The sequence below is a fragment of the Leptodactylus fuscus genome, chromosome 2 (assembly GCF_031893055.1).
Source record: "Leptodactylus fuscus isolate aLepFus1 chromosome 2, aLepFus1.hap2, whole genome shotgun sequence".
Lineage (NCBI taxonomy): Eukaryota > Metazoa > Chordata > Amphibia > Anura > Leptodactylidae > Leptodactylus > Leptodactylus fuscus.
The window spans coordinates 207,607,844-207,896,201 of NC_134266.1; the positions used below are offsets into that span (position 1 = coordinate 207,607,844).

The 288,358-nt window shown below is 40.4% G+C and overlaps 1 protein-coding gene across 5 annotated transcripts; it reads right to left on the reverse strand.

Moving 5' to 3' along the window:
- Positions 1–69,604: 69,604 nt before the first annotated feature.
- PCDH17 (protocadherin 17) lies at positions 69,605–227,361 on the reverse strand. Of its 5 annotated transcripts, none has more exons than XM_075265438.1 (6): positions 226,964–227,361; positions 223,261–225,799; positions 171,213–171,271; positions 170,959–171,128; positions 150,545–150,607; positions 69,605–72,074 (listed from the first exon to the last, which is right to left on the reverse strand). In XM_075265438.1, exons 2-6 carry the CDS (start codon positions 225,736–225,738, stop codon positions 71,392–71,394), a joined length of 3,453 nt encoding a protein of 1,150 aa, XP_075121539.1. In that variant the 5' UTR covers positions 225,739–225,799; positions 226,964–227,361; the 3' UTR covers positions 69,605–71,391. The 5 variants fall into 5 exon arrangements, with proteins under 5 accessions (XP_075121539.1, XP_075121537.1, XP_075121538.1 ...); XM_075265436.1 differs by having other exon boundaries at positions 170,959–171,131; XM_075265437.1 differs by lacking the exons at positions 223,261–225,799; positions 226,964–227,361 and adding an exon at positions 214,391–219,002.
- Between the last annotated feature and the right edge of the window lie 60,997 nt (positions 227,362–288,358).

The following is a 288,358-nucleotide window of genomic DNA, read 5'->3' on the forward strand; positions in this document are numbered from 1 at the left end:
TACGTGCACCCACAATTTTTACTACTGGTATACAGTGCCATTGTCTGACTGGGAATTCAAAGAGTATATTGGGAATACAAATACCCTCATTTCTTGCTACTGCCATATAGTGCCAGTGTCTGACTGGGAATTCAAAGAATATATTGGGGTTACGTGCACCCACAATTTTTACTACTGGTATACAGTGCCATTGTCTGACTGGGAATTCAAAGAGTATATTGGGAATACAAATACCCTCATTTCTTGCTACTGCCATATAGTGCCAGTTTCTGACTGGTAATTCAAAGAATATATTGGGGTTACGTGCACCCACAATTTTTACTACTGGTATACAGTGCCATTGTCTGACTGGGAATTCAAAGAGTATATTGGGAATACAAATACCCTCATTTCTTGCTACTGCCATATAGTGCCAGTTTCTGACTGGGAATTCAAAGAATATATTGGGGTTACGTGCACCCACAATTTTTACTACTGGTATACAGTGCCATTGTCTGACTGGGAATTCAAAGAGTATATTGGGAATACAAATACCCTCATTTCTTGCTACTGCCATATAGTGCCAGTTTCTGACTGGGAATTCAAAGAATATATTGGGGTTACGTGCACCCACAATTTTTACTACTGGTATACAGTGCCATTGTCTGACTGGGAATTCAAAGAGTATATTGGGAATACAAATACCCTCATTTCTTGCTACTGCCATATAGTGCCAGTTTCTGACTGGGAATTCAAAGAATATATTGGGGTTACGTGCACCCACAATTTTTACTACTGGTATACAGTGCCATTGTCTGACTGGGAATTCAAAGAGTATATTGGGAATACAAATACCCTCATTTCTTGCTACTGCCATATAGTGCCAGTGTCTGACTGGGAATTCAAAGAATATATTGGGGTTACGTGCACCCACAATTTTTACTACTGGTATACAGTGCCATTGTCTGACTGGGAATTCAAAGAGTATATTGGGAATACAAATACCCTCATTTCTTGCTACTGCCATATAGTGCCAGTTTCTGACTGGGAATTCAAAGAATATATTGGGGTTACGTGCACCCACAATTTTTACTACTGGTATACAGTGCCATTGTCTGACTGGGAATTCAAAGAGTATATTGGGAATACAAATACCCTCATTTCTTGCTACTGCCATATAGTGCCAGTTTCTGACTGGGAATTCAAAGAATATATTGGGGTTACGTGCACCCACAATTTTTACTACTGGTATACAGTGCCATTGTCTGACTGGGAATTCAAAGAATATATTGGGGTTATAAATACCCTCATTTCTTGCTACTGCCATATAGTGCCAGTTTCTGACTGGGAATTCAAAGAATATATTGGGGTTACGTGCACCCACAATTTTTACTACTGGTATACAGTGCCATTGTCTGACTGGGAATTCAAAGAATATATTGGGGTTATAAATACCCTCATTTCTTGCTACTGCCATATAGTGCCAGTTTCTGACTGGTAATTCAAAGAATATATTGGGGTTACGTGCACCCACAATTTTTACTACTGGTATACAGTGCCATTGTCTGACTGGGAATTCAAAGAATATATTGGGAATACAAATACCCTCATTTCTTGCTACTGCCATATAGTGCCAGTGTCTGACTGGGAATTCAAAGAATATATTGGGGTTACGTGCACCCACAATTTTTACTACTGGTATACAGTGCCATTGTCTGACTGGGAATTCAAAGAATATATTGGGAATACAAATACCCTCATTTCTTGCTACTGCCATATAGTGCCAGTGTCTGACTGGGAATTCAAAGAATATATTGGGGTTACGTGCACCCACAATTTTTACTACTGGTATACAGTGCCAATTTCTAACTAGGAATTCAAAATGCGCAAGGCTCCCGGAAAGGGACGTGGACGAGGCCGTGGGCGAGGTCGGGGGAATGGTTCTGGGGAGCAAGGTAGCAGTGAAGCCACAGGGCGTCCCGTGCCTACTCCTGTGGGGCAGCAAGCATTGCGCCACTCCACAGTGCCAGGGTTGCTTGCCACATTAACTAAACTGCAGGGTACAAACCTTAGTAGGCCCGAGAACCAGGAACAGGTCTTGCAATGGCTGTCAGAGAACGCTTACAGCACATTGTCCAGCAGCCAGTCAGACTCTGCCTCCTCTCCTCCTATTACCCAACAGTCTTGTCTTCCTTCCTCCCAAAATTCCGAAGCTTTACAGAACAATAACCCAAACTGTCCCTGCTCCCCAGAGCTGTTCTCCGCTCCTTTCATTGTCCCTCAACCTGCCTCTCCACGTCACGATTCCACGAACCTAACAGAGGAGCATCTGTATCCAGATGCTCAAACACTAGAGTCTCCTCCATCTCCGTTCGATTTGGTGGTGGATGACCAGCAACCCACCCTCATCGACGATGATGTGACGCAGTTGCCGTCAGGGCATCCAGTTGACCGGCGCATTGTGCGGGAGGAGGAGATGAGACAGGAGTTGGAAGAGGAAGTGGTGGATGATGAGGACACTGACCCGACCTGGACAGGGGGGATGTCAAGCGGGGAAAGTAGTGTGGATGTTGAGGCAGGTGCAGCACCAAAAAGGGTAGCTAGAGGCAGAGGCAGAGGTCAGCAGCTTAGGCGAAGCCAGGCCACACCCGGAATCTCCCAAGATGTTCCAGTTCGTACCCAGCCCCGAAAAACTCCCACCTCGAGGGCACGTTTCTCGAAGGTGTGGAGTTTTTTCAAGGAATGCGCCGAGGACAGATATAGTGTTGTCTGCACAATTTGCCTCTCGAAATTGATTAGGGGCTCTGAGAAGAGCAACCTGTCCACCACTTCAATGCGCCGTCATTTGGAATCCAAGCACTGGAATCAGTGGCAGGCAGCAACGGCAGGACAAAGGCCGACTGCCGTTCACGCCACTGCCACTGCCTCTGCCTCTGCCTCTGCCACTGCCACTGCTGACTGTGCTGGCGATGCACTCCAGAGGACGAGCCAGGACACCACTTCATCTGCCTCCGCCACTTTGTTGACTTCTACCTCATCCTCCCCTGGTCCTGTCTTATCTCCTTCTCCTGCACCATCAAAGGCACCATCAGGCGTTTCTTTACAACAACCCACCATCTCTCAGACATTGGAGCGGCGGCAGAAATACACTGCTAACCACCCACACGCGCAAGCCTTGAACGCCAACATCGCTAAACTGCTGGCCCAGGAGATGTTGGCGTTCCGGCTTGTTGAAACTCCCGCCTTCCTGGACCTGATGGCAACTGCGGCACCTCGCTATGCCGTCCCTAGCCGTCACTACTTCTCCCGGTGTGCCGTCCCCGCCTTGCACCAGCACGTGTCACTCAACATCAGGCGGGCCCTTAGTTCCGCGCTTTGCACAAAGGTCCACTTGACCACCGACGCGTGGACAAGTGCATGCGGACAGGGACGCTACATTTCACTGACGGCACACTGGGTGAATGTAGTTGAGGCTGGGACTGCTTCCCAAACTGGCCCGGTGTACCTCGTCTCCCCGCCTAACATTCCTGGCAGGGACACGAGAAGAACACCCCCCTCCTCCTCCTCCTCCTCTACCGCCTCCTCCTCCGCCACCGCCTCCTCCTCCGCCACCGCCTCCTCCTCCGCTGTTAGATTGACCCCAGCTACGAGTTGGAAACGTTGCAGCACTGGCGTTGGTAGACGTCAGCAGGCTGTGCTGAAGCTGATCAGCTTGGGGGACAGACAGCACACTGCCTCCGAGGTGAGGGATGCCCTCCTCGATGAGACGGCAATATGGTTTGAGCCGCTGCACCTGGGCCCAGGCATGGTCGTTTGTGATAACGGCCGGAACCTGGTAGCAGCTCTGGAGCTTGCCGGACTCCAACATGTTCCATGCCTGGCCCACGTCTTCAACCTAGTGGTGCAACGTTTCCTAAAGAGCTACCCCAATGTTCCAGAGCTACTGGTGAAAGTGCGGCGCATGTGCGCCCACTTTCGCAAGTCGACAGTAGCCGCTGCTAGCTTAAAATCTCTCCAGCAACGCCTGCATGTGCCACAACACCGGCTTTTGTGCGACGTCCCCACACGCTGGAACTCAACGTTTCAGATGTTGAATAGAGTGGTTGAGCAGCAGAGACCTTTGATGGAATACCAGCTACAAAACCCTAGGGTGCCACAAAGTCAGCTGCCTCAGTTTCACATCCATGAGTGGCCATGGATGAGAGACCTTTGTGACATCCTACGGGTCTTTGAGGAGTCCACAAGGAGGGTGAGCTCTGAGGATGCGATGGTGAGCCTTACAATCCCGCTCTTGTGTGTTCTGAGAGAATCCCTGATTGACATCAGGGATAACTCAGATCACACAGAGGAGTTAGGGATAGCATCCGATCCGTCACAGCTGGAGAGTAGGTCCACACATCTGTCCGCTTCACTGCGTTTAATGGAGGAGGAGGAGGAGGAGGAGGAGGAAGAAGAGTTGTCCGATGATGTGATGGTGATACAGGAGGCTTCCGGGCAACTTCGAATCGTCCCATTGTTGCAGCGCGGATGGGTAGACATGGAGGATGAGGAGGAAATGGAGATTGAACTTTCCGGTGGGGCCAGAGGAGTCATGCCAACTAACACTGTGGCAGACATGGCTGAGTTCATGTTGGGGTGCTTTACAACCGACAAGCGTATTGTCAAAATCATGGAGGACAACCAGTACTGGATCTTTGCTATCCTTGACCCCCGGTATAAAAACAACATCTCGTCTTTTATTCCGGTAGAGGGGAGGGCCAATCGCATCAATGCTTGCCACAGGCAATTGGTGCAGAATATGATGGAGATGTTTCCAGCATGTGACGTTGGCGGCAGGGAGGGCAGTTCCTCCAGTAGGCAACCAAGTTCTCACCGGTCCACACAAACGAGGGGCACACTGTCTAAGGTCTGGGACACCTTGATGGCACCCCCTCGCCAAAGTGCCGCCACGGAGGGTCCTAGTGTCACCAGGCGTGAGAAGTATAGGCGCATGTTGCGGGAATACCTTTCCGACCACAGCCCTGTCCTCTCCGACCCCTCTGCGCCCTACACGTATTGGGTGTCGAAGTTGGACCTGTGGCTTGAACTTGCCCTATATGCCTTGGAGGTGCTGTCCTGTCCTGCCGCCAGCGTCCTATCTGAGAGGGTGTTCAGTGCAGCCGGTGGCATCATCACTGACAAGCGCACCCGTCTGTCAGCTGAGAGTGCCGACCGGCTCACTTTGATAAAAATGAACCACCACTGGGTAGAGCCGTCATTTTTGTGCCCACCTGTGTAAAGCACCCCAACATGAAACTCCATGTCTGTACTCAACCTCTCCAATTCCTCCGCATCCTCATACTCATCCACCATAAGCGTTGCACAATTCTGCTAATACTAGGCTCCCTCCACCCTGATTTCCCCCAACTCTGCTGGTTAGAGGCTCCCTCCACCATGAATTTGCCCAAACTGGGCTGTTTAGAGGCTCCCTCCACCATGAATTGGTCCAAACTGGGTTTTTTAGAGGCTCCCTCCACCATGAATTTGCCCAAACTGGGCTGTTTAGAGGCTCCCTCCACCATGAATTGGTCCAAACTGGGGTGGTTAGAGGCTCCCTCCACCATGAATTTCCCAAAACTTGGCTGTTTAGAGGCTCCCTCCACCATGAATTTGCCCAAACTGGGCTGTTTAGAGGCTCCCTCCACCATTAATTGGTCCAAACTGGGCTGGTTAGAGGCTCCCTCCACCATGAATTTGCCCAAACTGGGGTGGTTAGAGGCTCCCTCCACCATTAATTGGTCCAAACTGGGCTGGTTAGAGGCTCCCTCCACCATGAATTTGCCCAAACTGGGGTGGTTAGAGGCTCCCTCCACCATTAATTGGTCCAAACTGGGCTGGTTAGAGGCTCCCTCCACAATTAATTGGTCCAAACTGGGCTAATTAGAGGCTCCCTCCACCATGAATTGGTCCAAACTGGGTTTTTTAGAGGCTCCCTCCACCATGAATTTGCCCAAACTGGGCTGTTTAGAGGCTCCCTCCACCATGAATTGGTCCAAACTGGGCTGGTTAGAGGCTCCCTCCACCATGAATTTCCCAAAACTTGGCTGTTTAGAGGCTCCCTCCACCATGAATTTGCCCAAACTGGGCTGTTTAGAGGCTCCCTCCACCATTAATTGGTCCAAACTGGGCTGGTTAGAGGCTCCCTCCACCATGAATTTGCCCAAACTGGGGTGGTTAGAGGCTCCCTCCACCATTAATTGGTCCAAACTGGGCTGGTTAGAGGCTCCCTCCACCATGAATTTCCCAAAACTTGGCTGTTTAGAGGCTCCCTCCACCATTAATTGGTCCAAACTGGGCTGGTTAGAGGCTCCCTCCACCATGAATTTGCCCAAACTGGGCTGTTTAGAGGCTCCCTCCACCATTAATTGGTCCAAACTGGGCTGGTTAGAGGCTCCCTCCACCATGAATTTGCCCAAACTGGGCTGTTTAGAGGCTCCCTCCACCATGAATTGGTCCAAACTGGGGTGGTTAGAGGCTCCCTCCACCATGAATTGGTCCAAACTGGGGTGGTTAGAGGCTCCCTCCACAATTAATTGGTCCAAACTGGGCTAATTAGAGGCTCCCTCCACCATGAATTGGTCCAAACTGGGTTTTTTAGAGGCTCCCTCCACCATTAATTGGTCCAAACTGGGCTGGTTAGAGGCTCCCTCCACAATTAATTGGTCCAAACTGGGCTAATTAGAGGCTCCCTCCACCATGAATTGGTCCAAACTGGGTTTTTTAGAGGCTCCCTCCACCATGAATTTGCCCAAACTGGGCTGTTTAGAGGCTCCCTCCACCATGAATTGGTCCAAACTGGGCTGGTTAGAGGCTCCCTCCACCATGAATTTGCCCAAACTGGGGTGGTTAGAGGCTCCCTCCACCATTAATTGGTCCAAACTGGGCTGGTTAGAGGCTCCCTCCACAATTAATTGGTCCAAACTGGGCTAATTAGAGGCTCCCTCCACCATGAATTGGTCCAAACTGGGTTTTTTAGAGGCTCCCTCCACCATGAATTTGCCCAAACTGGGCTGTTTAGAGGCTCCCTCCACCATGAATTGGTCCAAACTGGGCTGGTTAGAGGCTCCCTCCACCATGAATTTCCCAAAACTTGGCTGTTTAGAGGCTCCCTCCACCATGAATTTGCCCAAACTGGGCTGTTTAGAGGCTCCCTCCACCATTAATTGGTCCAAACTGGGCTGGTTAGAGGCTCCCTCCACCATGAATTTCCCAAAACTTGGCTGTTTAGAGGCTCCCTCCACCATTAATTGGTCCAAACTGGGCTGGTTAGAGGCTCCCTCCACCATGAATTTGCCCAAACTGGGCTGTTTAGAGGCTCCCTCCACCATTAATTGGTCCAAACTGGGCTGGTTAGAGGCTCCCTCCACCATGAATTTGCCCAAACTGGGCTGTTTAGAGGCTCCCTCCACCATGAATTGGTCCAAACTGGGGTGGTTAGAGGCTCCCTCCACCATGAATTGGTCCAAACTGGGGTGGTTAGAGGCTCCCTCCACCATGAATTGGTCCAAACTGGGCTGGTTAGAGGCTCCCTCCACCATGAATTTCCCAAAACTTGGCTGTTTAGAGGCTCCCTCCACCATGAATTGGTCCAAACTGGGCTGGTTAGAGGCTCCCTCCACCATGAATTGGTCCAAACTGGGGTGGTTAGAGGCTCCCTCCACCATTAATTGGTCCAAACTGGGCTGGTTAGAGGCTCCCTCCACCATGAATTTCCCAAAACTTGGCTGTTTAGAGGCTCCCTCCACCATTAATTGGTCCAAACTGGGCTGGTTAGAGGCTCCCTCCACCATGAATTTGCCCAAACTGGGCTGTTTAGAGGCTCCCTCCACCATTAATTGGTCCAAACTGGGCTGGTTAGAGGCTCCCTCCACCATGAATTTGCCCAAACTGGGCTGTTTAGAGGCTCCCTCCACCATGAATTGGTCCAAACTGGGGTGGTTAGAGGCTCCCTCCACCATGAATTGGTCCAAACTGGGGTGGTTAGAGGCTCCCTCCACCATGAATTGGTCCAAACTGGGCTGGTTAGAGGCTCCCTCCACCATGAATTTCCCAAAACTTGGCTGTTTAGAGGCTCCCTCCACCATGAATTGGTCCAAACTGGGCTGGTTAGAGGCTCCCTCCACCATGAATTGGTCCAAACTGGGGTGGTTAGAGGCTCCCTCCACCATTAATTGGTCCAAACTGGGCTGGTTAGAGGCTCCCTCCACAATTAATTGGTCCAAACTGGGCTAATTAGAGGCTCCCTCCACCATGAATTGGTCCAAACTGGGTTTTTTAGAGGCTCCCTCCACCATGAATTTGCCCAAACTGGGCTGTTTAGAGGCTCCCTCCACCATGAATTGGTCCAAACTGGGCTGGTTAGAGGCTCCCTCCACCATGAATTTCCCAAAACTTGGCTGTTTAGAGGCTCCCTCCACCATGAATTTGCCCAAACTGGGCTGTTTAGAGGCTCCCTCCACCATTAATTGGTCCAAACTGGGCTGGTTAGAGGCTCCCTCCACCATTAATTGGTCCAAACTGGGCTGGTTAGAGGCTCCCTCCACCATTAATTGGTCCAAACTGGGCTGGTTAGAGGCTCCCTCCACCATGAATTTCCCAAAACTTGGCTGTTTAGAGGCTCCCTCCACCATTAATTGGTCCAAACTGGGCTGGTTAGAGGCTCCCTCCACCATGAATTTGCCCAAACTGGGCTGTTTAGAGGCTCCCTCCACCATGAATTGGTCCAAACTGGGCTGGTTAGAGGCTCCCTCCACCATGAATTTCCCAAAACTTGGCTGTTTAGAGGCTCCCTCCACCATGAATTGGTCCAAACTGGGCTGGTTAGAGGCTCCCTCCACCATGAATTGGTCCAAACTGGGGTGGTTAGAGGCTCCCTCCACCATTAATTGGTCCAAACTGGGCTGGTTAGAGGCTCCCTCCACAATTAATTGGTCCAAACTGGGCTAATTAGAGGCTCCCTCCACCATGAATTGGTCCAAACTGGGCTGGTTAGAGGCTCCCTCCACCATGAATTTCCCAAAACTTGGCTGTTTAGAGGCTCCCTCCACCATTAATTGGTCCAAACTGGGCTGGTTAGAGGCTCCCTCCACCATTAATTGGTCCAAACTGGGCTGGTTAGAGGCTCCCTCCACCATTAATTGGTCCAAACTGGGCTGGTTAGAGGCTCCCTCCACCATTAATTGGTCCAAACTGGGCTGGTTAGAGGCTCCCTCCACCATTAATTGGTCCAAACTGGGCTGGTTAGAGGCTCCCTCCACCATGAATTTGCCCAAACTGGGCTGTTTAGAGGCTCCCTCCACCATGAATTGGTCCAAACTGGGCTGGTTAGCGGCTCCCTCCACCATGAATTTCCCAAAACTTGGCTGTTTAGAGGCTCCCTCCACCATTAATTGGTCCAAACTGGGCTGGTTAGAGGCTCCCTCCACCATGAATTGGTCCAAACTGGGGTTTTTAGAGGCTCCCTCCACCATGAATTGGTCCAAACTGGGGTTTTTAGAGTCTCCCTCCACCATGAATTGGTCCAAACTGGGGTTTTTAGAGTCTCCCTCCACCATGAATTGGTCCAAACTGGGGTTTTTAGAGGCTCCCTCCACCATGAATTTGCCCAAACTCTGCTGGTTAGAGGCTCAATCCACCCTGATTTTCAAAACAAATGTTGGTGCCAACCTCAACTTACTACAAGGGCCAAATTCACTGCTGGTGACAAGCTCTCCTCACTGCAAGTGCCAAATACACATGTTTCAAGGTGTTTTCCTACTGTCAGAGAGGTGGTATTGAGTGTGTAAAGTGTGTAGTTGTTAGGCTGTGATGTTGGGGTAATAGAGGGTCTTTGGTGTGTTAGATGCCCCCAGACATGCTTCCCCTGCTGTCCCAGTGTCATTCCAGAGGTGTTGGCATCATTTCCTGGGGTGTCATAGTGGACTTGGTGACCCTCCAGACACGGATTTGGGTTTCCCCCTTAACGAGTATCTGTTCCCCATAGACTATAATGGGGTTCGAAACCCGTTCGAACACACGAACATTGAGCGGCTGTTCGAATCGAATTTCGAACCTCGAACATTTTAGTGTTCGCTCATCTCTAACAAATACATTTCCATAAACACTCAGCTATTTGCACAAGGTAACAGTAATTTGCTACATTATTTTGTGGCCTTTTTAGCTATTAAATTCAAAGACAGATCAAGATTTAAAACATTGCTCTTAATTTCTCTCACGCTGCCTGGAGTATAAAGAGCAAATTAAATTCAGCGAAACAAAATCAGAGCTAAATTTTGGCACAAGACTCAGCAAGCTCTTAGAGTGCCAGCGGTGATGCCTAAAGGCAAGAGCCAGTGTTTTTCCCTTAAAACAAAACCCATTGTCACCTTGAAGGGGGATTCTTTTGAAAGGAAATGTCACGGCTGATGCAGGAATGAATTTAATTGATACATTATTCATGTTCTTTCTTGACTATTTGGGGAAAAAAATAAAAAAAAGTTTAGTGGCTTCTTGTTTAAAAAGTGACAGGAAAAACACAGTTGTTGAGAAATGCTTGATGTGAAGGAAGTAAGTAAACATTAGAGAATATTATTGCTCTTTCAGAACATAAGACGGAGAGGACATGCTGTTACTAGGAACTATCACAGCAGAGTACAACAATGGATTCTGAGGGTAATACAGTTAAGAGATTCTGATAATTGAATTAACACATCCCATCAAATTGTTTGCAACTTTTGTAAAACATCAGCACATTTCACTCTGCATGAAAGGTATTTAATCATTATAATAAAGTATGTTTTCAGACAACATATTTATTCTATTAATAACGTAAACGTATAGTATAAGAAATTGGTGTTTTATTTATATAGTATTAAAGGGGTCCTGGTAGGTGGTTTTTCCACTATAAAGTGTCCCCATCTTCTGCAGGGGACAAAGTCATTCTCTTTTTATGGGTCCCCTCTAATCTTTTTGTAGCACTACAATGAAGTTATAAATATTTGTGAGCATAAAAGTCCTATGGAAATTAATCTACGTGTCACAGGGAGCGAGGATCAGCTTCAGCCTAGTCATACCGTCCTCTGGCTAATCGCACCTCCTGGGCGTGACGGACATCCCTCACTGACATCACAAGGGAGATACAAATTTAATGCAACACCCAAACTGGTAGTTATAAGAGTGTCCAGTCGATGTGGGAGTTTTTAAAAGCAGCAGGTACCTCCACTATCTCACAAGGAGGACGCTTTAATAACAGATAAAAAGGACCAAATGAAAAAAAAACCTTCTTAAGACACTTCAATGATCACCAAGTCAGAATAAGGAACCACGCTTACTCCCGTTTAACATCAAACGTTTTTTTATTGTCACAAGACGGCAATAGATCATCACATGACGCTAATAATGCGTTTCGAGGAGAACAACCCCTTTTCAAGTGGATTAGTTAGTATAGAAGTGTCATGGCTAGGGTTGAGCGATCGGGATCGGATAAGATCGGATTCTGATCGCCAATCGAGTAAATTTCACAATCGCAATCGGAATTCCGATCCCGATCATTTTAGGCAGGATCGAGGTCGGAGGTTATTTCCCACAATGCTTTGCTACTGGCCAAGCATTGTGGGAAAAGCGAACAATGTTAGGAATGAATGGATGCCGCCGGTACAGCCTGTACCGGCGTCTGGCGCTTAACCCCCTGCACGCCAGCTGTGTCCATTCATTCCTGCTATGCCGTAGGAATGAATGGATGCAGCCGGTGTGCAGGGGGTTAAGTGGCCGGACCCCGGCACAGGCTGTGTGCTGGCAGCATCCATTCATTCCTATATTCATCAACTCTGCTACATTTGAGATCTACATCTCAGATGTAGCAGAGCTGAGTATACAATAAACAGTTGATAGACAAGTCCACTTACCGCTGCCGCTCCCCGTCTGTTCTCTTCTTGCCTCTTCTCAGTCCGTGCACACCCCTAGCTCCCAGGTTACTGTTACAGACCTAAGAAGAAAGCAGGGCTTGTGGCTTAGGAGAGTATGGGCGGGTACTGTACCCACCCACACTTTCCTAAGCCACAACAAGCCACGCCTACTCCTAGCATAGTATAGTATTATCTACCTAGAATAGCATTATTGAAAAGCTGAAACATTTAGAAACCACAGAAATGTAGCCATGAAGTGGGAGACCACATAAAGTCACAGAGTGGATTTGTAGATTGCTGAATGCTCATCGCCCATAAAGATCATCAATCATTTGTCGACTCATTACTGCAGAGTCCAAAACCTCCCTTGGCATTAACTTTTAGTGCAAAAATTCTATACCTAAGGCTTCAAGTAATGGATTTCCATAGCTGAGCAGCTGCAAGCCAGCCTTACAGATGTTAGATGAAGTGGTGTGAACCATGCTGCTACTGTATTCTGGAGTAATGGAAACACGTCTGTGGGCTGAGGAATCATGATTCCCTATCTTGCAAAACACATATCACAGGTAAATAAAAATACCCAGTGGCATATGAAACATGGCTCTGTGCAGTCCAATGCAGTATATTATAGAAGGTGCACAGGTACAAGATGCTACTAGAGCACACACTTTAAATACACTAACTACACACAGATACAATTTCTACAAGGTACTAGTCACATAATAATGTGAGGTGTGTCCTAAAGAACAATCTATTGGTCATGCCCCAGACTATTAGGTAAGTGTGGCCTTTTTTCCTGTGATATATTTCTTGTAAATTATGTCTTTTTTCAGTGATATATTCTGTATCTAGCGGTATCATGTATACTGGGTACTGGTCCTGGGTTTGACAAATGCCAGGGGGATTTTATCTACTTTATTGCCACTACGCCAATTGCAAAGTTTGATGAAAGCGGGATAACACAATAGTTGTTTTTCAACAGTGAGTCTAGGTCCCTTTGGTTCAGTGAAGAGAAATTTTAATGATTGAACATAGCAAGATATTTTGGACAACGATATGCTTCCAACTTTATGGGACCAGTTTGGGGAATGGCCAATATGACTGTGTCCCAGTTAACAGAGGAGATTGGTGTGGAAGAGTATGAGTGACTAGTACGTAACATTGACCTCAGCCCATCAGTCATTTTATGATGAACTAAAACAGATTCTAATCCTGGACCTTTCACCCAATATCAGTTTCAGACCTCACAAATATTCTTCTAGATGGATGGGTGAAATTACCCAGGCACACACAAACACTCCAAAATCTTGTAGAAAGCCTTCCCAAGAGAGTGAAAGTGTGTTAGAGGGAACCATTTCTATGTTTAAACTCTATGGATTTAGAATAGAATGTCATTAAATCTTATCTTTAGTCTCATGGTCCCCTAAGGATACATTAGCCATTGATAACAGGCCCGATCACTGTATAATAATTCTACGGTGCTTGGAAAGAATTAAACTACAACTCTCAGCAGGTCCTAAGGATGTGGGGCTGGTGGAAGTTTTAGTTCTCAGAGGGTCAGGGAAGATTATGGGCCTGTTCAAATGCCAAACATGAAGCAGAATTAAGGTGGATTTCTCCCTCAGATTCCTCGTCATTTTCCGGCCCTCCAGCTTCCCTTGGTGGAAAGCTAAAGCAACACTGATCAGCCTTTTACTGGCTCCCACATTGTATAACTAGCCCCCACAAGGTATAACACACCCTTTACTGGCCCCCACATGGCATAATACCACCTTTCCTGCACCCACACAGCATAAAGCCCCCTTTCCTGGCCCCCAGAAGATATAAAGCCACCTTTACTGGCACTGACATGGTATAATACACCCTTTACTGACCCCCACAGGTTATAATGTACGTTCTTCTTGGTTCCCTCCCACACAGTGCGTCCTCTCACCCAGAGTTTATCCTGTCCCCCTAATATAAATTATGTCCCCGTATAGTAAATGGGTAATACATCTTTCTAATACAGTGGTCTAACCTTAGGATTATCTCTGCAGGGATCTGATAACCAGGAGCTAGAAGTCTTACATGTCATATGACTTCTAAGCAGCCATTGTTAAGGCACTAGTGACATAGGTAAGGGATGTCACCAGTCCCTCTCTAGTGAACCCTGAGGCCTAGTTGCTTTCTGTGGTCATATGAGGTGCAGGACATCCATAAATGAGGAGCACAAAACTGAATGGACACTTGCGGCAGACAATGGAGTGCTGGGGACACTTGAGTATGCTTTTTGTTTTTTCTCTAATTTTACACCTCTCCAGCCGACAGGGAGTCACTCCAATTCATGGACAACCTGCTAATGACTTACACACTTTATCATCCCCCCCATAGAATATGCCCACCGTCACTTCCCCCATACATACTTTTTTCTACTGCATTTATTAGAAAACCCAGGGGTCTTGGACCTCAAGAGGTCTGATCACTAATGCAAATTATTACAATCCTAATGCATTGCTAAATATCAGCTTTTGTATGACAAGCGGCTATGGCAGCCCCTTAGCGCTTGAGCAGCCACCATGTTTGAATAAGCGACATTTGCCATACTATTACGGCAGATGTTGTGGAGGGGATAAATATGTTAAACTATGTTTAACTTAAAAAAATAATAATAATAAAATAAAATAATAATAATAATAATAATAATAATAATAATAAATACATAATAAATAATAGGTAATATTCTGATGATAAATTCTCTTTGGTTATTGATTATATTGGATATTTGTTATTGCCACCTTTTTCGAATCTAGTAAAACAGTCTTGTTATGCAGCTTTTTCTTGCATATTTCTTATATTCCACAATTATTAAAGCTGACAATGAAAATGTGTTTTTCTCAAGAACAAGGTGGCTTTTATATATATATATATATATATATATATATATATATATATATATATATATATATATATATATATATATATATCTTAAAAATGAGCAACTATTTTGAAATGTGTTTGATGTACGGCAAGATTTAATCCAAACTGAAAATGATGAAACTGGTTATGCCATACACTTAATTTATTCATTGTACCAGTATAATACCAGCCACCTCCTGTTTTCATTATACCAATCTACTGCCAGTCATTTCCTGTTTTCATTAGAGAAATGTAATGCTTTCCTCCTACTGTTTTCATTAGTGCAGGACTGTGTAATGGCAACCACCTCATGTTTTCATTATAGAAGAGCTGTATGGTGCCAGCTGCCACTTTTCTCACTTTGTAGTGTAACATTTTGACCAAGAATTTTGATATCTGGGCGAAATATTGGAAAGATTTTGTGATTTCATTTTAGGTGTGATGATATGTTCTTCTACTTTATAACATATGCTGAAATTCTTTAAAAAAATGACACATTATCACAAATTATGGCTAAAACATTTGCAGTTTATAAAAGAGATTGGTTTTCTGTCAAGAGATTTTGAAATATTGTTCCATCTCCTTTATTGCTTGAAAATAATATATTTGCAAACCATATTTGTTCTGCATTCAAGAATTTGATGGAAAGTTCAGCCTTCCATGAACAATACAATTCCTTATTATTTTCTAATTAGTAAGTTATTAACATCATTGAACAGGGTAAGTGGCAGATGTGCGTAAGTTTTGCAAAAATGATGAAAAGGTATTAAAACTTGAAACATATCATTGTTTTCCAAGAAACAGTGAAATATCCATCTGTTGTACATTTATGACAAAGAACAAACTCACCTCTGAAATTACATCTGTCACCTAAAGTCGAAATATGTAAGTATCAGAAAGGCAATCATTCCATGAGGCTGCTATTTTACTGCATTTTATCAGATACAGGGTCTAAAATAGGTCTAAATATTATTTACTATTTTTACAATAATAATAGTAATAATATTAATAATTATATAGATTTGATAGCATAGTGAGGGCCCAGGGCTTGAATTTAACCAGGGCAACATCTGCAGAGTTCATAATTAGAGATGAGCAAACACTAAAATGTCCGAGGTTCGAAATCCGATTCGAACAGCCGCACACTGTTCGACTGTTTGAACGGATTTCGAACCCCATTATAGTCTATGGGGGAAATGCTCGTTTCAGGGGTACGCAAAATTCGATGAAATCATACTTACCAAGTCCACGAGTGACAGTTGGGCTGGATTCTGCTTGAAGTCTTCTCCCGGCGCAGGGTCCCCGCGTCTTCTTCCGGGTGGAATTCACTCTGCCTAGGCATCCGGCCTAGGCAGAGCTGACTGCGCATGCACGCGCATACACGCACATGCGCAGTTGGCTCTGCACAAGCCCGACGCCTGAGCAGAGCCGACTGTGTATGTGCGTGCATGCCCGGAAGAAGACGCGGGGACGCAGCGCGAAGATGACTTCGGAAAGGAGAAGAACCAGCGTTGATTGGCAGAATGTATAGCATTCTGCCAATTAACGCTGGTTCTGCATCGAACCTTAAACTTTGAAGAGCTAGTAGTGTTCGATTGAGTACGAGTATTTCGAATACCGTAGTATTCGATTGAACACCTACTCGATCGAACACTACTCGCTCATCTCTATTCATAATGTATCCTTATACCTGAAAAATATACCAGAGTTCAATCCCAAACATTATTACTACCATCTATAGATGTATCCTTCCTTATCTTTCCTCTAGGCTCAAGATGTGTGGGGCAAAATGCCAAACCATTCAAACAAGATTTCCTGGTATTCTGCCACAAAATGTATCTGTGTGTGGCCAACCTGTAGTTGCCTTGTGGACAGCAGCCTGCCACAGGTTTTGCTAGCATGTCATGATATGAAATTGGATCCAAATACAAGCTAAAATAAGGGTGAAATCACCTTTATGAGCAAACCAGAAGTAGAAGCTCTTCTCCAGAACTGCTTTGTTTTCTGCAGCCATGATCTACCTCTACTGTGCATGCGTGGATGCGCAGTAGAGGTGGATTATTGGCAGCAGTGCACAGAGCAGCACTTGGAGAAGAGGCCGCGCAGAATCAGTAAAGAAGGAAGAGCCGTGTCGCAGGAAGAAGCCTGGAGGGTAAGTATAATGGGGTGCAAGGAGGGAATGGTAGTGACGATCTGTTTCCGGAAATGAGGAAATAGATCATCACCGGATAATCAGAAAATGTCCCTGAGGAATATGGGTAAATATACATTTTTGGTTAATTAGGTTATTTAGAAAGTAGGAGGAGGGATTAGTATAGGGATTTACATTTATCCTGGACAACCTCATTAAGTTCCCCAAAACAGACCATTATAACCTAGCTTGTTATGTGTATCCCCCATGTTATTGTATGCAAGACCTAATGGGCATAGGCTAAATTATGTATCACATCTGAGAGACACTACTGCCGGCCAAATATTACCCTTTCCTGTGTATCTATTGATAGTAAAATTGATTTGCCTTATGTGTTACAGAGCTTGCCATTGATGTCTTGCATTATATGTAACATGCTTCTTTCTTATCTTCCTCAATACAGTTTATTTTTAATTAATAAGAAAGTCAGAGACTCCCAGTTGCTACCTTATTTGATTGACTGACACCGATCTGGCCCCCCTCCAAAGTATTAAATTATTTTGTGAAGTTAGATAAAATAAGATCCAGAGGCATTGAAAAGCAGTGTCTAAAACAAGTAAAATAGTTGATGCAAAGTATCCATTTTAATATGTTGACCCTGCCAAACCACTACAAGGTCAAAGATGACTACTGCTGGAGGTCTATCTCTGAGGAGGTGACTCTAGGCTTATAATTTAATAAGAAGCTATGAATGCCACCAGTATTCAGAGTATTAACATCAGTGCACAATGCGTCAGTCTTAATAAATCCTCTCCTTTGATTTTTGTTTGTTTTGCGCCATGAAAAGAGGATGTTAGCAATATCATTTAGCTGACCCCCTGCCATACTACCCACAGTCAGAGTTCTAATGAGGGGTATTATCCCCTTAGATACCCCTGTACCACTTTGGTGAGCAATGCTCTTAATAAGGCTGCTGATCAGTAAACCTCAGTCTGTCTTCTTCCTTGTCACTGCTTAGGCTGATGTATTGGAAGGTATAATAATGAACAAGTGATAAGAACACTGTTGATTCAAGCCCATAGTGCAACTAAAAAAAAAAAAAAATGCTACAAAAAATGCCATGTACAAATGCTAAAATTGTATCTCGTGTAAATGCTAATTTATAAAGACACATAAAGAGACAATAGTAAAGTTAAGAGTTAGCCAGTTAGCATTGGGTACTACAATGGCATATTTCTTTAAAAATTTTAATTTTTTACTTCAAACATTAATTTTTGGGAAACACTATTGGAGTCAAAACCATCCCTATACCCTCTGAAGTTCTTTGAGGGGAATAGTTTATAGTTTCTTCTACAAATGTCTACCGATGCTCTGCAGTGATGGCACAAGATAGGAGGAAGGGGTGAAGTAAGGACCTATAAAATGTTAATGTCCGCAAACGGTGTGGACTAGGTTCATGGGTATTACCACCAGGCCTTGGCTTCTGAGTCGACGTCACCCAAAAGATCCATCTTCCACCATACTATTATGCCAGAATTTGGGATGGGGTTAAACAATTTTAAGAAATGATTGAACATGCATTCATATATTGTCTTGTTCCAGCTAAACCAAGATAAGCTTTATGTTTCTAAAAGCTAAAATGTTCTCTTCCTTATCACCATGACTAACCTACTTTAGGCTTTTTGGCTTTCATTTTTCTTCCATCACAAAGCATATTCTATAATTTTCTATTTGAGGAATACTCAGGCCATAGACACGAGTTACCGTCTAAAAGAAAAATAAATCTTGCTTTTTCCTTAATTATTTATACCTATAAACAAACAGTGTACTTTTGACACTCCATTTACTATTGACCTTGAGGTTGCTCTGTATTCATCCCATTCAACCTTCTCACTTTCATAGGGCTAAGACATATAAATGTTTCAGGAAGCCTTTACAGGCATTTACAAGATAAAGGGAGAATTAGTACTAAGAAATATTTCCAGCAACATAATACTTATTGTAGTGTAAGCAGGCTGTATCATGGATTAGGTTACCTGGCAATTTTCTGAATTGAAAAAGGCCCTTAGGGTATATCACTTTACTCTTCAAAATGTTACAGCCAGTAGTCAAAGATTGTTCTCAAATGGACTTTAAATTACATTTAATCAAATGATATGTAATTAAAAAGTTTCATACACATTGGAAAGGAATACGAGTCAGCTCCTGGATTTGATAATTAGCAAAGAATTATTATTATAGCATATTTATTCTAGTATAAATTTGATGGTTTCAAAGGGTCTACTGAAATAAAACTGCATAGATTTTTTTTTTCCCGTCAAGGATTAAAACTAGCTTTTATTATCAGCAGTAAAGTTATAGTAAAAGAATTGTCTGATTTAGAAAATATCAAAAACTTTATAAAAGTACATCCAATTTAAGGGATAGTCCTCTTTCAGTATTCCTGGCTATATTCAAAGGATATGCTAAAAAAACCTGATGGATGTGGGTAACATCTTTGGGACCAGCACCTATCTTGAGACAGGACCCTGTGAATGGAGAGAAGTCACGCATATGTACATCTCTTCATTTACTTGTATGGGAGATACGGAAATAGCTGAAGTTTCTGAGTATTTTTGCAACACAGTACAAGTGAATAGAATCACACTAGTATGGGTGGCCCTTCTTCTATAGCTTACAGGCATAGATGGGGATCCTCCTCTACAGGGATTTATGGCATACAGTGGCTTTCAGAAGTATTCATAACCATTGAACTTTTTCACATTTTGACAACTCACAACCACAAACTTAAATTTATTGAGATTTTAAGTGAACAACCATCAAAAAAACAGCAAATAATTGTGAAGAGGAAGGAAAATGATACATGGTTTTCAACATTTTAATCAAGTGTGATGTGCAAAAGTATTCAGTCCCCTATATCAATACATTGTAGAGCCATCTTTCCCTGCAGTTACAGCTGTAAGTCTTTTAGGGAATGTCTCTACCAGCTTTGCACATCTAGAGACTGAGATTTTTGCCCATTCTTACTTACAAAATAGCTCAAGCTCAGCCAGATTGGATGAGGAGAGTCTGTGAACAGCAATTTTCATGTCTTGCTACAGATGCTCGATGGTATTAGGTCCGGACTTTGACTGAGCCATTCTAACACATGAATATTATTGATCTAAACTAGAGATGAGCGAACACTAAAATTCGAACAGCCGCTCACTGTTCGTGTGTTTGAACGGGTTTCGAACCCCATTATAGTCTATGGGGAACATATACTCGTTAAGGGGGAAACCCAAATCCGTGTCTGGAGGGTCACCAAGTCCACTATGACACCCCAGGAAATGATACCAACACCCTGGAATGACACTGGGACAGCAGGGGAAGCATGTCTGGGGGCATAAAAGTCACTTTATTTCATGGAAATCCCTGTCAGCTTACGATTTTCGCAAGCTAACTTTTCCCCATAGAAATGCATTGGCCAGCGCTGATTGGCCAGAGTACGGAATTCGACCAATCAGCGCTGGCTCTGCTGGAGGAGGCGGAGTCTAAGATCGCTCCACACCAGTCTCCATTCAGGTCCGACCTTAGACTCCGCCTCCTCCGGCAGAGCCAGCGCTGATTGGCCGAAGGCTGGCCAATGCATTCCTATGCGAATGCAGAGACTTAGCAGTGCTGAGCCAGTTCTGCTCAACTACACATCTGATGCACACTCGGCTCTGCTACATCTTGTAGCATTGGCATACTTTACATACACACTGAGGTCATCCCCCATTGCTACACACTGTTATTATATGTGCACCCACCACCACCTCTTGTCTTGTAAGCTGTTTCTGACCATCTTTCCTTTATAAAGATGGTTGTCTATAGTCTTCGCCCTACACTGTACCGTGAGTTGGTTCTACAATGTTCAATACTTCTCTTGTGGATTTTGCACACAATAGTCACTCACGTGGCATATAGATATACATGCAAGTTGCAGTGAAAATGTAGAAGATTTCTAAGCCCTCCATGACATTAACCATACAGGCATGGGTGGTGTTTGGTCTTTAAGCATGTTGTCTCCCCGCACCACACTCCACCAGTGCAACAATCTTCTGAATTTTCTAAAGGCTTCAAGCGGGATTTCATAGGAGCATCATAATCCACTTTCCGCATATTACTAATCAAAATAAAGAAACATTTTTAAATTCCCAAATTGATAATAAATAACATTATTTAGCTCATATGTTGAACACTAATGGAAAAATTAAATAAAAATATACAAATTCAATTTTTTTCAATGTTTTGCTTCCCAAAAATATGGACAAAAAGGTCATACATTCGCTAAAATGATAGATCTTACATAACACAGTGTGTGTGTGTATATATATATATATATATATATATATATATATATATATATATACAGTCCTATGAAAAAGTTTGGGCACCCCTATTAATCTTAATCATTTTTAGTTCTAAATATTTTGGTGTTTGCAGCAGCCATTTCAGTTTGATATATATAATAACTGATGGACACAGTAATATTTCAGGATTGAAATGAGGTTTATTGTACTAACAGAAAATGCGCAATATGCATTAAACCAAAATTTGACCGGTGCAAAAATATGGGCACCTCAACAGAAAAGTGACATTAATATTTAGTACATCCTCCTTTTGCAAAGATAACAGCCTCTAGTCGCTTCCTGTAGCTTTTAATCAGTTCCTGGATCCTGGATGAAGGTATTTTGGACCATTTCTTTCTACAAAACAATTCAAGTTCAGTTAAGTTTGATGGTCGCCGAACATGAACAACCCGCTCTCAAATGATCTGAAAACAAAGATTGTTCAACATAGTTGTTCAGGGGAAGGATACAAAACGTTGTCTCAGAGATTTAACCTGTCAGTTTCCACTGTGAGGAACATAGTAAGGAAATGGAAGACCACAGGGACAGTTCTTGTTAAGCCCAGAAGTGGCAGGCCAAGAAAAATATCAGAAAGGCAGAGAAGAAGAATGGTGAGAACAGTCAAGGACAATCCACAGACCACCTCCAAAGAGCTGCAGCATCATCTTGCTTCAGATGGTGTCACTGTGCATCGGTCAACAATACAGCGCACTTTGCACAAGGAGAAGCTGTATGGGAGAGTGATGAGAAAGAAGCCGTTTCTGCACGTACGCCACAAATAGAGTTGCCTGAGGTATGAAAAAGCACATTTGGACAAGGCAGCTTCATTTTGGAAACAAAAATTGAGTTGTTTGGTTATAAAAAAAGGCGTTATGCATGGCGTCCAAAAAGAAACAGCATTCCAAGAAAAACACATGCTACCCACTGTAAAATTTGGTGGAGGTTCCATCATGCTTTGGGGCTGTGTGGCCAATGCTGGCACCGGGAATCTTGTTAAAGTTGAGGGTCGCATGGATTCCACTCAGTATCAGCAGATTCTTGAGAATAATGTTCAAGAATCAGTGACGAAGTTGAAGTTACGCCGGGGATGGATATTTCAGCAAGACAATGATCCAAAACACCGCTCCAAATCCTCAGGCATTCATGCAGAGGAACAATTACAATGTTCTGGAATGGCCATCCCAGTCCCCAGACCTGAATATCATTGAACATCTGTGGGATGATTTGAAGCGGGCTGTCCATGCTCGGCGACCATCTAACTTAACTGAACTTGAATTGTTTGTCCAAAATACCTTTATCCAGGATCCAGGAACTGATTAAAAGCTACAGGAAGCGACTAGAGGCTGTTATCTTTGCAAAAGGAGGATCTACTAAATATTAATGTCACTTTTCTGTTGAGGTGCCCATACTTTTGCACCGGTCAAATTTTGGTTTAATGCATATTGCGCATTTTCTGTTAGTACAATAAACCTCATTTCAATCCTGAAATATTACTGTGTCCATCAGTTATTAGATATATCAAACTGAAATGGCTGTTGCAAATACCAAAATATTTAGAACTAAAAATGATTAAGATTAATAGGGGTGCCCAAACTTTTTCATAGGACTGTATATATATATATATATATAATGTAAATATATGTTACAATATTCAAACCTAACAATAACTATGTTCATTTGACATTGTTGTAGTCATACAGAGTCACAGAATAAATGTAATGTGTTATTTTTACCGACAGTAAAAGCCTGTGCAACTGTATTTTTTCCAATTCCACTCCATTAGTATTTTTTTTCTAGCTGCCTAAAACATAGGATAGAATAGTAAATGGTATATTTGGAAAATACAAATTGTACTGCTAAAAGAAGCTCCATATAACTATATGAATAGAAAAATAAAAAAAAAGTTTGGGTTTTTGGAAAGAATAAATTGAAAATGGCTGCAGATGGAAGAAGTAAATAGAAGCCAAAAGCAGATGTTTTTTTATTTCATAAAATACATACAATGTGCAGAAAATAAAAATTGAACATTCTTTGTGCCAGGGCATAATAGAGTTGGCAGGATGTTAGGATTTTATGTTAGGATAGGCCATAAAATATGTGATCTGTGGGGGTCATTGGTCAGTTGTAGAGGGCCACATCTGATGTCCATACTATATAAAATACAGGGCTCATAGTAGTTAGCATCTTGCCCCATGTAGTGGCTTGGCGCTAGTACTGCAGCCCAGCTCCCACTGAAGTCAATGGGAGCTAAGCACCTGGCCACCATACAGAGAACCCTGTGTTGTGTATAGAATGGCCATTGGAAGCACATCAGTTCAGCTGATCAGTGTGTGTGCCTGTCGAGGGCAGCTTTAAAATCCTAAAGCCTGGGCAACCCATTTAAATCTGTTTGCCACCAGTACCTCAATCAATTTCCATAATTTTTTTCTTACATGGACATGCAATGTTGCAAAGAACATATGTAACTGCTGAGTAGCTATAGACCTGTCTCTAACCTATCCTTCCTATGGAAGGTTATAAAGAATCCTGTTGCTAACCAGCTATCTGGTGATGGCATATATGATCAGCTTCAGTAAAAAAAAAACATAACATTCACCTGAATAAATAACCTGCTCATTGCCATTGACACAGGCAAATGCACCATCTTAATTTTCTTAGAGCTCTCAGCAGCACTTAACACAGTTGACCATGGCATCCTAATCCATGCACTCAAGGAGTGTAGTGGATTTGTTGGAACAGTTTTTACAGTAGTTCTATCCTTGCTGACAGACCACAGACAGTATCTTTTGGCTCATCATCATCTTCATCACCAGTACATTCAAAATATGGAGTTCCACAGGACTTGGTACTATTTCCAATCCTGCTGTTTAAGCCTGGAGACATTGACCCATCTACAAGAGTGGATGAAAGCCAAGTGGCTAAAACTGAACCAGCACAAAACTGAAGTTTTCATGGTTGGAGGTTAGCAGTTAATGGAAAATGACAATTTGTATATTCATCACCTCTATCTCTAGACACAGCTCTTCGAAGCTCAGAGTCAGGTTATATTTATTGATGCGGGACTGTCTCACAGAAACCAGATATTCTCTATTAACAAATGTTCGTACATCTACCAGAGGAAAACTTCAAAAATAAAAGACCTTATTCCAACAGATGATCCCTCCATGCTAATCCATGCTTTCATAGCCTCACATCTGAACTACTATAATGCCCTATACGTAGGCCTTCCAGAGAAATACCTAACCTCCATCTAATTCTAAATTTTGCAAACAACCCCAAATCCACCAATAACCTCCATCCTCCACTGCAACAACTGTCTGTAAAATGAAGAATAACTGTTTGCTTGATAACCTTCAGATCCATAAACAGCTTAGATCTTGACTACTTAAACAGGACCTTCCATGTCCTCGTGAAATTGCGGTTTTATATAAACGGTATGTACCCTGGCCTGGTGGAGGAGATATTGGTGCCATTAGTTTCGACACCAATCTCTCCTCACTGTCAGAAGGGCAATCCTCATAGCTCAGCATCATCGCTGGTCTGTAAGGAACGTTTTACCTAATAGTACTGTAACAAAGCCATGTAATGTCAGTGGGGGCATTTCTTACCACCCTGAGATGACACTGAGCTGTGAGGAACACCCTTCTGTAAGTGGGGAAAGATCGGTGCCAAAACTAACGACACTGATATCTCCTCTACCGGGGCATTCATCCCCAGAATCCATCTGAAAGGATTTGGAGCCAGAGTCTTCTGCCATACCGTACCCACTCTCGCCCAGAGGGAACTCATCATTGTATAATTTAAAATGAAGTCTCAAAACACATCTCTTCAGTGTGGCCTTTGAGGGCAAATAATACCCTCACAATATGAAGAACACTCTAGTGGACTGTACTTTCTATTGCAAGAAAAAGGGCATTACAAATGTATGTTGCTGCTGTTGTTGTTACTGCCTTAACAGACATTATAGCCTTTGTACTTTTTTAGGATAACATTCCTAACCAAAACCCCAGTATTGAAACTAATAGTGCCAACCACTGAACCTTCATACTTTCATGAGTCCATATGCATATACAACCTTACCCACAATGGGCACGTCATTATTCAAAAACACCATCGACAGGTTGATGTCTCTGAATAGATAAATATCTAAAATGTACATTCCAAATAAATACTAAAGAGCTAGAAAAACTGAATTGTTACAACAGTTGCATCTTGCATTGCTTCTTAAAAATCTCATGCAAAATATAGAATAAGTAAACTGAAAAGCTTACAATAGAAGAATAGCTAGTTTAAGGTATTTGTTTTTGGAGTCTTTTATCTGCTTCAGTGAGACTTGTTGACAATACAAACAAGCCCTTGTCTAACAAGGCCTTCAGCGACATAAGGCACATCCTGGCAAAGCTTTCGATATTTGGAATTCAGCAGATAGGAATAGTGTGTAGTTTGAGAATAGATGAAAGCCAAGGGCAGACAGAATGGCCTTGTCTATTTTTCACAAAACAATCTGGGCTGAAAAGGGCCTTCTTACAATGCATTCCCTATGCAAATAATATGCAAAACAGGTATTAGAACGATTTACCTGCTCCTGTATCATTATGTGAATAAGAAAACAAAAAATAATCATAGACACCAAAAATCATGACTTATAATAGTGTAAGAAAATACAGCCAGAAAATGTAACCCTTTCAGGTCATTTGTAGTTTCGCTTTTAACTCTCTGCATTCCAAGAGCCAAAACTTTTTTTTTGTCCATTCACATAGTCATATGAGAGATTATTTTTTGCAAACATTTTGAAAAAATTTGAGAATGGAATGGAATTGGGAAAAAAATACAATTACCTCATTTTCTTATGGGTTTAGTTTTTACTGTATTTATTCTGCAATAAAAATTACACATTTAATATGTTCTGCCGGTCAGTATGATCATGGTGGTGCCCGATTTATACAGTTATTTTATTTTTTTAATATTGTTAAAAAACTTAAACTTGAAAAATACACAACTTTTTTTAAAATGCATTGGATGAGGTTGCTCCCCCCTCCACTCGTAAAGTCCCACATAGGAGGCAGCAGCCCTGGCACACGCCACAGACACGATTTCTTCAGCGCTGCTCTAGGTGTGCCGAACGTCTCTGGAGAAAATCACGCTCACCTGCAGATTTCCTCCACTTCAAGTTCATGCTTAAAACATATAGTTCTGCCCTTCACCTAGCCAAACAAGACTATTTCACCGCCCTCATCTCTTCTCTCTCCAGCAACCCTAAAAGGCTTTTTGAAACCTTTCACTCCTTACTCACACCCAAGGTACAGACGCCATTCACAGACCTTAGTGCTGATGACCTGGCCACGTATTTCCATGCTAAAATTGATAAGATCCATCAGGAAATTACTGCCCAAGCCCCAGGTTGCATTGATCCCACCACCTACCATAGCAATGATCCCCTCACCAATTGCACCTCAGACTGTCTATTCTCATCTTTTGAACCTGTTACAGAAGAGGAAGTCTCCCAGCTACTTTCTTCATCTCGCCCTACAACCTGCAGTAGTGACCCCTTCCCTTCACACCTTCTCCTATCTCTGTCACCTGCTGTCACCACTCACCTTACTAAAATATTTAACCTCTCTCTCTCTTCTGGAATCTTCCCATCCTCCTTCAAGCATGCTGTTATAACTCCGCTATTGAAAAAGCCCTCCTTGGATCCTTCCTGTGCTGCTAACTATCGACCCGTCTCTAACCTCCCCTTCATCTCTAAACTCTTGGAACGCCTGGTCTATTCTCGTTTAATTCGCTATCTCTCTGCTAACTCTCTTCTTGACCCCTTACAATCTGGTTTCCGCGCTCTGCACTCTACTGAAACGGCTCTCACAAAAGTCTCCAATGATCTCCTGATGGCTAAATCCAATGGCGATTTCTCTCTTCTTATTCTTCTGGACCTCTCTGCAGCTTTTGACACTGTTGACCATCATCTCCTTGTCACTATGCTCCGCTCAGTCGGCCTCAATGACACTGCGCTCTCCTGGTTCTCCTCTTATCTCTCAGACCGCACTTTCAGCGTATCATTTGCGGGCTCTGTTTCCTCCCCTCTTTCCCTTGCTGTTGGGGTTCCTCAGGGCTCAGTCCTAGGCCCCCTGCTCTTTTCTCTCTACACAGCCCCCATTGGACAAACCATCGCCAGATTTGGCTTCAGGTACCATCTTTATGCTGACGACACCCAATTATACACATCTTCCCATGACATCACCCCTGTACTCATACAGAACACCAGTGACTGTCTTTCTGCTGTCTCTAATATCATGTCCTCGCTCTATCTGAAACTAAATCTCTCTAAGACTGAACTACTACTGTTTCCATCATCTAATAGATCTGTCCCTGATATATCCATTGCAGTCTCAGGCCTTACTATAACTCCTAGGCAGCAGGCCCGCTGCCTCGGGGTCATGTTTTACGCAGACCTTTCTTTCACCCCTCATATTGAATCACTCGCACGTTCATGTCACCTCCACCTCAAAAATATCTCCAGAATACGTCCTTTCCTTACCAGAGATACACTAAAGACACATTGTCTCTCTGATTCATTCTCGCCTTGACTACTGTAACTCCTTACTAATCAGTCTTCCCCTCACTAAACTCTCCCCTCTACAATCTATTCTGAATGCAGCGGCCAGGCTTATCTACCAGGCTAGACGCTACAGCGATGCCTCTGGTCTGTGCCAGTCGCTACATTGGCTGCTTATTCAATATAGAATAAAATATAAAGTTATCACCCTCATCCACAAGGCTCTCCACAATGCCGCACCTTCCTACATTTCCTCCCTCATCTCTCTCTACCACCCAACCCGTGCTCTCCGCTCACTCAATGACCTAACACTTACATCCTCTATTATCAGAACCTCCCACGCTCGTATACAAGACTTCTCCCGAGTTGCACCACTTCTCTGGAATGCTCTACCCCGGACAATCAGATTAACTCCCAATTTCTACAGTTTCAAACGCAAACTAAAGATGCATTTTTTCAGACAGGCCTATCACAATTCCTAATGCAAACCCTTCTTGATGCCTTTTCAGCCTAACATATTTGTCCATGCTCTATCCACATGTTAAAGGACACTACTAGTGACGGCCCATAAAGCTTTGTTTGTGTAATGGCTGCAACCTCTATTACAAAATTGTCTGAACACTGTATAAGCAATGCCGCCCCTGCTACCTCTTGTGTCACCCCCTCTACCTCATAGATTGTAAGCTCTTTTGAGCAGGGCCCTCAGTCCCATTGTGTGAAATGACGTTCTTTGTTATGTATGTCTGTATCTGAACCCTACAAATTGTACAGCGCTGCGGAATATGTTGGCGCTATATAAATAAAATTTATTATTATTATTATTAAAAGTATATATACAATGCTGGGTATGGCCTGTTTTTTACACGATTAAAATGTACTTTTTATTAATAGTATCTTGAGGAAGTTTTACTCACTGTTCTTTATATTTTTTGGCAACAAAGGATTGAAAAAAGTTGATTCAGCAATTTAGATTTTTAATCCCTTTTAATTCTACAGGAAGGGGTTAAAGGAAAAAACATTCATGTTAAATTTAATCTGAACAGAACCCACTATATTTTAAGTTGATAGAATCTTTTAGGTTATGTTCACATAGAGTTTTTTGCAGGCGGATTTTGATTTTGAATCCTCCTCAAAATTCGCCTGCAAAAATGTCTCCCATTCATTTCAATGGGAGTCACTTACTTTTTTTCCCACTTTCAGCTAGCGGGAAAAAGAAGCGTCATTCCCTATCCTCCCGCGGATTCCGCAGCTGTCAGCCGAGGCGTCCGCAGATCAAGACACTCCCTCCTCCCGACTAGGCCCATTCATTGGGTCTAATCCAGAGCCGAGTACGCAACTGGATGCTGCCCCAGGTTCCAGACCAAGAAATCTGCCTCAATCCAGGAATCCTGACCAAAAAAAACGCCACACCACACAGTCCTATGAATTATTTTTTTTTTTTTTTTTTTCCCTGCTAGTGGATTTTACGCTAGCAGAAACAATCCGCTAGTGGATTTTCCACTAGTGGGAAAAAAAGAAGCAACATGTCCATTCTTCAGGTGGACTCTGCCTCAGGAAATCAACACAAGTCAATGGGAGGTGGAAAAACTGCTAGCAGTTTTTTGCCAAAAACCACTAGTGTTTTTGGTGCGTTTTTTTGCGCCTACCATTGACTTACCTTGATTTTTTTTCAGGCGGCAACACCTCAAAAACGCCTCCAAAATTCCTCATGAATTTTCCTGAAGCAGATTTTTCTTGACCAAATTCCTGACCAAAAAACTCCATGTGAACTCAGCCTTACATCACAGGAGTGTACATCGTGCTATTAATCGGGGCACTGCATTGTGGTTTTTATATATACTGTAAACTTTACTGTACCATTACTATATATCACATAGCAATTTGTATAGAGAATGGTATGTGCAGAAATACTTGTGCTGTCCCTGTACATTATTTAACATCACTTGGAGCTTAGTAGATCTACCGATACAATGTACAATTGAGAATAAAGACTGCAAATACATTTTACACAGTTTAATAAAAAATTGAGAATAATTTATTCGGTTTCTACAGGGGCTTGTCCTTGAGGGAATACATGTGTTGCCCACCTAACAATAGAAATGTATATGTAACTTTTTTTCTATATTTAAAATTTTTCTTTTTTTGTCAGCTATAGTTGCTTATAAAAAAATAAACAAACATATATGGGGAACCTGAATATATTTATTTCCCGGGGCCTCCGATAATTATTTTGGCTACGTGTTAAACCTCTGAAGCCCTGCAAGCAGCGCTAATAAACAACTGTGCATTTTACTGGCTCAGGCTAATGTAGGCATGACAGAACATTGCATAGTAGCTAAAATAAAAGGTTAAAATAATGTAAAAGCTGCCTAATAAAAGACTATGAAAAGTTTATACATTAGAATGTAATAAACAATGTGAAAATTTAAAGATATTTTTTTAAATAAGCAAGTTTTATTTACTGAAATTTACAAAAACTATATATATATATATATATATATATATATATATATATATATATATATATATCATGTTTACTTTGACTAGTACAATAAATGTATACCCTCTAATAGTTTAATACTGAAATTTATTTTTTTTACTATTCATTGGTTCCCATAGTAAAATTTAATATAAATATTAGAGATGAGCGAACAGTGTTCTATCGAACACATGTTCGATCGGATATCAGGGTGTTCGCCATGTTCGAATCGAATCGAACACCACGTGGTAAAGTGCGCCAAAATTCGATTCCCCTCCCACCTTCCCTGGCGCCTTTTTTGCACCAATAACAGCGCAGGGGAGGTGGGACAGGAACTACGACACTGGGGGCATTGAAAAAAATTGGAAAAAGTCATTGGCTGCCGAAATCAGGTGACCTCCATTTTAGACGAATAGTGGATTTCAAATCCGGGTCATATGAGAATGTGAACTTTGTGACTATGAGACAGGGATAGCTGTACAGGCAGGGATAGCTAGGGATAACCTTTATTTAGGGGGGAATGTTATTAAAAATAACTTTTTGGGGCTCTATCGGGTGTGTAATTGTGATTTTTGTGAGATAAACTTTTTCCCATAGGGATGCATTGGCCAGCGCTGATTGGCCGAATTCCGTACTCTGGCCAATCAGCGCTGGCCAATGCATTCTATTAGCTTGATGAAGCAGAGTGTGCACAAGGGTTCAAGCGCACCCTCGGCTCTGATGTAGCAGAGCCGAGGCTGCACAAGGGTTCAAGCGCACCCTCGGCTCTGATGTAGGAGAGCCGAGGGTGCACTTGAACCCTTGTGCACCCTCAGCTCTGCTACATCAGAGCCGAGGGTGCGCTTGAACCCTTGTGCACACTCTGCTTCATCAAGCTAATAGAATGCATTGGCCAGCGCTGATTGGCCAATGTATTCTATTAGCCTGATGAAGTAGAGCTGAATGTGTGTGCTAAGCACACACATTCAGCTCTACTTCATCGGGCTAATAGAATGCATTGGCCAGCGCTGATTGGCCAGAGTACGGAACTCGACCAATCAGCGCTGGCTCTGCTGGAGGAGGCGGAGTCTAAGATCGCTCCACACCAGTCTCCATTCAGGTCCGACCTTAGACTCCGCCTCCTCCGGCAGAGCCAGCGCTGATTGGCCGAAGGCTGGCCAATGCATTCCTATGCGAATGCAGAGACTTAGCAGTGCTGAGTCAGTTTTGCTCAACTACACATCTGATGCACACTCGGCACTGCTACATCAGATGTAGCAATCTGATGTAGCAGAGCCGAGGGTGCACTAGAACCCCTGTGCAAACTCAGTTCACGCTAATAGAATGCATTGGCCAGCGCTGATTGGCCAATGCATTCTATTAGCCCGATGAAGTAGAGCTGAATGTGTGTGCTAAGCACACACATTCAGCACTGCTTCATCAAGCCAATACAATGCATTAGCCAGTGCTGATTGGCCAGAGTACGGAATTCGGCCAATCAGCGCTGGCCAATGCATTCTATTAGCCCGATGAAGTAGAGCTGAATGTGTGTGCTAAGCACACACATTCAGCACTGCTTCATCAAGCCAATACAATGCATTAGCCAGTGCTGATTGGCCAGAGTACGGAATTCGGCCAATCAGCGCTGGCTCTGCTGGAGGAGGCGGAGTCTAAGGTCGGACCTGAATGGAGACTGGTGTGGAGCGATCTTAGACTCCGCCTCCTCCAGCAGAGCCAGCGCTGATTGGTCGAGTTCCGTACTCTGGCCAATCAGCGCTGGCCAATGCATTCTATTAGCCCGATGAAGTAGAGCTGAATGTGTGTGCTTAGCACACACATTCAGCTCTACTTCATCAGGCTAATAGAATACATTGGCCAATCAGCGCTGGCCAATGCATTCTATTAGCTTGATGAAGCAGAGTGTGCACAAGGGTTCAAGCGCACCCTCGGCTCTGATGTAGCAGAGCCGAGGCTGCACAAGGGTTCAAGTGCACCCTCGGCTCTCCTACATCAGAGCCGAGGGTGCGCTTGAACCCTTGTGCAGCCTCGGCTCTGCTACATCAGAGCCGAGGGTGCGCTTGAACCCTTGTGCACACTCTGCTTCATCAAGCTAATAGAATGCATTGGCCAGCACTGATTGGCCAGAGTACGGAATTCGGCCAATCAGCGCTGGCCAATGCATTCTATTAGCCCGATGAAGTAGAGCTGAATGTGTGTGCTAAGCACACACATTCAGCACTGCTTCATCACGCCAATACAATGCATTAGCCAGTGCTGATTGGCCAGAGTACGGAATTCGGCCAATCAGCGCTGGCTCTGCTGGAGGAGGCGGAGTCTAAGATCGCTCCACACCAGTCTCCATTCAGGTCCGACCTTAGACTCCGCCTCCTCCAGCAGAGCCAGCGCTGATTGGCCGAATTCCGTACTCTGGCCAATCAGCACTGGCTAATGCATTGTATTGGCTTGATGAAGCAGTGCTGAATGTGTGTGCTTAGCACACACATTCAGCTCTACTTCATCGGGCTAATAGAATGCATTGGCCAATCAGCGCTGGCCAATGCATTCTATTAGTGTGAACTGAGTTTGCACAGGGGTTCTAGTGCACCCTCGGCTCTGCTACATCAGATTGCTACATCTGATGTAGCAGTGCCGAGTGTGCATCAGATGTGTAGTTGAGCAAAACTGACTCAGCACTGCTAAGTCTGCATTCGCATAGGAATGCATTGGCCAGCCTTCGGCCAATCAGCGCTGGCTCTGCCGGAGGAGGCGGAGTCTAAGGTCGGACCTGAATGGAGACTGGTGTGGAGCGATCTTAGACTCCGCCTCCTCCAGCAGAGCCAGCGCTGATTGGCCGAATTCCGTACTCTGGCCAATCAGCACTGGCTAATGCATTGTATTGGCTTGATGAAGCAGTGCTGAATGTGTGTGCTTAGCACACACATTCAGCTCTACTTCATCGGGCTAATAGAATGCATTGGCCAATCAGCGCTGGCCAATGCATTCTATTAGCGTGAACTGAGTTTGCACAGGGGTTCTAGTGCACCCTCGGCTCTGCTACATCAGATTGCTACATCTGATGTAGCAGTGCCGAGTGTGCATCAGATGTGTAGTTGAGCAAAACTGACTCAGCACTGCTAAGTCTGCATTCGCATAGGAATGCATTGGCCAGCCTTCGGCCAATCAGCGCTGGCTCTGCCGGAGGAGGCGGAGTCTAAGGTCGGACCTGAATGGAGACTGGTGTGGAGCTATCTTAGACTCCGCCTCCTCCAGCAGAGCCAGCGCTGATTGGTCGAGTTCCGTACTCTGGCCAATCAGCACTGGCCAATGCATTTCTATGGGGAAAAGTTAGCTTGCGAAAATCGCAAACTGACAGGGATTTCCATGAAATAAAGTGACTTTTATGCCCCCAGACATGCTTCCCCTGCTGTCCCAGTGTCATTCCAGGGTGTTGGTATCATTTCCTGGGGTGTCATAGTGGACTTGGTGACCCTCCAGACACGAATTTGGGTTTCCCCCTTAACGAGTTTATGTTCCCCATAGACTATAATGGGGTTCGAAACCCATTCGAACACTCGAACAGTGAGCGGCTGTTCGAATCGAATTTCGAACCTCGAACATTTTAGTGTTCGCTCATCTCTAATAAATATAGGTTACCATATATTTACCGAAAAATAATGACCAAAACATCAATGACTTATTGGGCAAAACTTAAAAATAGCTGTACTATAACCTTAAAAATAAAAACAACATGGCTTACAGAATGCAAAGAGACGGAAAAACATTGTTTGGTCCTTAAGGACAAAACTGGCTCATCCTTGAAAGGATTAAACAACTATGGTAATGAAATATAATGGTATGCAAGTTATCCTTAATGAACAAGATAATCTTTATAAATAACCAATGTTTATGATGAAGCTAATTTCTTCGCTTCCTGCTGTGCACTTGTTTCACTTTTAAGATTATTATAACAGTCTCTAAGCTGCCTCATCTTTGATTTTCTCCACTTATAGCACTTTTAATTTAACTTTCTAAGGATCTTTTTAAAGACTCATAAAACTATCCACTTGAGACTACAACTATTAGCAACCCTCAAAACCTGTCTGTAGTCCCACTCTTCATGCAATATGTCCACCCTTAAAGGGGTGGTTCATCCTTGGTTTTTAATTTTCCAAAAACAAAATCTTGTAAAAAAAAAAAAAAAAAAAAAAAAAGGACTCGCCTTCAAATGGTCCATCAGTTCTATCAGTGCAGGTCTGGACTCAAACCTTCTGATATCCTTCACAATAACATAACATTAATATTTCACATGACCTGAGCAGTCATGTGCCACACATAATTGCTGACTGGTGATTGGTTAATGAACTATGAACATGATGGTCCAACATAGACCAAGTCCCTCAATGCAAAAAACATATGTACATTCCTTAATATTGAAATTACAACACCAAGAAGGACAAGTTATAAGATTAGCCAGGACCATTCAATGTTGTGCATACAGGTTGTTGGGAGTACAACGAACAACTAAAATGGCAGCGAGAGGTGTGCAAAGGCAGATTATCTAGAAGAATGGCACAGTGATACATTCTGCTATGCAAGTGAAATTGGACATCACATCCCAAGCCTAGGGCAGCAAACAGTGTAGACACAAACCATCAGGAGTTGTTATTGGGTTATAAGCCAGTGTTACGGTTTTGTCTATATATATATGAAAATAATAGTTTTAAATGTCGACAGAACCGCTAGACTGCAAGACACTGCAGTGAGGTCCACAGGCCCTAGGAGGGCAGCCGTGTGTCTGAAATGCTAACCACCAGTTAACTAAACTGGCAGTGGTGTTTGTGAGATTCTAGTGTGAACAGACTGCAACAAACTCTCACCAGTTAACTTCACTGGGAAAGTGCACCTGTGTAAAGCTGCTGGGCGAAACCAAATGAAGCCTAGCATTAGTCTTCTGCGACCTTTCAGCAGAGAGATAGACTCTAGCACATGCTTCACCCTGATACACAGGAGAGGTTGCCAGAGGTTAAACGTCAACCCTGGCCAGTAACATAAAGGACTCCACAACAGCTTGGAGCTATAATGTTAATGGACGGTACAATAGGCTATTCAGGTCCCTACCGGCAGTGCCAAGGAATCCTATCCTAGATGCCTAATCTGACAACCTGCCTCACTGGAACCTAGCCCTGACCTCCTGTATCAAAGTTATTTAGTCAAAGTGTGAGCACCCGGCGGGCGTCGGCTCACACTATAAAAAGGCAAGTCCCTGCCCACAGGGTGGTGGCCATAACTTCACTGAACATGCTCAGTATGGGCAAAATGGGACTTAGTATCTGAGCGGCTCTAACAGGCCCGAGCATGCTCAGTAGGGAGAGAAAGGGACTTATCATCTGAGCGCCTCCAAAAGGTCCGAGCATGCTCATTAGGAAGAAAGCTGGACTTAGACTCCACACATCCCACTGCAAGACGCCGAGGGCGAGAGCTGGGTTGACCTGCAGGTGGTGCTGTGTGCTGCAAGGGAAACCTGCAGGACCCTATCCTAATAGCCAGATGTCCTATTGCATAACCTCATTCCACTGCTTTCAAAGTCTATGATGGTGCAGAGCAAGACAGCAATGGAGACTGGAATGTAGGTATATCTTCTTCAACAATGAATCACACTTTTATATCAGATACAATAATAGCAGGAGATTGGTCTGTAAACCACGTGTTCAACTCGTAAAGAAGCCTTCACATGGGAACATCTTAGTACTCATAGTCCTAATCCCAGGATTATGGTCTAGGGTGATATAATGCCCAGTAGCTGAACCCTCAAATCTTTATTTTATGCACTTTAGCATAAAGTTATCATAGTTACATTGAAGTAGTTGTGAAACCAGCGGTACAGATATTTCTCCAAAGTGTCCCACAATCTACATAACAGATGTCGCCATATTTCATGGGAAGTATAGCACAGCATGCAGCGCTGTTAGACACCACAACTGACCACTGCAGTCCCTCAATATTTTTCAGAGGAGCCCAATTGGAGTCATTGGTATCAGTCAAGTGAGTGATCTGGTACTCCTTTTTAGTTTTTTTCTGGATACACAAATGACAATTTTCTGATAAATTACCATTGCAGTTGTTCATGAACGAGTGAATCAAGACTATAATTGTCAAATGTAAAGGGACCTTTAATGGAGACATACAAGGCATAGTACCTATCGATTGAGTCTTTACTGTAGATCCTCGTGTCTCTGATTTTTTTTTTTTATGCTGAAGAATATTTTCGAAGATTCTGAATCCAACAGAAGAAAACTCCTGGCATACCTCATTGAGCTTCATATGTATGGGAATATCTTTCCTTAGACGCATTGGTTTCAGGGAAGAATAAATGTATGGCTCCTGATGTCTGATTTAATACATTGTGAAATACCCCAAAAAAGTCCTAGAAGACCACTGGAAAAATAAAGTTAAAGATGTCTGCAACTGTTTATACAATGTGACAAATGTTATGTTAAACTTGGCTGCATTTGTATATCAAGATTTTATTTCCTTATTTTATTTTATGTTTTTTAAAGAGCGGTATAAATTGACAACAAGTAAAAAGAAGAAATAAGTCAAACTGTTCACGTATACCTTCTCCATATACATAGGGCTCAGATGAAAACCCCAGCAATATGTATGATATTCTCAGTATGCAGGTTCTCCTGGATTGCATGTTTTCAATATGTACTGTAGATTACATACACAAAAAGAATATTTTATTTTTTCCACGTAAATACTTTATTACTTTAGCACACAAAGAGACTTATGTAGTGGGAAGTGTCTGTGAGAATGAAAACATTTCAAAACATCTGGCATGCTATCTTCTGACTAGCCATATGTTTTCAGAAGAAAAACGTATATATAATTGGCTTCAGTATACTGCTTCAATTGACCTAAAAGGTCACGTGTAACACTGTAAGGTCTCCTAAGACTATGTCCAACTACATCCATGCTCTTGAACACTAAGTCAGCATGGTAATGTAACCAACCACTTGTTCTAAAACACTATATATATATATATATATATATATATATATATATATATATATATATATATATATATATATATTAGAGGGAGGACCCGGCTTCGCACGGGTATATTACATTTTATGTTTATGTAGTGGCCCCATAAGAATTGTCCAGTTTTGCACTGGTGTATTTTGTATGTGGTTTGTGTGTATGTCCATAAGCGTCATGTGATTATGTGTATCTCATTTTGAATGTCAGTGAAAAACCTGTGATCAGTTGTTATGGATACCTGGAGTAAAGCTGTATCTAATCCTTCCCCGTGTAGTACTGTGTTTAGATGCAAGTATCTAATCCTTGTTGGTGTGGTACTTTGTGCAGATGCACATATCTAATCCTTGCCGTGTGGTATTGTGTGAAGAGGCGCGTATCTAATCCTCCAGTAAGTGAAACTGTGTGCAGACGCGCATATCTAATGACTCTGGCGTGTGGTACTGTGTGCAGATGCGCGTATCTAATCCTCCCCAATATGGAACTGTGTGCTGAGACGCGTATCTAATTCTCTGGCATGTGGTACTGTGTGCAGAGGCCTGTATCTAATCCTCTAAAGTGTGGTACTGTGTTCAGACGCACGTATCTAATCCTCGCCTGTGTGGTATTGTGTGAAGAGGTGCGTATCTAATCCTACGGTGTGTGGAACTGTGTGTAGACGCGCGTATCTAATCCTACTGCATGTGGTACTGTGTGCAGACGCGTGTATCTAATCCTATGGCATGTACAACTGTGTGCAGACGCACGTATCTAATCCTCTGGAGTGTGGAACTGTGTGTAGACTTGTGTATCTAATCCTATGGCATGTGGTACTCTGTGCAGACGTGTGTATCTAATCCTATGGCGTGTACAGATGTTTGCAGACGTGCGCATCTAATCCTCTGGTGTGTACAACTGTGTGAAGATGCATGTATTTATTCCTCTGGTGTGTGGATCTGTAAGCAGACACACGTATCTAAACCTACGGCATGTGGTACTGTGTACAGACCTGCTTATCTAATCCTCTGGTGTGTGAAACTGTGTGCAGATGCACGTATCCAATCCTCTGGCATGTGGTATTGTGTGCAGACGCATGTATCCAATCCCCCAGCGTATGGTACTGTGTGCAGACATGCGTATCTAATCCTCCGGCGTGAGAAACTGTGTGCAGACGCACGTATCTAATACTACGGCATGTGGTACAGTGTGCAGACATACGTTTCTAATCCTCCAGCGTGTTGAACTGTGTGCAGATGTGCGTATCTAATCCTCCCCTGTGTGGTACTTAGAGCAGATACACATATCTAATCCTTCAGCGTGTGTAACTGTGTGCAGACGCGCACATCTAACCCTCGGTCGTGCGGTATTGTGTGCAGATACATGTATCTAATCCTCCCCTGTGTGGTATTGTGTGAAGAGGTGCGTATCTAATCCTACGGCATGTGGAACTGTGTGTAGACGTGGGTATCTAATCCTACGGCATGTGGTACTGTGTTCAGACGCGCGTATCTAATCCTACGGAATTTGGTACTGTGTGCAGACGCGCTTATCTAATCCTCTGGCGTGTGGTACTGTGTGCAGATGCACGTATTTAATCCTCCCGTGTGGTATTGTGTGAAGAGGCGCGTATCTAATCCTACGGCGTGTGGAACTGTGTGTAGACGCACGTATCTAATCCTACGGCATGTAGTACTGTGTGCAGACGCATGTATCTAATCCTACGGCATGTGGTACTGTGTGTAGACGCGCGTATCTAATCCACCCCTGTGTGGTATTGTGTGAAGAGGCGCGTATCTAATTCTCTGGCTTGTGGTACTGTGTGCAGAGGCATGTATCTAATCCTCCAAAGTGTGGTACTGTGTGCAGACACGTGTATCTAATCCTATGGCATGTACAACTGTGTGCAGATGCGCGTATCTAATCCTCTGGAGTGTGGAACTGTGTGTAGACGCGTGTATCTAATCCTAAGGCATGTGGTACTCTGTGCAGATGCGTGTATCTAATCCTATGGTGTGTACAAATGTTTGCAGACGCGCATATCTAATCCTCTGGAGTGTGGAACTGTGTGTAGACGCCTGTATCTAATCCTTCGGCATGTGGAACCGTATGCAGATGTACGTATCAAATCCTTCAGTGTGTGGAACTGTGTGCAGAAGTGCATATTTAAACCTCTGGTGTGTGGGACTGTGTGCAGACCCGTGTATCTTATTCTACGGCATGTGGTACTGTGTGTAGACGCATGTATCTAATCCTACGGCATGTGGTACTGTGTGCAGATGCGTGTATCTAATCCTATGGCGTGTACAACTGTGTGAAGACACGTGTACCTAATCCTCCCCTGTGTGGTATTGTGTGAAGAGGTGCATATCTAATCCTACGGCATGTGGAACTGTGTGTAGACACGCGTATCCAATCCCCCCGCATGTGGTACTGTGTGCAGACGCGCATATCTAATCCTCCCCCGTGTGGTACTGTGTGCAGATGCGCGTATCTAATCCTCCCCCGTGTGATAATGTGTGCTGAGATGCGTATCTAATTCTCTGGCTTGTGGTACTGTGTGCAGAGGCATGTATCTAATCCTCCAAAGTGTGGTACTGTGTGCACACACACGTATCTAATCCTCCCCTGTGTGGTATTATGTGAAGAGGCACGTATCTAATCCTTTGGCGTGTGGAACTGTGTAGACGCGCGTATCTAATCCTACTGCATGTGGTAGTGTGTGCAGACGCGTGTATCTAATCCTATGGCATGTACAACTGTGTGCAGACACGCGTATCTAATCCTCTGGAGTGTGGAACTGTGTTTATACGCGTGTATCTAATCCTACGACATGTGGTACTGTGTGCAGATGCGTGTATCTAATCCTATGGCGTGTACAACTGTGTGAAGACACGTGTACCTAATCCTCCCCTGTGTGGTATTGTGTGAAGAGGCGCGTATCTAATCCTTCAGTGTGTGGAACTATGTGCAGAAGTGGGTATGTAATCCTCTGGTGTGTGGGACTGTGTGCAGACCCGTGTATCTAATCCTCTGGCATGTGATACTGTGTGCTGATCTGTGTATCTAATCCTCTGATGCGTGTATCTCAGTTTGGATATCAGTGTTGTATTGTGCATGTGGAGTAATTGTGTGTATTGCAGTTGGAATATGAGTGAAAGTCTTGCAGGTTTGTATTGGCTAAGGGGGGGGCACTGTGTTTGGAATGCTGTATCTCAGCAACGGTACGTCTGAGCAAGTTGGAGTCTCGTCTTAAACCTTCCCGGATATCTGAAGTATCTCTGTACCAAATTTGGTGAAGATCGGTCCAGTCGTTTGGTTCGCATTAGAGGACAGACAGACAGACGGACAGACGGACAGACGGACGGACAGACAGAAATTCATTTTTATAATATACTAGAGGGAGGACCCGGCTTCGCACGTGTATATTACATGTTATGTTTGTGCAGTGGCCTCATAAGAATTGTCCAGTTTTGCACTGGTGTATGTTGTATGTTGTTTCTGTGTATGTCCATAAGCGTCATGTGATTATGTGTATCTCATTTTGGATATCAGTGAAAAACCTGTGATCAGTTGTTATGGATACCTGGAGTAAAGCTGTATCTAATCCTTCCCCATGCAGTACTGTGTTTAGACGCAAGTATCTAATCCTTGTTGGTGTGGTACTGTGTACAGATGTGTGTATCTAATCCTCCGGTAAATGAAACTGTGTGCAGAACTGCATATCTAATCTTACAACATGTGGTACTATGTGCAGACGCGTGTATCTAATCCTCTGGCGTGTGGTTCTGTGTGCAGACAGGTGTATCTAATCCCTGGCGTGAGGTACTGTGTGCAGATGCGCGTATCTAATCCTCCCCGTGTGGTACTGTGTGCTGAGATGCGTATCTAATTATCTGGCATGTGGTACTGTGTGCAGATGCATGTATCTAATCCTCCAAAGTGTGGTACTGTATTCAGATGCATGTATCTAATCCTCCCCTGTGTGGTATTGTGTGAAGAGGCGCGTATCTAATCCTTTGGCGTGTGGAACTGTGTGTAGACGCGCATATCTAATCCTACAGCATGTGGTACTGTGTGCAGATGTGTGTATCTAATCTTATGGTGTGTATAACTGTGTGCAGACGTGCATATCTAATCCTCTGGAGTGTGGAACTGTATGTAGATGCGTGTATCTAATCCTACGGCATGTGGTACTCTGTGCAGACGTGTGTATCTAATCCTATGGCGTGTACAACTGTGTGAAGACACGTGTATCTAATCCTCCCCTGTGTGGTATTGTGTGAAGAGGTACGTATCTAATCCTATGGCGGGTGGAACAGTGTGTAGACGCGCGTATCCAATCCCCCGGCATGTGGTACTGTGTGCAGACGCGCGTATCTAATCCTATGGCATGTGGTACTGTGTGTAGACGTGCGTATCCAATCCCCCGGCATGTGGTACTGTGTGTAGACGCACGTATCTAATCCTCCCCCGTGTGGTACTGTGTGCAGACGCGCGTATCTTATCCTCCCCGTGTGATACTGTGTGCGGAAACGCGTATCTAATTCTCTGGCATGTGGTACTGTGTCCAGAGGCATGTATCTAATCCTCCAAAGTGTGGTACTGCGTGCAGATACACGTATCTAATCCTTCCTTGTGTGGTATTGTGTGAAGAGGCGCGTATCTAATCCTTCGGCGTGTGGAACTATGTGTAGACGGGCGTATCTAATCCTATGGCATGTGGTACTGTGTGTAGACGTGCGTATCTAAACCTCCCCCGTGTGATACTGTGTGCTGAGACGCGTATCTAATTCTCTGGCTTGTGGTACTGTGTGCAGAGGCATGCATCTAATCCTCCAAAGTGTGGTACTGTGTGCACACACACGTATCTAATCCTCCCTTGTGTGGTATTGTGTGAAGAGACGCGTATCTAATCCTTCGGCGTATGGAACTATGTGTAGACGCGCGTATCTAATCCTACTGCATGTGGTACTGTGTGTAGACGCGCGTATCTAATCCTCTGGAGTGTGGAACTGTATGTAGACGCCTGTATCTAATCCTTCGGCATGTGGAACTGTGTGCAGATGCACGTATCAAATCCTTCAGTGTGTGGAACTGTGTGCAGAAGTGCGTATTTAATCCTCTGGTTTGTGGGACTGTGTGCAGACGTGTGTATCTAATCCTCTGGCGTGTGATACTGTGTGCTGATCTGTGTATCTAATCCTCTGATGCGTGTATCTCAGTTTGGATATCAGTGTTGTATTGTGCATGTGGAGTGACCGTGTGTATTGCAGTTGGAATATGAGTGAAAGTCTTGCAGGTTTGTATTGGCTAAGGGGGGGGGGGGGCACTGTGTTTGGAATGCTGTATCTCAGCAACGGTGCGTCCGAGCGAGTTGGAGTCTCGTCTTAAACCTTCCCGGATACCTGAAGTGTCTCTGTACCAAATTTGGTGAAGATCGGTCCAGTCGTTTGGTTCGCATTAGAGCACAGACAGACAGACAGACAGACAGACAGACAGAAATTCATTTTTATAATATAGGGAGATATATATATACTAGAGGGAGGACCCAGCTTCGCACGGGTATATTACATTTTATGTTTGTGTAGTGGCCCCATAAGAATTGTCCAATTTTGCACTGGTGTATTTTGTATGTTGTTTGTGTGTATGTCCATAAGCGTCATGTGATTATGTGTATCTCATTTTGGATGTCAGTGAAAAACCTGTGATCAGTTGTTATGGATACCTGGAGTAAAGCTGTATCTAATCCTTCCCCGTGTAGTACTGTGTTTAGATGCAAGTATCCAATCCTTGTTGGTGTGGTACTGTGTGCAGATGCACATATCTAATCCTCCCCGTGTGGTATTGTGTGAAGAGGCGCGTATCTAATCCTCCAGTAAGTGAAACTGTGTGCAGACGCGCATATCTAATGACTCTGGCGTGCGGTACTGTGTGCAGATACGCGTATCTAATACTCTGGCATGTGGTACTGTGTGCAGATGCACGTATCTAATACTCTGGCATGTGGTACTGTGTGCAGATGCACGTATCTAATCCTCCCCTGTGTGGTATTGTGTGAAGAGGCGCGTATCTAATCCTGCGGCATGTGGTACTGTGTGCAGACGTGCGTATCTAATCCTACGGAATTTGGTACTGTGTGCAGACGCGCTTATCTTATCCTCTGGCATGTGGTACTGTGTGCAGACGCACGTATTTAATCCTCCCCTGTGTGGTATTGTGTGAAGAGGCGCGTATCTAATCCTACGGCGTGTGGAACTGTGTGTAGACACGTGTATCTAATCCTACGGCATGTGGTACTGTGTGCAGACGCGTGTATCTAATCCTAAGGCATGTGGTACTGTGTGTAGACGCACGTATCTAATCCTACGGCATGTGGTACTGTGTGCAGACGCGTGTATCTAATCCTATGGCGTGTACAACTGTGTGAAGACACGTGTATCTAATCCTCCCATGTGGAATTGTGTGAAGAGGCGTGTATCTAATCCTACAGCGTGTGGAACTGTGTGTAGAGGCGTGTATCCAATCCCCCGGCATGTGGTACTGTGTGCAGATGCGCATATCTAATCCTATGGCATGTGGTACTGTGTGTAGACGCGCGTATCTAATCCTCCCCCGTGTGATACTGTGTGTAAACACGCGTATCTAATCCTCCCCTGTGTGATACTGTGTGCTGAGACGCGTATCTAATTCTCTGGCTTGTGGTACTGTGTGCAGAGACACGTATCTAATCCTCCAAAGTGTGGTACTGTGTGAAGAGGCACGTATCTAATCCTTTGGCGTGTGGAACTATGTGTAGACGCGCGTATCTAATCCTACTGCATGTGGTACTGTCTGCAGACGCGTGTATCTAATCCTATGGCGTGTACAACTGTGTGCAGACGCGCGTATCTAATCCTCTGGAATGTGGAACTGTGTGTAGACGCGTGTATCTAATCCTACGGCATGTGGTACTCTGTGCAGACGAGTGTATCTAATCCTATGGCGTGTACAAATGTGTGCAGACGCACGTATCTAATGCTCTGGAGTGTGGAACTGTGTGTAGACGCCTGTATCTAATCCTTCGGCATGTGGAACCGTGTGCAGACGCATATATCAAATCCTTCAGTGTGTGGAACTGTGTGCAGAAATGCGTATTTAATCCTCTGGTGTGTGGACTGGGTGGAGACCCGTGTATCTAATCCTCTGGCGTGTGATACTGTGTGTTGATCTGTGTATCTAATCCTCTGGAGTGTGGAACTGTGTGTAGGCATGTGGAAGCGTGTGCAGGCGCACGTATCTAATCCTATGGCATGTGGTACTGTGTGCAGAAGTGCGTATTTAATCCTCTGGTGTGTGGGACTGTGTGCAGACCCGTGTATCTAATCCTATGGCGTGTACAACTGTGTGAAGACATGTGTATCTAATCCTCCCCTGTATGGTATTGTGTGAAGAGGCGCGTATCTAATCCTACGGCGTGTGGAACTGTGTGTAGACGCGCGTATCCAATCCCCCTGCATGTGGTACTGTGTGCAGATGCGCGTATCTAATCCTATGGCATGTGGTACTGTGTGTAGACGCGCATATCTAATCCTCCCCCATGTGGTACTGTGTGCAGACGTGCATATCTAATCCTTTGGCGTGTGGAACTATGTGTAGACACGCGTATCTAATCCTACTGCATGTGGTACTGTGTGCAGACGCGTGTATCTAATGCTATGGCATGTACAACTGTGTGCAGATGCGCGTATCTAATCCTCTGGAATGTGGAACTGTGTGCAGACGCGCATATCTAATCCTCTGGAATGGGGAACTGTGTGCAGACGCGTGTATCTAATCCTATGGCGTGTACAAATGTGTGCAGACGCATGTATCTAATCCTCTGGAGTTTGGAACTGTGTGTAGACGCCTGTATCTAAACCTTCGGCATGTGAAACCGTGTGCAAATGCACGTATCAAATCCTTCAGTGTGTGGAACTGTGTGTAGAAATGCGTATTTAATCCTCTGGTGTGTGGGACTGTGTGCAGACCCGTGTATCTAATCCTCTGGCATGTGATACTGTGTGCTGATCTGTGTATCTAATCCTCTGATGCGTGTATCTCAGTTTGGATATCAGTGTTGTATTGTGCATGTGGAGTGACCGTGTGTATTGCAGTTGGAATATGAGTGAAAGACTTGCAGGTTTGTATTGGCTAAGGGGGGGGCACTGTGTTTGGAATGCTGTATCTCAGCAACGGTACGTCCGAGCGAGTTGGAGTCTCATCTTAAACCTTCCCGGATACCTGAAGTATCTCTGTACCAAATTTGGTGAAGATCGGTCCAGTCGTTTGGTTCGCATTAGAGTACAGACAGACAGACAGACGGACAGACAGACAGACAGACAGACAGACAGACAGACAGACAAGAATTCGTTTTTATAAGATAGGGAGATTATATATATATATATATATATATACACAAGTACCTTTTATCTCTGCATACAATATTGGCTTCAACATATTGCATGTATTATATGGAGGCATTGAAGGGTATTGTCTAGTGGTACATCTAATGTGTCGGCATTCAAGAGCCCACCTTTATTCTTGTATCGTTGAGCATAGAACTTGAGGGATAAACTGGTATCTACCAATGTTGGTACATTTAAACCTTTCAAACAAGGATAGAATTTCGGGTACCATTTGTAATGGAGAAGGGCACCTTTATATATAATGACAAACAATATAAAATTAATATTTATTTTACTTGCAATAGTGACTAAGTGATTTACATGCTCAAATGCTTATGTAATTTCATTTACAATAGGGAAACAACTCTTGACTTAAAAACTAGATCAAACCAACATAGGTATACTATACGAAAAAAGCGTACTGACCTTCCGATACTGAAACACTTCACCTTATTCTAACATTGTTGGGCACCGTACACCCAAAGGGACATCATGTGGAGTTTTAGTTTGGGGAAGTATTGTAGGCATGTGTTCCCTCCTTGCCTTTGTTTACCCTCTATCACTCTGACTTATTAAGCGAGGCATGGATTTTGTATGACAGTGAGTTCTCTCATATATACTGACAGTCTCATGTACAGTGCCTACAAGTAGTATTCAACCCCCTGCAGATTTAGCAGGTTTGATAAGATGCAAATAAGTTAGAGCCTTCAAACTTCAAACAAGAGCAGGATTTATTAACAGATGCATAAATCTTACAAACCAAAAAGTTATGTTGCTCAGTTAAATTTTAATAAATTTTAAACATAAAAGTGTGGGTCAATTATTATTCAACCCCTAGGTTTAATATTTTGTGGAATAACCCTTGTTTGCAATTACAGCTAATAATCATCTTTTATAAGACCTGATCAGGCCGGCACAGGTCTCTGGAGTTATCTTGGCCCACTCCTCCATGCAGATCTTCTCCAAGTTATCTAGGTTCTTTGGGTGTCTCATGTGGACTTTAATCTTGAGCTCCTTCCACAAGTTTTCAATTGGGTTAAGGTCAGGAGACTGACTAGGCCACTGCAACACCTTGATTTTTTCCCTCTTGAACCAGGCCTTGGTTTTCTTGGCTGTGTGCTTTGGGTCGTTGTCTTGTTGGAAGATGAAATGACGACCCATCTTAAGATCCTTGATGGAGGAGCGGAGGTTCTTGGCCAAAATCTCCAGGTACGCCGTGCTATCCATCTTCCCATGAATGCGGACCAGATGGCCAGGCCCCTTGGCTGAGAAGCAGCCCCACAGCATGATGCTGCCAACACCATGCTTGACTGTAGGGATGGTATTCTTGGAGTCATATGCAGTGCCATCCAGTCTCCCAATGTCACGTGTGTGGTTGGCACCAAAGATCTCGATCTTGGTCTCATCAGACAAGAGAACCTTGAACCAGTCTGTCTCAGAGTCCTCCAAGTGATCATGAGCAAACTGTAGACGAGCCTTGACATGACGCTTTGAAAGTAAAGGTACCTTACGGGCTCGTCTGGAACGGAGACCATTGCGGTGGAGTGCGTTACTTATGGTATTGACTGAAACCAATGTCCCCACTGCCATGAGATCTTTCCCGAGCTCCTTCCTTGTTGTACTTGGGTTAGCCTTGACTCTTTGGGCAAGCCTGGCCTCGGCACGGGAGGAAACTTTCAAAGGCTGTCCAGGCCGTGGAAGGCTAACAGTAGTTCCATAAGCCTTCCACTTCTGGATGATGCTCCCAACAGTGGAGACAGGTAGGCCCAACTCCTTGGAAAGGCTTTTGTACCCCCTTGCCAGCCTTGTGACCCTCCACGATCTTGTCTCTGATGGCCTTGGAATGCTCCTTTATCTTTCCCATGTTGACCATGTATGAGTGCTGTTCACAAGTTTGGGGAGGGTCTTAAATAGTCAGAAAAGGCTGGAAAAAGAGATAATTAATCCAAACATGTGAAGCTCATTGTTCTTTCTGCCTGAACTACTTCTTAATACTTTAGGGGAACCAAACAGAATTCTGGTGGTTTGAGGGGTTGAATAAATGACCCTCTGAATAAACTTTTCACAAATTAAAAAAAAATTAAACAAAGAAATAACATTCTTTTTTGCTGCAGTGCATTTCACACTTCCAGGCTGATCTACAGTCCAAATGTCACAATGCCAAGTTAATTCCGAATGTGTAAACCTGCTAAATCTGCAGGGGGTTGAATACTACTTGTAGGCACTGTATATATATATAAAAAAAAATTGTATGAATTTTTTGTCTTTTTCACAGATGCACAATGTCACTTTGGGAAACTGAAGCACCTCAGCAGAATGGATGAAATTCTCCTTCATTTGTAAAACATTCATTAATATTTTTCTGTTGAGTTTTTTGAAAATATTTTTTATAAAAAAAAAAATATTTTTTAATAATATTTTTTTTTAAATACCTTATTTTCCGGACTATAAGGCGCACATAAAAACCTACGATTTCCTCAGAAATAGTAAGTGCGGCTTATAGTCCGGTGCGGCTTATATATGGATGGAAGCGGCGGCAAAGACTGCGTGCCGCTTCCATACATACATAAAAGGCACCGTAAGGGTGCATTCACACTACCGAACGCCGGCGTGTATCACAGCCGTACACGCCGGCATTACAGCAGGGCTGCCGGACACTTCCTATTCATTTCTATGGGAGCAGGCATGCGAGCGCTCCCCATAGAAATGAATGGACAGACACTTCCCATTCATTTCTATGGGAGCCGGCATGCGAGCGCTCCCTATAGAAATGAATGGAAAAAAGCAGTCCATTCATTTCTATGGGGAGCGCTCGCATGTCGGCTCCCATAGAAATGAATGGGAAGTGTCCGGCAGCCCTGCTGTCACGCCGGCCTGAAACAGAACGTGAAACTTACCCAGCGGTGCAGGGCGGGCGGGCGGGCATTCCGTCCTCCTCCGGCGCTCGCAAGCTTATAATGGCCAGGGCACATGCGCAGTAGAAGCATTATGGTATTGCGCATGCGCTTCGCCCATTATCAGTGAGCGCCGGAGAAGGACGGAACATCGGAGGCAGAGGATGTTCTGCCTCCGATGTTCCGTCCTTCTCCGGCGCTCCCTGATAATGGCCGAAGCGCATGCGCAATACCATAATGCTTCTACTGCGCATGTGCCCTGGCCATTATAAGCTTGCGAGCGCCGGAGGAGGACGGAACATCGGAGGAAGAGGAGGCCTGAATGCCCGCCCACCCTACACCGCTCGGTAAGTTTCACATTCTGTTTCAGGCTTTTATTTTAAAACGGGGGGGGGGGGGGGGGGGGTAGTTTAACCTAACGTTTACGGTTGGGCTCTATCAGCATGATTTTGCTGATAGAGCCCCTCCTCGCCTGCCGAGCGCTTCCAATAGAAGTGGCTGGCACGCGGGGGGTTAAGCGGCCGCTGGCAAAGTCTGCCTGCCGCCGCTTTCAATAAGATATAATGCGCACCGGACTGCGGCTTATAGTCCGGTGCGCCTTATATATGAACCGAGACGGACTATAAGGCGCTCATGGGCAATGCGGCTTATAGTCTAGTGCGCCTTATAGTCCGTAAAATACGGTATAATATGTTGCACATTGAGCATGAGGTTGAGCATGTCCAGTACATAGAAGATAAATACATTTTATTATAGTAGATATTTCTATATATTTAATTATTTCTTTTTTACTTATTATTTTTTATTATTTTTTATTTTTTACTATTATTGTTTATTATTTTTATTTTGCATCAATAGATGAGTATAGGGATACATGGATATTTTGCATATTCCCTAAGGCCATGAAATATGGAGGCAACTTTTTGGAAGATTCCATTGTAACTCTAGTATGGGTTAAGTTTCCTATATGTATAAATGCATTTTGATTGGGCAACTTATAAATAAGATGCTGCCATTAATATCCCCTATTCTGAGAGATATTTTAATTTGCAAATCCATTATTCATGGTGTTTTTTTTTCTTGTGTTTCCTTATATTATGGATCGTAGTCCTTATTAAAGATGGTGTTTGTCCGTTGCACACGTGCACTTCCAGAGAGATGTCACCATCGGTGATGAGATATTGCCAGCAACGTGGCATGCGCATGCACAATAGTAATATTTAGAGATGAGCGAACACTAAAATGTTCGAGGTTCGAAATTCGATTCGAACAGCCGCTCACTGTTCGAGTGTTCGAATGGGTTTCGAACCCCATTATAGTCTATGGGGAACATAAACTCGTTAAGGGGGAAACCCAAATTCGTGTCTGGAGGGTCACCAAGTCCACTATGACACCCCAGGAAATGATACCAACACCCTGGAATGACACTGGGACAGCAGGGGAAGCATGTCTGGGGGCATAAAAGTCACTTTATTTCATGGAAATCCCTGTCAGTTTGCGATTTTCGCAAGCTAACTTTTCCCCATAGAAATGCATTGGCCAGTGCTGATTGGCCAGAGTACGGAACTCGACCAATCAGCGCTGGCTCTGCTGGAGGAGGTGGAGTCTAAGATCGCTCCACACCAGTCTCCATTCAGGTCCAACCTTAGACTCCGCCTCCTCCGGCAGAGCCAGCGCTAATTGGCCGAAGGCTGGCCAATGCATTCCTATGCGAATGCAGAGACTTAGCAGTGCTGAGTCAGTTTTGCTCAACTACACATCTGATGCACACTCGGCACTGCTACATCAGATGTAGCAATCTGATGTAGCAGAGCCGAGGGTGCACTAGAACCCCTGTGCAAACTCAGTTCACGCTAATAGAATGCATTGGCCAGCGCTGATTGGCCAATGCATTCTATTAGCCCGATGAAGTAGAGCTGAATGTGTGTGCTAAGCACACACATTCAGCACTGCTTCATCACGCCAATACAATGCATTAGCCAGTGCTGATTGGCCAGAGTACGGAATTCGGCCAATCAGCGCTGGCTCTGCTGGAGGAGGCGGAGTCTAAGGTCGGACCTGAATGGAGACTGGTGTGGAGCGATCTTAGACTCCGCCTCCTCCAGCAGAGCCAGCGCTGATTGGCCGAATTCCGTACTCTGGCCAATCAGCGCTGGCCAATGCATTCTATTAGCCCGATGAAGTAGAGCTGAATGTGTGTGCTAAGCACACACATTCAGCACTGCTTCATCACGCCAATACAATGCATTAGCCAGTGCTGATTGGCCAGAGTACGGAATTCGGCCAATCAGCGCTGGCTCTGCTGGAGGAGGCGGAGTCTAAGGTCGGACCTGAATGGAGACTGGTGTGGAGCGATCTTAGACTCCGCCTCCTCCAGCAGAGCCAGCGCTGATTGGCCGAATTCCGTACTCTGGCCAATCAGCGCTGGCCAATGCATTCTATTAGCCCGATGAAGTAGAGCTGAATGTGTGTGCTTAGCACACACATTCAGCTCTACTTCATCAGGCTAATAGAATACATTGGCCAATCAGCGCTGGCCAATGCATTCTATTAGCTTGATGAAGCAGAGTGTGCACAAGGGTTCAAGCGCACCCTCGGCTCTGATGTAGCAGAGCTGAGGGTGCACAAGGGTTCAAGTGCACCCTCGGCTCTCCTACATCAGAGCCGAGGGTGCGCTTGAACCCTTGTGCAGCCTCGGCTCTGCTACATCAGAGCCGAGGGTGCGCTTGAACCCTTGTGCACACTCTGCTTCATCAAGCTAATAGAATGCATTGGCCAGCACTGATTGGCCAGAGTACGGAATTCGGCCAATCAGCGCTGGCCAATGCATCCCTATGGGAAAAAGTTTATCTCACAAAAATCACAATTACACACCCGATAGAGCCCCAAAAAGTTATTTTTAATAACATTCCCCCCTAAATAAAGGTTATCCCTAGCTATCCCTGCCTGTACAGCTATCCCTGTCTCATAGTCACAAAGTTCACATTCTCATATGACCCGGATTTGAAATCCACTATTCGTCTAAAATGGAGGTCACCTGATTTCGGCAGCCAATGACTTTTTCCAATTTTTTTCAATGCCCCCGGTGTCGTAGTTCCTGTCCCACCTCCCCTGCGCTGTTATTGGTGCAAAAAAGGCGCCAGGGAAGGTGGGAGGGGAATCGAATTTTGGCGCACTTTACCACGCGGTGTTCGATTCGAACATGGCGAACACCCTGATATCCGATCGAACATGTGTTCGATAGAACACTGTTCGCTCATCTCTAGTAATATTGTCTCCTTTATTCCAGACTTGCCCAGTTTATGCGTCTGAAAGCTGAATGGTGTCTATAGTAACATGTGATGGCCATGACTTGCAAATAATGATGAATTCCAACCTACTGAGGTAAGTTTATATACAGGTGTTTGGATTATACACACATAAATATTCACAATAAAGAGCACTTGTATTTAATACCACAATCTCACTAGCACTATCTACAGGAGAGCGCATGTACTGTACAATCAACATCACAATGATCACCCATGCCACAGAAATATAACATTGTAGCACATGTGCATAATCAGAACTAGTACAGCACTGTGTTATAAGATAAACTATTACCAATCCGAAATCCATGATTAAATTAATATAATGTGAATGTACTGTAAATGTAAAGAAATATATAACATAAATATAGTGGGGATTTAGCAAATGGTTTGCATTAAAAAAAAAATTATGTAATTTGCTCCTAATTTTGTTCTTAATAACTATTAGCCATATTCATCATCCTTTTATGTCATTTTCTGACATATTTGCACCTGTCTAGCATTATCTGCAATGTTGCATTAAAAAATGGGCATGGCCTGAACAGTACTGAGAAATTAGCTAAATTCAATAATTGCACCTAATACAAAAGTCATATCTCCAGGTACAAATTCACTCGACACTGACCCTGGCATAAACTTCTAAAAAACTGCATTATGCACTTATTGCACCTACACAGTAGCCATATCACATGAGTCTATTTTCAAAAAACTGCCCTTTTTTGTGACTATTTGGTGAATATTTTTCCGTTTACACAATGTTTTTATATTAGAAGTGATAAGTCAAACAATTTTTAGCTCATTTGATGATCCCCCCCCCCCCACACACACACACACACACACACACACTGTGAATATAAATGAATACTGATATACAAGGCAATTTAAAAAATTGTGTAATTGTGTTTCATTGACACATTGTCAGATCCTGTGACTGGTAGCGGCAGGTAGATTTGCCCCATTGAAAGAGGGCTCTGGAATATAGAGTGGTACAAATGGCTAATCTAGATGTAAGAAAATCGCTACTAGGGGGAGATTAAATTTAGATCTTAGGACCACAAAGGGAAGGAGAGAGTGCAACCTGTAGTCTATTATGTTCGCAAATTGGAAGAGGCCTGCTCCCAACCAGAGGCCAAAGCCCACCGAAGTAAGCGGTCATGGAGGAGTGTGGGAAGGAGAGGGGGAAGCGGGCAATACAAGTGTGTCAAACATCTCGTGAGAGCATCATGGGGTCTAAGAGGGTTCCAGAGGGTGGGCTATAAGGATTTCATCATAAAAAGGGCGTTGGGTTGAATCGGGGACAGCCACATTCACAATTTCTATTACTATTCATTTGGAGTATGTCAGCAGAGTTGACCAAGCCAGGATTCTATGGATCTGGGTCAGCCCAATAATAGAGAGTCAGGTTGGGGGCCATCATAATCAGTTTGGAGATCCTGTGTATCCATCCCGTCTAGACAAAATGCAAATTGGAGCCCTGCAAAGGCCAAAGGTTCTTCAGAGGTATGGTGATAAGGAGGGTCTCAAAAAGATAGAAATTTAGGTAGTATGGTCATCTTTATAGAAGGCAGATCTCCTTTTCTAAGGGTTTTTATAAAAAAAAAAAAAGAATTTCGTGAGTATATATATATATATATATATATATATATATATATATAGCGATTTAGCTATATATAATCCTAACATTTAAAATTAAAAAATAATTTATCCTTTTTTTCTTTTACTTCAATTAATTTGCACATAGTTTATTTATATGTATTCAGATAGAACTATTCAAATAATTCACACACACTATATATTCACACTATTATCACACTACTTACACATAGTATTTATGTACACAGATGCTTTCTTTCACACCTATGGTATTTACATACCATATCACATATATATATGCTGTATGTGTAATTTTTTCTTCTTTTTGTAATATTTCATATCTATGTATAATTAATATATATATATACCCTTTGGAAAAAATGACTGAAATCAGTTGCTTCCCATAACCATCAATAAGCTATTTACACCTCTCAACTGTAATTTTGGATCACTCTTATTTTGCAAACTGGTCAAGGTCTCTCATATATGAAGGTTGCCTTCTCCAAACAGCAATTTTAAGATGACTCCACAAGTGCTCAATGAGATACAGATCCGGACTCACTGCTGGCTACTTCAGAGCCTTCTAGAGCTTTGTTTCCATACATTTCTGGGTACTTTTTTACAGTATGTTTGGGGTCATTGTCCTGCTGGAAGACCCATGACCTAAGACGCAAACCCAGCTTTCTGACATTGGGTCCTACATTGAGACCAAAAATACTTTGGTAATCTTTAGATTTCATGATGCCTTACACAAAGTCTAGGTACCCAGTGCCAAAAGCAGCAAAACAACCCCAAATGATCTTTGAACCTCCACCATATTTGACTGTTGGTACACTCTTTGTAGGCCTCATTCTGTTTTCAGTAAACAGTAGAATGAGTTGCTTTGATGTTTTACCAGAAGGATTTTGGCTTACTCACTTACATTTTGACTGCAGTCTAGCAGTGGGATGCTCCTGTGTCTCCTTACCATAGCGCTTCATTTCATTAAAATGTAAAGGGATAGTTTGCACTGACACTGATGCCCCCTGAGCCTGCAGGACAGCTTGAATTTCTTTAGAACTTGATTGGGGCTGCTTATCCACCATCCAGACTAATGAGTTGCAACCATTCATTATTTTTTCTTTTCCGTCCACGTCCAGTGAGATTAGCTACTGTGCCATGGGTTAGGAACTTCTTCATTATGTTAGGCACTGTAGACAAAGAAACATCAAGATCTCTGTAACCTTGAGACTCTTGATATTTTTCCACAATTTTGGTTCTCAAGTCTTTAGTTCTCTTCTCTTCTTTCTGTTCTCCATGTCTAGTGTGGCACACACAGACATTCCATGCTAAGACTGAGTCAACTTCTTTCCTTTTTATCTGGTTTCAGGTGTGATTTTTATATTGCCCACACCGGTCACTTGCTACAGGTGAGTTTGAGTGAGCATCGCACACTTGAAACAAAGTTGTTTACCCTTATTTTTGAAAATGTGCAAACAATATTGTCTGGCCCGTTTTTGAAGTTTTGTTTGAAATTCTGTGAAATTTTTTGTCATTTTTTTTGGTGTTGTTCCAATGCACACAAAGGAAATAAACGTGTATAATAAAATGTGTAATTACAAATAATTTTTAATACTTCATCTACTGGAAAAAAATTCAGAGGTGGCATATATATATATATATATATATATATATATATATATATATATATACACACACACACACACATATTGTGTGTATATTCAGTTGTTATTTTCCATGTGGAATACATACACTAGGAATTTTATTCTTCAACAACTGGCTTGAAGAATCCTTGAATCCCTTATGGCGATAGTCTAGTGAAGGATGAGAGATGAGCCTCTTATGTTTTCCTTTTGGTAGAGTCTGAGGAATTGTGGAGTCTCATCTGTGAAGTCTAGTGTTTTCTTTACCTTGATGGTTTAATATGAATACTAGTTGGCATTTTATTTCCAATAAAATATTTTGATAAGAAGGGATTGTCCAGAAATATGTGGCTAAAGAAGAATATTCCCTTTGGAACAAATATATACAGGTTCATAAATCTATATTGTATTGAGACGACAGATTTTGTATATATGATGGAGAATCTAATATAAAAAAGTAACATTTATGGATCTCATTTGGGATATAGCCTCTGTGTTCTTTGCTTGAACCCATTTTTACTTTTTTTAATTTTCTTTTGAAATCTATATGAAATATTACCTAAGCCAAGCAATGTATGATGCTATCTTCAGATCCCAGAGGCCAAGGGCTTGGTTCAGCAACATGATAAACCATTATAATCATCTTTTTTTGCCTATATGTTATCCCGTAATGTCCATTTCTGACCTCTTTCAGCCTCCTATAGGACATCATGCACTTGGGGGACTGCAGAAGTCTGGCTGGGTCTTAGTGGTCACATGGGGCACACCAATGTCATGGCGTTTAGATGCAAGTGTCAATACATCAGTGCGGCCAATGTAACTACTGAGGTCTAATCACAACCCTAGCGGTCCTCTTCAGCATGTGACATTAGCCAGGAAACCAGAGGAGGGCACGGATGGACTGCCAGATGCCGCAGGAGAGCCCAGGAGAGGCAAAGCAAGGTGAGTATAATGGTTTACAATTAGAGATGAGCGAACAGTGTTCTATCGAACACATGTTCGATCGGATATCAGGGTGTTCGCCATGTTCGAATCGAATCGAACACCACGTGGTAAAGTGCGCCAAAATTCGATTCCCCTCCCACCTTCCCTGGCGCCTTTTTTGCACCAATAACAGCGCAGGGGAGGTGGGACAGGAACTACGACACCGGGGGCATTGAAAAAAATTGGAAAAAGTCATTGGCTGCCGAAATCAGGTGACCTCCATTTTAGACGAATAGTGGATTTCAAATCCGGGTCATATGAGAATGTGAACTTTGTGACTATGAGACAGGGATAGCTGTACAGGCAGGGATAGCTAGGGATAACCTTTATTTAGGGGGGAATGTTATTAAAAATAACTTTTTGGGGCTCTATCGGGTGTGTAATTGTGATTTTTGTGAGATAAACTTTTTCCCATAGGGATGCATTGGCCAGCGCTGATTGGCCGAATTCCGTACTCTGGCCAATCAGTGCTGGCCAATGCATTCTATTAGCTTGATGAAGCAGAGTGTGCACAAGGGTTCAAGCGCACCCTCGGCTCTGATGTAGCAGAGCCGAGGCTGCACAAGGGTTCAAGCGCACCCTCGGCTCTGATGTAGGAGAGCCGAGGGTGCACTTGAACCCTTGTGCACCCTCAGCTCTGCTACATCAGAGCCGAGGGTGCGCTTGAACCCTTGTGCACACTCTGCTTCATCAAGCTAATAGAATGCATTGGCCAGCGCTGATTGGCCAATGTATTCTATTAGCCTGATGAAGTAGAGCTGAATGTGTGTGCTAAGCACACACATTCAGCTCTACTTCATCGGGCTAATAGAATGCATTGGCCAGCGCTGATTGGCCAGAGTACGGAACTCGACCAATCAGCGCTGGCTCTGCTGGAGGAGGCGGAGTCTAAGATCGCTCCACACCAGTCTCCATTCAGGTCCGACCTTAGACTCCGCCTCCTCCGGCAGAGCCAGCGCTGATTGGCCGAAGGCTGGCCAATGCATTCCTATGCGAATGCAGACTTAGCAGTGCTGAGTCAGTTTTGCTCAACTACACATCTGATGCACACTCGGCACTGCTACATCAGATGTAGCAATCTGATGTAGCAGAGCCGAGGGTGCACTAGAACCCCTGTGCAAACTCAGTTCACGCTAATAGAATGCATTGGCCAGCGCTGATTGGCCAATGCATTCTATTAGCCCGATGAAGTAGAGCTGAATGTGTGTGCTAAGCACACACATTCAGCACTGCTTCATCACGCCAATACAATGCATTAGCCAGTGCTGATTGGCCAGAGTACGGAATTCGGCCAATCAGCGCTGGCTCTGCTGGAGGAGGCGGAGTCTAATGTCGGACCTGAATGGAGACTGGTGTGGAGCGATCTTAGACTCCGCCTCCTCCAGCAGAGCCAGCGCTGATTGGTCGAGTTCCGTACTCTGGCCAATCAGCGCTGGCCAATGCATTCTATTAGCCCGATGAAGTAGAGCTGAATGTGTGTGCTTAGCACACACATTCAGCTCTACTTCATCAGGCTAATAGAATACATTGGCCAATCAGCGCTGGCCAATGCATTCTATTAGCTTGATGAAGCAGAGTGTGCACAAGGGTTCAAGCGCACCCTCGGCTCTGATGTAGCAGAGCTGAGGGTGCACAAGGGTTCAAGTGCACCCTCGGCTCTCCTACATCAGAGCCGAGGGTGCGCTTGAACCCTTGTGCAGCCTCAGCTCTGCTACATCAGAGCCGAGGGTGCGCTTGAACCCTTGTGCACACTCTGCTTCATCAAGCTAATAGAATGCATTGGCCAGCGCTGATTGGCCAGAGTACGGAATTCGGCCAATCAGCGCTGGCTCTGCTGGAGGAGGCGGAGTCTAAGATCGCTCCACACCAGTCTCCATTCAGGTCCGACCTTAGACTCCGCCTCCTCCAGCAGAGCCAGCGCTGATTGGCCGAATTCCGTACTCTGGCCAATCAGCACTGGCTAATGCATTGTATTGGCGTGATGAAGCAGTGCTGAATGTGTGTGCTTAGCACACACATTCAGCTCTACTTCATCGGGCTAATAGAATGCATTGGCCAGCGCTGATTGGCCGAATTCCGTACTCTGGCCAATCAGCACTGGCTAATGCATTGTATTGGCGTGATGAAGCAGTGCTGAATGAGTGTGCTTAGCACACACATTCAGCTCTACTTCATCGGGCTAATAGAATGCATTGGCCAATCAGCGCTGGCCAATGCATTCTATTAGCGTGAACTGAGTTTGCACAGGGGTTCTAGTGCACCCTCGGCTCTGCTACATCAGATTGCTACATCTGATGTAGCAGTGCCGAGTGTGCATCAGATGTGTAGTTGAGCAAAACTGACTCAGCACTGCTAAGTCTGCATTCGCATAGGAATGCATTGGCCAGCCTTCGGCCAATCAGCGCTGGCTCTGCCGGAGGAGGCGGAGTCTAAGGTCGGACCTGAATGGAGACTGGTGTGGAGCTATCTTAGACTCCGCCTCCTCCAGCAGAGCCAGCGCTGATTGGTCGAGTTCCGTACTCTGGCCAATCAGCACTGGCCAATGCATTTCTATGGGGAAAAGTTAGCTTGCGAAAATCGCAAACTGACAGGGATTTCCATGAAATAAAGTGACTTTTATGCCCCCAGACATGCTTCCCCTGCTGTCCCAGTGTCATTCCAGGGTGTTGGTATCATTTCCTGGGGTGTCATAGTGGACTTGGTGACCCTCCAGACACGAATTTGGGTTTCCCCCTTAACGAGTTTATGTTCCCCATAGACTATAATGGGGTTCGAAACCCATTCGAACACTCGAACAGTGAGCGGCTGTTCGAATCGAATTTCGAACCTCGAACATTTTAGTGTTCGCTCATCTCTATTTACAATGTTTCTGCACCTCCCATGGTCCTCCACTGGGGTCTGAAGAAAGGTAAATATTTATAAAACCTACATTTGAGTGGTGACAGAGAATCAGGTAAGGGGACTACCTCATTATTTCACAAGAAAACCACAGACAATATAACTTGTCAAAAGCAGTCACCCCCACCACACTATCAAATCATTTCCTGATGGTGAACTAACAAAGATTAAATGAGCAAGTTCTAACACTCACAGTTATCTCAAGAAAACCACCACTCTTTACATTGGCCATTAGTGGATATGGACATTGCAGATAATTCCCTCTTTTATGAACCAAAATGGAGGAACCCCCATGGATGGGTCCCGTTCTTAAAGACTGGCCTCCCTTTATTACGGCCATTATGTAAATGGGTGTCATGCAATACTACATTTCCCCTGTGGTAGAAATTACCTGGCTGGCTGCAGCTTCTTCCAGGAAAAAAAAATTACAAGGCGGTCAGGAGCAAGAACGAAGATAGCAACTGAATGCAGTGGTGGACATATTTTACCAGTCTCTGACATTCCTTTTAAAGATACAATTATATTTACTTGGAAGTCAGAGGAATGCAGAAATACCAAAAATATAAATGGAAGAGCTTAATAAACAGATGATATTAGAGAGGAATCTCAAGTAACATCCGCTCTAAGTATTGACAGTATCCTATAGCTAAATAAAAGAATAAAAAGTAAAATCGCCCATCAAAGATTATATTTGGGAATTTAGCCCCAATGCTACGAGGGTACAAAGGCCAGTCCTAAGGGTATTCAAGTTCAGCACCTAGAGCAGCCTTGCCCTAAAAACCTACCCTCTGTTATTCTACAATATACATATTTACTGCTTAATTACTGCTTAAAACTGCTATATTGTATAATTTATAAGTACCTTATAAATATATCTCAAGCCTTCAGACGTGTGTGTGCATATAGAGTAACCGCATACTTTCCTCTCAGCGGGCTGATAAATAATAGAAACTGAGTAGGTTGATGCCACTGTTGAAGATTTGCCATTTAGTGAATTTATGTTTGACGCTGCAGGAAGGTAAAATAGCTATTCATATTTAAGCATTCTCAAGTGGTCTATGATATAATACAAATATGGGATGGCACTGCGTCGTACATACTGATTGTATTGGGGAAAACCATTTTTATGATAATAAATATATTACATTTTAGGATAGCAAATGAGGTGACACCATATTTAGACTGAATTTACTATGTATATATTTTTTAGTACAGGACGGTAGGCTCACAGAGAGGCAGGGACTCCTAGCTTCATAGACGACTATGGTGCTGGTTCTCTGGGTCTGAACTCTGTATCACACGGATCAAATCTGAAACTTTTGTCTCTCTCTTACAAATATGTTTCAGACATTACTTTTAAATCCCTATTTGATGGTATTAGGTATTTCTATCCTCCAGTGTGTGATATGAAAATCACTTGAAAATTGATTAAAAATCCCCCATTCTTATTTTGATTAATATTACATTAAATGTTTGTACACTGTCTGAATTATTGGTTAAGGTCCCCACACTAAAGGGATGATACCGCTACTACATTTAGGAATGGCTTCTTACCTTAAACTTTTCTGTGGTTAAATGCATATTAAATATATTTCCCTGGGGTAAATAAATTATTCCTATTTGTAACTAGTTAGTTGTTTTTCCATAAGGTACATTAGTATTACCCTATAGGTGCATTCAATTGTGATGTAAGTCTACTTTTATCTATCATAGGTCATGCCCATAGTGATATTTCAGTTCACTTTTCTTGTTTGTAGGTGATTAGTGAAAAAATAAAGGAAAATACGCTTGTACACTTCCAATAAGTAATATTCATGTGATATCGTCAGGCAGTAGGGTACAAATATTGTACCACAATGCCCCCAGTGCCACTCACAATGTCCTATTGCCTGATAATCCTCCACCAACATATACTCTGCCACTCCAATGTTTGCCACAGTGCTCCATTATCATGCCTCCCACAATTCCCACTATTATGTCTGCTACAGTGGCCAACGCTAGTGTCTTCCACATTACCTAACATGAATGGAGATAACCCTCCTCCATCCCTGGGGGCAGGATCGTCACCTTGTAGCACTGGAGTCTTAGGTTTGAATCCAACTAAGAACAACATCTTTAAGGTTTTTGTATGTTCTCCCCATGTTTGTCTGGGTTTCCTCCCACACTCAAATGACATACTGATAGGGAAATGTAGATTGTGAGCCCTATATGGGACAGTGACTGACGCTGTCTGTAAAAGCGCTGCGGAGTATGTTGGCACTATACAAGTAAGCATAGATCTTTGGAGCCAGAAGGTCCTAGCAGCGCAGTAAATGCATGAGTTCTGCTCTGGGGAGAAATTCCTGTGATACCGATACTTTTATTGTACTGCCTGAACATTTCCTTGAACACAAAACTCTCTGCTATAGGACGTTTAGACACACCAAAAGATTGGAGCACAATATAAAGGAGAACAGTGAGTCTAAGAGTCCAAAGAGTATGGTATATCTTTTATTATATTTTAATTTAATATAATACATGTGCTCTTATGTAAAGGTGATGTCCTATCTTAGCATTTAGCTAAATCGATTTTGAATTAAATGTTTTGCAGATTTCTGAAATTATTTTTTTCAGTTGGGATGGATGGACTACAGCACCCTGTATTTACTAATATAGACATGTAAGTGAACCTGTAGCATGGTTTTCTATGATAAACTGGTCCCAATGTGTGCAACATGAAATAATGACCTTTAGATTTGTATATACAAATTTACCTTAAATAGTCATGGGAGGTGGCGGCCATAGTACAGTCACTTCAATATACTAGTTCACTAGTTTTTTCACTGATCCTGATGCATCATACCATGTGTGATATGTTTTCACAACCCAGAAACTTAAAAATGGAGAGAGACTATAAAAAAAAGTTGATTCATTTTTCCCAGATGTGGTAAAAGGATCAACTACGCACAGCACACCACCCATAAGTGAGCGGGGTGAGCACTGTCAGTGACTACCATGGACTTGGACTTCATATGTCTACATTGGGGATAAGGCCAAGTCCACATGGTGAATAAGTGTTTATATCAGGATTCTAAAAAACATATAGATTTCACCTGCATTCATAAAGCATCAGGTTACTCAGAGGTGTAACTTGGGCAAAATCGGTAACAAATTCCTCCATGCCCACCATGTGTCCTATATAATAATGATGATGGACCAAGCACGTTAGTATAAGAAATTTTACTTGTGACAACCCAATAGAGTGCTGTGGATTCTACTTTTTCGGTATATAGTAACAGGGTAATATTTTAGGGTACTACTAAAAGTGTTAATATTATATAAGTAAGAGGAAATAAATAGAAAAAAATGCTGGAAACCTAAACACAAATATACTACAAATGCGCTATGAGACTTAAAAAAAGATACATTGATTTACAGATGTATTAAAGTTTAACTCCGGTTAATCTAAAGTTTTTTCTTTTATTATATACATATTCTCCCAATATAGTATAATTCAGCAAATATTACCTTATTTAGTTATTCCCTTTTATCTGAAAAGTCTACTCTTTTGGGTCATGTAGTCTCATGGCAATCCTGAGAATAATATGTCTTTCTGTCTTCTTCAGGGGGTCATCAGCTCAGGTAATAGACCATCCTGTATGTCAAACTGCATGGACCATACCACAAGCTTTTTACAGCGTGGACACAAAACGCTATCACTTGCAATTGCAGATTATGCAACAGTTCCTGTTCCACAGTTATAATGAAGGATATCACAGCTCAGCCCCCTAACTGTATGATCTCTTACATTATTTAGGAGAATATGAAGAGGTCCAGTAGCAGTGGTAGTACAGTCATCTAGCTGTTCTTATGATGCTGTGATAAGGCAACATGGGAACGATAGCAGAGCAAAGAGAAAGTGAGGTCATGTGGTTCAAATGAGGAGAAGGAGCCCATACATTTTCATATAGGAAGGAATAACTAAGGAAATACTAGTTGAATTACATATGTTGGGCAACTGTATATACAGTATATATAGACACATGTTATATGAGAATTTGTGCCCATGAATCCAAAAGAGCATTTGTCAGACCTGCCTAGTAATCTTCATAACAGTTCATAATCCGGTGTTTGATATGGTTGAGGTCACAGCTTGCTGGCTGACTATAATAAAGCCAGTCCAATAGTACAGGTAATTATCTGTGAGATCATTGAAGGGGGAGGAGCAACCTGGGGTCATGGGCTGCTTCCATTCACGTTAGAACCAGGTCAGAACCCCTGTGTCCATCATCTAGCGGCCCTCAGATCAGTTAAGATAATCTTAACTCCCCGGCCAAACCTTTTAGGTTAAGTAGAATTTGGTTAGGGAATCCAATTTCTCATGAACCAATTCAATACAATATCAAAACATGATAGCAAAAGCCTTGTAAGGCTGCAATGCACAAAATGACCAGTGACTATACACATGTGGGATATCATTGATTTATACTTTGCAAGAAATGTGGACTACATAGTGGCATTCATGGGCTCATGTAAGAAGCAATGATACTTACATATTGCTATGTGATTTGTAATGTCATTGTTACAGCATACCTAACCATGTGGATGAGTTTTAACCCTTTAAGGACACAGGGTAATTTGTATATTAATACTTGGCAACTTATTACATATTTTCCTTTCCACATTCCAAAATTCATAACTTTTTTTCATTTTTCTGATGACCTAGCTATGTGAGGGTTTATTCTTTATGAGATAGTTTAATAAATTTTTGCATTTTGTTTTTACAGCGTTCACTCTGTACTAAAAATGACATGACAACTTCGTCCTGCAGGTCATTACGATTATGGTGATATATTTATAATGGATATATTATGTTTTCTCTCTTTTACAAATAAAACGTCTCTTTTTGAATATGAACAATTTTTCTGGGGTCACCATATTCTGACACCTATAACTTTTTTACTGTTTTGTTGATGGAGATATCTAAGAGCTCTTTATTTGTAGGGCAGGTTTTATCTTTAATCGGTACCAATGTTTGGTATGTATGACTTTTTATTTCTATTTTTGGGGGAAAGCGAGGTGACCAAAATACATTATTTTGTGCATTGTTTCATATACAGTATATGATAAATAAAAAATTTTGAATAGTGGGTACTTGTAAGCACATAAGGATATGTAACATGTTTGTTTAGTTTTTGTTTGTTATGTGTTATACAAATGTAAAGGTGAGATTTTTTTTTTTTTACTTTTTATTATGTGTATTTATTAGACTTGATGTTTTTGTTTTTTTTTTTTAATTTTTACCTGTTCCTCAAGGGTACTTGAACATGAGACCTCTGATCCCCAGTGCAATGTATGTGTATGCATATATATGCATCACACATATGCTCACAATGTGTATAGGGCATAGGCAGTCAGGAGGCCAAGCAATGGGCATGGCAACCCCTCGGACTATGCAATCTTATTTTGAGGGATCTGAGGGGTGTGATGGTGAGCTATCTTTCCCTTTGGACACCCTTTAGTATCTTCTGACTCCAGCTGCTAGTCGTATGCCTTGGCTGTGTAACCTGTGTCTGTGATATTATAGCGCCCTATTACGACACGGGGGCATTAACTACACACTCAGTCTGATGTAACAGTACGCCACAGAGCAGGAAAGCTTAAAGATAAGCTGTTGTGTATCTGTAAGAAATGACACTGTTTATGACCAGAATACGTATTCTGCATATTTGACAGCTTTCCCCTCTACAGGCTCTATCTATAATTCTGTTTTTTTCTTAGCTATTGATCAGAGGACTGATATGATGTTTCCCGCAGAAAGCACATGGAAAAACAGGATTTTCTGCTTCCTAACTCTCTTTTACTCAATATCAGTCCTTGCCTCCCCCAATCCTCTTATACAGTCCTATGAAAAAGTTTGGGCACCCCTATTAATCTTAATCATTTTTAGTTCTAAATATTTTGGTGTTTGCAGCAGCCATTTCAGTTTGATCTATCTAATAGCTGATGGACACAGTAATATTTCAGGATTGAAATGAGGTTTATTGTACTAACAGAAAATGTGCAATATGCATTAAACCAAAATTTGACTGGTGCAAAAGTATGGGCACCTCAACAGAAAAGTGACATTAATATTTAGTAGATCCTCCTTTTGCAAAGATAACAGCCTCTAGTCACTTCCTGTAGCTTTAAATCAGTTCCTGGATCCTGGATGAAGGTATTTTGGACCATTCCTCTTTACAAAACAATTCAAGTTCAGTTAAGTTTGATGGTCGCCGAGCATGGACAGCCCGCTTCAAATCATCCCACAGATGTCCAATGATATTCAGGTCTGGGGACTGGGATGGCCATTCCAGAACATTGTAATTGTTCCTCTGCATGAATGCCCGAGTCTATTTGGAGGGGTGTTTTGGATCATTGTCTTGCTGAAATATCCATCCCCGGTGTAACTTCAACTTCGTCACTGATTCTTGAACATTATTCTCAAGAATCTGCTGATACTGAGTGGAATCCATGCGACCCTCAACTTTGACAAGATTTCCGGTGCCGGCATTGGCCACACAGCCCCAAAGCATGATGGAACCTCCACCAAATATTACAGTGGGTAGCAAGTGTTTTTCTTGGAATGCTTTTTTTTGGACACCATGCATAATACATTTTTGTATGACCAAACAACTCAATCTTTGTTTCATCAGTCCACAGGACCTTCTTCCAAAATGAAGCTGGCTTGTCCAAATGTGCTTTTGCATACCTCAGGCGACTCTGTTTGTGGCGTGCTTGCAGAAATGGCTTCTTTCTCATCACTCTCCCATACAGATTCTCCTTATGCAAAGTGCGCTGTATTGTTGGCCGATGCACAGTGACACCATCTGCAGCAAGATGATGCTGCAGCTCTTTGGAGGTGGTCTGTGGATTGTCCTTGACTGTTCTCACCATTCTTCTTCTCTGCCTTTCTGATATTTTTCTTGGCCTGCCACTTCTGGGCTTAACAAGAACTGTCCCTGTGGTCTTCCATTTCCTTACTATGTTCCTCACAGTGGAAACTGACAGGTTAAATCTCTGAGACAACTTTTTGTATCCTTCCCCTGAACAACTATGTTGAACAATCTTTGTTTTCAGATCATTTGAGAGTGGGCTGTCCATGCTCGGCGACCATCAAACTTAACTGAACTTGAATTGTTTTGTAAAGAGGAATGGTCCAAAATACCTTCATCCAGGATCCAGGAACTGATTAAAAGCTACAGGAAGCAACTAGAGGCTGTTATCTTTGCAAAAGGAGCATCTACTAAATATTAATGTCACTTTTCTGTTGAGGTGCCCAGACTTTTGCACCGGTCAAATTTTGGTTTAATGCATATTGCACATTTTCTGTTAGTACAATAAACCTCATTTCAATCCTGAAATATTACTGTGTCCATCAGTTATTAGATATATCAAACTGAAATGGCTGCTGCAAACACCAAAATATTTAGAACTAAAAATTATTACAATTAATAGGGGTGCCCAAACTTTTTCATAGGACTGTATGTGCACTGATACTTCAGTGAACTGACAGTTGACCTAAGGAACAGAGTTCAAGATGGGCATTGTCCGGGAACTTGCAATTTATTTGGTTTTTATATCTATTCACAATTATGAGTAGTAGTGGACAAGTCTTTTGCACTTTTTACAATTGTTTTTTTTTTTTTTTTGTCTTGTGTACTGTATATGATTTTATTGTGTGGTACTTACATATTAAAAAAAATGAATTGTTTTAGTTATACCTTATATGAGTTTGTTGCATTGTGTGGATATTTACATCCATGGCTTTGTAGGTATTATAGTCAACATCTGCATGAAGTTTGTATGCCATCCCTGTGTTTGTGTAGGTTTCTTCTTGCTCCACTTTCCTGCCACACTCCAAAGACACAATGAGGCTAAGGCCCCATATGGCGAAAAGATTGTGGAAAAAACCATGGTAGAAATGCATCAAGTTTTTTTCCGCAGCACTTTTACAGAAAGTCTGCAGTTTTCCTCTGCGGACTTTTTGTTCCTATACGTATAATCATTATTTCTTAGGTATAATTGATATGCTATGATTTACAAAAAATGCAACAGTTTTTTAAATCATAGCATTTCCACTGTGGATATTTTTCTACAATGTATGGTTGGGATTAGCCAGAATCCCATCCACTTTGTAGGCAAAGTAAAACACTGCAGTTTTTGCCTTGGCATTTCTGCCATGGTCAAATTGTGGCATTTTCGCTACGTGGGCCCCAGCCTCGTAGAGAATTTAGATTGGGAGGCCTATATGGCACATTTGTGTACCGCGTTGGAGATTATGTTTGAGCTATATAAAAATAAATATGAAATAAATGCTAATTTAAACTTCTAACGCTTGCCAGATCTGTATAGTCTAAGTTAACCAACAATGTTTAATACAACTACACTAAGGCTAAGTTTATACGCAGATTTTTGGTCAGGATTTGAGGCCATATCCGCCTCAAAATCCTGACCAAAAAGACAGCTCCCATTGAAATCAATGGAAGCCGGTCAGTTCTTTTTTCCAGGAGCCGGTTTGTTCCGGCTCCCGGAAAAAGAAGCAAGATGCTCATTCTTCAGGCCGTTTTGCCTCGCAAATCGGCCTGAAGACATTCCCTCCTTCTGACTAGGCCCATTCATTGGGCCTAATCCGGAGCGGAGTACGCAACTTGATGCCGGTGCAGTGCACCGGCATTCAGTCGCGGCTACCCGGTTTTTGGGTTGTGAACTTAGCCTAAAGTAGGTAAGGAGATGCTTTGTAAATATGGTGGGCATACACAGACCATTTCCTACTTCTTAATAGTGACATTTCCAGTGTTATATATGTATACTCCTTATACCTATCCAATATCAGGTTAAACACTTAACCTGCAGAATTGATATATTGAACAACAGTCCTAATAGCAATATTGTTAACAAAAATTCACTACCTTTCATTTAAACTTTGTTTTTAATTGATCATTTATGTAAGTCTCTGTTATTAGAATGATTGGATCCATTTTGCTATAGCCATGTATATGTTATACCCATTTGAAGCAAACCACAAACAATTTCCAAAATACCATTACATTTTAGTATCCAGTCAGATAAAATAGAAACATACAGTGTTAAAAAATACAAAGATGAATTGTAAACATGACACGACCATTCTTCAGGATGTCCAATGTCTCGATGGGATTTGGCTGAAATGCTCGACAACTGATGATTTTTAGAACCCAGTAGACACACAGTTTTGTGTAGGAAATCCATTGACTTGTATATTTGTTCAGATCATCATAATAAGCATTAAAACATACTGTGACTTATTCCATTAACTATCTTTGCCTACTGAAAGAATTATGTAGAGGCGAGAAATGAATTTGATTTTACTGTGGAATTTCAGCTATTAAGCAAAATCAAGCTTTACCCTCCTGCCGGATAGGAACATTGCAGAACACATAGACAACACATTTAGGTACATAAATTGTCCAAAATATGTAGAGCGATGCAGCATTTATACACAGTCAATTGTTTATGGTACTCTTCGTACCATGAAAATGAGATACAATTAACAATGCAATGCAGCCAGTAGGCAATTGACAATGAATCGTTGTCACAAGACATTTCCTGGAGGAATGAAAGACATGGGATTCTCAACCACAGACCCACAAGTACATGTTCTGACTTTTAATTAGTACAAAGGAATGGTTTGACATAGAGTTATGATAATGCCAGTATTAAACCTGTCAGCGAGTTTCCATGGTCATTATAACACCATCTTGTTCAATCTGAATCCAAATTCACATTCCGTTTTCAGCATTGGAGAGAGATGTTTTATACATTGTACATAATCTACACAGGGGATAATAATGTTTGATCAGCTCCATATGTGTCTGTGCATATCATATGTATAAAAATCTTCTATTTTTATGTCTTTGTATTTTTCTTTTTATTTTATAAAGATGTATTAAAAAGACAAAGAAACGTGCACTTATTAAAATTATACCTTTTAGAAATGTCTCTGGACACAAGAATATGATTTGACATATATATTTAGAAATAAAACCTAGTATTATCCTATTAAGCTATCGTGGCACATGTTTGCTAAGTGGAACTTTTCCTTAAGACCTCTCATAGTTAGGGTTGAGTGATCGGGATTGGAAAAGATTGGATTCCGATCGGCGATCAAGTAAATTTCACGATCGCGATCGGAGTTCCATTCCCGATCTTTTCCAGTGGGATCGAGGTTATCTCAAGATCGGCTCAACCCTATTAATGTATATATCATTAATAGAGTTGAGCCATCGGGATCGGAAAAGATCGGATCCCGCTCGACGATCGAGCATATTTCACGATCGCGATCGGCTGGAAAATGATCAGAAATCGGATTTTAAAAATCGATCCTGAATCTCAAGATTGGCTCAACGCTACTCCTAATACAACATATGTGTTCTGAGTGGCCTCATGGAATTTGCCCCACTTAGTAAACATGACTTATTAGGGCTTATTAAACTGGGACTTTGGAGGAGATCTTGAATGAGACAGCGATGTATTCTTTTTATAACAGTTTATTGTTTGCCCTTTCGCAAATAGCAATAAGTCAAGTCTGCGTCAAAGACACCTTAGAGGCGATGTCCTGAATTAGAAACAAAGACCTATTTTTTTTTCAGAAACTGATCACTCCTATCCATCGGATATGTCTAATAGAACAGTTCAGCTTGGCCAACTTTCGTAAAGTTGAGATGTAATACCAGGCACCGCTTATGGACAAAGGTGGCACCGTTTCTGGAAAAAAAGTAGACTTTCCTAATCTCATACAATAAATTTATTAAATAAGCTTTTATAATTCTGTGTGAATACTTTTTAATAAAGGTCCATATTTTTTTTGTAGCATTATTTCTATAATTCAAAATTGGTGCTATTCATATGCTTCAAAATCGGTGCCATTGGGAAGAAAAAATGTTGCTAAGGCTTTATATGTTTTGTTCTTTTTTTTTTTTTTGGTTTCCTCATATGGGCTTAAATGTAAACTTTCACAATGGCATGGTTGAAGAACAGGTTTGTTTCTTGCTCACCTTGCTCTGACAGTCCACTTGAAGACATTTTGAACAGATTATGTACTACTGCAGTTTTAAGACCATACATGTAACAAGAGACTTAGCTCTGAGGCGCTGCTTCCCATACTCCACAGGGGAAGAGGAAACAGGAAAACAAAAACTCATAGAGTTCGACAGCTACCAAGGCAACACTTGCCATTTACAATATAAGCCCAAATATTTTTTTCATTTCTTTTTTTTTTGCAACACAACTATATATTAATTTAATAAAATACACAATATAGCTCTTATACACTCAACAATTTGGCTCATATGCACTAAAATTGCAAAGAAATCATAAAAAATATGCCATTTTGATGTAAACACATTTAAATCTTCTTACATTTGCACATTTAAATGGTGATGTGATATTTGCTTCAATGAATAGGACATTTACTTTCCTGAGCAAATTTTAGTGTCCACAAATTAATAAAAAACATTTTTTATGATGTCATTATTTTACCTTCAAATGGTAAAAATATTTCTTACATTTTTTTTTTTTAAGAACCACATTAATTGAGGTTGAAAAACATAATTATCTCTATAGAAATATTCAGTTGTGAATATACTGTATTTTTGTAGGACACTAAAATTCTTTTTTTTTTTTTTCAACACTTTTCATTTTACATAAAGTGAATTAGCTTATGCTAGTGCAGGACACAATAAATCGACTATATAATTTTTATATATTACTATGTGTGGCATGGAAATGAATACATGACACGGACATGTTGGTCTGAAATGTCTTGGAATGTTGTTCATTTATATAGAAATGTTTACCACAAATGGGTGTCGATGTTTGGTGCAGCTAGGACTACAGCGAAATTAGTTAGGACTTTAATTAGAAGCTAGTGATGCTTGTTTAAAATCCACACATAAATTAGTCAACCCTGTTAATCAATGGGTTTTTTTCCTCAGCAAATGAAAAGTCACATCAACTACATTAGGAAGTTGCGCAACTTCACAAGTAGTTCCGAATTCTGTTCCCTTATACAACAGATTGTCAATATTCACTACAACATATTTTTCTTGACTGCGTCCAATAGAATTTTTTTTTTTTGTCAAAATAAAGCCAGTGTAATCTGAGTAACAGAAAAAACAGTACAAGATTTTGGGGGCACTTTGAACGTTCACGTAGAGCCACAGAGCAGCATCCATTTCCCATCTCCCCTGCAAATGTGCTGTTCCAAGGGAAAACTGTATTCACTTGACAAAGGCAAACATTTAAGCCTCCCCGTCCTTTTCATTTTCTTACAGCCACTGGTTCGCTTCCTCGACAGTCTTGTAAAAGCTTATCAATTTCTCTCACCACTTCCTCAGCATCTACAGATTCTCGGCCCAAATCACGATTTGAATGCTCAAGATGGTCTAAGACAGCGTCCATTTCACTTGAGTCTCGACTCACTCTGGAGTGCACATCGGCAAACACATGAGCCATGGGGTCTGATGCAATATACTGTGGGTCCTTGGACTGTTTACTAGGTGATATGTACTGACTATCAGAAGACAAGTATTGATTGGTTGTTTCTGCCAAGACTCCTGATTTTATTTCACAGCCATTCAATGGTCCCTTAGTTGAGGCACAAGGCTCAATGCATGTCTTGGTTGGGCTGCTAGATGCAGAAGGAACCTCTTGCAGAAGAGGACTCAGGGCACGCTTGGCTTTTAAATATGGTTTTACATTGGCAATGAGAATGGTGTGCTCTCTTTTGTCTTTTCCAAATGTACAAAAGGTCTTTTTCCCAGTGGGGTTTACAGTTTCATAAGTCTCAGTCTCAACGTGAGCTTCAACAGTTGGAACAAAGAGATTTGTGCGATAATCTGCATTTTCCACCTGGTTTGTCGTGGGAAATTGTGGCATCCAACACCTGTCAGAATGACCGAGTACTCTGCATTCATCTGTACAATTAACACACTCCTCTTGTTCTGCAAAACAGAAAAAACAAAAACAAAAAACAAAAAGGTGACTTTAATATACCAAACACTGTTCATAAACTGGGGCAAAACATAATTCACAATACAGGTTCAAAATTGCTTTTAGGAATATACAAAATATTTACCAAGTACAATCAAATAGCTTTTATCTTTATCCTTTTAATTACTGATGATTTTCTTGATCATAACAGAATTTGGACTTGGTTTTTCTGGCCTATGTTGGCATTTTCTAGAAAAGACTACGTGGAAACAATGACAAAACCCCCCACTGACCTCAAAATTAAAAGCCCATGAATTGAGTATGCAATACTTTGTATCAAAGGGGTAACTTGAAACTCCTGGGCCGCAATGCAGAATCTGTAATGGGGCCCCTTCGTACCTTGTACAATTTAGAATATTGGTATATTTTATGTGACAGAGGGACCTTTGGGTCCCCCTCAGAATACTGTATCTGGTATCAATTTTTATATTTGCCCCTCCTACAGCTACGCCTCTGCTTTGTATGTAAAACTGTGTATTTAAAACAAAGTACCATCTGTCGACATAGTTATAGAAAAACAAAAACAAAAACAATCAAAGTTGCATCTAGTTTTAGGCATTTTTTTCCAACTAGTTTAACAAGAGGGTATGGCTTAGATGAAAAAAGGGGTGTGGCTTAAGAGGCTAGAATATGTACTACAACTACACTACAATTTTTGCCAAAAATTCTGGAACACATAAGCCAGTTAATGGATTATTTATGCTTAGACTAGATAGTGTTACGATGCACCAAATGTATTGTATAATTTTGCATCAAGATAGCATTGTCTGACTATTAATAAAAGGAGCCAATGTGTGCAAAATCAGTGAATTGTAATGTAAGTTGAATTGCTTCTTGCTCCATATTTTAGCATTGAAGAACATACTGTACATTTATTATCACTTGGTACTTTAGGAAGTGATGCTAACAAGGTAGACAAAGCTAAATCTATCAGACCAATATATTCCCATAGGCTGAGAATCATACTGTGCCAAATACATTAACACATGAATCCATCCTGCTGTTTCTGACTTTCTCCCCAATGTTGATGTCAGTCTGAGAAACGGAGGAGTGCTAGTGGTTGAAGGTACATGGATGGATTGATGTAGTGATGCAAATGTGGGTGGCATTGTATATGCTTATGTTCAATAAATTTAAATAACAAATACAATTATTAAGTATGGTAAATAAGAAAAGCTTTGAAAAATGCATTTTTTTAACTAAAAAACACGGTGAGCAAGGAGGATCCTCTTATATTTATTTACCAATCCTTTAGCTATATTACAGCTCCTTTATGTGCTGCATTCAGTTCAGAAAACTATCACTAAAATAGATACTACATGTTTTCCATTCTCTGTTATTTGGCAGGCAACATTTTATTTTCTCTATGTAATAAATTAATATAAAATAATTATTTTTATATAGAGCTGAATAAATGATAACTCATAGCTACAGCTTTACTCCTTTGTAAGAATGATGTTGAATCCTATCCTTTAATGCATTAAAGTAAAAATAAATGAACAGTATGTTATGGTCTGTATTCTTCAGCTGGGAGTGAATAATTGATATGCTTTGCTGTACCACAATCCTCCTTGTTAACATTTTTTACATTTTAAATTACATTGAACACAATATGCCCTCACAATTTATGTTTCACAGTGAAATAAATAGCTGCAGTTAGGTTTTGTTAAAGTACTTAGGGAATACCTAAAATTCACTTAATTATATATAAGTAGTAATCATTGCAGAACAAGCACGATGATATTCCCATGCTCACTCAATGAAGGTGTCCCCAAACCCATTTCTCAAAAGTAATGGAATGGGAAAGTAGAAGTTTCTTGTAGCAAGCTAATGAATCTAAATTAATTTGAGAAATATAGAACTGATAGCTGGCTGCTATGAGCTGGACTAAGGCTGGGTTTAGATAGAGTTTTTGGGACAGGATTTTGAGGTGGAGGCTCAAAAAAAAACGGCTAACCATGACTGAATGCCGATGCAGTGCACCAGTGTTCAGTCGGGGAATTCCACTGTGGATTAGGCCCAAATGAATGGGCCTAGTCCAGAGGGAGTGTCGCGAGGCGGATGTCAGTCGCTGAATCAGCCGCGGAATCTGCCTCAAGAAAGGGCATGTCGCTTCTTTTCTCCACGAGCAGGAACAACCGCTCACGAAAAAAGGAACCCATTGATTTCAATGGGACGCAGTGTTTTGAGCAGAATTTTGACGCAGATTCCGTGTCAAAATTCGGACCGAAAAACCCCATGTGAACCAAGCCTAAAGCATCAGCATTATGGATTCAAGACCTAGTGTACCAGTGGTTAAGAAAAATCAACCTTACAACTTTATAGAACCACATGGTCATCTAAGTTGGATTTACTTTCACTACAAGGGAATTGGTTTTTCAGCTATAACAGCACCACAAAAATGTGCCCATGTTATGGACAACTGTATGCATCCTATATTAGTACAGTATTGTGGGGGGATTTATTAAGACTACTGATCCTTATATCAGTCCTAATTCATTTCCCACTAGGCGCACAACTGGCTAGAATTACGATGACTTCCAGTCCTTTAATAACTCTAGGACCTAGTAGCAGATCTACACCAGTCAGGGACTGGCATAGATTTGTGGCATAACAAACGCCAGTAGTCCCCGAGTCCACCTAAGTTCCCACCCCACTCTGTTTAAAAAAAGTAGCAAGCAGCAGAGGTAGAGATGTACCCCAATGCATCACAAAGTGCCAAATTGAGACACATTTTTGGCCACTAACAATAAATGTGGACCTATGTGTCTAAATTCCATTGTGCCTTGTGGTTGTAGCACCACTACTAAAATGTAAGTATGTTATGGCCACCTGAATACATCTTCTATTAAGTGTAAATACCACTGAATTTTATGGTTGTAACGGCAATGCCAAAATGTTGCCATGTCACGGTCACCTGAATGCATCCTCTATTTATATAGCATTGTGCGTCTAAATTCTTCAGGCAATTTAAAGACCTGTCTGAAATAGTTATGTAATGCTTATTGGTTCTCATGTGCTCCAGCTAAAATAAATAATTACAGTCAAATTAAAAAAAAAAAAAAATCTTACTGGCCATCATGACCAACCAGATTTCAGCTTTGCTTCCTACAGTGCAAAGGAAAAGATGACAGGTCGACTCTGACTATGGGCTATAGGCAACAAGGCCACATTTTCTGCAAGACAGTTTTGATACATGAGACCCATTATATCCCCATTTAAGGCTTGTGTCCAGATCTATTTTACATGTGCTAACAGACAGAACACCTAAATCATTAGAATGGTCTCTTATCTTATACAGAGCTGTTGTCTAATATAGGCTGTGCATTCTACATTTTCCTACAAGGCATGGACCAATATTCTTTATAAAATGCCTTTGCCTTGTACATTAAAGTGTGTTTTTGGCTTTGTTTTCTCACTAATGTAGAAGCCAGAAAGTAGAATTTGGCAACAGTATCAGAAGATCTTGGTGAAATGACAAAGCTTATTCATACAGCCATGAAGAACGGATGTGTTATGGACTTTTTAATGGCCATCACGTGGCAAATTTAAAAACAATGACGTTAAATGAATGTCAATCACTCATAGGACCGCCTCCTTAATGTCAAGAAGAGCTGAGATGTCAATGGATAAATGACAAGTTATTCTGAATATTTTTCTATACACCTATACATCAATATACTGTGCTCCTCCTGCTCTATAACATGCTGTCGGCAGATGTAATGCATTTCACATATGTAGGATTCCCCTCATCTAAGTAATGTATACCTGGTAGAAAGTTGCTTTTTCAAATTGACATAGTTTTATAAAATCTTAAGAAAATAATATATTTTTATCCTCCTCTCTCACTGTAGACATTTGACTGTACCAAAATCCACATTAAATTCTGCATATTTCTGTCTATTTTTATTTATATATTTTGGATATGGTTGAGATTTTTAATTTAGATTGAGGGCAAAGAAGAAACACTCCGGCTACAGTGATGGGTTACATTAAATGTTTCTCTTTTTATGCTCATTTGTCTGTTACTTGATAGGAAACATCCTAAAGAAAATCACTGTAGTATAGTAACTCCATGGGAACACAAAACTATGAAAGTATAATGGGATTTATGCATAACAAACATGCAGGTTATCACTAGGTCACAGATGGCAGCAAAACTTGAAAATGAAAATGACACGTTAAGCATTACTGAATCATATTACAGCTCCTGTCTACTTTGTTATTCCATCACAAATAACAGAACACACTCTAAATTTATAGAGGGCACATTTCATTAGTATGGAGACGACCAGTGTCACTGGGGATGCCTCACGCCTGACCTTATCATGCATAGGCTGTCACCTCTTAACCACTAATTCATATAACCTAGTGGCTGATATAAGTAAAAGAAGCAAAAAATATTTACTCGACAAATTCAACAATAATAAGGATTATTTTATAAACATTCCCAATTAAATTACATTTAGACATGACCCAGTGGGTCTGTTTTTTAAACAACTGCTCCACAAACATAAAAAATTGCAGGGAACTACTATTTCTAAACTATTACTACTGATGACATTATAAAATTATTATTAATTATTATTATTAATAATAATAATAGTAAAGAATTCTCATTACCCTGTTATTTGCAATAACCTGTGCATCGATTTTATCTAGGCCTCTGAATAATTGAAAGTGTTAAAACTACTTTGAAGATCCATTACAAATCAATTATAATATTAAACTTGACATTAAAAATTGCCTTATTTAAGTTTCTCCTAATATAAGCATAACCTTCTTGTTCTACATACAAAGAAGACATGTATAGTAAATTATATTAGACGTTTACTCCTGGATGGGGAACAGTAACCTCTTTCAATACAACTACATGGCTTAGGTATAGAGTAAATGAAACCTATGCACCCCCTATATAAATCTAGCGGTACTGAACACATTTCTTATAACACAAATACACCCACAAACTCTGTGTAGTGTTACTGCCATTCGCTTTGGCCATGATATACAAATTGTATAGCATGGAAATGAACATGTTATTGTGACAAACATTTGCCGTTTGCAGCTGCCAAATCTCTAGCCATATTGCCAAGCACAGCGCTACCAGTGGTACTAAATTTCCACATTTGGTGACTATTTAGGGCAGGTTCACACCTGTGCCCAGTCTCTGCTTTCGGGTTTTTGTCTTCTGCTGAGAGAAACTGGACAGGAGACGGAAACCTGGTGGTCAGTTTTCAAACCCATTCACTTGAATGGATTTGCAAAGTGACCGCCTGTGAGCATCCTCTCCAGGGTGAAACTTTTTTTTTTTTTTTTTTTTAAACCAGACACAAAGTCCTGCATGTCCAACTTTGTGCCCGGTTAAAAAAAACCAAAAAACTGTTTTGCCGCAGACAGGCACAAGACGCTCAAGGGCAGTCACTTTGCAAACCCATTCAAGTGAATAGGTTTGCAAACTGACCGCCGGGATTGTCTCTCCTGTCCAGTTTCTCTTGGCATAAGATGGAAACCCGAAAACGAAGACCGGGCACAGGTGTGAACACGTCCTTAGTGGGACAGTCTGACCTATCAAACACATGTTCATGCTTACCCAGCTGCCTGCTTACAAAGTTGTATGCACTAAGTCTGTCAGTGACTGTATATACACATGTATATACACAGACCTAAAGGAAAGCTTTTGGGAATATACAGTATTAAGCTATCAAATTCTATGAGAACATCAGCGTATATGTTGGGAGATTTTTCTGGTATATACAGCAAGCATGGTGTAAATCAAACCTTAGTAATTTTGACGGCATTTATGTGAGTAATTTCCTCCTGCCATCAGACAGTACAGTTCTGTGACAAACCCTGTATTTATTATCTAGTATATTCAAGGTTCAGAACTAGCTAAAATTTTCATTTACTTGTCATATATAGTGTGTTTCGTCAGACAAATGCTCAGGCAAATAAACATTTGAATGTAAGACAGTAGACAGTAAAACTCAGACAGGAGCTTTATGGCCCAGAATCATTTTACACAAATGGAAATGAAGTTTCAATATCTCATAGCTGCTGCAGAAAGTCTAGGAAAAACAGCAACATAATATTCTTGACACAACTCACCTGTTTTCCAGACGTACATTGCCTTTGGTTGCACATTTTCATTTACTTTTATTACATGTTTGGTTTCCTTTATGACACTGTATACACTGGTGGAATATTTGCATGTCTAATTCACACCTATAAGGGTTTGCACTGCTCCATTTATGCTTTATGTAAAGGTTCTCTCTCTCTCTCTCTATTTATATATCTTTTGGATCTTTGGGAACTTTTTGTGCCCTCTTAAATGGTTTTCTAGGTCAAACCTCACGAGATTCATATCATGAATATTACAGGTTTGTCTGGCAGTTTCGGCAAGTTCTCTCCTACCTGGAACTGCTATTATTATACTTTGGAATTTCTTCAGACTCCAAAGTATAATAATCAGAGGCCCATGAGAAGAAAAGCATAATAAGCAATGTTACTCGCCTATCCTAAGCTCTGTCGCAGCATCTGGTGCTGTTCTTGCAAGCGTCATGACATCAGCACACCCCCATATCACGCTGAGACCCAAGAACAGGCCTCAATTGACCTGAGATTACTGATGTCATTCAAGAGAACAGAAGAAACCGAAACAAAATGGAGATCTCCACCAGATGCCAAACAGAGCCCAGGAGAGGAGAGTTACACTTTTATGTCTAGTCAACTCCAAAGGGCCTCCACAAGAGACCCCACAGTATAATAATGCTCTGTGGTTAGAGAACCCCCAAAAATTTCAGGTTCATGCAAACCCAATTTTTTTGTAAAATTCATTGTGAAGCCAGCTTGCTACAAATTAGTTTGCACTTCCCTAATTTGAGTCAACCAACTCTTCCAAAGCCCCCAAATCTACATTGTCAGGTGACTACATTCACGCACCACCATTTTCCGCCATCTGCATCAGAGGTTCCTTCAAAAATGGCAGAATCCTCCATGGAAACACAAAATATATGCGAGTCCACCACATGACATATCCGGCATCTCTTTAATTTTCACTATTCAGCTATGATGGAGTGGGGCATAAATAATTATTGCATGTGAACAGAACCTTATTTTGGCACTTTTTAGTCCTGTAAGAGTTTACGGTATCTCAGTATGAACAGATTGCAGTAATTCAAGCTCTTATATAAGGTTGTAAAATAATCTCTCAGTCAATGGGATTGCATTAGCATATAAAAAGTAAAATTCTCAACTAAATGTAATATTTGTTTGTAAAGTGCCATATAATTATCCAAAGCAATGTAACATACAAAACTGTAATCCATGCTTTCTAGTGCACTGAATATGCAGCATATATTGTAGAAAATCTTATATACAGGTATATGTTTGTTGGTAAACTACAACCCTCAGCATGCTGGTAGTGGTACTTTCTATACAACTGGAAAGCTCTACATGTCTCTATCGTCTTATAGGTGTATATAATATCTTTTAGTATAAGATATCATATAGGATATTACGTGATACACAATATGCTGCAGATAAACTATTGTAATCTGAGCATCTGTTTCTGCGACATCTATGTGTAAATGTGTTTCCATAAACATCTGCCTACACACTTCCCTTCTATCTGAAAATACATTTCAGGATTACTAAACAATAGCATAAAAATAACCTGGTAGAGATGACATTGTCCAACTTCCTACAATACTACGTACCAGCTGTGGTCCCTGAAATCTCTGATTCTATAAAGCACCTAGAGCCATTCTAGTGTATATTAGCGCCAACATCACCATACAGCAAGCAGCATAAAGCCACAGATGGCATGTATAGAGAAAGCAGGACGTTTCTCAAAATAATATCTTTTATGTATTCAGACAATGTAGAGAAGTTTAATTGGGTTTTGATGACAGGATATGCAGTGTCTTAAACAGATTTTTTTCTCCATTTTGCCCTATATCTTCTTACAGATTGTAAACAATGTAGTGACTTTAGTTACAATACAGTAGGATGCAATTCTCTGGAGCTAAAATTGCAGCAACAATTGGTTTAGCCAGATGGTATCACTGATAGAGCCATTATATTATTTTGCAGCTCACAGACTGGGGAAGTCACAATTTCCAAAATGAATTACTGTACTGTACATGCTCAGCCTCTCCTTCCAGTTACAAGCTAAGTAAGTTTATTTGTACATTGAATACATTACAGAACAGCCGTTGTGGTTGTGTTATAGAATTATATGTATTATATATATATATATATATATATATATATATATATATAATACATATAATAGGGGTGCCCAAACTTTTTCATAGGACTGTATATATATATATATATATATATATATATATACATATACAGTCCTATGAAAAAGTTTGGGCACCCCTATTAATCTTAATCATTTTTAGTTCTAAATATTTTGGTGTTTGCAGCAGCCATTTCAGTTTGATATATTTAATAACTGATGGACACAGTAATATTTCAGGATTGAAATGAGGTTTATTGTACTAACAGAAAATGCGCAATATGCATTAAACCAAAATTTGACCGGTGCAAAAGTATGGGCACCTCAACAGAAAAGTGACATTAATATTTAGTAGATCCTCCTTTTGCAAAGATAACAGCCTCTAGTTGCTTCCTGTAGCTTTTAATCAGTTCCTGGATCCTGGATGAAGGTATTTTGGACCATTTCTTTCTACAAAACAATTCAAGTTCAGTTAAGTTTGATGGTCGCCGAACATGGACAGCCCGCTCTCAAATGATCTGAAAACAAAGATTGTTCAACATAGTTGTTCAGGGGAAGGATACAAAACGTTGTCTCAGAGATTTAACCTGTCAGTTTCCACTGTGAGGAACATAGTAAGGAAATGGAAGACCACAGGGACAGTTCTTGTTAAGCCCAGAGGTGGCAGGCCAAGAAAAATATCAGAAAGGCAGAGAAGAAGAATGGTGAGAACAGTCAAGGACAATCCACAGACCACCTCCAAAGAGCTGCAGCATCATCTTGCTGCAGATGGTGTCACTGTGCATCGGTCAACTATACAGCGCACTTTGCACAAATAGAAGCTGTATGGGAGAGTGATGAGAAAGAAGCCGTTTCTGCACGTACGCCACAAATAGAGTTGCCTGAGGTATGCAAAAGCACATTTGGACAAGCCAGCTTCATTTTGGAAACAAAGATTGAGTTGTTTGGTTATAAAAAAAGGCGTTATGCATGGCGTCCAAAAAGAAACAGCATTCCAAGAAAAACACTTGCTACCCACTGTAAAATTTGGTGGAGGTTCCATCATGCTTTGGGGCTGTGTGGCCAATGCCGGCACCGGGAATCTTGTTAATGTTGAGGGTCGCATGGATTCCACTCAGTATCAGCTGATTATTGAGAATAATGTTCAAGAATCAGTGACGAAGTTGAAGTTATGCCGGGGATGGATATTTCAGCAAGACAATGATCCAAAACACCGCTCCAAATCCTCAGGCATTCATGCAGAGGAACAATTACAATGTTCTGGAATGGCCATCCCAGTCCCCAGACCTGAATATCATTGAACATCTGTGGGATGATTTGAAGCGGGCTGTCCATGCTCGGCGACCATCTAACTTAACTGAACTTGAATTGTTTGTCCAAAATACCTTTATCCAGGATCCAGGAACTGATTAAAAGCTACAGGAAGCGACTAGAGGCTGTTATCTTTGCAAAAGGAGGATCTACTAAATATTAATGTCACTTTTCTGTTGAGGTGCCCATACTTTTGCACCGGTCAAATTTTGGTTTAATGCATATTGCACATTTTCTGTTAGTACAATAAACCTCATTTCAATCCTGAAATATTACTGTGTCCATCAGTTATTAGATATATCAAACTGAAATGGCTGCTGCAAACACCAAAATATTTAGAACTAAAAATGATTAAGATTAATAGGGGTGCCCAAACTTTTTCATAGGACTGTATATATATGTATAACACTCACGCTCTGCTTTATGTTAGTTCCTTGTCTGCTAGAATCAATAGGTGCAAATAGCAAACATACTACTGTGTATTGCATGCTAAACATGATGCGGGAAAAATCTTAATACTGTTGTTGGATCCAGGAATTTACAGGTTGGTAAAGAATACTACAAATTGCATCAAATTTATTAAATGGAGGAATATGGCATCCTTTCTCCTTTCACCCCCTCCCCCTCCATTCTCCGTAGACTTCTATGGACTACAGCTGTGAGTTATGTATTGCCCGCTGACTATGGATTTAATGCATAATTAAACTTTCAGACAACTATTGATTTTCTGGCAGTATTTGTATCATTAATACATTTTGTAAAATACTTTAACAAATTTTGTCTCTTTTGTGTGAAATCCTGAATCTATGTATTCTTTCCTATGTTTCTGTATTGAAAGCTGTTCCCTTCCTTCACTGAGTAGCCATGTTCGGAGTAGGGAGGGTGTCTTTTTTCATATGACACTAAAGTTGCTGTTCTATCTATATTATTTCTTAGAGATATCACTGGTTGAAAACACAATCGAGTTTAGGATATTTATTTGCAACTGCTCTTTCTAGATTTCTGCATTGCACCATTCTCCTGTTAATTTTCATACAAATCTATGAATAAATTAATAGAAAAAAGTTACCAGCTGAAGTTGTCTCTTTACATACTTTGACTGCGTTGGGGCACCCATAAGTAAAGGGGAATGGTAACACCTAAGAATAACAGGTGTGTTCCACAACTGTTATATTATGGGGAATATCATTAGGCTGAATTCACATGGGGTATTTTGGTCAGGATTTTGAGGCCTTATCCGCCTCAAAATCCTGACCAAAAAGATGGCTCCTATTGAAATCAATGGGAGCCGGTCAAGTCTTTTTTCCGTGAGCCTTTTGTTCCGACTCCCGGAAAAAAGAACGGACATGCTCATTCTTCAGGCCGATTCACCTCACAAATCTGCCTGAAGACACTCCCTCCTCCCGACTATGCCCATTCATTGGTTCTAATCTGGAGCAGAGTGTGCAGCTGGATGTTGATGCACTGCACCGCCATCCAGTTGCGGCTACCCGTTTTTTTGGTCCGAAAACTGAGGTGGCCTCCGCCTCAGTTTCCGGACCAAAAAACCCTGTGTGCACTCAGCCTTAGTTACTGAAGCAGACATGCCAGCAGTGGTGACAGGACCTCTTTAACAAATAAATACAAGCAAATAGTGCAATTTTTTAAACCAAGTTAATAATCTACATAGAAATGTTGGTGAGAGATTAGATACAAGTTTTGCTTTGTTGGCAGACATAGCGTCATTCTTATCTATAAACTGTGTATTTACTTCATATTTACTTCAATTGAGGTGCAACACCAGACACAACCTAAAAATTGTGCTACTTCTGGAGAGAAAAAAAAACTTTTTTTAAAATCGCTAATAAACTTCTTAAGAAAAGTCTGTACAGAAGAAAACAACAACCATTCCGAACGCACATAAACATTCCACCTCTAAATGGCACACATTCATACAGTATATACATTATACATATATTATTGGATCATCATTGACTGTTACTTTTCATGAGTACAGTTTAAAATAGGAAAAATCGAATAAGCACAGCTTCGCCAAGAGCAGAAACAATAAATATGAAATCGCCTTTTAACACTTCAAGAAAAGGAAGGGGTTATGAGATACGTGAATCAATGGAAGACATGTCTATACTCTGGGTACAGGCGGTGATAAGGTAATAGCAGGATACACACTATTAGATTTTATGACATCTGCAAAGTATCATCTTTTGCCAACAAACATAGATTCATAATGACAAAGAAGTTTTAATATCCAGTTTTCTATTAGCTACTGGTAGACACAGCTTCTAATTGCCTTGTACTATTTATGTAACAAGAAAGAAGCTATTTTAATTCAGTGTTAATATTCTTTGTACATAAAACTGGCATGTAATAGAAAACAAAGTTATAGAAATCAAATTAAACATCTCATAAGACCGCGATATAAATAGCAAATAAAATAAATGGAGTGATCTGTCTCTTTGTTAGGAAATGATAATGTTATTGCTGCACTTAATATACAGATTTTTGCATGTACCTGAGAAGCCAGTCCTCCATTCATTATTAGAAAGAAATGACTATGTATACAGTACATTTTCGGTACAGGAATGTAATTGCCGTCTAAATGTTTATCACTGCCTTGAATCTGCCTGAATAATTCATTATATGGATATCGGCTGTTCACTTACATCTTTGGAGTAACGTTCAGACTAAAGGGGGTCATGTAATTTAGATGAATCTCCAACAAACCCACTGATTTTGTCAAGATCTGCTCCATGTCTTATGTATATGGCGGTGTCCAGACTCTCCACTGACAGAAGTAGTCAGGTTAGATAACAATCATGTTGTATTGCAACACACCCAATCCTTTATTATCAAGGGAAATTAGCCTCTGCCTGAGTTCCCTGACAGAAACTTATCCCCCTCTACATATAGATAAGACATACAAACTTGTCTAAGCCAAGTGTCCATGTTTTCAGTGGGTGAGGGGAATAGCTGTTGACACATTTTTGGAATTCAGGAGCAAACTTAACACACCTTAGAATTCCTTATGAGCACTACCATGAATTATCATGTCTGAACCAGGCCTCACCAGGAGGACCTATTGGATCTCTGGTGGGTAAGCCAAACACTGGCAGGAAGAAGTGACCATCATTGTTCTCTGAGGAACGGGTAGCTATGAGAGAAAATATAATCATGGTAAGAGGTCTCAGAGATACAAGTTAAGTCCCTTCCAGGGGTCAAAGCCAATAAACAGGTAAGACTAGGGCAGGGCTTGAGGGTGTATCACATAAAACAAAGAAGGGTTCAGTACATGAGATATGGACTGAATGTCAGCTATATTTTCCAGACCAAAACCTGAGCGAGGACCTGGGCTCCCAGTAATGGTCATGGAGTACCTGCTTTCCTTGGCTCTATTGTCCCATACTGGAATCATGTTTTCAGTACAGGAACGGTAGAGCCATATGGAAGCAGTCACTCCTAGCATTATAGTTGACTATGATGCTAAGAATCTATGCTTTGGCTCAGTGTTTAGTCTGGGAAATGTGGTAAATATCTGGACCTTATCTCATGGACCGATTATGACTTTGTGAAGCCAGCCATAGCTGTTATTAAATCTCTGTGCCATGGACTACCCCTGATGCCCTGCAATGGCACAGAAGAGAAGAACTACAATGACATCTGACTCAATAGCAACAAGAACATCTGATCAGATCCAGGGTTTACTGGGCATGGAGTTCTATGGTCCTTTTAAATACATGATCTATGCTGTCCTGATAAGGATAAGGAAGAATCTATAGGGGATCCAATGTTTTTGTTTTTTTGGGGGGACGTAATAAGACCTTGTACACTAGGAGATTGCCCTGCCATCTCAAAGGCAAAGAGAAGTATATGGAGAGGAAATATAAAAGTATGAATAACAATGCAGATTTATAGCATAAGCAATAGAATGTCATTATATGTCTCTATCTATCTATCTATCTATCTATCTATATCTATTTATTTATCTATCCATCCATCCGTCTGCTGTATCTTTGTAAGAGAAAATACATTTTAAGTCTAGAAGAAGAGAAGCATTCATGGATAACAACACAACAGGCATGTGGAATTATTTACACCCTTTAACTTTGGATATGCATCTGCTTTTTGCAGAAGTGTTTTAACATTGTAATGCAGGGCACAGCACCAGAAACATGTTGGTTAGTCACTACTGGCAAGAGGAAATGCAAGCTATTTTTTCGAGGCCAAATCAATATGCTAACCTTCACATTAATGTATAATTTTGAATTGCAACAAATAAATTTGCCAAAATGATAGACAGCCATCTGAAGTCAAGGTTATTATATACAACCTTTTTTCACAGCAGCATGAATTCAAGCAGCCGGTAACTCTACACTGAAAAATTATTTGGCAGATGGGACTGGATAATGGACAAGCCTTTCTGTCATAATGAGCGCACTTATGGCTAAATGCATTACAAATAAAATTAGACGGATATATCTAATTTATCAACCGCACATGATAAAATTTAAATCAAACATTTATGGTGGAACAGATGTCTATTACAAAGGACCTCTATGTAATTATTTTAGAAAGTAGGCTCTACAATGATATACATTTTTATAATAATCCACCTCTCTCTCTATATATATATATATATATGTATATGCATTTGTGTATATGATCATAGCAGGGAGAGTGAGTAAAGAAGATAGTTTGAGTTTCTACTCCTATTTAATAAAGAGATGTCATGTTTTATTGTATATTTCAATACTAACCCATCTACGCCAGTTTCCTGTTGTAGATGAGTGTTAATGTGGTGCATCTTTGACTCACAGCCCTTTATTATTCGTTCTGCGCCTTGCTCACCATTTTTACAAATGTGGTCAGAGTGAGGCATTGAGCAAAGTGGTCCAGGACAAGGACACAGCAGCCTAAGAAACTTACAAGTGAGTTAGCAGAAATCGCTACGCCTGTACCTGGCTGTTCCTGATGCCAGTTAGGGACTTTATTAAAACTGGCACAAGAAATACCAGTCTTTATAAATTCCCCCATTGTATTTTAAGCAACAATGCAACAGATCTATCATTTACCATGTACAGTATTTGTATATCACAATAAACACTACAAGGTTACAGAAACCATGCAGTTCACAATGAAAATTTCCCAATAAATGCATAATCCAAAGTTAAAATCCCTAGCGCCCTGATCATAAAGTGACCACAAAGGGGCCACATGGTGGCTCAGTAGTTAGCACTGCAGCCTTGCAGCGCTGGAGTCCTGGTGTTCAAATCCCGCCAAGGGCATAAAACCATCTGCATGGAGTTTGTATGTTCTCTCCATGTTTGCATGGATTTCCATCCCATATTCCAAAGACATACTGATAGGGAAACAATGTACATAGTGAGCTCTATGTGGGGCTCACAATCTACATTAAAAAAAAAAAATAAAGTGACCACGAGCTTCCTGAACTACTTTGTGCCCACTTTACTTAGGTACAATGAGACACTGCAACTTGATCTTGGATGAGGGTTGTGTCTCAGAATACTAAAGCCCCACGTGCATAGAGTAGTGAAAAGGTGGTCACTATTTTATTAGAAGTGGAGAGGTGGACAGGAAATTAATGAATTGAGCAAGAAAGATTAAAAAAGGAAAACGCCAGGTATTTTAACTATGCATTATGCATTTATTGGGAAATGCTCACGGTGACCTGGAGGATCACTTAAAAGGATATTTTAAGTATATGAATGATACATTGTGAAAATTCCCCTTATTTCAGGTTGTGCAGTGATTTTATGTTATAACAGGTTTCTATTTCTTTTGAGCTCATGAATGTCACCATAATAATCTTTTTTATGCTAAACAAAAATTTAAATTTTCATGGAAAAATTTAAATATGAGCAAAAAAAAATAAAAATCACATTTTGTTGTTTTTATTGGGAGATAAGTGGTGATACATAGTCCTGGGAAGCAGTTGGTTGTAGATAGCCTTTGCAGGATTTCTTTTTCCTGTGCAGGCTTCTGACGTAAAGAACTTTTTATTTTTGAAAAAGAGGTTCTTCAGCATCTGCAGCGTGTATTATACAGAACTGTGGACAATACAGAACTGTACATCTGCTGATTTTTATGAAAACAATGAGGATATTTCATTCAATCTTAGACAAGAACATCCATGTTATGCATAAAAATAAGAAGTCCTGCAGCAGCTCAGGTGCCTTTATGCAGACCACAGAACTCCAATATGACTTCGTTTTCTTTGTAAATTGTAGTAGAAGTCACAATACATATCGCTTATTATATACTCTTCAGCTTTATATTGTATATGAGTGACATCATACCAAAGTACCGATATTGGCAGATTATTACTTGCAGGATTTTATGCTCTTTAGCAATCCGGTAATGTCTAGAATATTTCATTTAAAAACCAAATGCCAAACTTAAACTATGGCTTTATAAAATTATTGGCATATCAAGCACACAAGGAAGATGTTGGGATTAAAGGGATAAAAGTGAAATTGGATCAGATGTGTTTAAACGTATTCCAAAAACGTAATGAAATAGAAGTATTAATAGTTTATTTTTGTCGAAAATGAAGTGAATGAGCAAAAGACAAATCTAAATCAAATCAATATTTAGTATGAACTTGCTTCGGGACAGGACCCCAACAGAGTCTTGATCGCAACATCATCTAGTCTCTCTAGGATTACATGAAAAGACAGAAGAATTTGAGCAAGACTACATCCACAGAAGATTTGTAGTAATTTCTCCAAGATGTTTGGAACAACTTCACTGCCAAGTTCCTCTAAAAACTTTATGCAAGTGAAGCTAGAAGAATAGATGTTTTTTCGGAGGCAAGGGGCGATCATTCCAAATATCAATTCAATTTTCCTTTTATCAATTTATTTCATTTTGTCAATGGGTGAAAATAAACTATTCATATTGCTATTTTTGAAAACATTCTTATTTTGCAGTATTTTATGCATACTGGCCTAAAACTTTTACATGACACTATATATATATATATATATATATATATATATATATATATATATATATATATATATACACGCACATACACTTTGGGTTGTTATTACCTTGGCTCACAAACTGTATGGTGCACTTATAATTACTATATATAATTACTATTTTCAGCATATACTGGGTAATTACTATTTATAGTTTGAACAGATAATGACTATTTATAATTATATAGTACAACTACAGTGTAAACTAGAGAAAGCAAACACAATGTAATACAGCTACAGTCACGCACAAACAATGACATCAGCCATTTAATGAAATATAATATTTTTCATTTACTACAACTACCAATTTTTTGGTCTTGGAGTGGAAATTTGCATACATGTATAATGCATTGCAAAACCCTTTGTGTAGAAATTCCCAAGCAATGAAATCAAGGGCAACTCATTAAAATACAGGGATTCATGCAAAACAAGGGACATGGGACATATTCCATCAATGGAGAAGTATACTCTTCTAAATATATTTACGATTATGATTCTGACTACACACTGGTGTAAACATGATCTTAGGTGCATCTAGTTTTGACAGATATTTTTCAACATGCTAGACATGTTGGTGCGGATTCTCAGAAAAAAGGTCCTGACTTAATTGTGTCACAATGCACAAAATTAGTGTCGGAAGGAATTTTTTCCCCCTGAAATGGGGCAATTGGCATGAGCCTCATGGGTTTTTTGCCTTCCTCTGGATCAACAATGGGGATTGTAGGGTTATAGGTTGGACTTGATGGACTGATGTCCTTATCAAACCTCATCTACTATGTAACTATCAAAAACTCAGATCCAAAGTAAGTCAACTAAAAGGTGCAATAAACATAGACTAGACAGTCTAAAGATGCACCAGATTTATCATCCAGTATCAGCCACTGCTGGTACATTTTCCAACTGACTGTATACGTTTGCACTGCCTAACTATTAGTAAATCTAGGCCATAATGTTTCCCGAAGCCATAATTTCAGATTCCATACCACATAGGTTTCCGTATACAAAATGGGAGCTTAATATTTCCTTGGGCATAATTTTCACTCCCAGGGCAACTAGCCACCACTGCTAAAAATGAATGACTGTTCAGGCTGCCCAGAATGGAGCAGATGGCCAACCAAAGATACAAACACTTGTAATTTTATACATCCAACTAGAGTTTCTGTTGTAAATGCCTCATAAGCATGGAATATACAGAAAGCAAGAAAAACAACCCGCAATGGAAAACCAAACATGTATTTCTTAGTCTCCAATTTTTAATGCAGCTCTGCTTGTGAATAGAGTAGAATATATAAAATAAATCAAATAAGTAGTATATTAAAAAAATAAGCATAAATATTATTAACATTACTAGACATTAAATTGGGGTGACCTATCGGCTGCCTAAAAGTGAAGTTCTGTTGTAGGATAACCCGCACTTGAAAAGGGAGAATTGTAATGTTCTATGGCAAAATAGTTTAGTTTCTTAGTAGAATACATAAAATTGTTGAGCAGAAATTTGCAGTGATATTAGCTCTTCTGCCCTGTAATATACTGCAAGACAACTGAAATGTCATTTATGATCCTTAGCGTCCTCATATTGGGACTCCATAATCTGGCCTTTGTTTGCGATCGATATGTGTCAATCGGTAGGTCACCTGACTTCTCATCAATGTGTTGCCTTCCTGGATCACTGTGTATATACCCCCTCCTCCCTGTTATTACTAGACCATAAAAATGTTTATATCAAGGTGTTGGGTTTTTGATCCCAACCAGAAGATTGTCTTGATTGAAAAATGTTCGGAGTGGAAAGTGCATCTATCAGTGGATTTCTCATATAGATGAAAGTAATGGCTTTTCTGCCTTGTTGTAAACATTAGGGGTTATGTGGCACTTCTGATGGGAACAATAAACTAAAGCCGCGCTCCTGATTGCAGGTACCCATTTAATTACTATTGATTTGACATAAATAATTGGGAGTAAATAAATAGTTCTCGGTACTTGTTTGCAGTTATTACACGGAGACAACTGAAATATGCACCGTATTGGCTGGTCTATTTATTGCCTTTAATTCCGTTTGTCAACACTTTAAATTGCTTGCATTAGCATACTGATTGGCAGTAAAACAAAATGAACCTCCGCATGTTAAGACGTTATATAGGATACACTTCATTTTTGCCTGCCTTTGTCATAAACAACATACCTATAAAATCTTCTCTTGGACAAAATCACTGTAAATCATTTTCTGCTCTAAAAGTCTACATTGAGTATAGTCACACTAAGTTCCTCATTACACTGACCTGGCAGCAATACAGGTTCAAGGTTAGACTAAGTGATTTTTTACTTATTTTACTGCTATGTCATCTGTTTTAATATAATAAAATCTCTAGGGTATAAAGGGCAGTAACACCACTTTATCTTGGTTAGTTTTTATTCCATACTCCCACAGTAGGGGGGAGTATCAATGACTGACACTATAACCTTACGCATAATGAATATATAGAAACTGGAAAGGTTACTGCGTATACCCACAGATGGGATTTCAATAAATGATTTAAATGTTCAAAAAATGTTATGGAATATTAAACTAAACAGAAAAAGAATAGAAATCATATTACAAAAAGAATTTGTTGCATAAACTTGTTGCAATGCAAACCACAATTGCATCAAGTAATATCATTTACTAACTATTCATTAATGTTCGTGCTCTTTTGGGGCTTATTCACACGTACAAGGTGATGTTTGGGTTAATCATGGACACCACACAATCCTCGCTCGTATGCCATATATAGTTATACTGTTTTTCACATCTGTGAACCACATACGTTTTTTTACACAGTAATTCTAGGACTGTCAATCACAGTGTTTTACAGTAAGAACAAAGTGGATGCAATTCTTACGAATCCCATGCCCACTTTGTGGTAAAAACCACTATGCAGACACGCCGTGATTTCCAAAGTTTTGGAAATCACAGCATGTCAATTATACCTACGGAAACACCGGCAGTTTCCCCATAAGTATAATTGTAATAGAAAGTCCGCGGAGGAAAACTGCAAACTTTCTGTTTAAAGCGCGATGCGTTGCCACCGTGTTTTTTCCCACACCGCTTTTTTTTGCTGTGCGATGTCCCGTGGGGCCTTAACCTCAGACTGAGGCCCTCCTACCATTTTTTGTTGTAGATTTTGATGTGTTTTTTTTAAGCCAAAGCCAGGAATGGATTGAGCAGAAGAGAGAACTAAAAGTACTTCCTATATATTGTCCATTCCTTCCTTAGCCATTCTTGGTTTGGGGTCAAAAAGATGCAGCAAAATCTGCAACAAAAAAAAAAGCTGTGTTTCCATAATGTGTGGTCTCATCCCCACATAGCGAAACACAGCTAAAATGCTGCAAAAAGACCCACATTGGCAACACATTGCGTTTTTTTCTACAGTGTTTTTCATTGGGTTTTTGCTGAGTTTTTCTCTGCAGATTTTCTTCCCTTATTAATACTGTAGGGAAAATAGTACAATTGACATGCCGCAATTGTGAAAAACACAGGCATTTTTGAAAATGTCATTTTTCTGCTCCAGATTTTTTTTTTTTGCGCAATGTTTTGATTGATTAAGAAAGAATCTCATTCACTTTGCAAGTACTGTTTTGCCATGGCGTTTCCGCAGGGTCAAAAACACAGAATTTTCGTGATATGGGCTTTACGTGGAAATTCACAGTCAACTCTCTATACCTGTGTTTTTTACTGCTTTACTATCCCCTCCCCCATATAAGTACTTGCCAATATTACAGGTAAAAAAGAATAATTGCATTTTCCACAGCATTTTTTTCTGCAATGTTAGGGCCCGTTCACACAGGCACAGAGGGGGTGGATTATGGCGTGTAATCCCCGTCATAATCCGCCCCCTCACAATGGTGGTCTACGGAGACCGCTATCGTTCTATTTTTCGCTAGTGGCATGTTGCCGCTAGCGAAAAAAAGAAGCGAGCTGCCCTTTCTTCAGGCGGATTCTGAGGCTCGTTGAGCCGTGGTGTCTGCCTGGCGGCAGCGACCATCAGAGTCGGCCCATTCATTTGTGCTGACTCCAGAGGGGGAAGCCATGACCGTGACAGTCGTAGCAGGCGAGTTTTGACTCCCTGCGTCACTCTCGGTGCCAAAATCCACCCCACCGCCACCCATGTGAACTAGCCCTTAGGGTTAGATTACAAAAACTCTCATTCTCTTTGCTGGGACTGTAAAAGGCAGTATTGTTTTCTGCTGTGTTTCTCCAACTTGGAGCCTTAGCTTTAATCACAAATACAGTATACACTGACACTTCCTTCCTATACTTCTCTCTCTCTGCTGGTTAATCTTGTGTATTCCGCTCTCATACTCTCTTTTCCCTTCTGTTGCTAACCCATATAAATTATTAATATACTGAGGCAGAATCACCCAAACAGCCACACACCGCCTAGTAGCTAGCAATGAAAAATGACTAATGTGAGCAGCTACCAGTCAGGAAACAGATGTAATAGTAGGATACAGTAATACATGCCGTTTGTAGTGCCTTTAGTATTGCATCCTGGGTCAAATCTCTCCAAAAAATTTTGAGCAAATAATTGGAAATCCGTTTTAGGACTGATCTTTGTGCTTTAAAAGCTTGTTGTAGTCTTTTATTTTACAATTATTTTCTACTGTCGCTTCTTAACTGTGATACTTGAGTGTCTCTATTCAAAGTACTGTATCCAATTTGAACAAAGGGATGAGAATGAGCAGCCTTTATTCGCAGAATGATTTTGCTTTTCTTTGCCGCTCGGCAGGAAGATAGATCCAAGACAGTTAATTTGTTGTTTCAGAGGGAAAATGTGAAACATAAAAAGATTCACTCCCCAAAGCTTTACATTTTCTAACACCAAGGGAACCAGATGTATTTGTAAAACTAATGCCTTGGGTATGTTTCCAGAGTTACTACTGAATAAATATCTGCCTCTGTTAAACACCCGTAATTGTTCTGGTGCAGAGTCTATTCTCAGTGGTATGTATATTAACAACATATGATAAAATGAATGTCAGAAAATTTGATAAAATTTTACTAAGGCATAAACATAATAGCATTATGTAACTACTTTTATTGTTACAGCATTTCAAAATCATCAAAACATCAGCACAAAGAAGTCTAATAAAGGTTGTATATCAGAATATAAAAATACAATACTGAAACAAATATCCTTAAGGAACTACTGTATATGGAAATATGGAAAATAATACCAATATTCCTGAAAGATACACTGAAAGCATACTGCGGGTTTCAAAGCATTGGGCTTTAGACCTTGAATATGTAGATATACATGTTACCTACACTAATATTACCAAATTGAGCAATGTATGTAAATAATAATAATAATAAATAATAATAATAATAATAATAATAATAATAATAAATCTTTAAAATCCTATCACAAATACTACTGAACATGTATAGAAGATTCTATCTCTCTATTCATTTTCCATTTATCAATACCTAGAGAGATTATGCCACAAAACTCACTCAACAGGATTGTCACAAGGATTTTGGTGTGTGCTCTCTGTCAAAATCCATGTACGATTGCCCACAAACATCATCCTATTGACTTCAATAGGAAATCCACCCAGTAGTTTACATGATGGTTAATTTTTTTCACCCAGATGGCAAGTCATTTCTTTTTTTCTGAGTTAAGCTTTGCACACTAGCACTGAAATGGGGCAAAAATGTCTTAGCTCCATTTAGTGATGTAACAATTGCAGTCACATGGGGCTGCAACCAAAGGGCATCTAAAAGCAACAGAGTGATCCTACACCAATCATCTCATCCCACATCATGCATGGTGCAGAGATAGCTGTGGGTTGGCAGGCAGCTGATAATTGAGTGTGTTGCAATAGGGAAGTGACTTGTGTTTCCTAGGTTAGAGCGGTTGGGGGGGTCTAGGGTGTGTTGTGGGTCCCTGTTAAAATCATATTCCACCAGCAGACTAGCTAGCAATGCACTGTCAAGCTTACTAACCTTCACCTTGGATTGGGGTAGGAGGGTTGTGTGGTGGCGCCACACTACTATTACAGACACAGGGAAGGGAGGATTGTTAGGACACACTAGGTCTGTGGAGCAAATACCAGACTTCAACAACCAATAGCTACTGGGGATTTGGATCAGGCAGGTGAGTAGCAACCAAGCAGAGGAGAGAAAGTGAATCCCCCCTCCAAAAAAATATTACTATAATATGCTACATCAACACTGCACAGCAGGAAACTAAATTTAATAGTGAATTACGTCACACTAATTTAATTTGTGTGAGATAAATTTATATAGGTCAGACAGTCTGCTTTCACACCTGCATTGGACGCTCTGCTAGGAGAATCCATCACAGAATACAATAAAAAGGGAAAATTAATTAATACGAGCCCAACAGACCCTGTTCTAAGCAATGTGATCTTCTGGGCTCTATTTTAAAGATCTGTTGCTTCCATTGTTCTGCATCTTCACACAATGTATTTTTAAGGGTTGTTGGCTTTTGTTCAGCAATGATAATAGAGCTGAGCTGGTACCATCAGCAGCAGGTGACAGCTGTAATATACAGGGCTCAGCAAACAAGAGTCCAGATGAAACATCCTTTTTAGGCCGGGGACCCCGTAGTTCCAAATAACTGGCCTGAGAAAACACTTTTTTTTTTTTTTTTTTTTTTAAGGCAAAGAGACTTTTATCTAATAGTTGGCTATTAACCAGCCTTTTTAGAGCATATGTAATAAATGTTCCATTTAGCTGCGTTTTCGAAAATCATAGAATGTCAGTCATACCTGTATATACCTATATATGATGCGCAGTTACCAAAAACAAAAGCAATTGCTCTGGAAAGAACAGCCATTGGCTATATGTGCCGTACAGATCATTTGCATGGTTTAACCCTTTATATTTTTCAATTCTCTGTTTTCATTTTTGCCTCCTTGCCTTCCAAAAGCCATGTAATTTTTCCATTTACAGAGCCAACCGAGCACTTAATTTCTGCGGGATACATTGTATATTGTGATGGTATCATTTAATATTCCATACAATGTATAGGGAAACTGGAATATTATGGAACTGAACAAAAAATGCACTTATACGACTTTCTCAGGGGATTCGTTTTTACGGCATTCACTATGCAGTCATGAGGACATGTCACCTTTATTCTATAGGTCAGTACACTTCAAGGAATACCAAACTTATATAGTTTTTTTTAATGTTTTAACCGCTTAAAAAAATACTAAACTTCGGGGCAACACGGTGGCTCAGTGGTTAGCACTGCAGCCTTGCAGCACTCGAGTCCTGGGTTTGTATCCCGCCAGGAACATCTGCAAGGAGTTTGTATGTTTTCTCCGTGTTTGTGTGGATTTCCTCCCATTCTACAAAGACATACTGGTAGGAAAAAAAAAAATGTACACAAAAAAAAATAAAATACTAAACTTTACAAAAATTTTTTTATTGGAGTTGCCATAATGTGATATCTACAACTTTTTTTCTATTTCCATGTATGTGTACATGTATGTATGATTATGGTGCCTTTTTGCGGGACCAGATGTATCATTTTGGGAAATGTCTATTGTTTTGTTCGCTCTTTATTAAAATTTTTATGTGAGACAAAACTTTGAAAAAGGGCAGTTAGATTTTTTTTTCCCACTACACCATTCACCATATGTGAAAGCTATTTGTATGAATGTGTAAGCTGGGTGTTTTCAGACACAGGGATATCTAATCTAACATATGTATTTAACTTTATTTAAGTAGTTTTATATGTGTTCTAGGGAAAGGGGGGGGGGTGATTCATATTTTTATTTCTTTAGTATTTTTTGTTTTTTTACTTTTATTTTACTGTTACTTTTAGATCCTTTAGGGGGGTTTTGAACATTATTAGTGATTATTGGTCAATAATACAATGCATTATATTGTACTTTTAGGCTCCGTTCCCAAGAAGTAACGCGCCGCTCATTCTCACACGTAAACACGTGTCAGAGTGAGGCGCTTCAAAACAGATCCTAATTAGAGATGAGCGAGTACTGTTCGGATCAGTCGATCCGAACAGAACGCTTGCATAGAAATGAATGGACGTAGCCGGCATGCGGGGGGTTAAGCGGCCGGCCGCCGTCAAAGCGGAAGTACCAGGTGCATCCATTCATTTCTATGGAGCGTGTTGTTCAGATCGGCTGATCCGAACAGTACTCGCTCATCTCTAATCCCAATTACTTCAATGGGTGCCGGCTTACGTGCGCTACCCATTGAACTGAATGGGATGCTTTTTTACCTATTGCTTTCAATGTGATACGTGCGTAGAGCAGCCTGTAATAGAAGATATACAATGACAAGCCTGGTAGGCTCACAGCTTTCATTGTAATGGATTGTTGGCCCTGGATCTCATTCCTGGAGCCAGTGACCCACCAAAAATGATTGCACCTTAAGCGCCACTGAGTTTTGACCAAGGTTTCAGGTGGTTAAGGCCAGCGAATTCCATCAGTACTCTGCTGTATAATACAGCGGAGACCCAGCAGTTAGCTCCTGAGCGGCCACCATATTTAAATATCAAATATCAGCTGTAATATGACGGCAGATGTCGGGAATTGGTTAAAAGTTAAAAAAAAAAAAATTGCCAGCAAAATTGCACAAAAAAGTATGTTCACTGTGCCACTAACATCCCCCTTAAAAGCAAGTGATTTAAGGCTGAACTTCTTTGAGCCATTTTTTTTTTTTTTTTTTTTTAGCCACATTTAGTAAAAGGGAGAGGTATAAATCCTTCCTTTATATTTCCCATTCCATTTGAAGCCAATCTTTGCTTTGACTCGAAAAAACGGCAGTAAAGCCTTCAGCAAAAACCTTAACTGTTCTGCAACATGTGGCTTCAACTTTAGGCTAAAGCCCGAAGTAGCAAAACGTTCTCCAGTAATTTGTATTAACATATTAGGTTAAAGTAGGGATATTTAACAGGTATCAGAATTAGTCATTTACAATATTAATTTTTTAAAAAAATATTATATGGAATCATATATAGATCCACTGGGTCTAGGGATCTAGAGATCCTAGATAACATGATCATTAACAGCATGCTATACTGCTCTATACATACAAATCAATAGTGCTACATGGTAGAATTACCAAGTATTGATTACTGAAAAATGTATACAAAATGTATAGTATTTTCCAGCAATGTAGACAGTTACTGCATAGTTTGAGGAAATGCATTATCTTTATAGCTTTATATCTACTTTACATCTTGTTTATGGAATGTATGGCGTATGATATACAACAGTGTTTATGACAAAAGCAATATTAAAGCAGAACATAACTGAGCCTACTGATACCACAAAATGGCTTAGTTTATGACCTTTAAATGCCAACACATAGTCATGTTTATGTTCATTTATGTTGATACAATTTCTTTTTTAAGCTTTTGGCACTTAACGGCGGCATTTTCTATTTTCATGTGTTTAGTCATAACATAATGTTGATATATGTGAATGAACAGAAAGAGCTGCAGTACATGAAATGTTCAGACTTTATGACCAAGTTTAGACAAGTCTAAATTAAAAGTGAAAAAGAGGGTAAACATCCCGATGTGCATTAACATATCCTGTGGATTATGAATGGCAATAGCTGATTGGAATGAGTCATTACAGCGGGTAGGAGCTGTATTTTCTTCATGGCGTAGATAGGATGATAATTCTAATGAAATGAAAATTACAATGATTGGAATTAGGCTATGTCCACATCATCGCCTTTAAAGGAGCAGAACAATGGAAATAACAGATTTTTAAAATGATGAACACCAATGTAATAGAATACATTCCATTGTCTATAATGGGGGTCCATTGGTCCTGTAATGTATCCTGTCCATTGGTCCTGTAATGTATGAGTGATCCGTGCAAATGGGTGGACGTTTTTCATGGCTATATTGCACCTGGGTTGTCTAAACATAGCTTTAATCTACAAAATTACAGTACATGCTGCTAAATAAATGTACATAAAGACATTCCACATCTCCAGATAAGGGCCTATTATCAATACGTCCTACTGGGATACTAAACACGCTGTGTATTCCAAGTACCGGTATGTTCTAATTATAACACTGATCCTTATTGTTTTCTCTGTTTTTTCCTGTGCGAGATGATTAAGGCCAAGTATATGACATTTCAGACAATTAGGAGACTAGTACAATAGAGCGCCTTTATTTATTTATGTCACTCATCATATAATGCATTTCAATTGTTGTTAAGAGCTGAAATCCGAGTCTGAACGCTATAGCCTATATTTTATGTCACCCACTATCTTTGCACATTCCTTTTTTTATCAAAGGTTGACAAATGAAGGCCCTAGTCTACAATAAAAGCAAACAAACAATAAAAATAGGTATCCATAATACATTGTGTCAGTGTACGCACAATGGAACGCAAATTTGTACTTGCTTCGGGATTATCAAGGTCTTATGCACGTACCAATTCCATGTGCTCAGAAGTGTACAGTACTACATCACAAGTTTGCCATACCGACTTGTCTCACTTTGTGCCCTCACGTGGCACCTTCAATTTCCTCTCGGAGCGATACTTGAAGAATACTTTCCTCATACAGTATGCAATCATTTTCATGAATCCCAGTTCCAAGACACTTAAAATTCTCTGTATACCAGTTTGTGAAATTTATAGACACTCAGAGGTGCAGTATGAAGCCTTAGCAGGCTATGGAGGCCGTATTTTGGAATAAGCATATGTGCATGAGCATTGGAGTTATTTTAACAAGTTCAGGTATCAGATATCAAAGTGTTGTCCTCTGGCTAAAGGATATTCTGCCCTGTCTGTTCTACCTCACAGATATAATCTACATCCATATCTCAGTATTGCACTTCCACCTGTCCTCACAGTTCATGTTTCCATCCTTCCCATTACACACAATATGACCCGGGTTCAGAATATGTCATTACTGTAGTCGGAATAGTCTCTATATCCCACATCGGGCCTGTGCACTATGTAATTGGCGAACGCTGCTCGGATATTGTTGTATTGGCTATCTTGCACTTCATCTCAAAGGCTGTGTTGCTAAGAAACATAGATATATCATCTGAGGTAAAACATGACAAAGGATAAAAGGAAAAGTGACTAAGACAGTAAATTTTGCAAGTACTAAGTGCATCTTGTCAATATGATAAGAAATTATGCAAAGTAAACACATGAATCCTCTCACAGAAAATCAGATAAAATGGAGATTGCTAGTAATATACCGGATTATACAGTCAAATTGATTTGGAGGTGAACATATAAGTGGATGGGGGGATCGAATACATTTCTAACATGTTATCAGTAACATCAAACCGCATCAAGGCTCTACCCGATAAAACAGTCAAAGACAGAGAAGACCCATCTACTTTACAGTAAATATATGGAAATATACAATTATATACGCGTGAAATCCACTAAGGAATCGCAATGTAAATTCAGAAATAAATGAAATACTGTTCTATTCGGTTTTATAACTAAAATTGCTATAAAGTTGAAAAAAACATTTTCCTATAGTAACATACATTGGCTTACACTCACTAACAGCTAGATGGTATATAACAGGGGTAGGGAACCTTTGACTCTCCAGCTGCTGTGAAACTACAACTCCCAGCATGCTCCATTCACTTCCATGGGAGTTCCTAGAACAGCAGAGCCAGTATGCATGCTGGGAGTTGTAGTTTTGCAACAGCTGGAGAGCCATACGTTCCCTATCCCTGGTATATAAGATACACCTGATTCATACAACAGTGCTGCTTTCACGAATCTAAACATCTCTGAAAATGGCTGTTAGTCCATTTAAACCTACCTCTACCTCTTGTGATTGTAACCCCTCGTTCACAACTGCGTTTGGTAATCTGTTCGGGGAGACCGCATGGGGACCCCCCGAACGGAATACCAAACGCACTGGCAAGCGTTGTGCAGTGAAAGCACACGGACCCCGTGTGCTCTCCGTGTGCTGCCCGCACGAATCATGCGAACATGAAAGTAGATCACAAAGTACTTTTTTGTCTGCATATTTCGTGCAGGCACCGCGCTTAGAGCACACAGAACCCATTATAGTCTATGGGGTCCATGTACTTTCACTGTACAACGCTTGCCAATGCGTTTGGTATTCCTTTCGAGGGGGTCCCCATGTGGACTCCCCGAATGGATTACCAAACGCAGATGTGAACGAGGGGTAAGTTCTTGCGAGCAGGACCATCAGTCCCATTATGTGAATTGTGTGTATTTCTCTAATGTATCTTTTTGTCTGTACTTGAATCCTACTAATTGTAAAGTGCTGTGGAATATGTTGGCGCTATATAAATAAAATGTATTATTATTATTAATTATTATTATTATTATTATTATTATTATTACAAAATCCATAGATGTGTATGGGTCTACTCATGTGAGGCCTTATCCTAAAAGGGGGAGAGAAACGCAGAGGAAAATGCATTAAAAACTCAGTGAACTCACTGGAAACACGTTTACGCCTTTTTTTCTCTCAGTGTTACCCCTGGACGGAATATAATCGCAATTGCAAGCGCTGTACAAACACACGGACTCCATTATAGTCTATGGGGTCCGAGTGCTGTTACAGCACAGCGCTTGCAATTGCGATTTTTTTCCGTGGGGGGGTCTCCATGCGGACTCCAACTGGACGGAACACATACGCTAATGTGAACCGACCCTTACTTAGCTTCTTACATGCTCTATTTTGATCCATCATGTGGACCAAAGATGCTCATTCAAGTCTATGGGTCTGTGAACACATGCTATATTCCATGGACACAAATACATTGAAAAAGTATTTGACGTTAAAAAAAAAGATTGATCTGTTTTCCATGTACATGAAAAACGTATTAATCATGAGCAGAAAATCTATAGGATCGCATGCAATTTTTGATTAACACAGAACATTCTTGTTATAAATGTGTGTGTGAATAAGCTCTAAGATGTAACATTTTTACCGAAATAAATTGTACACATAAATCCTGATGCATATGTCAGATGTAGAACTCAAACTGTGATTACGGCATTAACAAAATTAGGATTGTTAATTTTTAAACCAACTTAATATTAATCAGATGCTTGAAAGCAAATTCTGTGGACGTCTGATGCATTTGGATTGTATATTGTACAGCTGTATGCAGGCAAAGAAGCAGACTGGTTTACACTGAATTCAAATAAATTCGGAGGCAGCTGGGTGCTTACATCTTCTTCCAGCGATTCCAGCTATTTAATGCACCTGCGCACCTTCAGGGAATGTTTCAGTACCCAGCTGACTCACTGGATAGAATACTAAGACTAATATTAACAGCATGGTGCGAGGAAAGTATTGGCAGCCAGTAGAATACCCCGTGGGTGAAAAAAACTAAAGGGAAATTGGACAGAAAACTATAAAAAGAGAATTCACTGAAGCAAAATAACAAAGGCAAAATGGAATTATGGAATGGAAAAAGTCATTAAAATGCCCTGTAAAACAGTGGCTTATTAAACCATTAGGAGCCTTTTCAAGGAGAATAACTTTTAATTTATGTTAAAACAAAGCATTAAAAAGTAAACATCAATAATGTTCATCCAGTACATTGTGAAATATTGTTTTTTTTTATAGAGCTGTATTATATATATATATATATATATATATATATATATATATATATATATATTATATAATATATTATATATTATTCTCTGAACTCTATAGAACCTTAACATTGCACCCATATATGTCTATACTGTATACCTTCATATGCCTATGTATTAAATCAGAATCTGGTAGACAAAAGAATTAGTATGCGCCATCAGATTCCATGCTATGGAGGTATTTGCCTCTGTAATATGGTGCCGTACCGAGGCACCATACTATATAACTTATATCTTTACATAGGGTTATGCACTAAGCTTTGTTTTTTTGTGCACAAGACTTATAGGTTTGCATAGAATTAATGGTAGTGCACTGGTAATAATTCCTTTAAGCAGACTGCATACTATACCTAATAATAGTGGTTGGTAGTAATTGCAGAATGGTAAATCTTGCACATTGTCAGAATGACTAGTCTAAGTTTATTCACATATTAGGCCCAGCTCACATCTGCATTCGGACCATTCTGTTCCCCTATCCGCATGAAATATGGGAAGAGAAAGTCCTGCAAACAGCACTTTTCTCTTTGCATTTTTGCATGTGGAAAACGAATGGAAACCACAATAATGAATAATGGGGTCCGTGGGTTTCCTTAGGTAACCGCTGTTTTTAGCACATAGGTTTCCATTTCGGGGGTCCCCATGTGGACTACCCAAAAGGAAACCCAAATGCAGATTTGAACAGGGCCTTAGCAGATTTCATTTCCCCCAAAAAAGTCGAAATTTTGGCGCAGCTTTTGGTGCATGGTGTTACAACTTAAGACCTGCTCCACCACTCTATCACTTTGTAAAACATTGTAAAAATGGCCATAAAAACTGATGTAGCAGACATTTTTCTTTCAAGGCTGTTTTGCATTTGTGGGTAGCTGTGCGCCATTCTTAGTAAAAGCCCCAGCTGATCCTACCTGTACCTTCATTATCAGGAGGCTCTGTCCCCACCCTGGCTCACCCTACTTTCCACCCTGATCCACTCACATTCACAGAAAGTGGGGTACAGAGCAGGGGTTGTAGCGTATTTTTGACACAAGAAAGAGCAATGTGTCAAAAAGACACCACAATAACACTCACGTAGATCGGGTGATGAATATGTAATGTTTTTTAAAAATGGCGATGTGATGCTGTTACAGACATCACACGACATGGTGTAAGGCAGGTGTTCCAGTTTTTGGCACATTTAATTAATAAATCTGCTGCATTATGTTTTGATGACACCTTATGTGCCTCACTCAACATGTCCCGATGCTGATGCTGAACTGCGATGCTGGCCCGATAATGGAAAAGTACCAGGCTTTTTTCCCTATTGCTTTCAATGTATTACGCGCATATCATATTGAAAGCAATAGGGAAAAAAGCCTCCCATTGATTTGAATGGGTAGCGCGCGTATGCCTGCACCCATTCAAATCAATGGGAGCTGCTTTTTATGCGCTCATTCTGAACAAATTGTACGTTCAGAATGAGCGCAGCATAACATCGTGTGAATGTTTCCTTAAGGCTAAGGCCCCACAGGACGTTCGGCAGCAAAGAAGCCCTGCAGGAAAAACCATGGCGGCAAAGCATTGTGGTTCTTCCTGCAGCGCTTTAGACAGAAAGTTTGCAGAGTTTTCATTTGCGGACTTTCTGTTTCATTTATACCTATGAGGAAACTAAATCCCATCCACTTTGCTCTGACTGTAAAACACTGATTTTTCCAGCAGTGTTTCCACTCCGTGGGGCCTTAGGCTACATTCACACGACGGTGAACAATGTTCATGTGATTCCAATTTTTGAAAACATATTTAATACATGAAAACAGGTGCAAGATGTTTTGCAATTGTTTTGTGTGAATCTAGCCTACCTTAGTCACAACATGCTCCATATTTTTGCCTCATTTTATTATATAGCATGAGCCAGTGTGATAAATCTGGGGTATCTTCAGACTTCCTAATCTAAGTTTACACTGTGTAAGGGGTCATTCCCATAACCAAGTTCTATCCACAACACAATCCTTGTGCTAGTTGCACTTCCCAGACCTACGTTGGCTATGTGAATGAACCTCAGTGAGTTATAATGCGGTGAGCAACCCATAGATTCATTCAACAGTTAATTTGCTCATTTCTCCTGCCACCATTCAATAGTGTTACCGAACACCGAGTCCTTGGCATAATTTGTGAATGAAAAAGCTGTCACTACAGTATTATTCAGAAGATGCTTGTTTTCATTAATGGCTCCTCAGGTATAAACTAACAAATTGCAGCAATATCAGAATTATGTATTTCTAGCTGAGTTTACATTTGCCAGTAAAAAATAAGAAACTGAAATGAGTCCAAATATTTCAAATGATTCAAACAATTACAGGAGCCGGAAAATGAGAGTATAAATGGGTATGAATATTCAGCGAGGTATTAACGGCAAATAGATCATCAAAATTAAATTTGAAGCAGGCAAAAAATCCCTTAGTGTAATGTGTTCCTTTACTCTTATCTAGATGTAAAATGAAGAACGGATGCCAGGAGTGAATTATTAAACAAATGTTATCAAGTTTATTCCTAAATTGTCTTCTGAACGATGGGAGATGCTAGTTTATGAAGATACCATTACTTAGCATTTCAAAGGCTGGATGAAAAATGAATATACGGGAAGCAATGAAGTCATGGCTGCTCATTTCATTGTATATTATGGACTAGATAGTCGTTATGAAAAGAAAAATCTTGGGCGCTTAGAAAAAAAGTGACCCTTCTCCAACTGCAATACCATTAAGTTCTGTAAGAAAAGATACAGTTAAATATTCATGAGTTAATCTTATTCATGGAATAGACTCGTGCATCTTTCTTTATTTAGTCTCTTTACAATGAGCAGGAGTGTTTGACCTTATAGTATCTGCAGGATACCATATGGAAAATCTTGGAGATATTGAATTTAAGACTGGTTTTCTATGCATTTTAAATGTGAACATATTTTAAAATGGGACTCATAACAATATTTACTTTACCAAGCTAAATAGAATGAAGTGACATGAGAAATTACACAGACTATACATCAGATAGCAAACCTGACAGTCGTTCTTACTGTATTCAGCTTACAGCGTGATGGCTGCTGTAGGAAAGTGAGTAAGACTGGGGATACACAGAGCAGAAATACATTTTTTTTGATGCTGCGCAAATGCTTGTAAAAAAAAAAATCTGTTTCACATTTTCAGTAAAGTAGATCAGTTGAAGACATGTCATCCACACATGGCTGAAAAAACCCCTGTATTTTTCACAGTATTTTTTTCCTCAGCAGTTTTGTTGAAGAATTTCAGGCCTATGTTTTTTTTTTACCTTAAGGCTGTGGCCCTCAGTGGAGTTAACGCTGTGAATCGCTTCCACACACAGCAGGAAATATATGCTCAGCGGACACACTGCGATTTCCAAATCGCAACATGTCAATTATACGTACAGGAATATCGTCAGTTTCCCTATAGGTATGATGGAAGCAGAAAGTCCGCAGAGGAAACCAGTGCGGATTTTCTGTAAAAAATTTGATGAGAAAAACCGTGATGCGTTTCCGCTGTGTTTTTTAAGGAATTGCTGTATTTCTGCGGTCCGCTACGTGGGACCTTAGACTATCAATGGTTATTTAATCAAATTAATCAAAAAACACCTCAGGGTACCTCTGTGTAACATCAGCAGCACACAGATGGGCCCATAGCAGTATATCAGCTACAGACTACAGATCTGTACAATACCTCATCCTGGCCAAACGAGAACAACTCCATCTAGCATCTAAGCGACATCCTCACATGCCAGATCTACCAGATCTGTTACTAATAACAGTCACATGAGGTCACATAGCACAAGTATGGAGTTGGTCTTTATGCAATGCACTGCAGAGCAATGAAAACAAGCAGAAGAGCCATTTGTTGAGACTGCATATTAAAGAGGACCTTTCATCAGTTGGGGCACATGCGGTTTTATATACTGCATGTGCAGATAGCTCTTCACCTGCGGCCCAGATCGTGAAAGACGCTTTCTAGTGGTATATAAACCCGCATGTGCCCCAACTGATAAAAGGTCCTTTTTAAGGCTGAAGCCCTCATTGCAAAAATGCCGCAGCAAAAAACGCTGCATTTACCAGTACCTGCAAAGTGGATGGGACTCTGGTTCATCCCATCCATACATTGCAGAAAATAATCTCCAGCGGAAAAGCTGTGTTTGCAGAATCGCTGGCATCTTTTAAAATCGCAACATGTCGAAACAATTTTACCTGGCATTTTCCATACAGGTATAATAGGGGCAGAAAGTCTACCGAGGAAAGCTGTGTGAAACTACAATGAAAAACACTTTGGAAAAAAACACAATGTGTTTCCACTTAGAGATGAGCGAACACTAAAATGTTCGAGGTTCGAAATTCGATTCGAACAGCCGCTCACTGTTCGAGTGTTCGAATGGGTTTCGAACCCCATTATAGTCTATGGGGAACATAAACTCGTTAAGGGGGAAACCCAAATTCGTGTCTGGAGGGTCACCAAGTCCACTATGACACCCCAGGAAATGATACCAACACCCTGGAATGACACTGGGACAGCAGGGGAAGCATGTCTGGGGGCATAAAAGTCACTTTATTTCATGGAAATCCCTGTCAGTTTGCGATTTTTGCAAGCTAACTTTTCCCCATAGAAATGCATTGGCCATTGCTGATTGGCCAGAGTACGGAACTCGACCAATCAGCGCTGGCTCTGCTGGAGGAGGCGGAGTCTAAGATCGCTCCACACCAGTCTCCATTCAGGTCCGACCTTAGACTCCGCCTCCTCCGGCAGAGCCAGCGCTGATTGGCCGAAGGCTGGCCAATGCATTCCTATGCGAATGCAGAGACTTAGCAGTGCTGAGTCAGTTTTGCTCAACTACACATCTGATGCACACTCGGCACTGCTACATCAGATGTAGCAATCTGATGTAGCAGAGCCGAGGGTGCACTAGAACCCCTGTGCAAACTCAGTTCACGCTAATAGAATGCATTGGCCAGCGCTGATTGGCCAATGCATTCTATTAGCCCGATGAAGTAGAGCTGAATGTGTGTGCTAAGCACACACATTCAGCTCTACTTCATCGGGCTAATAGAATGCATTGGCCAGCGCTGATTGGCCAGAGTACGGAACTCGACCAATCAGTGCTGGCTCTGCTGGAGGAGGCGGAGTCTAAGATCGCTCCACACCAGTCTCCATTCAGGTCCGACCTTAGACTCCGCCTCCTCCAGCAGAGCCAGCGCTGATTGGCCGAATTCCGTACTCTGGCCAATCAGCACTGGCTAATGCATTGTATTGGCGTGATGAAGCAGTGCTGAATGTGTGTGCTTAGCACACACATTCAGCTCTACTTCATCGGGCTAATAGAATGCATTGGCCAATCAGCGCTGGCCAATGCATTCTATTAGCTTGATGAAGCAGAGTGTGCACAAGGGTTCAAGCGCACCCTCGGCTCTGATGTAGCAGAGCCGAGGGTGCACAAGGGTTCAAGTGCACCCTCGGCTCTGCTACATCAGAGCCGAGGGTGCGCTTGAACCCTTGTGCACACTCTGCTTCATCAAGCTAATAGAATGCATTGGCCAGCGCTGATTGGCCAATGCATTCTATTAGCCCGATGAAGTAGAGCTGAATGTGTGTGCTAAGCACACACATTCAGCACTGCTTCATCACGCCAATACAATGCATTAGCCAGTGCTGATTGGCCAGAGTACGGAATTCGGCCAATCAGCGCTGGCTCTGCTGGAGGAGGCGGAGTCTAAGGTCGGACCTGAATGGAGACTGGTGTGGAGCGATCTTAGACTCCGCCTCCTCCAGCAGAGCCAGCGCTGATTGGTCGAGTTCCGTACTCTGGCCAATCAGCGCTGGCCAATGCATCCCTATGGGAAAAAGTTTATCTCACAAAAATCACAATTACACACCCGATAGAGCCCCAAAAAGTTATTTTTAATAACATTCCCCCCTAAATAAAGGTTATCCCTAGCTATCCCTGCCTGTACAGCTATCCCTGTCTCATAGTCACAAAGTTCACATTCTCATATGACCCGGATTTGAAATCCACTATTCGTCTAAAATGGAGGTCACCTGATTTCGGCAGCCAATGACTTTTTCCAATTTTTTTCAATGCCCCCGGTGTCGTAGTTCCTGTCCCACCTCCCCTGCGCTGTTATTGGTGCAAAAAAGGCGCCAGGGAAGGTGGGAGGGGAATCGAATTTTGGCGCACTTTACCACGCGGTGTTCGATTCGATTCGAACATGGCGAACACCCTGATATCCGATCGAACATGTGTTCGATAGAACACTGTTCGCTCATCTCTATTTCCACTGCATTTTTTTCCACAGCGTTTTTTTTTGTTGTTGTTGTTGTTGTTGCATTTTGCTACCTGGAGCTTTATCCTAAGACTGTTAATAAAAAGGTAATAAAAAAAAATTACCATCAAGGAAATCTATCTGTTATAACACGTCACAGTTTTGATTATACATATCTATGATTTATATGAATAACCTATATCTATACTAAATGTATAAATATTAAATATATATATCTATACTAAAGAAGTAAAGCTAAGTATTTACAAATTTACTAACTGTTATATCCACAATTCAGCTGTGATTTTTTGCAAAAATGAGGAACTTTGCTTTCGGCCGGGACCATATGTGACATAGTTGCAGAGCGTTATCCGTCAGCAGAATCGCCTGTGGCAAACCTGCTGTGATATACAGTCCCAGTACAAATCCCACCCGCACACTGCTGAAACAAGGCAACGTAAAGTGTAGCACTATTCTGTATCATGGACAGCTTTAGATCAGGGTATTCCTTTATGTCACTATACAGTCACTGGTGCAATCTATTGGAGGAGACACTCATGGACTTTGCTTATTTGTGCTATAAAGACTACGATTCCTGATGGATAAGCAGATACTATACACTCAACATTAGCAGCAGACAACCATGAATATTGCATGCACGCCAATAAATATCGCCTCCCTACATTCATTTCCAACCAGCACATACCTTTTAGTAAACATCTGAATTACAACACAGAATAAAGCAGGTTTCCTTTTAAAAGGCCTCGTAATAGAGTAGGTTTGACAGTATTATTTATTATTTGCTTCCAAGAAAGAAACATTTTTACTTTTTTTTTTTTAAGGTAAAGATAACCTTCTAAGTAATCTTTGCTTCCTCATTCATTATATGTCTGTGCTTTCTCTTTTCCACAAAGGAATTGCATGATAAAAGGGAAAGAGTAGCTTATCAGCTGAAAGTATTATATCACCTGCTGGCAGAATGCAAACAAGCATTGTCAGTTTAATATAGACCGTCATCTGCAACAAGAGGTAAAACTGCTGAATAACTTTTATAAAAAAAAAAATGGTGATAACGTCAAGACAACTTTTGAATATTGCACCAAAACTGTTAATACACTAATTTCTTAAGAAACTGTAGGCTAAGGCCACACACAGTGAAAACGTGTACAATCGCCAAAGCAAAAAGCACCCAAAATCAGATGGCTTTCACCACAACTCTCCTACAGATTTCACTACAGTACTTCTGCAGATCAGCCTCTGAACTGGAAACGCTGAGATTTGTAGGTTGGGGACTAAAAACTGCAGCAACGATTGGCATGGCGATTCTTTTTTTTTTCTTTGTTTTGTTTTATGCAGCATGTGGATGGGATTTTTTTTAGGCCTATAAATAAAGCAGTATATAAACCCAATTGCCTAAAGAGCTGTAAAAAGGCCCATCAAATCCCATATATATAAAAATATTCTCCCCTACTGCAATACCTGCAAGCGCTGTGCATTGCGCTGTGTGCATAAGCCCTATCGTTCATTATCTATTATGCTAAGGCCCCACGTAGGGGGCTGTAGCAAAAAAAAAAAAAAAAGATACTTCTTTTATACCTAAATAGAAAACGCTAGTGTTTCCGTATGTGTAATTAACATTGAAATTGCAGCATTTTTGCTGCAGATTTTTTTCTGCCTCTGCATTTTCGCAATATAGGGTCCCAGCCTAAGATGGACAGCACGTATTAATACCTGCAGTAAAACACATGACAACACTCCTAAATGAAAAACAGAAATAAGGAAAGGAGCACTAATGTCTGAAACATATTGCTTGGTATATTTATTTTTATTCTAAATAAAAAGTTTCCTAATACTACAATTTTCCCAGCTTTGATTTATTTTGCAAGAGAACCCCTGGAATGACCTGTTGATTCCTTGTGGGACGGGGAGTGCAAGTGGGGAGGGGCAACTGTGATGACTTATCTAGTAAACCTCTTAGTGGAGTATTGTAAGGCCTTAGGCCTCATTCACATCTGCGCTGATACTCTGAACGGAATACTGAACGCAGATGTGAATCAAGCATTATTTAGTGAAAAATGGCGTGTTGTGTGTAGCGGAATATGTTGTCGCTAAATAAATGAATAAATATACTGCCATAACACTACCGGTTTAATACCCATGAATGTCTTTGTTTATTTAATCGATGGACCCTTTCTCAGGGCTGCCAAATAAACTGACATCACCTCACAATTTTTCTCAGTTTTGTAATATATTTTAATATCGCTTTTCATTTTAAATACATTCAGGAATTTTATCCTGCCAAGAAATGATAAATATTGACATATAATTTAATTTGTATAAATGTATACATTGCCAATTTGAGTAAAATTTTCTTACTTGTGCTCTTTGAAGCAGAGAAGCGTGCTTGCATTTTGCTTTCCTTATGTCGACAGTCATGCATGCATGCACCTCTAAGCGTGCTTGCAATGCTCTATTAAGTTACATGTTGGTTACCATGGCAGCTGGATTGCTAATGGGCCTAATCACAATCTAAATAGATTGCTCATGTGGGATAGAACATAAAATACATTTCCATTTGTTACTCTGTATCTCAGTGTAACAATGTTGTGAAACAAATGGCCATTCTTTCCTTGTCTCGAAGCATTATTGGGATGTCAAGAACACAATCTGCGTGAGCTATCTTTAAACACACTTATAGAGTGGAAGCATATTCAGAATATGTTGATGGCTACAAAATTATTAGTTATAGTTCTGAAATATAACTTTTGACTTCTCCGCTTTCATTACTAAATTTCTAAAGCAAGCAGAACCATTTACAAAAGAATACAACCGCAAAATACTGTACAAAGCTATAAAAGCCTATTACAGTACTTTACAGGTTTAGAAAAGGATTTCTTTGCCACTAATGTTAGAAATCCAATAGAAAAACAACAATTTGTATCCTCAACTTTTATGTGCCTGCAAAAAACCCCACACATTTTGTCATTTAGAACAAAGGGCTGTTCACTCTGGACAATCTGTTTTAGGCTAAGGCCCCACATAGCAGGCACAGCGAAAAAGGGCTGTGACAACAACTGTGGCAGAAAGACATTGCGATTTTTCCCACATTGCATTTCATAGAAAGTCTTTCAGACTGTTTGCTTCGATTATACCTATAGGGAAACTGTCGGCATTTCTGTAGGTATAATTGACATGGTGCGATCTCCAAAAATAGTTTTGAAATCGCAGCGTTTCCACTGCACGTATTTTTCTGCAATGTGTAGATGCCATTCAAAAGCCATTTTGCAGTGACTGTAAAAACGCTATGGTTTTTACAGCACCCTTTCTGCTGCGCCCAAACTGCAGCACTTATGCCATATGGAGCCTGGACATGCTATATGTTTGTAGGGGACATCCCATAACTGACCCAAATTGGCAAGTTTGTGCAGTGGGTTTCTAATGAGGCTAACCCGAGTTTCAACCTCTACATTGCAAAGGCTAAAATTGAACATACATGCAGCTGAAAGTAAGAACTGACATGTTTTAAGAAAGTTTTCAATTCATATACAACACCATCACTTGAGAAATGACGCATTACACTATATTCACACGAATATATGGGCCATGTGATGGCTGTATTTTTAATGGTTGTCACACGGCTGCTTTAATTTCAATGTCTGTGAAAGGGGCTATTCTGATGACCGATATTTTGACAGTCTATTGTCACCATCAATATAAAAAGATTGAAGCTTGCAAGTCAGTATTTTTTTTGCAATTTAAGCTAGGATTCACATTTATCATAGTAAATCACCCCAATCTTTGCAGCTGCGCTCTGATATCCTTAATGTGGTAGACCTTCCTCTATTTGCCAAGAATTTATTCATAATATAGTTGATAAACGGGTTTTTCAAAATCAAAGTTACGTTATATATTATGTAAGCCTATGGCTTACTGGAAGTTGTATACCTCTGACATGGTTGTTTAAAGGGGTTGTCCAGTATATATATATATATATATATATATATATATATATATATATATATATATATATATATATATACACACACACACACCTGTCCCCAATGCTCTGATGTCTCCCAGCGCTGTCCAGTCCTGCATCTCTGTTGTTTTCTTCCATCGGGAGTCCCTACCGATGAGGCTACTGATTGGCCTCAGTGGAAGTGGCACTGGACATCACAGCAGGTGAGGACAAAGAAAACAGCCGGGCATCGGGACTGGACCATGCTGGGAGGAGCACCAAGGACAGTTGAATATGTTTTGGGATTTACTTATTTTTTTACATTTTTTCACCTCCCTGGCCTATTAAAAAAAATAAAAATTGGCAACCTTTTTTAAGATGGATGAAATGAGGAATCCTAGTCTTGTGTGAAAGAAATAAAAAGTACCCCAGTCAAGGATTGGCATAGATTTCTGGCACAACCGACATCACCTTTTGACATGAGTTATAGTAAATTTGAAGGGCCAAGGCAAATCTCGATCCCTACCCTGCTCATCTCACCTTTTTGAAAAGTATCGATATGTGCTCAAAATGGGAAAAGTTGCAATGTTTGCGTAAAAACCCGTCATGTGCAACATTTTTTTTTTACTTTTTCATGCCTTGTATGCCAGAAAACTGTCATTCAAGGCATGATATATCAGTCTCGGTGTTTCAAAAGTTTCTTAGAATATGTGACATAGAGTACACTGTTGTATACGGTGCAAATGATATATTGACCCTATTTGGCAGCTTCTTATTATTCCTTCTAGAGTGCAAGTTTGAGAAACTGACACAATCTTTACTACCACCAAAGACATAATAAGAAAAGTATTGGGTTTTTATATACAAAGTTAATGAAATGCTATTACACAGTCTGAACCACCTTGAATAAATTCTGGCTTACAGGCCCTGAAAAATTAATCAGGACCAGGAAACCAGAATATAAATTCTGTCTTCTAGCTCCAACCAGTGGATCACACCTACTCACTGTATGAGGTGCAAATTGAAGCCGTATGTCATAATGATTGGTAATCACAAGAAAGCATACCCTGCCAGATATAAGCTGCTTATAATTATGAAAAATGGTGCAACGTTATGAAATAATTCTTCCACTTTCATTTTCACATGAGTGCATTTTAAAATTATCTTATAGGCACAAAAATGCTTTACGTTCCATGACTCATGAGTAACAAGAAAATTATAAAAGCTCTTCTGAGGCCTTTCAGATTATGTTTTTATGAACAAAATATGAGATCTTGAGAATTTCTTCTTTGCATTAGTCACTTTTCACAATGCCAGAGAAATTATCCTATACATCAATAACAGATCTTTCCTTTTACAACACTTATGCCATGAAAATGTGCTTATTATTGAATAAAAAGCTGTTAAAGACATCAGTAGAATTTCTCATCTTACTAGAACCACGGCATACAGACCCTTATACAACCCGTTCCTATTAAGCTACCGTATATGCTCTGGAAATGATAGAGCTAAGAATTCCATACCCTAAAGACAGCTCTCCCTCATTGTCTTGATAGGCCAGCTGCCAAGCACAGCTTTTGTGTCCTTCCTCGCTGTACATTTATTGTGCCGGTCCTTAAAGCAGGCTTCCAGTGCTGTAAGTTTGTGATGTGGTGCCAATGGGATAATAAGGGACATTCTACTGGTATTAATAAAAAGGAGTACTCTGTTTAGAAGGATCTCTAGGGGGAATTTAATAAGCCATATATGCCAGTTTTCTGGTGAGAACGAGTATAAATGTGGTGTGTCTTTAGCACCTGGCCCTTTCTTGTGCCAAAAAATGCACCACATTGTTCTTTCTGGGACACACTCACCACTGAGCAGGACTAGACAGGACGTGGATGTTTCAGACTAATAAATTTACTATAATTCATGTCAGAAAGTTGGTGTAAGGGAATTGTTAGTCAGTGAGTCCTAAATTATACCCAGCCCCTATCCCTACCTACTTTCCACAACTGTCTTAATGACAGGGACAACTGGGTGACCGGCCCTTTTCTAAACAAGTGAATACACAGAAGAAGACAACACAGAAGCAGAGTCAGCAAGCCAAGGGTTAAAACCAGAGAGACAAGGCAGTACCAAATCAAAATCCTAAAGAGTAGTCAGAAGGGTAGTCAAAGGTCAGAAGTCAGAAATACAATACAATGGTGGCAACATGGTGGCTCAGTGGTTAGCAGTGCAGCCTTGCAGTGCTGGAATCCTGGGTTCGAATCCTGCCAAGGCCAACATCTGCAAAGAGTTTGTATGTTCTCTCTGTGTTTCTCGCTGTGTTTGCATGGATTTCCTCCCATACTCCAAAGACATACTGATAGGGAAACATGTAGATTGTGAGCTCTATATGGGGCTCACGAAGAAAGAAAGAAAGAAAGAAAGAAAGAAAGAAAGAAAGAAAAAAAGAAAGAAAGAAAGAAAGAAAGAAAGAAAGAAAGAAAGAAAGAAAGAAAGTACAATAGCAAGAGAACAGCTTAGTCTGGACAAGTCCCAATAGCAAGTAAACCTGTGTGTGCTGATTACCTGTTTATAGGAAGTCCAGTCCAACCAAGACTTGATTGGTAGACAGGCTGTCAATTGCACAGGAAAGGCTAAGATTAACTATTTGAGGAACAGAGGGAAACAAGGGTGCAGGAAATGGCTGTGGTGGAAAATCAATTACAGAGAAGAGGTGTTCAGACAAAGCAACAAGATCCTTAAGCAAGGATTCAAACGCCTCCTATGCCACAGTGTGCAAGCGGAGGGAGGCACAGAGACCTGAACAGGCAGAGATGTCACAACTGGTCAGAGTTATACCTGAAATCTATGCCAGCTGAATTAAGGCAAAGATCTGTACAGGGGAGTCCACATGGAGATTTTACAGGCAGAAAATTTCAGTCAATGGATCTGCTAATAGTTTTTTCAGACTAATTTTGGGGCATTTTTCAAGGTCTCTTTGGAGGACTTGCTTAGGACTTATTCAACTAATGTAAGAGGCTTTTGCTTTAGGATGTATTGAGATGGGTTTATTGTTGGCCATAATAAGAGCATATTATCCCCTTAGCGACCCTTGACGTAACTGTACGTCATGGGTCGCATGGGGATGTATAGAGCGAGCTCACACGCTGAGCTCGCTCCATACACGGCAGATGCCGGCTGTATAATACAGCCAGGACCTGCCACTAACAGCAGCGGTCGGTGCCCGAGCCGATCGCTGCTGTTAACCCTTTACACACTGCGGTCAAACGCGACCGCAGCGTGTAAACAGCGCAGGCGGCATGGGCGCCGCCATGTTTCCCCGATCGCCGCCCTCCTGAACGTCACATGAGGGCGGTGATCGGTTGCTATGACAGCCGGAAGCCTATTGAAGGCTTCCAGGCTTGTCTCTGCCCGAGATCTATTAGACGATGCCAGAGGCATCGTCTAATAGAAGTGCTGGGATTCTGCTATTCACTGCAGTACTGTAGTATTGCAGTGAATAGTATGAGCGATCAGACCCCCTAGGTTTCAAGGTACCTAAGGGGTCTGATCATAAATGTAACAGAAGAAAAAAAAAAAGTTTTTAAAAGTATTAAAAAAATAAAAAAAATATAAAAGTTCAAATCACCCCCCTTTCCCTAGATTAGCTATAAAAGTAATTAAAGAACATTAAACATAAACATATTAGGTATCCCCGTGCTCCAAAATGCCCGAACTATTAGAATATTAAAACATTTATCCCGTACTGCGAACGGCGTAGCGGCAAAAAAAAATAAAAACAGCCAAAAAGCGTTTTTTTCAACACTTTGCCTCCTATAAAAAATTGAATAAAAAGTGATCAAACCATCAGATCTTTTCCCAAATGGTATCAATAAAAACGTCATCTTGTCTCGCATAAAAAGACACCACAACCAGCTCCATACATGGAAATATGAAAAAGTTACAGGTGTTAGAACATGATGACACAAATTTTTTTTTCTATTTTGCAAAGTTTATCATTTTTTTAAAAGTATCAAAACATTTCAAATACTATATAAATTTGGTATCACCGCGTTCGTACTTACACTTAGAACACAGGTAACATGTCATTTGTACCAAACAGTGAACGCTGTAAAAATTAAACCCATAAGAAAATGGCGCAAATGCATTTTTTCTCCAATTGCACCTCATTCTGAATTTTTTTCCAGCTTCCCAGTACATTGCACAGCATATTGAATGATGCCATTACAAAGTACAATTTGTCCCGCAAACAATAAGCCATCATGTGACTCTGTGAACTGAAAAATGAAAAAGTTATGGCTCTTGAAATGTGAGGAGGGAAAAACGAAAATGCGAAACCAAAAAATGGCCTGGTCCTTAAGGGGTTAAATAGACTATAGAAATATTATAGCTGTGTCAATCCAAACTAGTTATTTTCCCTCCAGGGGTGAACCTACCCCTTTTGCCGCCCGAGGCAAACTACAGAAAGCCGCACCCCCCCCCCTGGAGGAGGGGGCAGAGCGAATGGGCGTGGCCGAGCGAAGGGGGCGGGGCTTAGCGCTGTTCGCAGGCAGAGAGCAGGCACGGAGATGACCTGCTCTCTGCCTGAGCGTGAGGGGAGGCTGCTGGAGCAGCGCTGCTCCAGTGGCCTCCCCAAACCACCGCTCGGTGCTAAGCCAGTCCAGGACAGCTTGTCCTGGCCTTGCTTAGGTAATCAAAAATGCTGCCCTCCCTGGGGTCCTGACATATACAATATTGAAGTAAAATAGGAAGGACTGTCCTGCATAAATCACCCTCTAAGGTAAAACCAAAAAGAAAGTCCAGCATGGATCTTACACATTACAGCAAAGCCATCCATTTTAGCAATGCATCCAAGCCAAGTCTCCACTTTTGGCAAATATTGGGGTAAAGAAGGATTGGGAATGTTAGATTTCGAGGGAACTAACCTGTTGCCAGAAGTTTCTAGCAAAAATGTATTCCCCTTTCCCCACCGAGACCACATACACACTTGGAATATCCAGTAAACATAATGGATACAATACAGCCAATAGGCTTCAATAAATTACCTTTTGTGATTATATCAGCAGATTGGAGTTGAAAGTAAGCGCTCCTGAGATAAAATTTTCTAAAGAAAGTAAAACTTCATACTCTATGCCTAAATGACACAATAGGATCCCCGTGAATACATATGTTATATGCACATAAAACAGAGAAAATCCACCAAATAACTGTTCTGCACGTGACCCCGCTGCCCATTATGAAAGAATAAAAGAGTGATTTTTCAGATGTGGATAGAATGCAGTAAATTAGCTACTTTAGTCGTCATTTTAAATTAGGAAAATGGAAAAATAATTGACCCAGGTACAATATTTGATTTGTTTTGAGAACAGAAAACTGGCAATGTGAATGCACACTATCCTGTACTGCGGCACATCAATCTTGTAAAAGAAAGAAAAGCAGGAGGCAATCATTTATGTTTGATCATGCAATAATCATTTGTGCTTCTTTGCATAAGATTCCATCTTTCATGTCTTTTTTCATGTATAAAATAGCTCGGAAGCTGCTCTTCTCTCCATGAAGCAACATCAAGCAAGGCATTAAATCAATCTCCACATGTCAAACAGGAAAACACAGAAATAGTGTTTCCAGTCCAATGCATTTTGGAAAGAACAAGAAAAAATATTATAAAAAGATATTGAGAAAATAGTGAACTAGCAAAATGCAAGTCCAACTTTGCCAGCCAGCAGTGAATATAGATTAAAGAGGTCATCCACCTTTTCACAATTTATAGCCTATGCTTAAGCAGAGAACTGACTACCAAGACTCCCGAAAATCAGCTGGCACACATCTCCCAGTATTCTTTACATATAGGTGCTTCGCCGCTCGCTCGCCATATTCTTCATAGCCGTGGTTATCAGTACTGCAGACGTATCCCGCTCAGGTCTGAATGACAGGCCAACAGTTTTGCAAAGATGAATAACTCATTTAATAATTCATGTGATATATTTTTTTGATAAGTATTGACAGCAATAAATCGGAACGATTTTATTTTCTGAGGATATTTGTCTGTAGATCATGTATGCTATGCGGAATAATTATCATAAGTCGCTGCTCTGGAATGCTTATAAATGTTATATGGAGCAAAATGTCAGGCAAAATAGGAATACCATTTACTATATATTATGTAGCCATGACTATATTAAAGCTAATAAAACTATCCAAATGAATTTCAATCCAAAGTGTTTGCTGTGGAATGTGTATTTTATTTCTACAGCACCATCTCCACAAACATTTTATGGCGCGCAAAGTCTCGTATATGTCACCGTATATCATCTGATTTTTTGGAGAGATTTCTGCCACTGCCCCACTGACCTCAATGAGATTTGTAGAAATCCATGCCATGCATTGCTAAAAAAGAAATTGTAGTAATCTAGGATAGATAGATAGATAGATAGATAGATAGATAGATAGATAGATAGGCAGATAGATAGATAGATAGATAGATAGATAGATAGATAGATAGATAGATAGACAGACAGACAGACAGACAGCACTCCAACATTTAGAAAAAGTGTGGGTTTATTCCAAGCAGTGACGTTTCGGTTCTTATCCGAACCTTTTTCTACTAGATAGGTAGATAGATAGATAGATAGATAGATAGATAGATAGATAGATAGATAGATAAGAATTCAAAGAAGAGGCTGGGTGGGAATTTATCAATACAGCGAAGCCAAATTTCTTGTGTAAATGTGATTATGTGACATTTCTTTGACACAGGGCCTTTTGTTGCTCCAAATATGCACCACATCGCCCATTTAGCGCCTCGCTCTCCACTTTCCAAAAATATAAATGGAGCTAGGCAGAGAGCAGGATGGGAATGCGTCAGCTCAATATATTTATTGTAATGCACAACAGTTTTCTGAAGGGAGTTATACAGGAATTCTGGCACGTCCATTCTGGCACGTGACTGATTTATTAATAGACCATAAGCATCTTGATAATCCGGGTGGCACCTTGTGCCGATCAAGGACCTTTATTAACATTGGAGGCCCTAACTCAGAGTATGGTTCTAGAAATACACGTGGCAGAAACAATAAAAATATCCATACAAACACATATCGAGTATACAATAATATAATTATAGCATTATAGCATTTTATATAGTCTGATTTTCTTTTACATATAGTGGCCACTGAAAAAAAACATACCACATCATACACATTACTTTAACATGGGAACCTATGTGTGAGATTTGACACTGAATTTCAGTCACCTATGTCAGAGCATTACATTCAGGTCATGTGTTGGGAAATTTCTTTTGCGTATGACTTATGACTAATATGTTATGAATATCATAGTGAATACTGAGAGACTGATCCTGAAAGATCCTCACTGTACCAAAATCAACTTCTTAGGTGTCATCATGATTTGAGTGGCTTTTAAGGGTCAATTTACATTTCCTTTGAAACTTCATATCGTATCATTACATTCCTTTTTTAGTACAAATATAGCAAGATGAACTGCTCACAAAACTGTTCTTATAGGTTCCTATGGGGTTATTTTTGTGTCCCATAGCTTCTATATTGGTACCAAATGTTTTACCAAACCAGGTAGAAAAGTATTGAATATCCAGTTTCTGTATCTGACTATGGATGCCGGATAGCTGAACAGAATCAACTGACGTGTGAATTATCCTAAAGTGAAAGTGCTTGGATCTAGCTACATGCAATGTACATAACTAAAAATCAAAGTCCAATTGAAATCTGCAGGATAGATACACATCAGCAGTATTCTCATTACACTATTGCATACATTGAGATTCTTTTAAGCGACTGTATAAGATTGAAAACATAATTAAATCTAAACAAGAGAAGAAATTGTCTGACTTTGATTGAAATATTTCATATAATGGAATGTATTAAGCAACAGAATCCAATACAATCTATCTTCTCTGTGTTTGCTCTTCAGAATTAAGTGTATTTTCATCAACCTAAGAAGCCTAAACATCTGAAGCTTTAGAACACTATATCTGCAATTTATATCCGTTCAACTGGAAATAAGAAGAACATTTGTGCAGATTTGAGGGAACGAGGGTGGAAAAGAAAACAGCTTTCACTGAAGTTCCCAAACATTGTCTAGCATTATAGTAACCAAGGAATATATTAAAATGCTGTTTCGTTCAGTGAGTCACTTTCTGAACATAAAAGAAGCATAAAAAGCATGCTCGTACAAGAATTAGATTTTTTTTTTATGGATGGTACAGGATTTTATATTTTATTTACTGTTGGATGCTAAGGAAAATAGCTTTTCGCAAAATTACAAAAAATTACCATAGTCTGAGACTCACATAACATGGTTTTGTCTCATATACCCATATACATATAGAAGACAATAATCCCACACTGGTTGCATAGGCTAGCTCTATCCCTGAAGGACCAGGCATATCTGTGCATTATAGAAAGCAGCTACTACATTTACTGTGCAGTGTTCACTACAAGATGAACTCACGTCAGCAACCTTCAGCTGCCTCGACAACGAATTATTACTGTTTTATGCATTTACATGAAACCACATGGACCCCATAGACTATAATGAAGTCTGTGTGATTTTCACTCAGTGTCCGCACAAATCATTGGGAGAGAAAAGTACTACAAGAAGCACTTATCTCTCAGCATGTTTCATGTGGAAACTGAGCAGAAACCACACAGACCCTATTACAGTCTATGGGGTCCGTGTGTTTTTTTAGCTAACCACTTTTTAATGCGTATAGGTTTCCATTTGGAGGGTCCCCAAATGGACTCCCCGAACGGAATACCGAAATGTGAATCGGGCCTAAGAGATGTTACCAGCAGATATAAATAACTATCTATTAGCAGTATTTTCTACCTGTAGTCATTATTATGATAAATGCCATATCTATGGGAATAAATCAATTATTTCTAACTGAGAAAGCTGAATTACTGGTACAAAATTATATGGATTTTTATTTCAATAAGTAGATGTTATGCTAATATTGCAATGTAATGGCAATATAGAAAAATACAATATATTGAATTATCATCCGAGAACTGAAGTAAGAAGCCTGCAAAAATGATATTTCCAATGATAGTGGGAATGATTTTTTTTCTGAGAAAAACTGTTTTCAATCATTTCGCATTGAACTCCCATTTAATGATATAATATAGGGAGGAAATCTTTAACAATTTATTGGCAACATCTATAGCCTACTATAGCATTGGTATTACTTACACAGAAAATCAAAACTAATTCACAGCTCTTCAACAGAAAACAATGTTGGTCCTCCTAGCCTTCCTACTGAGATCAAAGTGTTGTTTTTTTCAATGTAAACAGCAACCAAGTCACCAGCTTTGAAGCCTGGCACATTGTCAAATATGAGTTACTAAGCTTATCATTTGTGTACTTAGCGTACTGTATGTCTTCCGCAAGTCTATATCTTCTGAAAGATTATTGGCCTATTTAATTTTTCACCATATGTGTATTTATGTATTTATATCAAGCCGTGCAACAGATAAAAGAGTTGTTGAAGTAACTTAGACATAATAGGAAACAGATACTCATATGAAGACAGATATAACATGGTTCAAAAGGCTTTCCTACATGATTACAAGTATAAAAGAAGTTGTAAATGTACCATCTGTCCGAGGTGTTTCTCTGGCAATTACACAACATAAGTATAGTACGTGATAAAAGAAACACCATTTTTCATGGAAAACCCTCTGTAGGATAAACTAACCATGAAATGGGACTATACAAAACAATACTGGGCTTTTAATAATCCCGCCTCGAGACAAACTAAAATAAATCGCACATGGTTTCTACAGAATATACATATTTTTGCGTACACAACTTTGTTAATTATCTTAGAGATTGCAATCGAAGCCTCCATAACCTGTAATGTGAAATTGACTAACATAGTACAAGATAATCAAATCTTTGTGGTGCTTTCTTATTTACGTCCTTTCAATTGTCAGATTAGTGCGATATCTCATTGACAAAATGTCTCATGCGGTTATCATTTTTGACCACATAGAAAATTAAAAACGAATATCATTTTATACTTGATGGATAGTTTCAAGGAGGACATAAGGTTTCGGAAAATACATTAGAATCAACCAATAGGAGACAACGATGTAGAGTATGATCTGTATAATTATCATTGGATACATTTTGACTTCTTTTATATGTCAATTAGAGTGTAACTTTAGGAATACCAAATCAAAATGACAAATATAATAGAAGAGGAAGTTAAACTTGGCTTAGATACCATAATTGACATTCTGTCATTCCATCTTTAACCCTAACAACATTGCAATACAAACAGTTATATTGCACAAAACATATAGCTTAGGCCAACCATACATAAATACATAAAAATATATAACACTTTCTGTATATGTTAACCTGCAAATAGCATGTACAGGAAGAAGGTGAAGTCATTGGTATTGTTCTGCAACCTTGTTAACTATAACGTTCTATAATTTTATTATTATTTATTGGACACAAATAGATGTATTTGGCAATATAAATTCTGGGCAGTGTAACATAATGCGGTATACTATAGGAAAGGATATCTGTCACACTGCATGATAGGAGCTTGGATAAAGTATTAGAGGTATGCTCGGCAAATGCAGCCCCAGGCTATAATGTAAAGTGTAATTCAGAAGAACAAACACTATGCTTTAAAGATTATATTCGATTGATTGGGCTGGGTAACCATTCTTAATATATTCCAAAAAAGCAGATCTCATATACAATGTGCTACAATGTTTTTCATTCATCTATTAGCATTAACAAGAAATCTCAGTTTTTTGAGCCCATGCACCAAATGGACTCACTTTCCATTTGAATCCACTTCTGGCTTTTGGCTTGAAAGCCGTATTAAAAACGTCCACAAAAACTGCAGTCTAATCTTATTCTTCAAAATTATGTTCAAATGCTAAATAATTATCCAAATGGCAAGTTTCGGTATTACTTTTAACACAACACAGTATGAAAATTATTGTAACTTTTTCTTAAAGGGGTTGTCTCATCATGATAGCCCCATATAAAATGAAGCCGTTCTAGCTTCTGAAAGCCCAATATATGCAAAAAATATGCACTCCTTACAAGGGAAGCAATTATTCCTGTAAATGGGTGCCAAATAGTATTTGGGAAGACACAAATTGTAGTATAATACTTCATCACACCAAAATTTAATGTATGAAAAAACTTTATTCCATGATCTTCATATATAAAAATTAAACACATCCAATCATAAAATAGAGTATCTGGATATTCAATGTCAAAGTCCCAATGTTTCAGTCTCAAGGACCTTCATCTACTTTACATCTAATGTGGCATATCATATAGAGCAAAACCACTGTGTAGCTACTGAAAGCCAGCCATACATTTACCCTGCTGACTGTACTAATAAATGGCTATCTACAACATATAAATCCTAAAAGGTCTACCAGAATGGGAACCACTAGGACTTTGCAGTTCTGCTTTCTAGGCCATAGGGGGGGAGCCACATGGGAATTTCCTTCCATAAAATCCTTATGCCACAAGATAGAGCTTGATTTAGTGAGAAAGCCCATTTATTACAATGAGAGAAGACGGTTTTCTGGATATCTGGCCTATTTTTTTTTATTAATAAACTGACAATGACATGTATAGATCTGCCATGTTAACAACTATAATTTACATCCATCTGGAAACATTGTTAATCTTTAGAGTTTTCATTGTTTTATTTTTATACATTATCTAAAATATCATCTCAAATGTATTTTGTAATAATGTCACCGTCAAAGAAAATACCAGTTCATGTCATCAATTTCATAGGGAGATCAGTAACTAACAAGTCCAGACGTGGTTAACGACAATAATTGATTCCCTTAAGCATAGTACATTAATTGTAAGACAATTAAAATTAACACATCAGACGTGTGAAGTTGGAATCAAACGACTGCAAAGTCTCGGAGAAAACTGTACTATCCGCTAGTGCTCTTTTTTTTCCAGACTGAGACATCTGTTGTTATTTCTTCCTTATCACAATTATTAACAGCTAAACATTTCTTCACACTGTTGTCCCACAGTTCTTCTTTCATTTCTCGTTGGTTTTATGGGAATTAATTTTTTTTTTCCCTTTTGAGCGGTATTTTTCTTTGACGGATAAAGACACCTCCACAAAATGTTGATATATAAACAAAGATCACTCTAACTTCATGTTGACTGTATCACTTTCTTCAGGGAATATGTTCATCTAGTAAAGTAAGAAAATTCCATTCATGTCCCTTGTTTTTGTAAAATATTTTTTTCTGCTGGCAAAATAAATGAATACCCTAAGGAAGGATAGACTGTAGACCTATTCAATACAAGCTTTGCAAAATATATTATAGAGGCAAAGCAAGAACTAGTAATTATTTTATTATCAGTGGTCAAAATATATTAAAGACCTTTGTAGGGGAACGGATTAGAAATCGTGTGAATAGGGATCTAATGCAACCAATTCATTTCAACAAACGCTACAAAAATTTTTTTTATCATTCCTTTATGCTAATCAGCTCCTAAACTGTTAAGGAATTGCCTAGCAACAAACACTGTAGTCAACTCATGACTACTTTACCCAGCCTATTCATCAAAAGCAACTAATAATCTTCTGGGCCCCACATGATGTAACGCAGTGGTTTGGCCAATGCGATGCGTTGCCGCCACAGTTTTTCCAGCAGTGCTTTTTTTGCTGTGGCGCGCTTGTGGAGCCTTAGCCTAAAACAGTTTTTCTTATTCCCTATCTGTTCATCAGTTTGTAAACTTCTAGGCACTTGCCTAGCAACATTCACTGTAGTCAATTGATGGCTACTTTGGACCTCCATTTGGCCATTAGCCCACATAAGTAATTACATTTATTGCCATAGTTCTCGCATTCTCTTTTACTATTACAGTATTTAAAGATATATTAGATGTGGATTCCATGAGAACAGTAGAAAGAAAATGTCTTTTGGCTCTGGTGTTCATCTTTAAATCCTTCTTGCTTTCGCATGATTCCTACATCTGTTATGTATCCTGGATTAAGCAGACAAGGTTGTGATATTCTCGTTCAGAAATCCTTTTGTATAATGAATGCATCCTAATTGACTGTGATGCAGTTTTTCTGCTTACATAACCTACATATGAGTAATAATAAATGACATAATTGCTAACCTAGGAGTGAGACACTGAGTTGTCCTGGGAAAACAAGGCATGAGGGAGTCCTTACACTTGAATCATAACTTTCTACTGGGCCTATTAAAGTCTTAATTGCAACAGTTACTTGGATGAAGAAACATTTTAGAGAAATTGCAAAGCGATACAGATCTTCCAATAAAAAATCTTTTACTATCATTAATATAACATTAATATTAGCTTGCCATTTTATGTATGACATCTTAAGAGTAGGTTCAAACTACAGTTATTTATATACACTGCTCTAATCCATAATAGGAAGAGTGCAATGGACATTAAGTGACTAATGCAGACCGGGCATCCTCTGTCTGGTGTCCATCTGTATTCACCCTCGGGTAAAAAACATGACAAGAGCTTTCTACCATCATGGTTTTACTTTACTGTTGTGCATGCAGGACTTTTTCTTCCATTACTAAAGGAAATAAACATGATAGAAGAAAGCTTCTGTCATGTTATAGTACATTAGCATACATGGGAACAGACGCTGACGGAGGTGGATCTATGTCCTCTACTCTGTTATTCTAAGTCAAGACATGTTAAAGGTATTAAAACATATCAACTCTTTTTAAATAATCATTGTACATATAATTAGTAGAGCTATAGAAAATTAAAGGTAGCCATAGACAGATGAATGATGCCCCCAACCAGCTGTTTTGGGCAGGAATAGATGACCATCTGATGTGTATATGAGTGGTCCAATTCTGCCCCAACATCAGATGTTGTTGAAAAGAAAGATGGGGCAAGTTGGATTTGATATGCCTGATCATTGTGTTCTCAAATGTGATGTGTATCAGCAGTTTCTTCTACTCACTCTATTAAAAACTTGTAGACACTCCAGTGGGAGTCTTGTGTGGAATAGCTGGTCCGGTGACAGCTATTTTTAGTGTAAACAAGACACCTCAGTATTACAATTAGGATAGGTCATCATTATAAAGTCGGTGCAGATATGAAACCCAGAATCTCAACAATCAATTGATTTGGGGAGCCACCATTATGGAAAGTATAAAGTGAATGTAGCTAGAAGGAGACGTCTCCAATGTCTCTCAGCACTACCAGTTTACTACATCTCACTTGAACAGTAACTCAGATACAATAATCAAGGACAGCCAGTACATAGTAGATGGATTTTTCTACTCCCAGTTCTAATATACATTATAGCTGCTGGTCGCTCCCCAGATCAGCTGATGGGTGGGAGTTGCAAGAGTCAAACTCCCCCCAATCTGATATAGATTACCTATTCTTAGGACAGGTTGTCAATATCAAATGACTGGAAAAATCTTTTGTCTCTTTGTCTGTTCAGGTGATATACCCCATTAGATAAAACAATCAAGACAGCATTAACTTTAGAAAAAAACAGCTACTACTTTATGTGTATTTACAGTTAGATAGCAGATGTAGGAAAAAATAATTTCCTTGGTCTACTACAAAGCAATCAATGTAAAGAACTGAGCATCTCTTGGTGATCGAACACATACTTGTCAGCTATCAATACCGTCAGCCCTATACGCCACAATAAGCTGCGGAGTAGACGATCAATCACAACAATATCAGCTGCGTAGTATGGCCTTAGGCTTCTCAGAATTAAAATGAAGCCTGAGTTTGGAGACTGTTTAAATATTAAATTCCCTAATAACCTTTTCACATTAAATTCCCCAATGCAACATCATTATTGGTAGAAGTGGGGCGAATCAGCTATTGAAGTCTACCAGCTCCGTCTGAGTCAGACACCGCGAGACTCTTTCCAAAGAGACAGACGTCGGACATTTAATTTGAAAATGTCACTTTTGAAAAACTGACGTGAATAAAAGTGCTGGCGTCTAGCGCGTCTTTAAAGCAACCATTCAGGGATCACCCACCACAATGCTTTATTACTTCAATAATATTCAGTATCCTGTTGCCATAAATATTTACTTAAAGCAAAACATATTTATCGATGAAAAAGATAACTCTCTGCAAGGGTAAGATAATAAAATACAGGATTTCACCTGGGGAAGTTATGATGGACGATTTTTACAACTGACACAGATCAGGGGGTTGTTAGTACTGCAGCTTTTGATGTATGTCGGGAAAATTGGTTGTCTTGAAAGTAATCCTGCCACCTTGTAAATTACTGCAAGGATACTGAACCAAAATGACAGTGTCTTCAATTCAAAAGCTGGTTATTTCATCACAAACTGGTATGAATCTGGTATTGTGACACCTTGGAAGACGGAGTCTGACACATATGTGCAGAATCCTTGAGCAACTAGCTAATGCGTTCGGTGTGTAATACTGTGAATGATCCCCTGTGAGTTATGCTTTAAATAACCTCTTCTATGCAGCATCTAAACATCTCAAGGTTCAATCTTTTCTCCTGGGAATAATCTAAAGCTAAACAGACTCTTCTTCTGGGATTACACATGCTTTTAATTTAATTCTCTCCTGACATTTGACCAATTATTTATTATGTTGATCTGAAGAGGATGTAAAATTAGACCGTATTTTCACGCCTCTTAATTCAATACAAAGATGTCAGGTAAAAGATCTTCCAAGATACAGTATTTAACCAGATGGCTACACCAAGGAGTAATACAAATCTAAATCGGCAGATTACAAACTTGAATCTATAAATCACCATGTACTGTATGTCTGTAAATTATGTTGTTTTATTTTAATTCTATGAGCTCTTAAACATATATTTATTCAAGGAAAAGCTGGGCAACTGGTATGGTCACTATGTTAGCTCCCACAAGCTATGTAATGCTTCTGTCTGGTTATACATTGATACAGCCCATTCCCCAAACATATCCAATCTTAGCCAGGCAACATTTACACTTTGGAGTTTGGTAAAGCTGACAGTCGGCCCTATGGGAACTATAATGACTAAACTAGTCAAAAAGGGTCTGAATGTCTTTCTTGAAGTACATGTAAACAATGTTACCAGTTCTCTAAATCAGTGTTTCTCAATGTTTCCAAGCTTCAGTAAGTACCTCCCACTAAAATAAATTGCAATAAAGTAATTAATAAAGTAAAGACAATGATTTTTTGGGTTCTGTCTTTTGACTCAACCCTTCTAGCGCCATTTCTGGACTTTGATACAGCATGTGTTGGATCTTATCCTCCCATCCTTCCTTGTATATATCTCCTCAACTTGCCCCCCCCCCAACAAACTTCAGAAGAACGCTTTACAATTGTTATTACATATCCTTACAGATATTTACCGATGCCTGATAGCTAAGCATTGGAGACAGATCACCCCCCATCCTCCCCTTCATTGGAAAAGTTTTATATTAGACTGAAAGGTTTAAAATCTTGAATATCTGACTGCCCTCTTGAATAACATAGAGGACTGATTCAAGGCAAATCCTGGTACACATTCTAGACGCTTCACAATATTTGACCTCTAGAGGTCTTCTCTCCCTTTTAAGCCTCCCTCACCAGGTAGAGACACTAGATTACTTAGGGTTACTGTCCACTTCTGACTGATGCAAAGAATCACACCTCCTTGTCTGCACTAGCCCAATACTACTTGACAGTAGAGAGCCTAATTAGCATATCAGGTACCAAAACTAACTGCACCGATTACTCAGGAATGGTGGGAGCTAGAGAAAAAAAGTTCCAACTGTACCAGAATCAATGGAACAGAACTTATTAAGTAATGTAAATGATTCAATTACATTAAATGGTGGGCAGGATACAGTGTTTATAATATGTTTATAGATTTTTTTAAAATATAAAATACATTTGAGAAAATTTTAGCACAGTGTTACAGTTTTAAAATAAAGTCTCATACTTAGAACACAGTTAAAAAAGTTCAAATAATTTCAACACTTACTAATCCTAGTATGTATTAAAGATTTTACCTCCTTCTTACTTGAGGCGAGACCCCTTTCATTCCTTATGTTTCATTTTCTCAGTTCTGCCAATACACTGACTTTAGGCTGCTGTCTGTTATTTGATTCAGTGATGCTCCACAGCAAATGCTGCTTAAAATAGTAAGCCCCCTGCCGAACATACAATTCTCATTTGGTTTACATGAGAGTCACAAGCTGATGCGATACTGTACCAGCAGCTGCTAAATGTTTAAGCTTGCTATTAAAATGCTTGTTGTACCAGACAAAGTGGCCTCATGGTTGATCGCACACACAAATTAGTCTTTACCCAGTCTTCCATGACATGTTCACTGGTGACAGCCAGGTTCTATAGATTCTAAAGGATGATCTTTAAATCTACTTAATTTATCTGATAGCTTGTGTGTTTTAGATTGATGGGATTAATTCATTTAGTTTCTGTAGTATTAGTGTTGGTCAGTCAAGAGAGCTCGTGAGTGATGGAACTCTCTATAAAATGTGAAAAACATGAACGTTATCCATTCTAAATATCTTTTAAAGGAAGCTTACCAGCAGAATTCAGTTTGTTAAAGGAGTTCATTTCTCAGGATACTCTAATAAATATAAACTAAGAGGTGTTGATAATGTACTGTCAATTGGGTGTTACTTATTAAGGCTCCTCAAACTTGGGACTGACTATGCTACACAGTCCAGTCATATTAATGTGACCACCATCTACTTTTCACGTCAACGTTAAATAACCAATCTCAGAAGTCATCAGCCATCTGGGTGCACTCATCATTGTGGAAGTTACGATGGATCAACAGAAGTATGCATCTATCCTTCTGGACTATGTTCACCCTTACATGTGAATTGTTTTTCCTCAGGATGATGGCATCTACCAGCAGGACAATGCGACGTGTCATAAAGATTGCAGTGTACGTGCGTGATTCAAGGAGCATCAGGATGAGTTTACCGTACTCCTTTGGCCAGCAAATTCCCCGGACTTGAACCCAATCGAGAATCTGTGGGACCACCTCGATCGGCTTGTTCGCGACATGGATACGCAACTTAGTGCAGCTGGCCACGGCACTGGAGTTGGCATGGCTCAACATCCCCGTGAACATCATCACAACATCCCCTCTCTTCCTGCACATCTCACAGCGGTCCGCTCTACGAAAGGTGGTTATTCTGGATTTTGACAGATGGTCACATTAATGTGACTGGACTGTGTATATGAGGGAAAGAAGGATTGTGAATATTGACTTTTATCATACCCAATCATTTGTTGCACTAGGTGATTAGCCACCAAAGTGTCAAGCCGCAACTTAGTCTCATTTTCCCCATTGAAAACATGTATCCATTCCCAGCTGAACAAAGCCTGCTCTTGTATGGTTCAGTTTTCACATTTGTCTATCAAGAAAGCCTACAGCCATCATCAATTATGTACAGTCACCTGTATTATCAAGGCCTCACAGGCAAACCAACAAGTAAAAATGCACATTGAAATAAAGCAAAAACTAGAGCATAGGTTGGAATGATGAATATGTGTCTCATTGTCAACCCTGGAGAGACTTTTATTGGGTAAAAAAAAAATTACAAAAATGCAATTAATAATAAATGAAAAATATAATGTTGCCCCTAATGACTACATCTTGTACATATTGTAATTTCTTCAGTTTCTTTTTGATCTTCTGCTGACAAATACTCTTAAAATGGAAGCATTTGTTGGTCTATGAAATTATTGTAAATTGCACTACTAGGATGAAAAGAAACAATACAATGAATAGAAGGAATCATGCTTAAAATGACTTGTTTGGCAGTGATATAACACAAAACACTGTACAAAAGCCCAGCAATAGGAACCAATATGCACAGTTAGAAAAATATCTTCTTTGTTCCAAATATTAAAACATACTGCCATCATCTATGGAAAATACATATACGGCTGCTTAGGAGTTGCAGATAAACTGTAACACAGACCATTGAAATGGATGTCCTATGTAGAAGTCCTAACTAACCATGGACCCTCTTACATGTTATGCAGTATCCATGTTATTATAATCTGATGATTCTGTAATCTCTACTTTGCAACTCTAGTTGAAAAATTTCACATTACCCTTCGCTTGCTATAAGAAACAGATAAGGCAGGTCACGATCACAAGTCATTGTATCAAATGGAAAACTCTGTATGACCGTATTGTGCGTCATCCAAGTGCTTACTTCATAATAGGTCTTGTGTACAATGTATAGCCACAAGCGTTACTATTGTAACTGTTGACTGGGATAGGGCATACAGTATGGTCCATTATCCTTTACTAAAGGTTAAGAAGAAAGTGGATTCAATGAATAGATAAATCAATGAAGACTGGTATTGATTCACTGCTATCATAGTGTACTTCACTTCACAGTCATAATCAAATCTAATGGACGTATGTCACTAAAGTCTAGCCTCCAAGTCTGTGGTTACAGATGAGATAGACGTTGATTGACCTGTTTCTGTTAGACGTAGGTTAGTTTCATGCTACTTAACACTCATCAGGGTAAATTACCATGTGACTTAGTCTTGTGAGACATTTATACGGTATAAGAATTTATTAAAGGGGGCATCTGCTATCCATCCATTCATTACTACTAGAGATGAGCGAACAGTGTTCTATCGAACACATGTTCGATCGGATATCAGGGTGTTCGCCATGTTCGAATCGAATCGAACACCACGTGGTAAAGTGCGCCAAAATTCGATTCCCCTCCCACCTTCCCTGGCGCCTTTTTTGCACCAATAACAGCGCAGGGGAGGTGGGACAGGAACTACGACACCGGGGGCATTGAAAAAAATTGGAAAAAGTCATTGGCTGCCGAAATCAGGTGACCTCCATTTTAGACGAATAGTGGATTTCAAATCCGGGTCATATGAGAATGTGAACTTTGTGACTATGAGACAGGGATAGCTGTACAGGCAGGGATAGCTAGGGATAACCTTTATTTAGGGGGGAATGTTATTAAAAATAACTTTTTGGGGCTCTATCGGGTGTGTAATTGTGATTTTTGTGAGATAAACTTTTTCCCATAGGGATGCATTGGCCAGCGCTGATTGGCCGAATTCCGTACTCTGGCCAATCAGTGCTGGCCAATGCATTCTATTAGCTTGATGAAGCAGAGTGTGCACAAGGGTTCAAGCGTACCCTCGGCTCTGATGTAGCAGAGCCGAGGCTGCACAAGGGTTCAAGCGCACCCTCGGCTCTGATGTAGGAAAGCCGAGGGTGCACTTGAACCCTTGTGCACCCTCAGCTCTGCTACATCAGAGCCGAGGGTGCGCTTGAACCCTTGTGCACACTCTGCTTCATCAAGCTAATAGAATGCATTGGCCAGCGCTGATTGGCCAATGTATTCTATTAGCCTGATGAAGTAGAGCTGAATGTGTGTGCTAAGCACACACATTCAGCTCTACTTCATCGGGCTAATAGAATGCATTGGCCAGCGCTGATTGGCCAGAGTACGGAACTCGACCAATCAGCGCTGGCTCTGCTGGAGGAGGCGGAGTCTAAGATCGCTCCACACCAGTCTCCATTCAGGTCCGACCTTAGACTCCGCCTCCTCCGGCAGAGCCAGCGCTGATTGGCCGAAGGCTGGCCAATGCATTCCTATGCGAATGCAGAGACTTAGCAGTGCTGAGTCAGTTTTGCTCTACTACACATCTGATGCACACTCGGCACTGCTACATCAGATGTAGCAATCTGATGTAGCAGAGCCGAGGGTGCACTAGAACCCCTGTGCAAACTCAGTTCACGCTAATAGAATGCATTGGCCAGCGCTGATTGGCCAATGCATTCTATTAGCCCGATGAAGTAGAGCTGAATGTGTGTGCTAAGCACACACATTCAGCACTGCTTCATCACGCCAATACAATGCATTAGCCAGTGCTGATTGGCCAGAGTACGGAATTCGGCCAATCAGCGCTGGCTCTGCTGGAGGAGGCGGAGTCTAAGGTCGGACCTGAATGGAGACTGGTGTGGAGCGATCTTAGACTCCGCCTCCTCCAGCAGAGCCAGCGCTGATTGGTCGAGTTCCGTACTCTGGCCAATCAGCGCTGGCCAATGCATTCTATTAGCCCGATGAAGTAGAGCTGAATGTGTGTGCTTAGCACACACATTCAGCTCTACTTCATCAGGATAATAGAATACATTGGCCAATCAGCGCTGGCCAATGCATTCTATTAGCTTGATGAAGCAGAGTGTGCACAAGGGTTCAAGCGCACCCTCGGCTCTGATGTAGCAGAGCTGAGGGTGCACAAGGGTTCAAGTGCACCCTCGGCTCTCCTACATCAGAGCCGAGGGTGCGCTTGAACCCTTGTGCAGCCTCTGCTTCATCAAGCTAATAGAATGCATTGGCCAGCACTGATTGGCCAGAGTACGGAATTCGGCCAATCAGCGCTGGCCAATGCATTCTATTAGCCCGATGAAGTAGAGCTGAATGTGTGTGCTAAGCACACACATTCAGCACTGCTTCATCACGCCAATACAATGCATTAGCCAGTGCTGATTGGCCAGAGTACGGAATTCGGCCAATCAGCGCTGGCTCTGCTGGAGGAGGCGGAGTCTAAGATCGCTCCACACCAGTCTCCATTCAGGTCCGACCTTAGACTCCGCCTCCTCCAGCAGAGCCAGCGCTGATTGGCCGAATTCCGTACTCTGGCCAATCAGCACTGGCTAATGCATTGTATTGGCGTGATGAAGCAGTGCTGAATGAGTGTGCTTAGCACACACATTCAGCTCTACTTCATCGGGCTAATAGAATGCATTGGCCAATCAGCGCTGGCCAATGCATTCTATTAGCGTGAACTGAGTTTGCACAGGGGTTCTAGTGCACCCTCGGCTCTGCTACATCAGATTGCTACATCTGATGTAGCAGTGCCGAGTGTGCATCAGATGTGTAGTTGAGCAAAACTGACTCAGCACTGCTAAGTCTGCATTCGCATAGGAATGCATTGGCCAGCCTTCGGCCAATCAGCGCTGGCTCTGCCGGAGGAGGCGGAGTCTAAGGTCGGACCTGAATGGAGACTGGTGTGGAGCGATCTTAGACTCCGCCTCCTCCAGCAGAGCCAGCGCTGATTGGCCGAATTCCGTACTCTGGCCAATCAGCACTGGCTAATGCATTGTATTGGCGTGATGAAGCAGTGCTGAATGTGTGTGCTTAGCACACACATTCAGCTCTACTTCATCGGGCTAATAGAATGCATTGGCCAATCAGCGCTGGCCAATGCATTCTATTAGCGTGAACTGAGTTTGCACAGGGGTTCTAGTGCACCCTCGGCTCTGCTACATCAGATTGCTACATCTGATGTAGCAGTGCCGAGTGTGCATCAGATGTGTAGTTGAGCAAAACTGACTCAGCACTGCTAAGTCTGCATTCGCATAGGAATGCATTGGCCAGCCTTCGGCCAATCAGCGCTGGCTCTGCCGGAGGAGGCGGAGTCTAAGGTCGGACCTGAATGGAGACTGGTGTGGAGCGATCTTAGACTCCGCCTCCTCCAGCAGAGCCAGCGCTGATTGGTCGAGTTCCGTACTCTGGCCAATCAGCACTGGCCAATGCATTCTATTAGCGTGAACTGAGTTTGCACAGGGGTTCTAGTGCACCCTCGGCTCTGCTACATCAGATTGCTACATCTGATGTAGCAGTGCCGAGTGTGCATCAGATGTGTAGTTGAGCAAAACTGACTCAGCACTGCTAAGTCTGCATTCGCATAGGAATGCATTGGCCAGCCTTCGGCCAATCAGCGCTGGCTCTGCCGGAGGAGGCGGAGTCTAAGGTCGGACCTGAATGGAGACTGGTGTGGAGCGATCTTAGACTCCGCCTCCTCCAGCAGAGCCAGCGCTGATTGGCCGAATTCCGTACTCTGGCCAATCAGCACTGGCTAATGCATTGTATTGGCGTGATGAAGCAGTGCTGAATGTGTGTGCTTAGCACACACATTCAGCTCTACTTCATCGGGCTAATAGAATGCATTGGCCAATCAGCGCTGGCCAATGCATTCTATTAGCGTGAACTGAGTTTGCACAGGGGTTCTAGTGCACCCTCGGCTCTGCTACATCAGATTGCTACATCTGATGTAGCAGTGCCGAGTGTGCATCAGATGTGTAGTTGAGCAAAACTGACTCAGCACTGCTAAGTCTGCATTCGCATAGGAATGCATTGGCCAGCCTTCGGCCAATCAGCGCTGGCTCTGCCGGAGGAGGCGGAGTCTAAGGTCGGACCTGAATGGAGACTGGTGTGGAGCGATCTTAGACTCCGCCTCCTCCAGCAGAGCCAGCGCTGATTGGTCGAGTTCCGTACTCTGGCCAATCAGCACTGGCCAATGCATTTCTATGGGGAAAAGTTAGCTTGCGAAAATCGCAAACTGACAGGGATTTCCATGAAATAAAGTGACTTTTATGCCCCCAGACATGCTTCCCCTGCTGTCCCAGTGTCATTCCAGGGTGTTGGTATCATTTCCTGGGGTGTCATAGTGGACTTGGTGACCCTCCAGACACGAATTTGGGTTTCCCCCTTAACGAGTTTATGTTCCCCATAGACTATAATGGGGTTCGAAACCCATTCGAACACTCGAACAGTGAGCGGCTGTTCGAATCGAATTTCGAACCTCGAACATTTTAGTGTTCGCTCATCTCTAATTACTACCATATTAATAGGGAACCTTCTCTACAGCTTAGGCCAAAGTCATGTTAGGAATATAACAATGTATGCCTGTATCTTGCATGAGAATATAACATAATATATTAGTTACGCCTTCCTCCATAGAGAACCATTTGGAAATATTGAAACCAATATCATCTGCCAGTTTAAGTGGTAATAGCACAGCATGCTAAGCAATTGTACCCTGTTAAATGTTGGTAGTCCTGGCATTTCTACATTAGCCTCTACAGGGAGCAAAATACAATGATGACTTATTTTATTAGTAGCATATACGTAGAGGTTTATTGGGCAGGTTCTTGCCAAAACACATAATGGCAAACTGATGACCCCATCTATCTGCCCTACAATTACTGTAATGCACCCACAGCAGAACAAAAGTGGCAAATGCAGCCAGGCTTCTATTTTAGGGAACACTTGCAGGCTGGATAGGTATCCTGATGCATATCTATTGCACAGAGTATTTCCTTTGTGTATAATATATAAATGATCCATGTAGATCTAGCAGAGCTTAATTGGGCATTCAACTGTTTCTCTGTGAGCCAAATTCTACTTTACTACAATGATCATACAACGTAAATGTAATTACAGTATACAAGGTGATATAACTTCCACATAGTAGTAAATATTATATTATATATCTGTAAGCTATCATTCTAAGGCTAGGTTCAGATGGAGGAATTTGGAGGGGGTCTTCTGGCTCAGATTCTTCTCCAAATTTAAGCCGTGTGGAACCCATGATGGAAAAACATAGCAGAGTAGAGGATGTCAAGAGTTTACAATGAGATGCCAACCTCAACGTGTGGGAATCCCTGCACCTCTGCTACAATCTGCTCCACTTTCGTCCTGGTGTAAATTTATACCGTCATATACACCATAAAAGTCGGGTAAATGATAATGAAATTGACATGGCCACTGGCTCTGTCTGTGTCCTCTTTCAGAAAAGTGATGAGGCGTGTCATAAAAAAGTTGCAAATCACTGGATTGCATTTTTTTTTTAACCCAAAAAATTGACGGAAATTCCTAATGAATTGGCCCCATTGTTTTAATAGGTTAGTAATGTGTTTGTAATAAAAGTCCATTATTCTTTTCTCTGATACCTGTGCCATGTTTAGTCTGCAATTGCAATAGGGAAATATTCCTGCCATTTACTCTTCAAATATTGCTAGTATCTAGTATGATACCAATTTCTGTAATATATTCATAAATGTAGCAAATATGGGAAACATTAATTTACTATTATATAAGAGAAAACATCTAAAAGACAAAGCATAAACTTTACCAATATTCTAAGGCCCTGATATTATCCTGTCTCGAAGGGATAACCATTGATTTTTAATGGCCCTTTTACAAAATATCATCATTCACTTTATATAATACAGTATTCAGCAGTCAGTACTCAGATCCATAGTAAACCTGTACTCATTGAATCGAGTGCTAAATAGTTGTTTTTGCAAGTTAGGCTCTGACTGTTATATTTGCTAAGTTGACTATTATTCAGTACCATGTAAATAGCGCTACAATTTGATAATGGCTCACAAAGCTTTAGGCACAGATTTAAAGCATTAAAGGATAATGTAAGACTTATTAGATTAGCCCATGCCATGATCATTTAGTGTCCTAGAAATTATTATTAGTGAGAGAATTTAGTTTTGATTTACTATACAGAATTGTGTATGACTCTGACCTCTTTTTCAATAAAAATACACAGATGTAGCAGCGTTGAGCCTGCTATTTGTGGATGCCACGGTGTATTAGGTGTACGTTTCCATAGCACTGCATTATCATTTACATATGTAGCAGTGTTAAGATGGAGTGCTGCAATAGGTAGCATGAGCTGACTTCATAAATCAACCAAAAGAGCAGCTGTCAGAAGACATGGATAACATCAGATAACACGCATTCTCCACTTCCTAAAAGACATGACTTCAGCTTTATTTTCACAAATCCATCGATGACTTCTCATCAATAAGTATTGCTTTAACGTTCCTTTGTGGGCAAAAAACAAGTTACGATAAGCATATGGTATATTCTACCAATATTGCTTAAATTCTATTTTATTTTATTTTTAAGTTTGTTACATTAGTAATCTATTATAGAATATCACTGTAGGGTTATAAAGGATGAAAGGTGCTTTTCTTTTTACATACTCACATGGTTGTTACTTTATCTACAATGTGCGCTAACTCAGCAGGCACCAAGCTCCAGCTTTATGATTGACTATAGAGTCAAAAAATGAAAAACCAAGAAGATTTGTAATATATTTCCATTACCTTATTTGCAATTTAATTTTACTTTGATATTAATTTTCCTGTTGATAATTGGAAACTACCAACAAGCTGCTGTTTATTGATTCAGACACTCAATAAGAAGCTTTCATCCTATATTCATCCTATATTCTATCATATTTGATGGAAAAAAGTGCTGAATACAACACTGTTTCCTTCCCCAAAATGGTGAGCACCTTGACAGAACACAGTGGAACGCAATATAAGTTAATGTAGTCCATTGGGCAAAGGTCTATAACAAGCCTATGGGAACACAATGTAAAAAAAAAAAAAAAAAAAAACACATTAAAAAAAATGAATAAAGAAGTAAAAAAGAAAAAAGTCAATAACATGGTGTGATTCTGCAGCCCTAAATGACCAGCTGACACAATATCAATGTGTGACCAGACATCTAACCACTTCTCCTGAAATGATACTCTTAATACAGGGTTGGGAAATGCAGTCAGACGAAGATCATCATCCCCTATAAGACTTTGATCACCCTGTGTAGGCATCTTACACTGCACTAGAGCCTATATACTATAGAGATGATCTATCATCCCAAGGCTTATCAGTTGGATGTTGTCTAAAGATTTACTAAATATCCAATGTTTCTAAGGCCCTGTTCACATGGGCTAGGGACCACGTATTTTGGTCTTGATTCTGACGTGGGAAGGACCAAAATGAGCATGTCGCGACTGTCGTGGCTTCCCACTCCAGAGTAGGTCCAAATAAATGGGTCTAGTCCGGTGGGTGCTGTCGCGAGGTGGACACCGCGGCTGAATCAGCAGCGAAATCTGCCTGAAAAAGAGGCAAGTCGCTTCTTTTTCCACTAGCAGGAATAAAACGCTAGCGGAAAAAAGAAAGCTAGCGCTCTGCATAGACCTCCATTGAGAGGGGGCGGATTTTGAGGAGGATTCAGCGCCAAAATCCACCCCCTCTTGCCCCGTGTGAAAGAGCCCTAATTGTTCCACATAGTTACAGTGCATGTTTAGTATCTGAATATATATATAAATCTATAAACGCATGTAGTGGTACATTTCACTGTAGATGCAAATTGTTATTCAGTTATAAAGCGTGAACTTTCCAACAACCTGTTTGCTTGCATGATACATGTACTGTAATAAGTACTTTAATATATTTACATAAATAAGATTTTTATTCATATAATTCCCTCTGGGGGGTACATAGAGAGTCAGCTTTCCCCCTTCCTGAGGAAAACAAATTTTCCTATGTGGATCACTAAAACAGAATTAGATGCACAGCCTGTGACAATGTAACACACAAGTTGTGTTTCTCATTTCCCTGCAGGGCAGTCAGCATAGCATCCATAAGACCAGTGACAGGGGGTGAGATGATCCAAATATGTGGTCATTTTCCAATAGCAGAAACAACCTACAATGATCCTGAAATCAATGCCGGGGTCAGAACAGCCTGACATCAACCGATTATATGAATCCATATATTAACAAAATCAATGTTCATTTTGACCACTGGATTATTTCCAGAATCTAGCTTTGTAGGAAGCTGCAGGACTTGGTTGTCAAACTTTTCCTTTTTACGCAGTGCAAAATGATATCGCATCTAAATTTCTATCTACACGCATTTTTCTTCTCTTGTATTTCCAGACAATGGATTGCATGCAAGTATTAGATGTTTGTTGTATAAATGTATTAAATTGCTCCAAATAATCAAATGGATCATGTCACAAGGTCTCCGGCTATATTAGAGCCCATATGGCTTATTTGGTGATAGAACGTATTATTGAACAATACATAATGTGCTGAGATAGATCACACATTTCACTGTAATGTAATAAGGTGCTATTTGCAAATTTATAGTGATTTGCTTTAACAGTAAAAGCGCACATCTCATTTGCATCTCTACTCTTCCTACACAAATACTTATTTTGTCACTATGTAAGAGACGAGAATACACAAATTCACACATTTTCACGCATGTCTAATCAAATAAATACAATAATGCTTCTAATGGAAGATTCTAATTAACTCCAAACACAGTCATTTCCAGACCCTCATTAATTTCCCATTTATATTTTTAGTTTATAACAAGTACACCTCCCTTATATTATAATCTGAAGCCTATTAATAAACCAGTGATCCATCTCATACACGGTGTACGGTCAGGCACATCAGGACGAAACCTCATATGTCATAACATAGTCATTTATTGCATGCTGTTGAGAAGTCAAAAGAAAATATGTTTTTCTTTACTAGGTGCTATATGTGACCTGCTGGTGAAATGACGAACGCGATAACAGAAACCCATCAGACCCCATTATACTCAATAGTGATTGCCATGTAATGGCTTTAGAACATTGTTTTATTTGTCTATGCAAAGCTGAACAACAGAAACCAAAAAAACAAGCGTGAACACCGCCATATATGATGTTGTTTAGGGGTTGAATAGTTTTACAACCAAAATACGTGTGATAGGTCAAGATTTGGCCTCCTTTGACCTATTTTTGGCTTATATTGGCATACAACATTAATAGTTTCCCAACTATTAGAGTAAATAACCCTCTTAGGGTAAGTTCACACGCCGGAAACCTTTTAGATTCTTGGTGCGGCATCCCGTTCCTGATTAGACCCGGATAAATGGGCCTAAGCAGGAGGGTGTCTCGAGCTGTGGACGCTGGGGCTGACTCGGCTGCGGAATCCGTGTGAAGATAGGGCGTGACTCCCATTGAAATGAATGGGTGACGTTTTTGCAGGCGGATTTTTAGGTGGATTCCGCGTCAAAATCCACTTTCAAAATACTCTGTGTGAATATATCCATTTGTTGGTGAACTGTAGGAAACTCATTTCCTTGAGATGCAAGGCGTCCCCTTGTAGATACAGTCATGGATAACCACAGATCATTGGATAGAGTTTTGTTTTGATCCCTGATATATTTACACATAGCTATTAGGTGAAAAAAATAGGTATGTAAAAGCTATTAAGATGTTGTAGAATACAAAAGACCAAATGTTAGCAGAGGAGTCCAACATATTGGAATACAGTGTTATCATAATGTGCTATATCTACAAACATGATTTGTATGTGATAAACTGTATATGCAAATAATCCCAAACCTAAGGGGGTGTTCAAATTACAGTCATTATAGTCCATACTATGAATGACCATTGCTCTCATCCAACATAGGGTAGAATGACTGATGCAGATGAGCCCCCCTCCATTTGTGTCCTATACCACTGACTCCAATGTAAACAACATGATGGATGCTTTCTTCCATTATATTTGTTCAATTTTGTAACAGAAGAAAAGTCTGATATTTATATTTAGTCTGCTAGTCACCCAGAGATGATGATAGGCTGTGAGAAGCGCCCTTCTGACAGTGGGGAGACATTGGTGCCGAAATTAACGACACTGATATCTCCAGTCTCTGGGAACATAATGGGAAAGCAGACAGTGTGCTCAGTTCAGTGCACTCTCAGCCTTCTAGCGGTATATAAAACCGCATATTCATGAGGACATCAAAGGTCCTCTTTAAGGGCTTATTCCTTGAGATTGTGCATGTGTGCGTGCGTGTGTGTGCTGCTCATAGTTTATCCATTTTAAATGCTCATGAAAAATGGATCACACTGTTTTCTTTTCAAAGTAAAATTCAATCCCCTTCAATGTGTTTGGGTCGTGGAAAATGGACAACATGCAGATAGCTTTGGTATAGTGTCCATGATATTTTCGGACCCATAGACTTGAGTGGGCATCTTTGGACTAGAGGACAAACCAAAATCAAAATCAAATTTTCTATGGAAAAACAGACATCTGCATTGCCCATTAAAACCAATGTGACTGATTGTGATCAATCTGGATAACACACATCTATTTAAAAAAAACGGATGTGTGAATAAGCCCTGAGGCTGTCAGAAAGGAGTTTTCACAATATCATACTAACCTCACCCTCCTTGCTGACAGTTTTCTCCCTTTGTACAGTAATATGGGGAGCTACCAGTTAACAGCTGGAGAGCAGGCAGCCTCGGAGCTCAGGAATATAAGATCAGCCATATAGGGGGGAACTGAAATACTTCAGTAGATCAATAGTATTAGATGTAATATCATTAGAGAGTTTCATTGGACTTAGTACATATTATGCGTCAGTGCATAAATGCTTCAATCTTTCACAGTGTTCACACTAAGCTACTCATATTCTGCATGGGTTCTGTTACCTATGTCTCATATAAGCAAATATTTTCTTAACTACAGAAAATTTCCTTCCAATTGCTGCACCATAAAGTATTGTAGCTGTATACAAATGCTACTGCACGTCCATATGAAGTTTACAGAGGACATTGGTCAGCAGTAAAACATTTTGTTGGAGAAATTAAATGGATTTTAAATAAGATCTTTGTAATAGTTGGTGGTGGCGGTGAAGCTGCTCGTGGCATTAGTTTTTAATATATGCCCATATTGTGATAACAATTATATACTAGCAAACACATACAAATCTGTTGTTCGTTTTAAGGTTGCCATGGAAACAAGAAATTCCCAGTGCTGTGCACTAAAGTTCTTTTGTTACAACAAGGATGTGTTGCAGTCACTGTTATATAGAAGGATTTAGCTCTAAAGACACCAAGCGTTTGTCGCTATATACCTTTATTTTCACAATTTGTTTTAAAATGCATGTAAATAACACTATGAATTTCATAAATAAATTTCATTTATGTTTTTTTTTTTACAAGAATTTTTGATTGTTTAATTTTTGTGCAATTTGTACAAGGTGTTTTTTTTTGTTTGTTTTTTTTACATATATTAGTCATATAGACACCAGATAAAAATGCCATAGCACAAGCTTGTTGTTGTTTTTAGAAAAGAAATAGACCGTGGCCACAAAAAAAGTTTGTGTTGTGTTTTCTCAAATTTTTTTCTTCCTCTATTCAGTATATAGGAAAAAGCTAAAATAAACAGGCTGCGTTTTTTGCTGCTCTCCTCCCCCCCATTCCCCGCCCCAGTATGTGGATAACATTATCCAGAATCTCATTCATTTTACTGGTATAGTTATTTGCCCCAAGTGCAGCTCAAGCCATGGTTAACTGGGTATATCCACTGCACTGGCTACAGGAAAGATATAATATATAGTACTCATGAAACTGTGGGGGCAACAGGGGGTGCACAACACTATGGTGGAAACCTGGGGGGTGGGTGGACATGATACTGTGGGGGAATCCTGAGGGAAGCATGTCAGTGTGGGGAGGGCATGATACTGTGGGGGCAACCTGGGGTGAGGACAGGATACAGGGGGTTTGGGTATGACACTATGGGGGCAACGTGGGGGGGTATGATAGTGTGGGGGCAACCTGGGGAGGACATAATATAGGGGGGAGGTCTGGGCATGACACTATGGGGGCAACATGGAGGAGGGACATGATACTATGGGGACAACATGGAGGGGGCATGATACTATGGGGGAAACCTGAGAGGGACATGTCAGTGTGGAGGGACATGAATCAGTGGGTGTAATTGTTGGTGGGGGGTGACATGGTTGGGGAAGCTAGGGGGCGGACAGGCATGAATTTGTGGAGGAGATATTATAATGGGCATATTGTATGATGCCACTAGGGAACCATTATACTGTATGAGAGCCATGAAGGCACATTATACTATGTGGGGGCCATTGAAGGAACATTTTAATTTGTGCAGTTCAGGTATTTATAGAAGGTGGTCATGGAGGGGGGGGGGGCCATTTATGAAAGCTTTGCTCAGGGCCCACCAATGAGTTAAAATGGTCTGCCCACAACTCATTATTATGCCGAGGTCTCTTTAGACCCCAGAGTTTAATAATTGGAGACCACTCACCTTTCATAGGCATCTGGTCTTCTTTCATAGGCATCTTCCAACCTTGCTGATATCAGTAGACCTTAAAGCTTGTGATAGAACCTCAGCAGTCAAAAGGGGTGTGTGACTTCTGAGGCCCAATGACGGCAGTGACCTAAGACCACTAATGTCAGCAAGGAGGCCAGAAGATAGTGAAGTCACTAAGAAAAGAAGACAGAATGCCACGATGGAGCCCAGGAAAGGTGAGTACGAGTGATTTTTTTATCCCCTAGCCGACTATTGTTATACTCCGGGGTCTTTTCAAATATAATAATATATCACTGCCAGTTCAGAAGAGAAATGAAACTTTCAGACTTGTGTGGTTCGCCTATCACTATTGCTATTTGTTGTTACCCTCTGGACTCTGTTTTTTAAAAGTAATTTTAAGCGAAAAACAAAACTTTCCTATAAATAGACAATATGAAAAGCATAAAAGACAGTACAAGTGACTTGACGGTGACATGTATTCTTCCCCAGTCCTTCAACAAATAATAAACAATGAAAGCAATGTCTATATACTATAATCACTATCCCGCAGCCACTCGACAGATTTGATTCTGGAACACAACAACAAGGTTTTCTATCAGGACAGACACAAAGAATAAGATTTGTTTAAAGCAAGTAGCTACAGCATATTCCCTAGCATATGTATACAAATCCTACAAACACTTCAATCTGTTCACTAATGTTTATATTAAGAATACATTTCACCTTAGTACAGAAGTTCATGGACTAGCATTTAATGTAAAATTAACTACATGCTAATTGTCCTCCAGGACTACTTACTTTCTGTGATATTCCATAATTATTTTTCCTCCTTTTATCTTCTCAGATGTATTATGTGGCAATTATTAGTCAGACGGTAACTTCACACAAGCTAACCAACCCACTTAGTTTTGTTCTTATTTAATAATCGTAATAAGGACTTCGGTTTTCACGGAGACATTGGCAAGTACTGTACATGTGTAGGATGCATTGTGTGAACTCTATAAATGCTTTGCGGAATTACCTTATCATACCAAACTTTTACTGAGTGAGTTGTGTATATACATTACAATGGTACAAACCAAAGGCAAGCCAAGATGGTTTAAGGAGTCAGCCAGTACGAAGCAGTGAGGGAAATCATAAATATCCATACAATATAAGTAATGCTGAAAATGAAATGCAAGGAATGGAACAATCTCTGACATTGCATTTTCTTGCTATGATTTCCAATGCAGTTTCCTGTCATTTTCGTTTGTGCCTTAATGTGTTTAAAGCAACTCTGCCTGTTGCTTGTGGTTTCTGTATCTGAGAGCAGCTTATGATCGAGGGAGAGAAGCGGAGCTCTGTGATGTAAAGTTTTATATGAATTGGAGCAGAGTTTCAGAGAAACAAGCAGTGTAAATCCTAACAAGAATTGTAGGAGAGACAGTGACTACCCCCAACATACAGAGGCAGGGAAAGCCTGTGGGGCTACAGTGGGGCTTCTGACTGTTGTAGATGGACATATTGGAGCTGATAAGGAGTATGATTTATATAATAAATTGCCTGATGAGTCCTGGTAATTAGGAAACATGTAGCGATCAATACGGTGCAGACTTAGTACTGTCTATGTTAGGGTGGAAGTCCAATGTGGGATGATTAGGGTCAGTTCACACGTGAACTGCCCGCACGGGTTTTGACACCGAGAGAGACGCGGTGAGCCGCGTCTCTCTCTTGCCAAAACCCGCCTGCCGCGACCATCGCGGTCGCGGCTTTCCCCTCCGCTGTCGGCTCAAATGAATGAGCCGACATAGGAGGAAGCTGCCGGGGGCGGAAGCCACGCGGCTGAGCCCGCGCGGCTTCCGCCTGAAGAAAGGGCATGTCCTTTCTTTTCTCCGCTAGCGGCAGCCCGCCGCTAGTGGAAAAAAAAAGCCCAGTGGTTTACATAGACCACCATTGTAAAGGGGCGGATTTTGAAGCGAAATCCGCTGTCAAAATCCGCCCCTTTGCCTACGTGTGAACGAGCCCTTAAGGTTATTACAGGATATTATTGGGACATGTCCCTCCTGGTAGCATACCTAATGGATCTGAGCTATGCTTGTCCCACTATAACACTACCCATGTGAACAAGGGAACACGTTTAAGACTGTTCCTTATATATTAAGTACTGGTGGTAGTGATCAGGTTTTCGGCAGATCGAGTACTTCCAATGGCTTTTTTAGTCCAGGCTTGGATTCGCAATTGGTTTTATGTAATATTTCTATCTTATGATCTTTTTACAGTATGTGCTTATTGCATTAAAAATTGTAATTTTAAGTTTAAGCTTGTTATCACATGCTGGTTATGAATATTTCAGTGTGGCGGAAAATTTTCCCGACTTCTAGTGAGTAATTTCACTATTTTGCTGTTATATATGTGAGTGGTTGGGTAGGACTCTCAATGTCCCTCCTAAGAGTCCTGTCTTCATATACTTTTCTTTAAACTCAGAATTCCTGGTAGAAACCTGTATATAAATCAGCTTCTCTTTGATAGGGCAGCAGGTATGAAACAGTTTGCTTCTATGTATAAGGGATTTTTATAATCACTTGCTTATTACATCTACTACTGAGTGCAACAAAAAAAGAATTTGGCCATCGTTTTTGGTAGGTATTATCCACCAGTGTTTGTTTGTTTTTTTTTAATCTAGGGTAGTGTAGTAATATGGAGCTGAATCGTGTGCCTCTAGACAGGTTATGTGAATACAGCCATAAAGGAAGTCTTAAAAGAGAAACCACAACCAAAGACTGCACCTGATGCACCATAATAAATGTCCATGCTGGAAGTGGCAAACTATAGCCTGCTGATAGACAATACTGCTGAATCTTGTTTTCCTTAATGCATACCTACTTATTGCATTCATCTTATAATAGAAATATATTGGCAGTCACTAGACTTCAGATATTTTACCTAAAATATATGAAACTGTCTTATAATGAAAGAAAATACTAAAATAAAGCATGAACACAAAATAAACAGTTGCCATCTTTTCTAGAAATTTCCTTGTTGGATATATCTGCTCAGTTTCCTCTTTCTGACTTTGTAACATGTTCCACTATATTTCAGACTAAGAAGACTTGCACCATGGGAATAGTTATGTATCCGGAAGATAAGCATACTGAAACATTTGTTAAACAATTTATCATTTATATTCTTAATAGCATAATGACTAAATATACTATAAAAATAAGATTTCTAAGGTGATTAATAAATCTCTTACAACCTCATAAATGTTGTCTGCTCCCCCTACCTAATGGATGCGTGGTCACTAGAGATGAGCGAGTAGTATTCGATCAAGTAGGTATTCGATAGAATACTATGGTATTCGAAATACTGGTACTCGTTCGAATACTACTCGCTATTCGCAGAAAAGATTTGATTCAGAACTAGCATTGATTGGCCGAATGCTATACACTGTATAGCATTCGGCCAATCAACGCTGGTTCTGCAGCAGGCTCGTCTTTGCTAGTTGGCAGAGCTGGCAGCTGTGGGAGTTATGTGGGAGATTACTTTTTCTCATAGGAATACATTGACCAGTGTTGATTGGCCGAATGCTATACAGTGTACAGCATTCGGCCAAACAATGCTGGTTCTGCCAGAGGCTCGTCTGTGAGGAGGCAGAGTCTAAGATGGGACCACAATAGAGACTGCTGTGGTCCGATCTTAGACTCTACCTCCTAACAGACGAGCGTCCGGCAGAACCAGCGTTGATTGGCCGAATGCTGTACACTGTATAGCATTCGGCCAATCAACGCTGGTCAATGCATTCCTATGAGAAAAAGTCAGATCCCGCGTAACTGCAAGCTGAAATAAATTTCCTGCACTCAATTTAATGCTTCCAAACTGTGAGTTTTTATTTACATCCGACAAAATTGACGTTTCGGTCTAATATAGACCATCTTCAGTTTGTCGGTTAATTGGTGTATAGGAAGTAGAAGCCAAAAGGTTGGAGTAAGGTGTCCAGGTCAGATAAGACCGCAAGCTGCCAGCTCTCCCGACTAGCAAGGACGAGCCTTCTGCAGAACCAGCGTTGATTTACCGAATGCTATACAGTGTATAGCATTCTTCCAATCAATGCTGGTTCTGCAGGAAGAGTAAGGGCCGGTTCACATTAGTGCTTGCCTCCCGTCCGGAAGGAGTCCGCAGGAGGACTCCCCCCTGAACGGAATATCAGCGCAACTGCAAGCACTGTGCAGTTAGCGCACGGACCCCATGGACTATAATGGGGTCCGTGTGCTTGCCACGCACTGCCTGCACGAATCATTTGTGCGGACAGTGCGCTGCAAACACACGGACCCGTTATAGTCTATGGGTTCCGTGCACTTTAACTGCACAGCGCTCCTCCTAAACACTTTCCTCCTGCTACTCGTGGACTTGGTGACTCTCCTTTAGTCAAATAATGGTTTCCCCTGAAATGAGCATTTTTTCCCATAGACTGTAATGGGATTCGATATTCGATCGAGTAGTCGAATATTGAGGCTCTACTCGAAACGAATATAGAATCTCGAATAATTCACTGCTCCCACATCTCTAGTGGTCACCTTTTAGTAAAGTCAAGGAGATATATGGGAAATAGCAGACTGTGCTTACATACTACTTTCCATATAATATCCACTAGCATAAGCATATATGTGGCTGCTTCATAGCAATTGTTCTTGGATTGGCAGGGTTTCACTGGTTAATCACCCTCTCATCACATTCATTTTTAGGATTTTTTTAAAATTAAATTGTTAAATGTAAAATAAATAGATACTGCATATGAATCGAAGACAATGTAAGTCTTATAGCGTTTTTAATTCAGCAGATCCAGTAGATTTGCTATGCTGCTGAAGTCTCAGATTTGACCTGTATGCATGCAATGCAGAAGAAATCCATCTCAGTTTTAAGGAAAGAATTAAAATATGATTGCTATATCCACTAAATGAATTTGCCATTATGATAAAGCTAGAGCACAGTTAATACCGGAGAATTTAACCGTATTCTAATTTTGTGAATTTTAAAATGAGCAGTCCTGTCAAAGATGGTTTGCGGTAATATATTAGAAAAAAGATGAAATTGTAGAGAATGTTCATTTTACATAGCTGGAATAGTTCCACTTAAAGGGGACCGGTCACCTTTGTCCAACCCCAGCTGATATATATATATATATATATATATATATATATATATATATATATATATATATATATATCTTTCTCCCTATATTATAAAAATGAATTTCTGTCTGTCTGTCTGTTCTATAAAGCAAACAACTCGCTCGGATGTACCGTTGCTGAGATACAGCATTCCAAACACAATGCCCCCCCCTTTAGTTAATACAAACCTGCAAGTCTTTCACTCATATTCCAACTGCAATAAACACGGTCACTCCACATGCACAATACAACACTGATATCCAAACTGAGATACACACATCAGGAGATTAGATACACAGATCAGCACACAGTATCACACACCAGAGGATTAAATACGCGCTTCTGCACACAGTTCCACACACTGAAGGATTAGATACACGCATCTGCACACGGTTCCACAGGCTGAAGGATTAGATACACGCATCTGCACACAGTATGTACCACATGCCAAAGGATTGGATACGCGCATCTGCACACAGTTCTACGCGCCAGAGGATTAGATACATGTGTCTTCACACAATACCACACACCAGAGGATTAGATGCATGTGTCTGCACACAGTACCACACGCCGGAGGATTAGATATATGCATCTGCACACAGTACCACACCAACAAGGATTAGATACTTGAGTCTAAACACAGTACTACACGGGGAAGGATTTGATACAGCTTTACTACAGGTATCCATATCAACTGATCACAGGTTTTTCACTGATATCCAAAATGAGATACACATAATCACATGCCGCTTATGGACATACACACAAACAACATACAAAATACACCAGTGCAAAATTGGACAATTCTTATGGGACCACTACACAAACATAAAATGTAATATAACCATGCGAAGCCAGGTCCACCTGCTAATATATATATATATATCAAGGATGAATTTAACTTCTTTTTTTATGCCTATACACATATTGTGATATAGATCAGTTGGTATTTATTCTGGTAAGCCATTGAGGACTGAAAAACAATTCAGAATGAGTACTATGTAAAGTATTATAAGACAATATATATACTATTATTGTATGATATTAGGTACATATCAAATTATGGAAACTGGTTCTTACCTGTGCATACCGTCTTACACATAGACTTTGCATTACACCGCTCCAGAGTTTTACAACAGGGATCTGAAAGTGCAGGAATGGATAGCGTATGAGGTAATACTTATAACACAATCATGTATCTATAACACATACTGGAAACATAATATATACAACAAATAAGTATATTTATTACTGAAGTATTGGAAAGGTTTTAATGTTTATATTAAAGGAGGTTTCCAGCCAAATTCTTAGACTAAGACATCAATATCAGATCAGTGAAGGTCCGACAACTAGAACCCTCATTGACCAAATGTTCTTTCCAGCAGATACTTGGAGAACAAAGCTGGAGGTAGATCTCTCTAGTCTATCCTAGTACGGTAGCTGTAAAGGACTAGCTTGAAAAGAAGCAGAGTTGCAGTAACTCAGTGTGGCCACTAGGCAGAGACGAGAGCTATCTGCCTCCAGCTCTGTGTTCCATGTAGAAGATGGTGATCTGATCGGTACAATTCTCAGGTGCCTTCAATATCATTACCTGAAGAAAAAAAAACCTTTAATCTTTGCCAAAATCCCTGTACAGCCATTAACAGGATCTTAAAAGTGCTGCATTATTACATATTTTAGATTGTTGATTTTTTTAAAAAAAATATCATAGAAATGTTGCGATATATTTCAGGTTATTTTTGTAGTTGTGTGCGTTTGTAGCTCTGCATAGAGAATAAGTGTGGAATTACCAGCATTTCTGAACTACCAGATGCTGGATTAATGTAATACTGTAACATATTCTCACATTTCTGAACATGTTTTGGGGGATTACAGACCTGAAGTGTTAGACAGGATATCAAACCTGTTCAATTCCTGTTCCTCTTTAATCCATCTGCCTGTCTGCATGAAACGTGTTAAATTTCCTTAAAGTAAAATGCCTTTCATTAAACATCCAAAAAGTTTCCAAACTTAGAATTTGTTTACAGCAGTGTAAAGCAGAAGGAGACTTGACATTGAGTTGCAGGGACATTGTAACACATACTGATTCATATTTCAGTGTTTCCCAATGAGAAAAAGCTTGCGAGTCAAACATAAGAGCATCATAAAACATCTAACTATGCTAGAGTTTTAAGATTTAAGGTTGCTCACAAGTTTTCCCATAAGGAGACATTAGTTTCCTTATGGCAAAGTTGTGGTGTGAGTCACGGTAATCCTTTAATAATATTGCGACTTGTGGGTAACACTGTATTGATGTGTTGCCCTTACTTAGAAAACAAAACATTAGCAGATTTGTGTTTGTGTTCACACAAATATCATGCCAAGGATACAAGCTGTGATTTATGTAAGAAAAGAAGATGAAACAATACACAAAGTCCTTATCATAGATTTTTCTTGCAGCACAAAGTCATGTGGTACAATGACATTGTCTTTTTAATTGTGCGGTGGTTTTTTTTCCCATCCTGCTTCCTAATCCAGGCAGATGCTAAGGCCTCGTTCACATCTGTGTTGGTAATCGGTTCAGGGGAGTCCGCATGGGGAGCCCCCGAACGGACTACCGAACGTATTGGTAAGCGGTGTGCAGTGAAAGCACACGGACCCCATAGACTATAATGGACTATAGACTATAATAATGGATTATAGACCATAATAATAACTGTGTGCTTTCCGAACGATTCATGTGGACATGAAAGTAGATTGTGAACTATTTTTCATGTTCCGTGCAGACACCGTGTGGAAAGCACACGGACCCCATTATAGTCTATGGGGTCCATGTGCTTTCACTGTACACCACTTGTCAATGCGTTCGGTAGTCCGTTCGGGGAGGGAGGGGGTCCCCATGGGGACTCCCCCAAACAGATTACCAACGCAGATGTGAATGAGGCCTAACATTATTGTGCAAAATATATATTTTCAGAAAATAACACCAAAACATACAGAGGACTGGAGTTAAAATTGAACAGAAAATTGAGAAAAGAAAGAGATATCAACCAATAGAAATACAAGAATTGAAATACTGATATGTTACTATGTGCATGATGTCTAAATATAGCCAAAATAAAAGCATAGTCATAATGGAATGGATTCCTACAGTGAAAATACATATAGTAAATGAATATCCCTGAATACATAGAAAATAAGAAAATAGAAAATGTATACAATTTATAAATAATCCTTGTATTTCAATGAAAAGCTCCATGGACATCAGTGTTTCTTATAAACAATAGGTCGGCATGTTGATGTGAGATGTTGCAGGAAGACAGAGTGGATACCTGGAATGTGTTACAAGATCCTGATCTAGCGAAGTTATTGTATTTAAAAAAAAAAAAAAAAGCTAGCATTAAAAATGAAAATAGTTAATAAAAGAAAAAAAATGGCTTAATGTTTGAACAAAAAAGGTCTCTGATTTTATACAAATTATAGATAGAGAGACATAAATTACATTTATCAAACACACTTAGAATGGTTTGTGAGTTAACAAAGCAGGCTTCCTAAGCACAAACCTAATCTATTAGGATTGCAGAGAGAAGCTGCGGAGTGTTTCATGCTCTGGAGGACCTGACACTTTCATACATTATAAGGACTGGCCATTGATTTCTGTCACATCTCTGCTTATTGACAAGTGAATACAAGAGCCTATAATAACTGATAAACTGCACCCGTACACTTCACATAGATACAACTTGGTTAACAGACTAAAGCTATGGATCTAAAAAGGAAAAGGTGTACGTCTTTATTACCTGGTGGAGCAAAGACAAAATAGCAGAAGTATTACTATGGCATGTCCGAGGTTTTATGAATCACTAGGTACTTTTAGGCTAAGGCCCCACAGGACAACCCGCAGCTATAAAGTGCTGCGGGAAAAACTGTGGCGGCAACGCATCGTGGTTCTTTCCGCAGGGCTTTAAATAGAAAGTTTGCAGAGTTTTCCTCCGCAGACTTTCTGTTTCACTTACATCTATGGGGAATCTGCCGTCATTTCCACAGATATAATTGACAAGCTGCGATTTCCAAAACTGCGTCGGATTTGGAAATCGCAGTGTGTCCATGCTGCGGTTTTTGCTGTAAAGTGGGCATGGGATTCGTGCCGTTTCCGACCCGTGGGGCCCCAACTTCACATGATATAGGACTGAATTTAATGTATTGAAAACTATCATCTTAAATTTGCGATTTAAGACTAGCAGTCTGACCAAGTGTGTTGACTATATGAGGTGGTAGTTTAAAGGGGTATTCTCAAAAATATAATCATATCTATATTTGTAGATAATTAAAAGTTAAATATTTTTGCAAATATAAGTAGTTAAAAATTCTGCAGGGTTTTAAAGATTTTCTTTAACCATCTCATTGATGACAGTCTGTTGTCTTGATCGGTTGTCAATGAATACGACCACGAATGCAGACACGTTCTATGGTCTGGGACTTGTCAGGAACCTAGCCATTACTTTCTTATTGTAGCTGGGTTATGAGGCAGGGACACTACATGTATCAGAAGATATCCCGGTCACAATAAGGAAATCATTGCTTATTTTCTGACCTTAGAAAGTTCCTGCATTCATGGTCATATCCACTGGCAACTGATCAAGACAACAGACTGTGACCACAAGATATTTAGAGAAAATCTTTCAACCTCAACAAAAGTATTAATTATTTATATTTCCAAAAAAAATGTTCAGCTGTTAATTATCTACAAATTTACAAATGGTTATGTTTGTGGAACTCCCCCTTTAATTATAATTATCCTTGCCAGTTCTTTGCAAAAATGTATAAATAACCATAAAAAAGTTCACAGTGTTTTATACAACGGTAGAGTAAAATGCCTTCAAAAATATTTCTGCAAAAGGAAACAAATCGTAAATGTGAGACCTTAAGGCTAAGGCCCCACGGGAAGACTCGCAGCTATAAAGTGCTGCAGGAAAAACCACAGCAGGAAGGTATCACAGTTCTTTCCGCAGCGCTTTAAACAGAAAGTTCGCAGAATTTTCCTCCAGAGACTTTTTGTAGCAACTATATCTATGGGGAAATCAACAGCATTTCCGGACATATAATTGACATACTGTGATTTTGAAAGCTGCGCCAGTTTTGGAAGTCGTGGCGTGTCCGCGTCACGGTTTTTACGGCAAAGTGGGCCCCTGGCCTAAAGTTTTTTTCTACTGTTGGCATATGGCTGTAATACTTTGTGTGTGATCACTACGTGATGAGTAGGAGTCTGTCCATTGGGAATTTGACCCATTTTGAAAATCACAGTCATGGGGCTATGCTGTTTTCCTAGGCATGTCCCCATGTAGTACCCCTTTGTCTACAGAATAGTAGAAGTTTCAGACAATAGAAACCTACACTCCAGATAACTGCATATTTTAGAACAAAAAAAATAATTTGGCAACTTCATTCAGTTTATTAGATATCTTATTCAGTAATTAATGTACATTCTTGCAGTGTATATGTATCTTGACTGGGCTGGCTGACCATCTATATGGCTTCTAAATGGTTGTTTCCATAAATCTCTGTGGCGATGCAGGTCTCACTTGCATAAAGCTGAGTGGAAGCTGTAATTTTTCATCATATATCATTCAGCTATTCCTGGTATTGTAAGCCCTTGCGGGCAGGGCACTCTATACCACTGTGCCAGTCGGTCATTGTTAGTATAATATCTGTTTGTATATTTTGTGTACTGTATGTAAACCTCCAAATGTAAAGCACCATGGAATTAATATAATAATGTAAAGCACAATGAAATTAATATAATGTAAAGCACAATGGAATTAACGGTGCTATATAAATAATAATAATAATAATAATAATAATAATAATATTGGATTTTAGCAATTGATTATTAACATATTTACTGTTTGTTTGTTTTTTGTTTTCTGTGACCAATCTGCTTGCAGCCTGTGCGTCAGCGCATGGAAAAATTCATCCACCATGCACTAATGGACAGACTCCAAAACCTGTGTATGTGGAGACCTCTTATGAGCATTGGTAAAGGATCATATCTCAAAAAGAGTTGTATTTCTCTACATGAAAACCCTAGATTACAACTCTGCACAAAACAGTTCTAACTACTGTATATTCTATATTTATCCAACCTTGCCTAAATCAATTACTCTATGCACAGTATTCACAAAAATGAGAAGATAAAGTTAACATATCTGCGCCTCTATACCAATCATTTCCATTTTGCACACATTAAAGAGGACCTTTCATGGTTTGGGGCACAGGCAGTTCTATATACTGCTGGAAAGCTGACAGTGCACTGAATTCAGCACACGGTCGGCTTTCACGATCTGTGCCCCAGGTGAAGAGCTATCGGTCCCAGTAACGTAGCTCTTCATCATCAGAAGGGCGTTTCTGACAGTCAGTCAGGAATGTCCTTCTCCACAGCAGCACCTATCGCGCTGTACAGTGTGAGCAGGGAGGAACTCCCCCCTCCCCTCCGGATAATACTCGTCCATGGACGAGCACTGTGAGCAGAGGGAGGAGGTGTTCCTTCCCGCTCACACTGTACAGCCCGATAGGTGCTGCTGTGGAGAAGGACATTCCTGACAGACTGTCAGGAACGCCCTTCTGACGATGAAGAGCTACAGTACCGGAACAGGTAGTTCTTCGCCCGGGGCACAGATCGTGAAAGCTGACATTGCGCTGAATTCAGCGCACTGTCGGCTTTCCAGCAGTATATAAAACTACCTGTGTCCTAAACCATGAAAGATCCTCTTTAAAGCTCCAATTATAAAACAAATTTCTATACATAGATAGTGCAAGTGAATATTAAAAACTCTGTAATATGTCTTAATAAGAAATAATACGGTTGAGGAGGAGACTGGATAAGACGCCCTCTGCTATACTGTGAGTGTTGTACCTTTTTTGACATTGCTATATCTTGCAAGATAATGCTATACCAATGTACATAATACAGCAATAAATCCATTTTCTAATTGGCAGAAGCCTCCTCCATAGATTTATATGTGAGGCTGGATATGAATATGTGTGTTATTAGAGATAAAAGATTTGTGAATGGATGAAGGAGGAAACCACCATAATAAACGGAGAACACATATTTCTTTAATAAGATACATTACAAAGTTTCTCACTTTTACCTGTGCTATTCATTTACTTGATTCATTATATTTGGAGGTATGCTTTAAACAGTGGAGAATCAGCTATTTATTTTTCAAAAGCGCTGTTCATACTAGCGAAAGGCAACAATAGATGCACAAGATTTTATTGACATATCCTGTGTTCAAGCGTCTATTCTCTACTTTATTCTAAGACAGATGAATGCGTACACGAGCCAGCAAGTCTTTTCTATAGTATAATATAGGTGCACTATTTAAGCTAAGAGAGCAATCAATTTGCAGCAATGACAATGGAGCTCAGTGCTCACCCATTAGGTTTAAGGTAACTTTATGGATTTCTATACAAGTACACACATTATTTTGGTTGCCAAAGCTGTAAATATGTATTATACTTCAGTAGTCAAATACTTATCAGTTATGAATAGAAGAAAATATCTAGGGTGCTCTAGAAAGTCAATGAGCTATCTTCTCATGTAAAGTCTATTAATATTTTATTCTGCCATTTTCAAGTTATTTAGGTCTCTATTGGTGTCCATCGCCTCCATAGGAACAGTCATTCAGCTTACTATAGATCCTTTAGGGCATATATACTCACCGGCCACTTTATTAGGTACACCTGTCCAACTGCTCGTTAACACTTAATTTCTAATCAGCCAATCACATGCCGGCAACTCAGTGCATTTAGGCATGTAGACATGGTCAAGACAATCTCCTGCAGTTCAAACCGAGCATCAGTATGGGGAAGAAAGGTGATTTGAGTGCCTTTGAACGTGGCATGGTTGTTGGTGCCAGAAGGGCTGGTCTGAGTATTTCAGAAACTGCTGATCTACTGGGATTTTCACGCACAACCATCTCTAGGGTTTACAGAGAATGGTCCGAAAAAGAAAAAACATCCAGTGAGCCGCAGTTCTGTGGGCGGAAATGCGTTGTTGATGCCAGAGGTCAGAGGAGAATGGCCAGACTGGTTCGAGCTGATAGAAAGGCAACAGTGACTCAAATAGCCACCCGTTACAACCAAGGTAGCCAGAAGAGCATCTCTGAACGCACAGTACGTCGAACTTTGAGGCAGATGGGCTACAGCAGCAGAAGACCACACCGGGTGCCACTCCTTTCAGCTAAGAACAGGAAACTGAGGCTACAATTTGCACAAGCTCATCGAAATTGGACAATTGAAGATTGGAAAAATGTTGCCTGGTCTGATGAGTCTCGATTTCTGCTGCGACATTCGGATGGTAGGGTCAGAATTTGGCGTCAATAACATGAAAGCATGGATCCATCCTGCCTTGTATCAACGGTTCAGGCTGGTGGTGGTGGTGTCATGGTTTGGGGAATATTTTCTTGGCACTCTTTGGGCCCCTTGGTACCAATTGAGCATCGTTGCAACGCCAAAGCCTACCTGAGTATTGTTGCTGACCATGTCCATCCCTTTATGACCACAATGTACCTAACATCTGATGGCTACTTTCAGCAGGATAATGCGCCATGTCATAAAGCTGGAATCATCTCAGACTGGTTTCTTGAACATGACAATGAGTTCACTGTACTCCAATGGCCTCCACAGTCACCAGATCTCAATCCAATAGAGCATCTTTGGGATGTGATGGAACGGGAGATTCGCATCATGGATGTGCAGCCGACAAATCTGCGGCAACTGTGTGATGCCATCATGTCAATATGGACCAAAATCTCTGAGGAATGCTTCCAGCACCTTGTTGAATCTATGCCACGAAGAATTGAGGCAGTTCTGAAGGCAAAAGGGGGTCCAACCCGTTACTAGCATGGTGTACCTAATAAAGTGGCCGGTGAGTGTACATCTGTATTATTATGCAGTTACATGTTTTAACAGTACAGATTGACATGCTTCTCTGGGTTTGTGAAAAGTTGGGTGACAACCCTATTGCTTTCCGTCCAATGTATATTAGTGATGTAGGCTAGAAATGGGATTGTACAAGTCTCCACACAAGGGAAACAAATGTTGCATTAACATTTTAAATAAGGGCCTCTACATGGGGTGTTTCCTTGCTGGTAAATTTTGCATACTTTTATTTATTTGCTCATTTATGTCTTCATTAGGAATTAGGTGATATAATTAATGAAATTAAGTCATGTCATGTTACTGTATAATAGTGTGCCAGCCTGATGTGGAAAAAAGAGACTATTACATATTAGAAAGAGATCTGTTCTTGCATGGTATGAAAGCATTAATTCCTGGCAAGATACAGGGGCCAGTTTCTAGATGACCCCCCCAGACCACCTTGTGCCATCTATGCAAAAACCAGAACCTTTCTTCACTCAAGTATAATGCACTGTGTAAGTGCTAACAGGCCATGATAGGTTTCTGCAAAATATTAAACCGTTTTTCCCTGAATCCTAGTATGTGCAAAAATGTTCAACTTTTGACCTGTTTGATGCTGCATTCACCTCTTTAAAAAAAAATTAAAAAAAATTGGCAGAGCATGCTTGGAGATGGGAAAGGGCTTCACTGACTGACAAATGTAATATTATTTACTCCAGAAAACTTGCATAAATATGGCTGAACTCTATGGTAGTTCTTATATGGACCACTCGAGATGTGCCAAAATTATTAAGAGGTGTGCCCTTCCTAAATATTTAGGCACATCTCAATCTGGCTCAACATATTCTGGTAATTTAGTCCCACAATAAGGCAACTTTATTAAATTATCATTGCATTTAACGTAAAACATTTTGGGATACTGGCACAAATTTCCTAAACCAATGGCATGCTTGCTGGGTGCCAGATTTATTGTGCATTATAGGTGGTCTAGTTTTCAACTGTCTGCAATCAATTCTGTCCTTCTAAACCTGCTTTCCTCTGTTACTCCCTTTTGTCTATTTTCTACTATCTGTTGGTTAATAATAGGAAGAATCCGAGGGAATGGAGCACAATACAGAACTGCCAGATCAAACTACATACATAATGTAACAAGGAATAACACAGGTCTGCACAGGGCCACGTTGTTTGCGAACGGACATTGATAAAAAAAAAATGGCCTGGGCGCCTGCGCGGTAGCCTAGAAGCCGCATGCTACTGCGCAAGCGCCCAGGCCATTTTTTTTTTTTTATCAATGTCCGTTCGCGAGCGCCGGAGGATGGGACCCGAGGACATCGAAGGAAGAGGAGGCGTGGATAAAGAAGAAGGCGCACCCTGAATGCCCGCCCAGCGTGCACAATGCGTAAGTAGATCACATTCTTTTTTAGGGTATTATTTTAAAACTGGGGGGTAGTTTAATATAACATTTACGGTGCCTGAATAGCCTTTTTAAAGGCTATTCACGCATATGTGGGGCTCTATCAGCATGATTTTGCTGATAGAGCCCCTTTAAACAGCTATAAAAATGTATGGCCAGCTTTACTTTAAACGTGTATGGATACAATTTAACTCTCCAATTTCCTGATTGTTCAATCATAGAAAAATGAAGTCTATTATCATAAATTGAACATGAAACTGTAAAGCAATTGGCATTAGATGATTATTAATTACATGACCTAATAACTTATTTTTGCAGCATCTTTAAAACATTTGTTGCAGAAAATTTCGACGCTGGATAATGTTTTACAAAATGCAAATCTCTTAATTCCCTGTTAGACACTGAACCATAAGCGTGACACTCGCTTCCACTGAGATTCTGCATAAATTCTTAATCCGAGTCATCAATATCTTGCATGAGGTGTTATCTTGTCATGCTATGCAGTTCAAGGAGCTGATACATCAAGCACAACTAAGTTTAACTATAATTGATGACTCATCAGCACTGAGCATCTCATAGTGAGATTTCTTGTCACATCAGGAAAACGACACCATTTCTCCATAAAATCTATCATACCCTACACGTAGATGCAGCCGTAAATTGGAATTTTTTATTATTTTTTTTTATATATATATTTTTTGTCTTCGGCAGCATTCCTGCGCCGGCAATGCATTCCGCTTTAACGTAACCTTTCATATTTAAATATTTGACATTTCCGAATAAAATGCTGCATTGTAAAAGTTTCAAATTAAAGCACAAATAATCCCATAACCGGCCTAATAATAGCAGGCAATTCCATATAATAATTCTGCCGTGTCCTTTCTCCCATGACCTTTACTCCAGTGAGAAACCTCATTTAATTCTATCTATCGAGTGAACATAAAAACAGTTTATGTAGCATTCGGCACAATCCCACTGGAAATAAGTTTGAAAGAATAAAGCTTGCTTCATCTTTTTTTTAAGTGTTACTCATTTTATTGGCTAAACAGAGGCCGCCAATAATTGGGAGCGCTGGGGTATCATTTAAAAGGTTTAGTATAAGTCAATCTAATTTTTAACACAGGTTTTATTGACTGTTCTTTGTTTAGGCTCGGAAATCCAGTAAGGTGCAGTTGTTTAGCATCGAAAGGTTTTTGTTCTTTAATGTGCTAATAAAAGCAGTGGAAAGACTGTTATTCAATAAGTCAAAGTGCATTTGTGTCAGCGTCATTATCTGAGGCCAACACTGGCTATGTCAGATACTACTTTTAAATTGTAATGAAAAAGAGGGCACTGGAAGATCATTTCCTTAAGATGCAGGATATCATCTGAAATGAAGCACACGAGATGACTAGGCCTCTGGGAACTGGGAAAGTGCTTTGTTTACATACCTGTCATTTGCTTGCATTGTTCTCAGATAAATTGGTCTAATAAGATCCAAGCTTCGTTAAATTCTACCATAAAGTTCAAATTCCAGCTAAGTAAACTGACAATAATGAATACGATGATCAACTGTTATGTAACTGCTTTATATAATAGGAAATGAGAATATTTCCTCTTTGTCAGATTATATAATGTCAGCAGGTCCCCTATTATTTGTTACTGACATCACAACCTACATACAAGTACAATAATACAGGATACCTAACAAGTTACCGTATATACTCGAGTATAAGCCGACCCGAATATAAGCCGAGACCCCTAATTTTACCACAAAAAAGTGGGAAAACTTATTGACTCGAGTATAAGCCTGTATTCTAGGGAAGGGAGTGTTTTAGAACTTTTATGTTTTTTATTTTTTTTTAAATCTTTTTTTTTTTTTTTTGCACTATTTTATGGGAAATTCTATACATTGATATTGCGGCTGCTGCTAGAAAGAATTTTTTTTTTTTTTGCTGACTCGAGTATAAGCCGAGGGGGGCTTTTTCAGCACAAAAACTGGGCTGAAAAATTTGGCTTATACTCAAGTATATACGGTATATTCTAAGGGAAAGAGAAACAGAAACAAGTACTGAGTATGGTACTCCATATGTACAGTACATTATATAGAGTAAGATACTTTCAGGATATTACTACAAGAGTGAAGTGGTATGTTCAAATGGCAGAATTTGCATTCTGCGTGTCATCACTTCCACGCGGCTAGCCACGGCGAGATGCTGGTGCAGTGCACCGGATTTTGGAGCCGGATTTTCAGAGTTAAAATCCGCTCCAAAAAAACTCTGTGTGAACATACTCTAAGAAAACTTAGAAATGTATGAAATAATTTTTCTTGTTTTATGAATAAAGATTTGTAACTACTGTGACTGGAACAGGGGTAAAGTGGTAGAAGAAGTGTACATTTCTCACAGGTTCCTGTCATACGCAATCTAGGTGCAGCTGAGCAAAGCTGCACTCCTGGCTGGTGGGTCTTACCAAAACCCTGGCTCCATCCACTCCAGGTTTTGGGATATGTGGGGTTAAATCCTTGCTATCCTGAAGTATGTGTATAAAAGGGCAGAGAGCCCACAGGTATATGGCTCTCTCTGCTTCTGGGAAACCAAGTGTGAGTTAACCTGCTGTGTTTTGTGTTTTGGGAGCTGTGTGGAAGGCCCAGCTCTCATAGTTAGGATACCTGTGTTAAAGGTAGAAGCCAGATGGCTAGGATTTTATTTTTGTATTCTGTTTTGTTTTGCCTGCACAAGTTCTAATAAAACTGGCTGCGGCCACTTGCACCACACTCTGCTGGACTGGACTTTCTTTGCTGTGTCAAAAGTGCTTGTCTAACTGGGGAGATGACGATCCCTGAGCTAATTCCGTTACACCACATTATTTTTTTAGTTCCTTGGCACTTACAAGAACTCTGCTTGCTGAGATACTGAGCTGAGAAACCTTCCTGTTTAAGGCTAAGGCCCCACTTGGTGTTACAAAGCAACACTGTGGGACAACCAGCAGCAGCAATGCATTGCAGTTCTTCCCACAGGGTTTTGTATAGAAAGTTTATACAGTTTTCCTCTGCGGACTTTCTACTTCAATTAAACCTATAGAGAAATCCCTGGTGTTTCCGTAGGTATAACGGACATGCTGCGATTTCCAAAACCTCAATGGTTTAGGAATAGAGATGAGCGAGTAGTGTTCGATTGAGTAGGTGTTCGATCGAATACTACGGTATTCAAAATACTCGTACTCGATCGAACACTACTAGCTGTTCAAAGTTTAAGGTTCGATGCAGAACCAGCATTGATTGGCAGAATGCTATACATTCTGCCAATCAACGCTGGTTCTTCTCTTACCTTTAGAAGTCTTCTCCGTGCAGCGTCCCCGTGGCATCTTCCGGCTGGAATTCACTCTGCCTAGGCACTCGGCCTAGGCAGAGGTGACTGCGCATGTGCGGGCATGCCCTCGCAGGCGCAGTCGGCTCTGCTCAGGCGTCGGGCCGGGCAGAGCCGACCGCGCATGCGCAGTCGGCTCTGCCTAGGCCCCGATGCCTAGGCAGAGTGAATTCCAGGCGGAAGAAGCCGCGGGGGGCCCTGTACCGGGAAAAGACTTCAAGGAGAATCCAGCCCGACCGTCACTCGTGGACTTGGTAAGTATAATTTCATCGAATTTTCCCCCATAGACTATAATGGGGTTCGAAATCCGTTTGAACAGTCGAACAGTGTGCGCTGTTCGAATCGGACATTTTAGTGTTCGCTCATCTCTATTTTGGAAATCATAGCGTGTCCACTGCACTTATTTTACGGCAAAGTGAAGATGGAATTCATTAGAATCCCATCCACTTTGCTGTGACTGTAAAACAGTACATTCTTTTTCCACTGCATTTACGCCACGTGGGGCCTCGGCCTCAGTTCAGCTTACAATATCCACAGTTTACATCAGGGCAGGTAGGAATTATCAATCTTAGGGAACACATTTTTCCAGCGTGTTGTTACTGTTTGTCATTCACAGCTGAATGCCCTCACTGACACACTGTAACAAACAAGCTATGTAGATCTGTATGGTGGAGTTTGATTAATTTTGTTAACAATTAAGATGCAAGTAAATGGTATCAAGTCTGCAAGAAAAACAGCTTGGACACCCAAGACAGTATTACAGCATATTTCCATGTTTCATGGAACCATAATATTGTTAATATAGCCATAAAATTGTTAATATGGTGATTGATGAAACATGCAATATTTTTTAGGCCCCGTTTACACGGGGAGCTGAAGGCCGAATTTTGGCACTGAGAATGACACGGTGAGCCGCGTCACTCTCGGGCCAAAATCCGCCTGCCACGACTGCCGCAGTTTCCGACATTCGCGGCTTCCACCTCTGGAGTAGGCTGAAATGAATGGGCTGATTCCAGAGGTTGCTGCTGCAAGGCGGACGCCGCAGCTCAATGAGTCACGGAATCCGTCTGAAAAGAGGGCAGTTCACTTCTTTTTTCCGCTATCGGCAACATGCCGCTAGCAGAAAAAAGGATGCTAGCGGTCTCCATAGACCACCATTGTGAGGGGGCGGATTATGACGTGGATTCTGCTCCATAATCCGCCCTCTCTGTGCCCGTGTGAACTAACCCTAACAGTTTATGTACAGTATGTAGATATTCTCTACTAGAAATAATGCTTGCTGAGGTTGATATTTAATGCTGTACATACAGCAAGCAACTTGAGAATGAACAGTACATGTAGATTGTGTAGCTCCATAGTAAGGAGCAATATGTCCTTCATGAACTGATGTGCAGACTCCATGTCTCCAAGGAGCACTTGTTCTTCTGCTCTTTTCTGGGTCCAGTCCTGTTTATAGCTTAAAAGAAACAGTATTTATACAATATAGTTCACTAATACAAGTGGTTTCATGAGTCGTGTAAGGAAACCAGATTTCTGCAATCCCCAGAGTCTCCAATTCCCCCTTTTTTTTTTTTTTGGCACAGGACCTTCAAACCTCAGTTAACCTTCAAAATGTTTTTCTGGTGGTTAAATATTATTTACAACCCAAACCATAAAAGAAGCCATAATCACTACAGGCAATTTCTGCTGTTACTATTCTTATGGCTACAAGGTCCCTCTGTGTATACTTTCCAGTCCAGTCTCAATTGCCCTCTTAAGCCCGATTCACACCTGCGCATGGGTTTTCGTTCGGGGAGTCGGCTTGGGGACCCCTGAATGGAAACCTAATCCACATAAAAAAGCAGTTACTGTGGAAACCTGCAGGCCCCATAGACTATAATGGGATCCATGTGGTGTCCGCTCGGTTTCCAAACGAAAAATGTGGAGAGAAAATTGCTGCTTGCAGGACTTTTCTCTCTGCATTATTTGTGCGGATAGGGGAATGGAATAGCCCGAACGCAGATGTAAACTGGGCCTTAGCCAATCACTGGTGTCAGTGCTAACTTGCCTTTGATAGTAAATTGGCTGAGTGAGCGTTTTCAGACATTTCCTGTGTGTGGCTCCAAGAAGCAAGAACTGGAAATGGGAACGGTAAGGGATTGGTGAGATTAGTATTGCTTCTTTTATGGTTTCATGCCACTCTGTGTAGTTTATAAATAATAGCTAGCCACCTTAACAATTTATCTTAATGAAAGCATGTTTCATGTAGAGATCAAGCTCTTGTGGGCAGGCTCCTTTATCTCACTGAACCAGTTGGTCACCATTAGTATTGTACTTATTTTGTGTATTTTATGAATTGTATGTAACCCTCATATGTACGGCACCATGAAAGTAATAGTGCTCTAAAAATAAATAAAATAATAATAATAATAATAATAATAATAATCTAAATCTAATATTTAGAAATTATAATATAATATATTGTAATAAAATTCAGGCTATATGAAGTTCTATAACAAACTCGATTCAGGCATTGTTTTCCTAATTATGTCCTGTAAAACAGATTTGCATATTTCCCATAATCCCTCAGTGGAGTGAAAATGGCTTTGTAAGTCTCCATATGCCTACAACGGTGCTCTCTCCTCAAGGAGTGATATTATCCCCAGAAAGTGAAACACAATAATTCTTCACAAAATGTTATGTAAAAAAAAACAAACAGGAAAGAACTGGTAAAGGTAAGTGCTCTACAGAATATGGTATACATAATAGTGTACAATTTCCATCATCTCATGGCCCTTTTAAATGTATGTCCAGCTAGATAGAAAATAGTAATGAACACAAATAATATTAAGGATGAAACATTTCTGTCCTCCTTATTTCTGACTGGGTTTGCTATAAGCATTTATATTACTTGTATTGTTTTGCTCCTAAAATGATATCAATTCTAATAATGAATGGCTGCCCTGCTCTTCCTTACAGTATATTGTTTCTATGTTTGTCCTTGTATCGAGGACTAAAAGGTGAGCTGTGGAGGATGACAGTTATAGTCCGCCAGAAAAATTACTGTTTCTTGCAAGAAAAGAGCCAGTGGCTCAGCTTTACTTGGCATACCATTTAACTGATATGATCCTGTCTCTGCAGAGGCTGAAGTCCTAGTAATGTAGAAAAGATAGGTTGGAAAACAAGCATACAATGATGGGGGTATTTAATGTATTCTGAAGTAGCCAAATGTACTAAAAATGGCCCTAAATTCCCCGTAATGAGGCTATCAGATGCTTTTAAAATGTTTAATTTCCCACTGAGTGGCACTACACATGATTATGGTCAAATAGCGCTCTGCCATAGAGTTCTGCAGTAGGAAAATCATGATTAAGTGGTTTATTTATTTTCTGTGGCACGGTAAAAGCTATAATGTTCTCCGATCCATTCCAATGAGGAGACTTTTTTTTTCTCCTATGGAGCTTTCATTTGCGTAGTATAGAATAAGCTACTGCTTAAAATTAAAAAGGGTAGCTCCAGTGTGAAATGTTCTTCTAAAAAAGGCCACAACATATTTATACAGATCAATGTCCAATTATAAACAGAGAACCACTATGGTAAAAGGTCAAAAAATAATAATCTTTCTGGCATTTATTACTTGCAAAGCAAGGTCTTGTGCAAGGTCAGCCCTCAAAATATACAATAGAAATTACATTGCGGTATTTTAAGTATTCGAAGTGACGCAATTCTGCAGTTTTCGAGAAAATGGAAAATTTGAAAAGAAAAGAATCAGTAATAGGGAGCCTTCACATGGAGTTTACGCTCACTCATTCTCAACGTAAACTTGTTCAGAGTGAGCGGCGTAAAAAACAGATCCTATTGACTTGAATGGGTGCCGGCATACGGAGGGTTTTTTACCTATTGCTTTCAATGTAATACTCGCGTGTTATTTCAATGGAGAGTGCACGTATACCAGCACCCATAGAAGTCAATGGGATCTGTTTTTACACCGCTCTCTCTGAACGAGTTTACGTTCAGAATGAGTGGAGCGTAAACTCCGTGTGAAGGCTCCCTATGATAATCTACTAGGTTGGCTGCTTTTCTGGACTGCTACCACATCTTCTTACATATCTTCTCCAGTCGCTGGGCCTTGTAATTGGTCTAATGTATGGCTATGAAAGACATAACATAGCACACACTTCTATTATGCATGTGAATGTTAATGTAAAATCAAATAATGTTATTGATAAGAGCATTAACTAAGCTTCCAATTTGTAATAGCATTGCTCATACATTGTAAATGAGCACCATTATCCAGATCATTATCAGTGCGAGTCATCAGGAAGGCATATACACTGTATACACTAGTGTTTACTGCTATGTAATAGAAGTCCATATTATCTGGTTGTTGGCAGAATATACAAATCATTTACATTGCTTACTACAGGAAATATATCATACAGGAGTGATTACAGCCTGAGACTGCAAAGGAATAAACACATCGCTGGCCTCTTAAAGGGAATGTATGTACAGAGAATGATCTAGAATTTAAAAACAAGTTTAATGGGAAATACCTTTAAAATAAAAATAAAAAATAGCTGATTTTTACTTTTCGAGCTTTCTAGTAGGAGGACACTTCCTATGTTGTAGAGATCTCTTCTACAATAAAAGGTAACACCTACATATAGCTAACACAGGATTCACCACTGACAATAAGTGATGGGCACACAGTTGAATACACAGTTACAGTCACAATTCCACTAGTTGCCATTGGAAACTGTCAACTTTGATGAGTGAGATGAGTTCATTTCCTTGAATGTAGACTATAAGAATGAGGTCTATACAGACATTGAGCTAGCAAGGAATGCTGGGAGATTTTAGCCTTTAATTACACAGTTATGACAACATTTCTTTTCTTATAATACAGGCTGAGAATCTGAATTAGTACGAGAGAAATACGGTATGTTTACCAAAATGTATTTAGGAAATATATAGCATTTCATGTATGCTTTATACTTGTATGGATTGTACTAGACTTATTCTGGAGGACACAACTCTCATACTACCAACCTGCACTAGAAAAATGACAACTGAAATCCCGTTACTTTGAGCAGCACTAGTAATGTTTGTATGTGTTAGCATTAATACATGCATTTATTCTGTACTGGATGAAAGGGGAGCAGTTCACACACAGAACAAGACTTTGTGCATAATGTATTGGGCCTGTAGGGTATTCATCCTTATATGCATTACTATCAAATGCAGAAGGAAAATGGAACAGAAAATATATGTGTAAGTAGAATAACTCGAGGTCTTTACAAATCTACGGATGGTCCTTGGGTAACTGAATACTCCGGAGTTACATTCCTGATCAAATGATTCCATGGATATTGATTTTGTTCCTTTTTCAATTCTTGACCTCAACTAGGGAACTAGAGCTCCATTTCAGGTATATGAACGAGTCTTTATGGGCTATTTATAAAACATTACTGGCCAAGGCAAACATTAGTGAGGAAATCTGAGGCAGTATAAGCTTTGATTAATAATAGCAAATAGCAGTATAGTGTAGATATGTATAGATGAGATGGAGGAACTAGAGCTGCTATTTGTTTTACTTTATCTGATCACTTTTTCATGAAGAGCCACAAAAGTGGACACAAGGCTGATTGCATCAGTAGCTTATGGTGGGTAAGAGGCAGTAATATCAATGACACCGGAGGATTTACTAACCTTAGGGTAAATACGCGCGTATCACATTGAAACCAATAGGGAAAAAAGCAGCCCATTCATTTCAATGGGGAGCGCACGTATGCCGGCTCCCATTGAAATGAATGGGATCTGCTTTGTACGCGCTGATTCTGGACGTGTTTTACGTTCAGAATTAGCTCAGCGTATACTTAGTGTGAATGCACCCTAAATGTAATGCATACTCTAGGGGTTCATTCACACGGAGGAAAATGATGAGGAATTTCAGCGCTGAAAAAAAAAGCCTCCCATTGACTTCAATGGGGTCCTTTTTCTGCTAGCCCCTTCTGCCCCTTCTGCTAGCAGAAAAAAGACCCCTAAATGTGTGAGGGAGGAGACATTAAAGATAAAGCTATGGGTAGTGGAGGATGTTCTTTTTAGATCCTTTCTGTGGGGTATGGAGTGGCTTTACTATAAATTTATGATGGGTAGAGGAGATTGATATATATATATATATATATATATATATATATATATATATATATATACACACACATATGTATATCAATGTTGTGGATCTTTGCTGTAATGTTTTTATGGGGAAGAGAAAACTTGGCATAAAATCGGTGTCCTGAGGAGTACTTTAATTTAGATTTTTGGGATTTTTTAATAGACAGAGATGAAGATGAAATGAACTTTACTGCAAATGCTATGTGTGGAAGAAAATGGAATTATTTATTAAGCCAATTTTCCCCTTTTTTGTAGAATACCATGCTAATAGGGTACTAGGATTGCAGTACTGAGATCCTTATGGGGCCCATTCATAGGTTTGCTATGGGGCTGAGCGTTTTCTAGCTATGCCTCTGCTTATCATCACGTTAGTTAGGGTTCACAGTACCGTTGGTGTCCGCACAGAAGGTGTCCATATAAAAAAAAGGACACCTATCATAACGGACACAAACGAACAGTAACTGATGGCTATCAGTTACTGTCTGTTATATGTCTGTTGCCCCTAGACCTCAATGTTAAAAAAAAGAAAAACAGACACTTGCTGTCCGTTTTTTCAAATGGACAGAAAAGTCCTGTATGCAGGATTTTTTTTGTCCGCTTGAAAAAATGGACATGGTTGTAAACGGACACTTAGGGTGAGTTCACACTGAGTATACGTCAGCTTATTCTGAACATAAAACACGTTCAGAATCAGCAGCGTATAAAGCAGTTCCATTCATTTCTATGGGAGCTGGCATACGAGCTAGCTCTGCTCATGCCGAGCCGTACACGCAAGCACTCCCCATTCACTTCAATGGGAGCGCTCGTAGTGAAAAAAGCAGCCCATTCATTTCTATGAGGAGCGCTCGTATGCCGGCTCCCATAGAAATGAATGGGAACTGCTTTATACGCCGCTGATTCTGAACGTGTTTTACGTTCAGAATAAGCTGGCGTATACTCAGTGTGAACTCACCCTAAAGGACACAAGATAAAACTCATTGAAATGCATGGAAATTACAAACGGACCAGCTAGTGTCTGTTGCTGAAATCTTGTACGGACAATAGCCATGGACACTGCTGAGCAGACACCAATGGTAGTGTGAACGCCCCCTTACATAGCTAATAACTGTCATAAACTATAATGGTCACATAATTCACCAGGCTCTGTGTGGCATTACTGGCACCAAGTGCTTGTCTCAATTCATTTTCTTATAGATTTTATTTCCAACAAAGATTCAAGTTTTAAAGGGTAAAAATGCTGAAAAAGTTTATTATATCATAAATTCATTTTTCATTAATGTTTTAACGTGTATGAAATTCATTGTGAGTGCAAATGTAATAAATCATATGCCAAGTGTTTCTCATAAACCTATATCACATGTGTTACTCCCGCTACCGTCTATGGTGATCTCTTGTACATGTTCTATTCCCGTTAATGTAATGAGGACAGTTGTAACTGAATGCAATAATTCTATATACAGTATATAAATTACACATACATAGAATATTACACTATTTACTGACCTTCTTCCAGCAGATGCCACTTAAATGAAAAAAAGATATGTTGCAACATATTTCTCAGCCTATTAGTTGGGATTAAAGTGATGAGGATACCCAGTGTGCTGCGGTGTAGTTGTAACACGACACAGTGTGATATTTAACCCCTTACTTAACATGATAATGGGCTGGTTACTCACCCTGCTCCAGTGGCTGGCATTTAGCTGAAGTGGTTTTCATCTTAAGGGCTTCTCTTACAGACATGTCACAGCAGGAACCTTTGTTAGTGTCTTGATCACTGTCAGCTTGATCACTGTCTCCATGACCACTGTCCCTTAGGCTTGCTCTTTCTGGGTCTTTGAAGGTTGAACTACTTTATAAAGAAATAAGTATATGTAAGTGTCTGCCAATGAGAATTATGAGCAGAAAGGAGCCATATGTTCAATTCTATTACCTTTGCACAAACTGTTGTCTGCTACCCATGTAATTGGACTCTGCAGGAAAATTGTCCGTCTGTGAAGAGAATAGAACATAAATATGTAAGTATATACTGTATGTATATGACTGCATAGCGGACAAACAGGGTGCTCAGCAACGGGGTTTGCAGGCACATCATTTATAAAAGAAAAAAAAATATATCTTTCTACATTTTAATTAAATTCTGGAACAAAACGGAGTATCCTGGTAAGCAAAATGAATCAATCGCAGGCATTAGCTCTTACAATAAGCATTAACACTTTGCCACTGTTATATATAGAGTCGCGCTGCCTATGTTTATGTATTTTTTATTAGCTGGCTATGATGATGGAATATTTAAAGGAATAGAATAGATAGTGAATGCCGCACACAAAAACAAGTAAATCATTTATTTCGGTTCATTTTTAGCACAGCGTTGCCTATTTAGGTATTTACACACCATCAATTCAATCTGAGATCCCCAAAACACAATGTTAATTCCTCCTTGTATGGCAAAGACATGCAAATCATTCCTCTTCATTGCTGTGGCTATCTATTAATGTAGAATTACTAATGTATGGCACAGATGGAGTCTTCAATTACAGAGCCATTTTTTCCCAGCTTGTATATAGCTGTTTCAGTCTTATAAGATGCAGAAACTATTGCTTGCAACTGGAGTAGCAAGGTTATAATGTGGTGTGATCCAAGGACCAACATTTCTTCAGGTCTGAAGATGCTCTAAAGACCAGTTAGTCAATGTACCTTGGAATTTACAGATGTTTTCTATTTGCATTCTTCTATTGTTAAAGGGGTTGTCCAGCTTCAGCAAATAAATGTTATTGTTTGTATAATGAAAAGTTATACTTTTTTTTCTATATAATTTCTGTATCATTTCCTCATGTTTTCTACATTTCTGCCGGCTGTGATTCATTGTTTACTTTCAGCAGGTATAAATCTGTCCATGGTCATGTGATGGGTACACTGATACACAGGCCATGACAAGATTACTGTGCTGTGACTGTAACAAGCCATACACCTGTGTGTCCATCACATGACCATGGACTGATTTTATCTGGAAGTAAACAAAGAACAACAGCAAGCACACATTGATACAAAAGGGATATTGCAAAATGTATCACTTTTCACTACACAAACAAAACAATGTATTGTCTAAAACTGGACAACCTCTTGAAAGTCTACTTGACAAGTGACTTTTAGAAATCCTCCTGTCTTCTTCAGCCTTGAATAAGACCCGGTTCACATCTGCGTTCAGGCCATTCAGTTCCCCTCTCTGCATGCAAAATACGGAGAGAAATGTCCTGCATTTTTCGCACAGAAACCACATGGACCTCATTATAGTCTATGGGGTCCACCAGTTTCCTAAGGTAACTGCTTTTTTATGTAGCTTAGGTTTCAGTTCCCGAACGGAAACCCATGCACAGATTTGAACCAGGCCTATTATGTCCAGCCAACTAAACTAAAATCTTACTGGCCATCCTTTTCATTTTTATTTCTTAGCTTCAGATGGAAATGAGGGAAACTGAAGCATTTAGGCATTTGTAATGTCTCTGCCTATTCAGGTCTCTGCGCTATCCTCCGCTAGCACGAGGCGAGTTAGATGCTAGGAGGCAAGTTAAGTTTGATTATTTGTTTGATGTTTTTCTTTGCACTGTGAGAACACTGCTCTATTGTCTGTCCTATATGGTTGAATTCGCACCACACCCATCTCCTGTACCTTTTTTTCCATCTGTTCATCAAATAGTTAATTCCAGCCTTGCCTGTGTTATTGACAACCTGTCTACCAATTAAGCCTAGGGTGGGTCTTTGGCATCCTTGTCCCTGCTAGCTCCTCTGTCTGCTACTATTGTATTACTGACCTCTGGCTTACCCGTTAACTACTCTCTTCGATTTTGATTCTGTTCTGCATTGCTCAACTGTTACCGGACCCTTGGCTAGCTAACCTCCCTTTTTTGTTGTTTGTCTTGTCTATGTTCTGTGTTGTCACATACATAGTTAGTCACCTATTACTTAAAATAGGACCGTTAAGCAGGAAGGGACAGCGGGGAGTTTCAGCTTAGGGATCACTGTCTATTGTGCCCCTCCCCCCAGGGTTCACCAGCAGCTACTGGGGAATTGTTCCTATGTCAATTCCCTTACAACATCACTTTCACACAAGTGTTATGGAACCTCCTTCCTCTAAGTACATTGGCTTTCACTTCAACATTATTACCTCTGTTGGAAGCTATTAGAAATTGAATAAGAAAAACCTAAACAAACAAACAAAAAAAAACCCAATAAAACAACGAGCATGCAAACACATAGGAAATAAATAGATATGCTTTAAAAAAAATGTTTTATGGACCTTTTTTGAAAATTTGAACAAAGCAAGCATGGCATGTATGGATAATTTAATCTTCATAATTAAATCTCATCCATATTAATAAGTGTTGCTGTGTAACACCATTGCATGCAAACAATAATATTAATGATCACAGTTGCCAAGTGCAAAAGAAGAAAATGTCATTTAATGGTTCTGTTAAGTATTTTTAGCACAGCAAGCTCGCAAACCAAAGATCTAATGTTGTTTACTAGATTCAAATTATATGGGCTTCTGCCAATTACAGTCTGAATTATCTTTGTATAAGTCATGGAAGCTTCAAGTGGGATAAACAATAGAATGGAGACAAACAAAATAAGATGATAGGAATGAGGCGAATGCATCAACAAGCCTGTATCCCTTGCAGCTGTCATATTGATAAAGCCTTGACTGCTCTACATACCATATCACGTTGCGCTGCACCAGCAATGTTATTTTAATGTGCGTGTGTGCGTATACAAAAACACTTAAGAGTCAGTGAGAAAATGCTTAATTAATGAAGCAGAAAGCCTAAGGTAATGGTTAATGTTGCACAGCGAGTGTTTACATAAATGGCTAATCTTAAAAATTACCCTCTTTTTCTGGGAGTTAATTTCCTTTAATCTTGCTGGTGGCCTTATGTCATTAAAAAGATTTTCAGTAATGAAGATCTAATGATGTCATTTATAAGACTGTACAAGATGTTAGAAGTTTGGGTGTCGAGATATCCTTCTTGTGAAATTGCCTTGCGCTGTTATTTTCACCTTTTCCTCGATGATTTTTTGGAATGTTCTACTTCCCGACATTTCTGTTGCTTGCTAAATCTCACCAAATTAAAAAAGTTACACTGTACGCCATTTTGGATGAAGAAAGTGTAATGAATATTATCATCAGTAATTCAAAGTACTGTAGTTGCCCCGTGATCTTTTTTTTCCATTTGACCTTTTAGGCTAAGCTCATACGGGTTTTTTTGGACCAGAACCACCTCAGGTTCCGGTCCAAAATATGGGTAGCCGTGACTGAATGCCGGTGCACTGCACCAGTATCCAGTTGCGCACTCCACTCCGGATTAGGCCCAATGAATAGGCCTAGTCGGGAGGAGGGAACAAACCGACTCCCGGAAAAAACACCTGACCGGCTCCCATTGATTTCAATGGGAACCGTATTTTTGGTCAGGATTTTGAGGCGGATATGGCCTCAAAATTCTGACCAAATAACTCAGTGTGAATTTACCCTTACTGTATTGGGACCTGTCTCTCTGGCGATTGCCGAATCATTTCATCAATTTTTACATACACTGGTTGCTATGTATTTAAATGGCCAACATATACTACCAATACTATACCATATACTATTATCCCTGTGTAAAATCTTTGGATAGGTGCAGATTTTCCTGTATATGTAAAGTATACTTAGATATTTTAGCCTGTCGCATAGGAAGCCGTGGCACCTCACTGAACATAGTCTTACAAGTCTTTACAAGTCTTATACCACAACTTGGCATTGTATGGTTTGTTTTATTATGTGCTGTGACTAGTGCCCATCATCATGTAGTTAGTTTTCTAGTACTTTCTGCAAACTGGTGACTCCTTAGAGGCAACATGTAGTTGCACCAGTGAATTTCACTTTATTGCTGAAGCCCCACATGGTGGAAATGCAGATTTAGCTGCGTTTTTTTCAGTCAAAGTCAGGAGTGGAAATATCTATGAGCTTCCCTTATATTTTCCATACCTTTTCAAGCCACCTCTGACTTTGGCTCACAGCAAAATCTGCAACTAAGAAGGCTGTGTTTCTGCAACGTGAGACCTCAGCCTAAGACAAGTTGTTAGTTGCTCTCCAATGGTGTGACTCACTGAACTCAGTCACTAGCCAGGCTACTCAATGTCGGGAATGGTTCCCTATTTCAAGGTCCACTTCCACAGTCTGAGTGGGCTGATTTGGAGGACAGCTTGGAAGGAGAACTGCTTGTAAGAGTGAAGAATTTGGAATGGAGCTTAAAAACACTGCAGAAAAAAAAATGCAGTGGAAACGCATCATTTTTTTTCCGCAGCGTTTTTCAGTGCATTTTTGCTGCGGTTTTCTCTGTGGGTTTTCTTCCCTTATTAAATCGGGAAAATGCAAGCTTTTTTGCAAGTAAACTTGACATGCATCACTTCCACAGTGTTTTTTCCCGCAATGTGTGGATGGCATTCACTTTACTGGTACTGCAAAATGCAGCAGATTTTTTTTTTTATGCCGTTATGTTTCTGTAGAAGGGAAAACTCTCTGTTTCTGCAATGTGGGGCATTAGCCTAAGAGTGTTTTAGGTAGCTAATGAAGGAAGCGTTCCTCCAAGTCGCAAGTTCTAGATGATCTGGGGCACCTGTAGGTAGAAGCAAGGGTACTAATGATGGAAAGTTCAACATCTGTCAAGTGGATCTGTGCAATTCATCATCACTTTATGCAATCTTACACACTGGACCTAACTACCTGTGTTACTTTCAACCCATCATGTGTCATCTTTTGTGCCAATGAAGAATTCAAGTGAGTAGTAGCCAGTAGTTGTAGTTGCAGCCATATTGTGACAGTCTATGATTACAACTGCAACAGCTGCTACATAGATGTATGCCTAAATACAAGGATTAGTTCACACGGGGCAAGTTGGCAATGGATTTTGACGCGAAATCCGCCTCAAAATTCCGCTCGTAGCGGAAAAAAGAAGCGAGCTGCCCTATCTCGCCTCGGATTCCGTGGCTGAATCAGCTGCTGCGTTTGCGGCGCGAGGCTCCGGACCATTCATTTGGGCGTAATCCATCGTGGAATGCCGCGACGGGATGCCGCCACAGTGCAGGACAACCCCCGACCGAATGTGTACACGCGAAACTGCATGTGAACTAGCCCTAAGTGGATATTTTCTTTAAGAAAGAAAATATTTAAATAAAGAAAATAAAATCATTATTTTCAGATGCAAGATCACTTTATTGTAAGAATTGAAAAAAAAATATTAGGATAAACTTGCAGCAGATTATTTTTGTAGAAATTAGTCTTATTCTGATTGGGGCTTACAAAAATCCACAATATAAAAGCAGCCTAGAGATGTAGAAGTTAGCCCAAACTTCTGCAACACATTATCTTATCACAGAAGACAACAAACAACAATGAAAAGTCATTAATCTGTATGTTTATCATGTTTGCAAAACGTGCTAAAATGGAGTATTACCTTAGAAATTGCATAGTCAGGCTGTCATGGTACAGAACTTCAGCACTTCTTCAACTACTTTAAGTGTGTGTATGTGACTGTCATCATTTTTATCATTTAGAATAGGAAATATCACATTTTTAACCAGTAGATTTTATTTTATTTTTTCACTTACATACTTTTCTATAAATGTTTAGACATTTTGTTGCTCAACTTTAAAAATTGCTTGAAAATTGATGCCATAGGAATACACTAAGTGCTTGAAAATTGTTCTGACCAAACTGCTCGATGGTTTTTGCGGTAGTGCGACTTATTTTCTTTATACAGTAGGATGAAAATTGCTTGAAAATCACTCATGCCTTTCAGGAGATTTGTAGGTTATCAATACAGAATACTGTGGACAAATGAAGTCAAGTAACTGTCTAGAAGTAGCATAGGCCTGAAAAATCCTAAAACATTATGACTTGCATATACTCTATAAAATATTAATCAATAGATTAAATATTATTAAAGCAGATGTTGGTTGAGTTTAATAATTAGTAACATTGTAGGCCAATCTGCTGTTTTCTAGTACTGACTCGTGAAATATTCAATCAGCTATGTTTCTTATACACAATAAGTCAAACAGACTAAGGCTGGGTTCACACGGAGTAATTGCAACAGATTTGGTGGCAGATTTTGTGCCTGAATCCGGAGCAGATTCATCCTGGAATCCGTCTTTCATTGTTTTCAATGGGAGGCAGAGATTGCAGTAGGATTGAAGTGTCCTGCTCGATCTTGCCGTGGATTCCAGAGCTTGAGACTCCCTCTGAATAGGCCCATTCATCCAGGCCTAATCAGGAGCGGGATTTCGTGACGGAATGCTAATGCACTGTATCGGCCGCTGGGCGGTTGTGCACGATCTGACGTCATCTTCGGTCCCTCCTTCCTCTTCTTTCTTCTTCCAGCGACGCCCTCCTCTTCTGGATCTTCTGCGCCTTCATCTTCTGTTTTTCCGGTGGGTTGTGTTCAAATCTACTGTGCACGCACTGCTGCCATTTTTGTTGTAGTTCTAAGTATCCTTAGAACCACGCGAGCATGCGCAGAACGCTCACAAACGTCCTCATATCCGGAAGAAAAGAAGATGAAGGCAGAGAAGAGCCAGGACAGGAGGACGTCGCTGGAAAAAGAAAGAGGAAGGAGGGACCGAAGATGACGTCGGATCATGCACGACCGCCCAGCGTGCACGTTCAGGTATCATTTACATATATGTTTTTCATAGCTTTATTTTAAAATGGGCAGGGGGTTTAAAATCTGATTAGCGGTGTCTGAATAGCCTTTTTACAGGCTATTCACGCATATGTGGGTCTCTATCAGCATAATTTTACTGATAGAGCCCCTTTAAGGGTCATTCCATAACTTCATTGCACAATACTCTGTTGTATTGAGAGGTCAGAAAAGAAAAATGACAGCACAAAAAGCCTAGCAGAACTTCGAACACTGTACTACCTGTCGCTCCCTTTATAGTATAGGATTATCTTTATATGGACAGATCTATAATTAGGTCTTGTAACAATAAACACCACATCGTAAATAAGCACATGCACTCACCCTCAACTTAGCTTGAATTAGGTTAGGGAACCCAAATTCTCATGAAAGCATTTCGATCAAATATTGGGATTCACTAGGCAAGCCCCTTGACATACTGCAACTTGACATTACTTTGTGATACAATATCACAAAACAGTATTGCCTTGAAAAACTAACTCTCTTGCGACAAACACTTATCAGGACATGCCCAGTCAAGAGGAAAGGTAAGGGAGATGACATTTGTATAACAATCTGAGCAACCCGCTATTAATAAAAGTTCCATTCTTATAAGCAGCCGTATTAGTCTGTTAGCAAATGACAGAGAGAAGTTTAGCTTTAGTTCTGCAAAGTATTTTTGCCACATCTCTGTCTCCAGTTTGGTAACAGTCTGACCTAGATACAGTGTACAGTACTATAGCATCCAGTCAATTTGTACAATTCCTTTGTCATTAGAAGTGCAAATGAAAATAAGATGACCACAGATTTTCTTTCAGCCAGGCCGCACAGTGATCAGTTGTCATCTGCAGAGAACCTGGTGGCTAGTGTTTATTTCTCCTTCATGGCCACTGCAGGGGAAATTGAACATTATACAGTTTGCACTAAAATCAATGAGCTGTCCGTATGATGCCTGGACATCCTGTGTCCTCCAGGGAAATAGACATTGTAACTGATTTTTCTTTAACTAGTAGATGGGTTTTTGAAAAAAGGGACCATCACTATTTACTCACAATACCCTTGAAGGTTATTTTCACAATGGTTTTTAGACAACCCCTCAAATGACTGATGTGATAAGTTGAAAACGCAGCCCATTCATGCATGCTACCGAACAGAAGGAGCACATCAAATGGCAGAGAAAGCATCTCCTTCTCAATACCATGCTGTCTACATCTTCAATGTGATTGGTTACCATTAACCCCTACTCACCCAGCATATTATCATTACTATTAAAATTCTGTTACAGTATAACAATGAAACCAATATAAATATGTTAGAAATATAAAAAGTAATGATAAAATTGGGAGGGGGGCGAACTTTCCACACAAACCCCCTAAAAACATTAAAAAAAGCTAATTGAACATCATATGTAACCCAAAATAATGCCAAATGAACATACAACTTGTCAAGGAAAGAAGAAGCCCTCACTTAGCTATGTCGACAGAAAAATTAAAACGTTATGAATTTAGGAATGCAATGAAGAAAAATATGTAAAAAGTGGTAAGCATGGACGTACAAACTACCCCGTGTCCTTAAAGGGTTAAGAATTTACAGTTCAACCCAAATTCAGGTACATAGTACAGGTACATAGCCTTTATGGGTTCATGAGAACTGAAAATTCTAGCAGGAAAATTGTTCCGAAAAAAAAATATTTTTCTTTTCTGTTCACGACCAAAATTCTTCAATTTTCAGCCTGCCGTATATTTAGGTAAATGTTAGATATTGAATTTACTAACCTGTGACAAAAAATCAGTTTGAAAATACAGTATATATGTATAAGGAGGTACATGAATTCACACACAAAGTCTATATGCCTTGTAAGCCGATGGCTGGTCAGGTAATGGAGGGGGTGTACATCTCACCCAGAATACTAAGGTGGGTGAGATGAGAAAACTCCAGAAAGAATGTTTCTCAGCAGATAACTATTGTCTGCTGAGGGTTATTTCAGAGTTCCGGTTACTGGGCTGGATTTTTAAGAATGGCAGGTAGGTTGGTAGTGGGACCTGTCATTCCACCTCCCTCCAGTCCACACTTTGGGGATGTTCCGGCAGCAACTCAGCTGCAGAGAGAGAGTCTCCTTGTCGAGGAGGCTTAAGAAGCCAGCTCCAGCAGCAGACTGTGGCAGAGTTTGGCTGGAGAGCTGACAGAGAGGTCAAATTTTTGGGAGCTGTGTCCTGAATGATCCTACTGGCTTTTTGTATTCCTGTTATTCTAGGTGAGGTAACCTATTCTATGTTTAGTTAGAGCCTAGCTGGGCAGGTATTTATTTTTGTATTGTTTCTTTTTGTTGCTGCACTACCTTTTTGAGTGAAAATAAACTCTACCTTTGTTTTGGACTAAAAGAAACTGGACTTTTGTGTCTATGCCACCCCACCTAGCAACCCCAGACCCTGACAGCCTATACACCATACACTATATGACTCCAAACACTTTCAGCGTTATGATCTATCAGAAGATGCGTTAGGGTGAATTCACACTGAGTAAACACTAGCTTATTCTGAACGTAAAACACGTTCAGAATAAGCGGCGTCTAAAGCAGCGCCATTCATTTCTATGGGAGCGGGGATACGAGCGCTCCCCATAGAAATGAATGGGCTGCTTCTTTCACTCCGTGCAGTCCCATTGAAGTGAATGGGGAGTGCCGGCGTGTACGCTCCGGCATGAGCAGAGCTTGCCGTATACGCCGGCACTTCCCATTCACTTCAATGGGACTGCACGGAGTGAAAGAAGCAGCCCATTCATTTCTATGGGGAGCGCTCGTCTCCCCGCTCCCATAGAGATGAATGGAGCTGCTTTAGACGCCGCTTATTCTGAATGTGTTTTACGTTCAGAATAAGCTAGCGTTTACTCAGTGTGAATGCACCCTAACAGATATATTCTTCCCTATCAAAATTCCTTTTAGGTTATAATACCTCTGCATTCAGCACCATAAGGGTGCATGCACACTACGTAACGCCGGGCGTGTATGAGAGCCGTACACGCCGGCGTTACAGCAGGGCTGCCGAACACTTCCCATTCACTTCAATGGGAGCGCTCGTAAACGCCGCTGTTACGAGCGCTCCCATTGAAGTGAATGGGAAGTGTTCGGCAGTCTGCTGTAATGCCGGCGTGTACGGCTCTCATACACGCCCGGCGTTACGTAGTGTGCATGCACCCTAAGGAGGGAATATATGTCAGCTCACAGCTCTATAGTACAGACTACAGGGACTCTGTGTACTGCCATATAGACTCCATACAAGCAGCTTGGCTATATGGCTTGAGGTCTTAAGAGGATATTCTAGATCCAGAAAATAAAGTTATTCATTGTGTAATAAAAATGAATAAGATTTTCCACATTTTATTTTAATTTGTAATGGACCTTTATTGCTTTGTTTCATTGGATATAATGTGTCTTGGTCATTTGATAGGCACTCAGATATAAGACAGATCTGATAACTGAACCTGTAATGAGCCATTCTCCTGTGTGAACACCATATGACCATTTTTATCCACTGGGAGTAAACATGGAAAGCCTATTGACCGACTACTGAAAAACAGCTTATTATTAGACAATGGCAAATGTTGTAAAGAAAACTGCAGTGCATTGGACATAAAATGCAACTTACAGGAACACTTTAGGACAAACACTGCCAAGGATCTGCGCTAGACGGAAGAAAGTGTATTAGGTTTTCATGTACTGTACTTTAATTTGAAGCTTTCACTCGATAACTTAAAAAAAAAAGTGTTTTTTATTTTTTATTATTACAGCTTTAACTCCTAAGGCGGTCAACATAGAAACTGAGTAGTAAGTTCACCATGTACAGGAAATATCTCATGTTAAAGCTGGGAGTGATGGGAGGTTGTCTTGGGAAGTAAAACCACTGTCATATAATACTGTATTGGTTACATTTTTACTTTTAATGTGTTTATTTTGTATTCACCCTAAATCCGGTGAATCGCCATTTATTGTGTGCAGATCATCAGTGATCCCTCATGGTGTTTGTGTAGATGAAATGGGAGTATACGAAACACAATCTCAGTCAGTTTGATGAGGGCAATTGATCAAATAGAGTTCACGTTGCAATCTAAATGAATTGCAGGTATAAGCTTTTCCCAACCATAAGACTTGATTTGCATTAATCAGGCTGGGGTGCAATTGCCAGCTACTTACAAATTTAGATTGGATCAATTTCTATCACTATCTACATATTTCATTACAAGATTGCTAAATGGGTTCTGTAGGACTAAGGAAAGTTTATTGAAGGAAGCAGATTTCTTGTTGATATATTATGCTGTACCACCTACCATGTGCCGTTTACACAGGATTTGTAAGTTGTAAGTTTACACAGGATTTTGTGGTCAGGATTTTGAGGCCATATCCGCCTCAAAATCCTGACCACAAAGACATCTCCCATTGAAATCAAGTCAGGTCAGTTCTTTTTTCCAGGAGCCGTTTCCGGCTCCCGGAAAAAGAAGCGACATGCTCATTCTTTCAGGCCGTTTCGCCTCGCGACTTCCACATGAAGACTCTCCCTCCCGACTAGGCCCATTCATTTGGGGCTAATCCAGAGCGGAGTGCGCGACTGGATACCGATAAAGTGCACAGGCATCCAGTCACAGCTACCCGTATTTTGAACTGGAACCTGACGTGGCCTCCGCCTCAGGTTCTTGTCCAAAAACCCAGTGTGAACTTACCCTTACAGTATAATGCTGGTGTCTTCATATGCACAAGGGCCCAGGTGCGAATGCTGATTCAACGCCACTTATATTTATGCAGTGCTAACCACTGAGCCACCATGTTGCCCCCAATATAAAATCTTATTTGTATTCCTAATCCAATGTGATTATAGGTATGTATCAATATTTCTCAGATACCCTATAGCCTTGTGGGTGCAAACACTTATTTGGACCGGACTCAATGACAACCATCAAACAGAAGATGAGAAGGTAAAGTGAAGTCACTGAGTTTATTCACCTATGTTCACAAAGCAATGTTTCATCTTCACCATGGAGCTTGAAAACATCTCCAAGGATGAGCTTGTGAACTTGGGGGAATAAAATCTGTCACTTGTCTTCATCCTTACCTCTTTACATATACAGTAGTGTAATGCATCAGACCATAACAGAAAACACAGAAAGCAACATTCGTTCTTTAAAGCTTTCTTCGCATTCATGTGTGCGACTGTTTTGGGCATGGTTTGCACGTTTCTTACGACAGTTTTGGGTGGTTTTCTTTACACAGACATGTTTATTATATAAATAATTTGTGTCGATGAAAATATTTGTGCAAAAAAAGCATGCTTAAAAAAATGCAGTGAACCTTAAAAATGCCCTAAAAATGTGGGAAACGACTCAAAAGACATCACTGCTTGTACCATATTTCCTTAGAGCCTTACAGATATCATCTGGTCACTTCATTTTTGTTAAAAATAAAAAAAAAGCTGTTTTTCTGAAAAAGTTTATGTGTGCAACCACCCTTACACTAAATACACGAGGGATGGGACTGGGATTGGGAATTTTCACCATGGCTTTCAGTTGCCATGCCATTGCATTACAAAATGATTTGCTGCAGCTTTTTTCTGCAGTGTGAGGATGAGATTTATTTCTGTACATCACAGCTGGCCTGTGTGGCCCTGGCCTAGAGAAGTCCTTGTCAGAAACACTGACCATGGGCTGTTATTGCAGCTCAGGCCTAGTCCACATCTTCCCCCTGAATGGAAGCCTATCCGCACAAAAAAGCAGTTACCTAAGGAAAAGCACGGCCTCCATACACTATAATGGGGTCCGTGTGGTTTCCGCACGAAACATGTGGAGACAAAAATGCTGCTTGTACAAGGACCCCATTATATTCTATGTGGTCCGGGGGTTTCCCAAGTAACCATTTTTTTTTTATGTGTATAGGTTTCTGTTTGGGGGTCCCCAAGCAGACTCCCCGAATGGAAACCCGAACTGGGCCTTAACAGTCAAGTGGCTTTAGCTAAACCACAACATCTAGCACAGCGCCTTGCCAAAAAACATATTAAATGCAAATGCAACATGTACGTTATTAAACTAGGCGACATTCTAGAAAGTTCTATATGCTGACACCTACATTTTTGGAAGCTAATGTTGCAATTCAGCATGTACATCAGGTGACTCTGCAATCACGGACATAAAGCATCACGCACACAATTGCCAGCGTAATATATTTGCATCATTCTCTTTAGATCAGACCTCATTTTGCTGATATACTGCCAATAAAATGCATTAAGAGCCATTTCAAAGAGTCACCCTGTTCCAGTTTTCTTGTCAAGTTAATACATTGGATCATATTAACAGTAATTCCTTGTCAATAATGCAGATCAAAATCCAGTTAATGGAGTTCTGCTGCCAATACAGAGCTCTCTTTACTGATTACCCTCACAATGTGACAAAAAGGAAATCCGATTACACAGTCTCCTTATGCTTTGGCGCATAAATATTTCAGGAATTTTGAGTCAACAACATGGTAAAATAACACTTGTCAAACTCATTTATTTCATGTTGTATGTGCTCTGTGAGAGGAAGCAGCGCTCCGCAAGTATGGTGGCGTCAAATCACACTCACTTATCACTGCACACTGTTCATGTAACAGAGCCAATTTACAATGTCACCTCACCTAGGTGCCATGCCGTGCCAAAACACAAGGGATGGGTACAAAGTATTCCACCTGAACATCTGTGAGAACAAGACGTGACAGGCAAAGAATCCGAGTATAACTGCAGTGACTGCATCATGTATTGTAAGGTATACAGTTCATGATCAGGGAAGCTTCCACTTATACTATGTCTCTTGTATTCTTCTATTCTATCAATGTAACAGCATTCAATGTACAATGTAAACCATACAAGCAATGGCAGTGACGGGGAAATTTATGAATCTACATTCACAAAATGCAATTGTGTTGGCTCTTTCAAGGAAATCTGTCACCATGAAAAGGTGAATAGAAAATGGGGCAAATGTATATATGAAAACGTGCCAGAGGGATGGCCTTCATGCCTTACACCACATTTATTTAGCATTTAAAGCCGAGGCCGCAGGTTGCGGATACGCAGCTTTTTTATTGCAGATTTTGCTGTGGTTTTTAAAATGCCTAAATTTGGTTCCAAAAAAATACAGCAAAATCTGCAGCAAAAAAAAAAAAAAAAAAAAAAAAAAAAAAAAAGTGCTGCGTTTCCGCAACATGGGGCCTCAGCCTTAGGCCCAGTTCACATCTGTGTTCGGGTTTCCATTCAGGGAGTTCACTTGAGGACCTCCCCCGAATGGAGACCTGTCCGCTGTTGGTTTACCTAAGGAAACCAACAGCCCCATAGACTATAATGGGGACCGTGTGGTTTCCACTTGGTTTCTACACAAAAAATGTGGAGAGAACAGTTCTGCTTGCAAGACTTTTCTCTCCGCATATTTCATATGGTTAGGGGAACGGACTGGCCCGAACACAGATGTGAACAGGGCCTTAGACACTTATTATTTTACACACTTTTTATGTGTTGTCTAGCAAGGGGTGAGTCTTAATGGGGGCAAGATGGAGCTTAATATTTCACATCATTTGGTTATTTTTTTGCTGCAAACAAAGCCATTTTACCGCTTTATAACACACTGCTGTGACCACATTTGAGTATGCCATTCAGTTGTGGGCAACAGTCCATAAAAACAACATCAATTCGCCGGAGAGAGTTCAAAGAAGGACAACCAAACTAATACGTGATGGGGAAGATTTCACTTATGAAGACAGATTAATGTATTTAGTATAGAAAAGAAAAGCCTGAGAGTGTATATCATATCTTTATCTAAATATGCAAATTGTCCTTATAAACCCAATACAATAATTTATTTGTTCTGCAACTCATATACAGCCCCTTTCACACGGGGCAAGAGGGGGTGGATTTTGGCGCTGAATCCACATCATGACCCCCCCCCTCACAATAGTGGTCTATGTAGACTGCTAGCGCTCTTTTTTCTGTGAGTGGATTGTTGCCACTCACGGAAAAAAGAAGCAAGCTGCCCTTTCTTCAGGCGGATTTCGCTGCTGATTCAGCCACGGAGTCCGCCTTGCGACAGCACCCTCCGGACTAGGCCCATTCATTTGGGCCTAATCCGGAGAAGAAAGCCGTGACGGGATGCCGTGCACTGCACTGGCATCCCGTCGTGGCAGCCGTGACAGAATATGCACCACGGAATCCCTGTGTGAACTAGCCCAACTATAACAAAACTCAATTATATTGTAAGGTTCAGAAACTTTAAATTTATTGTTTCAACTGTAGAATTTTGGAATATAGTCCTATAGTATTTGGTAATGGTGAGGTATAATAAAGGGCTAGATATCCATGATATACAGAATTACGAGTATTAATGCAGAATGTTTATCCAGGGATCTGTATGATTGCCAGCAAGGGTCAGGAAGGAATGTTTTCCATTTTATGGACTTAGAGAACTCCTTAAGGAGAGTGCCTTTTCAGGCCACCTTTGCAGGCGTATGGAGATTTACAAGCCATTTTTGCTCCACTGGGGGATTTTGTGGAACATGAAAATCTGTTTTCCAGGATGTAATTAGGAAAACAATGTCTCTGCATATTCCATTTTATGGTGAATTATATCTTTGCTATAATCACAGTGAATATTGTCTTCTGTATCAACTTGGGTTTTTGAAATCTATTTATGTGGATTGGAACATAGTTAAATATTCTCTTTAGGTGACATTTAAATGAAGTCTACATCACCATAGTCACTTGTAAACCACTTGTGTGCTGCAAGTAAATAATAAATATACCTGTTTTGCTGCTGAGAAAATCAATGTAAAATTTGTGTGCAAATAAACTGATCAGTGCATTTGGTTTGAGGCCTTTTTGACCTGTGGCTGTTACTCAGTGCGGCCCTCATAAAGACTAATAAGTCCTCACGAGTGGTAACCTCGGGGGAAAACCTGCCCTGTGAGACACAACCATGTTCCTACAAAAGAAGAAGGAAGAGATGCACCGAGCTGATCCTAGTGTATTAACTTTGATAATGCGGAGCTATATTATAGAAAGGTGACTGCTCATCTGGTGTGGTTGTGTTTGTCACAACAACCACTGAACATCCATCAATTGTGTGTAGAGTGCAGCTGCAGGTCACCGTCACCAGGACATCAAATCATGGAAGACAAGGACCAGCCTCCAAAGGAAAAGCCAAAGACCAGCGCTCGCCCATATACAATAAAAGACTTTATTAAGCACCATTATTATTTATTGTGTCACAAAGGCCGTGAAAAACATCCATTTTTCACAACTGTTTTGTACCCAAGGGACGTCTGTTTTCATGGATCATTCATATATTTGAGTATATTGAGGGAACCATTAAAATGACACAAATAGAATATAATCCATACTCAACAGAAAAATAGCACTTTGGCACAAAAAAATGTACATAGCATGGTCTAGGTTTATTATTTTTGTGGTTATTTTCCCCATTGATGTCAATGAAGAAAATTTGAACATGAACATGTGAAAATGTTATACAGGTACAATAAATAACATTTTCTTTAGAAAGTCCTAACATATTTTAATGTTTAGTGATCATACATTGCCTTTAAACCAGCAATTTCATGTGTATGTAACAGTGGTCTAATTCCCCAAATTACTATTACCCTGTCTGTTCAATATGTATACCTGAGCCCAAAGTGGGCACATCATAGAGTTGATGTTTTATATTAATTCTATATCACTCCAGGATTTATATTCTGAGGATATATCTTTATTACTATTGGCTAATAATAAGTCATAATTTATATGTTATAGGTTAGTGCTATTTATTCCCAGCCTTCTGATCGCTTTCGACTGCATTTCCCCTATTGCGCAATCATCGTAGATGTTGGAGAATAAAGCGAATACGTTTTTCACTCAGAAATTGAAATAACAGAGGTTAAAGAAACCTTCTACGTTACTTAAAAATCCATTAAAGCAACTTAAAACAATTCTTATATTAGTATAAAGTGGTCTTGCTAATGTGCCTCAGTTTAATACATTACGATTTTGTTCTCTTTTTTCGCAATTCTAATTTCTAAGAAAAGTCACATCTCAAATAAGCTTTTTTCCCAAAACTTTCAAAGCCGAGTTTAAAAACTGTAGAATAAAATAGCACCTAAAGGTCACTGAATTGAATTCTCATTTATATTTTCATTTAGCAATGGAGCGCACTGAAACTTAACGATTACATTTGCCACGCTTTACTGCATCTTTTATCTCCATCCCCCACCCTGCTGACAATACCTTAAAACTACCAACTAGAGATCATGTTTACAAGGTTTAGCCAACTGGAAAGATATGTAATCTCCAATTATATGTGGCTTATTAAACTACAAGCTGAAAAGAGAGCAATTAAGTCAACTGATAAAATGACAGGATTTATTTGACAGATGTTTGACATTTCATACAGATTTGATTTTTCTTGTACATTTTATTGTTTTTATTACTACTAAATGATACTGTTATTTGTACACTGGCGCTATTTTATATACTAAACACATCTGGCTATACACTACTATATGTAAAAATAAAATTTTACTTTTATTTGTGCATAAAGTAAGGCCTGGTTCACATCTGCATTTGGTAATCCATTCGGGATCCACCTGAACGGAATACGGAACACATTGGCGGAGAGAGCGGAGAGCTTATGAGAGCATATGGATCCCATAGACTATATTAGGATCCGTGTGCCTTCCACGTGGAGTCCGCTCGGAACATGCGGACAGAAAAGTACTTAGTGATCTACATTGTCCTGAGGACGATTAGCGACCTACGGAAAGGGACCCGGGATGTCACAGTGTGGCGGGGACTTATACCACAAGAAAAGTTTGGAGCAGTAGGAAAGGACCACACTGGGAGACACCACAGCACCAGGGACAGGTGATTCCAACAGTGACACAATACGAGCAGTGATTGGCTGCAGCAGTGACACGTTCCTTGGTTGAGGCTTGAAAGTTGTACCAAGAAATGCAGAGTACCGGATGCAAGGAGGGGTGGAGGTGGTCTGTGAGGTAAGTATGGAGTTTTTTTTAATATAATATTGTTCCATAGCGAAATATAAAAGTACTAAATACAAAGTATTAACTTTGTAGAGTTTTTGTGGTGTCTTTGGGGTTAATTGATCCATGCTCCACAATACAGTATGTTCTGGATATGACATTTTTAATGAAATACCATGTCATGTTTATTTTACAAATAAAAGTAATTAAAAAGTACGTGTGAAAAATGCTTAGAGTATCAAAACACCCATAGTATGAGTATATACTCACATACATACAGTATATGGCGGACATTCAATAATAAGAACACTATTTATATTCACGAAGGTAATCTTTTTTTCCATAGCAGAAATTCTACAGAGAAATGTTCCAACTGTTGAACTTTTTAATCATAATTATTTGTTTTTAATATAACTAGCCATGGGTGGTTGGCAGTTACATTTTATCATGAGAACTCTAGTGAAGAATTCCTCCCACTGAGCTGGTTGAAGTTGAAGTGCCAAAAGCATTATGTTTAGACTGAAAGATTAAAGGATTTTCATTAAAACCTTTTTCCCAGGTGAAGGTCCATGATTCATATAATGGTTTATGCAAATCACCCCTGTTCTATTTTCTGCAAAGAGCATGATAAATGTGTGGTATTAAAGAAATATATACATATATATATATATATATATATATATATATACATACACTAGCTGTTACCCGCGACTTCGTCTGCGGTGATTGTAGGAGTGGGTATATACAGGCACGGGTAGGGTTTTCGTACTGTGTATAAGGGATGAGATATGAAATGTAACTTTGTATCTTGTTGCTGTAATTCAGAGAATACGTGAGAGTTTTGTGTTGAAGGTAATTTGTATTTCAGCTGCTATACGGTGTTCTGGGAAACTTTACATAGTGACTTTGGGACAGAAGTATTTGACGTTAACCCTTTCCCGACTATGGCATTTTTTTATTTTCGTTTTTGACTCCCCTCCTTCTAAACCCCATAACTTTTTTATTTCTGCACTCCCAGAGCCATATGAGGTCTTAATTTTTCCTGGGACAAATTTTTCTTCATGATGCCACCATTAATTATTCTGTATAATGTACTGGGAAGCAGGGAAAAAATTCAGAATGGGGTGGATTTGAAGAAAAAATGCAGTTCTGCGACTTTCTTACGGGCTTTGGTTTTACGGCGTTCACTGTGCAACCAAAATGACATGTCCCCTGTATTCTGTGTTTCATTACAACTCCGGGGATACCAAATTTATATGGTTTTATTTACATTTTGACCCCTTAAAAAAATCCCAAACTGTGTTAAAAAATTATTTTTTGAAAAGTCGCCATATTCTGACAGCCATAACTTTTTTATACGTGCGTGTACGGGGATGCATAGGGCGTCTTTTTGCGGGAACGGGTGTACTTTGTAGTTCTACCATTTTCGGGAAATGTTATTGCTTTGATCACTTTTTATTAAATTTTTTATCAGAATGAAAACAGTGAAAAAATGGCGGTTTGGCACTTTTGACCATTTTTCCCGCTACGGCGTTTACGGAACAGGAAAAATATTTGTATATCTTTGTAGAGCAGGCGATTTCGGACGTGGGGATACCTAACATGTATGTGTTTCACAGTTTTTAACTACTTTTATATGTGTTCTAGGGAAAGGGGGGTGATTTGAATTTTTAATCCTTTTTATTTTTTTTTTTACTTTTTGTAAACTTTTTTTTTTTTCCATTTATTAGACCGCCTAGGGGTATTGACATGGGTGGGCGGTGTCGCGGATTGTCAGAGCGGTGGGGGTTGGCAAACATGGCTGCTCCGGAGCGTTAAAGAGAGCCTCCTGGAGAATCGTTAAGGTGAGGGGCAAAGTGGTAAAGTATATGTATATGTGATTGTGTGGGGTTAGGGGCGAGGCTGAAGAGGGCAATATGAATTTTGTGGCTTGCTATGGTCCAAAGTGTGTGAGATTGCAAAGATGGTGGTGTGAGTTTGGGTTTTGTGGGGGTCCTGGCACAAACGTATGTGTGCTATTGTGACAAAAAGTAGCCTATTGCGCAATCGGGTGTATTAACTATGTTTGTGGAAAATTTCAGCCAAATCGGTGGAGCGGTTTTTCCGTGATTGAGGAACAAACATCCGAACATCCAAACTCACAAACCCACAAACTTTCACATTTATAATATTAATAGGATATATATATATATATATATATATATATATATATATATATATATATATATATATATATAGTATGTCTAAGACAGAACCTGCTTGCAAATTAAGGCAATCTTGAAAGGTGCTTTTACAAAAACCTAATGGTCATTATAAGACCCCTGTCTGAGCGGCAGGCTTTAATATATGATATCTTATTAATATCTGTACCTTATTTGGCTGTGAAGCTTTGCTGTACAAGCCCCTTTGAACATTCAAATTCTCAGGGAACTCAAGTATCATGCTGCTCCTTCTTTGTGAATATATCTGATTTAGCACTTCTATCTGGAATAACTTGAAAAATTTGTCCAGATCCAAGTACATGTAACTTGAGATGACCAACTTTTCAAAACAATAATATTCCACAATATTGTGGCACATAGTGATACAGTGATGCTATATGTGTTTCTTTTGGATTTTGTTAGTCTGTTGCAGTATCATATTGAGAAATGGGAGAAATAAGGGTGGAAATCTGTGTGTTACAATGAAGAGAAAAACAAAGTTTCCAGTACTGTAGGTGCCGTTGTGTAAAATGTCTTCCACAAGGTATCGGGAAGGATTTAAATATACATTTAGAGCATGGCTAAATATTAAAACATGTATGAATAGTGTGTGAATAGGGCTATGCATTTTTAGGGTCAGCCTGACTACATTTAAGTCATTTCACGTATAAAGTGATTTTAGCAACCTATATGGTAGGGTCAGGAGGCATAGTACATCAAAATGGCAGAAAAGCGAAGATAAACATGATCAGTTTTTAGTTGCAGAAAGAAAGCAGTGGAGCCAAGAAAGGAGTGTAACCTAATGGAAAGCCAACTCTTTCAACATCCTAGGCCAAGATCCCTACTCTACATCATGAGGGACAGAGTTATTAGCAATTATACTCTCCTATACCATCAGTTATGCTCACTCACCCATTCATTATCATAGAACACTAGTCACCGGTCCATTAACTCATTCAATATCCTAGGTCTGGCTGACTCTACATCCTCATATAACACACTGCTTAGGGCGCGCGGTCTCCACTTTGCAGGTTTCCGTCTTCTGCCCGAGAAACTGGACAGGAGACGGAAACCGGCAGTCACTTTTAAAACCCATTCATTTGAATGGGTTTACAAAGTGTCCACCCATGAGCGTTTTCTGGTCTCCGCGCCAAAACTGTTTTTTTTTTTTTAAACCGGACAAAGTCAGACATACAGTTTCGCCACAGAGACCACAAAACGCTCACGGGTGCTCACAGGTGGACACTGGCTGCCGGGATTCCATCTCCTGTTGTCAGATGACGGAAACCCACAAAGCGGAAACCGGGCGCAGGTTATTTATGGTAGATAGGGAATTCACTGTTCACGTCTCCAGCTGGATCAAGTGTATAGTCTAACACTATTTTAATTTCTCCTACATTACAATGACATTTTTTTCTACATTACAGATTTGTTGACAGGTTTATGTAAGATGCAAATTATTTTCTGCTCCTATAAAACTTTACCTCTAATTTTGCCACAAGAACCATGCTATTTTATTATAACTTCATTTCATTCCTGCACTGTTGTTTCCTTACATTGTAATCACAGAGAGATCAGCAAAGAACATACTGTACAAGGTTCTGTAATATTCAAGCTACTTAATCTTCTCCATGATCATCAAAGCCCAATTGTCTTTATGATCTCCAAATCTGCATATCAAATTACACTAAAGTTATGCAAAACTGCAAAGATGGTATCACATTCACAGGCATTAGGATTAACTGAATAGACTGGTATCCAGTATCCACATTCAGCTCTGCCCTATTAAAACCTATCATTCATACAATGAATTTACCAGCGGAGAAGAAATTAGGATAATTAAGTGCTTTAGAACAATTCTTACGTATAAAGATACGGATTTCAAAACAGGTTGCTGTGCACTACATAAAAGGCCCATCCAAAATATTTAAATCCCATAAAAAATTGAAATTGCTTATATAAAAAAAGTTGTTGCCAACATAAATAATCTGCTTTGCTATTATTTTTTAAAAAAAATCCACTTATGACACATTGTAATAGACTTTGGCATAATTTAATTCAATGTTATTGAACAATCCTAACAGCGAGTCTATTCATAAGTGGTTGCTAAGCAATCAGCAACGATCTGGGGGAAAATACTGTATGGAAAGACATTGATCGGACTTGGATTTCAATAACATTGTTTACTTAGAAATAAAAAAAAATAAAAAACTGTGTATTAAGCAAAAAAAATAAAATAAAAAAATCCATACATAATACACAACATTTTATAAAGACGACGCTAATCCGGAGACTGTACAGGCAAAACGCGAACCTGTATAGCTTCAAAAAGAAGAATATAAAGAGAAATATTTAAAACAATGCACCAAAAAAAAGCATTAAAAATGATAATAAAATATTGTTTGAAGGCTTGTAATTGATTTTATGGCGCAGGCTGTCAAAGCCTATAAAGGCTGCATTCAGCTGATAAACACAGTAAACAGGAAACTGTCCTTTAAATTTTCTCTGTAATGCTTTCTTCCTTTTAATTAAAAAAAGTAATTAAGACACAATAGTACATTTAATGGCAAATATTTATGATGTAAAATTGCCACTCATTATGCTGCTTAGTATGATTTGTGTTGCATTTCTTTAGACTGGGTATTCTTTTTTTTTTTGCTGTACATTTTATTTCTTTATATACTAGTGAATTATACTAAAGACAGTCAACTACACAGCTTAGAAAATGTAGATTATGACATAGAAGCCTATAAAGAGCCCAAGTGCAACCCTTTTCAATAGCCTCCCATCCCTCCTTCCATGCTTGATAAAAAAACACCATTAGAGTATTAGGGTAAGTTCACACAGAGTTTTTTTGGTCCGGAACCTGAGGCGGAGGCCGCCTTAGGTTCTGGACCAAAAGCCGGGTAGCCGCAACAAAGTCGGTGCACTGCACCGGCATCCAGTTGCGCACTCCGGTCTGGATTCGGCCCAATGAATGGGCCTAGTCCGGAGGAGGGTGCGTCTTCAGGCCAAATCGCAAGGCGAAACAGCCTGAAGAATGAGCACCTCGCTTCTTTTTCCGGGAGCCGGAACAAGCCGATACGGATACGGCCTCAAAATCCTGACCAAAAATCTCTGTGTGAACTTACCCTTACACTAGAATGCTGTATTTTAAATATAGAAGAAATTTTATATATTATTTAAGGATAAACCAAGCAGATACTACGCATTAAAGTCATTTTTAAGTCAAGTTAGAAGTGAAGTTTGCTTGGGTAAAAAATTCACAATTTCACTTAAAAAAAAAAAAAAAAAAAAAAAAAAAAATTGCACCTAATGAAATAGGCATCTAACTGTGCACCATCCAAACTATACTAACATTACAGTAGTGATGGGCAAACCTTGCAAGATTGATGTTACAGGATTGCCTGCAAATTTTTGTTCAGACAGAATTTGTCTGGTCCAAGCTGGAAGTGCTATTGTTAGGGTCCATTCACACGGAAGAAAATGGTGAGGAATTTGGTGTGGAATTTCAACGCTGAAAAAAAAGCCTCCCATTCACATCAATGGGTTCCTTTTAGCAGAAAAAGGAACCCATTGAAGTCAATGGGAGGCTTTTTTTTCAGCACTGAAATTCCACACCAAATTCCTCACCATTTTCCTCCGTGTGAATGGACCCTTACATTCTGGGGTTTCTTCAGGCCATGCATAACCACAGAATCCCAATCACAGACCTCAGCAGCAAACCAGGGCATGTAAAAGAAGACTGGATGCCCAGCAGAGGTGGAGAAAGCTGAGCATCAGTGTTTTATCTTTTTTTTTTATACCTCCCTGGCCCTCTGCTTATCATACTCTGGGGACTAAAGATTCATGGGTGGTGAATAGAGATGAGCAGTGTTCGATCGAGTAGGTGTTCGATCGAATACTACGAAATACTCGTACTCGATCGAACACTACTAGCTGTTCGAAGTTTAAGGCTCGATGCAGAACCAGCGTTGATTGGCAGAATGCTATACATTCTGCCAATCAACGCTGGTTCTTCCCTTACCTTTAGAAGTCTTCTCCGTGCAGTGTCCCCGCGGCGTCTTCCAGCTGGAATTCACTCGGCCTAGGCATCCGGCCTAGGCAGAGCCGACTGCGCATACGTGGGCATGCCCTCGCATGCGCAGTCGGCTCTGCTCAGGCATCGGGCCGGGCAGAGCCGACTGCGCATGTCCGTGCATGACCGCGCATGCGCAGTGGGCTCTTCCTAGGCCCCGATGCCTAGGCAGAGTGAATTCCAGCCGGAATAAGACACGGGGACGCTGCGCCGGGAGAAGACTTCAAGGAGAATCCAGTCCGACCGTCACTCGTGGACTTGGTAAGTATAATTTTATCGAATTTTGCCTACCCCTGAAACGAGCATTTCCCCCCATAGACTATAATGGGGTTCAAAATCCGTTTGAAAAGTCGAACAGTGTGCAGCTGTTCGAATCGGATGTCAAACCTCGGACATTTTAGTGTTCGCTCATCTCTAGTGGTGAACGCCAAAACTATTATGAACCAGTTTGTTCATCTCTATTAACAAATCACTTTTGAAGAATGGTGCATTAGGCACAAATCACTATATTGGCTTACAGTTTTACCTGTTTGAGGCCAGGACCCTACGTGGCGTAATGCTGTGATTTGCAGCGGCAGAAAAAAAGGGCAGAGTTTTACAGTTAGAGCAAAGTGGATGGGATTCTAGCAAATCCAATGCCCAGTCTGACACTCGGCAATTTTCAATACCAGAACGGTGTTGGAAACTGCAGCATGTCAATTGTACCTACAGAAATGCCAGCGGTTTCAACATAGGTATAAGTGAAGAAATTCCAAAAAGAAAACCTCTGCAAACTCTTTTTTTTTTTTTTTTTTTTTTTTTTTTTTTTAAGTAGAATATGAGCCCCACATAGAGCTCACAATGTACATTTTTCCCTATCTGTAGGTCTTCGAAATATGGGATGGAAATCCATGCAAACACGGGGAGAACATACAAACTCCTTGCAGATGGTTTTTTGCCCTTGGTGGGATTTGAACACCAGGACTCCAGTGCTGCAAGGCTGCTAACCACTGAGCCACCGTGTGGCCCCACCTCTGCAAACCTATGGTCTAAAGTGCTGCGGAAAGAACCGTGATGCGTTGCTGCTGAGGTTTTTCCCACAGCACTTTTATGCTGCAGTATGCCACATGGGGCCTTAACCTTACAAGTTTTTTTAATGGTTGCACTTAATTTAAGACTTGAGCCTAATGCGCCTTTCTTCAAAACTGACTCACCAGAATTCTGATGCAAAAGAAATGATCAACTGGTATGTGTGTGCTTTTTGTTATAGTTATTGCATTTAAAAGTTCAAATTTTTTTTAAAAAAGGTATAAACTTAGCATGGCCTATAGAAATAATTGCTGCTTTTATTTTCCATAGAACAATGGAAAATGAACAAATGAATCTGATTGGTTATTGAAGGCAGCCACTTCACAATTCTTTTAAGAACAAGTTGTTTTGTTTTTTTCTTTAGTGTTTTTCTCCTCCAATGTGTCACTGAAGGAAAAAATGCAATAAAAAAAAGCCCAGTGTAAATACTATTGTTGTGAATGGTAAGCACTTCATGCCTTTATGGTAACATGTTTCTCATTGATAATAAGGTTTAAAACGGAGACTTAGTATTCCGACGGGACACAAATCCTATTACACTTTCCCAAACAAGTGCATGCGCCGCTAAGTTTGGGTTTACATTGCTGCATGCAAATGGTTGTCCAGACAATATATCTAAATGTAGGGCTGAACTTTGCATTCACTTGCAAAGAAATCATTTTTGTAGGATGTAAAGAGATGAAATTGCTCCAGTCCTAGTAAAATGAAGCCTTGCTATTCCCTACATTAGAGTTTACACTGTACATATAGCAATTCCAAAGATCTGATTGTAGGTCAGATCAAGATCTTATGGTTCAGTCATTAGTGTGATGCATATGTACTATTAACTATTTCAGGAGTGTCACTGCTTTAGAAAGAACTACCACTAGTATTTACCACAACAGTTTCTTTAAAATAATATCCCCTATCTCCTCCCCCCCCCAAAAAAAAATCCCTTTTGTGATAGTGGTGGCCTTTGGTTTGGGCATTTTATTTATATAGCACCAGCGAATACGGCCGCACTTTACATTAATACAATTGTTATTGCAGTCACAATGTCTTCATATTTTTGAATACCCATATTTTCCGCATCATTTTCTTCTGCAATGTGTGCATGAGATTAGTCGAAATCTTATTCGCTCTACTGGTATTTTACAATGTAGCATTTTTTTCCCACTGTGTTTCTGTAGGACCAAAAATATTCCACTTGTTTTTTCGATGACCAGGACTTTGGCACTAATTTACCATCAAGTTTTACCTGCAGCGTTTTTGATTGCTTTTTAAGGCCCGTTCACACAGAGTAAACGTCCGTGTATTTTGGCAAAATACATGTGTAAACAATACACGTGTAAAAATAAGACTCCCATTGACTTCAATGACATTTTACACGTGTGTTTTGAAGTGTGTTTTATGGTGCATTCACACGGAGTAACATGCCGCGTGATGTGGCACGTATACGGCGTGTGAAACATTGCGCGTCGTAAAAGCTCCCATTGATTTCAATGGGAGAGAGGATCGTATACGCCGCGTTATTTTGCAGCTGCAAAATCACGGCCGCAAAATAACGCGGCGTATATGATCCAGGCTAACATTGTAATCAATGGGAGCTTTTACGGCGCGCAAAGTCTCACACGCCGTATACATGCCACATCACGCGGCACGTTACTCCTTGTGAATGGACCCTAAAATACACGTCAAAATACACGTGTAAAATGTCATTGAAGTCAATGGGAGTCTTATTTTTACACATCTATTTTTTACACGTGTATTTTGCCAAAATACATGTGCATTTACTCCGTGTGAACGGGCCCTTATAGGCTAAGGCCCCACTGGGCAGAAATGCAGCGCTAAAGCACTACGGGAAGAACCGCGGCGTAAACGAATTGCGGTTCTTCCCGCAGCGCTTTCAACAGAAAGTTCACTGAGTTTTCCTCCGCTGACTTTGTTACAATTATATCTATAGGAAAGCCGCCGGTGTTTCCATAGATATAATTGACGTGCTGCGTTTTTCAAAACTGCAACGGTTTTGGAAATCGCTGCATGTCCGCACTGCAATTTTTTTCTGCAAAGTTGGCATGGGATTCGCATGAATACCATCCACTTTGCAAGTATTGGGGAAATGCAGATTTTTTTGGTGCAGATTTCGTTGTACTTTTTTGAGCCAAAGCCAACAATGGCTACAAAATGAATGGGAAATATACAGGAAGTTCTTACACGTCTCCCTTCTGCTCAATCTACTCCAGGCCTTGACTCAAAGAAAACAAAACAAAAACAAAAAATCTGCAACAAAAGAAGCTGTGTTTCTTCAACTTTAGCCTTAGGCTGAGAGCCCCATGTTGTCAAAACGTAGTGTTTTGGCTGCGGCAGAAATGCAGCAGCAAAAAAATGCTGTGTTTTACATTACCTGGAAAGTTGGAGGGATTCGGGTTATTCCCATCTACACATTGCAGAAAAATATCCAAAGCGGACATGGTGCGATTTCATTCATGTAATCTGTAGCATGTCAATTAGGGCCCCTTCACACAGCGCAAGTGCGCCACTCATTTAGAAACGTATACACGTGTCCGAGTGTGGCACTTCAAAACAGAGCCCATTAATTTCAATAAGAAGCGCGCGTATATGCCGATATATGCGTGCTTCTCATTGAAATCAATGAGCTCGGTTTCGAAGCGCCGCGCTCGGACACATGCATACGTATCTAAATGAGCAGCGCACTTACGCCGTGTGAAGGGGCCCTTATACCTACGGAAATGCTGGAGTTTTTCTGTATAGGTATAATAGAGGCAGAAAATTTGCAGACTTTTTGTGAAAAACGTTGCACAAAATAAAAGCAATACATTTACACATGATTTTTTGGCTACGGCTTGCTACTTGGGGCCTTAGCCTCAAAGAATTTTCTTTATTAGCTCCAGTTCATACAGCTATCTTTAGCATCTAGTTAATAATTTACATAGAAAATATAAGATTTTTACATTATTTCCAGCTATGTATCCAAAGTTTCCTGTAGAGATGTACAAATGTCTTACTATGAAAACACTCTATATTTGATTTAAGAACTACATGTTTTACAATATTACTCTACCCATTTTATCTGACTGTGCCTTCCATAAAAATGAATAAAAACCCTATTAAGAAGCATTCATCGTACATGGCTTATTTCCCAGAGTACAATGGATTTGTCCAGTTAAGAAAACTATTTCCGTTAAGAAATTTTTATAGTCAATAAATTGGGATCTCCTGCTCAGGATTCTCATTTGTTGTCCAGAGAGGAGAATACACTCCTGATAGGTAACTTAGATTATGAGATCTATATAAGGCCGGGGCCCCACTGGCCAGACACGCCACGATTTGGCTGCGGCGGAAATGCTGCGGTAAAAAATCGTAGCGTTTTACAGTACTTGCAAAGTGGATGGGATTCATGCGAATCCCATGTCCACTTTGCAGAAAGAAATCGCAGCGCGGACATGTTGTGATTTCCAAAACCGTTGCAGTCTTGAAAATCACAGCATGTCAATTATATCTACGGAAACACTGGCGGCTTTCCAATAGATATAATTGTAATAAAAAGTCGACGGAGGAAAACTCTGTGAACTTTCTATTGAAAGCGCTGTGGGAAGAACAGCAATGCGTTCACTCCGCAATTCTTACCGCAGTGCTTTATTGCTGCGTTTCCGCCCTGTGGGGCCTTAGCCTAAGACATTGACTGACAATGCGCTAGTGAAATAACTGTAACTATGGAGGTCATGTTCTGTCCTATATTACATACAACTAGAGATGAGCGAACACTAAAATGTCCGAGGTTCGAAATCCGATTCGAACAGCCGCACACTGTTCGGCTGTTCGAACGGATTTCGAACCCCATTATAGTCTATGGGGGGAAATGCTCGTTTCAGGGGTACGCAAAATTCGATAAAATTATACTTACCAAGTCCACGAGTGACGGTCGGGCTGGATTCCCCTTGAAGTCTTCTCCCGTCGCAGCGCCCCCGCGGCGTCTTCCAGCTGGAAATCACTCTGCCTAGGCATCGGGGCCTAGGCAGAGCCGACTGCGCATTGTATAGCATTCTGCCAATCAACGCTGGTTCTGCATCGAAACTTAAACTTCGAACAGCTAGTAGTGTTCTATCGAGTAGGAGTATCTCGAATACTGTAGCATTCGATCGAACACTACTCGCTCATCTCTACATACAACCCATTGATTTCCAAAAGGCACAGTGTAATGTTTTATATCCCGTATAATGGTGCAGCAGGAAATCTGAATGACTATTGGCAAGTTTCCCGCATGTAACAGCCGACTGCTGGAGGATTGTCCAAAGCAAGGAACGCCTTTAATTCCCTCCGCTTGTATACTACTTCATGGAGTCACCAACAGGTGACCTTGTGAAAACATGAACAAGATTAAAAGACATACATAGAAGAAGAAGACAGAGAGGGAAAGGTTAGGGCCTGTTCATACTAGATGACTATGCATCCCATAGCATCCACTGGCAACTGATCAAGGCAAAATACTGTAATCTTTAGGATGGTTTCAGAAAATCTTTAAAACTTTAGAATTTTTTTAATGACTGTATTAAAAATAATTAACTTTTTTAAACCTGTCAAATTTGAATATGGTTATGTTTGTGGGAATACCCCTTTAAATTACTGTCCCTAGTTACAATAGAAAGCTTTGGAGAAAAAAAAAAAAAAAAAACATGCATAATAAAGTGAAATACTGTGCACACAACAAGGCAAACACGGCTTATGAGTGCATCTAAGTTTTATTATGTGGGTGGACATGCCTTTGAATATTACTCTGCTATAAAATGTTGTAAAATTCCAAAAGTGTTTTCTTTTTGTTATTGGAAAATTCCATAAATAACATTGTATTGTATTAGGCCTTTAATAAATACAAAACCGACTGAATAGTGGCTTTAATTATTTTAATATATTCTCTCCTTCTAATCAGAATGTGGCTTATTTATGCAGATTAGTTACATCCAAAGTCTCATTTATCCACCTGTATTAAACCTTTGATCATGGAGCTTGTTAACATAAATGATTCTTTATTGTTATGATTTTCCTTCACATAATTACACAGTATTTAACTACCCACTTTTTTTTTATATAAATACATGAAATGTGCGCCAATCACATTCCGAACACCTACATTAGATCATCAGTGAACTGGAAGAATCCATACAAAGGCACAATGTTAATTTCATCAGAGCAAGTGATATAATTAGCAATATCTCTTTAGTTGGTTGGAAAAAAAAAAAGGTATAAAAAGTAAGATTACAATATATGTGACCAAAGGATGCATATCCATTTAAAGGAGAACCACATATATGTTCTTATTTTTCCCTTTATGTACATACACTATTACAACCTTGTTAAAACAAATAGCCTAGTCTCTTGGATAGTTTTTTCTTGCCATACACTAAAAACAGAATTACATTTTAGCAGCATAAACAATGTACAGTGCAATGTGTTACTATCAGCTACCATTGTTTACCCACAGTCCTATCTCTTGCTGTCACTTTAACATTAAGGATATGTTTCCTTTAGGGCTAGTTCACACGGGGTTCCGCGTGACCACATTCCGTCGCGGCTTTCCGCTCCGGATTAGGCACAAATGAATGGGCCGAGTCTGGAGGGTGGTGTCGTGAGGTGGACGCGACGGCTGAATCAGCTGCAGAATCCGCCTGAAGAAAGGGCAGCTCACTTCTTTTTTCGTCGAGTGGGAACAAACTGCTTACGAAAAAAGGAAATGACCGGCTCCCATTGATTTCAATGGGAGGCGGCAGGATTTTGACAATGGTCATATTGCCCCGTGTGAACTAGCCCTTAGAGTGCTAAAAATTGGATAGACAGAGTCCTAAAAGCGTTAGGTCCCCGACAAACTATTGCAGCAATACATGTGGGGTTTCCCTGTTTATGTGGAATATTTACACAATCCTTTATTAATTGGAAGTTATTTATTAATGAGGTGATATATATATATATATATATATATATATATATATATATATATATATATATATATATATATATATATATTATATTATTTATATGATTTGCACTTTATTATTGTATGGGGTTCAAACTGTCTTTTTTTAATATTGGGATTTTGGACCCTATTTTGGGGCACTCCTATTCTATTCTCCTATTCTATTAGTCCTTGGCCTTCAGTGTTTTTAATTGCTTTTAATGGTATGGTTCTTTGTATTGCCGTAGTTTGATCAAATATATGAATTTATTTCAGTATTCCTCTATAATTAGTGTTTTGTTGTATCTAACAGTGGTTTAGACCATAATAGCATAGTCTACACTATTGTAAGCAATGAAATCTGAAATATGTAATTTTGCTATTTGTACCATATGTGGCATCCATTAGAATCTGTTACTTTCTCTATCAAAGCTTTAATAACATTTGAACTATATTTTCAAAGAAATAGAAATAGGTTGTGATGCTCTGTCCGACAGACCTTGGTGTATGGCGCCTTTGAGGGGTGCATAGAGCTTGTACAGCTGCTTACACTGCCAAACAGACTCCACTGAATGAATATTAAAAAAGCTCATGCTCATGCAAGCCTTGTGAACATTATTGTTTGCAGGCAAATCTGAGGATGTTAGTGAACTCCTGTGATTTCCATAGACATGTATTATGACCTCATCAAAAGAGTTTTGACAATATAGAACCTCACAAAGCCCCGCTTATGGCGGAGGCGCTAGATTGACAAATTGAATTACATTTTAATAATATGCCTAAATTATACCTTTCCGTTAACTGTGACAATGTATGCAGCCACTGTAACAAGCCGTCATAATGGAAGCACCTCATATCTGCCTTACTTAAAGTGAAGAAGAGGCTGTAGAGTTCCATTTATTATACACCTTCCAAGCCTTTACATCTCAGAAGGAAACAATAAGAGATGTAGTGGAAGATAGGATTTATTAGATGCTGTCATCAAGGGACAAAAGCACATACTGTATGAGGAGCAGCTATATTAAAATGCTGCAAGCCACTTACTCTGTTTTATGGTCTGTAATATCCTGATATAACCTCGCACTGAATACTGCAGGAGGGTTTTTTTTTTTTTGTTACTAAAAATGCTAGAAGGTTAGCATCTTCAAAGAATTGTGAAAAGCTGGTCGCTGCGGACACATTAGCTAGATACTCCTAATATGGCCTACTATGGGACACAAAGAACGTGTTTGTGAGTGTAGGATGATACCGAATATTTTGGGATTTGACCTGGCTTTACCCAATATCTAATGTACTCATTTATATTACATGATTACCATGCTCTCCGTTCCTTATTAGATACAAATATGATTTAGAATTTTTTTTATTACCTTCTTCTCCTCTAGGGCCCATAGTTACTTTAGCCCTTGGCCACCAGTCTTTTTTACTTTTACCAATTTTTCAAAAGTCTTACATTTTTATTTCTTCATTCACAGAGCTGTGTCAGGGTCTATTTTATTATTATTATTATTTTTTTTCAAGACAAATTATACTTTGAAATGGTGCCATTCAATACAATAAAGTGGGAACCCCCACAACAAAATTTCATAATGCAGTGTCTATGTGCTGTGTCTATATGCAGCCAGCTATTGATTGAGTTTTACTAGAAAACTGAAATATTCTACTAAACTGGATTCATGAGAAATTGGAGTCCTTGACTAAGGAGGGACCTGGATGCCTTCTTTGAAAGTAAAAAGGACCTGAATGCCTTACTTGAAAGTAATAAATTCGTAGGCAATGGGAACTAGATATTTTTTGGGATAGGATGTTGATTCAGGGGCTTAGTGCAACTTCCATATTTGAGGTTGTGAAGGATTTTTTTTTCCCCTCGGAATCAAGTATCAATCTTATGGGTTTTTTGTCTTTCTCTGGATCAACTTGGTAGGTTTCTCGGTTGGATATGATAGATGTTTGTCTTTATCCAGCCGTATCTACTATGTTACAATGTTTAGTTGGTGTATATCGGTATAGATTTTAAACAATATTAAAAAGCACAATTGACAATGCTATTCATTAGAAGTGGTTCACGTAAAGCCTAAATCATTCAATCTCTCAATATTTCTCTCTCTGTATCTAAAGATAGATAGATAGTAGATAGATAGATTTTTTTTTTTTTAATGATGCGGGTGAAATATAAAGTGTAAAGTGTAAAACTGTACAAAAAAACAGCTTTGAAGACTTATGCAATTGAGGAAGTTGGTGCATTGTGTGTTGCCCTTCAGCCCTTTGACCACTACTTTCAGTTGGGGAATCTTGTCCAACTGCAGTGAGTGGTGCAAGAAGAGGTAGAGGTTTGGTGACAAGAGCAGTGTCCCAGGAAGCTTAAAGGGGCTCTATCAGTAAAATTATGCTGATAGAGCCCCACATATGTAAGAATAGCCTGTAAAGGCCATTCAGGCATTGCTAATGTTATATTAAACTAACCCCCCGTTTTAAAATAATACCCTAAAAAAAGAATATGATAATCATATCATATCATGCACGCTGGGTGGGCATGCACGGTCTGATGTCATCTTTAGCCATGCCTACATCTTCTTTCTTCTTGCAGCGATGTCCTCGGGTCCCATCTTCGTCGTCTTCTTCTTCCGGCGTCATTGCTTGTAATCCCGCACTGGCGCAGTAGCAGGGGAACAGTAGCAGGGGAATTGAGTATGCTCAGTTCCTCTGCTACTGTTCCCCTGCTACTGCGCCAGTGCGGGATTGAAGACGAGAAAGACGGGACCTGAGGAGTAGCAGGGGAACAGCAGCAGGCAAACTTAGCATGCTCAGTAGCAGGAAAACTGAGCATACTCAGTACGTTCAGTTCCCCTGCTACTGTTCCTCTGGAAGAAGAAGACGAGATTGAACCCGAGGACATCGCTGCAAGAAGAAAGAAGATGTAGGCGTGGCTAAAGATGATGTCAGGGGGGGGTAGTTTAATATAACATTAGCAATGCCTGAATGGCCTATTCACGTATATGTGGGGCTCTATCAGCATAATTTTGCTGATAGAGCGCCTTTAAGATCCACCCCCTAGTGCACCAACAACCTCATAAGCATAAAAGTCCAGGGTTGTTTATCTCTGAATCTACATATGTTACATACATAACAAAGGTATGCTGTGTATCACTGTAATGTGCTCTGTAACATGGTGGTGACAGATGAATATACTTGGGGGAAGAGATAGACTCTCTTTCACTTAAGTGCAGATATGGAGGTTTAGGCCTACTGCACATAACCAACTTTAGTAGTTTTACTGTCTGCAAATACTGATCTACAATTTGCAAAAATAGATCAGCAAAATGACTTATGTGACCCCCTACTGTTGTCTGTGCTGCAAATGCAGACAAAAATAGGACACTACAATTGCGGTTCCATCAAAATTACCGTCGTGTGAAGGAGGCCTTTCAATAGTTTGGGTTTAAAGTTCAGGACTATTCTCTGCACATTCATATTGCATGATTATTAGTATTTGAGTTAAATGGTCATTATATTTATATACACAATGTATATTTTAAGTTTCATAAAGAAAGGTTTTGGGACCATTTATCGATGACAGACACGAAGCTGAGATCACATGACTTTCCCTACAATCATGTTCATGAGCATTTTCCTGAAATGTGTTTGTTTTACTGTACGGTATGCTTTAATAATGTCCATTACAATAAAAATATCTCTAAATCTTGGAACAGATTATGAAATGATAGTTGACCCTTAGATTTCCCGTAAAAAGGGTTTCTAGCAGAGAGACACACCTACAGGAATAGCAAATTAAATGAAAAATTGTGTCATTCTCCAACGTGCCCCCGATACGCCTTGCCTCATTAAATTTTATCGCTAGTTCTCCTTACAGATGGAGAAGACACTTCAAGTTAGAATCTTTGTGGAATATGATCTGAAGTAATTATTTTCTTGTTTCTTTTTTAGATGATGAACAGGTTCACAGATTCCTAATTATCTGAAACTAAAACTGTAATATGCAAAAAAAAAAAGTCAGACTACATATAGTTTAATTTCTAGGGTTTCAAAGAAAATACAAATAAGAAAGTAAGTCTTTTTAACTCCTTGGTACCTATATGTCCTTGAGGATATAGCAGCTGCACAAGATCAGAGCAGGGAGGCAGCTGTCAGTGACAGACTCCCCAGAGAGAAGACAGGAATAGTTTACTACCGTTACTGCGTTCCTAATCACTGTATATACATAATATGGCGTTACCCCGGCCAAGTGGTATTGCTATCCACCAGGTGCTGGGAACTTCAGGAGCTGTTGGATTCTAGAAGACCCAGGTCAGCATTGTGGTAAGTGCAAGACGGATGTTTTCCGCCCTTTACCTGAGGCTAATGTATAATCTCCAGTTACAGGGAAATGAGTAAATACAGTATAGAATTACAAATAAATGGTAAAACAATTCTTATCTATCTGAAATTAAACCTGTAAATATCAATTCAGCTCCTAGTAGATGTCAAAATGTTGAGGTGTCAGCAACCTTAAAGGCCCTTTACAACCATTTGTAATAACTAATGGGTGTCATTACAAAAAAATAAAATAAAAAAAAAACAACAAAAAAACAACTTGATACAAGAGGACAAATGAGGCATAGGGAACGTGCTATTAAAATGCATACTGGTGCACTGTTTGTGTACGGTATAAAGTAACGTATCGTATTGTATGTCAAAGTGATCTATAGAAAACTGTTTTCAAAAGTGGTCAAGCTGCATTTGCTATAATGAAGACAAAGTGCAGGGCGGTCACAAGAAGTAGATGTTGAGCCCTGAGAGTATAATTTGTCACATTATTTTCATTCTGCCTACCCAAGAGCCTCTTGCCAATGCTAATCATGTATAATAATCTATTCACAATAAAACATCCTAAACAGTATGAGTGAGTAATAGTCTGGGAGTATGGCACTATCTAGTATATGCCCTACAAACACACTGCAAGTAGGTGAGAATAATACAAATACCGGTAATAATGACCTTATACTTAAAAATACTTATACTGGTTTTGCAAAGTTAACTTTATATGAAGGTAATCATAACCAAGGTTTTTCCTTAAATAAATCCATTTTAATACTGGAATGCTCACCTATCAATAGATAAGACGGTGTGACTTAATGGAAAAAGTCTTTGCTTAAAAATTGCTAACTTTTGGTCTAAACTACACCAACCAGAAGGTGGGAAGAAATGTATCCAAATTTATCCCACCGCATGTACAACTGTGATAAATATGGCACATCAGTTCTATCTGGGCCCCATTTTATCAAATTTATCTGCCCCATTGCCTTGGACTAAGGCTGGTTTCACATCTGTGTCTGGCATCCATCCGCATGCAAACCGTTTTAAGAGAAAATCAGTTTAGTACAAAAAGGATTCCAAAGGGTTAGGGCGGGTTCACATCTGTGCCCGTGCGCACTTTAGCCAATCCAGCTGGGTTTCCATCTTCTGCCACGACAAACTGGTCAGTGGACGGAAACCCAGCAGTCAGTTTTCAATCCCATTCAAGTGAATGGGTTTCAAAAGTGAGCACCCGTGAGCGTTTTGTACCTGTCTGTGACGAAACCGGTTGGTTGCTGTCCGTCTGGAATCCTTATTTTTAGTACAAAGACAAAGTCCTGCAAGTTCTACTTTTCTCTTCGGACAAAAAAGTGGAAACCAAATGAAAATAGCACAAACTGATACATGCAAATTACTTTTAAAACCCATTGAAATCAATATGTTTTAAACCAGATAGTTCGAAATCAGTTTTTGATGTTTTCAAATATTGATTTCGAATGGATTTGCCAAATGCAGATGTGAACTGGGCCTTACACAACTATAACTGGGATCCATATCGGACAGATCCCAAATATATTTTGTATACATAGGCCATAAAGTTACAGTGGAATAAGAGGATTTATTTATATGGGATCTGAGCAATATACCATATGGCCTATGCATGTATTGCACAGAAAGGGTTTCTAAATAGTAACTGAATGAAATATTAATTTTAGGAAACTATTTCTTCACTGTGAAAAACTAAAAGAGCATCCGTCACCATTTAGAACGCAACAAATCTGTATTTAGCTTCACACATGTCGATTTATTAGCAACTCTAACACTCCAAAATTCTGGAAACCAGTTTTAAAGCTAAGAGTAAAGCTAATACTTAGAAATCTAAATGAAAAAAATATAGCCTTGAATAATAATTCTTTGCTTGCTCTCAATATTTCAGTGCCATATTCTAGTCAAGTAAAAATTTCTGTAAGCCAGTTAATAAATGTGCATAATTTACTATATTTGTCTGGCTAGCTGCTTTACCTAGGAAAGTCTTCGTATGCATATTTTGTGATAGTTCCTATATGGCATTATTATAGCTCATTTTTATTAGGGTATTGAAGAGTGACTAATGCGGTCATCAGATACAAGGCATTCATTTCAGTCATGTTGTCTTGATTTTTCTGTTTTGTTTTGTTGGGTCTCGATACGTTGCCAGTAAGATAAAGAAACTCATTAGCAAGGCACAAATTGCTTGTATTGGTAGAAATGCCTTTAATATCAGGATAAAATCTGTTGCACTGCCAAATGAAAATGTGCTGCATATGTGATCATCTGTTTCATGTGGGAGGCAACATTGGCTCTTCCTTATGGGGAATTCATAAAAGACTCTGAAATCCCATACATGCATCTAATATATCTACATCATTAACCCCTACTAGTCACCAATACATGTGTGTAGTATATATGTCATGCTGCAGCAATGTAATGATCTACTTGAAAGGCGTTATAGCACAAAAAAAGTGATTTATCCCCATCCATAAAGTACGGTACTGAAGTTATTTCCATAATTCCTATTAAAATGAAAGGAACAGGGGCGAGGCGTAGCTATAGAGCCGTGATGGCGAACCTATGGCACGGGTGCCAGAGGTGGCACTCAGAGCCCTCTCTGTGCGCACCCATCTGTGGAAGAGATTGTACTGGGTTGGGACCACTGTGGCGCAAATTGTACTGTGTTGGGGCCACTGTAGAGTAGATTATACTGTGTGGGGGCCACTGTGAAGAAGATTATACTGTGTGTGGGCCACTGTGGAGATTATACTGTGTGGGGGGCAACTGTGGTGCAGATTATACTGTGTGGGGGTCTGTAGAGCAGACTCTGGACTGAGTGGGTGCCCTTCACTATTTATATCACACAGTATGTGTTTAATAGCAGATGTGTGATATTGTTACAGGTCATAGTAACATAGCGCGGTCACTAAAACAGATAATTTGCGATGTTAATAGTGAACATTAATTGTTCAAAATTATACCAAATGCAGTACAAAGATGTTTGTATCACTGAAAAGACTGTAAAGCCCCATTCACACAACCATATGTTGTGGGTCCATAATTGTCTATATTTGTGGATCCCCACAGTATTAAGGTTTAATTGCTGTATTGGCACTTTGTGATGAATGAGTGGGTTTTGGGTTGTAGTTTGAGGACTCTGTCTCTAAAAGGTTCACCATCACTGCTATAGGTGGTACAGTGGTAGGGAGTGGTGGGCCATGGACGTTGAGGGGGGCACAAAAGTCCCTCTAACAGATAGAAGCTTAAAGTTATACCTCTGGGGGTGTGCATTCTTTATTCACCACTACATTCTGAATGAGAATAAAACACCAGGATTGGTGGGTGTGTCAGCAGTCGGACCCCCACCAATAAGAAATTTAGATTGGACATTGTGCCAACCCAATCCCTTGAAGTGACAGGGAGCTGAAATGATCCCTTCCACAAAACAGGCTGAAAATAGTCTGAAAAAGTGCTCAAAGTTATGTGTGTGTTAGAAATGGGATCAAAATGCAAACCTACATCCTACAATCAGAACATTGCCATGGAAGACAGTGATGGCTTGATGATGTCATAGGCTCCAACAATCTAAGAGGAGAGGGGAATGCTGGGAGGATATTATCTGTGTTCTCCCAGTAATCCCCTTTATACAGGCTGGTCACCAAGCATTAAATTATATATGAAAAAAAAAACATAACTCCAATCTCCTACACCATCACTGATAATTTTCTGTTATACGGAAGCATTTTACATGGACATCATGGATACATAATAAATAATACAATGCATTATATAAGGCATTATAGCGTTGTTGTAAGTGGCATATTGTGCACATATTTGGCATCATTATACATGGGAGAATGCAGAGAGTATTACGTGACATAATTTTATTTGGTTCAAATGAATATCAAATTGCAAAAGGAAATTTGCATTTTACTATTTTCTGCTACACAAAACTTAAAAAAATTAAAAATTTCTGTCTTTTTCTTGCTACCATAAAAAAAACTCATCTTTGCTATCCCCAAAAGAAATGTTATAGTGAAAATATAAAAATATTACAGTACAGGAAATAAAAAAAAATCACTGTACAAAGTGGGTTTCCTCCGGGTACTCTGGTTTCCTACCACACTCCAAAGCCATACTGATAGGGAATATAGATTGTGAGCCCAGTATGGGACAGTGACTGACTATGTCGGTAACGTGCTACAAAATATGATGGCGCTATACAAGTAAGATAAAATCTTCAAAGGGCTTAAAAATGATTTAGAAAAACTTACAACACATAACTAACTTGTTGATCTCAGCTTATTTGTATTCAAAGCACTCCCAAGGCAAAATGAATACAGTCCAGCCGTGTCTGGCTGGGGTGCTTAGGGTCGACCACACATGTATTTTTCAGTATCATCCTGATGCCTACTGCCCTGTGGGCCCTGCCCTGCCAGTAGTCTGCTGCCTGACTCTTGCCAGGTATTAGTGATTTATGGAGTTAGGTTAACAAGCCAGTTTGGCATTGTATTTTCATTTTTTGGTGCATTTTTAGTACTGGAAACCCTGACAGACTCATTAAGGCTAGTGTAAGCTAAGCCATAAAGTCCGTTGCTCTCATCTGTCGTAGGAAAAGAACAACTGACTTAACCAGAGCTGGAATGTCTAATGCAGGCCAAGCCTTCTCCAGTGTAAAAAACATAATAGAAGCTTTCCTCCATTTTGTGTGTTTACATTTCAGATGGAAGAAAAGATCCTGCATGCAGCACTTTTTCTTCCATCTTAAAAGTAAAAAAAACATGATTCATTCCAGTTCCATTTAAGTCTGTTACTCTCACCCTAACACTAAACAGTCATTATAAAGATTGTGGGGCTTATTAATCAATATTAATCAATGAAATGTATTCATTATTTATTTAAATAATGATAATGAAATGCTGTATGATTTTCTGTGGCCAGTGTAAAGCTCACACGGTGCTTCAATACTTCCTCTTTTGCTTCAACTAGGAAATATGATACGTGCATAATATATATCACCGTTCCACAATCATGGAAATCAATTGATCATGCAAAGTTAATAGCTGTAATATATGTGCATATAGCAGCATAAAAGTCAAAGAGTCACGGAGACACCGCAGAGAACGTGACAACATTTTCAACATGCAATACTTGGAGGAGACCTTGGAGGGCTATGTGGACTTTCATTACAACTATGGACATTGCTTGATTGAGTGATTCCCAGGTTCCTGGAACTGTAATGTATATTATATTTTTTTATAAAGTTGAAGCAGCAAAAATACATGTGTGTATGGTCTCCTGTGTGCACTTTGCACTGGGCCTGGACATTAGTGTATAGGTGGATGAGTGGATAGGTGGATGAGTGGATAGGTGGATGAGTGGATGCGTAGATGAGTGGATGGGTAGATGAGTAGATAGGTGGTTGAGTGGATAGGTGGATGAGTGGATAGGTGGATGAGTGGACATAGTTCCACATGCACATAGAAGAGTATGCCATAGTCTGCTTATCATTTATTTATGGATATTATTTCCTGTACTAATTTCTAGTGTTTTTCCACATCTGTTTGCAGTCAGTAAATGGAGATTATTTACTGTCATGTGTGGTTACATGCTAATGGCAATAGTGCATGACTTGTTAAAGCCGAAGTACAATTATCTGAGCTCTCTATTGTATTATGCCATGCACTTATGTGATCATATGACATGGACTCATTTCACTGGTGCTTAACAATGACTGACATGAAAACTGTAATAAATCTAAGAAATGTATATAGTGGTACCACAAGTTACAATGGCCTCAAGGTACGATATTTTCAACATACAATGGTCTTTTATGGACTCAATATACAATGCTAGGCTGGAAGCTTCAACAAAACGGCATAGACATGTCACCTGTGCCAGGATGAACTGCTCCTTTAGACACTAGGTGACACGGAGTCCATATTATTTCTGGGACCCTTAAAAATCTCCAATACGTGATTTACAGCTTCCAGCAGCTCTTTCTGACTTTTTATGTGTAGAGGAAAGGTCTGTCCACAACCAGTCTGAAGCTAAGGCCCCATGTAGTGGGCCACAGTCAAAAATCGTTGCAGTAAATACTGCAACAGAAACACACCACCTTTTTTCTTGCAGAGCTTTTCACTGACAATCTGCAGAGGATTTTGCTTTCTGCTTCAATTATACCCACACAGAAACTGACAGCATTCCCATAGGTATAATTGACATACTGCGATTTCCAAAAATGCAATGTTTTTTAAAATCGTAGCATTTCCGCTGTGGGTATTTTTCAGCAATGTGTATTTCCAGGGACTATTGCGTTTCTTGCCACATGGGGTCCCAGCCTGAAACAAGCATGCCACCCTGATTAGGAGCCAAAGTGGAGCTGATCTATGTGTAGCACTTAAATGGCCCTATTTCTTGGACCAAAAAGTTGTAAAATGTGTAAGATGAATTACTTCAGTAGCCAATGCATAACGGTTGAGTTGACAGACAAGACAGATACTGCTATGCTAATGTAATGCTGAAGAATGAAATGCATTTATATTTTTCATTGCACTATTACAAATAATTTTGATGTATTAGTTTATGAATGCCTTCCAGCAACTTACTTCAAGTGTACTGCTTCACCCTTCTGTCTACCGGCTTTTGGATTGTTTTAACACACATTTTATTAATCTCGAATACCTGTAATGAGTTTTTTTTTTTAACATGTTTTTAATTATATTTTTTTATTCTGTAACATTAAGGACACGTTGATCCAGGGTTTTTATACTGACTGCCACATTGGAGTTGGGAAGGAATTTTTTTTCCCCTGAAATGGGGCAATTGGCATAAGCCTCAGGTTTTTTTGGGCCTCCCCTGGTTCAACACTGTAGGGGATTGTAGGGTTATAGGTTGGACTTGATGGACTGATGCCTTCATCCTCCTCATCTACTATGTAACATTAGTTTTTTTCTGGACCTAGAGTCATAGAGTGACCTATAAGTAAAATTACAAACAATTGCTATAGTTATAGATACCATATCTTAGAAAAAATAACACTGCAAATGCCAAAAAAAACAAAAAAACTTTATGTTGTGTATTTTATATTTTACTATAGAATTTCAAATAACATCTGGATACAAAGCAGATATGAAAAAAATTATGTAAAATGCTGTGTGTGAAACTGGCACCAGCAACAATATTATTCAACAAGTGCTGTAACAGAGGAGCTGTTTTATTTTTATTGACCAGCCACATTTCCACACATCAGCTTCAGGTCATACCCCAAAAAAAACAACATCTACAGCATTCAATTGCTTTTAACTACTGTAAATCAAATGCACAATAGAGGCCTTTAATGTATTGTATATAATGAGGATGTCATTAACATACTGTACAGGGAAAAGCCTTGTTGAGAGATCTCAAACCTTTCGAAACCATAGTTAAAGATACTGGATGTCATGATTTTATACAACGGTAGATAAAAAGACCAACAGAGAAATGCTATTAGCATGGAAATGAGCGAGCCAATGACATTACGTGAAACAAGCAACAACATGACATAGAGGAGACTAGTCTGCAAACCTGCTGGAGATATAAGGAATAGGACTAATATACTGAAAAGATCTGCAAATCCTATCTGAGGTCTACAATATCTGTCTATCTATCTATCTATCTATCTATCTATCTATCTATCTATCGTCTAATGATTATGACACGTACATTGCAATGAATATTAATCGAAATGACATTGCTCCTACCTTTGTTAATGGTATCCAGGTAGCTGTATTTTCGGCCGATGACCTGGCTTGTCCAGTATCATTGTTGTGACTGTGACACTCGACATTTCCTTCAGACTCAGTCTGAGTATTGGAAGTCGGAGTAAGGTACATGACTCCTGAATGAGAAGAACTGAGAGGAAGTCTGGATTGACTATCAAAGTACATTGGCGATGTAACTAGTAATGGACAGCTGACAACATTCATTGCATTCTTCTCTTCTACTTCGCTCTGCACTAACATTATATCGTTTTTATTGATTTTCTTCTTTTTCATCTTTCCTAGCTTTGGTTGAGAGGTATAGGCTGTTCTGCCATTGTATGGGCCAACTTCTTTATTCTCCTTTTTACACTTAACAACTATTGTGACCATTGCCGCAAAAAGAATTATGGAGATCGCGCTCAGAGCAACCAACACGGGTAGATAGATGTCCCAGTCGCGTTGTTCTCCTACGACATTGCCCTCCTCCTCATAGCACCCTAAACAGTCAGAATTTGCCTTAATGATGAGTTTGGCTACAGTTGAAAGGGAAGGTTTTCCATTATCCGTCACCTTTATTATCAGTTCTACAACGGGTGCAATATTTTCCCAATGGGGATTGAGCAGTCTGATCTCCCCAGTGACCGAGTCTATCTCGAAGAGGTGTTCTTTACTTTCTTGAATGATTTCGTAAGTTACTCTTCCACTTTCCCCAAAGTCAATGTCCATAGCTCTTACAGTGCTGATGATGTATCCCATTCCCACATTCCTGGGCACATAGATCTCTGCGGTATCGTTCTGTAAGCTTGGCAATACAATGACGGGCGCATTGTTATTAACATCTAGTACGGATACTCTCACGGTGGCGTTGCTTTCTAAATGCGGAGATCCTAAATCTTTTGCAATGACTTTAAACTCAAAATATTTGGTCAACTCATAATAGAAAGTTCTCAAGGCATAAATGGCACCATTGCGAGGGTTTATGGAGACATAAGTATAGATGGAGACACCGTCGATGTAGGACGGGAAGATGGAATAGGATACAGTGCCATTTTGTCCTAAGTCTGGATCTTGTGCTAGAACTGAACCAAGGTATTCTCCTGGGATATTGTTGGCAGATACTTGTAGTGCGTACATACTCTTAGAAAAAGATGGAGGATTGTCGTTTTCATCCAAAATTTTGACAGAAAAAGAGTTGGTAGAATCAAGAGAAGGGTTGCCATTATCTCTAGCAATGATAGTTATGTTGTATTCATCTTGTATTTCACGATCTAGAGGTCTGCTTGTTACCACTGTGAAAAAATTATCATAATTATCTTCTAGCTTGAATGGCACATTGCCCAAGACCCAACACTGGAATTGTCCATTTTTTCCTGAGTCTTTATCTGTGACCCGAACCAATGCAATGACGGTACCAGGGGGTGAGGCCTCGCTGATCGCTCCCTGTCTGACTGACACAAAGCTAATTGATGGGAAATTGTCATTGACATCAGTAACAAGGACAGTCACTTTGCAATGCACAGGTATTGGGTTAGGGCCTTCATCTTCTGCCTGAACATCAATTTCCAGCATTTGAATTTCTTCATAATCTATGTTACCCTTGACTTGTATGACACCCGTTTTAGAGTCAATTGAAAAGAGTTCCCACACTTGATCAGAAGCATAGCCACTGAATGAATACATCACGTCAGCATTGGTGCCCTCATCTGCATCTGTTGCATTAAGGTCAATGATCATTTTGCCAATAGGTGAGTTTTCAGCTATTTCAACAGTGTAAGATTTTGCTTCAAAGACAGGGCTATTGTCATTGGCATCAATAACTTTAATGTTAATTTGCAGGTTTGCGGATCTTGGAGGGATTCCTCCGTCAAAGGCAGTTAGAATGAGTGTATGATGGGACTGCTCTTCTCTGTCCAGTGCTCTCTGAATAACTAACTCTGGAACTTTTGTCCCGTCACCTCTGGATTTTATATCCAAAGAAAATAAACCATTATCACCTCTCATTTTATATGTCTTCAAGCCATTATTGCCGAGATCAGGATCTTGTGCAGTTGTCAATGGAAATCTAGTGCCTGGGGATGCATTTTCTGAAATATCAATATCGATCTGGTCCGATGCAAACTTGGGCGAGTTATCATTAATGTCAAGGATCTCCACTTTGATCATACATATTTCTTTGTCATTGGCAAAGACCTCTAGAGAAAGAACACATCTAGGGCTGTTTTTGCACAGAGTCTCTCGGTCAATGCGTTGCTTAGTGTACAACAGCCCACTATTTGGATCAACATCCAGTAGGTGCGGAGCGGAGTTCTCCAACACTCTGAAGTTTGGTTTTTTACCTCTTTCGGGTAATTCCAGTTGTGCATCATTAATATTGCCAATGGCATTTCTCGACCCCCCTTCTTCTGAGATTGAATAATTTAAGGTTTTCAAAGCTTCAACAGAAACCCAATAGAAAAAATAAAAAAATACAAAGCGGTACATCCCAATGAGTGGCTGTTTAGCAGTTTACTAATTGTTTTGTCAGTACAGTCTCCGTTGAATTAAAAACTAATCCAGAAGATAAGCTCGCAGCAAGCTGACACATGAGGGCAGTTATGACAGTATTAGGAGATTGATTTCAATTTCCAAGAAAATCAAGTTTTCCTATCTTGGAAGGTTTAGAGCAGATGATAACTATCTCTACTAAAGAAGATTAGACAGACTGCAATCTCCACATTCATTTCTGATGCACTGTGAGAAAAATTGTTCCTCTGATAGCAAAAGCGTTGGACACAAACACCTTGCAAACAGCATTCAGAAGGCGAGAGGATTTAAAAGTAGTTTCAAAGTGTCCAAAAATGGCGAGAAGACGGAACAATATTGCAAAACAGCTTCTGTGCTTTCAATGTAAAGACGCTTGCTTGCCAGATGTCCTTTTTAAAAACTGTCAATTTGTATTTTGCTTCACATTATCTCTATTTGCAAGCAGAAATTCATGAATATTAAATAACATTGGGATTTGCAGACTATCTGGAAAAAATCCAAAATGCAGGGGCCCATCAAAGTTGATCGTCAATTGCAAAGTATTACAATCACAGCTTGCATTCAGTCATTTCACACTCGCTTTTTTTTCCGTTCTGCAAGGTCAGTAGCCACATCAGCTTACAACTGACAATTGTATTCAGTTATATTCCAGTTTTCATTCTGCAGGCTGGAACAAATCAACAGGCAAAACATGGCTGGATGCTCACATTAGAAACCGCACAGTTGTATGGAGAACAGTTACAGCATTCATAGCTGGCGTTCCTTTAATGCTCCCTATTTGGATTTTCTGTGTCTTCTATCTTATCACTTTCTCTTCAAGGTCTTCGACACCAAATGCACTATGCTAAAATCCCCATGCAAACTATCGGAGCCAAAAAAAGGGGGAATTTTCTGCAATATTATTGTGAATGATGAGCATAAGCAATCAATAGCTGCAAATCCCCAATGGACTCCACATTAAAGCAAGAGCCGCAGTGACTACTGCTTGTTCTGGATGTGGAGCATTAAAGAGCTTGTGAATAACATTTCACTGGCAAGCAAAAAAAAACAATAGACGCTATAGACATGAGTTCGAATGAGGAGTCACCATTCACAAAAAAACATACTGAATTGTATGAAATATTGTGGATTTTCCTTCATTAGAACGAGCTCGGAGTTGTAAACAGCTCAGCTGTGAGTCAGGCTTTTCAGCGTCTTGCTCAACAAAGCATCTCGGAAACGGTTTACATGTATATATGTATATCTATAGCATAGGTTTGATGATGAAATGGTTCTACTTACTCCAGCGTCCTTGCAGGAGAGATGCAGGGAATATAGAGAAGCCAGTTATCCAACCAGTCCCGAGTATTAATTATTCTCTTCAGCTGCTATGCATGTAAATGCCACTGATCTTGTGAGTGAAATAACAGATCAGATTCTGAGCAGGAAAAGCACAGAGAATTCATTCCAAAGGCAGAGATATGTGTTGATTTGTTTCCCCATCTGCTATTTTTTTCCTAAGTCCTAGACCAAACGCTGCTATTTCTGCAATCTGCAGCAGCTCGTGCTGGTACTTCAATCGCTCATTCACAGCGTTCGGAAGACTCTGCACTACCATACATTACAAATGTTGGAACGGAATACACCAAAAGGCACGCAACATATTGGAAGTTGGTAAAATTCAACAGTTTTAGGGGTGACTTAAATCCTGTGATCCTCCATTTGCCATACGCCAACCTTCACTCTCAGTTCTTCTCTTTGACTGACTTAATTTCTTGTCTCTCTCCTTCTCTCTCTACCTCTCGGTTTTTTTTCTCTCTTTTTTTTTTTTTTTTTTAAAGAAAGGCTAAGAATAAAGATCAGCTTATTACTGCCACCTACTGGCTTTTTACTGTACTGCTTAATATTTCATCATTCGGTGATATACTTGGTAGTGGAGCTTATATTGCCATAAGGTATTGGGTTTTCACAAGTATATAGTGTCTAGCCCATAGGAGTTCTTATATTTAGTATCTGGAAAGTATTTGGGGAACCGTATTACTCTGTACCAAGACGTGACAAACTGGAAGAAGCATATGCGAAGTGTAATGAGTGACCAATGTATCCCATAAGTCATGAGATTGAAGCTAAATAGATGTTAATGTAAAAAAGCACAGATAATATTTTAATAGGTATATCCATATGTATATAGAACAATAGATAGATAGATAGATAGATAGATAGATAGATAGATAGATAGATAGGGTGTAATACTGGGAATCAGCAGATTGCATCATATTCTCTAATTATTTCTTCTTATCATTAGGATATATTGAATTAAGCAAGACCATTATTCAATTATGGAAGAGTATTTTTAGATTTTTGAGAAGTGTTACATTTCTAACTCCCTTTTGGTTTAGCTTTTAAATCCGTCTTTCATGAAAACCAATTGCATATGTGCCCTTAGCAGGGTTAGATCAATTTCAATTCCAAGGTGCATTAACTGTTTAACCTTTTGCGAGCTGAAGCGAGCTATGATGCAGTGCAGATCTACACTCTACAAGGCCCATCTGACAGTAAATCCCATATAGGTTTGAAGTAAAATCTTGTCGGATGCTAGAAGCTTTAGGATTCAGGGGTTATAGGAGCAAGCAATTAATTTCTCTCTTAAAGCTTAATGTGCCATGACCAAATCTGACTCTCATTCTAACCACTAGTATTGATGCAGTCATTGTTTTAGACTGCACTCCTCTTGTTTTATAACACCGGTATAATAGGCTGCTGAAGGGTATATGCATAGGTATAGTCTAATGCTCAACATGAGAAGAAAACAAATAACACAGGCTACATCCCATTAGCTTTGTAGCGAGTCATAGAGGGCTATCTAAAGCCTGCAAACTGGTTACTTAAAAGCCTAAGTAACCTAAATACACCCAATATTCTCCAATGAGAACTAATATGAGATATTCTAAGATATTCTAATTAGATCACCTAATATCTAAGGTTCTTAATAGGAGCTACTTTACTAATAGTCATTTTTTATTAAAGACAAAAAGATACACATCATTAAGGACAATAATCATATTCAGGATCATCATCCCATATTCCAGCCAGAGCGAGAGACACCATAGCCCTCTCATACATTCAGAAGATGTGATAATTGATGATAACCTATGTTACATATTTAACATTCACAACTGCTAATGATGGGAGAAATCCTAGCAACTCCCTGGAATCCCAGCATTGTATATAGCAGCCCCCAGTGCTATTTCTGTATATAATTACAGCTGTGACTGGGCTAATTCCTATCCTGGCGCTGGCACATCTACAGCCTACAAGTACAAGGAAAACAAATGTTCCTTCATATTTTTTACATCCTTGACAAGCGTCTGTTCTAATAATGTCAATGCATGAATGTACATTATGTTGTAAAGAACCAGCCCTTCTACTGAAGGCTATCATTAGTAAAAGGGAACCACTGCCAAGAATGCTATACAGTGGCTGCACACATGATATTGCTGGATTTGCTGTGTTTTTAGTGATATTAACAATCACAAGTATTACACCCTGTGTACATGAGTACACCGTCTCTCAGGCACACACAGTACAAGCAAGCAAATGTGATAACAGTAATAATAATAATAATCATATGCATTGGATTATTGTGGATTCCCCATACATGATTCTCTTTAAAATGTATAACCGCCTCATAAATGCAAATGTAACCGCACATACACAACTGCATTGTGTAACCCAAAACATAGACTGGCTGTATAGGCACATGGTGCCAAACTACTTTTTTCTTATTCACTAAACTTGTTAACATTTGGTAATTAAGACTGTGTATACTATGTATAATATTAAACTGCCAGTTATGATATTTGCAGTGGCTGCTTCTACTTTGTGTGTATTATGCTCTGATACAGATATTGTGTTATCTCATCCACTTTTGTACTGTACACTTTCTAAAGTATTGGATACATATATCCTGGAGTATATGACAATCCACGTGCTCAGAAATACCCCATGTCATCTATATACATACAAGTATTAATCTATATATTGCATTTAGAAAACCCCTAAAAAAATCATTGTTTAATTACATTATACAGACCAAGTAGAGGCCACAATACTTTGTATTTCTGAGTGGACCTTAGACCCTTCTTGCACACTGTATAACAGTATATAATAGTATACAGTGTTGCAGAAAGCAAATACCAGATAAAGCTTAACAGAGACACAACCTGTACCTGCCTAGTGTCCTCACTGCATACCAAAGACAGCACATGAAGGATAATCCTGCGAGTTATCCTAATCCTGGACATCGACCATGTTAGCTAATCTGTCATCCTTAATGATTTCTGTTCCAAAATGAGAAATTATTGATGACAATATTATCTGATAGCATATAATTGACTTCTAAAATACTAGTAATCTGCAAGGAAAAAGAGCCTAGAACTACATTGACAGTCCCTATGCCATCATCTATCAGATACACTTTATCAGGGGAAACTTTGCTCCCAAACTGCTTCTGTAAACTACAGAATAGACTCAGATTAAATGGATGTTTTACTGTTGAACTCTCTTGCTTTTAAGACATACACTCTAAACACATCCCTATAACGACATGTATATACAATATGTCATTCATGTTTCGGCAGTGTATATCTGCATGGTGATCGAGCAAATCTGATTCTGCAAATATTAATATTCACTATAACAAACACCTATCACCACATCGGTTTACTCCTTAACAGAGCTGTAGGGAAAGGATGTTGCAGGGCTTTAGTATTAGCACTGGGTTAGGGAGTAACAGCTACATGCATTCACTAGCAACTCCCAATGTGTCTATTCCTGCACAATAGATGAATCCCCTCAACTACAATGTTTACACATACAGTATGAGGAAGCACGTCATCAAAGTAATGAATCACCATTACAGTCCTAGCTCTTCACATTAGGATCAATACCACCAATAAGTCACAAGTCCAATATCATGGATTAAATTAATAACAGAGTAGCAGCCTCATGTATAACCAATGCCTTCCCCATCAGCAACACAGACTGGTGCAGTTTATTGGACTAAGAGCCTTTTAAACATCCTTTACACAGTCAGGTACATCATATGGTATTAGTCATTTCTCCTAGAACCATGCAAAGGGACTGTTGTGCTGCCTAGAGACCTAAGGGAACAGATGTGTATATTATTACTATGGTATCTGCACTTTAAGAAGACTCTGTTCTACTATGAAGTGTGTGCTAATATATGTGCAGATAGATACATAAATAGATAGATAAGATAGATAATCTAATAGATGAATAGATAGATAGATAGATAGATAGATAGATAGATAGATAGATAGATAGATAGATAGATAGAGAGATAGAGAGATAGAGAGATAGATAGATAGATAGATAGATAGATAGATAGATAGATAGATAGATAGATAGATAGATAGATAAAGTTGGGTTCCTAGATGTTAAAAATCCACCTGTTACATCAGTTTCCATTCCAAATGCAACATGTTTGTGCAATTCTAAGTGCATGACTGCAGTATTATCACCAAACCAAGCCATATACGTGACTGCTACATATACAGTGTATACTGGACTCATGGCAATGATGACTAATCATGAGAATACTGCAATGTAAACAACACTTTATAGTTTCCAGTATGTGGGTATATCTGAGGACTGGTGCGTTGGCCAGCTGTGGCTGTGCATGCTCTGTATTCACCTACCAACTGCAGTCCAGATATAAACTATGAATACAAATAGCAATGTTTCCATGGTAGACATAACCAAGCAGTTTCCCTTGCAATCTGTTCTCTTTTAAACCTGTCCAAAAGGTTACCGATCTTGAAGGTATATATAGAGAATCAAAGCATATTATTATATAAGGAGATGGATGTGTAATATAGCACTTTGGACTGTCATGCAGAGAGTAGAAGAGAATGTGTCAGTGATCAGGGAGCCTGCAAGGCTGTGCTCAGCTAAAGCCTGTTTATGCCTGCAATACAGGTGGCATCCATTTCCATTATTCCTATGCAGACCAACACACATATACTTCAGCTATTGGGATTTTTTTCTATACAGCAGTACAGTATTCCTATACATCACAAACTATACATGAAAACCAGCCCATAAACTATAGATTTACTTGTAGTTAGAATGCAGTCTTCCAGCTTAATGTTGACTTTAACCAGATCTTATGTTTGTACTTCTATTTATTCATGAATTATCAGCAAATATCAAGTAAGAGCTAATATAAATGCATATACTTTGCTACTAGACAAGTATATTGTAAACACTTCCAAACAGCAGCAATGCAAAAAGCATGAAATAAAATCTGAGTGCCATTTGCTGGTATACAAGGGTGGTGGCCATACCTGAATTATGGACATCCGATTAGATGTTGTCTCAGTTGTGTTGCTCACTGGTCCAGTAAAACTGTTGTGGCAGCCAACATGGCCTTGAGGAACAGTCAGATTATTAGATGTAGGCTTGAGGTACATCACTTCTGAACGAGGAGAACTTAAAGGGAGCCTGGTCTGGTAGTCAAAATACATTGGTGATGTGGCAAGTGAGGGGCTGCTTACAACGTTCATGACATTCATTGCATTTCTTTCCTCTACTTCACTCTGCACTAGCATAATGTCATTCTTGTTGATCTTTTTCTTTTTACTTTTCCCCAGCTGGGGATGGCTGTACTCTGCAATCCTGCAATTGTAAGTCCGGATTTCCTTATTTTCTCTTTTACACTTGACTGCAATTGTGATCATGGCAGCCAACAGTATAATAGAAATTGTGCTTAAGGTAACAATAAGAGGCAAAGACATATCCCACTGGTGTTGTTTTCCATTGACCCTAGGTTCCCCCTCTGGTAGAGATCCAGAAGAAGATTTAATGATGAGTTTTGCTACAGCTGAAAGTGCTGGTTTTCCATTGTCAGTCACCTTGATGACAAGCTCTACAACAGGTGACACTTCTTCCCAATATGGATTCAGGGTTTTAATCTCTCCAGTGACTGGATCAATTTCAAAAAGGTGTTCTTCATTGCCATATGCAATCTCATACGTCAGTCGGCCACTTTCTCCAAAATCATTGTCCATGGCTCGGACTGTGCTCACTACATACCCCACACCTACATTTCTGGGAACATGAATTTCTGCAGTGTCATTTTGTAAAATTGGAAGGGAGATAACTGGTGCGTTGTCATTGACATCCAGTACAGTCACTCTCACAGTAACATTGCTCTCTAGATGGGGGGAGCCAGAATCTTTTGCAAGAAGCTTAAATTCAAAGTATTTTGTTTGCTCATAATTGAAAGATCGAAGGGCGTAAACGGCCCCATTAGTGGGGTTAACTGACACAAAGGTATAAATGGATACATCTCCAACATAAGACGGCAGTATGGAATAAGACACTGTGCCATTATGTCCAAGATCTGGGTCATGTGCTACTACAGAACCTAAATATTCCCCAGGAATATTGTTCTCAGAGACCTGTAACACATGCAACCCTTTGTTAAAAGTGGGAGCATTGTCATTTTCATCTAAGATTTTAACAGTAAAAGACTTTGTTGAGTTTAAGGGAGGGTTCCCATTGTCTCTGGCAATTATTGTGACATTATATTCATCCTGTGTTTCACGGTCAAGTGGTCTGTCTGTGACAACAGTGTAGAAATTGTCATAATTTTCTTCCAATTTAAAAGGCACATTGCCCAGAACCCGACACTGCAACTGTCCATTTTTGCCAGAGTCCTTATCGGTCACCCTCACTAAAGCGATAACAGTGCCAGGGGGCGCTGCTTCACTGATAGCTCCCTGGCGAACTGATACAAAGCCAATAGATGGGGCATTGTCATTCTTATCAATCACTTTCACTGTAACTTTACAATGGGCAGGGATTGGATTTGGGCCTTGATCACGTGCTTGCACATCAATTTCAATGATATTATTCTCCTCATAGTCAAGGTTACCCTTTACTTGGATAACACCTGTATTGGGATCAATGGAAAAAAGTTCCCGAACTCTGTCTGGTGCATAGCCACTGAAGGAGTATACAACATCTCCATTGGAGCCTTCATCTGCATCTGTAGCATTGAGATCAATGACCACTCTTCCCAGTGGTGAGTTTTCTGGAATTTCCACCATATATGAAGGCGCCTGAAAAACTGGACTGTTGTCATTGGAATCTATCACTTTGACATTTATTTGCACGGTGGCAGATCTTGGGGGGTTGCCACCATCCAAAGCAGTCAAAATTAAGTTATGATGGCTTTGTTCTTCTCTGTCCAGTGGTTTGTCTATAACCAGCTCAGGGAACTTTGTTCCATCGCCTCTAGATTTGACATCTAAGGAAAACAATCCATTATGGTTGATGACATATGTCTTTAAGCCATAGTCTCCAGAATCTGGATCATGGGCACTGGTGAGAGGAAATCTTGTTCCAGGGAAGGCATTTTCTGAAATATCAATATCAATCTGCTCAGATGGAAAAAAAGGTGAATTATCATTAATGTCTGTGATATCCACTTTTATCATGTATATTTCTTTGTCGTTTGCAAAGACCTCCAAGGACACTTGACATTTTAAACTTCTTCGGCACAAGGTCTCCCGATCAATCCGTTCTTTGGTGAACACCAGCCCACTGTCCTGTTCTACATCTATCAAGTTTGGCGCAGAATTCTCCAGTACTCTGAAGTTTGATTTCTTGCCCCTCTCTGAAATGCCCAGCTTTACATCATTGCTTAGGTTGCCCACAATGGTTCCTGCAATTGCCTCCTCCGGTACAGAAAAATTTAAGTTTTTTAAAGTCAGGGCAGGAGCCCACAAAAAGAATAACAATAAAACTGAAAGGTACATCCCCAAATGTGTATGTGAAGGGTCTTCTCTGTTTCACTCGCCTCTTCTCAGTTCCTTGAACCTGTTGATTTAAAAACACCTGCAGTTAGATAAGCAGCAAATGGACCATGGCAGAGGAGGCTGGCGGGGTTAAATCGCTGATTGTTTTTGTGCTGGAAAGACAATTCTTCACAATCCCGTCTAAGCCATTTGTCTCTTTTAAAATATTAATTGGAAAGGACAATTTAAATATCATATCCCCGCAGCCCAATAAAGAACAACATCCTAGTAATATATGCCTATCTTCTTAACATTATCACGCAGTTATCATTACAACCCATTTCAAATCTCTATTAAAGATGCAATAATGCACATCTTGCTTGCAATAAACATGATTTGTTGGAAATTGTATCCTAGTCCTAGACTAACATTGCAAAACTGGATCCTGAAATTAAACTCTGTGGTGTGCACAGACATCAGCACATTCAATCTGGAACACAATGCATCTATCCGGCGTCGAGCAATTAGTATATCTATAATAAAGAAAGCCACTAGAATGGCATCTCGGCTCCGTATATTACAATCACCTATTCAGCTCCTTCTCATCACAGTGGAGGATTTATTTCTAAGAAATCATGTCACTGCATTGGCTTACAAGCAGTAGTATTCAGTTAATTTTCAGTTCTCATTCCCTACAGTAGATCAAATCAACAGGCAAAGCATGGCTGGATGCACAAATGGAAAACGGGAAAAACACACTTTATAGGAACAGGCAGTTGCTGCATTCAGAGAGATGATAAAAAAAATCTCCACTAAATACAAAGTGACAGAGGGAATTTCTATCCAAAATAAATGCAAAGCAACCATCCGTGACCAAGGCTGGAAATTAGATGCTCATAATACACATGCCCAGCAATTATATAGGTGGCTGCATTGAGATTCTATCATCTCCGGCGCCCTCTTTTTGTGCTTTAAATCAATTTGGAAGTCAGTTGTAAGCGGTGTATACACGTAAAGCACACATGACATAAAGCACACATACTGGCCCTTGCCACATGAATGACACATGCAGAATGCAGATGTTTAATAACTGCATGAGTCACATCCAGAAAAGAAGAAGCAGAGAATTAATAATTAGGAGGGAAGAATCCCCCCACAAAGGCTGCAATTCTGCATTGATCACATCACAGGGTGTCATCCAGTGATCTCTTCTATGATGAAGGTAAGACTGATCCATGGCACTTACCTTCCAGAGTCCCAGCTAGACATGGGCTGTAGACTGCTGCTGCCTCTATCCACACACAGCCTGTGCAGCCAAATACAATAGATCTCCACACACATACAAGCACCATGGGTAGCTCCAAGTCACTTCCAAAGTGGGCAGCTCATGTCTCCTGTTACTACAGAAGGCAGCACAGGGCTCAGCAGCAGCAGTAGGGATGATGAGAGGAGCCTTTGGCTTTTTCTATGCTGGCTCATTGCAGCTGGGAGCACAGATGCTTCCTCCAGTCAGTCCTATAGAAACACAATGCATAGAAATCCATTGCAGTCTGTACAATTCAACAGTTGTAGCTTTAATCCTTTATATCCTGCACTGTGTCACATCCAAGCTCAGCTCCAAATGCCTCTTTACTGACTGACTCTATTCACCTCACGCTGCTGCTTAAACATTGACACTGTTCTCTTGCCAGCCAATAGGCGCTCGCCGCCTCAGTCCGCCCATGCCGCCCGCCGGCCAATGGCAGGGGAAGGGCCGGTGTGATGGGCGGGTATAGAAGGCAATGCTTTGTGTCATTGATTAGATCAGTTAGGGCTGAGACAGTAACAATGTGAGAAGGCTCAGGCTTGTACGACGCTGCATTGCATTTCCACGCCGTGTCTGACTGGGGGATACAAAGCCAATGACACTTATTCCTGAAGGAAAGCGACGCCGAAGCAATCCTCAAGGAGAAAAGTTTGTAGTTTAGGGAATGGAGGTTTATCAGGAAGAAAGCCATGCAAATATCTGAGGTGTCTTATACAGGGCAATGTAGTGCTGAGCAGATGTCTAGTCACATCTGTATATAGGATGTTATATTAACCTACAGCTCTGCAATGCAGCTCACTGGCAATGCACACAATATAGACACAAGGAGCCAATTATAACTTGACATTGTGTTTTGTTAAATGTGAATTTATAGATTGTTCCTTATGTTATATAATACATTAAATATTGAGTTAAAGCTAGCTACATCTGTACAAACTTTTACAGCGGCAGAGAAAGTGTATAAAGCTGGGCACACACAGGTACAGGCACAAGCACACACATGCACACTCAGGTACATACAAAGGCGCACGCACAGGTACACACACAGGCACAAGCACACACAGGTGTACACACAGGCATTTGCACAAGCACAAACAGGTACACACACAAGCACACACAGATGTACATACAAGCACACACATAGGTTCATACACAGGCACACACAGGGGTACACACAAAGGCACAGACCGAAAAGCACAGGTGCACACACAGTCATACACACAAGCACACATACAGGCGCAAGCACATATAGGTGTACACACAGGCACACATAAGCACACACACAGGTGTACACGCAACAAGCACACACAGGCGCGCACACAAACACACACAGGTGCGGGGCCACACGCAGCACTGCAGCCTTGCAGCGCTGGGTCCTGGTGTTCAAATCCTGCCAAGGGCAAAAAAACCATCTGCAAGAAGTTTGTATGTTCTCCTTGTGTTTGCATGGATTTCCGTCCCATATTCCAAAAAGAAAGACATAATGATAGGGAAAAATGTACATTGTGAGCCCTATGTGGGGCTCACAATCTACATTAAAAAAAAACAAAAAAACAACACAGGTGCAAGCACACACAGGTATACACACACTGATGTACTCACAAGCACAAACAGAAAACATACACAGGCACATAGGTGGTTTTTTTTCCATCACAAGGTGTATGTACCCTAACATCATGTACCTGTGGTAGACAACTCCAAAGTTGCTTATGTTTAGGATGGATAGATAAGGTAGGTATGGTATATACTGTATACACACACTTTAAAGATAAGAAACTTTGGAAGCTTCTGTACCACATCTCACTACAAGAGTTCTCATATATACAGTACAATTTCACACTGTGGTGTATTATCAGAAATCTATCTATCTATCTATCTATCTATCTATCATCATATATCTCTCTATCTATTCATATCTATCTATCTATTCATCTATTCGTATCTATCTATCTATCTATCTATCTATCTATCTATCTATCTATCTATCTATCTCTGTAACTACCTATCTATCTATCTCTGTAACTATCTATCTATCTATCTCTCTATCTCTGTAACTATCTATCTCTGTATCTATCTCTCTATCTATTCCTATCTATCTATCTATCTATCTATCTATCTATCTATCTATCTATCTATCTGTATCTATCTATCTATCTATCTATCTATCTATCTATCTATCTATCATCTATCTCTATATCCATGTATACAATTCAGGCAAAGTAGAAGGCACCAAAATAAAAGATATAATCATGCTGGATAGATAGATAGATAGATAGATAGATAGATAGATAGATAGATAGATAGATAGATAGATAGGAGATAGAAAGATAGATACCTTGAAAAACTTAGATAGCATACCAAGCTACAATATTTCTGTGTTATTTCATACATTTTATCCAGGTGCTGCACAATTGCATAATGCTGGTGTTACATCCATTTACACACCTACAATCCATGAAGGGGTTGCAATTCAAATGTACACAGACAGTGCTTATAGAAGGTACCAGTCAGGGTGATAGCTAATGGAGGGTGCAGAGTTAGCAATCAGTATTGGGCCCTGGAGCTTCAAGAGGCCCAATGGTATCTCTACAACATAGGAAGACACCAGTATTACAGATAGTACATAGTAAGTGGGGATATTTGGATACTTGGATATTTTGCATTGGAGCTCATGAGCTTTAGGCCAGGGCCCCATGGGATGTAAACCCGGAGACGCTGCCGGAAAAATCGCGGCGTTTTACAGAGCAAGCAAAGGGGATGGGATTCATGTGAATCCCATGCCACTTTGCAGAAGAAATCGCAGCGCGGACACGCTTCGACTTGCAAAGCCGTTGTGGCTTTGCAAATCGCAGCATGTCAATTATATCTACGGAAACGCCAGCGGCTTTCCCGTAGATATAATGTTAAGAGAAAGTCCACAGAGGAAAGCTCTGTGAACGTACTCTTAAAAGCGTTGCGGAAAGAACCGCAATGCGTTCACGCCGCAGTTCTTTCCACAGTGCTTTAGCACTACGATTACGGCCCATGGGGCCTTAGCCTTAAATTGTTGCCAATGGTTAAGCAAACTTTGAGCTGCCAAGACTATGTGAAATGAAAAGTTATGATAAAGGGCTATAGTGACCTGGAAATCATAATTCTATAAGGCTAAGGCCCCATGTAGTGAATCACAGCTAAAAAATACTTTAGAAATACATGCTGCAAAAACACATTGCATTTTTTCCACATCATTTTTCTTTGAATTTATGTTGTATATTTTCTGTTTTTTTTTTCCTCATTCAATTATCCTGAGGGTGCCAGGTTTTTAGAAAAGAGCCCTCTAAGTCCACACAAAACCACAAAAAGAATTGTCAAAAAGCCAAATTGGATATAATTCCACACCAAACATAAAAAAGGGGGTGGACAAAAGTATTGCCACTGTTTGAAAAATCATGTGATGCTTCTATAATTTGTGTAATTAACAGCACCTGTTACTTACGTGAGGCACCTAACAGGTGGTGGCAATAACTAAATCACACTTGCAGCCAGTTGAGATGGATTAAAGTTGACTCAACCTCTGTCCTGTGTCCTTGTGTGTACCACATTGAGCATGGGGAAAAGAAAGAAGACCAAAGAACTGTTTGAGGACTCGAAAAACAAAATTGTGAGGAAGCATGAGCAATCTCAAGGCTATAAGTCCATCTCCAAAGACATGAATGTTCCTGTGTCTACCGTGCGCAGTGTCATCAAGAAGTTTAAAGCCCATGGCACTGTGGCTAACCTCCTTAGATGTGGACGGAAAAGAAAAATTGACGAGAGATTTCAACGCAAGATTGTGCGGATGGTGGATAAAGAACCTCGACTAACATCCAAACAAGTTCAAGCTGCCCTGCAGTCCGAGGGTACACCAGTGTCAACCCGTACTATCCATCGGCGTCTGAATGAAAAGGGACTGTATGGTAGGATACCCAGGAAGACCCCACTTCTTACCCAGAGACATAAAAAAGCCAGGCTGGAGTTTGCCAAAACTTGCCTGAGAAAGCCAAAAACGTTTTGGAAGAATGTTCTCTGGTCAGATGAGACAAAAGTAGAGCTTTTTGGGAAAAGGCATCAACATAGAGTTTACAGGAAAAAAAAAGAGGCCTTCAAAGAAAAGAACACGGTCCCTACAGTCAAACATGGCGGAGGTTCCCTGACGTTTTGGGGTTGCTTTGCTGCCTCTGGCACTGGACTGCTTGACCGTGCATGGCATTATGAAGTCTCCTTCAGAGGTCATGGGTCTTCCAGCAGGACAATGACCCAAAACACACTTCAAAAAGCACTAGAAAATGGTTTGAGAGAAAGCACTGGAGACTTCTAAAGTGGCAGCAATGAGTCCAGACCTGAATCCCATAGAACACCTGTGGAGAGATCTCAAAATGGCAGTTTGGAGAAGGCCCCCTTCACATCTCAGGGGGGACCTGGAGCAGTTTGCCAAAGAAGAATGGTCTAAAATTCCAGCAGAGCATTGTAAGAAACTCATTGATGGTTACCGGAAGCGGTTGTTCGCAGTTATTTTGTCTAAAGGTTGTGCTACCAAGTATTAGGCTGAGGGTGTCAATACTTTTGTCCGGCCCATTTTTGGAGTTTTGTGTAAAATGATCAATGATTTGACTTTTTTTTCATTTTCTTTTGTGTTTTTTCATTGCAAGCAAAATAAATGAAGATATTAATACCAAAGAGTTTGTGCTTGCAATTATTTTCTGGAAGAACATGAGTATTATCTGACAGAATTGCAGGGGTGCCAATACTTTTGGCCAACACTGTACCTACAGAAATGCGAGCAGTTTCCCTATAGGTGTAATGAAAGCAGAAAGTCCACAGAGGAAACATCTGCAGACTTTCTGTGAAAAGTGCTGCAGGAAAAACTGCCAACAGTGTTTTTCAAAAGTGAAAGCTATGCTGCAATTGGTTGCTATGGACAAATGAAATTGTTTCTGTTTTAGGATAATGCCTCACTTTACGGAAAAGCTGCCTTTTTTTGTTGCAGATGTGACTTTTTGCGCTAAGACAGCAGTATGTTGAGTGTAAGGGAGAAGTATAAGAACTTTCTATATATTTCTTTTTCCTTTTTCAGCCACTCAAATAACTGCAGCAAAATTGTCAAAAAAAAAAAAAACCCCGAAAAACTTTTCCATAATGTTTGGGCCTTAGCCGAACCCCACTTTCACACGACTCATGAAATTTAGTCCGTGTGTTGGTCAGGTTTACCAGCCTAAACAGTATGATGGAAAAGGGACTCCTAGCATACTTATTACATGGGTGAAACACACGGGTGAAGGCTAAGGCTCTATTTAGATCATGCTTTTTACATCAGTTTAGAACATCTGTTTAACCCCTTAACAACCAAGGACGTAATTATACACCATTAGTCATATGGGGATCTCAGCGATACCAAAACTGATCGCAACTGTAAACACTTTACATGCTACAGTTAAACGCAACTGTGGCATCTAAAGTGTGCAGGTGCCATGGGTCCTGCCATCTTTTAACGATTGGTTGCCAGGTCAGCTGGGAGGCTATTGAATGCTCCCAGTCTTGTCCTTGCCATAGTTCTATTACACACTGCCATAGGATATTGAATGGTGCCATTACAAAGTACAATTTGTTCCATAAACCATTATGTGACTGTGGCCAGAAAAATTTAAAAAAATGGCTCTTAAAGGGGGGGGGGGGGGACAGATACACACAAAGGAAAAGAAAATTGGCTCATTCTTTAAGGTGTTAATGGATAAAAAAAAAAAAACAAATACAAAATCAGATGCAAATTGATGGTTGGCTATTTACCTAGCTATCAATGTTAAAATAAATAAATAAATAAATATATTCATTTCTGTCCATTTTTTTAGATGGGCAAAAAATTAGGGTGTACTACGTTTGTGTTCTTAAAAACAAAAACAGACAAACAGATCTGTTGTTTTTTTTTTTTTAATATTGTTCATGTAAATGGATGACCATTGGTTTGCATCCGTTTTTTGCATCTGTTCAACGGATGTAAAAAAAACATAGCCTGAATAGAGCCTTAGGCTGAGGTCCACGCTGTGTAGATGCAGTGAGCCAAAGCAAAGAATGAATACACATGGAATTAGAAATATATAGGAATCACTTATACTTCTATCTTCTGTTCAATTGTTCAATCCACCCCATCTTTGGCTTAAAGGTGATGGAAATATGTGTGTACATTTGACTTCGATTACTGTGCAACATTCTATTGTAAATGTGTTATTTGTCACAATGGAACCTTAACCTACCGTTTTTTTTTTCATTTACTATCTGGTTATTGCTTTATGTTTTTAGCTTGTGTAATAAGTTCTATATTTGTAGAATTTCTGAACTATCAGATGCTGAATTGAATGAATTTAAAGGGGTTATCAGGTTTCTTGTATTGATGGCCAATCCAGTCCGACACCCCAGACTCCTGCAGATCACCAATTCACGAGCCAGCCTTATACCATAGTGAAACTTTGTGTGTTTGGATGTTCGTTCCTCAGTCATGCAAAAATGGTTGAACGGATTTGGCTGAAATTTGCCACATACATAGATTTGAACCCCGATTAAAACATAGGCTACTTTTTATTCCGGTAAATTACATAATTTCCTGACCGCAATGAACGAATTTAGTTTCAGAGTACACTAAAGGACCTGTGATGACATCATCACAGGTCCTTGAGCCATTCTCTGATAGGATCACACTACTGGGTGGGCGGAGCTACACACTATTTTGTGGGTAGAGCTATATCGGAAGAAACTGGACAGTGTGAAAGCTGCAGGAAATGGAGTCTCATGGAAGATCAGGAGAGTACATAACATGCAGGCTGTGTGTGGGAAAGAGGAGTATATCGGGTGTTGAGTTTCTGTGAGTACGACAAGGAATGTGCTATTCAGCCTCTGATGGGGGAGGGGGTAGAACTGTGGCAAAGTTCTGCAACATTTCTAACACAGAAGCAGCTCACACAATCACATAACCAAACCCCTGTAATCAAAATTGTCCGATGTAGCAGCGCTTACGCATCTCTGTAGCACAGCTCAGTAGGCTCTCCATATGCAACGATGTACATACAGCTCGGTATCCTGCGCATATGCAGTGATGTAGCAGATCCGAGATGCGGGAGCAGGTGGATCAAATTGTGCCAAAATATCTGCCACATCCGTTCAGCCGTTTCAAACACAGAAGCTGCTCAGACACTGACATAGAAAAGCCCTGTAATCCAAATGGCCAGATGTAGCAGAGCTCAGACAGCACTGTAGCACAGTTCAGTAGACTCTCCGTATGGAGTGATGTACATACAGTTTGGCATGCTGCGCATATACAGCGATGACGCAGTGCCTAGACACGGGAGCAGGCGTATCATCGACAACAACAATTGCCTAAATATAAGTGAACATGCAGACGAAGTTGTGGGCAGATGCTAGTATATATATATATATATATATATATATATATATATATATATATATACAATATATACACATACACAGTATACTGTCTGTATCATCATCACTGTCATAAAGTATAAGGAGTTATACATTTATATAATCTCATATATAAAACATAAACGCTAGGAGCATAGCTATTGGGGGTGCACAGATAACAGTTAATACTTGGCCCTGATTTCTCAGGAGTCCCAAAGTCCCCTATGCTACTTAAGGCAACACTTATGGAGCTTTACTGCAGTTTCCTAACACTAAATCAATGCTGCAACTTATTCTTTATTCAGAGTCAATGGGGATTCTCTAGGACCAGAATGTGATGGCCTATGCTCTTATTATTCCATTACTTTCCATAACAGAAAAATCCCTTTATAATCGTTAGTACAATGTAGGCTAAAACAGCGGGAAAAAGAACTCTATCTACAGTATAGGAATTTATAATTGCAATAATAATGGGTTCTTATAATTGATATTCATAGTAAAGAATATTTAATTGCAATAAAATATGATTGTATGTACAATAACATATAACCTAGAATGTATAAAACATACAGAATAAAATAGCATTATAAGTACTTTTATACATTGGTAGGTTGATATAGGTAAAGTTTTAGCATATTTGTGGATTTTTACTTACAGTACATGTTATGTATTATCTATTGCATGTATGTGTCATTAGAACTGGAACAAGGTAATGTCCTGTATACCTCTAGAGGGCATAGAAAATATCATATGTACAATAATAACATGTAACATATACAGTAACCTAGGATTTATAAAATATATAGATAGATAGACTAAAAATAATATTACAAGTACTTATATACATTGATGAGTTGATATAGATAACGTTTTTTTTTCATATTTGTGGCTGTTTACTTAGGGTACATGTGTTTTATCTACTGTATGTATGAACTGGAACAAGGCAATGTTCTGTAGACCTCTAGAGGGCATAGAAAACAATTCAACTGAAGGCAAGCAGTTCTTACTATAAGAGAATCACTGCAAAAGAAAACTGTGATGCATGAACTATCTCCGATTATTATTCTGTGATATGCAGCACTCTATGTCACTGCAGACCAGACACACAGAAACAAGTTTATTTTACAAGCAAAGTTGCAGGCATACCGTGCACAGATTTGCACTATAAATTTGCACAGTTGCATAGCCTCGGGCAAACAATTTTTAGATTACATGCTCTTTTATATTTTCTTAGATTAACCTTTCATTCCAGTAGTAAATGTTGGATGGCATCATAACAATGTCTTTACCAGATACAGTTGATGCTGTAGGTGAAGAAAAAATGACATAAATACAGTCATTTGAGATATATATATATATATATATATATATATATATATATATATATATATATATATGATAAAAGACAGATCTCTAAGTATACGAATTAGATTTAGCCATAAACTTATCAGAATATTTATAAGACCCAATATACCGGTTATTGCAGATGATTGCTAAGCAAGCTGCTGTCTGTAAACCAAGTCAAGGTTGATGAAAAGAGAATTTTTACACCCATTCATGCCTATTAAATTCTGATTAAAGAGATAATAAAATAACCTTCAACTATATAACTTTCACAAGTACAGCAAGTTTCATTTATCATCTTTCTTGACAATGCCTGGGGGACAATAGCAGTGGCATTCTCCAGCATCCGTGTCCAATGGAGAGTAAATGCTAAGGGTCTAGGCACCAGGTTAAAATGTGTATATTACTGTATGCATTAAAAATGTACTCATCTAGCATAAAATCTAAAAAGAACATGTCCTCTTTGCAGTATATACTGCCTGAAGACTTGTCAAAGTTTAATGCAAGTTCACATACAGCAGTCTAGTTTTAAAACTTTGTATTCTTGCTATCTGGACTGGAAGAAGCTCTAAAAAGTCAATAACTCTCCTTGATATACTGTTGTGGAAGTAAGGGGCCTGCTGCCAGTTATTTTGGCCATGTGACTTTCTATATCAACTTCTTCTATTGTCAGCAGTGATCACAGTGGCATTTCTTTCACCAGTTTTATTCAATTTGCCTGCTGGTGTGTGAGGAACTTCCTACTTATGGCCTAGCTGTAAGACTGATGATTGGTGGGGGGTCAGCATACGTATCAGCTGTTTGAGGTACGTCAGGTTTGTATACTATACAGTGCATGAAGCTGATAGCAGAGATCTCCATGCCCTGTATAGTGGCTTGGTGCTGTTACTGCAGCTCAGCTCCTATTGAAGTTAATAGAAGCAGGGCTGCAGTAATAGTGCCTGACTACCATACAGGATTCGCAGCTATCTGCTTCCAGCTCTGTGCACTGTATATTAAACAGTCTAGGCATACAGCTGATTTGCGTGGGAAAGGAGGCATCAGGCTGGCGAACTCTTGTAATACCCCTTAAGGGTAGCAGTCATGATTGAATGGGGGTAGCTAATAGTTTATCACTCTCAATTGGAGTTTTTCTAACTGCTAGTGCTATATGTTACAGCTGACATCTGCTGTCCATGGGGACATGTCCATGCCAGAATAGTATCACATGGTGCATTAAATATAAGTCTCCCATAGAGTGGCGTAACTTGGAATGGCATGGCCCGTGGCAAACTTTTGACATGAGCCACCCCCGACCGACGCCAAAAACCTCGACCAACTGACCCCACACCACATTTCAGCGAACACTATTCTGCCCCGTAGTGGCCCCTGCACACAGTATTATCCCCCATAGTGGCCCCTGCACACAGTATTATGCCCCATAGTGGCCCCTGCATACAGTATTATAACCCATAGTGGTCCCTGCACACAGTATTATTACCCATAGTGGCCCCTGCACACAGTATTATGCCCCATAGTGGTCCCTGCACATAGTATTATGTCTCTTAGTGGCCCCTACACACAGAATTATGTCCCTTAGTGGCCCCTGCACACAGTATTATGTCCCTTAGTGGCCCCTGCACACAATATTATGCACCTCAGAGGCCCCTACACACAGTCTTATGTCCCTCAGTGGCCCCTAAGGCCTGAGGGACGTTCCCATTCCTTTCTTTAGGTCACTGACTGGCCTCAGCAGTCATGTGAAGCAGAAGTACTGAGGTGCCGCTGGACCAGACAGCCATGGGGGACACCGGAGCACCAGGGACAGGCAATTATGTTTTTTTTTCCACCTTCCCTCATATCCTAGACAATACCTTTAAGATTGTATAATAACCCAAAGTGGCCTCCAGATAGTAGCAGTCCCTCCTCACAGTATATTGTCCCATAGTGACCCCTCCAAGCAGTCGAATGTCCATAGAGACCCCTGCACACAGCATAATGTCCCATAGCAGCACCTGCACACAGTATAATATCCTATAACTGCCCATCTACACAGTATAATGTCCCATAACGGATCCTGCACACAATAAAATGTCCCATAGTGGCCCCTCCACATAGTATGATGTCCCAAAGCAGCCCCTGTACACAATATAATGTCCCATAGCAGCACTCTGCACACAGTATAAGGTGCTATAGCAGCCCCTCCACACAGTATAATGACCCATAACAGCCCCTGCACACAGTATAATGTCCCATAGCGGCCCCTACACACAGTATAATGTTCCATAGTGGCCCCTGCACACAGTATAATGTTCCATAGAGGCTCCTGCATACAGTATAATGTCACATAGCGGCCCCTCCCCACATTATAATGTCATATACAGGATCCTGCACACAGTATCATGTTCTATAGCGGCCCTACCACACAGTATTATATCCCATCATGGCTCCTACAGTGTTCATTGCAAATACCAGAAAAATTTCTGGTTTGGTAGAACCCGAAATTTTTAGGGTACACCACCAGAAACTATCATTATACTCTGGGGTATAATTCAGATTCCAGAGTATAAAGATAAGAGGCCCAGGGCAGGTGGGCTCCAGATCGACTCCCTACCTTTTTCAGCCCTCTTCAATAATGTTACAAACATGGGTTATACAAGCATCATTATGGATCCCATGAGAGGAAAGTAAAACTGGTTTTTATGTTCGCTCACTTCCCCTGAGCCTCAGATCATTATGCTCGGGGGGTCTGACGAGAACCCAGAGTATAATAGCAGTATTTGTTGGGGTTGTTCGGGCCCGCATTTGCTTCCTTTTCTGCCCTCCAGGGCACCACGTTCATCACATATCATGTCGCTGGGATGCACGGGGCAACCTGGAGGGCAGAAGGGGAAGTGGTGAAGATTATTCCTGCAGGTAAAGGACTATTCAAAAAACAAAGGTAGGAGGCCCCATAGCAGACATAGTCTTATTTACGCAACTGTTTGGGACATATGTTAAATGTGACCTATTAATATTCCTACCAAATGTGATATAAATTTAGTTGACGTGACACCATCTAATGTTGTTTGCTATTAAAATAAGTACATTCAAATCAAGATAGTTTATAATAAAATACATTTTTTTTTACCTTTTCCTTTTTGTTACAAGACTGTTACAAGAGAGGAAATATATTTAGAAAATGATGGCATAAAAAGGCTATAAAAGCACTGCCTAAATAGAACCTCTAATGTTCCATGATGCCGTTTAGATAGACCAATATTCTAAGTTTAGAAAAGCAATGATTTTAAACATATGTCAAAAATCTTTTAAGGACATGTGACCACAAGGAAAGAGGATACGTTCAGTATATCTCTTCGAGACATCAGTCTGTTATGCTTGACCTCAGTCATCACTACCTTTATACTTACTCGAGCACAACTTCTCCATTTACCATTTAAGTCACTATCACTGTTGTCCAGACAGCCATAGAAATCCTTGGCTTAAAGCTGCCAGAATACAAAATCATTCAACGGAGCAACAATCTGCTGTTCCGAATTTTCCTCATTTTAGTTGCCATTTTACTAGTAAATGCATGCCATAGAGACATTGCGGTATATGACATATTTATTTTGAACCCTGCTGTTTTAAGATAGCACAGTTGATGTATGAAGGCACTTATGATTGTGTGTGCTACAATGAAAGTAGAATTTTATCTGATGTATTTGCAAGTATAACTACATTGATAGGGAAGTGAGTGCTTTAAAATAATATTTGAAATGAATCAGTTGTCACAACATTCGGTTTGTTCTGTATCACAGCAATTTGTTGCAAGTGTGAAGATGGTTCTAAATATATATCTTATGTCAAGTATAAACACAGGTTTACATCAACAAAAGGCGGAAAAGTAGCAGGAAGGAACAGGAAGTTTTGCATCTTGTTTTCTAAACCTAGTGCCTCAATTTATAACTCTTCTAACTGGAACATCCTGCTAAGGTTTCCTGTCTCTGATTAAAAAGTATACAAAAAAAAATAAAAAAAAATCACCAAATTTTTACTGAAATAAGATTTATTCTTTAACTTGAAACAACTTCCTTCATTCCGGGGTTATGTGGTAGTTAGGATGATGGCTTCTTCCTTCAGATCTGATAACTGTAGCCTAGGGACAAAAGTCACATACACACCTCACTGTATAAGGACTCTGTTAGAGAAACAAAATATCAAGAATATTCATTTCCGCTTTTTTTTTTTTTTTTTAAATGTTAACCATCCTTATGTATAGAAAATCTCAAACTCAAATGACCTTGTCTCACCAACCACAATACATCGTTTTATAGACCATCATCTTGGCTATCTCATACATAAATTTGACTTGCAACTATTTAGCATATTATTAGACGTGCACATTCTTGTCATATAACTGCATTGTTACTGTTTTGCTCCTAAAAATCAAAATTTTCATTTTTATTATTTTGTTAGTATTTTGCTTTCACTGCCTGCATCTTTCTGGGCTTGCTTTTGATCTTGATCAGCATGTCTCAACCAAAATCTGATCCCAGTTCTCTTCTACATATTCCTGTTAGTGTATACTTGTTGACTTGCGTTTTTTGTTCAACTCTACCCACAAGTGTTTGATTGGGTTGAGATCTGTGGCTTGTGGGGAGCCCTACTTTATTGTTATTGAAGCAATTATTGCTAGTCTCAATGTATTCTTTGAGTTGTTGTCCTGCTGAAACTATGTCATCCTTTTCATACCCATAGTACTTGAGAGTACCAAGTAACTTGTCATATAGGTTACTCACATATAGTTCAGTACTGTAACTAATATCCATCTTGGTCAAGTATCCAACACCTTTGACTGTGAAACAACCCCATATCATCAGGCTTTCTCCAACAAACTTGGCAGTTCCTTCAATTTCTCAATCCGTTAGCCCCTCTTTTCCCTTATTTCTTAGGGTTGGTTCACACTAGGGCTTGCATTACGTCTGAAAGGAGTCTGCATGGACACCCCCCAGATGGAATACAATCGCATGGACCCCATAGACTATAATGGGCTCCGTGTGCTTGCCGCACACTGCCCGCATGAATCATTCGGGCGGGCAGTGCGCGACAAGCACACTGAGCCCATTATAGTCTATGGGGTCCATGTGCTTTGACAGCACATCGCTTCCAATTGCGATTGTATTCCGTCTGGGGGTGTCCATGCAGACTCCTTCCAGATGGAATGCAAGCGCTAGTGTGAACCAACCATTACAGACCCATTTGCACCCATCAGAGCCCAGTCTATTGACTTTCTGATAGTAGAACAGACAAAATGGATAATACATATGAGTGAAACACTCAACACAAAAATGCGTAGAAATAAAAAATTTCAATTTTATTAGCATGAATAAATAAACAGTTAAAAACCATAATACATCTGACTGCAATGGGAAATATATCTTTGAATTAATTTAATATAGAATATACACACATGGACAAAATTGTTGGTACCCCTCGTTTAATGAAAGAAAAACCCACAGTGGTCATAGAAATAACTTGAATCTGATAAAAGTAATAATAAATAGAGATGAGCGAACACTAAAATGTCCGAGGTTCGAAATCCAATTCGAACAGCCGCACACTGTTCGGCTGCTCGAACGGATTTCGAACCCCATGCATGAAATGCTTGTTTCAGGGGTAGGCAACATTCGATAAAATTATACTTACCAAATCCACGAGTGACGGTCGAGCTGGAGTCCCCTTGAAGTCTTCTCCTGGCGCAGCGCCCCCACGGCGTCTTCCGGCTGGAATTCACTCTGCCTAGGCATCGGGGCCTAGGCAGAGCCGTCTGCGCATGCGCAGTCGGCTCTGCCCGGCCCGACGCCTGAGCAGAGCCGACTGTGCATGTGAGGGCATGCCCGCGCATGCGCAGTCGGCTCTACCTAGGCCGGATGCCTAGGCAGAGTGAATTCCAGCCGGAAGAAGCTGCGGGGACGCTGCACGGAGAAGACTTCTAAATGTAAGAGAAGAACCAACGTTGATTCGCAGAATGTATAGCATTCTGCCAATCAACGCTGGTTCTGCATCGAACCTTAAACTTCGAACAGTTAGTAGTGTTCGATCGAGTACGAGTATTTCGAATACCGTAGTATTCGATCGAACACCTACTCGATCGAACACTACTCGCTCATCTCTAATAATAAATAAAAATTCTATGAAAATTAACAAATGAAAGCTTAGACATTGCTTTTCAACTGGAAAAAAAACAAAAAAATTTTCCAACAACACAAAAGAAACAAAAAAATGTATAAAACTTAACTTTTAATGCTCCATAGCACAATAATTAAAACTAACATAAAAATATTAAAATATCTACTGAATGAAAAATTCACATAGAAAAAATGCATACTAAATCACAAAAACATGAAAGTGAAGACATACTTGCTATGAGTAAGGGGCAACAAGCCCTGAAACGTGTAAGCAGCCCAACATGTGGTGTTTTTTTGTCTTCACTTTTATGTTATTGTGATTTTTTATGCATTTTTTCCTTTGTGGATTTTTGATTCAGTAGATGTTTTATTTTGAATTATTGTGCTATGGAGCCTAAAAAGTTAAGTTTTATACATTTTTTGGTTTCTTTTGTGTTGCTGGAAACATTTTTTTTTTCTATTTGGTATGCTCCTAGCCGAGGAGTTTTTTCCATGCACACATAGATTCCTGTTTATGGCCACTGTTTCAGCTGTGGGGCAATTTTTGTTTATTTGTACTCCATTGCTTTTCAACCATGCTTCAACAGATTTATTTATTTATTTATTTATTTATTTATTTTTTTTAGTAAAACTCATGAAACAGGCCTGGACAGAAATGATGGTTTCCTTAACTCTTAATATTTAGTTGCACAACCTTTTGAGGAAATCACTGTAATCAAATGATTCCTGTAATTGTCAATGAGACTTCTGCACCTCTCAGCAGGTATTTTGGCCCACTCCTCATGAGCAAACTGCTCCAGTTGTCTCTGGTTTGAAGGGTGCCTTTTCTAGACGGCATGTTTCAGCTCCTTCCAAAGATGCTCAATAGGATTTAGGTCAGGGCTCATAGAAGGCCACTTCAGAATAATACAGTGTTTTCTTCATAGTCATTCTTGGATGTTTTTAGCTGTGTGTTTTGGGTAATTATCCTGTTGCAAGACCCATGACCTGCCACTGAGACCAAGCTTTCTGACACTGGGCAGCACATTTCTTTCTAGAATCCCTTGATAGTCTTGAGATTTCATTGTACCCTGCACAGATTCAAGACACCCTGTGCCAGATGCAGCAAAGCTGCCCCAAAACATAACAGAGCCTCCTCCACAGAAGAGACAGTCTTCTTTTCAAGATATGCTTCATTTTTCCGTCGTTGAACATAGAGCTGATCTGCCTTGCCAAAAAGTTTAATTTTTGTATCATCTGTCCATAGGATATTCTCCCAGAAGCTTTGTGGCTTTGTCAACATGTAGTTTGGTTGTTATTCATTTTGTCAGATTCAAGTTATTTCTGTGACCATTGTGGGTTTTTCTTTCATTAAAAGAAGGGTACCAACAATTTTGTCCACGTGTGTATTATGAAATACAAATTCATAGAGTCTATTTTAAAGAACAGTGGTATATATATGCAATGAAATAAATATAATAAAGTGCTGGTGTGTGTATAAAGGGTGAAAAACCTAAGACAGTCCGTATGCTATAATGTGTGTCAAAGTAACTTATCCGCAGAGACAAAAACAAAACAACACAAAGAAGCATACAATAAGTGAAATGAAACAAAAAAATGGTATGAATGCAAATAAATGCAGTGATCATAAGCAAAAACATACAACAATGTAAAGATGTAGCACTACAAAGCATATAGCATAAGGCTTCGGTCATGCTAGGATTATATGACTGTTTGGGGACTCCGTTCTCATTCTGCTTAAAGTATGCGGATAGAAAAGTCCTGCTTGCAGTTTCGGGCAGACCCCATTTCATTCCGTGGGTAACTGCTTTTTAAGTGGATAGGGTTTCTGTTTTTTCAAGTCCCCATGCGGACTTTAACAGTAGTGTGAACCTAGCGTAAGATATTACCACTGTTAAGCCGAGACACAAGGAGTCATTATAGGAGCAATACCTACATGTATCACACTTAGCGACTAGAGATGAGCGAACAGTGTTCTATCGAACTCATGTTCGATCGGATATTAGGCTGTTCGGCATGTTCGAATCGAATCGAACACCGCGTGGTAAAGTGCGCCATTACTCGATTCCCCTCCCACCTTCCCTGGCGCCTTTTTTGCTCCAATAACAGCACAGGGTAGGTGGGACAGGAACTACGACACCGGTGACGTTGAAAAAAGTAGGCAAAACCCATTGGCTGCCGAAAACATGTGACCTCTAATTTAAAAGAACAGCGCCGCCCAGCTTCGCGTCATTCTGAGCTTGCAATTCACCGAGGACGGAGGTTTCCGTCCAGTTAGCTAGGGGTTAGATTCTGGGTAGGCAGGGACAGGCTAGGATAGGAAGGAGAAGACAACCAACAGCTCTTATAAGAGCTAAATTCCAGGGAGAAGCTTGTCAGTGTAACGTGGCACTGACGGGCTCAATCGCCGCAACCCAGCTTTCCCAGGATCCTGAATGGAATACACTGTCAGTGTATTCCCGTATACCCGATATATACCCCCGATACCCGTTCCAACGGTGTGCCCCCCCACCTTCACCCCAGAAATACCCTGCAAGTCCCCTAGCAATAGGATTGGGGCTATATACACCCACTATTTTTGCTACTGCCATATAGTGCCATTGTCTCACTGGGAATTCAAAGAATATATTGGGCTTACATATAACTTCAATTCCAGGGAGAAGCTTGTCAGTGTAACGTGGCACTGACGGGCTCAATCGCCGCAACCCAGCTTTCCCAGGATCCTGAATGGAACACACTGACAGTGTATTCCCGTATACCCCATATATACACCCCAAATCCCCGTTCCAACGGTGTGCCCCCCCACCTTCACCTCAGAAATACCCTGCAAGTCCCCTAGCAATAGAATTGGGGCTATATACACCCACAATTTTTGCTACTGGTATATAGTGCCATTGTCTGACTGGGAATTCAAAGAATATATTGGGGTGACGTGCACCCACAATTTTTGCTACTGCTATACAGTGCCATTGTCTCACTGGGAATTCAAAGAATATATGGGGGTTATGTGCACCCACAATTTTTAATACTGGTATACAGTGCCATTGTCTGACTGGGAATTCAAAGAATATATGGGGGTTATGTGCACCCACAATTTTTAATACTGCTATACAGTGCCATTGTCTGACTGGGAATTCAAAGAATATATGGGGGTTACGTGCACCCACAATTTTTAATACTGCTATACAGTTCCTTTGTCTCACTGGGAATTCAAAGAATATATAGGGGTTATGTGCACCCACAATTTTTAATACTGGTATACAGTGCCATTGTCTGACTGGGAATTCAAAGAATATATGGGGGTTATGTGCACCCACAATTTTTACTACTGGTATACAGTGCCATTGTCTGACTGGGAATTCAAAGAATATATGGGGGTTATGTGCACCCACAATTTTTAATACTGGTATATAGTGCCATTGTCTGACTGGGAATTCAAAGAATATATGGGGGTTACGTGCACCCACAATTTTTACTACTGGTATACAGTGCCATTGTCTCACTGGGAATTCAAAGAATATATGGGGGTTATGTGCACCCACAATTTTTACTACTGGTATACAGTGCCATTGTCTGACTGGGAATTCAAAGAATATATGGGGGTTATGTGCACCCACAATTTTTAATACTGGTATACAGTGCCATTGTCTGACTGGGAATTCAAAGAATATATTGGGGTTATGTGCACCCACAATTTTTACTACTGGTATATAGTGCCATTGTCTGACTGGGAATTCAAAGAATATATGGGGGTTATGTGCACCCACAATTTTTAATACTGGTATACAGTGCCATTGTCTGACTGGGAATTCAAAGAATATATGGGGGTTACGTGCACCCACAATTTTTAATACTGCTATACAGTTCCTTTGTCTCACTGGGAATTCAAAGAATATATGGGGGTTATGTGCACCCACAATTTTTAATACTGGTATACAGTGCCATTGTCTGACTGGGAATTCAAAGAATATATTGGGGTTATGTGCACCCACAATTTTTACTACTGGTATATAGTGCCATTGTCTGACTGGGAATTCAAAGAATATATGGGGGTTATCTGCACCCACAATTTTTACTACTGGTATACAGTGCCATTGTCTGACTGGGAATTCAAAGAATATATGGGGGTTACGTGCACCCACAAATTTTAATACTGCTATACAGTTCCTTTGTCTCACTGGGAATTCAAAGAATATATGGGGGTTATGTGCACCCACAATTTTTACTACTGGTATACAGTGCCATTGTCTGACTGGGAATTCAAAGAATATATGGGGGTTACGTGCACCCACAATTTTTGCTACTGCTATACAGTTCCATTGTCTCACTGGGAATTCAAAGAATATATGGGGGTTATGTGCACCCACAATTTTTAATACTGGTATACAGTGCCATTGTCTGACTGGGAATTCAAAGAATATATGGGGGTTATGTGCACCCACAATTTTTAATACTGGTATACAGTGCCATTGTCTGACTGGGAATTCAAAGAATATATTGGGGTTATGTGCACCCACAATTTTTACTACTGGTATATAGTGCCATTGTCTGACTGGGAATTCAAAGAATATATGGGGGTTATGTGCACCCACAATTTTTAATACTGCTATACAGTGCCATTGTCTGACTGGGAATTCAAAGAATATATGGGGGTTACGTGCACCCACAATTTTTAATACTGCTATACAGTTCCTTTGTCTCACTGGGAATTCAAAGAATATATAGGGGTTATGTGCACCCACAATTTTTAATACTGGTATACAGTGCCATTGTCTGACTGGGAATTCAAAGAATATATGAAGGTTATGTGCACCCACAATTTTTACTACTGGTATACAGTGCCATTGTCTGACTGGGAATTCAAAGAATATATGGGGGTTATGTGCACCCACAATTTTTAATACTGGTATATAGTGCCATTGTCTGACTGGGAATTCAAAGAATATATGGGGGTTACGTGCACCCACAATTTTTACTACTGGTATACAGTGCCATTGTCTCACTGGGAATTCAAAGAATATATGGGGGTTATGTGCACCCACAATTTTTACTACTGGTGTACAGTGCCATTGTCTGACTGGGAATTCAAAGAATATATGGGGGTTATGTGCACCCACAATTTTTAATACTGGTATACAGTGCCATTGTCTGACTGGGAATTCAAAGAATATATGGGGGTTATGTGCACCCACAATTTTTACTACTGGTATACAGTGCCATTGTCTGACTGGGAATTCAAAGAATATATGGGGGTTATGTGCACCCACAATTTTTAATACTGGTATATAGTGCCATTGTCTGACTGGGAATTCAAAGAATATATGGGGGTTACGTGCACCCACAATTTTTACTACTGGTATACAGTGCCATTGTCTCACTGGGAATTCAAAGAATATATGGGGGTTATGTGCACCCACAATTTTTACTACTGGTATACAGTGCCATTGTCTGACTGGGAATTCAAAGAATATATGGGGGTTATGTGCACCCACAATTTTTAATACTGGTATACAGTGCCATTGTCTGACTGGGAATTCAAAGAATATATTGGGGTTATGTGCACCCACAATTTTTACTACTGGTATATAGTGCCATTGTCTGACTGGGAATTCAAAGAATATATGGGGGTTATGTGCACCCACAATTTTTAATACTGGTATACAGTGCCATTGTCTGACTGGGAATTCAAAGAATATATGGGGGTTACGTGCACCCACAATTTTTAATACTGCTATACAGTTCCTTTGTCTCACTGGGAATTCAAAGAATATATGGGGGTTATGTGCACCCACAATTTTTAATACTGGTATACAGTGCCATTGTCTGACTGGGAATTCAAAGAATATATTGGGGTTATGTGCACCCACAATTTTTACTACTGGTATATAGTGCCATTGTCTGACTGGGAATTCAAAGAATATATGGGGGTTATGTGCACCCACAATTTTTACTACTGGTATACAGTGCCATTGTCTGACTGGGAATTCAAAGAATATATGGGGGTTACGTGCACCCACAATTTTTAATACTGCTATACAGTTCCTTTGTCTCACTGGGAATTCAAAGAATATATGGGGGTTATGTGCACCCACAATTTTTACTACTGGTATACAGTGCCATTGTCTGACTGGGAATTCAAAGAATATATGGGGGTTACGTGCACCCACAATTTTTGCTACTGCTATACAGTTCCATTGTCTCACTGGGAATTCAAAGAATATATGGGGGTTATGTGCACCCACAATTTTTAATACTGGTATACAGTGCCATTGTCTGACTGGGAATTCAAAGAATATATGGGGGTTATGTGCACCCACAATTTTTAATACTGGTATACAGTGCCATTGTCTGACTGGGAATTCAAAGAATATATTGGGGTTATGTGCACCCACAATTTTTACTAATGGTATATAGTGCCATTGTCTGACTGGGAATTCAAAGAATATATGGGGGTTATGTGCACCCACAATTTTTAATACTGCTATACAGTGCCATTGTCTGACTGGGAATTCAAAGAATATATGGGGGTTACGTGCACCCACAATTTTTACTACTGGTATATAGTGCCATTGTCTGACTGGGAATTCAAAGAATATATGGGGGTTATGTGCACCCACAATTTTTAATACTGGTATACAGTGCCATTGTCTGACTGGGAATTCAAAGAATATATGGGGGTTACGTGCACCCACAATTTTTAATACTGCTATACAGTTCCTTTGTCTCACTGGGAATTCAAAGAATATATGGGGGTTATGTGCACCCACAATTTTTAATACTGGTATACAGTGCCATTGTCTGACTGGGAATTCAAAGAATATATGGGGGTTACGTGCACCCACAATTTTTAATACTGGTATACAGTGCCATTGTCTGACTGGGAATTCAAAGAATATATTGGGGTTATGTGCACCCACAATTTTTACTACTGGTATATAGTGCCATTGTCTGACTGGGAATTCAAAGAATATATGGGGGTTATGTGCACCCACAATTTTTAATACTGGTATACAGTGCCATTGTCTGACTGGGAATTCAAAGAATATATGGGGGTTACGTGCACCCACAATTTTTAATACTGCTATACAGTTCCTTTGTCTCACTGGGAATTCAAAGAATATATGGGGGTTATGTGCACCCACAATTTTTAATACTGGTATACAGTGCCATTGTCTGACTGGGAATTCAAAGAATATATTGGGGTTATGTGCACCCACAATTTTTACTACTGGTATATAGTGCCATTGTCTGACTGGGAATTCAAAGAATATATGGGGGTTATGTGCACCCACAATTTTTACTACTGGTATACAGTGCCATTGTCTGACTGGGAATTCAAGGAATATATGGGGGTTACGTGCACCCACAATTTTTAATACTGCTATACAGTTCCTTTGTCTCACTGGGAATTCAAAGAATATATGGGGGTTATGTGCACCCACAATTTTTACTACTGGTATACAGTGCCATTGTCTGACTGGGAATTCAAAGAATATATGGGGGTTACGTGCACCCACAATTTTTGCTACTGCTATACAGTTCCATTGTCTCACTGGGAATTCAAAGAATATATGGGGGTTATGTGCACCCACAATTTTTAATACTGGTATACAGTGCCATTGTCTGACTGGGAATTCAAAGAATATATGGGGGTTATGTGCACCCACAATTTTTAATACTGGTATACAGTGCCATTGTCTGACTGGGAATTCAAAGAATATATTGGGGTTATGTGCACCCACAATTTTTACTACTGGTATATAGTGCCATTGTCTGACTGGGAATTCAAAGAATATATGGGGGTTATGTGCACCCACAATTTTTAATACTGGTATACAGTGCCATTGTCTGACTGGGAATTCAAAGAATATATGGGGGTTACGTGCACCCACAATTTTTACTACTGGTATATAGTGCCATTGTCTGACTGGGAATTCAAAGAATATATGGGGTTATGTGCACCCACAATTTTTAATACTGGTATACAGTGCCATTGTCTGACTGGGAATTCAAAGAATATATGGGGGTTACGTGCACCCACAATTTTTAATACTGCTATACAGTTCCTTTGTCTCACTGGGAATTCAAAGAATATATGGGGGTTATGTGCACCCACAATTTTTAATACTGGTATACAGTGCCATTGTCTGACTGGGAATTCAAAGAATATATGGGGGTTACGTGCACCCACAATTTTTAATACTGCTATACAGTTCCATTGTCTCACTGGGAATTCAAAGAATATATGGGGGTTATGTGCACCCACAATTTTTAATACTGGTATACAGTGCCATTGTCTGACTGGGAATTCAAAGAATATATGGGGGTTATGTGCACCCACAATTTTTAATACTGGTATACAGTGCCATTGTCTGACTGGGAATTCAAAGAATATATTGGGGTTATGTGCACCCACAATTTTTACTACTGGTATATAGTGCCATTGTCTGACTGGGAATTCAAAGAATATATGGGGGTTATGTGCACCCACAATTTTTAATACTGGTATACAGTGCCATTGTCTGACTGGGAATTCAAAGAATATATGGGGGTTACGTGCACCCACAATTTTTACTACTGGTATATAGTGCCATTGTCTGACTGGGAATTCAAAGAATATATGGGGGTTATGTGCACCCACAATTTTTAATACTGGTATACAGTGCCATTGTCTGACTGGGAATTCAAAGAATATATGGGGGTTACGTGCACCCACAATTTTTAATACTGCTATACAGTTCCATTGTCTCACTGGGAATTCAAAGAATATATGGGGGTTATGTGCACCCACAATTTTTAATACTGGTATACAGTGCCATTGTCTGACTGGGAATTCAAAGAATATATGGGGGTTACGTGCACCCACAATTTTTAATACTGCTATACAGTTCCTTTGTCTCACTGGGAATTCAAAGAATATATGGGGGTTATGTGCACCCACAATTTTTAATACTGGTATACAGTGCCATTGTCTGACTGGGAATTCAAAGAATATATGGGGGTTACGTGCACCCACAATTTTTAATACTGCTATACAGTTCCTTTGTCTCACTGGGAATTCAAAGAATATATGGGGGTTATGTGCACCCACAATTTTTAATACTGGTATACAGTGCCATTGTCTGACTGGGAATTCAAAGAATATATGGGGGTTACGTGCACCCACAATTTTTAATACTGCTATACAGTTCCTTTGTCTCACTGGGAATTCAAAGAATATATGGGGGTTATGTGCACCCACAATTTTTAATACTGGTATACAGTGCCATTGTCTGACTGGGAATTCAAAGAATATATGGGGGTTATGTGCACCCACAATTTTTACTACTGGTATATAGTGCCATTGTCTGACTGGGAATTCAAAGAATATATGGGGGTTATGTGCACCCACAATTTTTAATACTGGTATACAGTGCCATTGTCTGACTGGGAATTCAAAGAATATATGGGGGTTACGTGCACCCACAATTTTTACTACTGGTATATAGTGCCATTGTCTGACTGGGAATTCAAAGAATATATGGGGGTTATGTGCACCCACAATTTTTAATACTGGTATACAGTGCTATTGTCTGACTGGGAATTCAAAGAATATATGGGGGTTACGTGCACCCACAATTTTTAATACTGCTATACAGTTCCTTTGTCTCACTGGGAATTCAAAGAATATATGGGGGTTATGTGCACCCACAATTTTTAATACTGGTATACAGTGCCATTGTCTGACTGGGAATTCAAAGAATATATGGGGGTTACGTGCACCCACAATTTTTAATACTGCTATACAGTTCCTTTGTCTCACTGGGAATTCAAAGAATATATGGGGGTTATGTGCACCCACAATTTTTAATACTGGTATACAGTGCCATTGTCTGACTGGGAATTCAAAGAATATATGGGGGTTACGTGCACCCACAATTTTTACTACTGGTATATAGTGCCATTGTCTGACTGGGAATTCAAAGAATATATGGGGGTTATGTGCACCCACAATTTTTAATACTGGTATACAGTGCCATTGTCTGACTGGGAATTCAAAGAATATATGGGGGTTACGTGCACCCACAATTTTTAATACTGCTATACAGTTCCTTTGTCTCACTGGGAATTCAAAGAATATATGGGGGTTATGTGCACCCACAATTTTTAATACTGGTATACAGTGCCATTGTCTCACTGGGAATTCCACAAATAATTTGGGGATTCATTCACCCTACATCTCAGGCTCTTGCCATATTCACCCAGGTTGTCAGTGCTGCACCAGCTCGTTCCCAGACAGCTCGGCCCGAAAAACACGTTACCTATATAGAGGATTTGGACAATGAAGACAACATGTTCTAAATCTAATGTCTGCACCTTCTCCAGAATTAAAATAAAGGCAGCGTTTAACTTTCAAATAGCACTGCACAAAGGAAGAGCTTATCAGCTTGTCTCATGACATGCTACTGAAAAGTTTCATTTGTGTATCTTAATGTAAATATAGTTGTATAAGCTTTTTGGGTTTTAGGCACTGCCAAGTTATTTATTACCACCCGCTCCCTTATAATGATGATGACGCCAAAGTCACTGTGGGTGTTCAGAGCTCACAGCTTTGGGTGACATTTGTCTTGCTCTCTGTCGGTACCAGCTGTCTTTTTGGATACCGTAAAGTTATGTTGACTTTATTAACAGCTATAGAAGCTTTAGCCAGGTTGTGACGGTGTGTAACCCTAACAACACTAAGTGGGATACACATTAATAGTCAGTCTATGTACGCTAAACGTATCACTGAAGTAATTTTTTTTCCCTCTCCCCTAATATAAGAAAGGAACAGACATTAGACCTAGACCGGGGTTCGAGGCTTGAAAAAATCCAGTATTATTTGTTCTTCATGATGTGAAATATGTGTTGAAAAGCAACCCAAGATGAAGTCAGCCATGTGTGCCAGTGTGTTACTTGGCATGCCTTTGCTGGCCCCAACTGTAAGGGTCACTCTCCATTTCCTCCATTTTCCACTCCCCTTCACACCATTTGTGGTGAAGCAATGGGATGCACTGAAGTGCACCCTCTAGCCTCGTGTGGGATAGGGACATCAGATGCCACTCCAACCCCCTCGTCTTCCTCCGCCAGCCAACGGTGCGAAGATGAGAGGAGTGTGCTCTGAATGTTTTCTGCCTAGCAGAGGCTAGTTCTCACTTACGAAAATGGCCCCACTTTGACCTGTATATCAGGCACAATGGTGTAGGTTTCAAAGAAACATGGCACCAACAAGTTGGAAAACGTGGGCCATGCGTGGACCGTGTTTGAGTCTGGCAAGCTCCAGATCTGCTACCAGGTTCCAGCCATTATCACAGGCGCAAAAATGCCAGGCCCCAGGTGTAGCAGGGAAAAAAAAATGCCATCTCAGCCAGGATGGCATCCCTGACCTCGGAGGCACTGTGCTGTCTGTCCCCCAAGCTGATCAGTTTCAGCACGGCCTACTGACATCTCCCCATGCCAGTGTTACAGTGTTTTCCGCTAGTAGCTGGGGTGGAGGTTGCAGCTTCGTAGGGTTTCAGTCTACTCCTGCCATGAATTTTGGCCTGGGAGAGGAGATAGGCCACCCCAGTTTGCACCCGGGGAACAGACTCCACCACATTCACCCTGCCTGTCATTAAAGATAAGCACTGCAGCATCCCTGACCACAGGCGCTTGTCCATGTGTCGGTGGTCAAGTGGACCTTGCAGCAAAGCGCAGAGCTCTGGGCCCGACTGATGTTATGGGACACATGCAGGCGCAAGGCAGAGACAGCACACCAAGAGAAGTAGTAACGGCTAGGCCCAGCATAGGGAGGTGCCCCAGCTGCCATCTGCTGACGGAAGGCCTGGGTCTCCAGAAGCATAAACAAACACCAACATCTCCAGGGCCAGCAGTTTATCGATGAGGCTGTTACAGGCTTGGGCATGGGGGTGGGTTGTATTGTACTTCTGCCTGCAATGAAAAGCTTGGGAAATGTGGAGTGGCTGGGAAGAGGCGCATGATGGTGCAGGCCAAAAGGGCGCATGAGGGTGAACTCCCCAATGTGTCAGAGATAGGTGTGTAGGTGTCCTTGCATCATATACTTGCACCATATTTGGCTTTGGAAGTTAATTTTGTGCCAAAAAGTGGTTAAGACAGCGATCCCTCAGCTACTCCCGTTACACTGTCTATTGAAGTTACCATCTGTGGAAGTGGACCACCATTTCTAAGATCCCAAAGGAAGCAGGCAAGAGATGTGCAGTTCAGAAAAAAAGATGAGAAAATAAGTTTAGGCTGTAGAGCACAGAGGGATCGGAGAGGACAGAGCTGGTGTCGGCCAGGTATTCCCACAACATGCGCCTATACTTGTCCCTCCTGGTGACACTAGGCCCCTGAGTGGCAGTAATTTGTCCAGGGGGGCCATTAACGTGTTCCAGACCTAGGAATAAGTCTTCCAACAGGGTAGAGTTTTGCATGCCTTTGCTTCTACCCACTGTTTTTGCTGCTTAGCTTCCCTCCACATCTACTCTGCTTTCACCCCTAAACATCACCCCAGTTTATGCCTTTGCTTCTACCCAGGTTTTTTGTTGATTTAGCTTCCCTCTACATCTACACTGCTTTAGCCCCTAGACATCACCCCTGTCCATGTGGGGTCGGTGGCCTCGTCATCCACCAACTCCTCTTCCAATTGCGCACTGCCCCCTTACTGCAAACCGCACATGACCACAGCTTGCCTTGATGGCAACTGTGTCTCATGATCCCCACTTAGGTCCAGACAAGTCGGTGGCGGGTCCAAAACCCCAAAATTGGAAGGAAATGGCAGATGCTGCAGTATTTCTAACACCTGTTCCTGGTGCTCGGGCCTGGTCTGTGTTGTACCCTGCACCCTGCTTAACGCATCTGCCATATCCGAAGTTGTGCTGAGCGCATGCTAATGTTTCGTGTCCAGTGCAATGGATGGGATGGGATTTCACATAAGTCTGCCACCCATGGCCACTCATGGTTGAGCAACTGAGGGAGTTGACTTTGACGAACCCGAGGGTTTTGGAGTTGGAACTACATCAAAGGTCTGTGCTGCTCACACACTCTGCTCAACACATGATATGTTTAGTGCCAGCAGTGTGGAGACGTCGCACAACAGCCGTTGTTCCAGCAGGTACAGGCGTTGTAGGAGTGCATAGAGGCTAGCAGCGGCAACTATACACTTTAAAAACTATCCGCACAAGCGCCACACTTTCACCAGTAGCTCAGGAACATTGGGGTACCTTTTTCAAAAGATTAGCAGCAATGAGTTAAAAACGTGGCCCAGGCATGGAATATGTTGCAGGCTGCCAAGCTACAGAGCCAATCCCAGGTTACGGCCATTATCACACATGACAACATGCCTGGGCCCAGGTGCAGTGGCAAAAACCACATTGCCGTCTCATCGAGGATGGCATGACTCACTTTGTAGGCAGTGTGCTGTCTGGCCCCCAAGCTGATGAGCTTCAGCACGGCCCGCTGACGTCTCCCCACACCAGTGTTGCAGCGTTTCCAGCTCGTAGCTGGGGTCAATTTAACAGCGGAGGAGGGTGGTGTTTCAGCCCTCCTCCCAGGAATGTTGTGTGGGGAGACAAGTCAGGCCACCACATTTTGCGACCCGGTCCACGCCTCAACTACATTCAACCACTGTGCCCAAATTGAAAGGTAGCGTCCCTGTCCGCATGCACTTGTCCATTCGTAACTGGTCACATGGAACTTTAGGGCTAAGCGCTGAATTTAGGGACCGCCTCATGTTTGGGGGAAAGTGCTGGTGTGGACGGCACAGTGCGGTGGCGCAGTAGACACTCTGCCCAAAAAGGGCAGAGTGTCCCCCAGCCGGGATTCCAACATCTCCTGGGCCAGATTTCTTGAGATGAGGCCGTTGAAGCCTTGGGCATGTGGGTGGGTTGCGCTGTACTTTAGCATGAAATGAAAGGCTTGGGAGATGGGGAGTTGTTGGGAAGAGGCGCATGATGGCGCGGGCAAAAGGAGAAATGGCAGGAAAAGGTGAGGATAAGGGTGAACTCCCCAAAGTGTCAGAGGCAGATGTGGAGGTGTCCTGGCTCCTGGTCTGGACTGCAGCGCCAGCCCTGTCAACAGTGGAAGAGGCAGTGGCCGCCAGGCCAAACGACGATTATCCTGCGCTTGCTCTCACCCACTGAGCCCAGGGCTTGCCTTCCAAATGATGGCACCCGCAAGAGGTGGTGAGATTCCTCTCCGCAGATCTCCAAACCATCTTGGACTTGCAAATTGCACTAAATTTGTCATGTAACTGACATGTATATGATGAGTCTATCCATTGTCTGTTCATTTTGGTGAAAGTCAGCCTGTCAGCTGACAGACAGCTGTGCTTGTCAGTGATGATGTCACCGGCTGCTTGTACCCCCAGTTTTTGCTGCTTAGCTTGCCTCCACATCCACACTGCTTTTGCCCCTACACATCACCCCTATCCATGCCTGTGCCTCTAGCCATAAGTCTGCCACCCATGGAAACTCATGGTGCAGAAAGTGAGGGAGCTGACTCTGAGGAACCCTTGGGTTTTGTAGCTGGTACTCCATCAAAGGTCTCTGCTGCTCACACACCCTGCTGAACATACGGTATCTAGGGTTAGAGCGTGTGGTGACCTCGCACAACAGTAGGTGCTTCAGGCAGATGTAGGCCTTGCTGGAGTGTATTGCGGCTAGCTCCAGGTACTGTAGACTTGGGAAAGTGGGTGTCCAAGTGCCGCACTTTCACCCTTAGCTCAGCTAATTTGGGGTATGTTTTTAAAAATCATTGCACCACTACATTGAACATGTGGGCCAGGCATGGAACGTGTTGGAGGCTGGCAAGCTCCAGAGCCCTCCAACAAGCTAAAAAACCTGGCCCCAGGGGCAGCGGGGATAAACAAATTGCCATCTCATCCAGGATGGCATCCCTGACCTCAGAGGCAGTGTGCTGTCCGTCTCCCAAGCTGATGAGCTTCAGCCCAGCCTGCTGACGTCTCCCCACACCAGTGTTGCAGCGTTTTCAGCTCGTAGCTGGGGTAAATCTAACAGCGGAGGAGGAGGAGGGTGGTGTTTCAGCCCTCCTCCCAGGAATGTTTTGTGGGGAAACAAGTCAGGAAAATTCTTGAAACGGGAGAGTTTTGCATCTTTGCCCTTGCTGCCTATGGACATCCCTTTGCCTCTAGCCACCATTTTCCCTGCTTTGCTTGCCTCCACATCCACACTGCTTTTGCCCCTAGACATCACCCCAGTCCATGCCTTAGCTTGTACCCCCAGTTTTTCCTGCTTAGCTTGCCTCCACATCCACACTGCTTTTGCCCCTAGACATCACCCCAGTCCATGCCTTAGCTTGTACCCCCAGTTTTTCCTGCTTAGCTTGCCTCCACATCCACACTGCTTTTGCCCCTAGACATCACCCCAGTCCATGCCTTAGCTTGTACCCCCAGTTTTTCCTGCTTAGCTTGCCTCCACATCCACACTGCTTTTGCCCCTAGACATCACCCCAGTCCATGCCTTAGCTTGTATCCCCAGTTTTTCCTGCTTAGCTTGCCTCCACATCCACACTGCTTTTGCCCCTAGACATCACCCCAGTCCATGCCTTAGCTTGTACCCCCAGTTTTTCCTGCTTAGCTTGCCTCCACATCCACACTGCTTTTGCCCCTAGACATCACCCCAGTCCATGCCTTAGCTTGTACCCCCAGTTTTTCCTGCTTAGCTTGCCTCCACATCCACACTGCTTTTGCCCCTAGACATCATCCCTATCCATGCCTCTTCCCCTAGCCATAACTCTGCCACCCCTGGAAACTCATGGTGCAGAAACTTTGGTTGCTGACTTTGAGGAACCCTTGGGTTTTGTAGATGGAACTCCATCAAAGGTCTGTGCAGCTCACACACCCTGCTCAAGATATGGTATTGTAGGGTTTCAGCGTGTGTGAATGACGGACAACAGCCTGTGTTTGGACAGATGTAGGCCTTGCTAGAGTGTTTTTAGGCTAGCAGCGACTCCTGTGCACTTGCAAAAGTGGGCGCACAAGCGCCGCATTTTCAACAGTAGCTTCGGTACATTTGGGTATGTTTTTAAAAAACTTTGCACCACTAGGTTAGACGTGGGCCAAACATGGAACGTGTTGGAGGCTGGCAAGCTCCAGAGCCGCTACCAGGTTCCAGCCATTATCACAGGCGTAAAAATGCCAGGCCCCAGGTGTAGCAGGGAAAAAAAAATGCCATCTCAGCCAGGATGGCATCCCTGACCTCGGAGGCACTGTGCTGTCTGTCCCCCAAGCTGATGAGCTTCAGCACCGCCTGCTGACGTCTCCCCACACCAGTGTTTTAGCGTTTGCCGCTAGTAGCTGTGGTGGAGGTTGCAGCGTCGTAGGGTTTCAGTCTACTCCTGCCATGAATTTTGGCCTGGGAGAGGAGATAGGCCACCCCAGTTTGCACCCGGGGAACAGACTCCACCACATTCACCCTGCCTGTCATTAAAGATAAGCACTGCAGCATCCCTGACCACAGGCGCTTGTCCAAGTGTCGGTGGTCAAGTGGACCTTGCAGCAAAGCGCGGAACTAAGGGCCCACCTGATGTTGAGTGACACGTGCTGGTGCAAGGCGGGGACGCCACACCGGGAGAAGTTGAGACGGCTAGGGACGGCATAGTGAGGTGCCACAGTTGCCATCAGGTCCGGGAAGGCGGGAGTTTCAACAAGCCGGAACGCCAACCTCTCCTGGGCCAGCAGTTTAGCGATGTTGGCGTTCTAGGCTTGCGTGGGTGGGTGGTTAGCGGTGTATTTCTGCCGGCGCTCCAATGTCTGAGAGATGGTGGGTTGTTGTAAAGAAGCGCCTGATGGTGCCTTTGATGGTGCAGGAGAAGGAGATAAGACAGAAACAGGGGAGGATGAGGGAGAAGTCAACAAAGTGGCGGAGGCAGATGAAGTGATGTCCTGGCTCGTCCTCTGGAGTGCATCGCCAGCACTGTGAGCAGAGGCAGTGGCATGAACGGCGGGCGACGTTTGTCCTGCCGTTGCTGCCTGCCACTGATTCCATTGCTTGGATTCCAAATGACGGTGCATTGAAGTGGTGGACAGGTTGCTCTTCTCAGGGCCCCTACTCGATTTCGAGAGGCAAATTGTGTAGACGACACTATATCTGTCCTCGGCGCATTCCTTGAAAAAACTCTACACCTTCAAGAAACGTGCCCTCGATGGGGGAGTTTTTCTGGGCTGGGTACAAAAGGGAACATCTTCGGACATTCCGGGTCTGGCCTGGCTTCGGCAAAGCAGCTGACCTCTGCCTCTGGACATGTCTCTGCCTCTAGCTACCCTTTTTGGTGCTGCACCTGCCTCAACATCCACACTACTTTCCCAGCTTGACATCTGCCTTGTCCAGGTGGGGTCGGTGTCCTCGTCGTCCACCACCTCCTCTTCCAACTCCTGTCTCGCCTCCTCCTCCTGCACAATGCGCATGTCAACTGGCTGCCCTGACAGCAACTGCGTCTCATCGTCGTCGATGAGGGTGGGTTGCTGGTCATCCGCCACCAAATCGACCGGAGATGGAATGGAGGAGACTCTAGTGTTTGAGCATCTGGACACAGATACTCGTCTGTTAGGTCCGTGGAATCGCGAAATGGAGGGGCAGGTTGCGGTACAGTCAAAGGAAGGGAGAACAGCTCTGGGGAGCAGGGACAGTTGGGGTTATTGTTCTGAGAAGATTGGGAATTTTGGGTGGAAGGAGGACAAGACTGTTGGGTAAGAGGAGGTAGAGGCTGACTGGCTGGTGGACAATGTGCTTTAAGCGTTATCCGACAGCCATTGCAAGACCTGTTCCTGGTTCTCGGGCCTACTAATCTTTGTACCATTCAGCCTAGTTAATGTGGAACTTTTGTGCAAAGCGCAGAACTTAGGGCTCGCCTGATGTTAAGGGACACACGCTGGTACAAGGCTCAACTCACCCTAAGTGCCAAAAACACTGCTGGTGCAAGGCTCTACTCATGCCAAGGGCCTCAATCTCTGCTGGTAGCTCAGCTTAAGGTCATGTAACTTTGTTTGGAAGGGCTCATGTTAAGGGCTAGAAAAGTGAATTTTGGAAGGTCTTACCACATCACACACACACACACACACACACACACACTCAAAATGACAGTTAAGGGTGAGGGCTTTTGGAATTCCCATTGCCTATTCCATTTGTGGTTGTCATGGGGAACGTGATTTAAAGGGGTAGTTGTTACTGTTTGTTGAGCTTAAATTGGGGTTTGTGTCCATCCATTTGGGGAGTAAAGAAGGTTTCCAGGTATTTTCCCACTTTGATAGAGGTTTTTTTGAATGTGGAAAGTGTGTAGTTGTTAGGCAGTGATGTTGGGGTAATAGAGGGTCTTTGGTGTGTTAGATGCCCCCAGGCATGCTTCCCCTGCTGTCCCAGTGTCATTCCAGAGGTGTTGGCATCATTTCCTGGGGTGTCATAGTGGACTTGGTGACCCTCCAGACACGGATTTGGGTTTCCCCCTTAACGAGTATCTGTTCCCCATAGACTATAATGGGGTTCGAAACCCGTTCGAACACACGAACATTGAGCGGCTGTTCGAATCGAATTTCGAACCTCGAACATTTTAGTGTTCGCTCATCTCTATTAGCGACCTTTCTCTTGGGAATGAGCCTAGTAGTAACACACTGAGCTTTATTATAAAATGCGAGAACAGGCTGTAATTTGTAGTATACAAGTCAAATTTATGTATGAGATAGCCAAGATGATTGTCTATAAAATGATGGTAGTCTTACATTCCAAACTATAGTGGGACTGGAGGGACATGTAACCAAAAAATTCACCATATAGTCAGACTCCTATTTAAATAATAAACACGCTAGACCGTTTTAGTGCATAAAACTGGGGGTTGGCCACAGCTTATTTATTTATAACATACAGAATTTGGAAAATACAACCTATTGTATATATCACATAAACAAACAAAACAGAAATCCATGCCCGGTAACTTAGCTCCCGCCTTTCGTCCGAAATGCCGGACCGCCTTCCGACAGCGGGCATGCGGACCGTCAACTCTCTGGGGCATGGACCCTTCCGCCAGCTGTGACGACTAACAACCTAAAAGAAAACACAGTTAACCAAGACCAAAACAGAAACCGTGAGGGCAGGGTGGGAGGGAGATCCGCTCAGCAGCACCTACACTGAGAGAAGGTGCTTCCACTACCACGTGCCCACATATTTATTAGAACCCACCATACCATGGCAACCGATAGCCTATCCGAAATTAAAAACAAAGGAGTCTCCAATCATTTCAAATGTAAACTATATTTAACCCGCCCTCCAGTCCCAGCCCTTCTCTCTATACGCTTCAAGGGCAACTAGACTGGAGGGACATGTAACCAAAAAATTCACCATATAGTCAGACTCCTATTTAAATAATTAACACGCTAGACCGTTTTAGTGCATAAAACTGGGGGTTGTCCACAGCTTATTTATTTATAACATACAGAATTTGGAAAAAACAACCTATTGTATATATCACATAAACAAACAAAACAGAAATCCATGCCCGGTAACTTAGCTCCCGCCTTTCGTCTGAAATGCCGGACCGCCTTCCGACAGCGGGCATGCGGACCGTCAACTCTCTGGGGCATGGAACCTTCCACCAAGGAGGAGACGTTGTACCCCTACACACGGCTCCGACCAACCCCACCCAAAATAACCAACGCCTTTTCAATCCCACTTTGCAGGCCCGCTAAAAATATGTCCAAACCAATGGGGTTGAGGTGCACCCCATCCGAACTCAGCAGGTTCCCATTATCTCCCTCCAACTCAGTCTGGGAACGATCTCAGACCACACTAAGACCACGTCACTAAAAAACTCCGGAAAACGGGAGAAATCTTGCCTAATCAGGGAAACCAAATCACCCAACTTAGTGGAACTCAAATCATTCCCCCCTGCATGTATTACCAGAATGACCTGACCGGGGACTGACCTGCTCAGCTTGGCAACCTGCGGGAAGATACCCATCCAACGCATTCCACGAATCCCCAACCAGTGCACCTCCATACCCTCCGTGCCCAGGGAAACACTTCCAGGACGCTCGGCTGCTCTCCGCTCTGCCCAATAAATGTAGGAGTGCCCTACTATCCAGACTGTCACCAGGGGGCCTGGGTGGGGGAAAACAAACAACAACAAATAAACATTAATGACTATACAGAAAAATTATCACACAGTCAACAAATCAGGGCGAACGTAAGAACGATATGACTCCGATGACCACTTGCCAACTTTCTTCACCCCTTCCACACCAAAAAGATCCCCTCCTATAACCTGAGGACGAAGAAGAACCAGAAGCAGAAGGGCATCGAGACAGGTGAGGTGACATAACAGAACGAGGGCATGACGCATGTGCGCTCCTCCCATCCAAGCCAGAACCCTGTAACCCCAGCGGTACTACATGAGCCTGTAAACCCCCAGACGATGTGGCCTGTAGGCTGGACAAACCAGGAAGGGGGGCTCCCCCTGACACGTATGCGGAACACCCTTGCAAGAACATGCGCTGCGCCTGAGAAGACATGGGCAAAACCAGGGAGGATGATGACCCCACGCTAGATCGCCCCGAGACCCCAAAAACCGATGACTGCAAACCTGGGGCGTCAGTATGGGCCGGTATAATTAAAGAATCCCCCCAGGGCAGGGTCAACGCTCATCTCCACTCCCAAAACTTCGTACTCAACAAGCCCCGCCCCCACTCGCTAACCCCGCCCCCACTCGGCATACCCGCTCGCTAGCTCCGCCCCTCCCGCTTGCTAGCCCCGCCCCCCGCTACACCTGAACGGGGAAACAGGGGACAATCACCACGTGGGACAGACAAGCCATGCTCCCCCTCCCCCGGCGTGTACAAGGCCCCGACACCCAGCTCTACACAGCCTGCCTGCTGTAAGACGCTGCTACCCTCCCCCGACACTGCAGCTGCCGACGTCATAGGGATGCACGCCGGCAAGGAGCTCACAGCTTGCCTCCCCCTCTCCAGGATATGCGAAGGGGCCTGCACCTGGCCGAAGCTGCTAGCACTTAAAGACGGGGCCGGCCTGTGACGTGCATGTGACCGCTCCCCTGCACAGACTACAGCAGATGTAGACCTACACTTCGCCCTGGCCCCCGCTCCTAACCGACCCCGACGAGCCTTACCAGATCCTGGAGGGCTGGGGCTGAGGCAACGCGGCGGCCTGGCTTCATGCTGCGGCCTCCTGGATCCTACAGGCGAAGGCCGCAGCACAGCATCTCCTTCCCCAGCCGGGACCACGGGCTGACCTGCATTCACCACCTGGCACACCTCCTCCTGCTGAGTCTCCTGCACACTCCGAATGAAGGCATCAAGCCAGCCAGAGCCCTCTGCCCTGAGCCTGTCAGCGATGAGCCGCTCCATCTCCATAGCAGGTAAGCGCTCGGTTCTCCTCAGCTAGATCCGCTCAGCAGCACCTACACTGAGAGAAGGTGCTTCCACTACCACGTGCCCACATATTTATTAGAACCCACCATACCATGGCAGCCGATAGCCTATCCGAAATTAAAAACAAAGCAGTCTTCAATCATTTCAAATGTAAACCATATTTACCCCGCCCTCCAGTCCCAGCCCTTCTCTCTATACGCTTCTCAAGGGCAACTAATAGTGAGATATGGAGCCTGAAACACAAAGGTTCAAAACATTGTTACCCTCTTGTTTGTCAGTGTATATTTATTTTGTATTTTTAGAGCATCATAACATAGAACACTATTGGGAACCAACAGTATAACAAAAAACAGTAGTGGAGATTTATTAAAAGACATGTTTTTCAGTTTTTATGGAGTCTGCATTAGCCGAATATGCACGAAATGTGATAAATGTTTTTCCATGTTTGATATACTTGACAAATCTATGGGTCTAACACTTCTGACACTTTACAGATCTGCAAAAGACAGTCGTGTGAATGGAACTTTACAGAGCTTTCAATTATAGAAACTATTTTGTGCCGCATTTGGTATAATTTTGAACAATTAATGTTCACAATTTACATCACACAGATCTGTTTTATAGTGACCATGAAATGTTATTATTGCCTATAATAATATCACATGTCTGCTATATAACCGATACAGTGAGATATAAATAGTGAAGGGCCCCCACTCAGTACGATCTGCCCCACAGTGGCCCCCACACAGTCCAATCTGCTTCACAGTGGACCACACTCAGTACAATCTGCTCCACAGTGGCCTCCCTCACAGTACAATTTGCTCTATAGTGGCCCCACACAGTAAAATTTACTTTACAGTGGCCTCCACACAGTATGATCTGTGCCGTAGATGGGTGCCCACAGAGAGGGCTCTGAGTACCACCTCTGGCACCCGTGCCATAGGTTCATCATCACGGATCTATGGGCATCAAACCTCTGGTACTTCAGCTTACTCTGAAAATGAAGGGAATACATTATTGGATTTCCAGCATAACTCTACCCCTAGTCACCGAACTCTACCCCTAGTTACCGATCTCTACATTCACCTCCATCTGCCCCCATTAACTTGGTCAAGGCACTGCTGTACAGGAAAAACAGTATTACAAAAGTATTGCCTCACCTTCATTTTCAGAATTGATATGGGTTTTTGGGAAAGGAAATACTGCTCTATACAGACGGGCTATTTCCTTGATTATAACAATGGTTTTCAAAGGTATTTTTGGGAAGATTCACAGAATTTATGCTGACTTCTTGAAACCATGCATATAGCTGTTATTTGGAGACATTTTACTTCACTCTACATGCAGTCTTGGGATATATTCAGAGTTTTTATGTTTTAAGTTTTTCTTCTGTGGAGCTTCAGCTTTTCTGTAGTTCTCTTTTCCACAACGTATAGATGAAATTAACCAGAATCTCATTCATTTTGCTGGTACTAAAAACTGCAGCAATTTTGATCTGCTGCATTTCTGCACGGCCAAAAAAGCTGCATTTCTGGCAAGTGAGACCTTAGCCTTAATCTCTTAAAGTTAAGGCCCAAGTAGCGGGCTGCAGAAAGAAATTGCCGTGGGAAAAGCCATAGTGACAACATAGTGACACGCTTTTTTCCCCGCAGCACTTTTCACAAAAAGAACAAAAACACACTAGAATAAAAAAGTCAGAAAAGTGACATCAATAAGTCAATAAACTAATAAAAATGCACCAGAATTCTGGTGTAATTTGCACATAATTTTCTAAGAATTTAAGACATTTTAAGACTAAGGTCCACATTGCGGGCCACAGTAAAAAACAAACTCCGGGAAAAAACAGTGTCGGCAACACATTGCGTTTTTTCCCGCAGTGCTTTTCACTAAAGCAGACTTTATGCCTCCATTATAGCTATAGGGAAACCGCTAGTGTTTCCGTAGATGTAATTGACATGCTACGATTTCCAAAACCACAACAGATTTGGAAATTGCAGTGTGTACATATTTTTCTACAATGTGTAGAACTGGGGCTTTAAAACAAGGACTGTAATCCCATCCACTTTGCAGTGACTGAAAAGCGCCATATCAAAGCTGTGGAATGTCTGCCACGGCCAAACCATATCATTTCCACGGTGGCCAATCTGCGGAGTTTAGGCCACGTTGGACCTAAGGAACAAGCTATTTTCATCTTCTGAAATTAACTTCAAATTTCCATGACATGATGATGGTTGCAGGAAATCCAGGCAGCAGAATTTGGTGAGCAATATGACCACATTTAGTGGTGATTAGAGATGAGCGAACAGTAAAATATTCGAGGTTCGATATTCGTTTTGAGTAGCCCCTCAATATTCGACTACTCAAATTGAATATCAAACCCTATTATAGTCTATGGGGGGAAAATGCTCGTTTCAGGGGTAGGCAACATTCGATCAAATTATACTTAACAAGTCCACAAGTGAGGGTCAGGCTGGATGCTCCGAGCAGTCTTCTCCTTGCAGCGTCCCCGCAGCATCTTCTGGCTCTGAATTCACTCTGCCAGGCAGCAGGCCTGGACAGAGCCGACTGCGCATGCCTGCACTACAAGCGGACATGCGCAGTCGGCTCTGCCCAGGCCCGATGCCTGACAGGGTGAATGAAGAGCCGGAAGACACCGCGGGGAAGCTGCACGGAGAAGACTTCTAAAGGTAGGAGAAGAACCAGCGTTGATTGGCCGACTGTATAGCATTCGGCCAATCAATGCTGGTTCTGCATCAAACTTTTCCATTCGAATAGCGAGTGGTATTCGATCGAGTACAAGTATTTCGAATACTGTAGTATTCGATCGAATACCTACTCGATCGAGTACTACTCGCGCATCTCTAGTGGTGATGCCACATGTTACATATGTTGTGGCCAAAGTCTACGTAGGCTTAATCTTAGTGGTTTTCTTCAACCTAAAATCAATAGTTTTTAATCCCAGAATAAATTGCAAATCCACTTTTGCACAGGCGAACAATACATGTTTATCTGCGTATTTTGAAGCATTAGTTATAAAAATAGATGGCTAATGCACTAATGAATTCAATTATATAATGAAAGGAATCAAATGGTGCAGATCAGGAGGAGGCATGCAAAAGGGACAAACAAAGCTTTGGTGAATGGTTGTGTGCCTGGAATAAGAGAATATAACTTGATTAAAAGAAAAAAGCTATGAAGGAAAATATGTTTACTTTTAATTGATCAAGAACAAAATGAAAAATGAAAAACTGGCAGGAAATATGTTCAACATGTAGTAAACAATCCATTTCAGAAATGAAAAGGGCCTAGATGTAAAATATGTGATGCAGTTGAAAAGCCAAATACGTACATTGAATGTACTACACACACTTTTTTTTCAGAACATCATTTCATTCATTGATTTCAATTCCAGAAAAAGCTTAGATTGAGTGTTACCAATTTAATGAACAATATAAAAGTCACTTAAACAAATTAACACTAGCACAGTCACATCACTTAAACTGATTAATCTGAACTTTTACCATTCAATTGTTTCTGTTCCTACTGGTGCTTACACACTAAAAATGCTAGAGACCTGTTCATGCTAGCGGTTAGCCTAGTGGAGTAGCTGTACAGCCCATGCCCACAAACCATATATCTGCATAGCATATTTCTTAGGTTAGACATTTTTGAAGTGCCAACCTCCTACCAGTAGGAGCTTCAAAAATTTCTAACCTAAGAAATATTAGGCATATCACTTAGAAGAAAAAAATGTTTGGTCATTGTTCTTCCCCCATAAAAAAGATAGTTGCTGAATGTTGCCCTAATGGGAACCCCTATTATTCACCAGTATAGAGGCCCATCCAGTCCACTCCTCACTAGCATGACCACATTAAGGAGAAGTTTGCATGAAGCAGATGATGAACATGGGTATTATGACTGCATACAATGTCATAGTATCTATAATACTATATGTGAATAGCCAATAGAAAGGACTTGCACAGGATACTTGAGACCCGTGTGGAAGTATTCCGAGAGAATCCCCAGTGATTTAATATGTGTCATATATTACATGATTAAATACTGTGTTTGTAACTGGCCCTTAGAATAATTGTGGTTTTTATATTTTTCATTTCTTTTCAAGCGACTCTTGTTTTTCACTCAAAATACTGCAGCAAAATTTGCAACATAAAGCCTTAGGCCTGGTTCACATCTTCGTTCGGTATTCCGTTTAGGGAATCCACTTGGTGACCCGCCGAACGGAATACGGAATGCATTAAAAAGAGGTGAGCAATGAAAACACATGGACCCCATAGACTAGCATTGGGATTTTTGTTCTTCAGGGGACGCAAAATACAGAAACTCAATCTACTTAAAAAAAAGCAGATATCCACGGAAACCCGCAGAACCCATTGAGTATAATGCAGTCCACTGGGTTTTTGCCCCAAACAACTTGGACTTTTCTCTCTGCATTTTTCAACCGGAATGTGGATGGAATCCCAGAATGGTCGACAAACACAGGTGTGACTGAAGCCTGAGTCATGTACTAGTCTCTCTTTTCAGCCATACTACTCAGATTTTTCACAAAGCGTAATACTTTTAAGGCCTGTAGTTCAGTAAATGTTGAGGCGTTCTTTTTGATTTGTTAGAACATACCGTACATTCTAATCTTTTACTAAATTGTGTGGATATTCACAAAGAATAGCCTGATGAGAGAAACTGGTGATTTGTAGATAATCTTTTGCTGTATGGATAATAATGATATATCTTTAAATTGTACTGAAAGAAATTGGAACAGCAGATTGGAAATCAACAGCAATTGCTTCTTTGGTATTACTCTTACTCTCACTATAGCACACTTAAGGTTGGTAATGTTAACAATTAGAGATGAGCGAACAGTGAAATATTCGAGATTCGATATTCATTTCAAATAGCCCCTCAATATTTGACTATTCGAACAAATGTCGAACCCCATTATAGTCTATGGGGAAAAATGCTTTGTTTCAGGGGAAGCCATACTTCAACTCAGGAGAGTCACCAAGTCCACTATGACACCCCAGGAAATGATGCCAACACCCTGAAATGCAACTGGGACAGCAGGGGAAGCATGCCTGGGGGTATCTAATATGCCCAAGTACCTGTATTACGTCACTATCTCGTCGGGATCCCTGTCAGCTTGCGATATGTGGGTGCTGACTTTTTCCCATAGGAATGCATTGACCAGCATTGATTGGCTGAATGCCATACAGAGTACAGCATTCAGCCAATCAACGCTGGTTCTGCCGGAGGAGGCAGAGTCTAAGAGTAGTCCACAGCAGCCTCCATTGTGGTCCGATCTTAGATGTAGCAGTGTTGAGAGCACAGCTCTGCTACACCTGAGATGTAGCAGAGCTGTCCGTGCGCTGAGCTTTGCTACACCAGAGATGTAGCAGAGCTGAGTGTGCGCTGAGCTCTGCTACACCAGAGATCTAGCAGGCTGAGTGTGTGCTGAGCTCTGCTACATCAGAGATGTAGTAGAGCTGAGTGCCGGAGGAGGCGGAGTCTAAGATCGGTCTACAGTCCGATCTCAGATGTTGCAGTGTTGAGCACACAGCTCTGCTACACCTGAGATGTAGAAGAGCTGGCCGTGCGCTGAGCTCTGCTACACCAAAGATGCATCTCTGGTGTAGCAGAGCTCAGCGCACACTCAGCATTTTGTCAGTGCAATCCTTGCTGATCAGTAGAACAATATGATGATAATGCTAAGAAAGCAACACTTTGTTTTCTGCCTGATCCACTGAGCATGATCAGTACACTGTAGTCAATGTCTTATCACATGTCCTCCAAAGAAAAACAATCAGAGCCTTTATGTTGTAATGCTCTTTCCTTCTATCTCTTTCTTATTTTAGTTACCAGCAAATGTCATATAGGTAGGACTCTTTATTGGACAGTGATGGCATAGACCATTCATCTTGTATTGAGATAACCTCTTAAGGCTTAGACCCAACATAGCAAAAGGCATCTATAAAACACAGCATAAAAAAGAAAAAATGCATCAGAAATGTGTTATATTTCTTTTTCTATCGGTTTTCACTTCGTTGTGGTGGCATTTTCCTCTGCATTTTTTCCTCCCCTAATAAATCTATAGGAAAAAAGCAAGTGATTCTGCAGATAAAATTAACATACTGCAATTTTTTTGAAAATATTGCTTTTCTGCTGCTTTTTCTCCTTAATGTGCTACTAGCTTACGGAAAAAAAAAAAGCGAGCGGGCCATTTTTGCAAGCAGATTTTGAGGCGGATTTCGCGTCAAAATCCGCCTGCAAAAACTCTGAGTGAACATACCAAAAAAATGTTTTACTCTTAAGGACACTTATCCCCTATCCGCAGGAAATGGGATGTCAGTGTCCTTGTGTGACCAGTGCTCCTTTCTCTGCTTTCACTGCTATGGGGTTGCAGGGACTGTAATAGCTGGGAACATCGGCAGCTCCAAAGAATTGAAAGGAGCATTATTCACACAGTTGTACTGGCGCCATTTTTACAAGGAGGCCTTAGGGGACCTTTCGGTCTCCCATTCCCCTGATCCCTGAAAGGCCCCTAACAATCTGACACTTATTCCCTATTCTGTAGACAGGGACAAAATTTCTTAGTTTATTTAACTGCATAACCCTTATAAGTCCTATCTTCCACGTACCAAAACACCAGAAGTATAAGAGCTCATTCACACGGGGACAGTGAGGGCGGATTTTGGTGCTGAATCCATGTCATAATCCACCGCCTCACAATGGTGGTCTATGGAGACCGCTCAACAAAAAAGATGGGAGCTGCCCTTTCTTCAGGTGGATTCTGCCGCTCATTGAGCCGCAGCATCCGCCTCGCTGCAGCACCCTCTGGACTAGGCCCATTCATTTTGGGTCTACTCTGGAGCGGGTCTGGTATTTTGGTCCCAATTTTGATGCGGCTTCCCTCGTCAAAATTAGGACCAAAATATGCTATTCCGTGCCTGTGTGAACTAGTCCTTAATGGTGCATTTAGATGGCAGACCTGTAAGATTTCGCATGGAACCTTTGAGCCTTAATTCAATTCTCATTTAAGTGTGGAATTCATGAAAAGGACGCTAAAGATGTGATAATTGTTTAATTAGACGACCTCTTTAATTTTCGATTTTCTTTCTGCCTGTATCTGGGCAACGGCAGATAAAATCAGGAAATAAAATTTTTAATGACACACATTTATCCTATTAGATGTAGTTGATACCTCTTTAGTTATTAAACTAGTACACAGGTCAAGGAACATTAGTTAATCTAGAAAACATGTTTTCTCTTAGCAGTAATAATGATTTATAAGTAAAAGGTTTTATTATGAATATTACTCAAAAGTGAACTCTTGGTACCACAACAAGGCTGTATGCTGCTGTCAGTGGGATTCTGTTATATTCAGGCATAACTGCTACACCTGCAAATAATTAACTATTTCTTTATAGATTTATTCTCATTATACAAAAGCTTCATTTATATAAAGTAAAAACCTGTGCATTATTAATATTATTGTTGTCTTGACTCATTTAGACCTGTAAGTGCACTATGACACAATGTTACATATCTCACACAGGAAAAGCTCAAGTAGGCTAAGGAGCCATGTGGTGGAAACGCAGTAGAAAAAAAACATTACAGTTTACAGTACCATCAAAATGAGATTCTGGTTAATCCCATCCACATATTGCAGAAAAAAAAAATGCTGCGGAAAAGTTGTGTGTTCAAAAACGCATGTATTTTTGAAAAACGCTGTATGTTAATTTTTCCCGTGGAAAACACAGCAAAAATGTTATAAAAACGTTGCTGAAAAAAAATGTGGTGCATTTCTGCCACAAATTTTTCTGCTGCAGAAAATTTTTTAGCTGCATTTAGCTTCGGTTTTTGTTTGGGTTTTTTAAAATAGTAAAGTACTGAAAGTTGGCAATTTTGTAAAATAAAAAGACTGGACTAACAGGCACTTTTTTTTTGCTGAAAGACAAACGCATTTCTACTATGGCAGTGAGGCCCCTTGCAGATGTCCGTGGGCCAGGTCAGTGTGCTACCCAGGTTTTTCCCGGATAGCACACTGACCCATCCATTGGCCCACGCACACGACCGTGTATTACTTGGATCAGTATGCAGACTTAAAGTCCGGGCCACAAAGCTCAGAACAGGTCCTATCCCTGCTCTGTTCGGATTTTGCGTCCGTGCTTCTGCGGTTCCTATTCTTTGAATAAATGGGGCTAGTGAAGCACAGCACGCGTGGCACACAAATGGCATCACAGCCAGTGGCTCGCAGACAGTCATCAGCAAGGGGCCTAAATCAGAGGTTTTCAATTTAATGGCAGATAGCATAAATGTTATATGTATAGTAACGTACTACTCACTGTTGTAAATTAAACACTACATACAGTAAAAAAGTGCTCTGTAAACTCAAACTTGAAGTGTACTTACCTTTTAGTTGTATATACATAATGAGACAATGAGATCACTTAGTTCAATGATTGACTCCAACTGTTACATGTAGGACAAGTGAAAATCCACAAAAGCAGCAGTTCTGGAATGGAGGGGCATTAACAGGTAGTACTTTAGTTAGCCTTTGTTCACATCTGCATTTGTTAATCCATTCGGGGAGTACCGAACGCAATTGCAAGCGCTGATCAGTAAAAGTACACAAAGCCCATAGACTATAATGGGGTCCATGTGCTTGCCGCACGCTGCCCACACGAATCATGCGGATTGGAAAGTAGATTGTGAAGTGTGGTCAGATACAGTTATATTTTTAATACGGGGACTTGAGAAGAAGTGGACTATTTCCTTCAAAGCGAAGACATGGTCCAGTCTCTGGAAGGATTGTCGTGGGTTGGAAAAGAATGAGTAGTTTTTTGTAGCTGGATTGTGTAATCTCCATAAATCCATGAGCCGTAGATCATGAAGATCTTGGATTACCCTACAAAAGTGCCTTCTGGGGGGGGGGGGGAAGAGGTGTCAGTGGAAGAGTCAAGGTGAGATTAAAATCTACAGCAAGAACTATCAGACCTTCAGCAAATAGCTCTAATTTATACAGGGCTTTGATCAGCCATGTGACCTGACCTTAGTTGGGTGTGCATAAATTGTCAAAAGCATAAGTGCAGGAGGCAATATAACGTTTGAGTAATAAGATTCTCCCTTCTGAGTCTTCATATCTTTGGGAGCCCTGAAAAGGCACTGAATGATGAAAAAGAATATAGAAACATTTGGAGGATTTTACCAGATTAGTGGAGTGAAAACAGTGTGAGTAGGTGTTGGTGGTGGGAAGCCAAGGAACTTTCCCATTCTTAAAGTGTGTTTCCTGAAGGAATGCTACTCTAGTATCTAGTTTCCTAAGAATGGTAAAAATTTGAGAACTTTTATTTGGAGAGTTGAGGCCATGGGCATTAAAGGTGGTGAAGACCAGTTTAGACATGATAAACGAAGGCCTAAAAAGTCTGATGGGTAGATGATATGGGGAAGGGTGAGAGTGGGGCGGGAGAGAAGGGGAGTTAGGTGAGAAATTACAAAGATAGAGGTAGACAGAGGAAGAAGAAGTAAAAGCTAGAGAAGAATAAACGAATAAAATGGAGAAGGAGAGGTAAAAGAAGAAGACAAGGAAGAATAAGCAGAAAAAGAAAAAAAGATAGTAAACGCCTGAAAATAGTATCAGCATCAAATAAAGATAAACAGATAAATACAGGTCAACCAAAAAAAAAAATAAAAAGACAAAAACAATAAAACAAAAAACTAAATTTTTTTTTAGGAAATACGATGTTTCCATGTAGTTCAAAGTTTAGTTAAGGATCAGGCAGTGCAAATTCAAATCAAGATATTTCCATATAATAGGTCAGGAGTAAAAAAGATTGAACATGTACATTGAGGGACTGCTGATAACACCTAAGGAACCACACTACCTCCAAAAGAGGGATGGAGTGGGGGGAAGTGGGAGGAGATGTGGGATAGGGAGAACCAAGTATAAAAGATGATTGTCATCAGCGTACCCGAAATTGAAACACTGGTAGACACGGAATGCCATCCAGGACCCAGGGCCATGCATCATAAAGTTAGTCAGCAAACACTGAGCCACAGTAGTTCAAATGACAGAACCAGAAGACCCGGGCAGCAGTGCACCAGAAACCTTGAGAACGAAAAAACAACATATTTGATATAACCACCCAAACAGAGCTGATACTTCAGAGAAGCACCAGTGGTAAATCATAAGAGGCTGTAATCTTCACAAAGGGAGATTATGCAAAAGGAATTGCAATGCTACCCATTCAGTAAGATATACAAGTGTAGTGATCAATTAAGTAGGATACACTTAAAAATCGAGTCAAGGCAAAGGCACTTGTTCACACCAACACCATCTACCTGGCAGCTCAAGCTTCACTCCGTCCAGGACAGAACAACCACCCGAGACCATAAGACCCAAGGGCAAAGCCATCTGTCCCCTGTTAGGATACTAAAGTCCCGGGTGGGGAGCACACCCAAAGAATACATATAGAAAGCCTTAGATAATGAGTTATGCATGTGATTCAGATATTCATATACGTTGAATGGGAAGGGGGGGGGAGCAAAACAAAACAATACAGAGCAAAAACAAATGTAGTACAGTCCTGGATCAGAAATACCTGCTGCCCAATACTGCTAACGAGAGAGAGAGAGAGAGAGAGAGAGAGAGTCAGTCCTCGTACATAGACATTTTTTATCAGTATTTTGCATCAGTGTTTGTAAGCCAAAATCAGTTGTGGAAAATAAACTTAGAAAATATAATGGAAAAATTGGCAACTCTTCCATGTTTTGGACTTCCTGCTGGTTTTGCTTTATAAATTCTAATACAAAATACTGACCAGAATACTGCCAAACTACACAGAGAGATTAAATTGTATGTACAAGATGCAACACACAAATGGATCATAAAAGTTATAAGTAATGCATGTCCACAGCTCAGAATACATTTGTGTCCACATTACCAACATTCACTTGTAACTATAAAATGTTAATAATTATAATCACAATCATGAACATGCAATTTATTAACTCCTTGATGACATGTGCTGTGCACGTATGATAGGTGTACACAGGGGAAGTATGGCATTGGACATAACTCAGTACGTGATTAGACATAATTCAGCTTCTCAGTGGTTAGTTAATAAGAGGGGATCCTCTCCAGGCCATGGTTGCTCACCTCAACCTATTATCATTATTACAACCTATAGACTAAGGCTTCTTAGTCTGCCATTATATTATTGTTTATTAACCCCTACCAAAGACACCACAGACACAATACACTGCAATACGAAAGTAATGTTTATTGCACATTGCATAAATTATAGAAGAATTACATGTTAAAATCCCCTAGTAGGAATAAAATTTAAAAGGTAAGCTATAGTTTTTAAAAATGTAAATTCACAAAGTAATTCAATATGAAAAACACCACCTTTTTAATTTTGCTTATAAAGATAGGTACTAGAGATGAGCAAACAGTAAAATGTTCAATATTCGATATTCGTTTCGAGTAGCCGCTCAATATTCGACTACTCGAATCGAATATTGAATCCTATTATAGTCTATGGGAGGAAAATGCTTGTTTCAGGGGAAGGCATCATTCGATCAAATTACACTTACCAAGTCCAGGAGTGAGGGTCGGGCTGGATCCTCCGAGAAGTCTTCTCCGTGCAGCGTCCCCGCGGCATCTTCCGGCTCTGAATTCACGTCCGATGCCTGGCAGAGTGAATGAAGAGCCGGAAAACGCCGCGGGGAAGCTGCATGGAGAAGACTTCTAAAGGTAGGAGAAGAACCAGTGTTGATTGGCCGACTGTATAGCATTCGGCCAATCAATGCTGGTTCTGCATCGAACTTTTCCATTCGAATAGCGAGTGGTACTCGATCAAGTATGAGTATTTTGAATACTGTAATATTCGATCGAATACCTACTCGATCGAATACTACTCGCTCATCTCTAATAAGTACCATATTTTTCAGCTTTATTCTCCTAACGTTCCTCCACAGCTTGGCCCACACATAGTATTACATGCTCCACAGTGGGCCCACACACAGTGTAATATGCACCACAGTAGCAGTCAAACAGTACAATAGGCCCAGTGCTACTATTATACACATTAATGTATAATAATCTCGAGGGGAAAAAAGTGTGTCTTATAGTTCAAGAAATACGGTCTTTGCAAATGTTCAAAATGTTAAAATGCAAAAGTATGTATCTTGTCCAATGAATACTGTAATAGAAACAAGAAAAAGCTCAAATCACTATTTTGGTCACCTTTTTCCCCTAAGAAATAAAATAAAAAGTGATCAAAAAGTCATATGTACCCCGAAATGGAACAATGGACATTTTCTGGACACAAGATGATTATAAAATTTCCCAAATATCTCTAGAGGTCCCTAATACAATATGTGGAATATTAAATTGTACCTTAAAAAATACAAATTTCCTTGCAAAAAACAAGCCCTGTAAAGCTATGTCAATAAAGAAATAAATATGTAATGATTCTTTGAAAACAGAGAGTAAAAAATAAAAATGAAAATGGTCTTAAGGGGTTAAAAGATATCAGACAATCACTTATTTTTACAATGTTCCTGATTTCATAGATAGTAGACAACCTTGAAAATTATTCCTAAAAATTGGCTAGAAATTATATTTACATTTTTGCCTTAGAATAGTGCAAAGCTTTTCCTTTAGTGTTTTGTGTTGCTTAGAAGTGGCATATAGAACAGTATTCCTATTTAAGCATTTTAGTATCTGAAATTTGGCCACAATATTTAGTTAACTGGTTTAGTTAAAATTTCCAGCACAAAATTCTGTGTAGCCTGATCCTCTAGTCATAACCTCTTCTACTGTAGGGGTCCCCACTTCTTGGAATGTCAATGATGTAATTTGTGTAGAATTCCCCAACTTTACTAACTAATGAACATTTAACTTGTAGCTTGTAACATAAGAGAAATCCTTCTCTTTTATAAACCTTTAGTGATGTTACAAAGGTCTTATTAGTGAATACAGTCGGTTACATTTACTAATTTCTTACACATCAATTGTGTGATAAACTTAATTGGTCGATTAACCCTGCTGTTCTGTTCGCATTTGCTATACACTTGTACTGTTCCCGGGTCAATATGACCCGACCTATTAATTCTTGATTTTTAGCTACTCTAATTGTTTTATTTGAATACTTTTTTCATTGAAATACTGTATGTGAACATGTTTGATCATAAACAAAAGAAAAATTTTCATTCAAACTTAATTATTTTATTTTTTTTCATAAAAAGGTTACACAGGCTTTTTGCAATTTTGTTCGATTGTTGACATTCTGCACACAAATAATAAAGAAGCTTTACATTACTATTACTAAAACATGAAATTTAACTTTTTGAAAACAAATTTTATAAATCAACAAATAAAAAATCATAAAAACTTCAACCATTTTAGAAAGAAAAAAGAAAAAACTGAACATGTTCATGCGTTTTTACATTGAGCACAATAAGACACATGTCCTTTACACAGATCTTTTGAACATCCAGCACATGTCAGATTAGTCTTATTGTCACAGGAAGATGGACAGAAGCTCCATCTCTTCCTTTTTTTGCTGGTAGCTGTGCTGGTGGAGGCCGTGGACGTGGAGTCTCTTTCTTGAGCATGCTGGACACTTTTTACAATGGCTGTTGCTCCCTCACTTCTGGGGGTCACTTTTCTGCTCTCAATATATGGCCTCACCAGGGATTTTCCCAATTCCTCAAGAAATAATCTTCTTTTATGCAGCTTATTCCGGTTCCAATCGGGGTCGATTTCTCTCCATAAGACAAATGCATTGTATGCAGAAACGTCCAGTATGTTATAAAATAAAATCATTGGCCACCGATTGGTTTTGTGTTTGCATGTATATGTTGATATTACTTGGTCTAAAGTATCAACTGCTCCCTTTGTGGCATTATAATCCAAAATAATGTCAGGCTTTCTGTCTTCTCTATCACTTACGGCATTGTCATGGTGCATTGTGCTCATGAGAATTACCTGTTTGGGTTTTTTTTGGAACATAACAAACAGTTGTATTTCCAGAAAAATAAAAAGTTGAACTGTACACCTCTCTCTTGCTAAGGATACCTTGCGGTAGTTCAGGTTTGTTTTTTCTCATAGTACCCAGCATGGTAAGTTGTTTTTTCTTCAACATCTGGCCTAGTTGATAGGATGTAAAAAAGTTGTCACATGTGACATTTTGTCCTTTTAGTCCATGAGTCAAATCTAGAACAACACGCATACCCTGATTTTTTTCAGATCTTTCATCAGGGGATTTTCCTGTATACACTTGAACATTTAGAGCATATGAACTTTTGCTGTCGCAAAGTGTCTAGATCTTGATGCCATATTTTGCTGGCTTACTTGGTATATATTGTCTGAATGGGCACCTACCTCGGAATGCCACCAGTTGCTCATCAACAGTTACATTTTCACCATTGTTATACAATTTTGGTAGAATCTCTACGCATTGATTCCAAACATTTCTAATAGGGGCTAGTTTATCTTTAGCTCTTCTTTCCATTCTATCTGTTTTAGAATCAAACCGCAGTACTCTCGAAATGTCATGAAACCTTTCAAGACACATTGTAGCTCTAAATATGTGGCGACCGGTTTCGCAATTCCACAAACTTTTACCCTTTGAATGATAGACGACCAGTCTCCTCTCTCACAAACAGACTAGATAATTACTTGCTTACTGATAAGAACAGTGAAACCACCACCATTTGGGGATGAAGTACACATAAAAAAACATAACTTTTGCAGTCAGAAATAATCAGAGACCTGTAGAACAGTATAAAATGCTATAGGGTCATATTGACCCGAACAGTACAAGTGTAACAATCAGTGTGTAGCAAAAAGTAAACAAAAAAAACCCAACAAAAACAAAAAAAAATGTAGAGCTCCACAAATGAGGAAAAGTCAAGGAACCACTAGTTTCAAATCCTCATTAAAAAAAATCTGCAGGGTCTCAAAAATCATTTCGGGTCATATTGACCCGAACAGAACAGCAGGGTTAATGTCTTCAGTATGAAGTCTTTACAGAAGAATGGGAAGTTAAGTGTATATTTAATAAATATGATTAATATAGATTAATTATTGTAGCTTGCTAGAAGAACCCTTGACGGGCTACAACCACAACCAAACCACAGAGTGCAAAGACACAATTATATAAGACATATTACGTTGTAATAGCAGATCTTGAAAATCTGCTCATGTCATGACACACATCTGGATATGTCCAACCACGATGAATGGTAGAGTAGGATACCTCTGTATGTAATAGTACAATCATGGCACATATTTATCAGCCGGGCCCAATATATATTTTTTATGACATTTAACAGAATAATGAATCTGAAATATCATGTTATGTTTTGCAAGATATAATAATGTCCTACTTTTCATCGTAGGCTAGGTGTACAAGATTTCTGAGTGTTTTTGATCCCTCAGTGTTACAACTTAATTTAATTTGGTCAGGTCAGACCTTTCTTTGAAGAAATTTTCGACATCGTCTCCTCCTAGTTTTGTCAGCTACTATTGAAAATTTCTAACCTATTTCTTAACTCTGCTAAGACTTAATCAGCTAAGTAGCTGAAAGCTCCTTAAGACTACTGCAATAGGCTCGCAACACTAAGCTACTTCAGCTGTCTGTAAGGAATTAAAATTTATGGCATAGAATATACTGTATTCTCAGCCCAGTTCCAAGTACAAGCTCCCAAGTTTTGTAAAGTTATTCATTCATTGAAGGGCAATGCTGTCTTATTATACAAATGCTTAATTGTGTTATCACCAAGAAAGAAATGACTTAGGTCAATGGTTTTAATTCTTTATTAAAAAGTTAACAATTTAATATCTTACCCTAGTTATTTTTAATAATCATTCTGTGGGGAAAAAAAATGGACTTTACCACCCTGTAGGAATGTTGGTACAATATTTGGGGCATTTAATAGTATAGGAGCTACAGGTGTGTGGAGTGTAGCACCCCAAACATTTGGGGAAAGGAGGGGCTGGTAATGGTGGACTGGGGAACGGATGACTGACCAGGAATCGTTCTGTATATCTTACCAGGTTTATGCACCATGACTAGTCTACTAATGTTCTGTGTACAACTCAGAATTGACTACACTGACAGCTTCTAATAGACCAGTAACAGTTTTATTCATTTGTGGGGTGGATAGAGACTAGGAAGTGTTGGGGAGGAATAGCAGATGGCCAAAAAAGAGGGAGACTGCTAATAACTCACCCAGGGACAATTCTCTAACCACCCTTATGGTGTGATTTGTGCTCTATGTATCCACTTTAATTGAAACACAGAGGGTGGCTACTAGGAGTATTCAAGTATTTGTCAGTGACTGCAATAACAAAAATTTTAACTTTGGGACATTAAAAGTTAAGTTTTATTTATTTTGCTTTTTCAATAGGGACAATTAGTGTGTTCTATTATTGTCAGTTTCCCTATACCCTTAGATTTACTACAATATTCTATATTAAGTTCTATGGGAGAGAGATAATACAACAAAACATTTTCATGTCCATAATGTCCATTAGGAAAAATATGTGGTAAACTGAAACCTGTCATGGAAAGTTTGGTCTTTATAAGTGGTTATTATTTGGAAAGGTTTTTACTGTACTAAAAACTCCATGTTGTTCTGAATTAACCACATGAGGACCGCCGTACGTAAATTTACGGCCTCATGTGCTGGTACCTAAAGACCGGACTATTGCCGAAATACGTCCGGCCTTTAGGTACCTTTCTGGCGGGGGGAGGGGTGCGGGGGGGACAGGGGTTAGGTGTTACTAACACCTAACCCCTTCCTCCATAACGTCCAGTCGGAACTCAGTCCGACTGGACGTGTTAACCCTTTCGATCGCGCCATGAAACATCACGGCGCGATCGAAAGGGATCCGCCGATAATTTAAAGTGATCGGCACCCCCCGCGGCGAGATCGAGGGGTGCCGATGTCAGTAACAGGTAGTCTGGGGTCTGGCCAGTGACCCCAGACTACCGGAGCCCCCACATACCTGGTGATCCTGCCAGGCGGTGGAGGAAGTGAGCGATGCAGCTCACTCCCTCTGCAGCTTACAGGACACGAGCAGGTTCATGTCCTGCTCGTGTCCTGTCTGCTACTGTGTAGAATCAGTTGATGCTTTCATCAAAGCATCAACTGATTCAAGTGTCCTAAAGGGACACATGAAAAAGTAAAAAAAAAGTTAAAAAAAAATAATAAAGTGTATGAAAAAAGTAATAAAGTTCTAAAGTCCAAAAATCCCTTTTTTTCTATACAAAATGAATTATATAAAAAAAAGCACTAAAAATTAAAAAAAGCAATGCATATTTGGTATCGCCGCGTCCGTAACAACCTGTACAATAAAACTGAAATAATATTTAATGTACACGGTGAACGTCGGAAAAAAAAAACGGAAAAAACTCGCCGGAAATAATGATTTTTTGCCATCTCATCCTACAAAATATGCTATAAAAAGTGATCAAAAAGTCATATTCACCCCACAACAGTGCCAATAAAAAGCGCACATTTTCCCGCAAAAAATAAGCCCTCAACCAACACTGTCAACCGAAAAATAAAAATGTTACGTCTCAGAAGATGGCGATGCAAAAAACATTGATTTATGTCCCCATATGTGTTTTTGTTCTGCAGACTTAGTATCGCATAAAAAAATAACATAAATGAGGTATCGCCGTAACCGTACCGACCCGCAGAATAAAGGACACATGTTACTTATGCTGTACGCTGCATGGCGAAAAATTTAAAATGTAAAACTCAATGCAGGATTGATTTTTTTTTTTTTTAATCCAGCAAGAAAGAGTTAATAAAATGTAATCAGTAAGTTGTAGGCACCCAAAGATGGTGTCATTACAAAATGCATCTCATCCTGCAAACAACAAGCCCTTATATGGCCACGTCACCAGAAAAATAAAGAAAATATAGCATCTAGCAATGTCAAGGCAAAACCCCCCAAAAATCGCCAAATTATTAGAACACAACTGGCTGCGGCAGATAGGGAATATATAAGCTGTGCGAGCGAATATCAGGGGACACCCCAGATTTACAGCTTATGAGCGAAAAAACACCAGAAGTGACCCCCAAAGTGACCCCCAGAGTGACTCCCCCAATCATAGGAGCTACTGGGACATAGTAGGGAATTTGGTGTCTGCAATGTTCTCCGCACAGCTTATACATTCCCTCTTCGCCATCCGCTGTGCAGTCACGTCTGGGATACTAATACTCACTACACCCCCTGATAAATTCTTTGAGGGGTGCAGTTTTCAAAATGGGGTCACTCCTTTGGGGAATCCACTTTTCTGGTACCTTACAGGCTCTACAAACATGACATGGCGTCCAGATACCAAACATCAAAATCTGTACTCCAAAAGCCGCATCGCGCTCCATCGCTTCTGCGCCCTGCTGTGCGCCCAAACTGCAGTTTATGACACATGTATGACACTGGTGTACCCAGGATAACGGACGTAATGTCATATGTGGGTATAAACTGATATTAGGGCACAGCTGGACGCAAAAGGGAAGAAGGGTTATTGGGTTTTTGGAGCACAGACGGTTTGGTTTTTGGATGCCATGACACTTTTGTAGATCTGAAACGCCAGTAAAGTGGAATCCCCTGATATGTGACCTTATTTTGGAAACTACACCCCTGAAGGATTTCTCCAGGGGTACAGAGAGCATTTTTAACCCCCAAGTGTTGCTATAACTTATTATCCATAAATGAATACGAAGCTGACTGTGAGAGGTGAAAATGACAATTTTTCCAGGAATACGTCATTTCAGTGCGTAATATGTTGTGCCCGCCTTGTATCAGAGATGAACGCTCTAAAAGCTGTTGTGCCCGGGATACCCGCTTACCAGTTTTTGGAGTGTCTCTGCTGACATAAGTTGGGCACAACATATCGGGCACTAAAATGGCGAATCTCTGGAAATTTTTCATTTTTAACTTCTCATTATCAGCTGTGATTTCATTTCTGGAAACTAAATAAATGCAACACTCAAGGGTTAAAAACGCTCGTTACAACACTTCATAAATCCCATCAGTGGGCTAGTGTCCAAAATGGGGTGACATGTCTGCGGATTCCACTTTATTGGCAATTCAGGGGCTTTGCAAAAGTGGCATGGTGTCCTAAAACCAAACTGTGCTCCAAAAACCAAAATAGCGCTCCTTCCCTTCTGTGCCCGGCTGTGCCCAAACAGCCATTTATACCCACATATGGCATTAAGTCCGTTATCCGGGGTACACCAGTGTCATACATGTGGGCATACACCGCTATTTGGGTACCCAGCAGGGCGCAGATGTGAAGGAGCGATATGTGCTTTTGGAGTGCAGATTTAGATTCTTTGTTTTTGGACACCACGTCACATTTGCAGAGGCCCTAAAATTGTCCCTACAAAATGGGGTCACTTCTTGGTGAATTCCAGTTTACTGTCACCTGTGTAGTTTCTAAAATGGGGTCACAATGGGGGGTTTCCATTGTATTGATACTTTAGGGGCTCAGCTAATGCGACATGACACCTGAGAACTATTCCAGCCACTTCTGCTTTCTAAAAGCCAAATAGCGCTCTTTCCATTCTGAGCCCCACCGTATACCCATACAGCAGATTATGGCCACATATGGGGTATTGCCGTGTTAAGAAGAAATTGTGTAACAAACTCTGGGGGGCTTTTAATTCTTCAGCTACTTGCAAAATTAAAAATATGGCGCTAAATGGACGATTAATTGGAAAAAAAAAGTAATTTTTCATTTTTACGTCCCATTGTTAATAAAATCTGTGAATCAGCTGTGAGGCCAAAATGCTCACCAAACCCCTAGATAAATTCTATGAGGGGTGTAGTTTCCAAAATGGGGTCACTTTTAGGGGGTTTCCACTTTATTGGTACACTAGGGGCTCTGCAAATTCGACATGGCACCTGAAAAATATTCCAGCAAAATCTGCCCTTCAAAAGCCAAATAGCGCTCTTTCCATTCTGAGCCCCACCATGTTCCCATACAGTAGATTATGACCACATATGGGGCATTTCTGTGTTCAGGAGAAATTGTGTAACGAACTTTAGGGAGCTTTTTTTCCTTTATCCTCTTGTGAAAATGAAAAATTTGGGGCTAAATTGACAGTTTGTTGGAAAAAAAGTAAATTTTCATTTTCATGTCCCAATGTTAATAAAATCTGTGAAACAGCTGTAGGGTCAAAATGCTCACTCTACCCTTTGATATGTTTTGTGGGGGGTGTAGTTTCCAAAATGGGGTCACTTTTAGGGGGTTTCCACTGTATTGGTTCTCTAGGGGCTCTGCAAATCAGACATGGCACCTAAAATTATTCCAGCAAAATCTGCCATCCAAAAGCCAAATAGCGCTCCTTCCATTCTGAGCCCCGCCATGTTCCCATACAGCAGAATATGGCCACATATGGGGTATTGCCGTGTTCAGGATAAATTGTTTAACAAACTTTGGGGGGCTTTTACTCCTTTAACCCCTTGTGAAAATGAAAACTTTGGGGATAAAGTGACATTTTAGTAATTTTTCTTTTACACATTCCAATGTTAGTAAAATCTGTGGAACAACTGTAGGGTCAAAATGCTGACTATACCCCTTGATGAATTCTGTGAGGGGTGTAGATTCTAAAATGGGGTCACTTTTGGGGGGTTTCCATTGTTTTGGTACGCTAAGGGCTCTGCAAATGTGACATGGTGCCTGAAAATTATTCCAGCAAAATATGCTGTTCAAACACCCAGTGTCACTCCTTCCCTTTCGTGCACTGCCGTGTGCCCAAAAATCAGTTTACACCCACATGTGGGGTATTTCTGTGCACGGGAGAAATTGTATAACAAAATGTGAGATGCATTTTCTCCTTTAACCCTTTGTGAATGTGTTAATTTTAGGTCTAAATGAATGTATTAGTGAAAAAAAATGAAATGTCTAAATTTGACCTCCATATTATTTTTATTCTTATGAAATGCTTAAAGGGTTAACAAACATCCCAAATGCTGTTTTGAATAATTTGAGGGGTGTAGTTTTGAAAATGGGGTGATTTATGGGGGTTTCTATTATATAGGCCTTTATAATTCCTTTCAGAACTGAAGTGTTCCCTAAAAAATTAGTTTGAGGAATTTTCTTGTAAATCTGGAAAATCGCTGTTACACTTGTAAGCCTTGTAACGTCCAAAATGAATTAAAAGACGATCAAAAGATGATGCCGATATAAAGCAGAGATATGGGAGATAATATTTATTCATGTATTTGGATGGTATGACTATCTGCCTGAAAAGCAGAGAATTTCACATTTTGAAAATTGCAATTTTTTCCAAATTTCCATCAAATTTGCTAGTTTTTTTATAAATAAATACAAAAATATTGATTAGTGTTTACCACTAACGTGAAGTATAATGTGTTACGAAAAAACAATTTCAAAATCACTTGTGTAAGTTAAAGCGTCTCAAAGTTATTGCCATTTAAAGTGACACATGTCAGTTTTGAAAAAAGAGGCCCGGTCCTTAATGTACTTCTGGGCCTGGTCCTTAACCGGTTAAAATGAATTGGAAACAATGAGAGATTAATGAATGATTTGGGAAATCAAAAAAAATCATGATCATGGCTGTAATAGCTGAAGACTAATCCAAAGAGTCACTGAATGACAATGACATCACGTAATTCAGTTGTATTCCGTAGTCTCTGTATTTTTCTTATATTTTTGTATTTTGCATATTTTGTGAGAAAAAAGTGATGTGAGGCCCGGTTCACATCTGCATTCGGTATTCCCCGAATGGTGAAGCAGTGACACACGGACTAGATATAGACTATAATGAGGTCCGTATGTCTTCCACGCACTGTCCACAAGAAACATATGGAGAGAAAAAGTATTTCATTAACTACTTTCCTCTCCGCATGACTCATGTGGACACCACGCAGAAAACACACAGACCCCATTATAGTCTATGGGGTCTGTGTGCTTTCATTGCCCAATGCTTGTCAATGTGTTCAGTATTCCATTCAGGGGGGTCCCCAAGTGGAGTCTCTGAATGGAATACTGAAAGCAGGTGTGTACCAGGCCTCAGTCATACACGACTAAATGTAAAGTAGATTGTCTTCCCGTTTTGACCCTCAGGCTTAGGTGTGTCAAAGAGATTTAGAATGTGAGTTAACTAAGAGTTTAATCTACACATAAACATGGTGTCAACAATAGGAACTATACTACTCGAATTTCACAGCTTTTTTCCCCCAAAATTCTTTTGTTTCAATAAAGTAGAAAGCATACACTGTTTTCCCCAATCCAGGAGGCAGAGTTCATACAGCACATAAGGATATGTTAAATTGAGGAGGGAGATGAAGAGAGAAGGGATAGAAAGAAATGCTTGGTTTGAATTCAGGTTATTACAATCACTTTTTAGTAATATATTTAGAGCATTTCTCTCAATAACAAAATATCAGTTTGCAATGATCAAACATTTTAGAACTATAACAGAAATCTGATGCAACTAAAATATCAATGTAAGACGTATGTTATATTGAAGGGATATAAAGCAAGTTTTGGGGATTGCATTCATCTTATTGCACTGCTCTGTTCCAATCAGTGTCCTATTTTGGAAGTTCGTACACAAACGTATCCAAGGCACAAGACAGACTTACTAGTCTGTCAAAGGCTTGGATTCCATTAATTCCAATTTAATATAAATATTGTTGTTAGAAAAGGAATAGAAAGCTTTTCCAACTTATCACTATGGTCCATTGGGCTCCAGATATCATTCCAGTTTTTTTGTATTTCCTGAGGTTAACTTTCAGGATCAGCACTTAGTAATGTCATCCATTGTGTGAAGCACAGATTTTAAGATCAAGTTTGGAGTCTATAAGGCATTCAGCTCAGTGGGATTGGGTAATGGGGCAGAACCACCATATGAGCGCCAATGTTCCATTTTTCATACAATTTACATTTCAGAACTCTTTAAATCCTATGGCTTTCTTATAAGTCCACTTTTCAGGAATGATCTAACATAGTTATATGGTAAAGTTTACTTTGACTTACATATACTCATACTATATACATACATACATATACACATTTGCCTTTGTGAACGTAAGCATGAGACACATTTAATATTGTTGTACACTACTCAAGTTTCTGAATTTTTAGATGCCCATTCTGATTATTTCTACAAGCGGGTTTTTAGACTATTTTTTGAAATGATACAACATAGTCCAAAAGCCATGGCCCATTGAGTTCAAAGGGACCCACTATTCAGCTGAGGACTGAAACAAAACCCTTGCTAAACTTGCTGTTCTCTATCTGCAACCCCCTGTGTCCTAAAGTTTCCCCTCTCTGACTTCTGACCCTCTTCAGCTGCTGTCTTCTTAAAGTGATGTATAGTGCTTCTGTATCAGCTGGTATATGAGTGACCACAGATAAATGATACATAAGCATTGAAAGTTTTTGTCCTGTTAATTTGCTAATGTTTATTAATCCATTTACTGTATATTTGTTCTGTGATGAGACTTGTAGTACCCACCCTTGTTACACAGCTGGCGGTAATTGTATATTAGTAGTATTACTGTGTACAACTGCAGTAGTAGTGTACAACTGTCCAGTGTAAAAGCAAGGAATGTAAAACTAAAACTCAACAGACATCACTGTAAGTCAGTGAGATCTGTTGGGTAAAGGTGGTGTCCATAAGACAAAGACAACACTATTTGGTGGATTGCATTTCTAACAGAATCCATTATACAGATGTGAACTGAGTCTTAATTTTTTTGTTGTTGTTTTTTTGGGGGTGGTGGTACAAAGTTTGTTAAAAATTGTATTGAGATTATAATTAATGTTGTATATTTGTGTGACAATAGTATTGATGTATACATCCAACCAGTCATTACAGTATGGTATAATTAAGGCTAGGTTCAGACTTTTCAGTTTATTGTTCTGGCAAAATGGAAGGCGCTGTACCCTCAGTTTGCATCCACCAAAATTCACTGCAATGTTAAAGAATCCAAAATGTTCTTTGTCCACTCAGAAACACCCTATACAATGTTCTTCATGAATTGCAGCACTCAGTGGATATAACTGATTGGGCATCTTACCTGGAGCAAGCCTTGACAACCATTGTGTAAGCATAAGAATCTAATAATATATGACATTCCAATACTGATATTATGTGCAGATGGTCACATTCCCTTTTTTTTTTTTTGTAGATTGTGAGTCCCATATAGGGATCACAATGTACATTTTTTTCTCTATCATTATGTCTTTGTAGAATGGAAGGAAATCCACACAAACACAGGGAGAACATACAAACTTCTTGCAGATGTTGTTCCTGGTAGGATTCAAACCCAAGACTCCAGCGCTGCAAGGTTGCAGTGCTAACCACTGAGCCACTGTGTTGCCCCTTGTGTGCTCCCATTTTCTTTGACTATGTATCATATATATATATATAATATATATATATATATATATATATATATATATATATATTTCTTCATCAAAGAAACAAGTAGATGCTATTTTATTAATAGCATAAACAGTGTATAAATGATATACACATAAAACTAAAAATCTAATCATTCACGTGGTACAGAATTATTCCTTTTCTCACTACATCCTTTTCTCATATCTATCTATCTATCTATCTATCTATCTATCTATCTATCTATCTACCGCCTACCTATCTACCTAGCTTTACTATTAGAAATATATGCTATATATTCTAACTAATTATTATAAAATATAAAGTCAAATTAAAAACAAAAGCAACCCCAAAAACTAAAATCTTTTGTGCCAAAATGTGAGGTGTCCTTTGCACGTACATGTTTGTTTGAGTAAGGACATGAATGACTCTTTTTCTGCCGGAAGAAGGAGCTGAAGTGTTTGTGAAGCCTCTCATCTAATAACATCATACAGTCAATAAAAGTATCATCTTTACACAGCCATTTATTGGTTTTCTCTTGACAAATTGCATTTTCTGCTGGCTAACATGGTACTCCTCCAC

What these genes read in the sequence shown, in the direction of transcription:
- PCDH17 (XM_075265435.1), bottom strand. Translation starts at nt 216,871, where the DNA reads ATGTACCGCTTTGTATTTTTTTATTTTTTCTATTGGGTTTCTGTTGAA. An exon ending in CCTGGATACCATTAACAAAG is followed by an intron (nt 171,272 to 214,390) that starts GTAGGAGCAATG and finishes TTCTCTTCACAG; the next exon opens with ACGGACAATTTTCCTGCAGA. An exon ending in GTGTAAGACGGTATGCACAG is followed by an intron (nt 72,075 to 150,544) that starts GTAAGAACCAGT and finishes TCTGTTTTGCAG; the next exon opens with AACAAGAGGAGTGTGTTAAT.